General features: G+C 46.8%; 1 protein-coding gene across 1 annotated transcript; it reads right to left on the bottom strand.

Moving 5' to 3' along the window:
• Positions 1–72,428: 72,428 nt before the first annotated feature.
• LOC146178135 (A disintegrin and metalloproteinase with thrombospondin motifs like) lies at positions 72,429–237,199 on the bottom strand. Its single transcript, XM_084577961.1, has 9 exons — positions 236,519–237,199; positions 175,092–175,178; positions 111,219–111,506; positions 108,180–108,287; positions 104,859–105,756; positions 103,377–103,621; positions 101,472–101,576; positions 92,909–93,212; positions 72,429–76,060 (listed from the first exon to the last, which is right to left on the bottom strand). Exons 2-9 carry the CDS (start codon positions 175,161–175,163, stop codon positions 75,921–75,923), a joined length of 2,160 nt encoding a protein of 719 aa, XP_084434087.1. The 5' UTR covers positions 175,164–175,178; positions 236,519–237,199; the 3' UTR covers positions 72,429–75,920.
• Between the last annotated feature and the right edge of the window lie 51,159 nt (positions 237,200–288,358).

The raw sequence follows: 288,358 nt of genomic DNA on the forward strand, positions 1-288,358 counted from the left end.
CATGAGTTCATGACTGACAGATCGCACCTGACCCCGTGTCGACGCTAGTAAACGGTGCTTTATTGACTGCTTAGGTATTCTTTGGTTTCGAGGACGTCACGCCGGGTCCTGACTCTTTCCTTGTTCCTGATGGCTCGATTCGCTCAACGCACCTGCTTAGCCATACGGCAGATGTCTGTGCGTATGTTTGCAGACCTGTACGTTTCTGGTTTTCCTTGAAGCACGAGGTCTTTGCCAGCAGTTTCTTTACCCGGCCGCTGTGTTTGGTTAAACATGGGGCGCGTTCCAACTCGTCTTGGGCTGACTGACTCACGAACGTCCCTCTTTGCTTTTTCCGTTGCCGATGACTTCCCGGTTGAAGAAAGCGGCGACGCCGTGCAGGGGCATGCCCGTGCGGATTTAAAGCAATTGATGATTACCAATCAGTCACGTTCATCATGCGTACGTTTAAGGGGTACTGAGGACAAATCACAGTCGGCCTGCATCGATAGAGATTACCGCCTTATACGACAACAAAGTTGCTACATCGCTGAAAACTGCGCTTTTGTACACGCCGGGAAAGGTGACGCAAACAAATTAAACACAGGATTTCTCCCTGCACCGATCAATTTAGCACGTGAACCGCGCTACTTCCGCGCACTTCATGCAGGCAAGTCCTTCAGACTATAGGTCAATCTGACGTTGACCTGAAAAGGATGATCGCGGAGCCATTTTTTTGCGGGGAAGATTGATTGCGGAGTAGATTAAGAATTTCTGTTTCATACACACCGGGGCTTGTCCGCTTCAATCCAGTCTTCTAGCCGAGCGACATGACCCTCATCAGCAAGCAAAAAAAAAAAGAAAAAGAAGAAAGAATGTATGACTGCCAGCAACTCGCCATTCATATAGCTTCGAAGATTGCTCCCGACCTTGCGGCAGTATTCGCGCTTATAGTGGTTCCGTCGTTCTCGACTCTTCTCGACTCTTTAGGTGCTTAGCTAGGCAACCTGACGTGCTGCACTTGTTCACCTGCGGCTGGGCAGAGGACGCTTTTCATAAGTATCGGAAACTGCGCTGACTTATAATGGTGACTAGGCCTAGTTAGCCGATTACTCTCACGCTGAAAAAGCCGCTAAAACGAGGCAAGGAAGGCACGGCAGACACTTGCTAACTGGGGTTACTTTATGCGCGGCTGCTGCTTCTCGGAGTACACTCTCCGGCCTCTTCCGACGCCAGCTAAGAAGTAGCAGTGGTAACCGAACAAGAGGATGCTGTTTTGAAAGGAAATTCTTGGTAAGTTAGCCGTTCCTTTAAGGAGTGATAGGTTCGCATTGCAAGCCTCATGGTTCGGTGTGACCAGTCATACTCATACTCATCAGTTGCACCACCACCTTCACACACACACACACACACACACACACACACACACACACACACACACACACACACACACACACACACACACACACACACACACACACACACACACACACACACACACACACACACACACACACACACACACACACACACACACACACGCACACGCACACGCACGCGCACGCGCACACGCACACGCACACGCACACGCACACGCACACGCACACGCACACGCACACACACACACACACACACACACATCGTTTGGCTCCCTTATGCCATTATCTTGATGGCTCTCGGGCGATTTTATCCCAGCACTTTTTTCCGCTCTTTCTTTATTTGGTCATGAAACAAACACCACTATTTTTAATATTTAGCTACGGTCTGACCGAAATGCCGCTGAACCTGGCATTCAACTAATTATGTTTACCTGACTAAGAAAAATAAGTTGCTTACTGTGCTGCTGTGATTCTGTGTATGTAGTACTTTAGCCCTGTCCACGATATCACTGCGAATATTTGCATTGATATCGCGAAGTTTTTACGTAGTGTAAAAGGCACGTACGTGGCATTGCAAAATGTGCCCTATTCAAGTAATTCTATTTTTTAGTAAAGATTACGTGGACAAAACCACAGAGATGATAGGGCTAAAAGGCCCATGTGAGAAGTTTATCATTGGTACCAGCTCTTTGGTTTGAGTGGCCCTTCTCCAACTTAGGTTTGAAATTCAGTGTGCCTAATTGCCGACTAATATTTGTATCAATTAGCACGTAAAAAAAATTTGTCATCATTGAAGTGATTGGATGCGTTTGTGTCTCATTGTCTTAAGGTCTGCCAATTCTGCTATTTTATTGCGTAAGCAATACTGCGCCAGGTTTCGTGCCGTCGCGTATCCCCGGCGGACGCCGTGCTTGACCTTGAGCCGCAGCTGCGTCGACACTTGAACTGCGCCGTAAGGGAAGGGAGGAAAGGGAGAGCGCTCGCGCACGTTCACACACAGTTTTCAAGCGTCCGCTCTCCGTGCTGACGCACCGCTCACTCTAATCCTCACGCACTTCGCATATCTGGCCTTCCCCGGATCGCACTCTCTCACCGCATGCGATGCGAGCAAGGTCCGATGTTGCATGCGCGCGTTGAAATGGCTGGCATGTGCGCCAAAGCGGTGGTCGGGGCGCACCATTCAGGGTACAAGGGGCGGACGGCTGCCGGCCAGGGTAAAGAATTGCGCATTAATAACGCGAACAACGGCTAGCAAACCGGCGAGCGCAAGCCGCTGCTAGACGAGCGCGTCGTGCACCTCTAGACACTTGTACGTCTGGTGATGATCCTGCATGGAGTCTTCAGAATGCCTTGGACAGTGATGACTCGGCATCAACAACAGGACGAGTTTTTAATCGTGGAATGGGAGCAGTTAGGGATAAGGGTAGATGGAGAATACCTCAGTAATCTGCGATTTGCTCGTGACATTGCCTTGCTAAGCAACTCGGGGGATGAACTGCAAATAATGATTTATGACCTAGACAGGAAACGTAGAAAGGTAGGCTTGAAAATCAATATGCAGAAGACTAAGGTAATGTTCAACAGCCTCGGAAAGGAATAGCAGTTTACGTTGGGTAGCGAAGCACTGGAAGTAGTAGGCGAATATGTCTACTTAGGACAGGTAGTAACGGCAGATCCGGACCATGAAAAGGAAATAACAAGAAGAATAAGATTGGGATGGAGCGCATGTGGCAAGCACTCGCAGATTATGACTAGCAGCTTACCGGTATCGCTCAAGAGGAAAGTATGCAACAGTTGCATCTTACCTGTACTCACCTATGGGGCTGGAATGTGTAGGCTAACAAAGAGGGTTCTACTTAAGTTGAGGACAACTCAGAGGGCTATGGAACGAAAAATGATAGGGGTAAAATTAAGAGATAGGAAGCGGGCAGAGTGGGTCAGAGAAATAACTCAAGTTACTGACATTCTAGTGGAAATTAAGAGGAAGAAATGGACATGGGCAGGACATGTAGTGCGAAGAGAGGATAACCGATGGTCGCTTGGGGTAACAAACTGGATTCCAAGGGAAGGAAAGCGTAGCAGGGGGCGGCAGAAAGTTAGGTGGGCGGATGAGATTAAGAAGTTCGCAGGGGTCAAGTGGATGCAGCTAGCACAGAACCGGGTTAAGGGGAGAAATATGGGAGAGGCCTTCGCCCTGCAGTGGGTATAGTCAGGTTGATGATGATGATGATGATGATGATGATGATGATGATGATGATACACGTCAAGCTACACCCGCAGCTACACTACATGCCGAACCTTAAGCGCAACCACTGCAGTATTGCTTGCGCAACGTACCAGGTTTAACCAGAGCTAAACTACTGTTTTTGTATTTATTTATTCTGAATTTGGGACCTTACCTACCTAAGGATGTAGATAGGTGCATGTATGCATTGGGTTTTCAACACAAAAATGTGAAAAAAAGAACAGAAAATTTACCACAGCTGGAAATCTGATTTCATCAAGAAGTGTTACTTATTTTCCAGCAATCGTAATTCGGCAAACACAATCGTGCTTCCAGATAGGTGTTGCATGCAGACTGAGTGATCCAAAGTGTTTTTTTCTTTTGTTTTCATGAATCAAATGCTGCAGTAGACTGCTGAACAATATAATTCTAGTCATTCCTCCCTGTGTTTCATGTAACCTATGCAATGCTTACATCCTACGGTTGTAAGCGCTTCAGCAGTAAAGGAGGAGAAAATTTAGGAGAATGCATTCGCTGATCTTTGTGCGTACATAACTCATAACAACACAGTACACAGTTTTGAGTAGATGCATGGGGCGAGAAAATAGCGTCGTAGTAGACGGCACGGCGCCAGAAAATAGCATTATCTTTGAACACTGAGTTTTTGCTCAGAATATCTTCACCCAAGCAATGTTAGTCATACAAAATCTCACTTCGTGCAAGATGCTCTTGTAATCCAGTTCAATGCTGATTGAACACGCCCTGCCATCACTATCCACAACGCTGGAAACGCGCAATGTGAAAACGCTCGCTTGCCAGCAGAGTTGGGCTTCCTTGTCGTGCAGCAACGTAGAGAAGTGAAGCCATTATTAGGCCAGCCGCAGGAGGCGCTAGCCCGTCCTTACATATAAAACAGTGGAGAGCTACAGGCTGAAGCGCTTGCATCAAATTGCCTGATCAACGACAAAAAACACCAAGTAAAGCAAGAACAATCCATCATTGACATCCCCGTGGTGCGCCGAGTCACGTGACGTGCGTGTGTGCTCTGCTCACTGGGGCGATAAGGATATAATGCGCGAATAGTAATACGGTTGGTCGGGCCTACCTTATATTACATGTCATGCCTTGTCGCTACAATGCAACCCACATGCGTGACGTGTAGATGAGCGTGAAGAAGGGGCTATATGACGGGGCTGCGTCCGGCCGCGATGCTCTTCCCGGCATATATTTTAAATTCCACCTACTCTGCCTCATTCATTTTTTTTTTCGTTTTTTTTTTTTCTGTATGTAATTTTCGCTTGTGGACAAAACTCGCAACCGCTCATAAATAATCATAAGGGTTTAACATTGGTTACACCCAAGATCGAGCGTTAGCTGTAAAATGATACTTTTGTTTTTCTGATCCTACTCATCGTAACCTTTTCTACGATATATGGCTTAACGTTGTAGCTCGAGGTTCAATTTTATTCACTGTTAACTAATTGACGTTAATTAATAAGATATAAAGTCACGTAAGTGCAATTTTACTAGACATAAGCTATCCAACAATATATAACTTGACGATGTACCATGAGGTTCAGTTTTTATTCACAATCAACTAATTATCTAAATACATTACGACGTATAATTAGTAAAGTCATCTACTGATTGGACTGTAGACAGTCAGCAATTCATGTGGCCATGCACCAGTTCATCATAATACACTATATTAAGGGAGACTTGATGCTATAGGCAGACTTTGCCTAAGCTTGAAGGTCATCCGGAGATACCTAAGCGATTCGCAGCTAGGTTTCAAGTTTTCTACCTGGAGTAGCAGAGCCAGCATTTCAAAATGCACGTAACATCATTGCTCACGTACCAAACCAACACTGTGAGAGACGTCGCAGCCTAGAGCCCTGAATTACTTTAGGCACAAGTAAACCGGCAGGATGCAATACTTATTTCCTGTCAGTTGCATGTATTCCGGCGTCTTGCGCCAACTGTGTTATCCCAGCGATAACAAAGGCGTGCTGTCGCTTCGCTGCCTGACGCAGAACAAAACAGAAAGGAATATGAACGAAAACGATGTAGTATCGTGGACCCGGGGCCCTTTAAGCTGAACTCGCACCGTGTAGCGCACGGGGCTTGTTCCACTTTGCCTCCATCGAATGGCAGCGGAAGTGGTGGCGGGGACAGACATATCATTGTCATCTTTCCACACTTAAGATTTTGAAGAACAAAGCCGTCCGTATAATCACTAGGTCAAAAATGGATTTCTAAATTCCCCCATTATACTCTCAGCTCAACATCCTTCGTATTTCAGAGCTGATAGAATTTAACCTTGACATATTTGCTTATCCTGTGCTGACTAACCGTAACCTTCCTCAGCCCATACACATCTAAGAGCTGATCAATCGTAAAATAATCTTGAAATACCAAAGGTTCGAATTAGAAATGGGATTCAGATCGTCGGGTTTTGTTTTAATTATAAATACCGCATCATCTGTACCTCTTTTAAAAGCAAATTCGGCTCGTTCATTATCCTATTTAATGACCGATATTTATTACCTCAAGGCATCAGAGAGTTATGTAATGAGGGATGATGAAATGATCCACATTGCCCCGGCGGGGCAGATGAATGATGCACGACCAGTATAATATACCTTGAGCGTCCAGGGTTTTGTATAATTTGAACTCTTCACTACTCGCTCAAGGAGAAATTGGCTATTTAATGGACCTTTCCGCATTCTGTTGCCGTTCGTGAGGCAGAGAAAGACACATTTGTCGGCTACATAACTGGATTTCAGAAGCTTGCCGCCACTCAAATGAAATGGCGGTGAAGTGTAGCCTCCGAGATCCGCGCCCCGATATAGATATCGACCCGCCAATTTTGCTTTCTAATGTGGCCACTTTGTCGCCTTTTTTAACATGAGCATTGCTTCCTTTCCGAGTATCCTGTTTGAGGCTATAGGACATGGTGCGGTATCATCGCTTTTATTCGTGCTCACTGGTTTTTCTGACCTTTCTTTTTGTTGATTTTCCAACAATGCCCAAGTTAACAAGGTGCGAATACATATTTCCTGCCGTGCGCCGAGTGGCAGCCATGGATAGGAAAATGAATTTCAAAGCAGATAATTTGACTAACGACTCCCGGTGGGACATTTATAACTGTAGACATATCTTTTGGAAGAAATTTTCAATCTATAAAAGTTGGGAAATCGCGTGCGAAGCGTTTTTTTTTTTCTCCTTTTCGCATAAAGAAATTCTCTGCGAATTTAATCTACGCAATTCTTACAGAGTCCTTCGAAACCTTCGACACCAAAACGCCTGGAGAAACGCGGGCAGACAAAACTTTCAGTTTTTCCGTGCGTTTCAGCTGACAATATATCCTAACGGTGCCTCTAGACAGAAAAAAGTTGCGGTGAGCCGATTACGACTGTTTGATTCCCATTGCAATTGAGTTAATTAAGGTAAATTGGTTAATTGTTATTAACAATTCAACATTAGTCTACAGTGCAAGTCATATATTGTTGAAAAGATCTCGACAAGTGTAATACTATATAAAACGCCAATCTACGCAAAAACTATCTAAAACCGAACTTTAACCGAGCTAACACTCGACTGACTCAATTAAAAAGCTCTCAATCAAGCGAAACTGCGGCACTTAATGCCAACGGATTCATAACACGTGAGGAGAATTGAATACCTCAGCACTTTTTCCAACTATTGAAACATTGAAACACATATGTGCATTAACCGTCATCTTGAATGGGAAGTATCAATCAGGATGATTTACACAATTGATACAAGGAATTTCTTGTTGATTGCCAATAAGTACTATGACCAGCGCATAAGCACTGTGTGCGGGACCGCCACGACAAGGTCATTGGACATCAAATGACACACGAAATCAGAATCTCGATAAACTAATGTGGGAAGCAAAACAGCGTGGCGGTGAAAAACCATGCATTAGAAAACAACATGGTAAAAAAAAGAATAGAACAGCAAGCGAACACCAACCTTTTTTAGAGGCGGCTCTTATGCGCCCGTTCTGTAGTTCAGCCGTATCGCCAGAAGAAAAAAAAGAGCCGATCGTTCTTTGGCTCTTCTTTCTCTCCTTCTGACAAATTATCTTTGGCTAGTGAGAAAAATTCGTAACTACACTACATGCATCTCTGAAATTGTGTGCCTCAAGATATCGCAAAAACGTTGTAACAGCTACGCAAAAATTAATATTAGCAATCATCGTAATTGTCCTTAGAATTTTTGTGCGTGCTATTATGAGTCGTGCTTTTTGTGTTTTGTATTTTCGTGTGGCTCCGTATATGCACTGATGGGATTTGTTGGCCGCCGCATGCACACGTCGACGGTTGTAAAACACGAAGCGCCCCGAGGCAGATGCCCGCGCGACGGTCACGGTCGAAAGCCTGCGCCCCTACACCCTTGGCCAAGGAGGAGGCTGCTGCAGACGCGCTCCAGTGCGGCCGTGAGCGCCTGGCCGCGATGTTCTGGCTTTTAACGGAAACCGGGTACCCTACATATCGTGTACGCACTACGCGCCTATTTGCAAGAGATGCATACGAGGGAGTCACACCTCCTGCAAATTTTTTTTTTTTCCCCGGCGTATTTGGAGCAAGACACCCGATGATCGAGTCGCTGGAAGATACGCAGTGGATGTGCAACTGAGTTTGTCTAGGCCTATTCCAGAATGCTCATTTGCGCATCCCAGCCAGTGCAACGAACGACTACAGCCCTACCAGCGCCAGCGACATGATCGCATGAACACGGACGTTATCGCTCACAGCTATTTAAGGAAGCTACTTGATTGGCCCATGGAAATGGGTTGCTTGTGACTATACGTATATGCAGCCTATGGCTGCGAGCTATTGGCTTATGCCGCTTAAGAACGAAACGGCAACGAACCCTCAAACTTGGAAGCGAAATCGTGGTTAATTCGTTATTCCGCTAACGTTTCCTTTTCAACTGCAAACGCTATGGGGTACAACGCAAACAGCTGATAAGAGAATAATCGCTAAGTCATTAGAAACGGCCGAAGGGAGTGGTAGGAATACATCTTTTGAGGGCCATTGTTCGATTTAAAATTTGTTCTGTGGTGCGCCGTGTGGAAAAAGAACTGCGATTCTGAAGCCTTCGACTCGTACCCAACACACAAAGAAGAGCAGCGTCGTAATTACAGAGCCTCTGCCGTTTCCACCTACCGTTGTCGGTAAAATGAAGATCCACCTGTCATGTTTACCAGGCGGCAAAATGGTGAGAAGATATCTCTACTTTCCAACTTGTAAGAAAAAAAAAAAACAGATATAACTAGACTCGGATACAAAGGGAAAGTTTAATGAACCTGTTTGATTGCCCCTGAATTCAAGATGAAGGCAAATAACGACAGTCTCTTTATTTGCCTGTAAGCCGTAAACCTTCTTCTTGAATTTATATGACGATCAAATCGAATCATACAAGTTTTTCTTTGTGTCCCAGTCTCGTTTATCCAAGTGTTTCTTCTCTCTTCATCTCTCCTTTACAAGAATAAGGGGGATTTTCTCACTAATTAGTCACCCCTCAACGGTGCTAGGCGGCCCTTCCCCGTACCAAACATAACAGGTGCATGCCGTGGTTGGTACAAGGAAGAGGCGCCAGCCAGGTGGCAGACCGCGTCAAAACAACGGCAGGTGGCGCTTCTGATTTTTTCGTTGTGGTGAGCCTCTGATGCTAATGAATTAAAAACAACGACGTAAATACGTTGCTTGGTTATTTCTTTTCTTTCGTGCTATGAACGACATTTTTTTCCTCACTTGGGCGGAAAAGAAAGGAATTAAAGGATTGACAGAAAAGAATGTCGCAGGTGGCCGCGTATTTAAATATTTTTAAACTCACGTGTCCATCTCCGTATGGTCCGGCTGTCTTCCTGTAGACCAGCAACTGCACTCCGCTCGCCATGTGTAGAAAGTGGCACTCAAGTTGAGCGCACGCACTCAACTCAAAGACGATGTCATCGTTGTCACAGGGCTGTCTTCTCACAACACGTTCACGCTGTATGCACAGACGCACTGGCCATTACTGCCTGTGGCGCGAATTGCGTTGTGTTGAGAACTTAGTGCTGCGCTTCTGGTCAAGACATGTCACAGTAGTTCCTTTCATGAACCTTGAGGAGATGGATGATCGGCCTTACGTCGGGATTCTGCGAAGACTTTTATCCTTTTCACGTGAAGTCGTTCTTATTGGAATGCACTACACAGGGCAACAGTATTCTCCTTCGAAGCCTAATTGCTCCTGGGATAATACTCCACTGGAGCTTGTATATTTCTTTTCCGTTGGGGCACGTGTCATCTGTTTATTGCATTTCCCAATGAATGCCTACTGTACTAGCAGCATTCTTCAACCTCGAAGGTCAGCCGGTCACGCAATGTGGAATCCCGTAAACGATGCACCAAGGTGTACTGTCTTAGTCGTATTGTAAGCCAGACGTAATCCGACGCTGTACTGTTGGTACAGAGTGCCAGGCTTGCCTGCACACGTCATGAAACGGATCACGAGCCATCAATGGCCTTAAGTCAACATCTATCAGGTTTTGCGTGCAGACATAGACGACAAAGCGTAACTCTCCGAGGAACAATCACTAGGACGTAATAGCCTCGTTCATGCAGAGCAACCGTGACCAGAAATCAAAGCTAAAGCGGACGGCTTTTCCAGCTACACGGCACCTCTGTTTCCTTCTTAGTTTGCTTTTTTGATCCTGCTCAATCACTACCTGGCTCGGCTTGCAGTCGATGTGCATCACGTACTCTAATCCCTGTCATTTGTCAATGGCGTCCATCGGGTCTACCATACGTAGCCCGTGTCCAGCAATGTCCTTCACCATCGATTGTGCTCTGCTGGTTTCTGTCCTCTTGCTCTTCTGGAAGTAATGCACCGGGCTTCTTACCTTGCTTTAAACCAATGTCCAGTGCCATCCGGGATACGTGCAGCAATGCGCATTACAAATTGTAAACCTGCCAGCTGTCGCCTAAAGCCTGCATGTGCCCTAGCTACCGCCTCGTTGCAACAGTTGTCTGTATGTACGCTCCAGCTTGAAGATCACAGCCCGATCCCTTCACGTCGTCGACACCAGATATCAATCTTCAGGTGGCATCGTTCTCCATCCTGGACCTTGCAGTCTGTGTTCCTACAGTGCCGTCATGCGGTGAGGTAGACGAGCGAGTTTTGTCGCGGCTCTTAGAGTTTGCTGAAAAGAGCAGCGAGTGAACGTGATTTACAGTGGCGGGGCCAGTCACGAAGGCACATATCTCGAAATAGTTCCGTTCTTCACTCGCTTACGCTGCCACAGAACTGGCTGCAGGGGATAACTTTTCCATTCAAGGCCGAACTTCACTCACCGAAACTTCTTGCCTTCCACGAGGAACTGCACCGCTGCAGTCATTGTCTTCGACCGCGAACTTTGCTAGTCGTCCTTGCCCAAGTGGCGATGTACTCAACGTCCTTCGCCATGGTCCTCGCACGTTCTGTCAGTCTCTTGTGCAACGTACACAACGCCCTCGACCCTGGTCCTTGACAGCTCTGCTAGTCCAGACTGCGACGTACTCACATTCCTCGACCGTGAACCTTGAGGGTTGAATTGTCCCGATTGCCGCAAACTCTGTGGTCCTCAACAAGTGGACCTTGGAGACAGCCGAGGGCAGCTTCCGCCCTATGGGATGCCCAAGAGTGGAGCGTCACCACCGGTGCTCTGTTGGTGACGATGGCAGGGCTGTCTGCGCGTGTCGTGCGTGGCGGCGACCGCCGCTGCTGGCGATGCATGGCGGCGGGGGGCGAGTGAGGCGAGCGGTGACCCCATTCAGGGCGCGTCCTGCTTTGCCGCCTTCACGAGAGCGCGCGCGCCTTTTAGCGCGATGCCGGGGCTGGCTTGCGGCTTGCCGCTTAGCAGCAGGACAATATGCCTCGCCATTTGCTGTTTCTTTTTACTTTCTTTCAAAACGCTCTTCCTTGCATTTCTCATTCTTTTTTCTTCACCTTGCCCGGACGGATTGTTGAGTACCGCATTTCTCTCGCCAAGAGGTTCGTGGTTGTAGGTGATATTTGACAGGCATTGCACTACAAAGGAAGACGCGTGAGCTTTATAAACATCATGCATTCTGTCATAGGAATAGTTAAGAAACGTCTAAGGTCAAACAGCTTGTTAAATATCCTGCTGCCGGCATAAATTTGGATCCCGGAATCACCAATAAATGGCAGGATACATGACAACGATGAGGATTTGTGATGAAAGTTGTGTACCTTTTTCAGTATAACACACGAAGGTTTTCTAAAAGAGCTAAATTGAATGCTCTACAGGGGCGAAAAAAATCAGAACGGCGGCAGTAACTTAGCAGCAGAGGAGGCGAGAAAGAAACCAGGCGATTACTAACTGCTACTGTTAGTAAAATGTTTGTGTGTCACATGCGTAATCAGAATGCCTCAAAATGCCAGAGAAAACGAATCATTACATTCGACGGCGCGTAGATGGCGCCCTTATCTATTTATACTGATTCAATCAGGGTTGAACGGACCTTTTTTTTTTCGGCTACTTATAATTCGGCAATCGGAAACGCGCGTGACTTCGTATATTAAGAGCAACGGCCTCCTGCATAAACAGGCGGCGACGCCGTCCCCGTGCGCTGGTTTCCTTTGCGCTGTGCTAAAGGACAGAAAACGAAGCAACGGGGGTAAGCCGCGGTGGCGGCGAAGGCGAGTCTCAGAATCTAAGACTATTGCGCGCAGCGTCCGGGGTGTGAGCGAGAACACGAGCCGGACATGCGGAAGCAAGACGGTGTCTCGCGCTGTTTATCATCTGTTCGGCTACTTGTTGTCCCGAATGAACAAAGCGTTCGGAATTTTGTCCCGATAATTAAAAACATATATAGAGGGAGGTCTGTCGTACTTAGCAATACCAGTAACAAATGAAACAATAAAAGAATAATGTATACTGTCTAGGTTTCGCCGCGTAGCTCGATAAGCTCGTCGAACGCTGTCGTCGTGATGCTACCGCCTGTTTTCTAATGCATAGGACCTTCAGTAAAGTGTGGGACCTACAGAATGTGGTGACCTCGACTGCCACACTGATCGACACGAGTACGTCGTGACGTGCCATGCTGGTCAGGTGACAGCAGGGAACCTGTTACGTGGGTGTAATGGTGACGGCCTACGTTCTAAATTCTCCCGGCAGGGTCTCGTGCGACAGTCTTGGCTGCTATATGTTACCTGTTATAATTGTTACCTGTTTACATTGGCTGCTATAACGTGAACAAGCCTGTTATGATGCTATTTTAATATCAGCATTTGAATCCCTTCGCCTTAGTTGACGTGTCGCATTAGCAGGCCTTGAGTTAGAAGGAGATACAAGCGTGCGGTACAGTGACCCGAATGGTGGGAATGTTGGCGGGGGGCTCTGATTTGAACAAGAGTTGAGAAGTAGAAGGTGTGGATGGCGTTAAGTTTCATAAAAACCTAGCGTATGACTAAAGTAGCGGACAAAATGGTTGAAGGAATTATGTGCTTGGCAGTAGCTTCCTCCCTCCAACTTTCGTGAATTTTCGTAGCTTCTTGTAAACGCAAGGACGTCCCCACCGGGACGACTCTGCTTTAGCGTGTTTTTATTATCTCCTCCAAGAATCCAACTGCAAACAATACGTCGGCTACATGCTAGTTCGGTCCGCCCGCATAAGAAATAGAAATGGAAAAAAAAAGGGGGGGCACCTAAGCGGCCGGCTCCCGTTCACTGCCCCTTTATGTCTCCCCGTTTGCGCGGATACGGTCCTCGCTTAATCACTAATCTCTCAATTCGTGCCTCTATCTCACACAGATGCATTATCATGCAGTCCTAAGCTACCGCATTATATGAAGGACCATGCACCCTACATAGATACAAAGCTCCGCCAAACCTTACGAATTTTGCCTGCCTGGCCAGGGGTAGGGGTAGCATGTCTCAGCTTAGGGTTCTATTCCCCTCATGCTCCTATCTGAACTGAGAAGCGCCATTTTCCAGCTCCTAGCGGCCAAATCGGCCATGTCACGTGGTCGCGTGACGTCACAAAACATTACGACCAATCAGTGCTCGGTCATGTCAGCTGTCAGCTACCGTAAGCCATAGCCATGGCCGTTATTTTCCGTTGATAACACCGACGCCGGCAATGCTCACAATATCGATGACGGATTTTGTGGATAACTGGGCCTCGCTGCCGCGGTCCTTTAACGCTACCGCCTTCGAACGTATTTGATGCACAGAAGTGCTAGCCTGTAAAGGCATGCAGAGTGGAGACCATTCAAACAAAAAAGAAGTTCATACTTAACCAGCCAAAAGACGAGACACAGCAAAGAGGAGGACAGGACAAGGCCTTGTCCTGTCCTCCTCTTTGCTGTGTCTCGTCTTTTGGCTGGTTAAGTATGAACCCATACCAACGTGCCCAGTCATCAACCTTGTTGAAAAAAGAAGTTGGCGGTGGGTGAGATCGAGGGACAAGTCCAAAACACTGGGTGCGTCCTTGCAGCGTGGGACAGGGTAGTTCGTGATGCTGTGGCATGAATTCGGCTGACAGTTGTGATGAATGTGTCTGTATAGTATAACGAATCCATCAGGTTAGACGTGCAATGAGTTCATACCGCGCGCGACCGCTGCTGCCGCCAGGTGACGCTTCCGCGGGAATAGCAAGGTCACAAAAATGAAAATAGACGAAGAAGAGGAGTGTAGTCTGGGAAGTTATCATAAACGTATTAGTCTACGGATGGGGCCTTTGATGAAAAGAGAAATGGAACTTAGACAAAAAGTAAACGCAAAATTAAATGACGATCAAATACCGCAGATAGCAGCACACATAGAGGAAGCAATAGAGAAAAGCCCATGGAAGACTGGGACTATGAACGGCTAGAACTACTCATGAGGAGGAAAATTAAAGAGGTTAAAGTAGCAAACCGCTGGAATGGAAAGAGGAACCCACGGAAGGGGTGGAATAAGGAAATTAGGGAAGCCATTGAACAACGACAGGCTGCTTCAAGGGAACATCGAGCGGCAACGAAAGCACAGGTATCTTAGGAGGAAATCGACTAAATATGGGAATCGTATCGACAAAAGAAACTTGGTGTACAGGCCCTTTTCCAAAGTAAAATAAAGCAGTACACCGATTGCTGGATGGCTGGCATACACGATGCCTCTAGAAGCAGACCAAGAAAATTCTGGTACCAAAGGAAGCAGGACTGGATTCAAGATAACGAGGGAAATTATTTAAATAGAGACAACGCAGTGAACTACATTACATCAGTTATAGCCGAGCCATTTAAGAGCGACGATAGGGTAATCTCCGCAAATCACGAAGCAACACAAGATAGCAGAATACAAAGCAGCTTAGAACTGACCAATCTAAACTGGGAAAGGCAGAAAAACATATTCCTAAAAACTAAACTACAGGAATAGATGGTATTCCGATCAAGCTAATTAATGAGCTTGGTCCAAGAAGTAAGGAGACGTTGTTAAAAGCTTTGGAAACAGTCATAACGAATAAGCAAATTCCGGACAGCTGGCGGCAGAGTAAAATGAATTTGATTTATAAAGGGAAAGGAGAAAGGATGCACATAAAATCCTACAGGCCGATTACCATAACACCTGTTATGTACAGGTTGGCCATGCAGGCGGTGAAATTAAAGGTGCAAGCAAGGTTAAAAAGTAACAAGATACTCGGAGAACTTCAGAACGGCTTTAGAAATATTAGGCGCTTAGATGATAGCCTATTCGTGCTTACCCAATGCATCGAAATATCTAGAGGGGAAAATAGACCTTTGTATTTGGCCTTCCTGAACATAAAGGGGGCGTACGACAACGTAAACAGGGAACTCCTGTGGAACATATTAAAAGAAGAAGGTATCGGTTATGAGATAACAGAGTTCCTACAGGAAATATACCGGGATAACAAAGTAGAAATTACATGGGAAGGGATAAGAAGTACGGAAGCTGTCAAGGTATGCAAAGGATTAAGACAAGGTTGTCCTCTATCACCGCTGCTGTTCATGCTTTATATGATGAACCTGGAACGGAGGATACAAGAAAGTAACCTAGGTTTTAACCTGTCATATAGATTAGGTGGAAAGGCGGTAGAGCAGCGCCTCCCCGGTTTGATGTATGCAGACGATATTGTGCTGCTAGCTGATAGTCTGGAAGAATTGCAAACTCTAGTTAAGTATTGCGGAGATGAAGGGGACGCTTTAGGCCTCAGTTTTAGTGCAGTTAAGTCGGGTCTGATGATTTTCAACGGCTCAACTGATCAGGGTCTTAAAATACAAAGCCATGAAATACCCAGAGTAGCAGAATATAAATATCTGGGGGTATGGGTAAACGAAGGATTGGCATACATTGGAAAGCATGAGCGATCACTTAAGGCTAAAAGGCGAAGAAATGCCGGGATAAGGAGCATAGGGCATTGGGCGGATACAACAGGTATAAGGTTTTGAGGGGTATTTGGAAATGAATTATGATACCCGGGCTTACTTTCGAAAATGCGGTTTTGTGCCTAAAATCAGAGGTACAGTAGACAATAGAAATAATTCAGAGAGCCGTCGGACGATTAGCACTAGGTGCCCACGGCAAAACCACAAATGAGGCGGTACAGTGAGATATGGGCTGGGCATCTTTCAAAGTACGGGAAGCTCAGAGTAAAATATTATGTGAGGGACGCCTGAGGAAACTGGACAGTAACAGATGGGCAGCTAAAGTATTTAAATACCTATACCTAAAAAGCGTTGACTCACAATGGAGGAAAAGAACTAGGAAACTAACCAGTACTATGCTGGTCACAAGGACGAAGAAATAAAGAGCGTTAAGCAACAGGTGAAAAACACAGATTGTAAAAATTGGATAAATTCGATGGAAAAGAAACAGAGCGTGGAGTTATACCGAAAAGGCAGATCAGGAACGAAGCTTTCTTTGATAACTCAATAGGCAGTGCCCTACTTTTTGAAGCTAGATCAGGGTGCCTTAGAACACGCAGCTACAAAAAGAAATTTAACAATGACGCATGTGCTGTATGTGGCAACTCCAGTGAAACAATTGACCATATTATACTTGAATGTAGTGGTGTCCATCCGGAAGTCGATGCAGGCGCAGTACTGTTCCTGAAGCTCTGGGGTTTAGAGATACCAGTGGCCGGGTGAATAAACTGGCGGTGGAAGCTAGCAAAAGACGACTGGAATATTGGTGGCTTAAAAGCAGGAAAGTAACATAATGTTAGTAATGTAGAAACAAAAATTTAATAAATAGAACAATAGTATAATTAACCAATCTAAAACAATAATTAAGATATAGGAAGAAAAATGAGCATGATAGCTACTGCTACCACCCCGTTTCAAAGGGGTCGCTCGTATATTCCATCCATCCCATCCATCCATCAATCCATCCATGAAGCTGTGGGTCGCTATATAGGTCATTTCAGTCCTGCGAAGTTTCCTGTAGCGGTAAGACAGACTAGTGGAACCTGCACATAGTCAATAGTTACTCTTCTTTTCATTCTCTACATTCTATGAAACGAAGAGCCTGTTCCTGATGGCGTATATGTATGGAACGCTTACATTACGGCAAATATTTTGTCTGTGTCTCTCGAATGATTTTCAGAAATTGGAGCTCAATAGGGTATCTATAGGCACGGCATCGGGCGTTCGTCCGTCTCTGCTCCACTCCGCATTCTTTTGTGGGCTTAATCCGTGGTTCGAGATCCATATTTTCAGCAACGCTCTCCAGAAAACTATCGTTGACGGCCTCTGAACGTTGGGGACGTCGCCACGGTACATATAACCGAATGGATACGGTACGAGCGAAGCGCGATGGAAGCCAGGTCGTTGGCATCGGGCGTCTTAAGACCAGTGCTATTGTTGTCACTGCGTGCGAAGGTCTTCGCCTTGATAGGAGAAGCGGCTACGTATGCGCCGTTACCCGATGCTGCCGACGACGCCTCGCGGACAGGAGGGGGAAATAACGCAGAAGGGGGGGGGGGGGGGGTCAATTTTCTCACGTCTTTATACTACGAATAGTGGAGGAGATGAATGAAAACGGCACTTCTGCGCCCCTCAATCTGCAAGGCCTTGTGGACGGCTGCGTTCTCTGCTCGCTTCGGTGTGGGGAACGTAGAAAGGCTTATTATGAACTGGAAGAAGCAAATAGTGCATAGGTTCTTTTAGGTCTTTCTTTTCTCTCTTCTCCGCCTTCCTTCTCTAAGCAGTAGTACTGAATTGCCTGGCACATTCAGAAGCTCCTAATCAGATCCGCTGCTGTTCAGGGTAGCCAGTTCTGTAGTTAACTGGTGAGACTGACTGAGTTCGTGTTGAGAGGCGAGAACGGTCTCCCAAACTGTGTCACAGAGAGCTGAATATAAGTGAGGTGACTGAAGCTTATTGAGGTGCGCCAACTACAGCTTTTTTAATTGGTAGTTGCTCTATAGCTTTATAGAGAAACACCCAGACGTAAAAAATACGAACACCCGAACTTTGTACATCTTCAGACGTAAGACGAAAGACGGTCTTGTGGAACAGAAAAATTTCGAATATCTTCTCCTGAGTACCTATGGGGGTGTCCAGCAACTCAAATTAAGAAAACAGTATGGAGGCAGGATCTCAGGCTGTGATGCCACATAATGATCTCCCAGGATTCTACAAGAGGACAGAATCAAAAAGCTGACTGTCGATCTCGTCACCGTCGAGAGTATATCTAAGCCTTCTAATGGATTGGTAGCGCACTCAAGGACCTCACTTTTGCTTCGACACGTTTACTCTGTGACTACGCGTTCGAGGTGTCGGCTGAGAGGTCAGATAGTGGCGCCCCTTTTTAGGTTTGCCAGAAACCATCGCGGACCGAAGGGAGACACTTAATAGTTGTCGCATGCGATGCTCCGGCAGCAGAGCAGTACGTAGGCGCCAGGGGGTGACCCACGAAAGTTCGTTGGGTTCTCCTTCGATTTGTCCTCAGGTCCTGCGCCGTGTTCTTTCAGAGGCACCACGGGGGCACCCACGAAAGTTCGTCAAAGTTCGCCTTCGTATTCTCCTCAGGTTCAGCGCCGTGTCCTTCTGGAGGCACCAGGGGGTGACCCACCAAAGTTCGTTTAAGTTTGCCTTCGTATATTCCTCAGGTGCAGCGCCGTGTTCTCCTTGAGGCGCCAGGAAGTGACCCACGAAAGTCCTTTAGGTTCGCGTCTGTGTTCCTCTCCGGCTCTGCGCCGTGTTCTCCCGAATGTGCCAGGGAGTCACCAACGAAAGTTTGTTTCCTTTCGCTTTTCTCCGCGTTCTCCCCGTCGACGAACCGACAACGGGCACTAAAAGCATTTTAAGTGCAAAAACTCGCGCAAGGCTTCAGAGTCAGGGCAAAGCCCCGTTTATAACCAACCCAGCACAAAACTCGCGCTCGTTCGCAACCAGCGCCAACTGCAGCGTGCCGTCTCAGCGAACAGCCGATGGAAGCTTACAAATTTGCGAAGGCTGTGAAAGTGCCTTTGCCCTGCCTTGAAGTTTATTCACTCGTTTCTTTCTCTTTATGGAACGCCTTCTCTGCGCACTGCTTACGTCAGCCAGCAGCCCTTGTACCGCAACCATCTCCCACGTCCTGGCTTCGTAAAGCTCTCTCAGCAAGATATGAACAAGGTGTCCAATTGAAAGTTGCCGCCAAACTAATAGCGAAGCTTATTTCTTTAAAACGTTTTTTTTTTTCGGCTTCCATCTTGCAGAATAGGTTTGTGCGGTTTCCCCACGCAAAGGTTACCACATTTCATGATCATTCGAAACCGCACCTATTGCGACAACCTTAGTCCAGATCTTGAATAGAAAGAGAATAAAAACAAGGAACGAAAGAAGGAAAGAAGATAGAAGTAATGAGAAAAGAAGGAAAGCGTGGAGCAAAGAAAGCAAGCACGCTAGCAAGATCGTATCGGGGCTCTTTCAGCTGTTTTGTTCCGTCTTGTCGCTTAAAGAAATGAAGGATTTCCACCTGTGTGCTGGTTCTGCTTGTTTGTACGGCTTTGGTTAAAAGACCGACCAGGTATACGTTCCCTTAGATCCGAAGGTCTGGCATTTATACTGCCTCGTCTTTCATCCTGCGTAAATGGCCATTCGGAGTGGCGCCTTTCTTTCAACGATACATTGTTCGGTCAAACGTTACCGCCATTCCACGATGCGATAATTCTAATCAGATATGTGGACGATGCTTGTCTTTCCTTCAACATCCAGCTTTGTTTTATGTGCCGACAAACAATTTTCTTCTCATAGGCTCATCATATTTTCGCACTTATGATTCTGTGCATTTAGGTGATTCAGGCTATGCACTTCTTTTAGCCAGGACTCATTAACTGTATTTAAAACGAATCTGTAGATACCAAGCCTCCAGCTGACACGATTAAAATCGTGGCTACACACGCTCAAAATAAACAGCTTAATCTAGTGGCTTTTGTCTGGCAGCATAAGAAAAGTTATTGCCACTGGCGCTCTACTGTGTCCATTTTTGAGAAAGGAGAAAAGAAAAATTCTGGAGGAGTTTTCATGTCGATAGTGTTCTGAAAACTGATTGATTTATAGGAAGGGAAAGGCGCAGTAACTGTCCCACTTGTTTTCTGTGGACACCTCAGCCGCGCCGTAAGGAAAGGGAGGAAGGTGGGAGCGATAGTGGAATGAGAAAACGAGGAGCCGTAGTGGAGGGCTGCGGAGAAATTTCGACCACTGGGGATCTTTAACGTGCACTGACATCGCACAGCACATGGACGCCTCTTCGCTTCGCATCCATCGAAACGCAGCCGCCGAGGTCGGGTTCGAACTCGGGTACTCCGGCACAGTAGTCGGGCGTCTTATCACTGCACCACCCCGGCGGGGCAGAAAGTGGAATGAGGAGTGGAGTATAATAGAATAATTAGTTCACAGGAAAAGAAAGGCGCAATATCTGTCACACTTGTTCTATGGACACCTGAACCACGCCGTGAGGGAAGGGAGGAAGGTGGAAGTGAAAGAGGAAAGAGAGAAATGCGTGTCATTAGTGCAGGGCTATTGAGTAATTTCTATCACCTGTCATCGCACAGCACATGGACGCCTCTCCGACCCATCTCCCGCACTTCGTGTCTGGGAAAACTTTTCGAACGCGTCGTGCTGGCGAGACTCACTCAGCACATGACGGAAAATGACCTCTACCCCCACAGCATGGTCGGGTTCCTCCCCCGTTTGTCCGCGCAGGATGCCATGCTGCAGCTCACCACCGAAATTTTTGTCCCTGCTATCCCGGGCCATACAAAGGCCGTCCTGGCTTTGGATTTATCTAAAGCATTTGATCGAGTTGATCACACCGCGATCATGACAGCCCTCTCCTGTCTTGATGTGGGTGTGCGTACGCACACCTATATCGGAGCTTTCCTTAACAAGCGCATTGCTGAGGTCCACTTTGGCCCACACACATCACCTCCTTACTCCCTTAAAGGGGTCGGTACTCCCCAGGGCTCCGTCCTCTCCCCTTTCTTGTTCACCGCGACAATGATCTCACTCGCCCGCAAACTCACCACGATACCACACCTCTGGCACACCCTCTATGCCGACGACATAACGTTGTGGACCACCCACGTCAGTGATGGCGACATAGAAGGCACACTACAAAGCGCCGCCACATTAACACAAGAACACGCCCGAAGCATCGGACTCTTATGCTCCCAGCGAAGTCCCAGCTCCTCATCCTCCGCCTCACTACCCGTAACCCTCCCAGCGCCCCCATAACCGTTGCTTTGGATAATCGCCCCATTACAGGGGTGGACACTCTCCGGGCCCTGGGGCTTCATATCCAAAGCAACGGTAGAAACAGTCTCTCAATAAAGAAACTCAAGCGGGGGACAGGTGCGATCTCGCACCTCATCCGCATAGTTTCAGGCCACCATAGGGGCACGATCTATGTCGTCTCATTCATGCCTTTATCCTCAGCCGATTCTTATACATGCTCCCTTACATCAGACTTAGAGGTGACGAGATCTCCACCTTGGACGCGATGCTTCGTACCGCGTTCAAAGCCGCCCTCCACCTACCCCTCAACACTTCAACAGAGAAATTACTTCAGCTGGGTCTCCACAATACTGTTGGGGAGCTTGTGGAGGCCCACAGACAGACCCAGTATATCCGATTGACACAGACTGGCACCGGACGTCACATCCTCAGAACTCTCGATGTTCACATCCCAGCTAACGACCCCACACTCCTCTCCATCCCACGCCCTATCCACTCCAACCTTCTTGTCAAACCCCTTCCCCGAAACTCCCATCCACACCACGAGCCCCGCCGCCGAGCCCGGGCAAAGGCACTCACGGCTCCGGGACGGATGCCGTATGGGTGGACGCCGCATGCTCGGGCGATGAGGCGGCGGCAGCCGCGGTGAACAATACCCTTCAGTCCATTGAAATTCTCCCCCTCCCCTCTGTTACCTCCTCGGAAGTGGCCGAGGAGGCAGCGATCGCCCTTGCAATTGCCCACACGGAAGCTAGATATATACTAACAGACTCAAAAACTGCACTACTAAATTTCGCACGTGGGCGAGTTCATGTTTCTGCTTTTTGCATACTGACCTCGCCCACTGCCATCGCCCCGCCACGTGGAGCTTATCTGGGTGCCTGCGCACTCGGGGAACCCTGGCAACGAGGCCGCCAACAGCTTAGCCCGAAGTCTAATACGCCGGGCACAGGCGGTCCCCACGTCGGAGTTCTCCTGGGGAGCGCGTGCACACGTTTAAAGAGATGACTCGGGCCTACCGGGTCGAGAGACAGATCTACACCCCACCTCACTCCTCCCTCGGCAATCACCACCAAACACTATGGCGCCGCCTCCAGACGCGAACCCTCCCATCCCCTTACATTAGGTCCCGTTACCACCCCACTCTCACCGACCCCTCCTGCACCCTTTCCAACCACACCACTGCCATCCTCGTCCACATTCTGTTCCAATGCCCGGCGGATCCTCCCCCGCGGGGTCTGGAGCACTTCACCACCTGGGAGGAATGGGAGATCCTGCTACGCTCTGAGGACCCGGTCCGGCAAAAGAACGCCACAGACCGAGCTGCCGACGTCATGAACAGTAGGAACAAGAACGTTTGAGTGTAGTGGGGCCGTGCGGGGGCCCAGGGGCCTGCGCGCCCCGAACTCCTCTGTTAAAATAAATGTTTTTACTACTACTGCTTCGCTACGCCTCCATCGAAACGAAGCCGCCGGCTTAAGTTGGTTTTTGAGTCAGAGGTGGATATGTATTCGGTCCAAATCCCTATCGCAAACTAGCCTCCAGTGTGACTGTAAGATGGGTGCTCAATTCGAAAAGAAATGGCACGACACCATGACCTGAACGCTGCACAAAGCACAGCTGGGGCACAATTTTGATACGAAATAGCGTGCGTATTTTCTCCGACATCGTTTTTCTGGATTTGGGTTACGGCGACGGCTTGTTGGCCGAAGGAGGTGTTTACGTTGCGCATAAAAGCTTCGCTTCACTGCAGCCTTCTTCAGTGTACAATCAATCAAGGCAAGGGGTCGTTTAAAGTAGCCCATGTTTACTGACCACAGGTCGTAGTTTTACCTTCAGCCACACTGCGTGGAAGTGAACACAGAAACAGGCTTCATGCATGGATGTGGCTGTCCATCCGCTTCCGTGCGTTTTTGCCGAGCTCGCGGCGCTTTCTCCTTCCCCGTTTCCACAGAATGCACGGCGCTTTGTCGCCGCTAGTCCGCTAACTGCGTGCATGAAAAACCGATCTCTGAATGAGGGCCTGTATGCGAGCCAACATAGCAACGGAAGTGGCGACGCCGGCAGAGAGAGAGAAAAAGGCGAGAGAGAAGAGAAAAACACAATGAGTAAATCAATCAAGGATGAAAGTGAATGATGAAAAAGGCTGCCGCAGAGAGCGAAAAATAATGGGCGGTCGTATTTTCTGGAGCGCTCACGCAGTACTAGATGGACCATGCAGCGGCACGCGGAGACTGAAGGTCTGTGCATGCAAAAACAAAATATTAGGGGTGCGCTTAATTATCTCTATGCGATAGCAATGCGTTAGCCTTAAGCTTTCTCGCTGCTTTCAACGTCCTCATTCGTGTCTTCTATTTCATGCTATGTTTGTCTTCGCTCCGGTCCTTTGCGCAACTTTGCTGAGCAAACTACTGAGGAACTTTGCTGTTTGCTGAGTCATGTTTAGCTAAGAGTGTATGCTAACGAATACGTGCGAGATAATTAACAGAGGCAGACATTAAGTGATTAGTGATTATTCGAGCAGCAAACTACCCGAACTATAGGCAAGAGGAACCCATTAACGCTGTCCCGCCGTACCGTTCAACAATAAGGAGCTTTATTATTTTATTTTGTCATTTTAGCTGACTGTTTTTTATTTTATTAGTCATTTATCTTTTATTTCTATTTTTGCTTTGTCACTGACTCATCACCACCACCAGCCTGAATGTATACGCACTTCTCCCCTATCCCTCCTACTAACCAGGCCCTCTGTCAGCTCGATCTATTTGACCCCCGCATACTTCCTACTCTCATCCGCTCACCTTGCTTTCAGCAGTCCCTAGCTACGCTTGCGTTCCCTCAGAGTCCAAACTATCCTTACTGTCTGTCGATCGTCCTCCCTTCGCATAACATCTCCTACTAGAATATCATTATCTCGAATTCCTTTTCCGGCCCAATCGTCACACTTACTGTTGACGTTACTTCTACTATTTGCCATTCCATCCATTCCAACTGCTCTGATCGACACGAGAGCAAACGTCTCCGCCATAGCCTAAGGAAAGTGCTCACTCCTGTCTCCTCAGCTGTTGTCGCTGATGGTGGCACTTCTGCTGTCGTTGGATTATGTACAGCTCGTGTATGAATCGCCGGCCGTCATACTTCTCTTCACTTCGCTGTTCTTGAACACTGCCCTCATAACTTAATCTCGGCCTTGACTTTCTCTCTGAGTACGCACGTGACGCCATCATCCAAGGAACCATGGCCCGCGACCGTCTCACCGCCTCCCAGACCTACCAGAAGTCTGTTTACAACCGCCGGCATCGCCCAGTACACTATGGCCCAGGATCACTCGTTCTCATTTGGTCTCCTCCTCGGCGTGTCGGTCTTTCTGAGAAGCTCCTTTGCCAGTACAACGGCCCTTATCGTGTGCTCCGTCAGGTGACCGACATGACATATGAGGCTTCCCCTCTTGATTCTCCGGCATCATCCATCCACCCTTCCACCGACGTTGTTCACGTAGTTCGCCTCAAGCCATACGATGCACCTCATCCGTCTAGCACCAGGGCGGTGCTTTCGTCGCCGGGAGTTATGTAAAGGAACGACAACGACGACGAAGTGCTGTGCTCGCGTGTGAAAGGTAGAGAATGACGAAGTGTGTTCCAATTTTGGTATATGTACTTTCGAGGTACATATACTGACCAGTACTAATCAGGCTAAGCTGTCGTATTCCGCCCCTAAATTTCTATATGCACAGGTCTGGTTTGGCGCTTTCTCCCGTCTGCGCATTCTGCGGGGAACCGGAAACAATAGATCATTTCTTGCTATTTTGTCGCCGTTTTACCATGATGAAAAAACGGTACTTGGAGAAGCCGTTACAACAGCTGGGTCTTAATTTGACCAGATTTTATTATCTTTCGGTGCCACCATGCTTGGGTACAGCCGCAGGTCTGTTTTTAATGCCATTCAAAACTTCTTAATATAAACAAAACGTCTGCCTTGCTAATATGCTTTGATTTTTTAATCTGTACATATAAATCTTAGTATTCTCCTACTGCGTGCGTTAATAATTAACCTTTTTATTTTGGGTTTTTATATTTACATTTCCTTCTCTATTCCCTAGCAATTATTTCTATTTATTTTTTTTTTTGCGATGTAGTTATACATCTCAAAATCTAATATCTCTGCACCCCAATTCTTGGCCGATCCCCCTGTGTGGGTATGTGCCACCAAATTAGAGGAGAACAACAACAACGAAGTGTGTGTGATTCGTGCTGGGCGCCGCTGGCATGAAGTTGTTCGTCTGGTCAGCTACCCCTTCGTAAACATCTGTAAATACATTCGTGTATCTACGCTACAATATTTAATTAACGGAAGTATGTTTAGTATATCAAATTACTCCAGTGCCGTTGTACTCTACATAACCTGTCCAACGGCATATCGTTAGCGTAAAGTAAAATTTTTATTCACGATTATTTATCAAGGGTATTTAATTAGACCCTGCAATTAGTCTAGCGCAATTATACCCGATATAACCTATTCAAGATATGCTATTACCTATCGGATTACTCCTTTGGGATTATGTGGATAGATCTATGACGGAAAGCGTCGACCATTTTTTGCGGTCAACGCCGACGCCGTTTTCCGTCACTAATGGCGTATATAAGGTGTTTGCCTTTATTTCTTTGGCCAGGTGTAATACTACATTAGCGTTATGTCTAGAACATATCATATTTGAATCTTGACGGTTCGTATCAAGAGAGTATGAATAAGTGGAACAAAATTTTGCTCTGCCGGCAAAGAATGAACGAAACGGCGAAGAGCACACCAGCCGTACGACTAACTAGCCATTGCCGAGGCTGCTGAACAGCACGAAAACACGGGGATGAAAGAAGGCAACATACAAAACGCACAATAGAGTGCCTGCTACGCCGTGTGTCAGCTGCGGCTTTAGAGCCGCAGCTATAATCCGTCTGGTACAAACCCGGGGACCACTTGGTTCCGCCGGCGTGACTGAAACTGAGCCAATGATAAAGTGGGACGTCACCCAGTGCGGTATGCTATTGCAAGCTGGTGGATGACAACAGGACTAGCTAGCTGGCCACTTGATCATGACTAATGATGTTTGAAAAGTTATTGATTCTATATAACGTCACAGATTGCGTGACAGGCGAGCTATGACGTCAGCTGACCACGTGACATTAGCAAGCCCACGGAAAAATAGCTATCGCTCGTCAAAGTTTGTTTAGCCGTGTTTAAACACGGCCATTTTTTTAACGCTGCTGCCGCAACAACCAATTAACTGCAACATAACAGATACACGGTAGCTTACGCACAGGACACTTGTGTAATAATGAGTTTGGAGATAGTGAAATCAGCGTTGCCGAGAAATGGCACGCAAAATTTGCTCTTAGCGAAAGACTAAGGCGAAAGGAAAAGAAAACTAAAAACGGACACTGTTCGAGAGAAAGACTGCTAAATCTTGGGAATGCACTAACCTTAGGCGACGAACACCTGAATTAATTCTTGAAAAATTCGCAGCTTTCAAGTATTTGGTAGAATTCTACGACCGTGCATCCTACACGACGGCAAAGGAATGGCCAGCAGAAGCGAGGTAGGAGTTGCCATCACGGACCAAATCGCGGCAAAGAACTCGTGTAGTAGTCACTGCAGCTACATGTTATTAGTGCAAAAATACTCACAGGTTCACTACCACCGACCAAGATTATTCTATGACCTTCCTTGTTTGTTTGTTCAGTTACTTACTCACCAAACAGAAACAATCGGAGCGGATTAGAACCGGCCGCTTTCGAAACCGCGGGTACTCGGGGAGCGTCTTATAACCCTGGCCTACATGGCGGGTGTTTTCGCTCGATATAACCAAATCTAGACAGGGTTTAAAATGCAGCATTTGACGCGGGGGCTACCGATAGCACCACAAGTAGGAATGTTAATTTCCGTCTGTGTAATGTGCCCGAGACAATCGATCATTGCTTTATTCTGCGCCGTGATGCTATGTTCTTTTGAGACATGCTATAACGAACTTAAGAAGGACATTGAAATTACACCATATACTATTAGATTTTTGTCTGCTGACAAAAACCCTGTTGGGCCTTATGATCTATTTGTGTTGATGGGAATATTCAGTCTTTGGAAACGCCGTATGATGGACAGACATGCCGAGCCACCAAGATCGTCCAAATCCGGGTTTAGTGAGCAGTGAGCTTTGGTGAGGAGTGTATATGCTGTGAAGAACCTCCAAACAGGCTGCTTTACCTAGATGCATGTGTGTGCCTCCCAGAAATTTGATGTTTTAATGGTGGTGCAGTGTCGGGTTAGATATATGGCGGGCTCGTATTAAGCAGCCCGTAACTTTAGACATGAAAAAGTTTGAGTAAATTAAGTCTTTATTTTTATTTTTACGGAGGTTCTCTATACAATAACGACAAAACAATAGCGCAAGTAGGGTTAAACTATGGGGCCTTGATGCTGTAGGAGGAACGCAGTTCGAATCCCGGCCGGCCTGTGCTCGGCATTATTTCTTTTTTTCCCTTCATTTTTTAAATTTAGAACGTTTGTGTTTGTTTGTGCATTTACTTAGGCGCTAAACAGAAGAATCGGAGCGGTTTAGAACCGGCCGGTATCGAAACCGGGTGCTCGGGTTCAGTGCCGCTTCGGTGGATGCGTTTGCTCGATATAACCAGGTGTAAATAGGGTTTAAAATGTGGTATTTGACACGGGGGCTATCAGATAGCGCCGCAAGTAGATTGAAACTAGTGTGCCTTGATGTCAGCGAAGACTTCCTAGGTTAAACCCGTGGCCTCCGCAATCAAGCGTGCCTTTGCACCGGATCTGATCGTGGAGGCTGCGGTTAAACCTCGCAAGCAATGCTGTAGTGGCGGCTAGTTGGTTTTCCATCATCAGTCTTGTCTTGTGTTAGTGAACTGTCTCGAGTTAAAGTTCAGCGCGCCTACATGATGATGGTTAAACCTCCACTATTTGACTCGGCAGCTCCCAGATGGCGCCACATCTACAGCTGAAGCTGCAACGCACCAGGCCCATATGCACAGAAAGTTTGTATCACATAAGTATCGTGTAAAATGAAGCAACCACAGCGAGTTAAAGCAAGCAAGCAAGCAAGCAAGCAAAAAAAAAAAAAACACCCGTGTTTTCGCACTGTAATCGGTCCAACAGAGATAACCCTTGCCAATGTTTGGCGGAATAATGTAACTACCTCATGCTTTAAAATGAATTCTGGAGGAGGAGGGTGGCTCTTCCTGGCCTTACGTAGTTGGGACAGTATACGTGAACGCCACTTGCGGCGGGGGCTAGCCAGCCACTGAATTATCTGTTGTAGGCCGTCATTGCACCCGCCACCGCTTAGGTGATGGACGACGGTTGTTGTTGCGGCGTGCGTCTTCCTCTCCCTCTTCATTTTCTTTCTTCTCTATTTTCTCTTCTGTCCGCACGAAGCAGCGGAGGTGGTTCAGCTACAGAGCCAGTAGCAGGCCCGTGCATTTTCTTTTCTTTCTTCCTACAGCCACAACAACAACAACAATTCTGGAGGACATACGGAGCCGGCACTTCACGAACGAAGGGGCCAATGCTCTTGAAACATTGACCGCAAACTGAAAAGAGTTACAGCTCCGTTCCCGGAACGCCGCACAGGCGTGGATAGCCGGAGCCACAGACGAGCGATACAGCAATCACAGCAAGAACGTGTAAAGACACCCGGAGACGCCGAGAACAGGCAAGAATTTTGAATAGACCTGTCGCACACGCTACATCATCGCTCCTCCGACGTGGGTGCTAACTTATGAGTTACATTTAGTAACAAGTAATTCAGAGCTATATAAAAGACACGGACACAGGAAGAAATACATAGGGTGGGCGCTGTATCCTTCATATAGCGCCGAATTCCGTTTTTGATATAGCGCTGAATAACTTGTTACTAAACCATGCGTCACCAACTAGCCCAGCAATGTGGTATTTATCACTCGCAACATTGAGTACTTGAAACAGCACCGGACTGATGGTCTGCAAACGGGGGGAAAGAAACAGCGAGGGTCATCTTCCTTAAGACAGATGTGCTGTGCGCGCCTCAGACATCTTTTGGGATCTCCAACCGTCCGTCATTTCGATACTGTTAGGTCACTGGCCCGTCGTGCTCACATCCATCGTCGGAGATTTACAGGCGTATGACTACAGACAACTGGTGCGAACAAAGTGTAAATAGTTGGGCTTAGTTTATATGCGGTTTAACGCCTCGAAGATACTTAGGCTAGAAGGACAGCATAGTGGAGGGCTCCAGAAGTTTCGACCACCTTATAGGCACTTTAACCAGCACTGACATCGCACAGCACACGGGCTCTTTGGTTTTCGTCTCCATCGAAAAGCGGCCGCCGAGGCCCTGATGAACTCGGTATTCCGGCTCAGCAGTCCAGTGCCCTAACCATTGAGTCACCACTTCAGGTATCGGATAAGAACATGAGTAACTTGGGACCCCACCGGTGAGAGGGAGGGGAGAAGAGTAACTGTCGAAAAAACAAACTTTTCACCCTCCCCCCAATTGCAAAGGTTCGCCTGATGACCTAGCTTACTCAGCGGTCGCTTGCTCACGTATTGGCTAACTTGCAAATAGTGCAATAACAACTTCAGCTTTTGATTATGGCGAAATTTGTGCGCGCTGAAGCAATAGGATTCAAGCAAAGAAGCCACTGTGTGAAAGGAAAGTTTTAAAGCCGACGAATGCATATATTCTCACGCAGGGACTAAGACCAGACTCATTAAAGAAAAAGAAAATCCCTTTCGAAGCATTTGACATCATACTACGCGCTCCCTCCCCACTTCCCTCCTCCTCCCCCTCCGAAGGCAGACAGAGGGGCTACGTAGAAGAAAGGACTTGAGCTGATCGCGGTCCCCTGTTCGCGGCAAACATCTGCGCGGGGTAGGCGGTATAGGTACACGGAACTGGCGGATGAATGTGTTTTATAAGCACATCAAAATGAATTCTGGCGGATAGCCCGCCTTTGTGGCTGAGTGATTATTACGCTCGGCTGCTGAATCCGAGTACGTGGATTCCAACCCGACCTCGGTGGCCGCATTTCGATGGAGGAGAAACGCGTATTCGTCCGTGTGCTGTCCGTTGTGAGCTTACGTTAAAGATCCCCAGATGGCAGAAATTTTTCTGTAGCACCGGCATCTCTTCCTCTCGTCTTATACTTCCTTCCTTTACTGCTCGGTTGAGGTGTCCGCCGATAAGTGTGACCGGTACTGCCCTTTTTTTTCCAAAAGGCAATTTACAATCACAGCAAGAACGCATACAGATTTTGATACGCCGATGATGGGTGAGGGTTTTAGCACGCCGTAGATGCTACATCGCCGCTACTGCTCCGTGGCTACAAGCGACGTATACAGAGCATGCAAGTTTCTTTAGTGACAACCCTTCTCGTGTAGATCCTTGTATGCGTATGGACGCCATCAAAACATTGAACACCATGCATCCTGTATTCCTGCCGTAGGGCCCTATTCATGTGGGAAGTACAGTGCCTAGAACCACTTCATACACGTTGACGAATGTCGCTATCGGATGTAGAGATGGGCGCTTACCGACATGGTGCCGTGTCGAGCTCGCGATGTGCTGCGCGCTCCCGGTATACCTTAGCAGACGGACGGATGTTAGTTTGCTTTCCTCCTGCGAAGCGCTCGGCCTCGCCTCCGAGCCGGCTTATGTTGGTCGGCGGTAAACAGTGACGTCAGCGCGTGAGCAGGCTTCTATTCTAACTGCGTGCTCCGATGCCTCGCAGAGGTGTTTCGGTAAGTCAGCGGCAGTGCCTTAACAGAGTCGGTGGTAACGCATGTAAGTTGGCTCTATGCTCAGGATTTGATGGCGCCTCACTTCAGAGTGTAGAAAAAATCGACAAGGAGTGAATATGGGTATTAGGTATTCCACTAAGAAAGAAGAGAACTGTGTAGAATGAGTACATAAATAGATTGAAGGACACTATATAACGGTGATCAAGAAAGGACTCGAGCGCGCACAAGAGAGAGACAGGGAGGAGAAAAGGGAGGAAATTGACAATTGAAGTGGAAGCTCGTAAGCGTTTATTCCATTATACTTGGTGCACGTTCGTGCCCCAATTGTGTCCCATGTAGGAGCGCACAATCAGCAGAAAGAGCACATGCATGGCGATCGTCGATACCAATAGATTTAGTTGTCGAAAAAGGAAAATAACCGCGCGCACGTGTAACTAGTACACGACGCAAGAAGAAAAGGCAGAGCTCGCAGTAACCAGGGCGCGAAGAATTAAGTTGTTACCTGGGATGGCGGCATCAAATCTTGCCTTTGTTAGAGTATGAGCTACGGCCATCGCTTTGTCAGCATATGTTCTGGTAGCAGCGCTCGGCCTGTATTCTTTCTCCGTTGCGCCAGATGCATTTATTTTGTGATTCTGATAGCCTAGACCTTTCAACGACGTATTACTGAACGTTGTAGCGTAAAGCTTAATTTAATCCCAGTTATGTAAATGTAGTCATCTAAAAACGAATAATTATCTATCGTAATGTTAGATTTTAATTCACAAAAACTGATTAATTATATTTATTTAGGAAGTGCAGTTAGCCTAGTGCAATAATACTCGACTTAAGATTTTCAGCGATATATCACTTGATGCTGCATCGTAAAGTTCAATTTTTATTTGCTATTAACTAATTAGCTGTAAATATTTACGATATATTGTCACGTAGCCGTTTGAGCCCGTAACTAGAAGGTTTAATGGGGGTTAATCCAGAAGGCACCAGAGAGCAGGTTCAGAGCACCGAGAGAAAGTCAGCACCAAAACTTCAGCCTCTTCTAATCGAACGTCACGGGGCCACTTCGAGCCAGCGCACGAGACTCGCGATGAGCAGCCACCCAGCGGCTACTGTTGCACACGCGCTACAATATAATTAGTGAAGGTTAAACATTGAAGCTGAGGTGAAAGTCATACGGACGCTATCTGCCGCTACTGGACCTTTGCGTTGTCAAGTGATGGCGCGGTACGAAGAATGAGGTCGTGGGATTTGGCCTGGAGCCAGTGCGAGAGAAGCAAAAAAAAAAAAAAAAAAAGGAAAATAACGGTCCACTTAAAAACGAAAAGAAGAAAACAAATAGCCTGCACAGGTGTTTATTTCAGGTAATGTAGTTGTAGTACAAATCATTTATTTGGAAAAATGGGTTATGGGTTAAGGCCGGGGTTGGTAGGGTCCTCAGTCCGGGACTCCATCGGCTGTTGCTGCCGCCCGAGCTCTCGAAAGCAAGGTCCTTTGTGCCGCAAGGTCGGAGCTGGACAGGGCCACCTCCCAATCCCCCCACGTTGGGTTTTCTTAACGAGGTATGGCTTGGTGTTCTTGGCAGGACCATACCATATGGTAAAGGTCTGCTTTCTGGCTGCAAAATGTGCATTTAACTGAAAAAGTACCCGGAATAATTTTGTGTAGTCTAGCTGGCCTGTTATGTTTGTAAACGCCCGAGGTGACATTCCTCTTATTTATCGAGTCCTTTAGCAGGTGCTGGAAATGTTTGTCTCACTAAGCGGACGTGTTGCAGTTTCTGCACGATATGAAGTGAGGGGCTGGGGGTAGTCATGTGAGGGGAGTGATGAGGGATCCCGGGAGATGAGTGCTGGTGCTGCGGCGTGTGCACTCTCTTTTCCCTCAGCCCAGGTGTTTGAAGAAGCCCGAAGAAATTAGGTAAAGGAAAAAAATAGGCAGTGCTAGGAGAATTAAGTTATTGCGCTCACCCTCGACCCTATCCCCCATGCCCTCTGCCGAGCATGAAAGGAGAATGAAAAGAGTATATATAAGGACATCGGATCTGAAAAATGCAGAAATCGGCAAACTAACCTTCAAGTCGCAAGATGTGAAGTTGCTGCAGCATGCTACTTTCCATGGCAGGCAGTGACAAGCTGACAAGCAAGCTATAGCTGGGTTGCCATCGCAACAAAGCATCCTGTCAAAGCCTCCAGAATTCCCTGGTCTGTGGGAGAAAGTTGCTGCAGCATGCTACTTTCCATGGCAGGCAGTGACAAGCTGACAAGCAAGCTATAGCTGGGTTGCCATCGCAACAAAGCATCCTGTCAAAGCCTCCAGAAGGTTAAACATTGAAGCTGAGGTGAAAGTCATACGGACGCTATCTGCCGCTACTGGACCTTTGCGTTGTCAAGTGATGGCGCGGTACGAAGAATGAGGTCAATGAATGTGCAGTGGAGCTTCTCTCGCACTGGCTCCAGGCCAAATCCCACGACCTCATTCTTCGTACCGCGCCATCACTTGACAACGCAAAGGTCCAGTAGCGGCAGATAGCGTCCGTATGACTTTCACCTCAGCTTCAATGTTTAACCTTCTGGAGGCTTTGACAGGATGCTTTGTTGCGATGGCAACCCAGCTATAGCTTGCTTGTCAGCTTGTCACTGCCTGCCATGGAAAGTAGCATGCTGCAGCAACTTCACATCTTGCGACTTGAAGGTTAGTTTGCCGATTTCTGCATTTTTCAGATCCTATGTCCTTATATATACTCTGTACACTCATGGCTGAGTGTACAGAGTTCTCAGCCCATGGCTGAGAACTCTGTACACTCAGCCATGAGTGTACAGAGTTCTCAGTTTTGGATGCTAAGAGTGTATTTTGGCAGCTAGCACTTGACGAAAGCAACTGGTATGTAATTGTTATGTAATCAATAGCGCCCCCTAAGAAGCCCGCTGTGTTTACTCAATAAACGCAGCTCCCAACATGGAGTAGGGCAGAGTCATGTCATCCTCTCATCATGGCGTCCGCTCTCTGTCATATCATCTGATATAATCATAATTCGTAGTCATCTAGATATAACATGGTGTCAAAAGTAAAGTAATTAACGCAACCTAGCACCTCTTCGGCACCTGAGTGACATAGTATATGAAGCATGGCACTCCCCCTCATTCAATCACCGAAGCATTTCGATGCGGCCTGCAATGCCACGGAAGCGCGGTCGGAATGGAGGGCGGCCTACCAGCTTTACGAAGTAGCATGCGAATATACCACAAAGCCAGAAGCAACAAGGCGAGCACTGTTACTTCATGTAATGGGCCCAACAGCGCGGAAGTTCGACGAGAGGTACCATCCTTACAAAAACGTGACGCAAGCGTCCGCCGCCTTCAGCAGCATGAGTCAGAAACAAAACCAGCCGATCGACGAGTTTATTGCTGAACGTCAGCATCAAGCTACAAGGTGCCACTTCGGTGACAAGCATGACCGCCTCCTGGGCGACAGGACCATCGTCGGCATTGGTGACGCAGCATTACGAGAAAGGCCGTTCTGAGAGTTATGCCCTCCGGCTTCTTAGAAGTTTTAAGCTCTGCTTCAAGAATTTCTTGCTGTGTTCAAAGGTATTGGTAGGCTACCAGGAGAGTACAGCACACACTTCTAGTCAGACGCAACACCTACGGTTGCCGCCCCTCACCGTGTACCAAGTGCACTAGAAAAGACTGTCAAAGCTGAGCTCGAACGAATGGAACAGAATGACATAATTAAGCTGTGATAGAGCCAACAGACTAGGTGCATCCGATTGTCATAACCACAAAGAAAGATGAAAGTGTGCGAATCTGTCTTGACCCAAGAAACTTACATGCAGCAGTGAAGCGACATCACTATCATATTCTGGTTTCAGAAGAACTGTTTCCAAGACTAAGTGGGTGTACAGAGTTCTCAGTTTTGGATGCTAAGAGTGTATTTTGGCAGCTAGCACTTGACGAAAGCAACTGGTATTTATGAACGTTTTCCACACCTTGGGGATACTACAGGTTCCTCCGGGTGCCATTTGGCCTCAATACAGCCCCAGAATGTTTTCAGCAAGCAATTGATAGTATATATGAACGTCAAGGCCTTGTAACGCCCTACTTCGACGACATCTTAATTGCATCGAGGACACTTCATGGACAATTATCTCATTTATGTAAAGTGCTCCACATGGCACGAGCTAACAACTTCAAACTGAATTACTAAAACTCAAACTGGGCTTGCCCTCGGTTACATATCTCGGACATCAACTGACAGAGCAAAGCATAAACCCTGATCCCAGCAAGGTCAAGGCCATCGACGCTATACCATCTCCAACCAGCAAAGGTGAGCTTCTTCGCTTTCTGGGAAAGGAAACATACCTCATGAAGTTCGTCCCAAACCTCTCAACAAAGACAGTCTCCTCCAGAACTACTTAAGGCTGATATCTCGTGGCACTGGACTGCCAAGATAGCAGCTTTCAACGAGATCAAGAGCAAGCTTGCAAAAGCACCAGTGTTGCACTACTTCGACCCGGCACAGCCTATTCAGTCAGTCAGTCAGTCAGTTCAGTCGTTCAGTCGTGTCCGACTCTTCGTGACCCTATGGACCATATCATGCCACGCTTTCCGGTCTCTCACTATCTTCCTAACATCACATAACTTCATCTGCAGCGCCTCGAGGATGCTATCTAACCATCGCGTTCGCTGCCTACCCCTTCTCCAGCGACCCTCAACCTTTCACAACATCAAATCTTTCTCCAGCGACTCCTCTCCTCTCATCAGATGACCAAAGTAGCTGAGCTTTAACTTTAGAATTTGACCCTCCAATGAGCACTTAGGGTTTATGGTCGACAATATCGACTGATTTGATCTTCTGGCAGTCCAAGGAACTCTCAAGAGTCTCCGCTAGCACCACAATTCAAACGCGTCAATTCTTCGGCGGTCAGCCTTTTTCACAGTCCAACTCTCACATCCATACATCACAACTGGAAAGACCATAGCACGGGTTATACGGATCTTGGTTGGCAGACTACTGTCTCTGCTCTTTACTAGGCGGTCAAGGCTAACCATGGCTCTCTTTCCCAGAAGCAGGAGTCTTCTAATTTCATGGCTCTGCAGTCTCCTTCCGGGGTAATCTTGGAGCCCAAGAGGAGAAAATCTGTCACAGCTTCTACTTCTTGTCCCTTGATGCTCCAGGACTTGATAGGGCAAGACGCCATGATCTTTGTCTTTTTAATGTTCAGTTTAAGCCCAAACTTCTCACTCTCTTCTTGTATGCGCATCAGAGGTCTCTTGAGTTCCACTTCACTTTCTGCCATTAAAGTGGTATCATCCGCATATCTAAGGTTGTTGATACGTTTTCCAGCAATCTTCACTCCACCTGAAGACTCGTCCAGACCGGCCTTCCTCATGATGCACTCTGCATATAGGTTAAATAAGCAGGGCGACAGTATGCAGCCTTGTCTTACTCCTTTCTCAATCGGAAACCAATCAATAAGACCATGCCCAGTTCTAACTGTGGCCTCTTGCCCTTCATACAGGTTCCTGAGGAGACAGATGAGGTGAATTGGAACTCCCATCTCTTGGAGAGCTTGCCACAATCTGCTGTGATCTACACAGTCAAACGCTTTCGCATAATCAATAGAGCAGAAGTAGATGGGTTTCTGGAACTCTCTTGCTTTTTCCATGATCCAGCGAAGGTTGGCCATCTGGCCTCTAGTTCCTCTGCCCTTGCGAAACCCAGCTTGCACGTCCGGAAGCTCCCGATCCACATACTGCTGCAGCCTACCTTGGAGGATTTTCAACATCACCTTGCTAGCATGCGAAATAAGCGCGATCGTGCGGTAGTTGGAACCATATCAACAAATGCAGTTCCTATGGAATTAGCAGCGCCTTTCTTCAGAATGGACACCCAACTGCCTATGCACCTGCAGACCTTACACTAGCACAGCAGCGCTATGCGTAACTTGAGAAGGAACTGCTAGCTGTTGTGTTTGCCTGTGAAGAGTTTCACTATTATATCTATGGTCGCAGCACTGTAGTTGAAACTGATCATAAACTTCTCATCGGTCTTCAATGTAAGGACTTCCACAAAATCTCTCAGAATACAACGCCTACTACTTCGCCTCCAGCGCTGTGAAGTTGGTGTATGTGCCTGGTAAACACCTGACAGCTGCGGACACGCTGTCTCGAGCTCCTGATCCAGCAGTCACACTTAAAACCTCAGAACAAGAGTATCAGATTATGGCATGTACAGTAGCGGACAGAATAAAATGGACCACGCTTCTGGATTTAAACGCTTTTGTCCCGTCATCTAATAGAAATGAATAAGTTTGCTGCTCTCACGTGCAAGAATAGAAGTAAATATTACAAGCGTATGCAAAAATCATGTACTATGTTTTGCTAATTAAAGCGTGAGGAGCCCTTCACCGCCAAAGCGTGGTCCATATTCTTCTGTCCGCGACTGTACATTGGTGCGAGCTTCAACTGCCAAGCTAGCTGAGATAAGAAACTGCAAAACTACTGATAGCACACACCAGCGTGTCGCCAAATACATTCAGAAAGGGTAGCCTGACAAGATCTCAAAAGTTGCCCCAGTAGTGAAGCCTTACTACTCCATCAAGAGTGAACTATACAGAACTGATGGTTTTCTGTGTTATGGAGAAAAATTTGTCATGCCCCAGACATGCCAGAAGGAAGTGCTCTGTAAGCTCCACATGACGCATTGAGGCATCGTCTCATTGCAATAACACAGCTCGCCAGAGTGTCTACTGGATCGGAATAAACCAGGACATCGAGGAGATGATATCTAATTGCGAGGTCTGCCAACGCCATCAATGAGCTAACCTGCGAGAACCACTCCTTGACAGAGAACTACCAACACGTTCATGAGAGAAATTGGCAGTGGACTTCTTCCGCCACAGTGGTGCTACTTATTTGCTCTTAGTGGACAACTATTCAATGTTTGTGGAGGTGAAGAAAATGTCAATAACCTCAGCCTCATCAGTGAGCACAGTTCTATATATATATATATATATATATATATATATATATATATATATATATATATATATATATATATATATATATATATATATATATATATATGTGTGTGTGTGTGTGTGTGTGTGTGTGTGTGTGTGTGTGTGTGTGTGTGTGTGTGCGCGCGCGTGTGTGTGCGTGCGTGCGTGCGTGTGTGTGTGTGTGCGCGCGCGCGCGTGTGTGTGTGTGTGTGTGTGTGTGTGTGTGTGTGTGTGTGTGTGTGTGTGTGTGTGTGTGTGTGTGTGTGTGTGTGTGTGTGTGTGTGTGTGTGTGTGTGTGTGTGTGTGTGTGTGTGTGTGTGTGTGTGTGTGTGTGTGTGTGTGTGTGTGTGTGTGTGTGTGTGTGTGTGTGTGTGTGTGTGTGTGTGTGTGTGTGTGTGCACGCTTTGACATACCTTCAGAAGTTGTGAGTGATCAAGGCCCTCCATTCGACTCCACCGAGTTTTGAAACTTCAGCAAGGAATGGGACATTATCTTCTAACCCAAAATACCGCTTTTCCCTCGCTCAATGGACAAGTTCAGAGAACCATCCAGACCATGAAGGCAACAATGACTAAAGCGTTGTCCAAAGGCTAAGAGCTCGCAGTGGTACTGTTGAACCACAGAGCAGCTCCGATGAATGGCCTCCTGTCCCCAGCAGTGATGTTTATGGGAAGTAAGACGAGAACATTTATTTCAGCCCATCCCAGTACTTTGTTACCGCATAGACCGCACAAGGAGCTCCAGAAAAAAAAAAAACTTCGAACAAGGGAGCAGGCACAGCACAAGCATGCAGACTAGCATGCTCGAGATCGGCCGCCATTAAGCAATAACCAACCAGGGTGGGTTTGGCATGGGAAGAAGTGGGATAAAGCAGTCATAACGCAAGTACGCTCAGAGCCACGAAGGTATACAGTTACAGCAGCCAACGGTCAAGAGTACATGCGAAACCGACATCACCTACGAGTGCGGCGCTCTACAAAGGGATCCCCATGGCAACACCTGAAGAGGAGTGAAGACTACTATATTATAGTCGACAAAAGAAAATGAGCCACAGCATTCCTCACACAAAGGAGCCCTACCTGACTGTCCTTCAGACCCGAGAACTTTGCCATTCCCGAGGATGTCGTTCTAAGGAAGGCCATTGAGAATTTCTTCAAGATTCCTCGTGTGACCATTTAATTTCTTTCGTTTTGTCAATTCTTGTGCGGTAGCTTGTTACGTAATCAGTAGCGCCGCTTAAGAATCCCTTTGTTTTTACTCTATAAACGCCACTCTCAACATAGAGTAGGCCAGAGTCAGGTCATCCTCTCACCATGGTATCCGCTCTTTGTCGTATCATCTGATATAATCATAATCTGTAGTCATCCAGATATAACAATGACCAGGTATCCATATTACTTCTTTATCTTAGGCCTGGTGTCTGGCTTTGGATAAGATTTTACAGGTCATGGGAGAAACCTGGCCTCGCATGTAGTTTCTGTAGGCTGTTTTGGAGTTGGTGATAATGTATATGGAATCAGTATGTGTTGCGGCTATTGCGATCGCTGCCTCATCCATTTGTGCGGCGTCTGAATTTCTAGCCATCGGCCCCGCTACCGTATGGCCGAGACGAGTGACGGCTACAACAGTACCCGGTAGCCGTCACTCGTCGTCGTAGCCGTCACAACAGTAAGGCCTTCGCAGGGACCTTTAGCATCCAAAAAGACTCCTTTGTCCTTGGAGTAGTTCTTATCCATCGTCCTTGCTCGTGCTTAGCGTCGTGCCTTGTGGTATTCGGAATGCATATTGCCTGGTTGGGTGTGGAGTTTGCCCCTCCATTCATACGGTATGATCTGTCTCTGTTGCGTGATGCTGGAAAGGCTAATGCCGAGCTGTTCAAGTACTTGAGGTGCAGGGACGGTACCATAGAGGCGGAAAGTTCGCGTTTCAAGGTGAGCCTCTATGAGTTCGTCGATGGTATTGTGGACGCCAAGTTTAAGGAGGCGGTCGGGAGGTGCGTTGGGGGGTAGCCCTAGCGCCCACTTGTAGCTAGTCATGAGAAGTATGGTATCGAGTTGCTTGAGGTGCATTCTTTCGTAGCTTGAGGTACGGGGTTACGTAGGTTATGCGACTGACGATAAAGGCTGGATTTGTCACAGTGTGTCGTTCTCTCTCATACCATTCTTCTTGGTTATAATACGTGAGATCATTCTGCTGACTTGTTCATCCTGCTTCAGGATGTTCTCCGTTCACAGTACATGGCGCTTGCTGCTGCTCATCCTTGATGACCGTGTTCCTAGTGTCGCTGTGCAGTATACAGGTGCGTTCAAAAGCAAACGCAAAGCAATATTATCGAAAAAAAAAAGTATTTTAATCTCCTCGTACCTGCCTTCATGAACAGGTAATTCTACACTTGCTGCCATTGTGTGAATCAGGCAGTGGAGCATTAAATCACCATCGCGCCTTAGATTAAAAAAAATGAATATTTTTCGGTAGGGTAGCCGTCTTCCCAGGTGCATGATTCTGGGATAAACATCAATTATGAGCCATCAATATCTGTGCCATGTATTTCAGACAGACAGAATGATGTGCAATCTACAAGGTAGAAAACGAACAAAGCCTACGAAGCTGCTCTAACATTTAAAACAACTCTGGAGCTAACTAAATGAAGTAGTGGGATAAAAAGAGTTGGACATCAGAAATAAGCAATACCGATGTCCTGCTGGACGAACAGGCGCTGTTCTTCCTCGCCCTCAGCACCAAACCAGTTCAGAAAGGTCCCGATGGTATGCGAGAGGGTGGCACAGAAACCCGACACTAATGTAATCCGAAAAGAGATTAGGTAGGAGGAAAGGTTGTCATACGAGCCAGGGCAGCTGGGACCTGAAGTTGGCAGCGGAATTTGTAGATATATAGCCGTGCATGTGGGATGAGTGTATTCAGCTGCATCTTGAAGAACGGCCGCCGGGCGGCAGTTCGCAAGGTTTGCCGCGGGAAAATCGCTCCATGTGGGCCGGCCTAGCGAACCTTTCGAAGAGAACACTGGGAACCAAAAGACGAAGACAATTTGCGTCCTGTGCTTCCACACTACCTGCAAAAACCGCTCAACCCGACCGAGGCACGCAAAATATACCGTGCGTATACAACGTGAACTGGAGGGTATAGTTGGTCTGGCATCTTCAAGTGATGCAGCGCAACGGCACGAAGCCTAGACAAGAGAATGGGACAGGCACAGCGCTGTCTGTCCCATTCTCTTGTCTAGGCTTCGTGCCGTTGCACTGCCCCACTTGATACTATGCGTATTTTCTGTTTTGTTGTTGTGGTGGCGCGAAAGGTAATAATAATAATAATAATAATAATAATAATAATAATAATAATAATAATAATAATAATAATAATAATAATAATAATAATAATAATAATAATAATAATAATAATAATAATCAATCAATCAATCAATCAATCTTTATTTAATGTGCGCAGGAACAACCATGTGGTCTTTGTGCTGCAGCACAAAAAAAAAAAAATGAAAAAGCACAAACATGTTTACACACACAGAGAGAACACAAAAAAAAAGAAATAAATAATACATGAAATGAAACTGAGACGAAAAGTATCACGGAAATTAAGCAAACAATGAGTATCATCACTCATATACACAGTGAGAGAATTTTTTAGCACACCAGGAAATAAAGAAAAAAAAAAAGAACGGTAGGTAGAAGAGAAAAAAAAAAAACAGATGACTGACATTGATTATAGTAATATAGAAATATACATAAAATAAACAACCATTCCAGGCGCAACAAGTGCATGGTACTTAAAACACAGGCTAGAAATACAGAATAATACAATAAAGAAGTAAAATTGAACAAGGGACAGTAAGATTCGAATATAAAGTTTAAAGTTGAAATATAAGCAAGAAACGGATAAAAAGTAGTTCAAGATACAGACAGCATTGAACAGGAGAAGAAGCAAAAAGTGAAGTAAATACAATTTAAGGCTAGAAAGTGGGAGTTATATGTGATAAAGTACTATTTAGAATACAACGCTACGAACATCCAATGTAAATGAACAGAGCGAGTTTTGGAAGATGTCAAGGTGAGGACAAAAAGAGTTAAATAACCACTGCATCCTGTCCAGAGGGGAGTGGGAATGAAGAGGAGAAACCTGAAATGGTCTGAATTCCCTCATGCTCTTTCGCGGAACGCGCAGTAGGATGTACTCTAAGAGCTGAGGGCGCATAATGTGGCCATGAAGGAGTTTGTACAGAAATATGATATCAAGTCTGATACGACGGCAGTGAAGGGAAGGAAGATTCAGTTGGGCGCTCCTGGTGGAGCGAGAGGGGGAAGTTGCGAAAGGAAAGCGATAATGAAATATCCGTAAAAATTTTTTTTGTACTCTGTCAACCTTGTCCAAGTTCGATTTGCAAGTGCCATTCCAAACAACCGACGCATACTCCAAGACCGGGAGGCATATGGACAGGTACAGTTTTAGGAACGGAAGTGGAGTATGGAACTCTCTCGAAAGTCTGCAAACGAATCCGAGTGTGCGCATAGCCCGCTGAGCAATGCGTTTAGTGTGAAAGGAGAAGCTGAGGGTGCGGTCAAAAAGTACACCAAGGTCATTAATTTCATCAACCCTATCCAACAGCACAGAATTGACAGAATAATGGTAGAGAAAGCTATGTGTTTTACGAGTAAAGGACACAACCCTAGTTTTGGAAGAATTGAGGGTAAGTCGATTCATCGCACACCAATCAGAAAAAGCAGATATGTCCGATTGCAACAACACGCAATCTTGAAAAGAATGTATTACCTTGAATATTTTTATATCATCAGCATAAAGAAGAAACGAGGAGTTCTTTATCGCCGAGGAAACATCATTAATAAAAACGGAGAAGAGAAGCGGGCCTAGTACTGAACCTTGAGGAACTCCACTCGTTGCAGGGTAAACGAAAGAAGTCTGTCCATTGACACTGACAAAGCAGAAGCGATCAAGGAGATAGTTGCGTAGGAGGGCTACGAGAGAGACTTCAACGCCAGAGAGTAGAAGTTTTTCAAGAAGTAGTGAGTGAGTAACAACGTCGAAAGCTTTGCTCATATCACAGTACACAGTGTCAACCTGACCCCTCTGAAGGACTGCTGCAGAGGCATACGTCATAAACGTGACTAGGTTGGTGGAAGTAGAGCGACCCAACATGAAGCCATGTTGATTCGGTACTATGATATGTTTGAGATGGAAGGAAAGTACGCTGTGCAAAGCTAATTCGAAAAGCTTAGAGGTTGCACATAGAAGAGAAATCGGACGATAATTGGAAACATCAGTTTTGTTTCCAGACTTGAAGACAGGAAACACGCGTGCCATTTTCCACACGCGAGGAAAGGCAGCATTTTTTAAACAGTTATTAAATATGGCAGTCAGTACTGGTACGAAGATATAACTGAAGGCTTTTATTATGGCAGCTGGAATGCCATCAGGTCCAGGAGACAAAGATGGTCTCAGACGCTTAAGACTCTCAGTTATCAACTCCTCGTCAAAGAGAATGGAATTAGATAGTGCACCAGATGGGAGGCAAACGGAATCACAATGTGGATGTTTGTAAACGGAGGAAAAATGTTGTGCAAAACTGTCGGCAACATCCCGAATTTCCGAACCCTGAGAGTCAACTAAGCTGATACTTAAATCTGATTTAATGGAACGCTTGCGAACGTAACGCCAGAACTGACTAGGACGATTTGAGGCATACCTCTCTAAAGACTCAAGATAGGAGTCGTAGTCCCGCTTGTATAAGCGTTTGCAAAGAGAACGCACACGGCGAAACTCATCTGCCCAATTGTGAAACCCAGGGCGTTTCGCTTTACGATGGGCCCGTTCCTTGAGCTTTAACGCCGTTATTAGTTCCCTTGAAAACCAGGAAGGGAACTTCCTACGCGTAGGAGTATGCAAAGGTATGTACCGACGCATACCATCAAGAACTATTTCTGTAAAGCGACTGACTTGTCCATCTGAATCATTAATGTCATTTAAAAGGGACCAGTCGACGGAAGAGAAGAAATTGAAAAGACCGACATAATCACCACGTGCATACGCGAAACGGGGCGAATTCCCCACCCGATCTGAGTTAGTAGAAGGTGAGGCAGAGACAGCAGTAGTAACTAGAAGCGGAGGGTGAAATTTGTCACAGCGAGTAAGCGGTATGTCCGAACTCGAGACTCGAACACTTTCAAATAATAATAATAATAATAATAATAATAATAATAATAATAATAATAATAATAATAATAATAATAATAATAATAATAATAATAATAATAATAATAATAATAATAATAATAATAATAATAATAATAATAATAATAATAATAATAATCAATCTTTATTTAATGTGCGCAGGAACAACCATGTGGTATTTGTGCTGCAGCACAAATAAAAAAAAAAGAAACAAAAATGAAAAAGCACAAACATGTTTACACACACAGAGAGAACACAAAAAAAGAAATAAATAATACATGAAATGAAACTGATACGAAAAGTATCATGGAAAGTAAGCAAACAATGAGTAGCATCACTTATATACACAGTGAGAGAATTTTTGAGCACTCCAGGAAAGAAAAAAAAAAAGAATGGTAGATAGAAGAGAAAAAAACAACAACAAATAACTGACATTGATTATAGTAATATAGAAATATACATAAAATAAACAACCATTCCAGGCGCAACAAGTGCATGGTACTAAAAACACAGGCTAGAAATACAGAATAATACAAAAAAGAAGTAAAATTGAACAAGGGACAGTAAGATTCGAATATAAAGGTTAAAGTTGAAATATAAGTAAGAAACGGATAAAAAGTAGTTTAAGATACAGAGAGCATTGAATAGGAGGAAAAGCAAAAAGTGAAGTAAATACAATATTAAGGCTACAAAGTGGGAGTTATATGGGATAAAGTACTATTTAGAATACAACGCTACGAACATCCAATGTAAATGAACAGAGCGAGTTTTGGAAGATGTCAAGGTGAGGACAAAGAGAGTTAAATAACCGCTGCATTCGGTCCAGAGGGGAAGGGGAATGAAGAGACGGAGAAACTTGAAACGGTCTGAATTCCCTCATGCTCTTCCATGGAACGCGCAGTAGGATGTACTCTAAGAGCTGAGGACACACAATGTGGCCATGAAGGAGCTTGTATAGAAAACTTATATCTACTCTGACACGACGGCAGTTAAGGGAAGGAAGATTCAGTGGGGTACTCTTGGTTGGAGCGAGAGGAGGAAGTTGAGCAAGGAAAGCGATATCAAAATATCCGTCAAAGTTTTTGCTGTACTCTGTCAACCTTGTTCCAGTTCGATTTACAAGTGCCTCTCCAAACAACCGACGCGTACTTCAAAAGCGGCAAGCATGCGGTCAGGTACAGCTTTAGGAATGGAAGTGGAGTACGAAACTCTCTTGAAAGTCTGCAGACGAATCCGAGTGTCCGCATAGCCCGCTGAGCAATGCGTTTGGTATGAGAGGAGGAGCTGAGGGTGCGGTAAAAAAGTACACCAAGGTCATTAATTTCATCAACCCTGTCCAACAGCACAGAATTCACAGAATAATGGTGGAGAAAGCTGTGCGTTTTACGAGTAAATGAGACAACCTTAGTTTTGGCAGAATTGAGGTAAGTCGATTCTTCGCGCACCAATCAGAAAAAGCAGATATTGCAACAACAAGCAATTTTGAAAAGAATGTATGACCTTGAACTATTATTATTATTATTATTATTAATGGCGCCCAGTAAGGACGCATGTGCGCTGTGCTCCCGCCCGTTTTTTGGCAAGCAGCAGTTTTTACGATGTGCCGACTGTGCGAAACGTGTTCACACGAAGTGCGTCGCCTGGGCGGATGACGAGCTGCAACTTCTGAAGTCCGGCTCTCGGCTATTCTTGTGTAATTTGTGTGCGTCGTCGTCGTCTGACGGTGTTAGTCTTAGCGACGGTGGTGCTAGAGTCCCTGGTGCCCCGCTCCTGCCCAGCCACCCGACCGGTTTTCCCCCTTCAGCCGCGACCGGCGAACATGGCGGTGAGTTTGCCTCGCTACGGGCTCTCCTCCTCGACGCGCTTGAGGGAATCTCTTTTCTGAGCGATGAGGTTGCCCAGCTACGGGAAGAGAACGAGCGCCTTCGTGTAGAGAACTCGCGGGCTTTCGTACAACAAGCCGAGGTTATCGCCTCTTTACGTGCCGATGTTCGCGGCCTACGCCAGGAGCTTGTGCGGTGCGCTGCTTCGCAGTGTGAGCGTCCTCTCGTCGAGCGTCCTCTCGTTGTCTCCGTGGGCAATCCTACCCGTGAGGAGCAGCCATCTGTGGACTACTCCGCCGCTCTTCATCGAGGGATGACTCCTGGAGATATTCCCTGTTCATCTTCTGCCTCTGCTCCTCGCCGTGCGGTTGACTTACCCAGTGAGATGAAGAAGCACCGAAGTCGAGCCATTACTGGCGCATCGAGCTCATCTGTCCTGAACGTTGCCATTTACCAAAAGAAGCGTCCGAAGACTATTTTCGTCTCTAAACTCAGTCCCGATACTACATCGGTAGACCTTACCAACCATCTAAAATCAGTGAATATTACTCCCATTTCCTGCCGGCAGCTGAAAACAAGGTACGACTCCTACTCGTCCTTCCATATTGAAGTTGATGAAGAATCCTACAGTAAGCTTGTTGAGCCTTCGATGTGGCCGATGGGTTGCATATACAAGGACTTTCGTGGGAAGCTTTACGACGATATGCTTCATCCCTCTGAACTGATGCAAAATTGCAGTGGCCCCTAATTTGGATATCTATTATCAAAACGCCCGAGGTCTTCGGACTAAGGGATCAGAATTTTTTTCTAGCGTCTTGTCCTCTTGTTATACCGCTGTTGTGGTTACCGAAACCTGGCTGTCAAGTGATATTCCTTCCAATGATTTCTTTCCAAATAATTACTCTGTTTTTCGTAGCGACCGCCCTGAAACAGGTCCCAAATCAAGAGGAGGTGGAGTGCTCATTGCTATTGACAGTTTTGTGAAGTGTGTTCGACGTTCCGATCTGGAAACTGTTGAAGAATGTGTGTGGCTCGAGCTCACTTTAAATCGACATGAAAAACTTTTACTTGCAGCTTGCTACATTCCTCCGAATCTACCTCCTTCAGCCTATGATGATGTTCTGCTCTCAATCGAACATGTTATAACCCGTCATAGCAAACACAAACTTCTTATTTTAGGTGATTTTAATACTCCTGGTATCAACTGGAACTCACTTATTTCTTCTCACAACAATCATTACATATTAAGTAAGTGCAACGCTCTACTTGATTTCATAGCCTTTAACTCTTTGCAGCAACACAATTTCATTGAAAACTGTTGCGGTAATATTCTTGACATCTGTCTATCGAATTTTGAAAGTGTTCGAGTCTCGAGTTCGGACATACCGCTGACTCGCTGTGACAAATTTCACCCTCCGCTTCTAGTTACTACTGCTGTCTCTGCCTCACCTTCTACTAACTCAGATCGGGTGGGGAATTCGCCCCGTTTCGCGTATGCACGTGGTGATTATGTCGGTCTTTTCAATTTCTTCTCTTCCGTCGACTGGTCCCTTTTAAATGACATTAATGATTCAGATGGACAAGTCAGTCGCTTTACAGAAATAGTTCTTGATGGTATGCGTCGGTACATACCTTTGCATACTCCTACGCGTAGGAAGTTCCCTTCCTGGTTTTCAAGGGAACTAATAACGGCGTTAAAGCTCAAGGAACGGGCCCATCGTAAAGCGAAACGCCCTGGGTTTCACAATTGGGCAGATGAGTTTCGCCGTGTGCATTCTCTTTGCAAACGCTTATACAAGCGGGACTACGACTCCTATCTTGAGTCTTTAGAGAGGTATGCCTCAAATCGTCCTAGTCAGTTCTGGCGTTACGTTCGCAAGCGTTCCATTAAATCAGATTTAAGTATCAGCTTAGTTGACTCTCAGGGTTCCGAAATTCGGGATGTTGCCGACAGTTTTGCACAACATTTTTCCTCCGTTTACAAACATCCACATTGTGATTCCGTTTGCCTCCCATCTGGTGCACTATCTAATTCCATTCTCTTTGACGAGGAGTTGATAACTGAGAGTCTTAAGCGTCTGAGACCATCTTTGTCTCCTGGACCTGATGGCATTCCAGCTGCCATAATAAAAGCCTTCAGTTATATCTTCGTACCAGTACTGACTGCCATATTTAATAACTGTTTAAAAAATGCTGCCTTTCTCGCGTGTGGAAAATGGCACGCGTGTTTCCTGTCTTCAAGTCTGGAAACAAAACTGATGTTTCCAATTATCGTCCGATTTCTCTTCTATGTGCAACCTCTAAGCTTTTCGAATTAGCTTTGCACAGCGTACTTTCCTTCCATCTCAAACATATCATAGTACCGAATCAACATGGCTTCATGTCGGGTCGCTCTACTTCCACCAACCTAGTCACGTTTATGACGTATGCCTCTGCAGCAGTCCTTCAGAGGGGTCAGGTTGACACTGTGTACTGTGATATGAGCAAAGCTTTCGACGTTGTTACTCACTCACTACTTCTTGAAAAACTTCTACTCTCTGGCGTTGAAGTCTCTCTCGTAGCCCTCCTACGCAACTATCTCCTTGATCGCTTCTGCTTTGTCAGTGTCAATGGACAGACTTCTTTCGTTTACCCTGCAACGAGTGGAGTTCCTCAAGGTTCAGTACTAGGCCCGCTTCTCTTCTCCGTTTTTATTAATGATGTTTCCTCGGCAATAAAGAACTCCTCGTTTCTTCTTTATGCTGATGATATAAAAATATTCAAGGTAATACATTCTTTTCAAGATTGCGTGTTGTTGCAATCGGACATATCTGCTTTTTCTGATTGGTGTGCGATGAATCGACTTACCCTCAATTCTTCCAAAACTAGGGTTGTGTCCTTTACTCGTAAAACACATAGCTTTCTCTACCATTATTCTGTCAATTCTGTGCTGTTGGATAGGGTTGATGAAATTAATGACCTTGGTGTACTTTTTGACTGCACCCTCAGCTTCTCCTCTCACACTAAACGCATTGCTCAGCGGGCTATGCGCACACTCGGATTCGTTTGCAGACTTTCGAGAGAGTTCCATACTCCACTTCCGTTCCTAAAACTGTACCTGTCCATATGCCTCCCGGTCTTGGAGTATGCGTCGGTTGTTTGGAATGGCACTTGCAAATCGAACTTGGACAAGGTTGACAGAGTACAAAAAAATTTTTTACGGATATTTCATTATCGCTTTCCTTTCGCAACTTCCCCCTCTCGCTCCACCAGGAGCGCCCAACTGAATCTTCCTTCCCTTCACTGCCGTCGTATCAGACTTGATATCATATTTCTGTACAAACTCCTTCATGGCCACATTATGTGCCCTCAGCTCTTACAGTACATCCTACTGCGCGTTCCGCGAAAGAGCATGAGGGAATTCAGACCATTTCAGGTTTCTCCTCTTCATTCCCACTCCCCTCTGGACAGGATGCAGTGGTTATTTAACTCTTTTTGTCCTCACCTTGACATCTTCCAAAACTCGCTCTGTTCATTTACATTGGATGTTCGTAGCGTTGTATTCTAAATAGTACTTTATCACATATAACTCCCACTTTCTAGCCTTAAATTGTATTTACTTCACTTTTTGCTTTTTCTCCTGTTCAATGCTGTCTGTATCTTGAACTACTTTTTATCCGTTTCTTGCTTATATTTCAACTTTAAACTTTATATTCGAATCTTACTGTCCCTTGTTCAATTTTACTTCTTTATTGTATTATTCTGTATTTCTAGCCTGTGTTTTAAGTACCATGCACTTGTTGCGCCTGGAATGGTTGTTTATTTTATGTATATTTCTATATTACTATAATCAATGTCAGTCATCTGTTTTTTTTTTTTCTCTTCTACCTACCGTTCTTTTTTTTTCTTTATTTCCTGGTGTGCTAAAAAATTCTCTCACTGTGTATATAAGTGATGATACTCATTGTTTGCTTAATTTCCGTGATACTTTTCGTCTCAGTTTCATTTCATGTATTATTTATTTCTTTTTTTTTGTGTTCTCTCTGTGTGTGTAAATATGTTTGTGCTTTTTCATTTTTTTTTTGTGCTGCAGCACAAAGACCACATGGTTGTTCCTGCGCACATTAAATAAAGATTGATTGATTGATTATTATTATTATTATTATTATTATTATTATTATTATTATTTTTTTTTCAAGATGGCGCCCAGTAAGGACGCATGTGCGCTGTGCTCCCGCCCGTTTTTTGGCAAGCAGCAGTTTTTACGATGTGCCGACTGTGCGAAACGTGTTCACACGAAGTGCGTCACCTGGGCGGATGACGAGCTGCAACTTCTGAAGTCCGGCTCTCGGCCATTCTTGTGTAATTTGTGTGCGTCGTCGTCGTCTGACGGTGTTAGTCTTAGCGACGGTGGTGCTAGAGTCCCTGGTGCCCCGCTCCTGCCCAGCCACCCGACCGGTTTTCCCCCTTCAGCCGCGACCGGCGAACATGGCGGTGAGTTTGCCTCGCTACGGGCTCTCCTCCTCGACGCGCTTGAGGGAATCTCTTTTCTGAGCGATGAGGTTGCCCAGCTACGGGAAGAGAACGAGCGCCTTCGTGTAGAGAACTCGCGGGCTTTCGTACAACAAGCCGAGGTTATCGCCTCTTTACGTGCCGATGTTCGCGGCCTACGCCAGGAGCTTGTGCGGTGCGCTGCTTCGCAGTGTGAGCGTCCTCTCGTCGAGCGTCCTCTCGTTGTCTCCGTGGGCAATCCTACCCGTGAGGAGCAGCCATCTGTGGACTACTCCGCCGCTCTTCATCGAGGGATGACTCCTGGAGATATTCCCTGTTCATCTTCTGCCTCTGCTCCTCGCCGTGCGGTTGACTTACCCAGTGAGATGAAGAAGCACCGAAGTCGAGCCATTACTGGCGCATCGAGCTCATCAGTCCTGAACGTTGCCATTTACCAAAAGAAGCGTCCGAAGACTATTTTCGTCTCTAAACTCAGTCCCGATACTACATCGGTAGACCTTACCAACCATCTAAAATCAGTGAATATTACTCCCATTTCCTTCCGGCAGCTGAAAACAAGGTACGACTCCTACTCGTCCTTCCATATTGAAGTTGATGAAGAATCCTACAGTAAGCTTGTTGAGCCTTCGATGTGGCCGATGGGTTGCATATACAAGGACTTTCGTGGGAAGCTTTACGACGATATGCTTCATCCCTCTGAACTGACGCAAAATTGCAGTGGCCCCTAATTTGGATATCTATTATCAAAACGCCCGAGGTCTTCGGACTAAGGGATCAGAATTTTTTTCTAGCGTCTTGTCCTCTTGTTATACCGCTGTTGTGGTTACCGAAACCTGGCTGTCAAGTGATATTCCTTCCAATGATTTCTTTCCAAATAATTACTCTGTTTTTCGTAGCGACCGCCCTGAAACAGGTCCCAAATCAAGAGGAGGTGGAGTGCTCATTGCTATTGACAGTTTTGTGAAGTGTGTTCGACGTTCCGATCTGGAAACTGTTGAAGAATGTGTGTGGCTCGAGCTCACTTTAAATCGACATGAAAAACTTTTACTTGCAGCTTTCTACATTCCTCCGAATCTACCTCCTTCAGCCTATGATGATGTTCTGCTCTCAATCGAACATGTTATAACCCGTCATAGCAAACACAAACTTCTTATTTTAGGTGATTTTAATACTCCTGGTATCAACTGGAACTCACTTATTTCTTCTCACAACAATCATTACATATTAAGTAAGTGTAACGCTCTACTTGATTTCATAGCCTTTAACTCTTTGCAGCAACATAATTTCATTGAAAACTGTTGCGGTAATATTCTTGACATCTGTCTATCGAATTTTGAAAGTGTTCGAGTCTCGAGTTCGGACATACCGCTGACTCGCTGTGACAAATTTCACCCTCCGCTTCTAGTTACTACTGCTGTCTCTGCCTCACCTTCTACTAACTCAGATCGGGTGGGGAATTCACCCCGTTTCGCGTATGCACGTGGTGATTATGTCGGTCTTTTCAATTTCTTCTCTTCCGTCGACTGGTCCCTTTTAAATGACATTAATGATTCAGATGGACAAGTCAGTCGCTTTACAGAAATAGTTCTTGATGGTATGCGTCGGTACATACCTTTGCATACTCCTATGCGTAGGAAGTTCCCTTCCTGGTTTTCAAGGGAACTAATAACGGCGTTAAAGCTCAAGGAACGGGCCCATCGTAAAGCGAAACGCCCTGGGTTTCACAATTGGGCAGATGAGTTTCGCCGTGTGCGTTCTCTTTGCAAACGCTTATACAAGCGGGACTACGACTCCTATCTTGAGTCTTTAGAGAGGTATGCCTCAAATCGTCCTAGTCAGTTCTGGCGTTACGTTCGCAAGCGTTCCATTAAATCAGATTTAAGTATCAGCTTAGTTGACTCTCAGGGTTCGGAAATTCGGGATGTTGCCGACAGTTTTGCACAACATTTTTCCTCCGTTTACAAACATCCACATTGTGATTCCGTTTGCCTCCCTTCTGGTGCACTATCTAATTCCATTCTCTTTGACGAGGAGTTGATAACTGAGAGTCTTAAGCGTCTGAGACCATCTTTGTCTCCTGGACCTGATGGCATTCCAGCTGCCATAATAAAAGCCTTCAGTTATATCTTCGTACCAGTACTGACTGCCATATTTAATAACTGTTTAAAAAATGCTGCCTTTCCTCGCGTGTGGAAAATGGCACGCGTGTTTCCTGTCTTCAAGTCTGGAAACAAAACTGATGTTTCCAATTATCGTCCGATTTTTCTTCTATGTGCAACCTCTAAGCTTTTCGAATTAGCTTTGCACAGCGTACTTTCCTTCCATCTCAAACATATCATAGTACCGAATCAACATGGCTTCATGTCGGGTCGCTCTACTTCCACCAACCTAGTCACGTTTATGACGTATGCCTCTGCAGCAGTCCTTCAGAGGGGTCAGGTTGACACTGTGTACTGTGATATGAGCAAAGCTTTCGACGTTGTTACTCACTCACTACTTCTTGAAAAACTTCTACTCTCTGGCGTTGAAGTCTCACTCGTAGCCCTCCTACGCAACTATCTCCTTGATCGCTTCTGCTTTGTCAGTGTCAATGGACAGACTTCTTTCGTTTACCCTGCAACGAGTGGAGTTCCTCAAGGTTCAGTACTAGGCCCGCTTCTCTTCTCCGTTTTTATTAATGATGTTTCCTCGGCGATAAAGAACTCCTCGTTTCTTCTTTATGCTGATGATATAAAAATATTCAAGGTAATACATTCTTTTCAAGATTGCGTGTTGTTGCAATCGGACATATCTGCTTTTTCTGATTGGTGTGCGATGAATCGACTTACCCTCAATTCTTCCAAAACTAGGGTTGTGTCCTTTACTCGTAAAACACATAGCTTTCTCTACCATTATTCTGTCAATTCTTTGCTGTTGGATAGGGTTGATGAAATTAATGACCTTGGTGTACTTTTTGACCGCACCCTCAGCTTCTCCTCTCACACTAAACGCATTGCTCAGCGGGCTATGCGCACACTCGGATTCGTTTGCAGACTTTCGAGAGAGTTCCATACTCCACTTCCGTTCCTAAAACTGTACCTGTCCATATGCCTCCCGGTCTTGGAGTATGCGTCGGTTGTTTGGAATGGCACTTGCAAATCGAACTTGGACAAGGTTGACAGAGTACAAAAAAAATTTTTACGGATATTTCATTATCGCTTTCCTTTCGCAACTTCCCCCTCTCGCTCCACCAGGAGCGCCCAACTGAATCTTCCGTCCCTTCACTGCCGTCGTATCAGACTTGATATCATATTTCTGTACAAACTCCTTCATGGCCACATTATGTGCCCTCAGCTCTTAGAGTACATCCTACTGCGCGTTCCGCGAAAGAGCATGAGGGAATTCAGACCATTTCAGGTTTCTCCTCTTCATTCCCACTCCCCTCTGGACAGGATGCAGTGGTTATTTAACTCTTTTTGTCCTCACCTTGACATCTTCCAAAACTCGCTCTGTTCATTTACATTGGATGTTCGTAGCGTTGTATTCTAAATAGTACTTTATCACATATAACTCCCACTTTCTAGCCTTAAATTGTATTTACTTCACTTTTTGCTTTTTCTCCTGTTCAATGCTGTCTGTATCTTGAACTACTTTTTATCCGTTTCTTGCTTATATTTCAACTTTAAACTTTATATTCGAATCTTACTGTCCCTTGTTCAATTTTACTTCTTTATTGTATTATTCTCTATTTCTAGCCTGTGTTTTCAGTACCATGCACTTGTTGCGCCTGGAATGGTTGTTTATTTTATGTATATTTCTATATTACTATAATCAATGTCAGTTATCTGTTTTTTTTTTTCTCTTCTACCTACCGTTCTTTTTTTTTTCTTTATTTCCTGGTGTGCTAAAAAATTCTCTCACTGTGTATATAAGTGATGATACTCGTTGTTTGCTTAATTTCCGTGATACTTTTCGTCTCAGTTTCATTTCATGTATTATTTATTTCTTTTTTTTGTGTTCTCTCTGTGTGTGTAAACATGTTTGTGCTTTTTCATTTTTTTTTTTGTGCTGCAGCACAAAGACCACATGGTTGTTCCTGCGCACATTAAATAAAGATTGATTGATTGATTGATTGATTGATTATTATTATTATTATTATTATTATTATTATTATTATTATTATTATTATTATTATTATTATTATTATTATTATTATTATTATTATTATTATTATTATTATTATTATTATTATTAATAATATTATTAATTGAATTGAATATAACCACCAGCGACGCCCAGGAACGTCCGTTCCGTTCTCCTGCCCCGAACAATCTCACGCGCACTGGCACGCGGCCGCACTTCACTTTTTCTCGAGCCACCCGCGCACTCGCCACGATCACCATCATCCCAACCATTAAACCTATTGCGTCACACCTTTAAAGGTAAACAGCAACAGACTTCTCCCCTGTTTAAAAGGAGCGTTTTCTAGATGTATTTCATGAAATGCGGGCTTTGTAGTTGTGGCATTTTGGCACCCATGTAGTCATGCATCCACAACCATATATCTATTCAATGTTTCCGTCCTTTCGCGTCTTCACCTGGGAAAGATCGTAATGTATCGTCACTGCACTTGAACATGTTTTGAATTTGACCTCTTAGAACTTGGCCAGAATAACGTTACATGAGTTCACCCTATCCTCGAACTCAAACAGGGCCCTGAGCGCAATATGTGCAGTTACGTACAAGAGTTCACCTTTACCTACAGGAACAACCCAGGCACATCGGCGAAATTCACGAAGGATGTTCCACGTGCATTAAAAAATTTCGGTGACATTTAAGTTGGTGGTTATCATTATAGTCATCTTTAAGGATCTTAACTTGTCGACGTGCCACCCTCCTCCCATACATGCAACTTCTCCACAGAACGCATTACGTCGGCAGAAAAAACGACCTTTCAGGGAGTTTCGGGTGCTGTGGCGTCCTCTGGTGGCTTATTGCGCAAACTGGCGAAGCATCCCGCGAATGCTTCCAGAACGATGCCTTGAAGCGCTTTGATTTGAAATGCCCTAAAAGAGCCTCGAGTTGATTGGAATTTTCATGCGCGTTTTTGCTAACGCATGGCATTGAGATAATGCAAGTTTTAAATACTTCTTGTGCGAGTTTGCTTTTATTAAAGTTTGCCTCTTAATGTTATTTAACGTTATTCAAAAGTTAAATATTTTCCACTTGTTTCACAAAATATACTACAGCTTCGTTCAGGTCGGTTGGATGGGATGGAATATAGGAGCGTCCCCTTTGAAACGGGGTAGTAGCAGTAGCTATCATGCTCATTTTTCTCCCTATATCTTAATCATTGATTTAGAATGGTTAACTAAACCATCATTCTATTTATTAAATTTTTGTTCCTACATTACTACCATTATGTCACTTCTCTGCTTTTAAGCCACCAATCTTCCAGTCGTTTTTTGCTAGTTTCCCCCGCCGGTTTATTCACCCGGCCACTGTTATCTCAAAACCCCATAGCTTCAGGAACAGTGATTGCGCCGGCATCAACTTCCGCATGCATACCATTACATTCGAGTATAATATGGTCAATTATTTCACTGGAGTTACCACATACAGCACATGCGTCATCTCCATTATTAAATTTCTTTTTGTAGCTGCGCGTTCTAAGGCACCCTGATCTAGCTTCAAAAAGTAGGGCACTGCCTCTTGAGTTATCAAAGAAATCTTCCTTCGTGATATGCATTTTCCACTTTCCACATTTTCCACACTCTGTTTCTTTTCCATCGAATTTATCCAATTTTTACCTTCTGTGTTTTTCACATGTTGCTTAATGCTCTTTATTTCTCCGTCCTTGTGACTAGCATACTTACTAGTTAATTTCCTAGTCATTTTCCTCCATTGTGAGTCAGCGCGTTTTAATACAGGTATTTAAATACTTTAGCTGCCCATCTGTTACTGTCCAAGTTCCTCAGGCGTTCCTCATATAATATTTTACTCTGAGCTTCCCGTACTTCGAAAGATGCCCAACCCTTATCTCCCTGTACCGCCTCATATGTAGTTTTGCCGTGGGCACCTAGTGCTAATCGTCCAACGGATCTCTGATTTATTTCTAATGTCGACTGTACCTCTGATTTTAGGCACAAAACCGCATTTCCGAAAGTAAGTCCGGGCACCATAATTCCTTTCCAAATACCCCTGAAAACCTCATACCTATTATCCCCACAATGCCTTATGCTTCATTATCCCGGCATTCCTTCGCCCTTTGGCCTTAAGTGATTGCTCATGCTTTCCAATGTACGCCAATCCTTCGTTTACCCATACCCCCAGATATTTATATTCTGCTACTCTAAGTACATGGCCTTGTATTTTAAGACCCTGATCAGTTGAGCCGTTGAAAATCATCGGACCCGACTTAACTGCGCTGAAACTGAAGCCTAGAGCGTCCCCTTCGTCTCCGCAATACTTAACTAGAGTTTGCAATTCTTCCGGACTCTCAGCTAGCAGCACAATATCGTCTGCATACATCAAACCGGGGAGGCGCTGCTCTACCGCCTTTCCACCTAATCTATATGGCAGGTTAAAACCTAGGTTACTGTCTTGTATCCTGCGTTCCAGGTTTATCATATAAAGCATGAACAGCACCGGTGATAGAGGAGCCTTGTCTTAATCCTTTGCATACTTTGACATCCTCCGTACTTCTTATCCCTTCCCACGTAATTTCTACTTTGTTATCCCGGTATATTTCCTGTAGGAACTCTATTATCTCATAACCGATACCTTCTTCTTTTAATATGTTCCACAGGTCTCTAAGTCTAAACGGCCCCACCAGGCGATGAATTGGTGAACTATTCTAGATTCCCATACGGCCGAGTAGAGCGGGGGTTCTGTGTATAATGTGCTTATGTGCTTTATTCTTGTATTTTTGTTTTCTTTTCACAGAGTCCTATGTTCCGTATATTAATGTTTCGTGTACTCGTGTCACTTGTGTTAAACGTTTCAAATTGTCTTTTTGTGAGCATACGGTACACTTTCTGAACATCTATAAACGCCTTCGAACGCCTTCGTTAATCCAGCAAGTTCTATTCTCCGCTTCAACCTGGGGAGTTAGGTTCGATGATGCGTGGATAGATGTGCCGAAATATTTTTTTTTTTTTTTTCGGATTTCAACCAGAATGTTTATTTCGGGGTCTTAAGTCGTGAGCTGCCTTATCACTATAGCTTATCGTATGGCAGCGAGAGGATGCAGTGCGAAACGGGAAGGACATATCGGTTCTGTTGAACGATGGGGTGGGAGAGAAAAACAACCGAGTGCCCTTACGTTTCCCCACTTACTGCGAAGTGCAAGCATGAAGTGGTTCTGCTTCGCTTCTGTTGCGTGCTTTGTTGACACCGTGTTTGACGAGCGTTAGCTCGTTTTTTACGTCCCTTTGGCGTGGCCTAGCGCCTGATTTTCAATTGTAGTCGTTGAGAACTTTTCAACAATATTACTTGACGTTTATAGCCGAACGTTCGAATGTTAATTACAACTAACTGACCATTTGACCCTATTCGTGCTATGAATGAGGTAATAGAGAAGCGCACATAATATAATCAACCATATATTTAGCCTCCATAGATTAAAATAAAGCAGTTGATTAAGCCGACACCTCAGCTGTCACGTAGGCAATAAAGAACCAAGGGACAAAAAAAAAAATCAAAACACACACATAAAAGGACAGGAAGGTGCTTATAGCGGACGCGAAGAACCATAGTCGCCCATAAAGAGAGTAATGAAATCCACATGAAGAAGTCAAAGGAAGGGAGGCACGATCTTAGCAATGTTATCAATTGCGTGTTCATAAGGTGTTTAGAAACCCGGTTTGGGAAGGGTTAGGGAGAAGAGTTAAAGAAGCATATCTCAGTTATCCGCGATCCGCTGATGACTTTGCCTTGTTAGGTATCTCAGGGCATGAATTGAAAAGTTAGAACAATGACCTGGACAGGCAAAGCAGAAAGTTAGACCTAAGATTAATATTCAGAAGATTATGAAATAATGTTCAACAGACTCGGCAAGAGGGCCGCAATATTTACAACAGGCAGCGAGGCGCTGTGTGTGGTAAGCAAATATGTCTACTTAGGGGATGCTAATAAAACGGGTTCCACTTATATGAAGACTGCACAGCAAGCCATGGGAAGAAAAATCAGATGTGTAACGTTACGGGGCAGGAAGAGAGTAGTATAGTCAAGGGGAAAAACACACATTCTAGCCTGAAATCGAAAAGAAATGGGCATACACAGGCCATGTAATCCGAAGGTCGGTAGTCGCAACAGACTGGGCTCTGAGTGCGTAGCAGGTGGTCGGATGAGGTTAAGGAATTTGCGGGGATAAGGTAGCCGCAGTAGGATAATTGGTGGGATATGCGAAATTCCTATGTCTTGCAGGGGGCCTAGTTGGGTTGTTGATGGCGGCGATGATGATCATTACCGCACTGGCTGTATTTCAATCTGAGTAGCCACCGTTTTCAAAATCTTGTGTCGCTTGCGATTGAGCGAGAGCACAAAGGTGGGACTGAAAAGAATAGAAATTTCGCAGGACAGTTACGAGTTCACAGCGTAAAGATCCATCTCTAGCTGGCTTGTGATGGCGAAAAAAGGCGTTTATTTCGGCAGGAGAAATGTCTTCGCCCCAGGTGGGCAGCCTGCACTGTCCAGAAAGCCGTGGACCCGAACCACAACCCGAGTTTGGTCTACCAGAGTGCACTGCTCATTCAGGCTGAGGCTTGGCAGCTAAGCCTCTCACTAAACTTATATACCATCTTGACATATTAAAGCGGATGCGCCCATGTGTAAAGCACTGGCTTGGTTGCTAGCGCACATGCATAACGTGCTGGATGGATTTTCATGGCTTGGTGTCCACAGGGGCATTTATTAGTGCGAAAACACTCATACGATCACTACTACTAATAATAATAATAATTGGTTCACAGGAAGGGGAAGGAGCTGTATCAGTCACACTTGTTATGTGGACACCTGAACCGCGCCGTAAGGGAAGGGATGAAGGGGGTTATGAAAGTGGAAATGGAGAAAGGGGAGCCGTAGTGGAGGGCTACGGAGTAATTTCGACCACCTGGGGATCTTTAACGTGCGTTGACAACGCTCAGCACACGGACGCCTCTTCGTTTCGCCTCCATCGAAACGCAGCCGCCGAGGTCGGGTTCGAACTCGGGTACTCCGGCACAGTAGTCGGGCGTCTTACCACTGGCGTCTTACCAAAATACACCAGACATAATTCACATGATGTGAACATGCTCAAACAAAGAAAACGCAACACGAAGAAAGAACAAATGCCTCCTGGGAGACTCTCAGCTCGCACTCGACTACGCAGCTTGCTCTCACCCAACTGGCCGCTCAAACCCAAGAGCTCTGAGCCGCCGTTTAAGCCGATGGGTGACTCCATGATACTCTGAGGGAAAATAAAGTTGCTTCATTCAATCAATCACGATTCGGGGCGCGCAATACGTGCCTCACGTAATGCAACCATTCCGGCGCCGTGAAGCGCCATCGCTGCCAGTTCTGTCCTACCTTCGCGCTGTTTCGCCGCGTTGGGGTGGGCAGGGCAATGGCCCCTCGGTTACGTCCTATCTTACACGAAAGAAGCGCACTTCACGGAAGCCTGGTGGTGAGCACGTGCGCACACCTGTTTTCCACTGCTTAGAGCAGCGAGGATCGGTCGGTGCCTCCAAAGGGATACAGGCTTCAGACTGACAACGGTAGTCGATAAGACCTCGCGGGGGCAGCGCAAGTGAGAAAGGGGGAGCCAGCTAAGAAGGCCTGTTCTCCTCCGGAGGAACGGAATCGCAGCTTGGCGGGAGAATAGTCTGAGACGACAGCGAAGCACCGGGGTGACCAGGGTAGGTCGTCGGAGGCCAGCGCGGCGCCGCGGACGAGGCGATGGAAGCTGCCTGTGGTCGTTCAGGAAAAGTGAGATTCGAAGCGCTCGTCCGCTTTCGAGGCGGCCATCGCACGCACCATATCTTGCGTGCTCTCTGGAGGCGAGTGAAACAAAAATAAGCTTTCGTGCTCCGTTTTGTTTCTCGAGGGCCGCAGCTTTCGCTGGGGCCGACACGTAGGCGTTGTTGTCCCGAGGACGCAGCTTTTACCCAGTCACCTTCTACTGTGGGGAGTAGCTGCCTTTGCTGCCAGCGGCGAAGTCTCCAAGTGGAATACATTCGCTTTACACGCTCTCGAATTTGCTGCTGCTTGCTGAGCGTCTGAGTTGCATGAGTTTCGGAATGTAGTGGCACGTGTAACTATCTGCGCGGTGGTACAAGGCAAGGGATGTTTCGGCAGCTGAGCGCGAGTTTGTTTTGATTCCAGGCCGCCGTGACGAGATTTTATGGACAAGCGTAGCAAGAACAGCAATATAACACCATGGGCTGCACTTTGAAAAAAAAAAACCTCAACAGATACCACGACAGCTGCTTTTCGATGGAGACGAGAAGCAAGGTGCCCTGCACGTTAGAGAATCCTAGGGAGTCGAAATTTCTGGAACTCTCCCCTACGACGTCCCTCATAGCATAAACCACTTTAGGACGTCAAACCCAGTAAACAAAGCAGCCAATAATGAAATCTTCGTGATCACCGTTCGGAACTGTAAGGTGGTGCAGCTCAGGAAGCCGAGCGCAATTAGAAAGAGAGGTTTGTTCAAATATAAAACCACTTAAAAATAAAGCTAAAACCAAATAACAAAAGGGAGCTGAAGAAGCAAGGCAAGCAGTAAGTAAAGGACGTGGGAAAAAAAGGAAATATTAAAGAAAAGGTAAGGTGTTGACTGTGGTATTGCCCTGAAATGTCTAGAGACTATGTTTGACATCTTGCTCGGTAGCCAGGACTATGGAACAATCTGAACACATTGACTCCAACACCATCTTGGCACTTATAGCCACCGCAAACATACACATGTATTTATGACCCGCTTAAACCTATAGGTATCCGTACGTAAGCCCATTTAAGCATGATTACACATTAGCATAATGCCTGTGCCAAAGCTTTGATGCCCTCAGACTGGTACGCATGTACATGGCGATATTGAGCAACCAAGCGCCGGTAAAGCAGTTGTTAAACTCCCCGCCTAGTCACGTAGTCAGTGACGTTGAAGAACCCCAGGTGGTCAAAATTTCGGAGTCATTCACTCGGCTTAAAGTCTAACATGCAAGTGCCTGCTAAGTGCAAATGACCTTGGGAGTGTCATTGCGAAGAGTGGAGCTCCCCTCTAAAAGTTCCTATCGTTTTCAAAATTATGTAGACAGTATGAAACGCTTGCATACACAGCCGTCGCCGAGGCTGTTTCGAATCCATTGTTTTGATTTTAAATTTACTTTGTAAACATTTTAAAAGAATGCAAGTGTGCTTTATCGGCTCTAGGTTTTAGTTTTGCTGCAGTTGTAAAATTTCCATCACGTTCGCAGTTTTTATTCTGAGCGATCGCTAATCCAGCCTGCAATGATGCATGCCGCTATGACCGGTTATTCTACACATGGGTCATTTAAAGTGCCTCTCTTTGAAAACTCCTGGAATTGAATTTATGAACTGCCACCAATAAAGTTAAGACCATAATCTCCATACTGAAAGCAAACTTGTATATTTAAACGTTGAGCTTATTACAATAGCACAAACATAGAAATTGTGAGTATACGATAGCACTAAAACACCTGGCGTTATTTGTTCGGTAAATAAGGAGTATTCATATGAACTTTCCTATACGCTATAGAGTTTTGTTGGTGTCCTATACCTAGGTTTGAAACGGTACTATCTTTCAGCGTAATATTAGTTGTAAATGTTATTGCTTCGTAGCATGTGTTGTTACCACAGTAACAAATTTACAGACGGTGTTCACCCTGCAAAGAGAGGTAGTTAATTAGGCTCCGTGGTATTTTGATTTCTTTTCCTCGTGATGCCTCCGAAGGACTTTTGTGATGTGTAGCTGTTCGATGTTGGAAGCTTCGCGTGTTGCAGGAGGTGGCCCGCTTGCTCTCGTGCAGTATGTTTTGGCCTTACTGTTTAGTGTCACACAGCGAATCAGGCTATGAGAGACGCCATAAGAGAGGCCTCCGCTTAATTTCGACCATCCAGGGCTCTTAAAATACGCCGACAGCACAAAACCGCCTTGCATTTCACCTTCATCGAAGCGCGGTCGCTACGCGGCCACGCGGTAGATGATGGGAAACCAGCCGAGAGTGTGGGTAGTTTCCGGGCAGGGGTCCACAAGACAGCGGGAGACCTCGGCCCCTGTTCCTCGATCCTCTGAATGCAGTTGTAAGCGGACGGCGACGATGTCACCACTGTGACGTTCGATGGAATTTCAGAGTAACGGAGGGGCTGTCTCATGAAAGGAAGCGTTTCAGAAATAGTGCGCGATTTCTAATGGTGCAAAGTTTTTGTTGCAGCTGCTTGGTACATATAGGTCCCCAATGATGAGCCGATTAGTGTTGTCCTAGTTTGAGACTGCAACGTACGCAGATGTCGCAGGCGCGTGAGCCGCGGTTCGTTCATAATCAGTTTAAGGCTGTAGTCTATTCTCTACACCGTTGCGTGAGATCCGCGGTTAGTTCAATAGTCATTCTGAGCCTCTGCACCTTCGCGTGTGCGCGGTCTTTCCTTCGAGTGGGGGCCGGCCTCTAAAATACGAGCCGATCACCCAACCGAGACAAGCGGCGCACCACATATATCGAGGTCGGTTTTCTTTTCGCCTGCGTCGTCGCTTTGCGGTGCCCTGACCTCCGAAGTCGTCGCTCGAGCGAATTCGCGTCACTCCCGCGGTGCACGTGACTCGACTGCGACCCACGAATTGGGGGCCACTTTTTCAAACAAGGGCGCCGACCGACTTCCGCCTGCAAAGAAGGAAATAAACAGCCTCGAGAACTGCGTGCGTTTTGTTCAGCAGCACCTGGCCGCGAGGAGCTTATGTCATGAGGTAAAAGGAAGCCTAATAAGTGCATTCCTCCTCACTTTTCTCTGCACCTTGTACGTGGACCCGCCTGACGACCAAGTGAAATAAAGAAGAAAACTTTCCCTGAACGAGACGGGGCTTGCTTGCCATAATATCGAAGCATTGTGGGCTAGAAGCTCTTTCTGGCAAAAGAAAAATTGTGCGCTGTAACACTGGCCAACGCCATAAAGCAAACATATATATATATATGGAACTCTGCCACTTTTATGGACCATCGCTTACCTTGCTGTCGCATTACATGATCTGCCTTATTTTTATTTCTACTAGAACGCTATTCACTCGCGTTTGTTCCCTGATCCACAAGGGTTAGTAGCAGCTAAAACGACAGAAAAGGAGCCGTATACTGTGTGTGTACCTGAACATTGCAACACGCATTTTGCCAACTATATACACGGCTTCGGCATTGCTGCCTCGTTGGAAGACGAAGAATACGAAGTGTGCATGTAGGCGCAGAATTTCTTGCTGTAAATCTAATTGACTGCGCCTTGCTAAATTTTCTATTACTTCACTGCAGAACCCACAGTGTCGCTTTCCCACGTGCATTACGACTTTTTACGCGTGTTTTCTAATTAATTGTTTTAACTTTTCTTTTTGTTCTTCACTTCCTCTCCGATCAGTATTGTTTGTTTGTTTTTTGCATTGAAAAAGCTTTCTGTCCCCCGAATTCTTCGCCGATCTCACTGTGTGGGCATGTCACCCTCAACATCTGGCTTGGTTTAATTCGGTTTATGGGATCTAACATCCCAGTGACTCGGGCATATAAGGAGTGCCGTAGCGAAATTCTCCTGATAACAATTTTGATCACCTGTCGTTATTTAACGTGCACTGACGTCTCACAGTACCCGGGCTCCATGCATTTTGCCTCCATCGAAAGGCAGTTGCCAACCCGAGCCTTCCAGCTCACTATTCGAGCGCATAGCTGGGGAGCCACCGCGGCGGGGCGAACAAACACTGCCGAACCGGCTGGTCAGGCTCCTATATTTCAAATACGAAAAATTGGTGCAGGTGCTGGGTAGATTCATTCCCTTTGCCCCGAACGGAATGGAAGGGCACATCGAAGACGCATCCAAGCCCACAGTCCCAGAGACACCCGCCGAAGTTGGGGGTACAGATGGACGCATTATATGAATTCTATTACCGCTTTCCTCTCTCCTGCGCTCTTTTGAGCATCCCATTGAGTTGAATTCCAAGCCATCCCCAAGTTCTCACGTACATCAAAGCGAATACGTCCTGCAGCGGCGTCTGGCATCCAATCTTTCTGTCTGCCTGCAATGACAGTTCTCTTGAGAATTGGCCATGAGGCTCGAGACTGGTGTTAATGTAAACAAGAGCACTGTCCTTGTTTTTCAAATAAAAGATCCCGTGCGTATCCTTCTAATATAAACCGCGGAACTAAATAAAATTTAATTCAATATCAGCTAATATTGATTCCTCAAGTTAAGTCGCTACAATATTTGGGCATCATTTATGGTGACATTTTCTCATGCTGATTTGACACTAATATCATTACGAAAGGGGTTTGCGCCGTGGACATGCTGTATGGAAGTAATCACCTGTGTGGAAGGTGTAGAGATCCGATTTTAATGGTGGATGTTATGTCCGTCCTACAAATTTTAGAATTCGGATTTTTGTTGCTTTCTGGTGCGCCTACTAACAATGATTCGCTCGCTCGTTCTTTTGGAGCGGGAGGCTCTTACGGTGGCTTTGTATGGGCTCCTCAAATGCGTGATCTGATCAATTTTGAAGCCCGGAATATACCGTTGCTATCAAACTTAAATTTTTAACTGTTAAGACGTACATAAGATTATATAAATCCGGTTTGTACCTTTCTTAGTCATTTAGTCATTTCCGGGCCGACCTCCATTATTGGAGCCCGATGGCTTATGTTTATACTTCGCAGGTAATATTGGTGGAGAATTTGCTAGTACCCCTAAATGTGCTCCTTTATAATGTATTTTCGATGCAAAGAAGTGGGTCTACCGTTTAAATTGTGTTTGACGACATTCTTTCCCAGTAATGATGACAATTTATCCCCACGTGCACTATACAGACGATCATTTAGGAAAACTCCGTATTAGCGTAATAATAGCAACTAACATTTCGAAATGAGACGAAAAGGCAAGTGTGGGACTATAGCGTCCGTTTCTAGATTGGTCCTTTTCTGTACAGCTTCCGTATTTCACGCCAGGGTTTCAAAAAGAGTTTCTGGTGATGGTGCTTGCTCTACTGAAACTAAATCACTCCATTGTACAGTGACAGTATTTACTGACTCTTTATCTTTATATTTGTCCCTTGCTTCGCCTGGAGATTTTCCCATCATGAATATCTTTCCACTGTCCCTCAACATTTGAGCTTTGTACATATTATATGTCTGCTAGGTCACAGCAGTATGAGATTAAATGCCGTTGCTCCTAGCGGACAAAGGCATCCCGCTGTGGCCCATGTTACCTATTCCTCCGGCTGCAGCGTGCATCACAGCAGGAAGCTTTCGGAGACTTGCCTTATTATTAATTAAGTATGCAAACTTGATCACTTTTAAGATTTAAAGATATCAAAGGAAGCTTCTGTGCTAAGCTGGGCGTGATAAAGGACAGACAAGGCAAGGACCTCACTGAAGCCTCAGAGATAAAGAAGAGGTGGCAGGAATACACAGAAGAACTGTACAAGAAGGGCCCGGATGTGCAAACCCAACATAGGACGGTTGTGATTACTGATCTCGAGCCGGGCATCCTGAAGAATGAAGATGAATGGGCCTTAGCCAGCCTTGCTAAGAACAAAGCTAGCAGAATTGATGGTATTCCAGCTGAGTTGCTTCAAAACCTCAACCACGACGCTGTTAACACACTGCATACATTATGTCAAAAGATTTGGACAACCCTGCAGTGGCCACAGGATTGGAGGAGGTCAGTTTACATCCCCATTCCAAAGAAAGGCAGTGCCAAAGATTGTTCCAACTACCGCACGATCGCGCTTATTTCGCATGCTAGCAAGGTGATGTTGAAAATCCTGCAAGGTAGGCTGCAGCAGTATGTGGATCGGGAGCTTCCAGACGTGCAAGCTGGGTTTCGCAAGGGCAGAGGAACTAGAGACCAAATCGCCAACCTTCGCTGGATCATGGAAAAAGCAAGAGAGTTCCAGAAACCCATTTACTTCTGCTTTATTGATTATGCGAAAGCGTTTGACTGCGTAGATCACAGCAGATTGTGGCAAGCTCTCCAAGAGATGGGAGTTCCAATTCACCTCATCTGTCTCCTCAGGAACCTTTATGAAGGGCAAGAGGCCACAGTCAGAACTGGGCATGGCCTTACTGATTGGTTTCCGATTGAGAAAGGGGTGAGGCAAGGCTGCATACTGTCGCCCTGCCTATTTAACCTATATGCAGAGTGCATCATGAGGAAGGCCGGTCTGGACGAGTCTTCAGCTGGAGTGAAGATTGCTGGAAAACGTATCAACAACCTTAGATATGCGGATGATACCACTTTAATGGCAGAAAGTGAAGTGGAACTCAAGAGACTTCTGATGCGCGTACAAGAAGAGAGTGAGAAGTTTGGGCTTAAACTGAACATTAAAAAGACGAAGATCATGGCGTCTTGCCCTATCAAGTCCTGGAGCATCAATGGACAAGAAGTGGAAGCTGTGACAGATTTTCTGTTCTTGGGCGCCAAGATTACCTCGGAAGGAGACTGCAGCCATGAAATTAGGAGACGCCTGCTTCTGGGAAAGAGAGCAATGGTTAGCCTTGACCGCCTAGTAAAGAGCAGAGACATTAGTCTACCAACCAAGATCCGTATAACCCGTGCTATGGTCTTTCCAGTTGTGATGTATGGATGCGAGAGTTGGACTCTGAAAAAGGCTGACCGCCGAAGAATTGACGCGTTTGAATTGTGGTGCTGGCGAAGACTCTTAAGAGTTCCATGGACTGCCAGAAGATCAAATCAGTCGATATTGTCGACCATAAACCCTGACTGCTCATTGGAGGGTCAAATTCTAAAGTTAAAGCTCAGCTACTTTGGTCATCTGATGAGAAGAGAGGAGTCGCTGGAGAAAGATTTGATGTTGGGAAAGGTTGAGGGTCGCCGGAGAAGGGGTAGGCAGCGAACGCGATGGTTAGATGGCATCCTCGAGGCACTGGAGATGAAGTTATGTGATGTTAAGAAGATAGTGAGAGACCGGAAAGCGTGGCGTGACATGGTCCATAGGGTCACGAAGAGTCGGACACGACTGAACGCCTGAACTGAACTGAACTGAATGCCAGTCATGGCAGATTCGGGTCTCTCTAACGTGGCTGCGCTGCCGGATCCCGCCTCTAACTTTCTATTGTAATAGGTCTAGTTTGACGCTTTCTCTCGTCTGCGCATTCTGCTGTGAATATGAATCAATAAAAACATTTCTTGCTGTTTCGCCATCGCTTCATCATGCTGGGAGGATGGCTGTTGGCGAATCAGTTGCAACAGTTTGGTCTTATATAGGTTGAGCATCCCGATCTGATAATCATTCGCCTTCACCATATTTAGGTACTGCCACAGGTCTCTTTTGTTCCGCTACTCAAAATTTCCTACTGATGTCTAATCGGTTGCCTAGCTAGATTTTCCTATATTACTTGGCTACAAACACTACAGTGCCGTCTTCTTGCGTGCGCGGTCAATTTTGTTTTGTATTTCAGTGCTTAATTTACCTTTTAGTTTTGTTTTCACTTGCCCTCAAATCATTTTCTTCATGACCGTGTAAATGCACATGCCACCCATTTTTGGCCGATTCCCCTGTGTTTGCATCTGCAATTAATTGCAAGGCCAACGACAACTACCGCGGAGGCGGCTGGTTGTGCAATCATATTTTCACCACTTAAAATATAGGGTCATAAATGAAGGACTGAAAGGGATGAACCGTGATTCAAAACTCCGCTTTTCATCAGGAATGTTTTCTTCGTCGCGTCCTGTGCTTTGTCTTCGTCTTAACGAAAGGGTTGTTCTCCCTTTCTCTAATTACCGAAGCACTGCGTCGCTGGAAGACTTCCAGGCAAGACAGGGGACTCTTTCCGTACATAAGGTGCATATAGGTTTTATATATACAAACGACTGTTTACAACGGTAAGTGCACGACAGGGATTTTGGTTTCGACTGGAGCCAGGCGCACGGTTCGGGCTCTTCAGTAGCCGCGGAGTGGCTTCACGGGACGGCCGGCAATATAACAGTTCCGGCCACGGCTGCCGAGTTTTCATGGAGATGAAACGCACACGCTAATAATCTCACCGCTCTGTAGACAAGCGCTCTAGAGGCGCACCGTGAGGGAAGGGAGGAAGTGGCAGTGAAATAAGAGAGAAAGATGTGCCATAGTCATGGGGCTCTGGAATAATTTAGACCACCTGGAGATCGTTACTAACCGGAACTGACGTCGTACACCATACGGGAATTCTTTTCGCCCTTCGCCCGCATCGAAACGGGGTTAGAGCCCAGATACTCCGGCCCCGCGGCCGAGCGCTCTGAGCACTGCGGATCGCGGCTTGCACACTTCGGTGAGGATAGAGATGAAAGATGGAATAAAGGACAAAAGAGAGGCTCCTGAATAATTATCGACCGACCTTTAAGGCGAAACTCTTATATGCGCCATGAGCAAAGGAAGCGAGCGTTGTTGAGTGGAAAGGATGGTACCGAAACTTCAGATTGATCAAGCACGAGTATGATGTCATCGCCGCGGAGACCAATCAGAAACCGGCACTAAATGGCTTCAAGCAGTATTTCTTTAGATTAAGCTTTATTGGGTTGGATGACGATATATTAAGGTGTACGACGTTAAACCCATAACCAAGCTAAGGCGGATTAAGAGTGAATTACGTAGGGATAAGTGGATTAGGGTATACTGTGGTGGATTTCAGGTCATTCTGGTGGATCGCGATAGATTAAGAGTCGATTACACGTGATTGAACTGTATAACGGACTGCTATGAAATTAGGGTTGATTAAGATGAATTCTAGTGAATTGCAGTTTGCTGTGTATTACCAGCAGATTACATTATATTTAGCTGGATAATGGTAGAATGTATTCAGAGCTGATTACCTTTAATTAAGTTTTATTATAGTCAGATATGAATGAGAACGGTGGATTACGATGACCTCAAGGTTAGGTCATCGCGGCGAAGATTCGAGTGGATCTGTTCGCTCTGTCTCTTTAACGCACGCGCACACACACACACACACACACACACACACACACACACACACACACACACACACACACACACACACACACACACACACACACACACACACACACACACACACACACACACACACACACACACACACACACACACACACACACACACACACACACACACACACACACACACACACACACACACACACACACACACACACACACACACACACACACACACACACACACACACACACACACACACACACACACACACACACACACACACACACACACACACACACACACACACACACACACACACACACACACACACACACACACACACACACACACACACACACACACACACACACACACACACACACACACACACACACACACACACACACACACACACACACACACACACACACACACACACACACACACACACACACACACACACACACACACACACACACACACACACACACACACACACACACACACACACACACACACACACACACACACACACACACACACACACACACACACACACACACACACACACACACACACACACACACACACACACACACACACACACACACACACACACACACACACACACACACACACACACACACACACACACACACACACACACACACACACACACACACACACACACACACACACACACACACACACACACACACACACACACACACACACACACACACACACACACACACACACACACACACACACACACACACACACACACCAAATGCCGTACATAATACTCGTCGACTACAAGTCCCACATTTAAAAGCCAACTGCAACGAAATTTTGGTTTGGCTTGGATGCCTGTTAATGTGCTCGATACAACTAATTCCTACGAAATTTTTTTTGCTTCTCAGGAAATTGTGCTCACTGTTTTGTGGCTCTGCAATGAAGGCTAGGCAGGAAAAAGAAAGAGGCGGGCTTGGGGAATGGAATTTATTTCCGAAAAAAAAAAAAAAGAGAGAGGTCCCCGCTGACCCGTCGTGGCTCGCTGGCCTACGAGGCAGGGTAGGGGGCGCTTCAGATGCTGACCGGGAGGCTTTGTGTCCAGGCGGCTTCTTCCGCCAGTCGGATCATTAGGTGCTGGAGCTCAGAGTCGGAGCTACACTGCAAGGTCTCCCAGGTTTCTCTGCTATCTATTTTGTACGCTGCACCGGGGGAGTGCGGACATTCCCAAATTATGTGATCGAGGGTCCTTCTCTCATCACAGGGTATATTTTTGACACTAGAGCACACAGTCGTCTCCGGAACATGCCATGTGGAGCACGGTTTTTTATTATTCGTGCTGGGAGTGTGGGAGGGGATGAAGAGAGAGAACTTTCTGTGACTCTGTAGTTAAGGATAAACTGGACATAGAAGGCGACCGGCCTCTGTTCACGTCTTTGTTTGTGTGTGTGTATTGCACGGAATTAGAAATACCAACGCTTCTATGAATTAAATCCGCGGGGAGTTGGGGGGCGGGGGAGGGGAGCGGGAGAATTATATTTGTAGAACAGTCTTATTTACAGTCAGTCTCGTTTACTCTTGCGACTTATCGGAACTACTTCAAACGCCGTCTGGCAGTTTTCAGAAGGCAGATTTTTTGCCTAAATGTATATTCATAAATGTTCTCGCGCTTATGGGGAAATTCAGCTCAGCTTCTCTGCAGCACTGCCTGTACATGCATGCTGTACAATACAGAACACATGGTAGCAATTTGCTTCGCCTATGATACATTCGCCGCAAGTGTGACGTAATGGGAGTTGTCACCGTAGTTGTCACTGTGCAAACGAAGGGGTGGAGAAATGATGGTAGCATGCACTGCCCGACGAAGGACTTCAGTAATATCGCCGTTTCGTCACTGCGTTGCATATTTTGAGCTTAATCTCATGTCTACCTATGATACCTGTGCTATGTGTAATGCTTCTTCAGTGCGCCCAGTGGCCCCAGCGCGTTTGCGGTTAATGCTGTGATCGGGCCGTAAGCGTAACTTTCGTCACCTCACAATATGAGCTGCAGACCTGTACAGACTTTAATCCGGGATATATCGTAGTCCAGAAAAGAACAAGTCGGGACTCAGCACTTCATGTCGAAATGAGGGCCAGTCCCGCAATATCGGGGATGGTTGGCAACTTTGTTCGGAGTAGGCCTGTGCGATTGGATGGAGAGAAACTGAGGGATCACTGAAGTGGCCTATTCTCCACTGGGCGTGCCACCACTCTCCGAGATTTGTGTACGCCGCAGCATGCCGCCAAAATGCCACAAATTCAGGGTTCATGATTCCGACCGCACCCGTTTCTATGTCATTTTCGACTCTCCAAAATGGCCGCATTTTTTCCTGTTTGAGTTTGAAAGCATTTTTCTTTTTAGCTATTAATGACGCACTTCGTTTTATTGCAATGCAACATTTTGTTTTAGAACGACAGCTATATTCCTCCAAGTACAAAACCGGGGAAAGAATTCGTTCCGTCTGGGTGACCTTGAAGCTGAGCCAAGGTCAATGTGGGACTTAGCCTTGTCATCGACTGTCTCTGCCAGTGTGTTATGCTATATATGGTAAGCTGGTGCGTGACTAACCCCCCCCCCCCCCCCCCTTGACATTTGACCTTGGAAAGTGATTGGTTCTCAGTAACGTCCGAGATTACATGATAGGCGCGCGATGAGGTAAGCTGAACGCGTAGCATTAACAGAACAAAAAAAAAAAAGATATCGCTCGTAAATCTCGGTTTAGCCGCGCTTAACCACTGCTAATTATGTGCTCCTAGAAAATACTCTCTTCACGGAGCGAAAGTTTCTCCAACGGGGCAGGTGACGAAGCTTTCGTTGGACTTGCAGAGGGACGAGAGTAGACAGGCTGGTAAAACAGAAAAAAACAAGGCCGTTTTTATTCGTCTGTTTCATTTTTTTTCTCTTGCCGCTCATTTGGTAAGGGTTCATAAATACTCTTCCGTGGGACACTGAATCTCGGGTGCCACCACGCAGCAGTGGCCGCATGGTAGTCGTCCGGTGGACTCCGCCAGGCGCCCACGTGTCTGCCTTAAAACACAGCGTGCTGGTCGCGGGGTTCGTCCCCGCCTCGGGACGCACTCCGTCACCTTACACGTGCTGCTGCGCCACGATGGCGCTCTTGGACAAACACTACACAGCGTTAGGACAAGAAACCTCGGCAGACGTCATTTCGAGTGCACGCTCTAGGGTGGCGCCTTCCACTTGCAAAGCGTCAGTGGCGGTAAGTCAGGCAATGACCAGAAACGCAGGCTTACTGAATACGAGTACTTCCTCATACGGTGTGCGGAGAAAAAACAACATTTCTTTATAATCGGACATAACAGCACTGAGAATACGATTGTACGGCGCAAGACTTAAGCAAGCACTACGGACGATAGTCGTATTGCAGCGCTTATTTGGTTAACTATTGTGAACTTCTATATCGCAGTTTTCTGTTTGTTTAGAATCTAGAAAAGAATTACTAGAAAAAATCGAGTTCCAATCGGTTTATTTAGGCATTACAGTGGTGCTTGTTGAAAAATTTTCTTTTTTTGAGAACAGTTATAACAGGAAAATAAATAACAGCGTTGGATTCTGGATACTGAGACCCTCGTAGAAATGGTCTGCACGCAGAACGTAACGGGTACTTTGTCTTCCGAAGTAGATATTACGCGTATAACGGGAAGGCAACCCCCAGAAAGTTTAATGCGATCATTTGCTGAAAATATTGTAAAAAGCAACAGCACAAGCACTTGGAGTGATGAGGTGTTGTAACAAGTGCGTTTCAAGTTAGTTATCCACTGCGTAAGAGGTCCAAACTTAGCTCTGCGTGTAACTGAAACTGCGGCTTAACTGGCCAGACGAGAAATGGCTTCGCTGCTGAAGCATCAACAGATTAGAGTGGCGCCACCCTTAGGCGTCTCTCGGAAGCCTACTGAGGATTCTTACACAGGCAACACCACTTGGATAACAGAAAAGAGGAGAAGCCTGAGCGCTTCCCCGGATCACATTGTTCCCAGCTGTTGGTCCCTATCCTTGCGGAAAACAAGAAAGATGGTGAATTTGGGCCACTCAAGAGTAGAGCGAATTGTAAGGAAACGGCTACGACGTCACAAAAAAGGACACTTAAGGACTCCGCTATCAGTGCGGCGGTGTACAAAAGGCGCGTATCACTGTATCAGGCATGTCTCGCTGAGCGCAACACTAATTGTCCTTTTGTTCTGACGCATTTCGCAAACCTCCACAGTGGGTCAATAGTAACGCATCCACTCGTGCTTTTTGAAGACGCCGTCTCGTCGCTTTGGCTGACAGAAATGACCCGGAAATTATGTCGCTTTTTCGGTCGAGCCTTGTTTCCGGAAGTCCCAGGCTGTAGTACTCCTGCCGCCTACACAGGACTGCTTCATTCTTAACGTCTAAGGGAACACGTGACCGTCGACTGAGGAAGCGACATAAATTTTGCTGCTTCGAAAACCGTTGCTGAAGGGAGTCGCTACGAATTTGGTCAGATTATGACTTAGCGGCTTCAAGAAAGTCGTTTCCTGCTGCTCACGTAATTTCTTTTTGTACAAGGTTGTCGTAAAGCCACCTTCAACTACGAGGCTACGTAAACGACCGAGGACAGCTGCACAACTCGATATGGTCCATCGCGCACTTAACACTTCAACCGTGAAGCGCTTTGAAGTGTGAAGCCTGCAGAAATAGTTCAATCAACACCTTTTTTTTTTTCTCTTTTTCTCAGCACACGCGTATTTCTCTGTCGACGTATGAGTTTGAATACAAGTGTTGAGACACGCGCATCAAGAACTGCGTTTTTCTTTTCCTAAATACTGAAAGTATTCATCCGTCTTTATTTCACGCCGGCTTTAAGTAATGTTCATTAAAGCAACTTCCGCGAACAGTTCCAATACGCAGCGTGAAATAACTGTTAAATATTATCTTCCTCTGTTCAGCTTTGCATGCTAGCAGGGGAAAAAAGAGGTGTAAATTCTGAGTGGATGGAGTGCACCTATGAATATGATTATTTTGACGTTTCCTCAACAGTGCGTCTTAAGTACAATAAAAATAGAGGTGAGATGAACTGATGCTTTTAACAATGGAGCTTGTTTTGTGCGCAAAATAGCAGGAACAACAGGACAGCGATGGGTAATGAAACGATGAAAATATTGGCTTATTTTTGTCGTTTGTTTTCCTTAGTCTAGCGTCTTGTCTCGGCAGCTGTCTCTCCTCGGCAGTGCCGAGGCTCAATAAACGTGGCATCCTATGCAAAGCCGAGCTGTCGTAGATTCAAAAGCGCGAGCGCTCCTGAAGCGATCGCTGCATTTCGAAGAAAGTAGATAAGGTAACAAAATAACAATATTATACGTGTGCCCTGCTCCTTAAGGAAATCCGTAGGATAACCGTAAGGCGTGACTTCCCTGGCTAGTTGGAAAAAATGAGCCTCACTCGATTTCCCGCACTCCCCCTCGCGGAGGCAATTGTGAACAAACCTCGTAGTGTTTGTCGCGTGCGGGAGCAACTTACAAACGAACTGCTCCAACGGCTTAAGATAATCGCTGAGAGTGACGCACCCACCTTCTTTCACAATTGGGTCACTCCCGCTAAAACACTTGCCAAGCTGCGCGCCTAAGTCGGCCCAGGCGTCAGACATGTTCACAGCAGCAAAGCCAGGACGGCTGACACATTCAATAGTTGGCACACGAATTCGTGGCTTCTTTCTATACACGTTCTATCGTCGGCTGTGAACATGTCTAAGAACCAGCCAACATCGGTTAAAACACAGTCCACCAGCGGCGTTTCTTTACGGCACGCCACAAAGCATGGCCGAATGGCCTGCCACTTCTCATCGGACGTCCACCGTCAGTCTTTCGATCCTCCGAGCTCCCTCGGACAGTTCAACAACGTTCTTAAAACAGGTAAAAATGAAAAACAACAAGCAGGAGGACTCCATCGGAGCCTCCAAAACACCACCAGCTTCGGTGACTGTGATGGGCTTTCCACCAGAACACACTGGCGCACAAACACGGGTTCGCAATGGAATCTCCTTGGCCCCTTAGCCTGAGATGGCCCGGGGCGCTTCTTCGTCTGAGGTACGTTCGCCTTTGCTTCGCATCACAGATTTAGGAGCAGTACAGGCTCTGCGAGTAGCAGCAGTGCCTCTGGATGTAGCCGTGGTTGCAGTAGCGGTTGCCAAACTGCTGCAGGAACTCGGCGCATGTCATTCGACCGGCGATCAGCTCCGTGCTGTCTCCGCTGCAACCTGCGACAGTGCGGCAAAAACAGGCACTGTGAAGACGAACACTTATGCCTTTGGCGACATACGCAAGCGCCGTGCTCGGAGAGTAGGACGTAGAATACATGCGATAACCAAGTAGGGAAGCGCAGTGCTTGCTAGGAGAGCAAATGAACGCAGTTAGTAGCAGTAGCAGGCTTGTTGCGTTTGGTACATGTACGCTATACGTTCTTATGCTCTGCCACACATTGCTATCAGTACTGACAGAGCCACAGTTGTATAAAGGGCGGGTGGTCCTTTGAGGGGCTTGCAAACTGAAATCGGACAACAGCATCTATTCAAATATATTCGAAAAAAAAAACAAGAAACGAAATCGTAGAGGCTCTGATTTGGATAAACGACGTCGTCATCGTAGTATGTCGAAGCCGAAAACTATAGGTCATATTATATGGCAACTCGGTTGGCTGCACAGCACTATTTCACTGCCCTTCATATCTGATAAGATTTTGCTGAGTGCCGTTATAACAATTTCTGCTGCATACCCGCATGGTTGCGTAGATGAAGGTGCCTCTTCTTTCACTCTTTTTTCTATTTCATGGCGGGCTGATGTCCACTCTTCCGTTTAGAGCTGACATTCCCCTCTCGTATTACTGAACTAACCGAAGTGCGAAGTTCTAGATTGTATTTTGCTCTGTAGTCGTAAGTTATGCTGTTTGTATTTAAAAATATCCCTTTCATCATAGGTTACAAAGATACAAACTTACTTTTAAAATGATTTTTGTAAATTTTCACGGCCCTAAACGTTCTACATTAAGCTTCAGGACATGGTATTCCGTTTAGAGTATATGTGGCTGAGATTTTGAACGTGCTTTGCAGGGTAAGAAAAAAAAAGAAATCTCAGTGGCGATAGACTGCTTAACCGAAGGAAGCGGGATCAAATCCTGGCCGCGGTGGTCGCTGTTCCACGGAGGCGAAAAGCAAGGTGCCCATGTGCTGTGCGATGTTAGTGCACGTTAAACAACCACAGGTGGTTGGATTTGCCTGAGTTTCTTTGGGACTTTGTAGCCTGTAAACTAAACAAAATCACAAAAGCAAGATACAGGTCACATTCATGAACAATTCTGCGAATCAGTCGTCGCGCTATCGATTTTGAAGTGAAGTGTATTCATTCTCGATCATGCTAAGATCTTCGTTTGGTTTTCCGATTTTCATTGCCTCGTTCGCGTGTATTTTGACGCCTAGGTGGTGGCAGCTGACAACTTTGACACCTCCTTTGATGTGGGAGGGTAGGATGGGAATGGAACGCGAGACCCTGAAATCCCTAGAAGAACTTAAGTGCGCGCAGTTGGTTACACTTAAGCTTGACAGCTGCTGGCGGTGCTACAGACTGTTTATTTCTGCTATGAAGAATTTTTGTTGCCCTCTTCGTTTTCTTTAGCCGTGGAACGTTTCAGTGTTTATCTTGATAGTTGAAACAAACCGCCAGTCGGCAGTGTGCGCATCACAGGTGTCGGTGTCTTTCTTGTGTATGTGATGAAATATGCAGCGCCAGCAGTCGGCAGCATTGGATTCCAAGACAGACATTATGTCGCTAGGCCAACGCATGCAGACTAGTTCGTTCAGCTAGCTTACTGAAAGCGGCGCGATTGAACGGTACACGCCAGTGGTCACACGCCCGGGTCCATCGCCGACCTATACACAGCAATTTTGCCATTCCCCTTGGAGCTCCTCGCTGCCCATCACCGACTAGAGCTGATCCCTGATACGATTGACATATACATTGACGCTTCAATTACTAACGAATTTGCCTCTATGACTTGGGTATGCGATGACAACCCTCCCCTCTCAGGCGATTATGCCTGCCACCTACCTCAAGGCACCCCTCTTCAGGCTGAACTCGCGATTTGAGGAGCCTTGTCACGTGTGCCTTGCGTGTAATTGATTCAATACGTATTCTTACTGATTCATATGAAGCCTACAAGGTGATCGCTACTCCTGGTTCGCAAGATGCAACTGCTACGGTCATACAGCGCCTCCTTAAACGCCGCCAACTCGCGACCAGAACTGTCATCATTCAGTGGACCCCAGGTCACACTGACGGATCAGGGGGAAATGCGGCGGCACACTCCGCGGCTGCCTTGGGAAGCGGGACGTCCGCATTTACTTCCCCACCCTCTTGCTTTATCCTTACTCGACCTTGGCCGGTCAACAAACCCCTTCTCTTGCCCTTATGCACTATATGCGCACCAGTCTTCGTAGCCTCAGTCAGCATCGCATACAGGCATGCAGGTGGCCACACCAGACCCACCTTTTACGCGTAAGACCCAATGTCAAGAAGTCTTGAATAAGCTCATCGCCCATGCGCCTTACACGCCACGTATTATGGCCTACTGGCGTCAGTACACAGATGAAATGGTTACGTGTCCCCACTGCACGACTCTTACCCACGGCGGCATATCTTATCTTCTCTGGGATTGCCCTGCTTTTTCTACTGGACGCTCCGAGATCGATCCCAACCGCCTGAAATACAGTTCCCTTCTAGCAACATACAAATGACATTTATCAAGTATGGCTCCCTTAGTGGCCTGGTCACAGCAATGTGATTTGAGTGACGACCTTTGCAAACACTGAAGATTCTACTTACTCTTCGTTACCCTCACCCATGGCGATGAGCCTTTCTATTCAATAAAGGACTTTCAACTCAACTCGGCAGCCGCTCCTGTCGCGTGGCGTTCTACACGCGTTTGTTGTAGTGCCCATTCAAGTGTGGGGTTGGTGGTACGGCGCTGCTCCTATCGCGAGGCGTTCCCTTTTGTTTCCATCGCCCCACCGCTCTCTCCACACGACATCATCACGTCGCCGCCCTCTCTCATGACGTCATGTTGTTGCTAGGATGTGCCATGACGTCAGCGGTGGCGGTCTCCATGGCAACCACGTTGGCATAACGCTACACAAGGAGAACTAAGATCAGCTTCTCACGTGCCCCGGCGTGGTTTAGTCGGTTAACGCACTCGCGGCTGGTGGTCGGAGGGGCAGGAATTCGATTCCCGGTGGAGGATTATTTTTCCTCTTAAAGGCTAAACAGAACTCCGCCGTCATTTGATTGACAGGTTGAGCGTGACGCTTCCTGCGGACACGGACGCACACTCATCAGCCTATAAAGGCTTCTCCTTAATAACGCTGTGGCGTCATACCATTGAAGGCGAAGCTTTAGTGTCCGCCCAGATCGTTGCTCTCATGTGTACACAATTCTGTTGCTGCGACTGAAGAGCCTTTCAACTGGCTCCGGCTGAGCCATCACCGGTGCCTCGTGCGGACAGAGGAGCGTAGAAAATGATGCGAGATGAAAGGAGAGAGGGATAAGCGTTGCAGCTGCGGTGTTCTGCTGAAGTGGTGAGGACGACAGTGACGACAGGACGACAGTGTGTCCCGTCCTTTGCGCTGTTCCTTAAAAAGCTGAGACACCCTGAATATACATATATTGTTACGGTACGCCGTCTCGGAGCCGACGACGAAGTGCAGGAGTATATGAACAACGACGACGAAGTGCAGGAGTATATGAACAACGACGACGATGAAGCTAGGCTCTGTTGGCGTTCATGACGGCGAACTGTTGCGACTACGTCGGAGTGTGCCCCGTAACATTTTGGTGGAGGTGCCGGGTTCGATACCAATGCCACAATCTGGATCTCCGCAGTGGCGCCAGCGTGGTGCTAGCACTATGCTGTCCGACGAAGCCCCTTCTACAGCGGCACAACCAGCGCCCACTGTCGTCGTGGCGCAGCCTCGTGATCCGGGCACCTTTTGCGGCACCGATCGTCGACATCGAAGACTGGCTCGCTGTGTACGAGCACGTCAGTAAGCATAACGAATGGGATGCAGTATTCATGCTTGAGAACGTCATTTTCTACCTGGTGGGCATGGCGCCCGTCTGGTTTGAGACTCTTTGGCAAGCCAATCGAACGTAAGCTCAGCGCTAAAAAGGATAGCATCGCGAGCACAGTGTCGACGGAATCATATCTGTCGTACATACAAGACGTCCTAGCTCTATGCCGTAAAGTGGACAGCGCCATGCCCGAGTCCGATAAGGTGGGCCACATCTTAAAAGGAATTGCTGACGACGCTTTTAACCTCCTCCTTTGCAAAGACGGTACGACGGTCGACTCCATCTTCGAGGTATGTCTGCGGTATGGGCAAGTTAAACACCGTCGTATTGCCCCCCCCCCCCCCTCCCCCCCCCGCTTCGACCGCTTGCCAAACACAGCTACTACGTCTTCGCGCGATCTGCCAACAATGCAGCAGCCGTCCCATCAGGCAAACTTGACCAGGATCATTCGCAGAGAGTTGGAGGCTATAGCCTCCGTTGCCTTCAGCCCTCAGCCGGCTGTCGTTCGCCAAGAATTCGCGAATGTGGACCTTAATGCGAACGTAAGCCTCAGCTTTGGTCAGCCGTCCGCACAGCCATATATATGCGCATACGAACGTGACGAGACAACTATAGGCGCTCGAAATCTGACACATAAACATATAAAGAAAGAACTGCAATCGCTATTTGCCTACTCGGCTACTGAACCGCAGTACCCAGGTTCGAACCCAGCTGCCGCGGACCTGACGCGGACCATGATTTCGATTTTAACCCGGCTTACACATTTAGGTAAATACGCGAGTATCACAAATCCACATGCCAAACTCTCCCCATCCAGTACAAAGGGCTGGGGAACACTAACGAGCGGTTGTTCCTGCGCCTGCTCACAAATACGATGTTGTGCCTGGCAGCTCTAAAACATTTGGTCCCACATTTTATGGGCGGTGCTCGCACTGTGGGGAGGTATCTGACACCTACCACAAGTGTGGGCCTGCTAGCAGAACCAATCCCTATCCCCAACAACACCTGAGAGGACTGAGAGGCGACACTGTCCGGCTGCTGCACCCTCGAAGCCCAAAATGCCTTGACGCAGCGCGTTCGGACTGCGGCAAACGCCGAGTGCCTGTCTAGGCATCCCACCTAGTAACTATAAGGGTGTTACTGGCAGTACCCATAAGGTACTGTAGTGACCTTTCATGTCACTACACTACACTACCTCTCTGTATATATGCAATATTAAATGTTTTCACCACCACTACCACCACCGGCCGCATTTCGATAGAGGCGAAAAGTAACATACACAGGGATGTGCACTTTCTTATGTGTGGAACCCCGAAAACATTGCGAGTTCCATGCCTAGTATTGTAGTGGGCTCGTGCGTATTGCTGCTTTTTCTTTTTTTCTTTCTTTACTCAATACTGCGAACCTTGTACAGGTCCAAGCAGGGTGGTAACATGTAAAAAAAAAAATCGATAATAACAAAGGTAATAAACATCAAAGTGTGGAGAAAGGCGATAATGAATCATTCCAGTCTGTTACTGTGCGAGGAAAAAATGAAAACTTGAATAAATCAGTTCGTGCGAAATACGGCGTCAGCGAGTTAGGATGATGGTGGCGCGTATGCCTCGATAATAAAAGCGACGGATATGATGAAGGGGTAATAGCTAGGTCTCGATTCCAAAGCGCGGAAAGAAATTGCAAGCGTAAATTTTGTCTTCGTTGTTCAAGACATTCAATACCATTAACCTGCATTAATTCAGAGGGTGAGTCATACGGAGAAAATTTAGAGTAAATAAACCTCACAGCTTTTCTTTGTACCTTTTCTAAACGGGTGATATTGTGTTTAGTAAACGGGTCCCAAACATTGCATGCATATTCAAGTTTCGGTCTAATTAGTAAATTGTAAGCAAGTAGTTTTACGCTCGAGGGAGAATTTTTAAGCTTATGTCTTAAAAAGTATAGTTTACGTAATGCGGCAGAGCAGATGTTATCTATATGTAAATTCCATGACAAAGTATTAGTAAGCGTGACACCCAAATATTTGTACTTGGCCTCTTCCAACGAAGGTGAAGAACCTAGCCTGTCGATAAAAGAGAGCGGAGCTTTTCTGCGAGCGAAGCGAAGAACGACGGTCTTATCCGTGTTAACTTTCATGCCCCCCGTTTTACATCATTCATAAACCTTAGCCAGAGAGGAGTTAAGATGGATTTGGTCGTTAAACGAGATTATTTCTTGAAAAAGCACACAATCATCTGCACACAGCCTGATATGCACGTTGTGATCAAGGTCAGTTGAAATATCATTAATATATAATAAAAATAAAAACAATAATGGCCCCAGCACGCTTCTTTGGGGCACCCCAGAGCCAACCGGAAGGCAACCTGATTGTTCTTCCTTAACTTCTACAAATTGGTACCGATTGCTTAGTAGTTTGTTATCCATATGATCAAAATTTCAGGTAGGCCAATGCTTCAGAATTTTAATTATTAGTTTGTCAAGTGGGACTATGTCGAAAGCTTTGCTGAAATCTAGAAATATTGCATCAATCTGACCGTTCTTATCAAGACATGAAGCAAGTGAATGTATTACTGTCACTAGTTGCGTGTACCCTTTTCTAAACCCGTGTTGGAATTTAGAGAGGACATTATGCGCATCTAAAAATTCATTAATCTGGTTGGCAATAATATGTTCGATTAGTTTAGAATATGACGATGTAAATGATATCGGACAGTAATTTTGCAATAACGCGCGGTCACCTTTCTTGTATACTGGCACAACCCTGGCTACCTTCCAGTCATTCGGTAAATGTCGATGAAGTAATGAAATACGGAGGAGAATAACTAAGAACTTTGCAACAGATTCAGCATATCGCTTCAGAAACACGTTAGGAAGGTTGTCAGGACCACATGAGGATTTACTCTTTAAATTTAGTAGCATGGAAACTACGCCAGGATATGAAATAAAACTAACATCACGGGGGCCCGAAACACTGTATCATTGGATGGACAAGCACCAGAATTCGAAAACACACTGTGAAAGTAGTCGTTGAAGTGGTGCGCGATATCCCTGTGATCAGTAACTACTGATCCATCGACCAAAATTTGAGACACTGGTTTCGTTTTTTCGCTTATATAATTCCAAAACGTTTTTGGCTCCTCCACAAAGAAATTTGGCAGCACAGTATTGAAATGTCTACAACTATATTTTCACTTTTAATATTTTCGCATTAGAATGTGGACATCCGATGTGGACAAAAAAAAAAAAAAAAACCTAATTCAAGGATTGAGGCTCATTTGTGGTTCCCTGGCGAAGCCGCACGAGACTGCTGTTGTGTGGTGTTTTGTGTCAACCTCGCTAGACGGCGCTTCACGCCTGTTTCAAATGTACCGCGAAGGTGCCCGCGGGCGCCATCTTTCTTCCAGACCGCCGGACCCAGCCGCCGTCTGAAAGGCGAGTGACCGCATTCGTAGACTTCTAACATGTTTTGAAGCTAGCAAAACTGAAATATCTTGGTATCTTTGTACGGAACAGTACCACTAGTAATTATGTGGTCACTAAATTTATCACTTTAGTCAAGAATCGATAGGAAAAGATGAAGTGTGTGGGTGGACCGGCGAACACTTTAGGGCGCCTGCTTTTGTAAATCGCCGGCCATTTGGATCAACTCCTGTTCTACGCGCAGTGCAGTGGTTTTAAAACAAGTGACCAAGTGTGTGTCTGTCCAGCTGGGTGTTCGGTCTTACTTGGGAAGACCGAACACCCACCTGGACAGACCGATCACCAGGGAAGAAGTGTTCGCTGCCATAAAGGTATGCACGCGCAACACGGCGGCGGGTGCAGACAAGATCCATAATGCACTCATACGCAACCTCAGCGACGGGGCAGTCGACCAATTGACAACCTTCCTCAACGGGCACTGGGCCGCAGGAACGGTTCCTGAAGAGTGGAAGCATGCAGAGGTCGTAATGATCCCAAAACCGGGTAAGAAACTCCAGATCGAAAACCTCCGACCTATCTCACTCACCTCCTGCCTAGGCAAGCTCTACGAGCGTGTCGTTACTCGGAGGCTCCAAAATTACATGGAGGATGAAGACCTGTACCCCCACAGCATGTTCGGCTTCCGAGCTCACCTCTCCACGCAGGACGTCCTCATACAACTCAAAGAGGAAGTCCTCACCAATGTCCCGAGCGCTGGCGAGAACGCGGTCATGGCCCTTGATATTAAAGGGGCCTTTGACAACGTTAGCCACGCGGCTGTAATGGAAGGACTCGACAACCTCCACTGTGGCGAGAAGATTCACAGCTACGTGAAGGCCTTTCTCTCCAACCGAACTGCAACGGTTGGGCTCGGAGACCTTCGCAGCGATAAATTCTCGACCCCCAACAAAGGCACACCTCAAGGGTCCGTCATCTCGCCACTACTTTTTAATGTGGCTATGATCGGACTCGCTAGACAACTTGAGAAGATCGAAGGCATACAGCACGACATGTACGCTGACGATTTCACGGTTTGGGTTACCTCCGGATCGCTCGGCCAGAAAGAAGAACGGCTGCAAGCAGCGGCTACCTGCGTAGAAGAATATGTCCATGCACGAGGTCTCGCCTGCTCCACAAAAAAATCCGAACTCTTGCGAGTTCACAAAGGGAAACGCAAAGAAGGGACCCTCAATGTCTCCCTCGAAGGAAAGCTACTTCCCGAACGAGACAAGATACGAGTCTTAGGAATGTGGCTTCAGAACAATCAGCGATGCAGCCATACGCTCGGCCTTCTCAAGCAATCGACCACTCAGGTCGCCAGGATGATCACGCGTGTGTCGCAGAAGCGGAGCGGTATGCGAGAGGGGGATACCCTGCGCCTGGTTCAGAGCCCGGTACTCAGTCGCGTAGGCTACGCCTTCCCGTATTTCAACCTCAACAAAGGAGAAGTGGAAAGTGCAGATATCATCATCCGCAAAGCTTACAAGACAGCCCTGCACCTACCAATGAACACCTCTAACGCAAAACTGCTAGCTCTTGGCGTTCACAACACCTTCGAAGAGATCAAAGAAGCCCAACTGGTCACGCAGATAGCCAGGCTCCAGCAGACTCCTACGGGGCGCTCGCTTCTTAGGCGACTGGGGCTAGGTGCAACTGCGGAAATCAAGAACCGTGCTGCGAGCATACCGGACGCAATTCGCCAGACGCTAAATGTTAGCTCCCTTCCCCGGAACATGGACCCCAACTTGCATGTGGCCCGTAGAGCAGCCCGGGCGAAGTATGTACAACTAAATTTAGCTACAAGATCCACCACGGTATACACGGACGCGGCTCCGTATACAGGAAGCTCACATAATAGCGCCGTGGCGGTAGCTATTGATTCCAACCTAAAGGAACTAGCTAGCGCCTCAGTCAGGGAATGCACGATAACCGAAGGGGAGGAGCTGGCCGTTGCTCTTGCGGTGGTAGCCGGGTATCGATGCAACACGTCCCTTACCATTCTTACAGATTCTAGAGAAACGTGCCGTAACTACATGAACGGCCGCATAGGTCGCGCCGCCCTCAGGCTCCTCCATAGCACGACCCCATCAAAAGTCAAGCACGACATCTACTGGGTGCCAGGACACACCGACATAGCGGGGAACGAACGCGCCGATCAGGTAGCTCGAGGGTACACGAGCCGAGCTTCCTCCCAATCGGACGATCTACCCGAGCGAGTCGGCCCTACGTACTCCGATATTCTTAACTACTATAAGGGGGTACGGATCCGCTATCCGCCGCCTCATCGGGATCTAAAACAACAAGAGGCCGTGTACTGGCGAAGACTGCAGACAGGAACATTCCCTAACCTGCATACCCTGAGCAAAATTTACCCGTCACAATACCGAGACACCTGCCCATGGTGTGGTAGCAAACCTTCGCTATACCACATCACGTGGCAATGTAAAAATAACGACAGCTTTCGTAAAGACCCGAGTGCAGAACAGTGGGAGAGCCGGCTCTCCAGCGGCGATTTGGATTGCCAACTAGGTTTAATCCAGCACGCCTAGCGAGCAGCGAAGCTCAGCGGAGCCCTGGAATAGGGGCACCGACCCTGTGAGAAGACGGAAGATGGAACTGTTCCGCTACTAGCACAAGGCCCTCCTAGAGAAACTAACGTATTTCCTATCCTATCCTATCCTAAGTGTGAAATACCATGTCTGCGAAGGTCGCAGGAACGTGTGCGTATATAGATAAGTCGTTGAGAATGCCGTCCGCTGGCGCCGCTCTGCCAGACGAGGTGAAGACACGGAGGGCGAGGTGCAGAGTCTATTACGCTCTGACACGGTGAATCGGTATAAGCAGCACAAAGTGAAGCAGCAGGTTCGCCGAGACTGAGTAAACAAACATACAATTTAGTATCGCCGCCTGCGCCAAGAACGTCAAGCAGGCTTTGTTGAAGTGTATTGCTTTGCGTGAACGTAATTGCTTTGCGGCGCCGTCATTAAGTGAAGGAAAATTAATACGCTGGTCGCGCCAATTTTCACCCTGAAAAAAAAAAAAAGCAACATGGCCTACTATATCATCGCTATCACCGCGCGGTTGTGAATATTGTACTTTTCATTGTGTAATGATATCCCTTTGATTTTTTCATCGCCATACGCCTCCTGCCACCAATTTGTTAGAACGTCAGTCATTAACTGCTGTCAAAAATTAAAATGAAATCGCACATCGATGGCATCTCTGATTGATACACATTTGCCAAACGTTTCCAGCTGCAAACACACAACTATGGTTGGTTGGTTTAGTTTATGGGGTTTAACATCCCGAAGCGGCTCATACATTGAGACACCGTGGTGGAGATGTCCGGAAATTTCCACCACCTGGGTTTCTTTCATGCACAACAAGAAATAAATAACTAATAACTTTGTGCATAAAGTTTTATGTACATAGCAAAAAAAAAAAAAAGGAAGAGCTGCGGGCGGTCATCGATGCGCACATGATCACGCGCCCGTACGCATGCATGCATGCACGAGCATAGTGTGTGTGATTTCGCAGAACTGAATATAGATGTCTCGATATAGATGTGCGATGTCTCTGATGCCGGCTGGCTGGATATTTAACTTAATGTGGCGGTAGCTTTTCCAAAATTCTGCATGTAAAATGGACGTTGCATATTGCTACGCACGTGCGGCACACGGCGTTGGAAGGTAAACACATGTTGCCATTAGGCGAACCATGTTCACGTTGAACATTTCGTGCGCTTCTTTCGCGGCTAAACGAGCAAAATTTCAAACCAATGAACCAGCGTATTTCGCCCAAGAATTTTTCCTGGTCGGTTCTGTGAAGCCACACATACCACTGATGCAGATCACTTTTTTCATTCATGCACAAAGAAATTGCATTTCTAGACTCAGGCCTGGTACCGCGCCAGAGGCACAGCAGAATTTATCACGTGTACACTGCGAGAAACAATCCGAAAAAGAGGAACTCACGCGCAAGAGACGTATTCCGCGCGCGCGCTTGGAAGGGATATGGCGACGCGAAGTCACGTGACGCGCATTAGCCAGCAGGCGAGCCGGCGGCGCGGGGAAACGGATGCGGCACTCTGAAAACTTTCCAGAGACTCTGGTCTCACATAGAGTTACTACATAGTAACTCTAATCTCACGCGGGAAGCCTCCAACAAAAAAACGGTGTTTGTATAGCGGCTCCCTTGTCTCACGGGAGATTCACTGTCTTTGTTCTGTTTTAAATTTTGCATGCGCAGATTTTGAGCAGCTTTCGTTGCCTACCTATACCATAAGCTATAATTTACATAAATGACTTGCCTTCCTGAGTTTGTTCGAAAATTTGCCTATTTGCTGATGACTGTCTTCACTTGCTGATAATTCCGATGTCCTAATAATTCAGAATGACCTCAATAATATTAGCGAAAACTGCAGTAAATGGTACATGTAATTAAACGCTAACAAATCCACATCAATGAGCGTATCTCGCACTAATGTAACAAGTCCAATGCATATGCTGAATAACGTCCCATTAGAATCTGTATTATCATACCGTTACCTTGGTGTAATCGTTAACAATCACCTATCTTGGAAATCGCATGTCAACTCCATCATCGCTAAAGCCAGTAGTCCTCTTGGATATATTCGTCGTAATTTCTCCCTTGCACCATCATAATTAAAATTAATAATGTACACAACATATACATTCGTCCACAACTCGAATATGCCTCATCTGTTTGGGATCCCGGTCATGCAACCCTCATACACTCCGTTGAGGCAGTACAAATTCGCTCAAACCCGGTTCATCTTAAACAACGATCAAATGACAGCCAGGTTTACTAATATGAAAGCATACTTACGTCTCCCGCTGTTATCAACTCGAAGAAAACTACCCCGCCTGTCACTTTTTCATAAAATATACTACCAAACCTCAGCATTGCGCTCCTTATGGGTTCAACCACCATCCTACATTTCATTTCGCCGTACCCACAGTAAAAACATAATCCAAGATTGATGCTCGTTGGGCTAGTTGGTTAATCATGACTTCAATAACAGCGCAGGTAGAAAGAAGGGACGAGAAGGCACAAGGGAACAGATCCTTACGCTATATATGCATGGCACGCTTGGTGAAATAAACAGATGGATGTCAGCGCTCTGTTCTCTTGTGCCTTCTAGTCCCTTCTTTCTACCGGCGCTGTTATTCAAGACACAGTAAAAAAGTAAACATTCCGCACTCACAGTTGCCCATTCTAACTCATTTCTTCCCCAGACCTGTAATGATTCGAATAACCTGTCGCCATCCCTAACAAGTATAACTGAAGAAGAAAACTTTAAATCCGGGTTGCAAACCTTCTTTTTTGCCTATTGGGAACACTTCTTGTATGGTTATTTGCGTATCTTCATTGTATACTGTGTTGCTTATTATATTTTATTTTGTTATTTTTACACCTATATATGCTGTCTTGAAAAATTAGACACGTGTCTCACTGTTCTTTTTTTTTGTCCTAACTTCTATAACAAACTTGTTTTTCAGATATTTGTACATTTATTGTGTTCACCTTCTGTCTTTATATATATACTGTATCCGCATCTCCCTCCTGTAGTACATTTCTACCCTGAGGGTATTATAAATAAATAAATACATACATACTTGGGTACAGCTTTTCTAATTATTTGTACTTCTTTATCTTCTTTTTACTGCCGCTGCTGTTCTTTCCTTCGGCTCCCCCTGCGTCCTTACACTATGGATTAGGAAACTTAGGGACTTATTCTCGTGATGTCAGCGCAGACCAGGGGTAATTGTGTGCTTGACTGAGGAACGTAACAATGGTGGTTCGATTCCTGGCGTGGACACGATTCATTTGTTGTTTTAGTAGATGACTGACAGTTTGTCAAGATTGGCAGTGGCGGCGCGCTCTACGGACACGCTTTGTCCACGGCACTCATGAGGCTAGCAATACTTCCGCATTTAAATAATTTCGGAGGTTTATCCAGGTTAAATAAAGTTAGTTGTCAGAGCTTAAGCACTGTTAAGAGTCTGTACACATAAGCCTTCGCCGAAGCGTTGAGGCACTCGGCCGGCACATGCCTCAATTCATTGCGAGACAGAGCAACCAAGCGCCGGCGAAGCAGCTGGGACCCCCGTCCTAGTTACATGGTCAGTGCGCGTCAAACACTAGGTGGTCGAAATTTCCGAAGCCATCCACTTTGGATTCTCTCAACCCAAACTGAAAAGCGCAAGGGAAGGACCTTGGGATTTGCAGTCCGAAGAGGTCGAAATTTCCAAAGCCCTCCACTATGGCGTCTCTCGGCTCAATGTGAAATTTGCGGCGCCGTATGACCTTGGGAATTTCGGTACGTCCGCCGACCGCGATGACTCGGTAAGAAGCTCGGATACTGAACCGGCGCACCTGGGTTCAAACCCGAACGCGGCGGCCGCATTTCGATAGAGGGGAAACTAATGGCGTGCGTGTGATCTGCTGTCTATGTAGGAACGTTAAACATTTCCCGGTTGTCGAAATACTTTCGCTGCTTCCACTACAGCGCCTCTTTATCTCATTTCACTCCCATCTTGTTAGGCGCAATTCAGGCGTCCCCTGATAAGTGTGACAGATACTCCGCCTTTCTTACAAATGAATTTGCAATTTTACAATACCCGGTTTGCCGGCGGCTGCCTTTGATGGATGAGAAACGACAGAGGCATCCGTGTGCTGTGCGATAGCGCACGTTAAAGATCCCCTGGTTGTCTAAAATACCCCGAATCCCTGAATTACGGGCACCTTTTCTCTTTCCGCTTTCGCTCCCACGCTCCTCCCTATCCTTAGGGTGCGGGTCAGGTGTCCACAGAAAAAGTGTCACAGATACTGTGCCTTTTCTTGCCTGTAAACAAAATTATTTATTAAATACACGTGGGAGGGAGGCGACGAAATGTATTTCAAAGCATAAGAGAATAGATCAGAAAACTGGGCACGTTCAAGAACGACAAAGTGCTGCAGCATTTAAAGGGACCCCCTCTCTTTGATCATCTTTTGAGGATATTGTGCTTTCATAAGAGGCTAAAATCTTTCTCTCGCGTATATTCTGTATATAAATCCATGCTTTCCTTATCTTGCGTCACTGAGCGCGAAACAGGCAGCTTTTAGCGAAGCTGTTGTTACTGTCGCATGATGGCAAGTTAATTTTACATAACGATGTTCCCATTTCATAAGCTTCTAAGACCAGCATACCAGCTGAAAAGGAAGTGGTACTGGAGTGATCTGTCGTCGAGGTAGCCGCTTCGGCGGCCGCGGTTGCTGCGACACGCCTGTTCTTTTAGTTCCCTTCTCTCTGCACACGCCAATCTTAATCTTCAAGTAAAGGGCAGTCATTTTCAAGCATTTCGTCTTGGTGTAGAGAGGTGGTCACACTTCTGCGGATAAAGATCAAATGTAACTGTTAAGCGCAATCCTTCCTTAATAATGACGAAATAATTTTCGTGCTCTACACTTTTTAAAGAGATCGATCCTATTTGGCGAATCGCGCATACATGCGACCAGCGCAGCCCAGAAACTCGAACGAAAAGTCAGTGGAAGCCCCTCCTGAAGCAACTGCATTTCGTATTCCGTTCACTCTGGCTTCTCTGCATGAAGAGAAGTAAAGCAGTGAAGCGAGCGCACTGAAGAATAAGCAGAACCCAACTCGAAACACAGCCGACTAGACAAATGTGGACGACAAGGGCGGAGCTACAATTAAGCAATTTTCATGAAAAGTACAGGTCAATTTTAAGAAGCGCGCTCACAGAAGCTTGTAAGAAGAAAATCCGCTCAAAAGGAAAGTATTGCACACGTGCCAGTTATGCCATGCATGTACCATGCAACATGAAAAAAGAATACATCAGTGCTTCCGTTCATGTCAACCTTCTTCGTTTAGTCCGCTATGTTTCTTTGCATTGATTCATTATGGTATGGGTAAGATCAATTAGCCTTGCAGTAAATGTTGTTCAAAGTTTTGCTTATCCTCAAGTTAAGCGAGGCAATGAAAAAGCTACCGATGCAAGGCCCATATGGCCAGGTGCGCCGCATGCCGTCGCGAGGTACTTTCTAGAGTGCTGTGTTGCAGGTTCGTTCTACCCAGGGAGCAGCAACTTGCGTAATTATCGTTACGAAAAAACGAGAATAACATTATTAGGTGCAAATGCAAGTGCCGTTCTACCCTGGAGGCTTACATCACAAAGTCCTTCTTGCATGGCCTTCCCATGTTCCTTGTGTAATGACGAGACTTTGAGCCTGCTACTCAAACTCCACCTAGCACGACGTTTGCAGCGCTTCATATGACCTATAGAGGGCTCACAATATTTGCAGTATTAAGCGAGTCCTCCAGTGCGAGTTCTTATATCAGTTGTGAAATGTCAAGAAAACCTAAAGCGTGTCCCTGGTTTGAGGTCCCTAGCAGGCGGTTACGGCACCTGCACGAGTTGCCCACTCCGTTCCTGGCGACACCTGGAAACTTTTTGTACTACTGCAACCATGAATTCAACAAGCTAAGCAGTTCGTCGAAATATTTCAAGCGGCGCTAACGGCATATTTCTGACGAATCTAAGAGCCATATTCTCATTCGTGAGTCATGTAGACGTTTCTTCAAGTTAGACAGAAAGTAGCGAAAGGAGCGACAGCAAAGGAATATTGTAAATGTAGCTTTGAGGAACAGAAAGAGAGTGGTGGAAGTATGCATTACAAAGGGAAGTTACATATTCGCAGGATGGTTACGAGTGTTTAAAGCGTAAGTTGGAGCGTTAGCTGTGGTATGACAGGTAAGAAATTTCCCAACATGCCCTATTCTTTTTGTGTGTGTGTGTGTGGTTCCGAATTCGGGAATCCGGCGGTGATTGCGCATCTGCCCAGGGCTGCAGTGACACTCCGAAGAAAATTCGTTTCGAAAGGTCGCTTGCAGCAGTCCCAATTGACCTTTCCGTCTGTTTAGACACAGCGGTTAGAGCGTCCTACGAAGGATAGGGTAACACGAACCACCTCCGCAGGCTGAAGGGTTCCAAACTGGGTTTGCCACAGAAAGCGCGCAGGCACGGTTTGCGGACTCTCTTCCAAGCGGACACCTAAATGAAAACCGAGCTCTGGGCCAGAGCACGCTTATGTACAAGCATCCTTGTCCGATGATGGGTTTCTAACACCTACCGCAGCTGGTACAGAAGTCCAAGCTACTAGGCCACCTTCCGCTTCTCGCCCTCCTTCCTTTCGGTCTTCTCCTCTAAAGGTGGAGATGGGAATTGCTATTTCTCCATTTTGCGACTTGCCAGCTCAGACAGACACGTTGCGGATACCGACGACGGCGTAAAGCGGAGGAATGACCTGATGATGACCTTAGCACCTCAGGTTGCCATAGCATAATTTAAGGAGGATGAAGCGTAGGAGGGGACGGCATACATAACCAGATAGAGAGGCGGTATATTGTCCTCGCCCTAGCATAGACGTAGTTGCGCGGGAAGTTTCGTTACTATTTTGGGTCAATAACTCTGCTCATCGGTGGGTCCACGTCGTGCCCCTTCACTCACCCTTGTCGTTGGCTAGAAGGGCGCGCGGCTTTCTCGTAGTCCGCTGGTGGTGCGGCGGCCGCAGGTGCTGTGGGTGCCGCGCGCGGCTCACGGCGGGCGAGTGCTGTGGCAGTGGTGGCGGCGGCGGGGCCGGCATCAGGTGCGGCCGCGGCCCGTCGAGCACCTCGGCCGAGAAGTCGGCCCGGCGCCGGGCCACGTCGGCGCCTCGCCCCACCGAGCGGCCGCTGGCGAACGACGGTGTCACGTGCGTGTAGTCGGGGATGATGTTCTCGATTTCTGCAATGCAGCGGCCGTTCTTGCACGTCTGCGAGAGAGAGGCACGAGGAGACTCGTCGTGTCAGTGCGCTACGATACGTTTGTCGCCGGTGACTGAAATGACACTCAGCGAATCTACTCAATTATTATTATTAATCTACTCATTTTAAGGTGCCCCAACTACAGCTGTTTCGAGTAACAGAAAATAATAAACAGCTTCCGATTATCCATATTTTGTTCCCCTGCATTTTGTATTCGTGGTTTTAAAATTCATTTACCTGTTCATATTTGTATTGCCTCAAATTGCATATGTAGATTATGTACTTTACCATAATATTTACGTACTTATGTTTCTTTCCTCAATACGCTGAATCCTTAAAACGGGATTCCGGTAATAATAAATACCAACCACTCCTGACTGATAATTCATTACTCAACCCTGAAATGTAAGCCCTGGGGTGACTTTGTTTTCGCCTCCATAAAAGTGCCGTGGTCGAAATAATAAAGCAAGTTTTTATGAATAAAATCAATGAGTTAGCACTAACCGAACCTAAGAATAATAATGAACAAATAGGCAGCGGTCGAAACATGAGATGTAATCATCAGAAAAGGACTACCATAGTCGCTGACCTACCGCGACGGTTGGCAGTTAAAACATTCTGAGAGCCCTGTGGAATCAACGCTACAGAAATGCGAAAGCGTAAACTTTGTTGGTGCATTTCGTTTGCTCTCATTATCAACTAAATGCACAGTCATTCCCATTGCTAATGTAATATATGTATTGCGGTGTCATATATGTATGTGATGCAAATAAAGGTATCATTAATTATTATTATTATTATCAGTCATCATTGTCATTATCACTAATTGCAGTGTCATTGTCATCGCTACTATCATCCTCACGTAGACAAGGAGAATTGAAGTGCTCGGCTGAGGATCGAAGGGAAGGAGGTTCGATTCCGGGTGGAGACAGAATCTATTTATCTATTGTTATCTACTGTGCTCGAGGATTACAGGTTGTTATTACAAGTGACGTCGTCACTGCGCCACACCCGGTCATGGCTCATAACGTCACAATCTCGCGGCATCCCGCGGAATATCGCGAAGAAGCGTGATACTTCTCGTGGTAGGACGGACAGGGTCATGGCAGCGGGTATGAACAACTAAAGGCTCTCGCCTTAAAATCTCTAGTTATTTCAGCAGCTCGGAGCTGAAAAAAAGGCGATTAGCAGGCGTTGAGCGCTACTGCTCCAGCGTTTGTTCTTTTTTTCTCAGCATAGGCAAAGAAAACACAGCAACAAAAGGTGGAAAGTGAGAACGTTGCCTTTTTGAAGGCTGCGTCCAGTTCCGAAGCGCGTACTAAAACCGTGAAGCTCCTAAATCCGTGGGGTAATGCTTCGTAAGCTTTTTGCTTTGAGTTGTCAAGACGTTGCCCCTTTTTATCGCTTACAGCAAATGCGAAATGCAGAGAGAGACAAAAAGGAAGACATCCGAGAAAAAGTTCACACTTAAAATCACCTCAGATAAGAGAGAACGCGAGGTAAATTTGGCGTACACTTTCTCCTTATCCGTCTGTTTAATTTACTTGCGCTTTTATTTCACTCGATCCTTGACACGTGCCCAGTTGCGCTAATGGGCAAGGTTAGACGCGCCGACTCTATTTCCGGATGACGTACACGCAGCATCTCTGCGCACGCCCCGTGCTTTCTCTTCCTTTTCCACGCCGACGACTCCGATAAAGCATTCAAGGTTGCCTTCTCGCATAACTCGTTATTAAAGCGTCGATAGGCTCCGGGAAGCGGAAGAAAGGACTTCCTGCTCCCAATGATTTCCACTGTCTCAACTCCCTAAGCAACATGGCAGCCTTTTCATATTGGAAGAGTGTGCGTTTTCGGTTTTTGCTAGTAACTTGTCAAGCACAGCAAGTAGTTGGTTAATCAGCTCCCTTGGCAGGCGACAAACAGAAACGCCGCTTGCAACTGCCCTAAACCTATATAGCTGTGGCTGTTCCGCGATAGGCAAAGATGAATTGCTGGATACTACGCGGGATATCGAGGCTAGATTCTGTGTGTCAAGCGATGCCAGTGCCACTTTGATCTTTCAAGCCACGTTAAAAAAAATGTTGATATCGCTTAAGTATTGTATTTATTTGCATACTGATGTTCACATTCAAGGACACTGTTACAACGTCCATTACACGATAGGGGGATTACAGGAGCGCCGGCCACATAATGCATATTCATGGATGTCCGTAGGCGTTATCAAATGTCGATTTGAAAGCGGAGCCTGTTTTAACGCCTATGCTAAATCATTTCATCCCATGACCACTTTTAGAAGCAAGGAAGTATTTAATTATGGATGACGTGTTTTGTAAGCCCCGCCGCGGTGGTGCAGTGGTTAGGGCACTCGACTGCCGTGTCCAAGGAAGCGGGATCGAATTCTGGCCACGGCACCCTTTTATGATGGAGGCGAAAGCTATAAGCGCCCGCATGCTGTGCATTGTCAGTGCACGGTAAAACCCCAGGTGGTCGATATTTTCGTAACTCTCCACTACGGCGTCTCTCATAGCCTGAGTCACTTTGGGAGGTTCAACCCTATAAACAAAACTAAAGCCTTTTTTGCGTACTCATATTAGACCCCCTCGAGCGCTGACAGTGTTGGCTATTTTATCTGGTGCTTTGCGGCAGGTCAGACGCTCAGGCCCTTTGACGAATGCTGCAACTATAGATTCGTGTGTCATCGTACAGTCCTTGTTTGCGCATTTGAGCGGCATAGTTAGGTTCTTGTTGCGGTTGCACGAACTGGTAAGTTTTTCCCGAAAACAGACGAAGACAATAACTGTCAAAAAGACAAAGCTCGTCTTCGTTTCTGACCTCCCGCGCTGAGTGCTGGCATGTCAAGGCGTATACCGATTGGATAAACATTATAACTATGCCATTATTCTGTACGCAGTTTACCAGCGGCTTTGCCTTTAACACAGGCTCGTTAATCTCGGAAGCTGCACTTACGCACCTTTGTATGACACGATGCGGCTGGTTGTAAGAGCTTTTCGAAAAATGATAGTTCGACAAAAGTGCACAGCACCATCTACAAGACAGCAGCGAAAACTGATACGCACAAAAATGCGTTTAATTACTCAGAAGTTTACCGATCAAGACGGCAAATATCTTGGATGGATAAATACGAATAGTCACCCAAATGATCAGAAACAATAAATAAATACAGGTGACAGTCTGTAGTACAACAAATCCTGAAATCAATGCACAAATCCAGTCAATATAGGCGAGAGAAATCATTACGGAGTTTCCGAAATACAGGGAACCAATCTGCGGTACTTGGTGTTTACATAGTTTAAGCAGGTCAGTACCGTTTCTGTGACAGTCGCTTTAAAAAATTGGGAACAGTTTTCTTCTCGGCCTTGCTACATTCCACTTCTCTTTGTGGCGGATAGCGTCAGATAGAGTGCTCTTTTCCTGGAACAATGATTCATGTGTTTCTTAGCATAAATTATGCAGGATGAGTACTAGTATTGTTTTTGCTGTGGGAAAAAAAAAACATTGTGCGCGGCTGTGCTGTCATGAAATAACGAGTATTCAATTAAGTTTTCTGAAGTATCAAAATATTTAGCAATTGGGGCATGTAGTCATGCACTAGAAAAAGAAAATAATCATTAACATTCGAGTCGAATGGGAAATTGTGAAGAACCACAATTTTCTCTTTAGTTAAGCAGTATAATCTTTAACGGGATATAATACCAATTACCCGGGACAACTTATAGTTAAAACAGAATCGATGCGAGTCTCCCAATGAATGTTTGCGGAAACAAAACTCTCGAAAATTTATTATTCTTTGTAATTTTTATTCGTGCTTATTATATATTGAGCTTGCGTAAAATTTGTTGCCTCGATTTGGATGAGAAAATCTTTCATCTTTCTGCGAGTGTAAACATTTTGCTCGTGAAGGCTGACGCAATAACATGCAGCCAGAAAATTTTAAGACGGAGACTGAATATAGCCGAATCAAATTAGCTAGCTTTTAACGTTAAATCCCGAGTAATGTTCTGAGCCAACATAGTTCCGTTTGGTATTAACATGCTCAACTCAGCTACCCGGAGGTCTGACCAGCAGTCGTGAAAAGAGTGCACGAAGGAAGAAGCTTCAGTATTACTTCCAAAGATGCAGCTCGATTAAAAAAAAAGGAAAAAAGAAAACGAAGTGTGCTTGAGGTATTGAAGTGGTTTCAAATTATGTGAGTGCTCCAAAGAGAGAACTTGTTTTTTTGCTCGCCCAGTGATTGACAGGTATTGCTGGACATTAGCTCATCAGGAAACCTATGGATGGCATGCTTGCAACACTGCAGACCTCACTGGTATCTTTTGCAATTGTTTCCTCTTGTGTCTTCCTTTTTCCTGAGGCGGCACTACTGGAGGGAAGAAACAAACAATCGCTAAAACAATTGATTCCTTTACTTGTTTAATTCCGGCATCTAATAAGATTGCGTTGGTAGTCCGGGCACTTAAAAACGTTTTTCTTTACGTCTGCAGATGTTATTATGTTTCATTATTATGTATATATGCCCATCTTGCATGGGTCGCATCAGGGCCTGCGCTGTGTTGCACAAAATAAATAGATGCCATAGCTGACGTTTAAACGACTAAAAGAACACAGCACCGTTGTTCTGTAGTCGACTGTTGCCACTCCCATCAAGTTTGAGTTGAAATTACTACTTCCTAAATTTGGCTACCGTATCGTCCCCTTGAGCAGTCCCTGCAGTCTCAAGGTTGAATATTCTTAACGTTCTTATATAGTCGTGGCTGTTTGAATAATTCACACAGACACAGAAGTAGATGACTACATATCACGTCCACAACCATGAGACAGTGTTGCCAAGACAGTGGTTTTCCTGCTAAATGTAGCGGGCTTTTTACACTGTTTAGCGGGCAAAAATGTTATATAAGCGAGATTTTTGGCGGTTTTCGGATCCTGTTTGTTTTTTCTCTGGCGGTTTTTGGCGGTTCTATACTTTTGTTGAAAATAGTGTATATTCCTTGACATATGCACATTTCTGTGAGAAAACCTTGCTGTGAGCGTATGTCGTCACTGAGGTGTCAAAATGGCGGATATCGGAGCGCGTACAATACGCCTTGGCTTGATCTATGCGGCATGGCTTTGATGCAGTCGTCGAATATGCGGTTGCCGGGCATGCAATATTGTGGACTGGGGCCTGTTAAGTATTGGTGCAGAGGTTTATTAAAGAGTGGCTGGTGACCTTTTTCGGTACTGGGAACTGGAAGTTCCAAATGCAAATGAACGCTCTCTGTGTACTGTAGGAATCGTCGGTGCCTTTCAACTAATTCATAAGTCTGCCACGAGAAAAGGTCGCTGTTGTATGCATAGCAATCACAACAATGGACGACCCACACTCGCCAGCTGGAATAACCGTCCTGAAAAGAAGCGAACAAGTGCAGACGTCCTAGGCTGGTTGTGGAAGGCGGCGAGACCGTCTATTGAATGCGGCCCCGGGTCTTGAACCAGCTGAGCCTGACATCGAGCTGCTGCAGTGTCCGAGCTGTTCTCAAAACTTCGAGCTACGAGCTCGGGTAGCAAGCTTCGTTTACCTCTTCGTTGGCGCAGGTGACGATGGCAGCTCACATGGATGCTTCCGACAAAAATCCCTTCTTCGAACTGACCAAGTTTGCTTTCACTCTCTTTTGTTACTCTTGTAGAAAGGAGGGGGACGCACATTTATTGAAACGAACGTTATCAAATATGAACAGGGAATCTAATGTGAAGAGAAATGGCGGATCCCGTCATAAGTATTCCAGCTGGTCTCCTAAAACAGAGTAAATGCAGCTCAGGGTATGAACTCCTCGTAAATGCAATCGAAAAAGATCGGACCGATATTAAGCTGTACATTGCCAGCAGCGCTGGATTCCTACTTAGAGCCGAAGAGAGTCGTTCAGAGTGCTCGGCAAACCAAGGTGATGAAGACGTCGTTTTTACACGAGTGAAAGAAGCGCCTGCAGTCAGAAGTTTATAGTCAGAGAAAAAAAAAAAAACACGTTTTTGAACTTCAGTTTAAATCTACAAAACGTATACGGGATATCCCTTGTAACCAAAGTATTCATAGTCTGAATTTTTACGTCAGAAAGGAAATGGGCGCTTTTTATATAGTCATATTTACGTTGCTCACGGACTGAATACAATAATAAACTGCTTAAAAGCTAACGTTTTGATGCAAAGTTTTGAATTTAGCGATTTGTGCTGAGTTTGGAGGGCTACGTGTTGCGGGTTTTCTGTCACTGACCGTCACAGGTTGGCAAACATAGTTGACAACATGCCATCGTCGCAAGAAAAGGAAGTATGCGGATGATATACATATTGCTGTTGAAAGCCGATCGAGCTTTGGAAAATTAAGGAGACGCTTATGCCTCTCCTTCAGAGTAAAGGCGATAGCACGACCTAAATGTCCACCCTATATTAAATTCGATGGAGGCGAAAAGCAAGGCGCCCGTGTGCTGTGCGATGTCAGTGCACGTTAAAGAACTCCAGGTGGTCGAAATTTTCGGAGTCCTCCACTACGACGTCTCTCATAGCCTGAGTTGCTTTGGGACGTTAAACCCCACGAACCAAACCAAACCAAACAGAAAGTGCATGTACGCGGGAGGGGAACCGCAAGGGGAACGGCGACCGGGAGCCATTACAAAGCTGTCCCATCATGCAGCCTAAGTGTCCACTCTATTCGGTTCGTAAATTAGTTTAAAGGAAAGGAAAAGCGCGGTCACGCAGCTCCGTGCCTATTTTACCCGACCGCCATTCTATGGAGGCGGCGGCTTTTCGATGGAACGAGTTGTATACGCTATATCGTTATAGGATGCGGTACGCACCAACCGCTTTAAGCCCGACATGCACGGGCCGTCTAACCGAAGCTCCAGCGCATACATGGCAAAATTACTTTTGAAAAGAAATTCTATTGCATTGCCAATTACTTTGCTGAAAATCAGAAAAATGTAATTAAATTAAAATACTAATTACTGCTCTGAAATAATGAAGCTATATTACATGTACTTATGCTAAGTGATGCAATAACTTTTCAATTACTTTATAGTTTTCATTGATGCAAAACTAACCAAAGCTAGCTAACAAAACAACCAACCATCTTTCTTCAGACTCGACGGCCACATTATTTTTCCGTCTTCCCGCCGAATTACGTCCCATACAACAATTATCCCTCTCCTTCCTACGGCACGCGCGATTGCAAGGATAAGAAAACGACAATAAAACAACAAAAACAGAAGTAAGGTCAAACGCACGTCACTTTCATTGTGCTCAAGGCAGAAACGAACGGCGAAGTCAGTGCCTTGTTGGTTCGGAGCTGTCTCCACCGTTCGAAGCCCCCGAAGCAGCTAGATTGTCTATTGCTTCTGTGATCTTAGGAATTGACTTTGAGAGCTTCTACGCCATGAAGTCTTCCGTCTGTCCGTCCCCAATCCCTCCGCCCCGTGTCGACGAGTGTAACCAAGACCCACTGCGCGCTCCCATCTAGTTTTGAACTCCCGCCGTCTTGCACCATCTGAGTCTCTGGTGGTCTTGCTACTTGCGGAGTCGGTGTGACTACCCATAGGATAGCCGCAGTAAACGCCCGGTTTACACAGGACACCACAGACGCTGAGATTCGTTACGCTGACTTGCCGCGCGTCGTTTATGCTTTGACGGCACTCTTTACCGTGTTATCAACCAAAACAGCCGTGGCGCAGTTAAAACTATTTCGAAAGAAATTAATTACCTTGCTGCGAAATTGCTACCACGAAGTAATTGATTAAATTACCAAATTACCAGATCAACGACATTATCACCCACTCACAGTCAGTATATTTACTTACCTACAAATAGTACCGGCAATGCGCAGTCTGACTGGGAATCTCGCTGTACGATCAATTACACGAAATATTAAATATATAAAAAACCGAAACCGAAACCTAAGGATCCCCCAGTGACTCACAATGTTTATGATCAACGCTTAATTTTCTTCTACGGCGCAAAAAATATGGAATCTTATGTCATTTTTAGCGACGAAAAATCTATGAGTCTTGCTGTTATTTGAAAATCTTTTTTTTTTTTTTTTTTTTTTTCATTTTGCTCACCTTCGTTTTCGTGCTTTAGCAGTATATTTTGTATGTAATGCTCTTGTTAGCAGAACATATTGTGCCGTCAAGTGTGCACGACTATAAGCGTCCAACTGGCATCGATTTCAAACTGGTCACTCTGTAACCTATATGTCAGTGGTAGCGGATCCGAGGTGCACTTACCTGGCCGTCTCCGCAGGGGGAGCCTTCGGCGGCTGGCCGGTAGGAGACGCAGTAGCCCGACGAGCTGTCGTAGCAGAACAGCTGGGCACACACTCGGGAGTCCTTCTGCATGCACCAGTGGCAGCGTAACAAAGGTTATGACTGAGAAGCAACGTGGTTTGCACGCCTACGCACATGAAACAGCTGCTGTGCATCGAACACATTGAAATAGTAACACCCGAAAGCGATGAAGTTTGCTCCCCTGATTTCTAGATCCCGGGGGAAGGGAATGTTACTTACGAAGATGAACCGCGCGAAGTTACACTCAGCGCATGAGTATGTGTGTGCAAAAATAAAAAATAAATAAACGGATGCAGTGACACTGACAACACCCCCGTTTGTGGAAAAAACAAACAAAAAAACTAGAACAGACACAGAAACATGCGGCGTCAACGTTGCTTCTGATGTTGTTGGATTCTATTGTTGTTGTTTTTAACGATATTTTTTGAATCAGGGCATCAGTAGGGTATGAGATGAAAAATGAATAAATGATTAAATGAATGAAAAAAGGTTGGCTGATTTTATCAAGTCCAGGAGTGCGCGATGATGAGGTCCCTGCGTCCAAGCGATATATGAGGCAGGATTGGTTGCTGAAAGGCCAGCTATCGTCAGGTGCCCGATTCGCGTCGGTTTCAGTGCTGGGCAGTCCCACAACAAGTGGTGAATGTCGGCTTTGCGATGTGGATTTAATAGTTCGTTTGAACGTCTAGCGCTGCCAGTAATTCGGGCAGAGCAGGGTCGAATTGCCAGCCGCAGGGCACAGCTTCAGCACGAGAGATGGGCGCCGGAGCCAAGCGATGGTGATGGCGATGCCGCAGCATTTTCCGTTCTTTGTCTTCTTTACAGCTTCAACATTTTCGTTTTCAATGATCGGGCACCCTGGGCGGGGATATATAAGTGTCGGAAGTGAGACCACGTCCTAGTGACGAAGATGAACTTGGGCGTTCCCGTATTAATTTTTCCCATCAGTCTGTAAGGAAAATACTGGAATGTTACAGTCGATGAATGGGGTCATGAGAAAACCACATTTATAACTCCCGACGGCCCCTATAAAGTCATAGTTATGGTTCGGAAACGCTCCCGCGGCCTTCGAATGCATGGTGGGCTGGCTCCGGCGTGGCTTTTCGTGTATGAATTGTTTGTGACTTGTATAGCAGCGCGAATAGTGTACGGAAAGAATGACTGCAAACACAGGGAAAAGAGCGCCGGCTGCCAGAAATGCGAAAATAGAGGAATAGAGAGAAAATAAAGTCCGATATACTGGAAATGTAGTTATACAAATTAACCCCATACAACCTTTGTTGCTCCACAAATTTTAATTTTAATACAACGCTAGTGCTCGATATGATTGATTGCCATGCCATAAAAGCATGCTTCATTTCTTTGAAAGTGGATCCAATTCTACGTTTTTCGAAGCAACATTGGTTCAGGGGGTGCGAAGCTACAGCAGGCACGCATTTTCTGATGACCTCCTACAGAAAGAAGCATTATTTCACTCGACTGAATACGCCTCTACCCCGAGTATGGAAGAAACTGCAAGAACACGGCTCCACGTTCAAACCTACCTGATCCCTATGCACCACTGTAGCCGTACCCAATGCGTCACAGAAGTTCCAGGATCACTAGGGCAACAAAACTGCGAAGGTTTATCATAAACCCCGCGCATGTCTCCAGCTATGACCCCACATCCCAATTGGAACTTCTTATGGCCTCCTCAGTGTGGGAGACCTGTCACTCGTGCCGAAGAATGCCCACGAATCCCTAGATCAACATGTGAAAGCGCCGCCCTAAACAATGTCAACAGGTTATGTACTTGGCGGTAATCATTCACTGATAATCAAGGGCCAAACAAAGGGGATGACGTACGAAGCAGGCCGTGGTTCCCCGGTCCCTGCGGCACTGGTCGTCTAGGCTGAGCATCGATCCGGGCAGCATTCTCGCCAGCAGCTGATTCTCGTGCGGATAGTTGTATAGGCAGCTGGCCGTCTCCCCCAACAAGAAGTGGCGGAACTGCTGCACGCTGCACGAGGACCAACGGAAGCCTCGTTCTGTGTGCCTCAGGTCGCTCATGATGAAGCCGTCCTCCCAAGGGCACCTCTGGGCCCCCGGACCTGCGAGCGCCGTTCGGTGTCGTCACATTCAGTCGCACAGCAATGGACAGAACACTGTATCTATGTGGCATCAGCTATCAAGTAGGCATCTGACTCTGTTCATCGACATGGCAGGGAAGCAGGATAGCATGATGATGCTGAGGATGGTTTGTTTTGGTTTAACGTTTCAAAACGACTCAGACTATGAGAGACGTCGTAGTGGAAGACTAAAAAAATTTCGACCACATGTGGTTCTTTAACGTACACTGATATCACACAGCACACGGGCGCCTTGATTTTAGCCTCCATTGAAAAGCAGCCGCCGAGGCCGGGATTAGATCCCGCATCCTTGTTCTGCGCTAATCCGGCGGGGTAATGATGCTTAGGAAATGCATTCGCCGCACGCTTGCGAAGCGAGCACGTCACTACATTTTCAGGTTGCTTCCAATAATACAGGCAGTAAAACTCCCATGACCACTAATGTGGGCCCGACACGTCTTCGTGACGAAATGTTGGGCTTGTACAGTCTTTGCCACAAGTTTAGAGCCCAAAGGGATTGCTTTTAAGCCGTATATTACAATTTTGAACAATCATGGAAGTCCTATCCAATGAAGCGGGTAGGATGAAAAATATTGCCTTCAGCAAGTTTGGAAACCTGGGAATGCATTACGAGCCACATAGTACGTCTCAGAAGTAAACTCCCTGGGCTCTAAACTTTTGACAAAGGCTCTATCTACGCATTTACTAATCTGTATTTCTCCGTCATCTCATTTTCCCGCCATGTTCTGGGCTGTATACCGGCTCGCTGTAATAGACCTGATATCCTGCCGTTCTGTTCCACTCTATCCTCCGGATGAACAAGCCACCAACGCAACCATGGAAGGCGACGCGCAATTTCGCCCGAGTTATTGGGCAAATGAATTAGATGACATGAAATTGAATTACGGTAGTTTCGTTAATGGAGCTCATGATACTTGTTCGAAACTGTTTATGTCCCCTCATAGATTTTAGTTGCTTAATCAATCGTCAAAGGGGAAGGGTGAAATAGCACACTATTCCGCAATCATTAAAATCCTAGATTCTGTCCCTACGTTTAAACGCCGCGTCCTGATACCAATGCCATCATACCGCCAGACGTGCTTTGGAATATACGTCTTAGATACGCGCGTCTTTGCAGAATTCCTATAATGTCCTTCTTTGGTTATTTCTCTAAATGAAGTTTCATAAACATCCCACGACGTGATTAAATGCGGTATACCTCCCAAATAGCCAGGCGCTGGTGATCCATCGTGGACGCATCCGAGCAAATGGCCCACCTCGTGCGCCGCCACGATGATGCCAGAGAAGCCGCCGCTGTCCTCAATGATGGCCACGCTGTTGACCTTCTCGAGCCGCTTGTTGACCACGCAGGCGCCGCCAACGTAGGCGAACCCGGCCGTACCGCGGTTGCAGCGCCCGCCCTCCAGGTGACGTCGACACATGTCCAGCTTAGTGACGACCACGGCCAGGTCGTAGGTGGGCAGCCTGTCTTCGCGGTACAGGTACTTGCCCATGTCTGTCAGCGCTCCGGCGACGTCGATGGCGTCCTCGTTGGGTGCCCTCAGCCTGTTTCGCTCCAGGTAAGGCGTTGCGTCTCGGTCCTTGGCGACGATCATCCCGGCCAGGCTTATCTTTACCCGTGGGCTAGACAGCAGCCGGTACCGCAGGTCGACGCCGTTCCAGAAGCTGACCAGGTAGCGCTTGATGTCCGTGTGGCTGCGGCCGTGCAGGAGGTACGTGTCGTAGTCGACGATGAGTAGGATCTCGGGCCACACCGTGTCTGGGTCAGAACCTGGCGCGCGCCGCCGTCGTGACTTGCGACCGTTCGCACCCCGAGGCGAAGTGGTCATCGTCGTTGTCCTGTTCCTGGTGATCCTGTACCGGAAGAAGCCATCGTCTAGATGGGCGAAGTCGCTGAGCGTGTCCTGGCTGGCGTCGCCTCTTCCCGAAGACGCGCTGTCGAGTCGCTTGAAGACCACGTGTCTGGGTGAGGCGTCTTCGTCCAGAAAGCCCTCGTCGTCGGCGCTGCCGCTCGGGTCGTAGTAGGTCTCGTCCGCGCTGACGTTCAGCCGCGTAGGAAGGGGCGCAACGGCCAGGTCTTCTCCGAGTGTCCCCTCCTGGAAGCGGGCATGTTTAGACGTCGCGGAAACGAAACACTGCCTCCCCAAACGAGCGACCTTTTTTTTTTTTCCTGCACTTGTTAACCATGTGATAAGCTCCTTACGGAATTATTTCCGATTAAAGCATAGGCAACTGCTGTGAAGCTGGTTTCGCCTATAAACAGAGAGTTTAGCACATGGCGCTTTAGACAGGCGTAACCTGTCCTATCTTTCGTAACGCACTCATGGCATGGGCTCGGAGTAATCGGGTAGGGAAGAATGATATCGGCGAGCTGGTGGTTAAGAAAGCCGTTTATTTAGACAGGCTGAAATATTGGTCGCACAGCAAGGCACAATAAAGTAAAACGCAACAAACAATATACGCTGGTTAGCTAAATGAACCTAAAGCTGCAACAAGCGTGGTGCCTACGGGAGCAACAAAACTGGCTGAGTACACATTATTGCAAGACATCAGATATGAAAACTGAAGTTACACGGCTTCGATTTCTCTCAATCGTGTGGTGGCTATCGACAGACAGCATAATTGTTTCGGCAAATATTCCTGCTTGCCCCTTGTCTTATTGTTTTATTTCTTATTTTTGCAATGCAATGGCCAAAAATTACACGAGTTTTTTCTTCTTTAATTGATTCAGCGTGTATTAAGTCAAGGGAGCCAATCGTCATGACTGACTTGAAACACGCGGTGAGTTTTTCGTCGCACAGTTCCCAACTGAAGGCTGACTCATTTTATTTTCTTAACTACCACAATGTCTAAAGACAGGATAAATTCACGCATGTGTGCTCTTGTATGATAGCAAATCGCCACAGTTGCCCCGTTGTTGCTACGAAAAGCAATAGCCGAAACACAGCGAGTTTTAGTAAGAGATATGAGCAGACGACGTAATCGCAAACCAGACGAGTATAGCTTCCTTCACTCTGAATGCCACACAAGGAAAGCATGCATGTACTCACCGCCACGTCGGGCAGGCTGGATATGGCGATGCCTCGTGACATCCTTCTTTCTACCTCACTGTCATTTATCAAAATATACTAACGTTCCTCACGAAACGCTGGGCGCCTAATTAGCATTGCTCACGCAGTGACCAAAAGAAGCGAGCGAGCTCCTCACTAATCACGGAAGGAACTAGTGTGTGCGTTCACTTGTTGGCAATTTTGGTTATGGTTATAGTTTATGGTATGTATTTGTACAGAACCGTCGCGAGTTGCACTAGGTAGGTTTTTGTGTGATCCCATTGGGGAAAGAAGGGTAAAAGGAAGGCGTGCAGAGGCGAAATAAATGCACTGGAGAGACGAAGACCACCCGCACAAAAGGCGACGAATAGATGTGCTGCATGCGAAGACCTGAAAGTGGTGAGAAGAAAAAAGTTGACAGGAACTCAGGTTTTCGGGGGTTGTTAAGAGGCCAGCGTTCACCGAGGGAAGCGGATCATGCGGTGTTCGCGGCCAAGTGAAACTGTAGTCTAACGGAAATGTAAGTTGAAAGCAAATGCAAGGCTAACTATTCCCACGCCAAATGCGGTGCTTTGTAATGTGATGTGCAGTCAGAATTCTCCCTTCTAATAGACTTAATATATTCCTACCAAGCTGCCAGATTCTGAAATATACTTATTCGAAGTAGTTCGGATAGTTGTTGGCAGTTAGAATTATGTCCATAGATATGCCATTAGGGGCATATCATCAATAGCAAGTTACATGCCCTTGTCAGCAGCTGTGTACTTCCGATGTGGTACACCTTGCGGCGTGTGTTGAGTTTCGCCACTGATGAGGAGTAGTACTTATTAAGACGCTGAATACCTGTCTACATTCAGCAAAAGAGACATAGGGGCTTGAAACTGTAAGGTGGCTAGCTCATATACCTTGCCAGTCAGCTGAGCCCATCACAAGTCGTGTGGTGTTCGCACGTGAGTCCGGTTCAAGCCTTCGCTACGCTTGCTGAGCGCTATGATGGGTAACGTCACTTCATATACGAAGACGTGACGCTTACCTGGGCTGAGTTCATGTCTTATTCATGCCCGAACTAATCTGCACTGCAATGCTAATGCACGAACTAATCTGCAGCCTCCGATAGGAGGCTTCACATACGACCTTTTCACAGAATGGCTCTATTTGTACCTTCGCTTTATTTCTTTTTTCTCCTTTCCTTACATTACCCCTTTTGAAAGATGACATTGCATTTCGTCAATGGTAATCGCAATGTTGCATTCAACAGCGCTTCCCTCGATGTCCAAAACAGTGTTTTGCATCGCTCAAACGAAGTGGAAGAAATCTGAAACACGTTTCCATTTCCGCATGAGACCGTTTTCGGAAGCTTAGCCCCCGTGTGTGTCGCACAATGCGTGCGGAATAAAGTGTCAGGGGGCAAAGGGGTGCGGCTTTCGTCCGAGCCGGTGTCGAAGGTGGCGCTCAGCTTCGTGCCTCACCATCTGAAGGCGTCCCAGCTTGTCCTCGCTCAGTACAAGGGCAGCCATGTTGGTGTGGTCCTGGTAGGCACCCCCTCCGGACCAGAGGTCGTCCGACGCTTCTTCATCCTGCAGGTCGCAAGGAAATGAGGAGAGGCGCTGTCGTAGACCGCCTACTGAGCAAAACTTGACTTTTTAATGGAGTTGTAAGCGACTATAGCAATTTTAAATGACACGCTGAGGAAGAAGATGTGGCAGATATTCATATCTACACCACGTTTCACTGACGGTTGAAGTAGTATAGTAGTGGACTTCATTAATACACTACACTAAGGTGCCTAGTACATCGCTGTCTGTTGGATGCGCAGGCTCTGTTCTTTCAGTCCAACCAGGTACCGATATTACGGGAGGGGGTGACACTGGCAGAGAAGCCCGATTTTCAATGAACACAGTTTTCTAGAAGCTAGGAAATGTAGAAAAAATAATAATAATAAGTTAAGGTCTTGGTACCGCTGGTGGAAGCCGCGAACGGACTGCCATGCCTGAGGCGGATTTTTTTTCCCTGAGGGTAGGCTACACCACAGTTCATGGTCCTAAGGTGATCACTGAGTCTTTTCTGACCTCAACGCCACAAGTTTAAAGGTAAGTCCTAAAGGGTTTGTCGCAAGTGGTTTTGCGGCAAGCCCTTAATTAGGACTTATCTTTCATCAGCATGCCGTTAAAAACCCGGTTTGCACACCATCCCACTCTGCTCCAAGCCAGCAAGACGCGGGTTGAGATCGTGGAAAGGTCGTCTACGCGCCCTACATGGTGATGTAAGTGTGCAAGATGTCATCATGCATGGTGCTCGTCCTAGAACCTCCATCCACTATTTTCATTCACCCACCCAGCGTGCTCGCAAATCGTCGTCCCTGTCGTCAATGGCGATGTCGTTGTCGGATGTTCTTTTTCGGCAATGCAGTAGCGTTCATTGTATCGTCGATGCTCCATTAATTGTAGGCAAAGGACGATTAGGCAACATAGGTCATCAACACCCGCGACTGCTGCCGGTGCCATCCGCACTATTTAGCTAATTTGACCATTACTGTACCTCCTCTGCCACAGAAATCGCAGTTCATGTTAGTTCGTTCTGCGCCTCCATCAATACGACAGTTAATATTGCTTGAAAGGATAACATTCGTGCACGGGGCCATGCATATAAGACGCGAGTAACCATCCCTGTCTTCGTCGCATCATCAGCCAGTATAGGGGCGATTGGGAACACAGGCCACTCGACTGGCCCGCCGCCAATCGTGGACGCCGCGAGCTCATTTGTGCGAAAAAGGTTCTCGCGATAGCGCTGCGGTCAATACACCCGCAATCGCTTTAAGTCGTTTGTGCAGAAAGACAAGCGCTACGAACAGCATCATCGTCATCGCCGGCTGACTGAGGTCACAATGCGTGATAGTCACGTTGGATTAAGCTTGATTGAGTTAGGTTTAGTATGAGTTACGTTTAGTTATGTCATGGTAAACAAGAACTCATGACCGGTCTGAAGAGATCTCTGTAGAGAATTCCAAACATCTCACCGAGAAGCGCGTTTGTAAAAGCGCAGTATTGCCTGAGGATGTTTCGGGATACCGAATCCACGGCATGTGCCGTTTTTCCGTCACTAGAAAGCGTGGCACCATGTTGAGGGTTGCGAAGCGCACTCATAAAAAAAAAAAAGCAAAATATACACTTCTTAGTTCGTGGCTATGTGGTTTATTTCTAAAGGAATAAGAAATTTTCGTTGCTTCCACGTTCAATTGTTTTTTTTTTTTTTGCTTGTACTTATCCTTTAGGCACAGGGTACGTTATTCATTTCTACCGCATTGGTACGTGTCATGCGTAATAATTTGAAAGCTGTTGCGATTTGAACGTGACAGTATTCGTACATTTTCGCTTCTTTGTGTGAATGACACGACGTGCACAGGCATAGCAAGGCGGCACGTGGCACCCGCGTAAGTGGTGCGGTTTTGAAGACCACCCTTTTCTCTACTTTATATGCTAATAATAATGCATTCACCAATTAATTAACCAATCATCATAGTGCATCTTGTTCAGAGCATCGCCGCTAGATACGCAAGTGTTATCCATAAACAGTGAATTTCGAAGAGGAAGTCAAGAGCGCCACCAAGACCTTCGAAATACGCACAGAAAGCGAGGATTTAAGTTAAGCCTCTTACTTGGGTGCCTTATCAAACGGGCTAAGGCAAAGCTTCTCGCATTGCATGTATGAGCTTTCGAGCTAACCAGCTTCATCAGCTCCGACGCATGCCTTGGCCACAGGTGCCAAGAACGTGAAGACTGAGGCCTAAAGTTGAAAGCGCTCGTCCTTAGAGCGACAGCGAAAAAAAAAAAAAAAAAAGTTCCCGTTTAAAATGAGTTAGCGCTGGACCCAGAGAAAGCAAGAAAAAATATATATATTACAGCGGCCATATGGTTGCGACGCTTGCTTTAAAGTTCGATGGCATCAGTTTACCGTTACATTTTCAACCAGATAATTTAGAGGCCTGCAAAATTTTGAAATCGCTGACTAACGAACGTATATTACAAGCTTGTTGAATATATATTTTATTTTTTAGACGAGAAAGGCGTAGAGAGATGGAAGGAAGAGAATATAACCATATACAAGTAGCGTTCAGCGGATATTGAGCGCACCTCCTTCTATAGACTTGGAAATTAGCTGGAATTTCGCCACTAATGAGTGCTTTGCTGGAGGCCCCGCAAACGAGGCACCTCTGTACTCATCTCGTCCCGCATAACCGACTCGGTGAAAGAGTTGCGCATTGCTTGCCTGCTCTACACGTGGGCACTGGAATATTGTCAGCCTTTTCGTTTCCCTCAGTCTCTTCTCTTCTGTCCGCATTTTAAAGCAAAAGCCTTTATTGCCTCACGAGTGGCGCGCGCACTGCGTGAACAGGAAGTGGCTCACCCGAAGACAAGTCCCCTCGTCCAAACGTTGGCTTGCATTGCAAACTTAGGTATCCCCTCAACCCTTGTTCAGTTCTCTTTCATATCACGGAGAGGGTGTTTCACCTTGGCCCTGAGCGGCGTGTAGGCGAGTCCGTTGGGCGTGCTCTCGGCGGCCAGCATCTGCAGCCTGGCGGCGCGCTGTTCGAAGTCCCGATTCCTCTTGAGCCGCAGGTCGAAGCGGCGCCCGAAGGCCTTCAGCGAGACGGAGCGCCGGTCGCCGCCGCTTGCCTCGCGCTCCGCCCGGTGGTGTCTCGGAGCGCGAAGTTGGACCAGCTCGTACGGTGGCACCTCGCCCCGGGATGACACCCGGAATACGCGCCGGATCTCGGAGTCTGACAACCGCTCGTGCACCTGTGAACAAAAAGGGGCATAGCACCACGTCACCACTGGTTCCCACAGTTTCGAGTAATTATAAAGGACGCGCTTTCGTACACATTCGCGAGTCACCCCCTTTGTGGGACTGATTGCCATCTGATCTCACCGCGCAATGTACGATTCGGCTAATCAGTTCCACCACAAAGAGACAGACGCAGAGAAATAGCCGTTATTGCACCTTAGTGAGCTGTCGCCTTCTTGGATAAAGATGCGTGATCTCTCGAAAAAGAAGTGCGAACAGTATCAGCCTAACACCCACCGGGGTGGCGTAGTTGTTACGGAGATCGACTACTGTTCCCAAGGATGCGGGATCGAATCCCGGCATCGACGGCCGCTTTTTGATGAAACCATTAAAAAACTCAGAGGTCACTGCATAAACTGCATTGACAGACTGCGAAATCACTAGCGCAGCCGGCGACGTTGTTGACTTCTAATCAAAGCCTTTGTGCATCTGCTTAATTACCCACTCCGTTAGTATCCGACCGCCACTTTTCGATCTCCTATTACACACGACGAAGTGTAATGTTTTGGAATCAGATGTGAATGTCTTGCGGCATTCAAGGTACAGTTTGGCGCAGCTTTCGGATTAGCTGGCTGTGTGGCGTCGTCAAACCATTGACGTCAGTGGTCACTGATAGTGACGTCAATGTATGCGTCAGTGACGTCACTTACATTACGATTCCATCGACTTACGATGTCACATGACTCATGACTTAAGACAATGCCTCAGTGACGTCATCAGTGAATCAATGATGTTACCGGTAGAGACGTCATATATTCATGGCGTCACATACCTTATGTCGTCATCGACTTAAGATATCAATTGACTTACGACTAGCGAATCGATGATACAATTCTTTATACCATGAATTACAACTGCCATCCATTCATGGACAGAAGATGTCACTTGGCAATGACGTCAAGAGGGAACCAACTTCAGGCGACACATTTTACGGACACTTGCAGCGCCAAAATAGCCTAGTAAGGATTCCGTCTTAAGAATTCATGGTTGCTGTTACTCCTTTTCCTGATTTTCGTAATGGTCTCTCTGCAAAGCAGCAGCTCTCTGGCTCACTTAGTGTATTTCTTTGCTCTGTGCCACAGTACGGTTATAAAAACGAAGCATAAGAACCGGAAATTTAATAAATATTAAGAGAAAACACTGTGAAGGTGCCCGTTTCTTTCACTACGTAAGCGACAGTGAAAACAAAAGGTCAGCCACGGGATTTCCGTATACTGGTGCGGAGTAAAAGTGATTGCCATGCTCTCTTGCAACAACCGACAGCTGCAATGTTAACAAAAATAAAACTGGAGAGTGCGACAGGACACAGAAGTGCCAGAAGTACAAACGAGCAGCGCAGCTTGCGCACACATAGCCTGCAGGAAACATTCGAAGCGATTAGGGTCTCGTTAAGCGATCGCTGAATTTGGAACACTCGGTCACGGCAGGTCGCCTGCTAAAACGGCGAAAGCAGACAACTCACTCCGGACACAGCGGAAATAAAACAGAAAACGGCGTTCCGGCGTGACGAAATCAACTGAGAAAGAGGTTAGAGAGAGAAATAGAGCCTGGGGAAGGGGGCGGGGAGGGGGGGGGGGGGGGGGGATCCCTTCCGTTCAGTAGCGCCAAGTTCTCACCTTGAAAAAAAAAAAATCGTCTCGGTTTGTTACTGTTCGCAGAGGGTGTATGGGTGTCCGGTGCTTGCGCAGAGCACGCACAAAGGATTTCCGATTGCCCCGCTCAATGTCTGACGCGAAACGAAGCAGGAAACTCGAGTGCTTTTCGAACGCAGCTCAAGCACAGAGTTTCGTGCGCTGGCAGTGGGCATTATAGCGAAGCATATCGTCCACGCACAGCGCCGTTACAACGGGTCGTTTGTGATCCTTAATGGGTCCCTCCCCGTGGAGGCCCGCATGGCGTCCTCCGGTGTTATATATATTTTTTTCTTCTTTTTCCTTGCGGGGAGCGTGTCGCACGTACCGATGAAATAGTGTGCAATGCCTGCTCAGGCTGCGACGCTGGAAGGAAAAGTAGCTACGTTTCGCGAGGTTAATAGCGCCCGAGAAGTGCGCATTTTCTATAAAAAATCTATAACTCTATCGCCATTCTTTTATATCTATTGTTTTTGTATGTAAATTATGTATAGGCTAAAGTGCGCCCTCTTCACGTCCTTCCGTTTAGAGAATCTATAGATTATTCATGCACTGAAATTTCTAACAGTTCTTCATTTGATAATGTATATAGAGCATATATAGGCAGATTCCAGTTGGTCTATATGTACTCTATAATCAAAAGTATAAGAAGAGTGCACAGCCTTATATCTATAGGTAGTCTATAGTAGTTATTAACAAAAATCTATAGACAGTCGATGGAGTGCCTAAACCTTGTAAGGGGAGGGATGCCGTGGTGGAGGGGTACTAACTAATTTCGACCAGCGGAGGTTGCTTAACGTGCACTGACAATGCACAGCACACGGACATCCTTCGCACTTAACCGCCCGCGAAATGCATCCAGCCCGGCAGGGATTCCGCCGTCGGATCAGCAGGCGAATTCCGTATGCAATGCTAAGCAATAGAAGCAGGCTTGGTGACTGCCCTTCTACATGTGGGTGAGTCCAGCATTTGACTTCGCGCAACGAACAGCCAGGGTTGACACGCTGATTAGCTCGACTTCAGTGTGGAAAGCAACAGTCTTTGGAATAGGTTCGACGTTCAGCTCCCAAATAAGGGCACCTTTCTCGCAGCCGGAAAACAGGTGGAAAACAATTTCAACAAGGAATAAGTTTCAAAGCTTTTCATTTTAATAAACGCCGTGTTTTCTGCACTGATTTAGGCAATATCCGCACACACCTGACACGCCTATTTTAATAAACTGCTAGATCTTGGAAATAATAAAGCGTACAATAATAATTTTTCAAGCCTCCTGTGCTCATATGGTCAGGGTAAGTGGGAAGCACGCGCTAAGAAACATTTGTGCCTTTTGAAGGCGCCACAGCATGCTTAAACATTGCTTTGGAGGCGTGGATTATTACAAGTATATCATACACATCGAGCGTTTTGAAGCGTGTTCGGTTAAATGAAGACAGAAATGCTAATTAAGGACATATATTTATTTCAGAATCTCGGAGTTGTTTGATTGGACACATTACACTTAGGACGCGCTGTCGTGCCAATATTGTTTATTGCGACGCGGCGACGGCTTGACTATACGTACCGGCAGGAATTAATCTAACCGAGGTCGATGGTGCAACAAGCTGGCCTGTAAATGTCTGACTCACTATGCCACGAATCTCCTACTTGTGCTCTTTGAAGCGAACGATTGCTGTCGGTCACACTCAGGGAGCGAGGATTTAAGCCTCGGTGAGGGCTCACGCTAAGCACTGTTTTGTCTGCGTCCTTTTTAGAACGCGTGCGTCCGGCCTGTGAGCTGTATTTCCAATACTAACACTATCGCGGATAGAGTCGCTACGAACATCGATTAGGCGGTAGGAAACGCGATGAGCGCGCCGCACATTGTACCCCTACATTTCATAAGCGAATAATGTACCTGTACAGAGCGAAGGAAGTAATAATTTGCCAGGCCAAGAATGGCATCGAGATACGTACGCCTGACCAGAGTACAAATTCGCCTTACGCATATCAGCGTATTTCATCCTAACTTTTCTTTTTAAAGGGAAACAACTGCCGTTCGAGTATAACTAAGTTCATAATAACGGACGCCGAGGCTGGAAATGATGGCGCATTTGTTCTGCTCAGTTGGAAACATTTATTATCAACCGGGCTCTAAAATATATAGCTCGCTTCAAACAGCCCTGTAGAGTCGCCTTTAATCCTTCGCCACTGACAAAACCTGACAGGTCGAAGATAGGCGCCGAAACTCGTCAGTTGAATGACTCCACACACTGTAACAACCATACCGGCTTCCGCTGACAACTAACCCTACGAGGAACCGACGGATCCCGAGGGGTCACGGGATCGCCACTTCCGGCACGACCGCACGCACTTCCCCGGTGCTGGGATCCGGAAGACGAGTAACCTAGTGAGCACAGCTCACGTCTCGAAAGAAAAAAGAAAAAGAAATGTTCTAAAAGAAAGGAAGAAAAATCGGGACGTGTCAAATGCGATTCATGTGTTACTACTCGAGGTTATGTAGTTTAAATAGCCTGGATCTATACAAAGCAAGATGAGGTCGGTTCTTTGATCTGCTCTCTCTCTCTCTCTCTCTCTCTCTCTCTCTATATATATATATATATATATATATATATAGCATAAGTAAATAGACGTACTTGGTTGGCAGAGGTTACATAAAAGTGAAAAATTGCTTCATACTGTTTCCAAGGTTTCGGCAGGAGCCCTGCCTTTCTCAAGACTGATGGTACATGATTCTTGTTTGTCTTCTTATAGGGTTGGCAAGAGGTGATACAAACAATATGGGCACACACAGGTGAGTCAGCTGGACACGAGCTGACTCACCTGTGTGTGCCCATATTGTTTGTATCACCTCTTGCCAACCCTATAAGAAGACAAACAAGAATCATGTACCATCAGTCTTGAGAAAGGCAGGGCTCCTGCCGAAACGTCGACTACAAATAAACTTGGAAACAGTATGAAGCAATTTTTCACTTTTATATATATATATATATATATATATATATATATATATATATATATATATATATATCATCATCAGCCTGATTATACCCACTGCAGGGCGAAGGCCTCTCCCATATTTCTCCAATTAACCCGGTTCTGTGCTAGCTGCATCCACTTGACCCCTGCGAACTTCTTAATCTCATCCGCCCACCTAACTTTCTGCCGCCCCCTGCTACGCTTTCCTTCCCTTGGAATCCAGTTTGTTACCCTCAGCGACCATCGGTTATCCTCTCTTCGAACTACATCTCCTGCCCATGTCCATTTCTTCTTCTTAATTTCCACTAGAATGTCGGTAATTTGAGTTATTTCTCTGACCCACTCTGCACGCTTTCTATCTCTTAATGTTGCCCCTAACGTTTTTCGTTCCATAGCCCTCTGGGTTGTCCTCAACTTAAGTAGAACTCTCTTGGTTAGCCTCCACGTTTCAGCCCCATAGGTGAGTACAGGCAAGATGCAACTGTTGTATACTTTCCTCTTGAGCGATACCGGTAAGCTGCTAGTCATAATCTGCGAGTGCTTGCCAAATGCGCTCCATCCCAATCTTATTCTTCTTGTTATTTCCTTTTCATGGTCCGGATCTGCGGTTACTACCTGTCCTAAGTAGACATATTCGCCTACTACTTCCAGTATTTCGCTACCTAATGTAAACTGCTGTTCCTTCCCGAGGCTGTTGAACATTACCTTAGTCTTCTGCATATTGAATATATATATATATATATATATATATATATATATATATATATATATATATCTTTCTCTCTCTTACCCCCCCCCCCCCCCCCCCCCCCCCCCCACCCGCCTCTTCTGGGCGTCCCCGTCAATCATCAAGAATTCGCGGCATTTTGAAACTTATAGGTATCACAGTTCGTAATCTCTCGAAAATAAACCCTTTTTAGCGCATATATGGTCGTCTCCTGGTATGTGATTTATCTTTTGTCGCGACATGTAGGCTTGACAGGCACCTGCTTCAGTGTATTATAAAGTGCGCAGTTACTGAAAATTCATGCCTTCTTGTTAACAGCTGCCTCACATCACACCTCCTACCCATTCTGACCATGTGATCACGGGTGGCTCGAAGGACACTCGCTTTAATTGCGATGTCCAGCAGCAACACGCCCGAAGGATCATGACCTCTTTCGGGCAGACTCGAATGGTTAAAATCATCAACAGTTGAAAAATCGAGCTCATCGAGGAGGAAGTGACGTTGTTGTCCCACGGCGAGTCGGCATCGATCCAGTATGCGCCCCACACTGCACACAACAGCACGGCAGTGTGTTCAAGGCGAAGTTTGGGCGGTGCCGGACAGTTTAACGGCGCGAGGTCGTCGTCGATAGCGTCCGGTCGGCATCTCCCCTTTACCTCCTTCCTGGCGGAGATTACACGCTGCAGTCTCGAAGGGGCCACCGGCAGAGTCGTCGATTAAGGGTTCCTTTTTTTCCCACACTGTTGCTCTCGGATACGGCGATGTCGACATGCGCTTTCGTTATGTCTCAATTATTGGACCTCCAACCGACACGTGACTCTGGCATTGGGGGCCCAGGGAGCGTCGCCAAGAATAGGTAAGAGCTCGATGAATGGTACAGCGAGTACGAGGTCTTAGGTCGTGCCTCTTTTTGTCCTTCCATGTCACCTGTATTCCCTGGTTTTATTTCACTAAAAAGTGAACATTTCGGTGACTGGTTACTGCTGGGTGCTTCATTTGATCAAATTCAATGTAAAGAGAACGGATTCATAGGCGCGTCATTGATTGTCTGTTGCGTAACAACTCAGTATTCAAAAATACGCCCGAATTTGTCCTCCTGGCAAGGTAACTCAATACCAAAAGCTAAGCTCTGTGGATGTCGAAGTATTTGCACAAAGATAGCTAAAGATTCAGAAAATCCATTTCTTCGTGCTCTTGGATACACCTGAAGAATGTAAGGCCATTTTTACTCATATATGGTAAAACGAGGCGCTCAGTACATTCTTACAATTCTGAACATTGCGTTTTCACAGCTGCTGTCTTTGTATTTTAATAAAACGGTCTGTATGCCTCGCTTGATTTCATATTTCAAACTACCACCTACTTGGCATCGTTACTGCGGCATCAATTCAAAAGGACCTTTTCCAGATGTAGACACGTATCTCCTCCTTCTAACTTTCTCGTTCTGGGGTTTCACAGTGGCATTCAGCTCAATACTCTCGCGAAAATTCTGCGTACAAAGCATTATCGTATGTTTTGATATGCATCGTACCGCATTATCACACATCCTAAAAAGAACCTGTGCTAGCGTACCCAGGCTACGAAGAAGGCCACAAAAGAACCACCGAGATTGGTTTCGATTATCGAGGTTATTTTTCATGCATCGGGATTTCGGCGCTTCCATCTTGTGGATCGACCTGCTTTCTCGTCGTGTTCATAGATGAAAGTAGCAAGACAACAGAAGCCCACAGATATTTGCACGTAGCTGCACCAATTATCTATAGACTGGCGAAGCAGAAAAATAGTCTTTAAGATTAATACGCAGAAGACTAAGGTAATGTTGAACAGCTTGGGTAAGGAATGGCAGTTGAAAATAGGTAGCGAAGCGCTGGAAGCGGTAGGCGAGTATGGATCATCGATGCTGGAAAATGGTAACAAATCCGATTCCAAGGGAAGGGAAGAGTTGCAAAGTGCGGCAGAAAATTAGGTGGATGGATGAGGTTAAAACGTTCAGGGGATCAAGTGGATGCAGCCAGCACAGTACCGGGTTAATTGGAGGAAAATGGGAGAGACCTTCGCGCTGCAGTGGGTATAGCTCAGCTCATGATCACATACAGCGGCAGTGCGAATTGTTGATATCAAACTTGTGCGGATTTTTATGCAACCTAACAGGCTTACCTGACCTACGAGGCAACACTTTAAAGGGTGCATACCTGATCTGCACAATGACGTTGTTAATTCTTCGAACAGCGAATATTTCACGCAGAGTGGCCTTCGTTTAATTACGTCTGTCTCCTTGAGCTGAGGCATCGGTAGTGCCAGTTCCTCGTAGTGGTAGTATTTCAATAGTCACGGCTGATCGAGTTCACACGATGCAGCACCACATTCAGAAAGCGTTACGGCAAGTTCTAAAAACAGCGGAAGTGATATTGAGCGAATGAAACGATGTATTTCTGCCGATGACATATTGAAAAACTTGTATAATATACAATGTTTTGACGTTCTAGTCGCAATCAAAAAAAGAAATTGGCGTGGGCAGGACATATAAGGAAAAGGCATGATAACCGATATTCTTTAAGAGTAGCGAACGGATTCCCAGTGAAGGTAAGCATGCGAGGTGGTGGCGGAAAGTCAGGTGGACGGATTAGATCAGGAATCTTTGGAGATACAAATCCGGTTTTCTTGGGCATCAGTTTTAATTGTAAGGCAACTGTGAATTATAAAATACAGTTGTTACGATATGAATCATCCCATTTTCCGATGCCGCGGAAAATCTTTCCTTCAAAGTTAGTTATATGCTCGCAATGAGCAAACGCTGGCTTAGAAGATCGATGCGATGCTTTTTTGACAATAATTCGCACAAACCTCCAAGCGTACCAGTTGAGGATTTGCGAGTTTATGGAGTGCAATCGCACGATATGCGATAAAAAGTGTGCTAATATACTTTCAGTTTGAAAAATGCGCTTGTCTACAGTTTTCTGGCATGAGGTACAGCCGAAGATAGTGAAAAACCAGTTTAACTGGAAAGAGATATCGGGGATCCCTTGGTCCTGCAGTGTATATTCATTCTGCTGCTGATGATAATCGTGATGATGATTATAACACGATGACGTAAAGCTGGAAGAGGTGAAGAAAAAAAAGAGAAGAAACATTTCCGGTAACGATTCCTTGGTCACGTATGTATTCCGTCTGGGGTTCTAGAAGTTAATTTGTTGTTGTTGTTGTTTTTTTATAAGAAATTTAAATGAACAAGCGAGGCTAGTTCCTGTTCTTCCAGTTGCAACGTGTGATATGTTTCTTTTCCGTCGTTATGTACTCCTCCCACATAAAGCACTCCAGTTCACCTAACAATTAAAACGCTCATTACTTGATACTTTATGCCGTCTGTCCATCACTGTGGTGTTTGGTCAGGTGACACATGTCCACGGTGGTGTTTATGATGTTTGACTAGTTGTGGTGATGGGGATCAGCTAGTGCTTTGGTGCCAAGCGACGCGGAATGAAGAAGTTTCAAAGGCAGCTGTCGAGAGCGCGCGTTTTCCATGCAGTTTGCAGCATCGGCCTCGTAACATCGTGCCCCGCTTATTGATCAGCATGCAGTGCAGGCATGGCATCACTTGGTAAGCATCGCCGCAAAGCGCCAAGCTATGTGGTCCGAATACAATGAAGTCACACGCAGCAGTATGACGATGTCAGATGCATTGTACTGGAGAAGAGGACCAATTATAATGAGCATAAAAAGCTGGATTGACATCCACAAACAACTGTAACTAAATCCCGCGTTTCACAGCGGTCACTGCCATGTGTTATTTTTTATACTAACTTTCACATTGTTATCGTCATCGCTATCATCACACCTCTTGCCAGTACTCTGCAATTACAAATTATCTGCGGCAAGTAGCTACCATCACCCCCATATGGTTTCTTATATCGTTTACTCTTATCACCATCATCATCGCCACCATCGCACCTCTTGCCAGTGCTCTAAATTACTAATTCTCTGCGGTAGGTCGCTGCTGCAATACTCCAACAAAATTCTCGCTCACTCCGCCTTGATATTGACGATCCTCCATTACGCCTTTCTTTCTCTCCGTATGCGCGCTTTTTGTCTTTTGGCCGGATTGAGAACCTCGAGTACGCCCGCCACCGTGGGAAACAGCGAAGCGAACACGGCTGCCTCCACGTGCGTGCTCTCCGACATGCAAATCAGATTAGTAAATGAGAACGCGGGCAAGAATAACAATAAGGAAAGAACGAGAACCCAATCAGGTGCCGTGACCGCGTATATGATATACGCGTGATCGTCAAGCTACTCGCGGAAGTGCACTTTATATACTCTCTGAATAAACGCGCTCATAAGCTGGACACAGGGCACTTGCGCACAAGTGGTTTGCATGCGCGGCGGATCTACGGGCACAAAAATGTTCGATGGGAAATCGACGAATCGTGATTCGTGGCCATTCAACGCGCTTTCGAACGGCAGCGCTTCGCTCACGACGCGTCCTCGCTTCATCACCGCTTTTCTTTCCTCTGAGTCGATTACGTTCAGCGGAGCGCGGAAGAAGACCTAGTCGCGGGCAGGACCAAGGAAGGAAGGAAGGAAAAAGGCAGCAAGTAAATACAGAGCAGTTGCGAGAGCGCGCGCTACTCGATGCCACGCCCTCTGTTTCGCGCGGAGTGCATTGATGCGCGCAAACAGTTGTTTTGTTTTTGTTTTTTCTTTTTCGTGCAAACCAAAGGTGTATGAATACGGCACGTACCGCGCAGGCACTTGGATGTATGTGTGGCCGTAGCATGTACAGTCTTTGTAAAATGTTTAGAGTTCAGGCGGTTCACTTCTGAGCCGCACCTCAAGTTGTGGCTTGTACTGCATTCACAGTGTTCTAAACCTGCTTGGGATAAGCAGATTTTTAATCCGGCCCGCTTTCAGCGGGTAGGACATACAGGAATGCTAAAAGAGGCTGACTACACGGCTTAGAAGCAAGCCCCCTGGACTCTAAACTTCAAAGAAAGGCTGCAGAACCTGCCTTTTACCGGTCTAATTTAGTTGTCCTCTTGAGTTGCATTTCCATGAAAGCCGCAGAACTCGAGACGATCAACCTATGAGTTGCCCTCTGTTCCCGAATACTTCGTTCAGAATAGGCTTTTTGATCTCGATCTTCCTGCCAATCACGACGAGCATGTCCGCTCCGACCGTGTCGCGAAAGGCGTTCAGTTCGCTTCCGTTCCTTGGCTTTGCACTGCAAAAAGGCACGAGCGGAAGTGCAACGTTTTTTGAGTCAAGCAGTTGCTAGCTGGGTTGGTCATCGCGTCGTACGCCCTCTTCCCCTCCAAGGTAGGCAGCAGCGCTGCTGGTGGTAGTACGTGCCCTGCGTTCCTGAAAGCTCGCTCGCCTTTCCGGCGGCCTGATCTCGGGCGCGGCTCGGGTGCCGCGGCAAAGCGTACTTTCCCTTCCGTGACTCGGCGGGGCTTGGCTGCACAGCTCCCTGGCAGAGGTGGCGGGTTAATAGCACCGGGGCCGTCGTCCATTGTGCTGGCGCCGAACAATGGCCATTCAAGATCTGGCAGGCCCGGGGCGCCACTCGCGAAAGAAAATTCTCGTAGAGCGCGAAAGGCGTTCGGCTGCTGAGTCGTGGCATACTATGGCGCCGAAATACGAAGCCACTCTCTCGGCCCTTACGTTGTTCCTCGCGCTCGGTCTCACTCAAATGAGTGCAGCGCAGTCGAAGCCCCAATAAGCTCTGAAGCCCTTACGCGCCCGAAAGCAGCGCTGAGTTTCGACAACGACCGTACAATGCGCGTATTAATAAACATCACTCGGGTGTTTACACTATCGCATTGCGTTTCTACGTTGAAAATTACATAAATCACGACAGGTACTGGCGCAAGTACATGATCTACTACCTGCGCTGTGTATAAGAGCTCTGCCCCTTAGTCGGGATTGTGCACGGTACAGTGTTTCTTGTTCGTGACGTAGTAGCTATAGGCGCTCTCTCGATGTTGGTTTTGCGTCGTCCTAGCGAACGTTGTTGTTCCCAGGGGCTGTACCCAACCGGACCGGGAGAACCCGTCGCAAATGGCAGTTCAGGGATCACAGAGTTCCGCACTGGGCGTAAATTGGATTACGAAGAAGATGCTTCTCGAGCGCGCATTGTAGCCCGACGACGACCCGTTGCTCACCGACGCCGGCCTCTGTATTCTCTCCAGGGATTAAACGCGCAGGAGGAAGCGGCTGACCCGATCACCCCCGAGCTTCATTGTGTTCGCACTGCGCTCTCTTCAGTCACTGTGTGTGAATACGATTACGTCAGAGCGTGCGGGCCGCTAACGCAATGTTTGTCGAGAGAGGACTGTGTGCGGCGTTGCAAATGATCAGGTGTTGTGCCCAGCACAATGGTTTTGCGTATTTGGCTTGAAGTGAAAGGGGCATTGTGTTTCAGACTAACTCCTATGTGAATCAAATGGAGCTGGTGAGAACCTGAAAAAAAAAAAAAAAAAAACGGCGATGAAAAATTTTTATCTGAACGAATACACACCTATATTTTGCCGAATTTGGCGCAGACCAGCCCTGTGTTTACAAGCATAGGGGGGCTCTAACCGGAGGCCATATATTTTTACTTTCTTTGGGGGTTCTGGGCGTCATGACGCCCAGAACCCCCCAAAGCACTGAGCAAAAGTTAAAGGCCTTCAAAAAGCAAGCTGAAAGCTTAACGTTACTTCATCTGACAATAGACACGACTTCACCTTTCCAAGAGACTGCTCCGTTGTCTCTTCACCGTGCTGGGCAACGCTGAACAACCCTGCAAATTATTGGGCACCTTACAACTAGGCCCAAAGTGCAGCTTTCAGCCAGTAACTTCCACACCACAACTAACTACGAGAGAGAGAGAGAGCTATAGGCGATGGAGTGGCCGCCATTATTCGCTATGTGAGTGAAATTCCCTCTATGAATCCGCCATTGAAACGTGTAAAAAATTTTAAGCGATGCTATTATTTCTGTAATTCAAACAGATAAAGAAGGAGGCTTTGTTGTCATTCCCAATAACCTAGTGCACGTTAAATCTAAAAAGGCTATTGGTAATAATTTCAACCACGTCAGATTTCGTCCTAACAAGCAGAAGAAGGTTGCTTTGAAATTGAAGCTCTTCAAAAAGAAGAAAAAACAAAGGTGTTTTAGAAGCTTTCTTCACTGTTACGGCCCATAAACCTGAGTGTCCCTTGCGAGTCATTGTGCCAGAAAAGGGATCTTGGCAATCCCAAGTGTCTCACTGTCTATAACGATCTCTGAAATATCTTAATGAACCAGAATGGAAGCTTGGGCGAGTGTCTGTTTAGCGCTATGTGGAAAGTGAGGATTTTAATGTGGATGACCTTTTTCTTATTAAAAACTCGAACTCTATTATCTCTGAAATGGAAGCTGGATCGGACAATGCCTCGTGTACGTTATCCATAAACGTAGAAAACCTCTATTTCTCTGTTCCTCATGATGTCCTCTCTACAGCCATTCGTGAAAGCATAAATTAATTTAACGAAGGTAATTTTCACAACGTCATCGCGATAGCCAGCGGTCATTTCATGCCCCTGCTTGAATTTTATCTTCACTCCACTCTCATTGATTTTAACCAGAGGTATCTGCAAAGAGCTGGAACCTGCAATGGTTCATCTATATCGCCTCTGACCGACATCTTTTTATCTCGCATCGACAAGCACATCTGTGCGCAGTTAAACGGAACACCTGTCAGACGAGGTTCTCGCTTTGATGATTATGTTGATTATTATTGTTTTTCATGGGACTACGTCTTTTAGCTTTGACGAAGCGGTTGCTAATGTTCTGAGTGTTTTTAGAGACAGTCATCAAGGCCCTACTTTCACTTGGAAACTGCCTGAAGGGAGCAAAATGCTGTGTCTGAGCGTTCAGTTTGACTTCTTTGATAAAGATAACGTGTTCTGGATGTACAAACCGAGGTCTAAAAAAAGCCTCATGCCGTTCAGCAGTGCCAATTCCAAAGTGGCGAAAGGAAGCATCGCCATGGCGAGCCTACACGCCACTCTTTAAAAAACCTGCAAACACTGCATGCAGGCTGGCTTCGACAACCAGCTTTAGAGACTGAGCAGTGCTGCCTACTCGTGCCTCTTGATAACAGCTGTGTGCTTATTTTTGCTGCAAAAAATCAAGCTCACTTCCAGTGGTGAGCAACCACGTAAGCTGAATGACAAAAGGCCTGGGGGCTGTAATTCCGCACGTGCACAAATTAGCGCATAACACCAAGAAGACAGGCGGACGATATTGAGTGAACGAGGTCTTTTCAACGCCATGTCAGCTGGCAAAAATGTGCTCCGTCATGACGAGACGACCCCTAAACTGCGTTTCAATCAGGAGCTTCGGTCTACTGGGTGCCAGTCTGAAGCCATCTACCAAATACCGCCCAAGTGCGGGTTTGTCTACATCGGTCAGACTGCATGGCCGTTGCTTCAACGAAGGAGCGAGCCAGCACAAACGGTCATTAAAAACAATGAAAGGAGTAACCTCCCAGATCACTGCAGCGAATGCAAAGGCTGCAAAGCTAGGCTGGAAGGGGCAAAACTTATCGCCAAAGGCAGAGAGTGAGTTGAAAGGGAAATAATTGAGGCTTATCATATACAGAAGGCTGGGCCCACGTTCATTAGCATGTCGTCGGTAAAGCTTAGCGACCAGGAACTGGGTTTTTAGACGGTCATGTGTAGATACTGATGTTATTTTGTCGTGTTTATCGTGTTTTATTTTTTCTTGATGCCTTGTTCTGGCTGTGACGGTCATGTGCAGTTCCTCACAATCAGCCATTTTATCGTGATTCTGTTTTCTTGGTGCATTGTTTTGACTGCGATATGCGCTTCCTTTGAAACGTCATGTTTCTGCTTGTTTGTTTTGCAACTTTCTATCTATGATGTACACCGACGTATAAAACGTGACGTCTTCCGCAATAAACTCCGTTGATAGGAGGCGCGCTTTCTATCGCTCTTTTTTCCCGTGATCGCGTCCTTACGCAGTTCCAGTTAACAAGAATGAAAAGTGCATAATTCAATAATTTAACCAGCATTGATAAGAGAGCATCGCGGCACAGCTACCGATTCCGAAGACGATATAAACCTGGATTATTCTTTAGAATCGGAATAGGTGGCTTGGGTATAAAATATTATAGCCAAGCCAAATACGAAACCTCGTCTTTCCGACATTCCGTGGCGGATGAAGTGTTCTTTACGAAAATCGCATGCACAGTGGCACCAACTTTCGCTCTCTACGCCTATGTCTCTGTGCCGGTGGGCCTATCTTCTGCACTGTCGTCTGCTACCGGGTGTGCGGTTCGCTTATCATTGATTTTAGTAACAGCTTTCTGTTTTGTCCTATTTCATATCGCCCTATTTTGTCCTGCTATTTCTCCCCTCATCTACTCATCTTTTCTTTTCTTCGTTACGTAAAGCTTTTCAGCACTCGGTCGTATCAAATAATCGTAAATGCAGTAATTTCCACTCAGGATAAAATATTGGTATGGGCGAGGTATACTCTTCACTCATCTGTTTGCAGTTAGTTACAAGTCAAGAACGCAGTGGTGAAATTTCTCAAAGGAAGCCCTCTCAACAGTGACGTCGACCTTCCGATAAATGATGCACAAAATAATTTTGTCTCTCTGATGCCACGGCTCTTCGGTTAATGGCAGAGCAGTGGGAGACTCAACTGTCAAGCTGCAGCCTGGATATCAGCGTAGTCTGGTCGACCGGACTCGGGAGACGGCTCGGGTCCACGGCTTCCTGGACTGAGGAGGCTGCCCAGCTAGGGCTGAATATTTCACGCTGCTCTGTATAAATGTTTCTCTCTCATGCCAATTGGTTACGAAAGGAGTTGTGTAGACTACAGTGTTCAGTGACCCGAAGAAAGGAAAGAAACTGCTCAGCATGGAAAAGGCTAGTGCCACTCCATTTAGAGGGGGACTATGGACGGGAAATGACATCATTGGCTGAAGGATGCCCTTTGAGAGGTATCTGTCGCCTCATTCTTGGCTGTTTGAACGACTGTATTGGAAACAAATGTAGCCCACATGGGAGCCTTTCTTATATCCCTGTTCTCCAAGGTCCTTAGTGCAAAGGAAGTTTATTTCTCTAAAGGGCAAAACTGAAAAGGAGCAGCGGCGCATGTACACGGCAACTGCAAAAGATGGATGATGATGACGATGATGGTGATGACGATCCATGAATTGGTTGGATGGAAGTTAGAGCGTCTCTTTTGAAACGGGGTGCATTTCGCTTCCTGTGAATCAATTATTATTATTATTATTATTATTATTATTATTATTATTATTATTATTATTATTATTATTATTATTATTATTATTATTATTATTATTATTATTATTATTATTATTATTATTATTATTATTATTGATTAGTGGCAAGAATACATGCGAGAGGTACTGAGATCGATACCCCGCACTTCCACCAAGGTGATACGTGGCAAGGAACACAACAGCTGAAGACGCGTAAATGTTCCGTCGAGCACCAACCTTCTCGTAGCACCAACCGTTGCTGTCACTTCGTCTTCTTCTATGTCACTGTTTCCGATCGTTGTCTTCTTCAACGTCCAGCGACGCAAGGTATATATGTCACAACATTATTATTATATTTTAACAACCTTTTTGTAGCTAAAGCTACACTAGGCTAGTAGAGGCGAGTTTCGTCGTGCATGTCATAAGTCACAACTGCGCATGCGCCGTGCCACGGCAGCCAGCTGCACCATTCGACAGGTTTTCCGCCGCTGCGCCGACTCGTGACGTCAGGTGCCTTCGTTATTCAGCCTCAGTGTGCATGCGCAAACCGTTCGCCAGTTGGTCCCCTCTGCTGCACCGAGACTCCTTCATTGCGTCTGGCTCCATAACTGCGCAGCTGAACGCATAAGCTTGAGCGTGTGCGCTTGCTACTCAGATGCGCATGGATGAAGAAGCGGACAGTGAGCGTGCGCGGCATCTTCGGAGATTGCAAGAAGCAGCGTCGGATGACCCGTAAATCATTGCCTGGCATGAGGACGCCCGACACCGTATATTAAACACAAAAGGCTAAGCATGCGTACGAGACGCCGGAAGAGCGCTAGAACGTCTCGCCCAGCGGCGGCGCCAAGACGCGGAGCGACAAAGACGCCGAGCCGTGGTTTCGATAAGTGCATCCTAGCTAGTTGAGCCAAGCCACTTCTGAATTTTTCAAATTGTGATTTAGCAGCTTTGCGTCCCCGCCCTACTATTTAGCCGCCAGACTTCCAGACGCATCTTGCTAACATCTACTGCAGATGCATTCACGTACCCTCAGTTATCTCTAAACTCCAGGGCCTCGGCGTGAATTACTGTGTCCGCATTGATATCTCAATGGATACTGTCAAACTCTAGTATAAGATGTTCAATTGTTTCTGCGCATCTACCACAAACAGCATAATCACGGCCGCTCAATGGAGGAGCTCCAAGCTCGTATTTACTGAGCGACCGTAACACAAGTACCTTTTGTAGTTTCGCGTTCTAAGGCATCCTGATCAGTTTCAAGAAGGCTGCTGCTTCTTAAGTTGTCATAGAGGGTTTACTTCGTGACCTGTTCATTTTCTGTAAGGTCGGCTTCTTTTCCATTGAATTCTTTAACTTTTTAACATCTGTGTTTTTTGTCGTTTAATGTTCTATATTCTACACCCTGTCTTCCTGCATACTTACTGGTTAGTTTTCTGGTTCTTTCCCACCACTGTGCTTCAGTTCACTTTCGGTATAAGAATTTAAATACTCTAGATTCCCACTGTCACGTTCCCACCCAATTTAAGGGAAAAGGGGTCGTTTTTTACATTTAGACGATATAAAACGATTCGCATGTATAAATGTTTTAGGTAAAGCATGTGGATAGATTTCGAGCTAGCACTTAAAATGATGACGTAATCAACGAGTTACCACCTATTCTAGTCTTTTTTGTTTTTCTGAGGCCATTCTTCGAACAATATTTTACTCTGAGCTTCTCTTGCATCTAGATACGTCCAGCCAGTTTCTCCCCGTACTGCTTCATTCGTAGTTATATCGTGGACGCCAAGTACTAATTTTCCCACCGATTTCTGATTTAGTATTTGTAACCCCGACTGGACTCCTGCCCTTCAGCACAAAACTGGGTTCCGAACTGTTAAGACCTGGTACCGTTATTCCTTTTAACAGCTTATTATTCCTTTCCTGAAGCACCTTCCTTTAGCACCTTATTATTCATTTCAGTTATTCCTGAAGCACCTTTTAGTGCTTCATATCAGTTGTACCCCCGTAATGCTATGCGCTTCATTATGGCGGCATCCCTTTGTCCTTGCACCCTAGTGGTCTGTCTGGAGGCAACCTTCATAAACACCATCTGTCTACCGGCAAAATCACGATAAATATGTAAAACAGTTCAGCAATAGTGAGGCAGTATGGAATAAATAGTAAACGAGCGAGTAAGGACTGCCAAACGGAAAAGGTTCGCGCAGCACGAGTAAGGAGCAAACACGAAGCAAATGATGTGTATGTTGGCTGCTGAAAACATTCGAAGACTCTCAACATTCCAGATTTTTGAAGTTCATTATAATGAAAACTAATCCCAAAATGGATCACTGCCTTGTCGTGGCGGAGGGGCTTGCGAAACTCGATGAAGTCGTGAGCTCTGCTGTGTAGGGCCACCCAAGATAGACAGGTCACGGCAGAGAGTTCTGACAAAATGTGATTCACTGGAGAAGGTAATGGCAACCCACTCCAGTATTTCCTGCCAAGAAAACCCTATGGCCAGTCACAATACCATTATCGATATGGCGCCGGAAGATGAGCCCCCCAGGTTGGAAGGCGTCCCACATGTTACTGGGGATGAACAAAGGGCGATTCCTAGTAGCTCCAGGACGAATGAAGCGGCTGGGCTAAAGCCAAAAGGACGCTCAGTTGTGGATGTGTCGGGAAGCGACCGGAAAGTCCGATGTTGCAAGGAGATATATCACATAGCAACATGGAATGTAAGATCTATGACGCAAGGTAAACTGGATATCGTCAAGCGAGAAATGGACAGATTGAACATTGATATCTTGGGTATCAGCGAGCTCAAGTGGACCGGAATGGGAGAATTTAACTCGGCGACCATTATGTCTTTTATTGTGGGCACGAATCCAAGAGAAGGAATGGGGTCGCTCTCATAGTAAACAGAAGAATGGGCAAAGCACTGCTAGGGTACAACCCCCAAAACGACCGAATGATTTCACTTCGGATCCAAGGTCACCCTTTCAACATAACAGTTATCCAAGTTTGTGCACCGACCACTGCTGCTGAAGAAGCTGACGTTGAGAGATTTTATGCGGACCTACAATGCCTTTTAGACCGCACCCCATCATCAGACGTCGTTTTTCTCATAGGAGACTGGAATGCTAAGGTCGGGAGTGAAGAAATATCCGGAATTACAGGCAAGTTCGGTCTTGGTGAGCCAAATGAAGCTGGGCGGAGGCTAGTAGAGTTCTGTCAAGAAAATAACCTGACCATAGCGAATACTCATTTTCAACAGCACAAGAGGCGCCTGTACACATGGATTTCACCGGACGGTCTGTACAGGAATCAGATCGATTATATTATTTGCCGGCAGAGATGGAGAAGCACTATACAAGCAGTAAAAACAAGGCCTGGGGCCGATTGTGGCACCGATCATCAGCTTCTTGTTGCCAAAATTAAGCTTCGATTGAGGAAAACGCAGAAAACTAGAAGGCCTTTCAGGTATGATCTGGATCAGATTCCATTAGAATATGCTGTGGAAGTGAGGAATCGATTTCAAGAATTAGATCTAGAAGACAAAGAGCCCGAAGAGATGTGGACTGATGTTCGTGATATAATACAAGAAGTTGCTACTAAGGTAGTTCCAAAGCAAAAGAAATGCAAAAAAGCAAACTGGTTATCTGAAGAGGCTTTGCAAATAGCTGAGGAAAGGAGGATGGCAAAAGGTATGGGGGAAAGAGAAAGATACAAGGTTCTCAATGCGGATTTTCAGAAAATAGCAAGGAGAGATAAGAATGCCTTCCTGAACATACAGTGTCAAGCAGTTGAGGACAACAGCCAATTAAGGAACACAAGAGCTCTGTATAAGACAATCAAAGATATCAAAGGAAGCTTCTGTGCTAAGCTGGGCGTGATAAAGGACAAACGAGGCAAGGACCTCACTGAAGCCTCAGAGATAAAGAAGAGGTGGCAGGAATACACAGAAGAACTGTACAAGAAGGACCCGGATGTGCAAACCCAACATAGGACGGTAGTGATTACTGATCTCGAGCCGGGCATCCTGAAGAGTGAAGTTGAATGGGCCTTAGCCAGCCTTGCTAAGAACAAAGCTAGCGGAATTGATGGTATTCCAGCTGAGTTGCTTCAAAACCTCAACCACGACGCTGTTAACACACTGCATACATTATGTCAAAAGATTTGGACAACCCTGCAGTGGCCACAGGATTGGAGGAGGTCAGTTTACATCCCCATTCCAAAGAAAGGCAGTGCCAAAGATTGTTCCAACTACCGCACGATCGCGCTTATTTCGCATGCAAGCAAGGTGATGTTAAAAATCCTGCAAGGTAGGCTGCAGCAGTATCTGGATCGGGAGCTTCCGGACGTTCAAGCTGGGTTTCGCAAGGGCAGAGGAACTAGAGACCAAATAGCCAACCTTCGCTGGATCATGGAAAAAGCAAGAGAGTTCCAGAAACCCATTTACTTCTGCTTTATTGATTATGCGAAAGCGTTTGACTGCGTAGATCACAGCAGATTGTGGCAAGCTCTCCAAGAGATGGGAGTTCCAATTCACCTCATCTGTCTCCTCAGGAACCTTTATGAAGGGCAAGAGGCCATTGTCAGAACTGGGCATGGTCTTACTGATTGGTTTCCGATTGAGAAAGGGGTGAGACAAGGCTGCATACTGTCGCCCTGCCTATTTAACCTATATGCAGAGTGCATCATGAGGAAGGCCGGTCTGGACGAGTCTTCAGCTGGAGTGAAGATTGCTGGAAAACGTATCAACAATCTTAGATATGCGGATGATACCACTTTAATGGCAGAAAGTGAAGTGGAACTCAAGAGACTTCTGATGCGCGTACAAGAAGAGAGTGAGAAGTTTGGGCTTAAACTGAACATTAAAAAGACGAAGATCATGGCGTCTTGCCCTATCAAGTCCTGGAGCATGAATGGACAAGAAGTGGAAGCTGTGACAGATTTTCTGTTCTTGGGCGCCAAGATTACCTCGGAAGGAGACTGCAGCCATGAAATTAGGAGACGCCTGCTTCTGGGAAAGAGAGCAATGGTTAGCCTTGACCGCCTAGTAAAGAGCAGAGACATTAGTCTGCCAACCAAGATCCGTATAACCTGTGCTATGGTTTTTCCAGTTGTGATGTATGGATGCGAGAGTTGGACTGTGAAAAAGGCTGACCGCCGAAGAATTGACGCGTTTGAATTGTGGTGCTGGCGAAGACTCTTAAGAGTTCCTTGGACTGCCAGAAGATCAAATCAGTCGATATTGTCGACCATAAACCCTGACTGCTCATTGGAGGGTCAAATTCTAAAGTTAAAGCTCAGCTACTTTGGTCATCTGATGAGAAGAGAGGAGTCTCTGGAGAAAGATTTGATGTTGGGAAAGGTGGAGGGTCGCCGGAGAAGGGGTAGGCAGCGAACGCGATGGTTAGATGGCATTCTCGAGGCATTGCAGACGAAGCTATGTGATGTTAAGAAGATAGTGAGAGACCGGAAAGCGTGGCGTGACATGGTCCATAGGGTCACGAAGAGTCGGACAAGACTGAACGCCTGAACTGAACTGAATCCCAAAATACAATTACTCAGGCTTAAATATAACATTCAAAATTATCTTTGTGTCAAATATTTTTTTTTATAGCTTTCTCGTTGTCGTTTCTGTTTGGCCGCTCCTTTACGCAACTCGCAGGCCGGTGACGACCCCCTTTCCCGTTACGGGCCTTTTCTCCAAAGGTATCGAGACTTTGCCATATAGCTGCATGTCAACCGCCTTCAGAGCAAAGCACCTCACTTACCAGGGCCTTGCAATTGTGCCCGCGTGACAGGGATATTACTTCACGGGAAGTTTGCGTGATTCGGACAAATACCTATTTCAGGTAGTATTGCTCAGACAAAGCCATTGTTATTGAATTTTAATAATGGCACGTGTCAGTGCACGTTAAAGAACCCCAGGTGGTCGAATTTCCGGAGTCCTCCACTACGGCGTCTCTCATAGCCTGAGTCGCTTTGGGATGTTAAACCCCACAAACCAAACCAAACGTCTTCATCGTCCGGTAACACGCCCGGCCGTCTTGAAAGTAATAGGAAGCACTCAAAAAGCAATGCTGCGATGACAAATGTAGATCGGTTGACATTTTCTAGCGCCGTGAAAGCAAATTTTCACACTTCATTTCCGCCCTTCGTTGCATGCGAAATGGGGCCATCGTACTAAGGGCCCAGCCTTCATCGATGCTCTCAGGACAAGCAAATGTTGCCGGAACACATCTACGTCGGAGCCACGCCCATGAGAGAAAGAGTCATCTTACGGAAGAAAAAGGAGAGATGGGACGCTGGACGCCCCCGAACACGGCTTTTGAGTTCTTCGAGCCATGTATACGTTATAGCCGACGCATGCCCAAGCGCAGCCGACAATCAGAACACAGATGTCCTATCGAGCCTCGCTAACGTCCTATTTAGCTGACAACACGCGGAAACGAGTGCCGACGACAAGAATCCGCATCACTTCGGTCCCTGGCCCTGACAACCGAAACAATCGCCCGCATTTTTCGACCCCAAAGCACCATTGTGACAAGACGTGTCGTCCACCATTTCATCCACCCGCGAAGTGAGAGCGGAATTGTGTAGCGACCGGCGTCATCACACCCCGTGTGTCTACACAGGGGGCTGTTGAGAGACCTACTTCGCCGGTTCGAACGCTTCCGTCCGAGGCGGGGCAATAATTCTAGCTTTTGGCGTTTCCGAACCGGCTTCTGCGTGCAGGCGGTTGACCTTCCCCTCGTGTCAGCTCCAAGCGGTGTCAGAGAACGTTGTTCGACAGTCAGCCCAAGGCAGCTGTGGTCAGAGGACGCCATCTTTCAAGGAAAGCCAGTGCTGCTGGCGGTGGTTCGTTCAACTATAGAATAGACGCGGGTGGCGTTTCGGGAAAAGCGGTCTTATAGCGCGGTTTCATTTCTTTTTTCCCTCCGTGATCTGCTTCCGCGGACGCACCGGCCTTCCGTATTCGTTCTTTTTAACCTTCGCTTTATTATTTCCTAGACTGAATTGACTGGAAAGTGCGGCTTTTCTTCGTGGCGGCGACAGGAAAGCGAGTCCTCGAGGACAAAGTTATTCGCTCTCAGGCCCACCTCGACATTATCGCTGCAGTTGGTGGCGTGTTCTCCAGAGCCTATCCCGAGCCCAACGTTATAAGTTGGCAGGGGAAAATAGGTTCGCTTAAGAATGATCACTTGATCCACAAAATATTTGAATATATGAAATTATCACCGCAGGGCGTGATCTTTACGCCAAGGCACAAACACTCGATAAACAAAAGAAAAAAAAAAGAACCTCTCACTTATCTTATTTTGGTCCCTTGTGGCAAGTGTTTGTTTTGCCTTTGCTTTTGTGCCTTTCCCTCGCCATATGAGGTTTCGCCGAACATAGGACTACATGTATTCTTGTCGCAGCACTGAACCTTCCGCTAACTAGCTGCTATGATGCATGCATTTATTTTTTATTATTGATGACCTCATTGTTTACCGGAGTGTATGCATTCCTGATTGCGCCTGCATCATATTCAAGCTCATATTATTGGTGTGCGTGCACAATCTCTGTGAACTATGCCACAGGCGTCTCGTATGTGGAGGATTCTGGAAGCAGTTCCATACAATAAAGGAAGTTTAGGGCGACGAGGGACTCTAGCAAAAGTTAAAGTGGTGCTTCACGGTATGCAATGGAAGGCCACATCTTCCATTCTATACATAGAACAAAAGGAGGAAAATGAAGATGGGATTCTACAGACAGAACAATATGAAGAAGGGCCAAGAAGGAACGCTCAGCCAGCGGTTCAGTGTTTCGGCAAGTAATCGGATCCAAGAAGCGATCCGACAAGGTCAAGTTCTCTAGTCGCAGCGCTGACTGATGTACGCATTGTTTTTATTTTTGGCTTTTTATCTGTAAGTTTTTTGTGTCTAACATGCATAGAAAATAACATACACCAAATGGTCGCCTAGCCGACAATGTGATGCACTTCTAAAGTGCGGTGTCGTGGAGATAGGAAGATTTGTGCACGGCTGTATAAATTTAGCCGTGTAATTTCTGGCTCCTTAACGTCTGATAAGTTCCTCGCTATGAAGTCTCTCTCTCTCTCTTTTTTTTACAGGTCCCTTTGAATGAAATGCTTATAAACAGCAGCAATTAGAATAGTGAAACCTCACTGCGAGGCGAATAGCGAAAGAAATGACCTCACCAAACTGTCACCAAACAGTGGCCTCAATCAAGAAAAACCACCACTCTCAACGACGTTTACACGAGGCTTCGAGGTTATTGGCACATGACAGTTTACGCGGCCTCATTTGAGTCACTCGTTATTTGTGTGCTCTTAATATTTTCTGCCCACGTGTGGACGTAGGGTTCAAGAAGCGTTGTACGATCGCTTTGAGTCGCTTATGGGTGAACCCCTTGGGGTGAAACTAGAGATTCCAAGGTTCCAATTCTAATTAAATGCGACATCACAGACATGTGTCACACCGAAACAACGTAGGTGCTCCGCGCGATAAAACTACATTTGACGCATCATATGTTTCTTTAACTGTGAAAGTTTTCGTGGAATGCAAAAGCGTAACTGGCTGAGATCGCTGTTCACGATGTTCACGAACAATGTCATGACAAATATTGCAACATTGAAGTCGAGCTTAAACATCTCAAACCGTGTCGCGAGAAAAAATATCGATTTGTATGTTACCGAAAATGAAAACTTTTCATTTTCGGTAACATACAAATCAATATTTTTTTCTCGCGACACGGTTTGAGATGTTTAAGCTCGACTTCAATGTTGCAATATTCGCAATTTTGCAATTTTGAGAACGGTTGCATAAGGATGGTTCTGGGATGATACGTGACAGAGAAAGTTCACGATCCCGGTGCGACGCACTTTTCTTTTTTGAAAAAAGAAAAGTGCGTCGCACCGGGATCGTGAACTTTCTCTGTCACGTATCATCCCAGAACCATCCTTATGCAACCGTTCTCAAAATTATATATTTCTATTTTGTTTTGTCTCAAATTATAACTAAAATCTCTGGACCGCAAGCTACGCCGACCCGAACCGAGCAGTTTCAAAACGACGGCAGAGATTAATTTGTTTCGCGAATTCTCAGGGAAAAGGATATGAAAGAGGCTAGAACAAACTAGTTTAACAGTACAAACAGCTGGCGATCGTCAGTAAGCATAACTGGGAAATTCACACTGATTCTCAAATACCTGGTATCAGGTACTTCAGTTGAATCAGTAGAAGTTCAGTCAGTTCTTATTCTAATTAGAAGATTGTAGTGTTTCTTACGTGTATAGAATTGCCTTTGCAGAATTTTTATTATTCCACGCACAACAGTTGTTATTGAAATGTAAGCAGGCCTCCATGCAGTGACAATGCTGTCTCCCCGCTCAAGTATAGCGATTACTGCAAGGGCATACTTATCCATTCAATATTTTAATGCGTGTGCATGTGTGTGTTTTAATTAACATGCACTAACAGCTAACCGTATTTTACCTAATTGCTGTTAAATATGAATGCAAATGCACCTCAGCAATTTCGTTCCCGATGATTTTAATATGTAAGAGTTTTGTAACACTAATCGTAACAGCGAAGCAGCACTGATTCCTTATTTGTCTCCTCTTTCGGTAGGTTAAAACCCAGGCGGCCCAAATCGTTGGCACAATATTAGTCCTGTGTTGGCATTGCGAAACCAGGGCCAATATTAGGCCGACTGTTCGTGCTGCCTGGGAAGAGCCAAGAGTGCACAGCACAGTGGAGCTACAATGGAGCAAGGAGGTGCACCATTGGACTTAAGCTCTCTGCTTTTCTCTGCTCGCTCAGAGCAATGAGAATTACCGTGAGCAGTTTTGATGAGGCTCGGTCAGTGTCTATTGACACGTGCAGAAACAAGCTGCTGTGTATTTGAAAGTGTTCCAAAAGTGCCCTTGTAAAAGTGAAGCAAAGCGGTCGCTTAGTGTTATTTTTAAGTCCATAGATGCCATTCCTAATAATATTGGCATAATGTTGGAGTAAATAATGTTGGAGTCAGTAAACCGGCCTACAGGTGGGTGAATTGGAAGAACGGGTGGGTGAATTGGGGGGTGAATTGGAAGCAACAATGTGGAACGCTGCGCGTGACCTTGCGAACACTGGTGAATGATGACGATGCTGCGTATGTACAGGTGAAACTTCTGGCACCACGCTCACACAAATCCCCCCGGCAGGGAAGTGGCCACACTGGCCGCTGTTTAGATGAAAGCAGGTCGGCGGGTACACGGCTTCATGCGCGAAACATGAACAACTTCTGAGCGCCGACGCCTATCGGCGAAGGTATGCGATAGGACAACGCGGTAGTTCACGGGAGATGTTTGCTGGAGCACGGTGTAAGGACCGATATAGCGATGGAGGAACTTCTCGCACAATCCAGGCGTAAGAATCGGCGTCCAGAGTAGCACTTCATCACCGGTTGTGAAGGAGGCAGTGCGGTCGTGCTGGTCATAGCGGTGCTTCCGTTCTTGCTGGACGGCTTCAGTGTTGCGGCGAGCAATTTGCCGGTAATGGGCCATACAAGTAGAAAACTGGTCGCCCAACGATGCAGATGGGGAGGCATGCAGGAGCAGAGAAAAAGGTGGTATCGAACAGAGTTGTTGGTTGACGGCCATAAACTAAGAAGAATGGACTGTAGCCAGTGGTGCGTTGAACGGCGGAATTATAGGCATAGGTAACGAAAGGCAAAATGGTGTCCCAGTTCTTATGGTCCGGACTGACGTACATGGATATCATGTCGGACAAGGTGCGGTGAAAGCGTTCGATGAGGCCACTGGTCTGCGGATGCTAACTGGAAGATGTCTTGTGGACGGTGTTGGCAGCGTGGAGTACTTCCGCCAGGACTTGGGAAAGAAATGTCTTCCCACGGTTGCTAATAAAGATACGGGGAACACCAATGCGCTAGACGATCGCTCGCAGGAAAAACTCGGCTACTTCAGAGGCGGCACCGGAGCAAAGAGGGGCTGTTTTAGCGTACCGCGCCAGGTGGTCAATGGCGGTTACAACCAATCGATGACCAGCGGCCGTGTGAGTTAGGGGGCCGAATAAGTCAATGGCGACAGAATCGAAAGGCACAGATGGGCAAGTAAGAGGTTGCAGGGAGCCGGCAGGAAGAGATGTCGACCGCTTACGATGTTTGCAAGGCGCACATTATGTATTTGGCGACGCTAGTAGAAAGCCCGGGCCAACAGTAGCGGCGTTTTATACGGTCGTACGTCTTGTGGTGTCCTAAATGACCGGCAGTGGCATCGTCATGGTAAGCCTCCAACACTCGATGATGGAGAGAGCGAGGATCAACGGGAACCCACCGGTGACCAGTCGTGTGGTATACAGAGCGGTAAAGCGTTCGGTATTGAATCCGGAAAAAGCGAAGCTGACGACGCAGGCGACTGTTGGGTGCCGGTGATTGACCGCGGAGGCGAGCGATGATTGTGCTGTAGTTAGGATCAGCCTGCTGCAAAACCAGGAAGTTACTGCTTAGGTCCAGCGGAGATGCCTCTATGGGTGCAACATCTAGACGATCACCGGAAGGCTGACGTGAGGGGCAGAGTGTAGTGGCCGCATGGGAGTTGGTTGGAGTAGAAGACAGCGGGCAACGAGAGAGGGCGTCAGCGTCGAGGTGTTTTCTGCCGGATTTGTACGTGATGGTGAAGGTGTACTCGTGTAAACGTAGCACCCGGTCGCCGAGCCGACCTGATAAGTTCTTTAACGACGATAGCCAATAGAGCGCATGATGGTCGGTGACGATTGTCAATAGAAGCAAAGTTGCGGATAAAACATCGAAAGTACGACGCCAACCCGAGGAAGCTGCGCAGTTCTTTCTGGAGTTCGGGCTGAGGAAAATTATTTACAGCTGCAATTTCGTCAGGATCGGGCTGTATGCCCGCCATGCTAACGACATGGCCGAGGACTTTGATGGTTTTCCTGGCGAAGTGGCATTTTGTAGTGTTGAGCTGGAGACCGGCTCGTGGCAGACATGTGAGAACTTCTGTAAGACGGTGCAAGTGCTGGGCGAAGTCCGACGAAAAGATGATAATATCTTCTAGATAACACAAGCACGTCCTCCATTTCATTTCTCGTAGCACTGTGTCGATCATGCGCTCGAAGGTGGCTGGAGCATTACATAAACCGAAAGACATCACATTAAATTCGTAAAGACCATCGGGAGTAGCAAATGCAGTCTTGTCCTTGTCGGATTCATGCATGGGAATTTGCCAATATACCGAGCGCAAGTCGAGACTTGAGAAATACTCTGCTCCCTGAAGGCACTCCAGTGCGTCATCGATGCGTGGTAGCGGGTAAACATCTTTGCGGGTTATCTTATTAAGGGCCCGGTAATCCACACAAAACCGCACAGACCCATCTTTTTTCCTAGCGAGAAAAACAGGAGAGGACCAGGGGCTGCTCGATGGCCGGGTGATGTTTCGCGCGAGCATGTCGGCAACTTGGTCCTCAATGATTTTGCGTTCTGATGAGGAAACGTGATATGGGTGGCGACGAACAATGGTTGATCCCTCAGTTTCTATGCGGTGGGAGGTGACACATGTTTGGCCTAATTTTGACGTACACACATCAAAAGAGTCTTTGTGATTCAAAAAGGACTGCGAGAAATGCCGCCGACTCTTCAGAAGTTAGGTCAGTGCTGATGATTGCCGCGAGTGCCGAGGAAGGTCACTGAGGTAGAGCATCAGATGGTGGAGAAGCGCAGGAAAGCGTGGCGAGGGGAACAGGATCTCCTTCAAAACGAAAACCCACAGTTCCTCCTTTTAGTAAAAATAAAGACTGGGTACGAGTATTCATCGTCGCGACAACCGCGCAACCGCGGTTGAAACAGGTGAGGCAAGAGGCAAGCGCTATGCCGTCGGAGGTCCACCGTAGTGCAAGCATCACTAAAGCATCGCCGTCAAGTGCATAATCCAGGTTAACAATGATGAGGTGCTCATGGCCAGGGCTCAAAACGTAGTCAAGAGCAGCGAGCACACATAGTGTGGAGGAGGCAGATTCTGGTTCGAACTCAGTGTCCGCAATGTGAATGAGGCGGTCACGGCAAGAGATAAGTGGAGACGCCGACGATAAAAAATCCGAGCCTAATATTAGTTCATGAACGCATGAAGAAATCACCACAAACTCAATATGATGCCGCTTGTCATCGATGAGAACGCGCGCTGTGCATTGCCCTATGGGTGTGATGGTAGTAACGTCGGCTCCACGGAGAGGGGGACCGATGTACGGAGTAATTACTTTGCGAAGACGATAACACAAGTTGCTATTAATGACGGAATAAGCGGCACCCGTATCGATGAGGGCTTCAACGTATACTCCTTCGATCAGTACTTTCAGTATGTTAGACGGATGTCCGAAAGGAATTCCAGAGTTCGTGTGTGAAGGAGCTTTTCCTCCAAAAACTGCTTCTGTTAGTTTTCCGCGCTAGGAAGGAACGAGTGGGAGAGCGGTCGAAGTGGAGACGGGCGGCGTAAAGGCGATGGGGAGCGGCATCGGGTAGAACGAGAGGGTCGGGAATTATCCTGGGAATCCTGCGGCGAAGGAGAACGACGGAAGCAATCGGAGTATGGGATCATCGAAGCTTCAGGCTGGCGCGGGCGGGCATTCTCGAATGGAGCATAACCACGCTGTTCGTGTTGCTGGCGCCGGCCACAGACGCGGGAGATGTGACCCCGGATTCCGCAGTAATAGCTGACTGGACGGGAAGGACGCCAGGATTGTCGATAACGGGGCGGTTGAGAGCATGGGGCTACTGGAGCTACATGACCACACACAGGAGCAGGACAAGGAGAATGGACTGGGGCAGGTGGCTTCGAAGCCATTTCAGCGTACATGGTAAGCGGCCGGTGGTAGTCGATGTGGCTGGTGCCACGGTGCAGATGAAGGCGGCCAGTTCGTCCTTGACGACGCTGGGCAAATCTGAAATGGCTGGCGAGAGGTTCGAGCTTCCAGGAGCTAAGCTTGCTTGATTGGCGAGCTCCTCTCGTATAATGGCACGGATAATGGTGCGCAGGTTGCCGTCAACAAGAACGCCGTCATTGATGTTGTCTTGCTGCAGGTGGCACGACTGAAGTTCGTCCAGGCGTTGGCAGGTGGTGGTTATGTCCGAAACAGTGGAGGGGTTCTGAACCAACAAAGCGTTGAATGCGACGATTCCGATGCCCTTAACAATATGTCGAACGCGTTCAGCTTCCGTCATAGCAGCACCGACTCGGCGACAAAGGGCTATAACGTCCTCAATATATGATGTGTGGGACTCACCAGGCTGCTGAAGACGGGCTTCGAGCTTCCTCTTAGCCAGCTCAGAACGACCAGATGGCGTGCTGAAAATGTTCCGCAGCTGCTAGGTGAATGTTGACCAATAAAGGATGTGGTCCTCGTGATTGAGAAACCACGTTTTTGCGACGTCAGTCAAGTAGAAGACAACGTTTAGTAGCTTGTGGGAGTCATCCCTGTGTTTGAAGGAACTCACTCTGGTGTAATTATCAAGCCAGTCTTCGACATCGTCGTCGTGAAGGCCGGCAAAGAGCTGGGAATTGCGATGGCGGCTGGTGATGGTCCAGGTAGGGGTAGCCACAATAGCAGGGGCAGATGCCGGGAGCGGGCGGATTCCGTTGCCCTCTTTCATACCGTAGGGGTGTGAGGGCAAGCGAAGGCCGGAACGGAGCACCAGGGGGAACAGTAAACAGGTCGAAAACTAGAGGCTTGGGATACTAAGGGCACCTCCGCCACTTGTGAGCCACCGCTTGAACAAACGTCTTTATTCCAGCCACAATCTGGAATGCTGGGCGTGATCTTGCGAACACCGGTGAATGATGACTATGCTGCGTATGTACAGGTAAAAGAGGTGAAAGTTCTGGCACCGCGCTCGCAATATATATATATATATATATATATATATATATATATATATATATATATATATATATATATATATATATATATATATATATATATATATTACTTCAAGCAAATGTATAGACTGAAGTAGAATAAAAAGTGGATTTCCAGGATAGAAGTTACGATGTTGAAGAATAGAATTAAATAAAAATTAAGTCATCTAATATGAGGAGATTGGTTGGGGGGGGGGGGGGGGGGTATATATGCATGTATATTGCTTATAGCCTTATAGCTAGGTCTCTGACGTTTCTCTGGTCAGTAAAAGCAGTAAGTGAATGCGACGGTAGTTTCGGTTCCGAAAGCAACTGGTAATAGTGAAGAATTCAGTTAAAATTAAAAAGAAAAAGAAAAGCTTAGCTCCACCCTGGCTCAACAAATAATCCACGGGTGCACAGCAACTACAGACGAACGATTCGAAATAATCTGCTGTGTTTAACATTGACAATTAAAATTTCACTCTATTACCGTAAGTTTTAAATCAGCAAACAAACTGAACCGGTTGTGGGCGGCCCCCAGAAAAATATTACCGCCTTCAGTGGACAAAGTTGGGGAGTGTTTAGCACTAGCTCGTTGGCGCTCTCACTGTATTGCTGAGGTTCAGCCAAGAATTGTTCTCTCTAAAGAAAAAAAAGAAAGGTTTCTTGAATTCGCGGACATCCGCAGTCACCGGGAGTCCAGGCAGGCAGGAAAACGCTATGACTCAAATGAAATACCCATGGTGTGACGCACTTGACCACCCTGATTTCACTGGGCGACGCGTTGGCAAGGGTTTTATATATCCGCTGCCGTCGGATGTAATCGCGCTATATCTGACACCGGTGATATCGGTATCTACCTAGTAGCCTAGTAGCAAAAAAAAAAAAAAAACAAAGAAAAATGAGAGGAAATTGCGTCTTTATGCTCTCCCATTACGGAAGCCGGCACTTCCAGAAAAGTTCAGAGATATTCTTAGCTGCCCCGCATGACTGCTAGTCCCAAGCAGCCCCTCAGGGCGTGGTTATGTCAGTAGTAGAATGAGCCTTCTCCGCTGAACACTCAGGCACATTTGGAAACGGAGTCCACGTCGGAATAAATGCTTCCGGAGCACTATAACCGTCTAAGTGCGGTTCTACAGGCAGGTGGTGAAGGTAAAAACTGATGAGTGCGAAAAGTGTTCAAACATAGGAACATGAGAAGTGGCGTTGCTTTATACTTATTTCGTAAATTAATTGCGCTGAAATATGTTTACATGTGTTACGTAAGCAAACATCTGCATGGATGATCGCTATCCATAGAGCGCCGTATTCCAACAAAGAACAAATTATCCTACCAGTTACTACAGTTGAAAGCAAAGCTTCGTACCTTATACGGCCTTTGAATTCCTTTGAATTCCTCATCCAAAATGACGTGTACACACATTGTTCACTGCCAATGAGCATAGCACTCATTGAACGCGTCAAACCTGTTTCGCTTATGTGTTTAGCTCTGGTGCGTCTTACGTTATCGCAATTTGCCCTAAACTTATTTTTGAGCGCAGAAAGACAAATAGTATTCACCCGAAGCTGTGCTTCCTCCTAGGAGACTTCGCGTTCGAAACATCAATCAGGTACGCTGCCTGGGATCGCTTCCTTTGATTTCCGGTACACTCGAAGGGAAAGTGTGAATAGCTGGGCCCTTTCGTGAGTAACGGTGTCGACTCTGAATGACTTATTGGTAGAAAGAATGGTCGAGCCTGGTGTTAATGCAGAAAGAAAGTACGTTCGGCTAAAAAAGAAGGAACTGGAAAGATCGGGAGGAGATGCAGTAGGTACTCGAGCCTAAAAAAAAAGAAAAAATAAAAACCTATACGCCGCTAGTTCAACAGCGAACGATGAAAACCGACGCTGCAGAATGGAAGACACGCGCATGAAGTTCCAGCGCGGAACAGATAGATGGAGCGTCGAGATTGCGCCCATAACGTCTCGAAATTTCCATTGCGGAATCCGCGCGAGTTAAGGATCGGCAGCGCGCGACCGCGGGGTACACATACGCGTGGCGCATCGCGTGGCGTTTTATGCTGACCGCGTCCACTGGAAACGCTGAGCCCCCGAGAGTTTTCCCAGGTCATCGTATTCGTGCCCCGCAAACCGAGTAATCGCCCAAGAGGGATGAAGCCAATCCTTTGCGCAACTGTGCGGTATTCTCCACTCTTTTTTCTCATCTCTCGTCTTAATCCGCGGCAAATCTGTGTGTTAGATCTGAGAGCCTGGAACTCCTGCTGACTCCGTCTGCTGCTGCGTTGCATCTATGACGCCACTTCTACCGGTGCTTTCATTTGCCCACGGAGCAGGATGGGATAGTTAGGAAGTAAAGTAAGAACAGAGAGAAAGCAAAGTCGAGAAAGAGGAGGAAAGCGAAAAGGAAAAAGCGACGCGGGGACCGTAAGTAGAGACCTATCGAGATAATCAAGATACAAAAAAAGAGCGCTCAAAGACTGGATGCGCGCGACGAAAGTTGCGCCGCAGCATTCTCTGGACTGAGGTCACCACTATACGAGCAGCGGGGTGGGATATAATCAAAAAGAGGGGAAGGGCGACCAAACAAGAAAAAAGAAAGGGGGATCGGGTGAGAGGCTGGGAAATAGGACTAGAGAAGAAAACGAGAGAAGGTTGGACAGGAAGGATGCCGGCCTGAGTTTCTGGCAGGAGAAGCAGCTGACCCAGGCGCAGTCGAGGCCAGGGTCGGTCCGGCCGTCGGTGGACGCGCGACAGGTTGGCGCGCTGCAGTGCAGCTGCCAGCCGCCGGCGCAGTGCCCGGCGGATGCTCCAAGTGTGTCACCTCTCGGCAGAACTGGTTCCGCTTTCGCTCCTTCCTACTGTCAGTGGTGTTTCTCCTTCGTTTGGGAGGAAACCACAGGAGGCGCTTGCGTGCGCTTGTGGGTAGTGTCACCGGACATTTGTTTTTATCCGCTCTTTGTTTGTTTGCATATTTATTTCTGATACTGCGGTTATGCCTGGCGGCTTTACTGACAAGGGGCTACGTACAGGGGAACCCAAAAGTTATCAGGCCACAGGGTCTGCTTCTGAGCAGCATAGTCAGGCAGCTACGATGGTACCAAATCTCAAAATACATGTGGAGGGTAGAATAAGCATTATTCTAACCTCTGAGATCATTTATGGCTTTAGTGGGATCTCACGTGTCGGAATATACTGACCAGAAGCAAAATCTGCGCCCCCCCCCCCCCCCCCCCCCCCCCCCCCCCCCCCCCTGTACATGATAGTACAAGTAGAAAAAAAAAATGAAATGTTGCTGGTTCCCGCCACACTGGCTTAATGGTTAAGACGTTCGGCTGTTGACCAGAATACCCGGGTTCGAACCCGACCGCGGCAGTCGCGTTTCGATGGAGGCGAAAGGCAAGGCGCCCGTGTGCTGTGCGATGTCAGTGCACGTTAAAGACCCCCAGGTGGTCGAAATTTCCGTAGTCCTCCACTATAGCCTCTCATAGCCTGAGTCGCTTTGGGACGTTAAACTCCATAAAACAAACCGAACCTATTGGTGGCCAGAGACCCAAAAATGAGAGAAAACACAGTCGACTCGGAACTGATCATCTCTATTTTCTCCTCGCTGCTTCTGTTCACAGCAGCACTTCTAAAGAAGCAAAGTGAACAACCGCTGCGTTTGGGGAAATCCTGTCGGTGGAAATTCAATTGCCAAATCTGCACAGAAGAAAGCTAACAGAGTCAGCATGCAATAAATGTGCCACGTATGCCAATAAGCAGCAATTTCAATCTCGAACTATATAACGAACTACATAATACAGTCCATCATTGCTTTGAACCGCTGATTTTGATTTGGGTCCTACGAAGATCATACGAAAGAAAAGCAATAACCGCAAACGATGACCGCGAGAATTTGCGTGCGAGCCCTTGTCATTTGTGCAGGCGCTTCCTTGGAGCTCATTTAAGAATGCGTTAAGTTATCCTCCTTCGTTATTGCAACCTGGAAGTGGCGGCCGGAAACCGAGGTTTCGCACAATCAGTTCCACGCTAAATTGCTGGTGACACTGCAACTAGAGTGAAATAGGTCAAGTGGTTTGCGTGTTCCTTCGAGAAAATTGCTCTTGCTACCAGGAAGACTGAGGAATTGCAATTCATTGGACAGACGGCGTGTTATTCCACCTTAGCTAACACGACTAGCATAAATAAGTGAACAGCAAGAGTGACCCGTTCCCATTTGCTGCACTTAAGGGCATTCTGTTAAAAGCTCTTCAACGAGCTTTGTTTCATGGAACGAGTGAGCGCGCAGAGCTTAGCGCGAACCGTGGTTCATTGCTGTGTGTGGGCACTAAATATTCATGGCTGTCACTCCGGCCCCCGCTTATTTGTTTGCGGCATATTTTAACCCAGACAATATTTTCTGGCCTCATCTTGGTAATTGTTCCAAATAATGATGACGGCGTTCACTCGCGCCTTTCATTAGCGCTGTGTAATTCTTGGTTTGCTGAATTTCAGTGAGTGAAATGTGTCACAACGTTCCAAACTATTATTGCGAGGCGTTGTAGGCACGTCGAGGTCATTTACGTCTAAGCCTACATGTTCCCTGCGTTTATTGAGGGCGGTTTTCAAAAGATTAAGGTGAAAAGGCGGCAGTCTTCTTTCCTGGAACATCCTATTGCGAAGCTAGGTTCAGCGGAATAACTTCATTCAAGCGTAAAAAAATAATACATGAATGTCCCTCCCTTTTATTCCAGGTACCGCGCATACCGGGTATTCTAGACACCGGCATACCGGATGCAAGGTTTACGGGGAAGGGCAATGGTTGCCCCGATGGCTGGATTTCTTCGCACCCTCTTTTCTTTTCATTGTTTTTTGTCTCGCATTAGTTCAGAGAGCGGAAATAACAAAGATTGCCACGGAAGGCATCTTCTAGAAAACAGTGGCGCTTATAGGATGGTGTTATCGCGCATCAGCAGTTTTCTTCTTGTCGGCTCTCCGTTTCGAAGAAACATCTCTTATTCCGGTCCTGCCTTATCGATTAGAGAGCTAAGCAAGGCGCCGTCCATAGAAGCAAAGTGGAAACGGCTCGCCAGGAGAGTCACAGAAGAAAAACATTCTATAAAAAAACTTGTGCGCCAAGCCAAAAGTCCACAGAAAAGGGGAAAGTCGACATGGTGTCGTGCTCTCCGCGTCCAAATTCCCCACAGTCTTCTCAGTCTTTTTTCACGGCTATTACGACGTTGTTTGAAGCTGACGTTCTGAATTGGAGGTCATATGGTGCATGTATGAACTTTTCAATCTCCATTTAATGCAAAATCATTTGGAGTCCCATGCTGGAGTAAAGTATGAGTCCGTTTAGCCTCTGTATACCTCGCACATGCATGCTACAGGCTGAGATTATGGCGTCTTCGCGAGAATATGCAGAATTAGCATTAGCTGCTTGGGCAGACAGTATTCTGCGTGGCCATGATTTGTGTAGACAGGTGGATGCCGGCGGCGAAGGCTGCCAACGAAAATGAGAGAATACGAAGAATTAACGGCAGAGCCTAAATGGCTCAACGATCAGTAGTAAAGGGATATGTGATAAAAGTGACCGGTTAAAAATGATAAGTGACAAAGTGATTAAGAGAGTAATAAAGAGTAGAGAAAAGTAATAAACAGTAAGAGTAAAGTAATAAAGAGTAGGGAAAAATAAAGAGTAGAGAAGAGCTACATATCTTAAGGTGAAATGAAGTTACGAGAAGTCTTCGTCGAAGTTATCACTGATATAAAGGCGGAGTTAAAAGGCGATTTTTTATTTCCTCCGCGTCAATGCAATTGGTCACCTGGAAGTTTTCCTTTCTTTTCTTTTTTTCCGCTTCCCAACCTCCATTGAACTACCGCCACTCTTGAAGGTACGATTTAGAGCTTCGTTATGTAACTGCATGTTTCAACTGTTGCATACTGTGCTTTCGCAGTGATTACTAATATTTCAAGTGCAAGCTAAAGAGAAGATATAATTAGCTAATATTTCTTATCTATAATACAGTTCGTCCGTTGGGGTGGCTGCAAAAAAGATGTAATCATTGCGTCTAATCGATGCTACACACAAAATGTGTGCAGCTGAAAACTATTTCTATCATTTTATTTCGGCGCACCTGGAGTTTCCAAGTGGGGCTCCCAGAAAAGAAGCCAATTCCCCGAAGACAAAAAGTACTGTATTTCTTGTTATAACCTGCTGTGTATAGTGAATTACATCGCATGAACGTAATCTCCACTTTTGCAGTATGCACCGAAACAGTTTAATTTTGTTATCATAATTGTTGCGTTACCATTGTACCAGCAGTATTATGCTTGTGATTCGGAATCTGTCACCACCTCTAATGTTTGTCGGAGAGATACTCAGTTGAATGAGATGTAATCGGCTTAGTGGCACCCTCACCAGCGTCTGTGCTGAGGGTTGCCATTCATTTCGAGTATCAGAGTGGGCCATCCGTAAAACTGGTGACGCACCGAGACTTGGCGAAGTAAGGCAGGTACATTGTTTGTATTTTTTTTTTTTTTTTACTGTATGCTGTCATTTTCGTGCTTTGAATTAACTCCCATTGACTTCATCGGAGACTCACTTCAACCGACTAGTATCAAGAAAGCTGTAAAGTCTGACTTAGGTGAAAGCCAACGAATAGGGAACGCACTTTGCGCCTGCTTTCTGATTAGCTAATTATTATATCATTCATCATCATCATCATAATAATCATCATCATCAGCCTGACCTACCCACTGTAGGGCGAAGGCCTCTCCCATGTTCCTCCAATTTACCCGGTCCTGTGCCAGCTGCATCCGTTTCTTAACCTCATCCGCCCACCTAACTTTCTGCCACCCCCTGCTGTTAATTACTTAATCATTATTAAATATAATCATGAGAAAATAAATTAGTATGTGCAGGGAATTCGGTGCGAAAGCAAGATGACCGATGGCCGCTAAAGGTAATTGCCTCGGACACTTCCACGCATGCGCAGTGCCACTACGCTTAGACGCTGCTGATTACCGCAAACAGATGTGCAGTGTGCTGCTCTTGTTCACGCAGCGGTGCGAGACAAGGAAAGAGAGCACAAGCAATGCGGCGCTTGTGCCGTTGAGTCCGCTCGTTTCTCGTTTTGTACGTGGTTGTCGCGTTGTGTGAGTGTGAACCAACTTATCCGCTCTTTTCAAGTTAGTTCTATAGTTTACGATCTCCTTATGGTAACCAAAGAAGCTTAACTGCTCTGGTTGCATGGCGGCAAAAATGGGCTGGCCTCAGACCAGGGAAGTCTGACGAACCGCCATTGATATCGCCTCACGCAGGCGCTCTCGAACGTCCCGGCAGAGGAAGAGAAGTAGCCTCGCGGTGAAAGTCACAGGGGGAGCGCAAGGTGAGACAGATGAGGAGGAGATGGAACGTGGTCACGAAGAGGGCCTCGCTAATTGGCGGCTGAAGGAGAGCCTAGTCGCACGCAACGCGTCTGATGCGCGCCGTGAGAGTGCCGGCGGCGAGCTGCCATCAGCCCTGTGCTCGTAGTACGGTGCAGCATTGAATAAGTATACGTATACCACTGGGCTGAATCTGCAACAACGTGCCCCGTTAGTAGTCGACGGGTGCGAGTTTCGCGAAGCTTATTTGGGGCGGCTTGTGATTGTGATTTGAACCGACATTGCAGTGTTGTCCATGATGGGGGTGGTGAAGGCGGCCATGATGGGGTAACAGGGAAACAGATGCGTGGCGAAAATCTGAAATCCGCGGAACTTCGGTCTTCCTGGCACTACATAACAACAGCAGAATCAATGACAACGATGCTAGCTTGGGAACAGATATAGCATTGAGACAAAGTGCTGCAAACTGGTTAATTCGCTTGCGGCAAAATGCACTATGGAAACTCAGTCACATAGCGACCGGTAGATTAGCCAGCACAAGAGAAATTAGTTTTGTTCGAAAACGTATTCAATCAACAAGTCCGGAGTCGGAATGGCCGGCGGAGTTGCATTACTCTCTCTACAACAGCGAAGAATGCAAGAGCAAGGAAGGAGTAAGCTAGTGAGGTTAACTTAGGGCTACAACATTTTTACTTCTAATGTTCGCGAATATTTGTGAGGTATATGATACTGCACTTTGTGGGGCGCCTGCAGGCGATCCAGTTACAGCTGCCATTCATATTTATCAATAGATACGTGCTGCAGTGAACTTCTTGAAAAAAGAAAAAAGAAAGGCAGCGCAAAGGACAAAACACGTATTTTACCTCAGGAATTTGAGCGAACGCTGTGGAAGAGACTCGGCATGATGAGGGAGCGAGGGAACATGCTTTTTCAGCTAACAGTTTTTGTAACGTGGTATCATTAAAGGGAAAGTTACGCTGAAATTCCGCCATCGGTGTGGGCAAATTGTGATTGAAAAGCATTCTGCCGGCAGGTGGTAGCGGTCAACTGACTTGGCCAGCACTGATTCTCCGATGGTTTGTGCGACTTAACGAGACTATATGATATTGAAAGTTGAGAGGAGCTGCCAACTCTGGTTGCTCGTTTGCGATGGGAAGTTGGAAATAGAATGAACATTTCCGTGCTCTTGAGTTCCCCAGTCAGGCACGCTGCTCCTAGACCACGCGTGCATGTTCGTACGGCTTAGTTAAAGCGGGGCTTTATATATGTATGTTGGTCGCCTAGCTTCACGTCAAACCTTTAAAGGCGGAGCGGGGCGTAAGTGTCCCCCATATTTGTTTTATTTTTTTTTTTCACTCGACTTACCTATTCCACCTGCGTGGCGTCGCTTACGCGAGTGGCCAAGAATGAAAAGAATTAAATTTAATACGTGGGTAATATCTCCTTACATCATTTCTCCCAGTTAGTCGACTGTTCAAGTGAAGTTTCCCGTTCTGAGGCCACCTTCTTGTATACTTTAAGCTATAGAAAGGACTGCAAGTTTCCGCATGCTTTATTTTTCCTGGAATTGAAACCAACAGTGGTAGCATAGCAGTTAGTTGCTATTATTTATAAAGACAATCACTCCTTTAGAAATTAATCAGAAAGGGAACGGACATCATCCATTACTTGATCTCTCCATGGGCTATAAATTTTCCTCCAGAATAATCAGTGGTGCAGTTATTCTCATTTGTTTCGTTTGATTTACAGTAATGTTTATTAACCGCACCATGCTGGTTAGCCAAGTTGCAATGACGTCACGAAATAGGTCACTGCTGCCCAGCAAGCTAAGTGGTCCGGACGCAGTGACGCCAAGACCAGTTGTGATCACAGGATATAATGGCTGCTGACTATGAACGCGAAAAATTATTACATGGACAACTCCAAGTAGCTGCCTTCTGGAGACCCAACGCTGCACCGCTTTAGCCGAGCCAGGTGGAAGCAGCCCGCGTCGTCGTCGAGCCAGCAGAAAGAGGCTTCGTCCGCGCCGAAGGACTGCGCGTGCAGGGGGCGGGATGGAACAATGGCGGACGCCCAGGAACGAGGACGCCGTGTCGACCATGCGCATCCAGAGCGTTGGAAGAAGGGTTGTCCTTGGCTGAGCCCCCTACCACGAGGTGCTGGGATGCAAATCAGGCGTCCGAGACAGTCCAGCCACAGCACGGGACACAGGCGCTACGCTGGCTTCGGCAGTTCGAAGCAGCAAGACGTTCGGCTGGGGGCCATCGAGGTTTCTTCGCGGAACAGCCGAAAGGTACACTCTAATGGGAACGCGAGCGCAAGTCACTTTCTTATTTTCTCAAAAGTCGAATTGAATGAATACAAACTTTTATTTTCCACCGAAAAGGGGCCCTCCGTTTCCCGCCCCTGGCACAATACTCGAACACGGGTGCTGAGAGGAAGACGTCACTTGTACCAGGCCTGCTGCTAGCATCCGGCATTGCCCCATAATTTCGGTAGGCAGACGCGTCCACTCTGTGTACGCACACGCCGTCGCACTGGCTATTGTCTCTACACAACAACATCGACTCCAGACCTGAGACTATGCGGTGACATTCTTGCTATGTACTGTGGCTTGAACAAATACCTTCTTCAGGTTTGTTTTTACAAAATTAGTTTAAGTGTAAGGGATTTCAGAAAGGCCGTGATTTCCCACCCATCGGTGAGTTACAGTGCACGGAGTCGTGTCGAGTCACTGGCGTCCCTGAAACCTTGATAGAGAAAGAACCTTTATTTGTCCAACAGAGTGGCTGTCTCGCTCTTTGTAACGTTTTCTTTGCGCGTAATATTCACCTAACCAGCAGGCGTAACTTGCTGCTTTGAAGAATGCTTTCCACTTTCACGACTGATTTTGCGCGTTTAATGAGGCTGATTCACAGCTTCCTTTACTTCATAGACACATCTCGTATCAGACCAGTTTATTTTTCACAGCAGGGTCGTAAAAGCAGATGTTTACGGCGGGTGGAAAACGACTTGTTTTTAGAGCTTCGTGTACGGTGACAAAGATAATCATTATAAGAAACGAGTAGACGCCCGTATAATTGCTCCTAAGAATCAAAGGGCGATCGTAGAGGCAAGGTTCCCTCGAAAAAACTGAGGCTTCTGGGAAAGAAACAGTCGGGACACTTCCTCCCTAATGACTCTCACGAGACCTGTTCATCACCATCGGGCGTCAATCCACCACTATGATACGGCAAGCCATATGTCTTCTGTCTTTTTTTCTTTAGAATATGAGTCTGCTGTTACGTTTCGCGGTTTGACTAAGAGATTCGAAACCTCTCGATACCTTTATCGGTGCTTGATGTTTATGAGCGGTCTGCCGAGAAGCACATGAAGCGTCAGAGTTTGAGGAACAACGGCATAAAACCTTGGATCCGATCACGCCAAAGTCCGCTTCGAAGGCGGTTAACCTGAGCTCTATGAACACTTCCGCTCCGCAAAAATACCCCGCGAAGCGATTACAAAGCCGTCTCTTCCGCTAATCTACTTACGCTACAGCTACACGTGCCTACAGAGAGAGTACGCGGGGAACTCTCAGAAGTAGAGACCGCTGAAGTCAAAGTAGAACCTGCTTCACCAGAGCCTCGTCGTTGCGAGTGCTCGCAGCTACGAATAAACGCAAGTAAGATGAAGCACATCGAGCGATGGGAGGCTGCGGTGTCCAGCTCTGACCCGGCCGATCAAAAGCGGCTGACGGACTGAGCTTTGGGTGTCGTTGGGAAGCACCAGCTTCCGGCCATAACACGCAGCCAAGAGCCGACCCGTCATTAGTTGTAATCACTTAAGGCTCCCAAATATAAAATTTTTCACCACCACCACCACAACGCATAGCTGTAACGCAGCGCAAGAAAAGTAAAACTTATGAACAGTGCTCCCTCTCCTCTGTTCGTCTCTTTATACGGCAGGCATCAGTTATCCACTACACACGTAACCCAGACGACATACCACAGGTGGTGGGGGTGGTGCAGGCCCCTTTTTCATATCATGAGTGCCCTCCTCCCCCTTCCCATCTCCCTCTTCCGAGCATTACAGTGTCTAACCATACTATACGAGGACTAAAGGGGGACACAAGCGTGTCGCAACGGAAATATCAATGGGAAATAGACAAAAAAAAAATGGCACGAGAAAACTCGACCACCGCAGCGACGTGGTCACCGTGCACGATTGCGGCGACGGGAGAACGGCAAACAGTGACCACCGGGACAGCCTGTTCGTGTGTGCGCGTTAGCACTGCAGCCCTGTGCTCGCGCATTTACCACTGGTCCGCTTCTGCTGAGCCGAAGAGAAAAGAATGGCCTTTCGTAACGTCCCTCGCGCAGTCGTTCGCATGCCAGCGCAAGTCGACCCCCGGAGGTCGCCGTTTTCCCACACACAGCGGAGCAGACGAAGAAGCGCGCAGGTCGCCGCCGCATCTCCGCCGCACACGCGTGCTCATGCTCGCCCCCATCATTGGCGGTCGCGCCGCTGGACGACCACGCACGCTTCTTCTTCCGGCCATCGTGGGATAAGAAAGAAAATGCGCGTTGGCGAATGCGTCGCTCGCAGCCAAAGAGGAATACATTGTTGGTACGCGGCCAATGTACCGTATCGACGCGAATAAAATGAGACCCCTTAACGCAGGCGTCGGGTCGGCCGAAATGGGATCAACCACACCACTTATTAGTAGTGGTATCGTCAGCGGTAGTAGTCGTAGCGGATAGTTTGGTAAGGTACTATTTCAAATTCAAATTAATTTATTGCTTCCTTGTCAAGTTATAGACAGAGGAGGCGCGGCAAAAGCTGTAAGATACATCTTGACAAAGCCGCAGCCCCATTTCGCTTGACAGCGGCTTGCAGGAAGCATACAAAACAAAGCCAATCGCACAGCGTAATAAACAAATATAAAAGTGTGAACAGGTACAGAAGAATACGAAACACATTACGCAAAACTAAGACAATATCCCAATGGACAAATGCAAATGGAGCAAAAAGAAATAGGAGATAGGAAAAAAAAGACATAGCATGCAAATATTTGTTTGACGAATTAAAAAGATCAAAATTATTGTAGTAGTATTCGTACTCATTCACTATTATATTATGAATGAGTATATTCATACTCATTCGATACCAATTCAATAATTCATACCCATTCATTGTGGGGCCGAATCCATTATTCTCATGAGACGAACGTGTGCAACTTTTGAACTTTCGTTGGACCTTTTATGTTTTCTCTTCTTAGATGATAAGTGAAAACTAAACCAATTTCAGTAAATTCCATCACAGTCCCTACCAGCGCCACCACCAGTGGAGTTAAGCGGACAATCAAGATAATGGCCTGTTCATGTGTTCTGCCGCTGTTCCAGTTTCAAGTCGCGGCCACCTCTGCCCCACAATGAACTTCCTAATCCTGCCAGTCAACTCGATTTTGTTACATTCGTAGTTATTTTACTTGAAGCAAATTTGGAAGCTGTACCTCCTGCGACGGCCAGCACATGCATTATGTCTTTGTTCACTTCTCGGCAGTGATGCTGTTCTGTGTGTGCACGGGATCCCGGCAAACTCTGCCGACCTTATGACAATGACAGCGTCATAATATATAGAGATAAAGGGGCAACCCCGGCTCAGTAGATGGCTTGACAAAGTACCTCGAGATCACACCACGCAAGAAGATAAAGTATTACGATGCTTTGTTTAGAATTTTGAAATTGCTTTGAAGTATGTAGAATTTCTGAGCCTGAATTTCTGAGCAGAACTTCTGAGCATGCAGAATTTCTGAGCCTCTTTATGCAGTCTGGTGAGTTTGCTTTACCATAGTAAAGGTAACAAAATATATCTAACATTAGCACGCGATGTAAATGAATAAGAATGGGCAGTGCGGTGCTGGCTCATTGGAAGATTTTTTCGGTACACTTAAAGATGGGCTGGGCAACTTGGTACTGGCTGATTGTGAAATGTACAGCGCAAAACAGATGAAAGTCTAAAAAAGAAAGTGGAAGAAACAGATGAGCAGTGATTCTAAACCAAAAATTTATTTAGACAAAACACACAGATGCATAAAAATGTGTGTTCTTTCGAAATAAAAATTAGTTTAGAGTCACCGCTCGTCTGTTTACCATTTTGTACCGTCGTCAGTTTTGAGTTGTATCTTCCACGATAAACGCAATACAGTTTCTCGTCTCTGCATGTAATAGGCAAGCTCCAAAAGTCAGAACTCATAAATTCTACAGTAACTGGCCTTCCTCGTGCAAATATGGACTCCTTGGGTATCTGTTTTTCTTGGTATCTCGATTATTCCAGGAAACTGATATTGTCAGCCAAATGATTTACTCAATCCCTAATGGTGGGAGCGGCATACGCAGATCACGCCTTCGTGATCTTGCTAGCTTCCCGCAACGGTGCGCGCGAAGAGATATAAGTATTTTAAGCTGCGCATAATCAGTGCCAGTTAACAATGACAATTCCACTTTTTTTTTAAATATAGCAAATACACTCTAAATAAAGTAAGAAACGAAATATTTTTCTTCCTATAACGTGATTACGCGGCGCCGCAGCGAAAATGAAGATGAGTGTTCGGTGACCTCATATATAGCCCTGTATATTGACTAGTACGAGATACATGTCGTGTAGTGCACAATACTCTTCAGGTAGTAAAACTAAAGCTATGAAAGAAAACAAGATCAATAATGCTATGCCGTTACATATAGGAATACACTATATTGTCCAATGCAGGACTTTTACAAGAGGCGCTTTGTGGATTCCACGATGCCTTCCAGGTATAAAACTGGTGCAGTGAAAGAAATGACACTAATACTAGCACTAATTCGATACTTGCCGTTCTGCATACAGGAGTATATATATATATATATATATATATATATATATATATATATATATATATATATATATATATATATATATGACTAAAAGGGATATATAGAGAGTACTGTATAGGATTTGTACAAGAACCACGTTGTGGATTCCACAATGCATTTAGAGTAGAAAACCTAGCACTATAAAAGATAGGCCGGTAATGCTAGCACTAATGCGATACATGCCCCCACGTTCCACGTCTCTGGGACAAGGATATAGATACACCGCATAAGGCAAGAGAGGCGAAAACGCGCAGAAAAATGCCACCGACGTCTAGGCCGCGCGCGGGTGTGTAATAATATATCCTTTCTTTTCCTTGGCTCTGGGACAAGTTGTTGCTGTTTTGTTTCATTCAAGAGAGTGCTCCAGAGGAGACGTTCCTCGAATGCTCACCGCGCCGACGAGTTTTACATAACGGAATAGCTGGCTGTTTCGCTGTCTCGTCACGTAGTCACGCCCAGTCGTTCGTGCGTTTAGGTACGCTCAGTCGCCGCTTCATTACCGGGCGACTCAAGTGGTATTTATTTGCCGCATCCCTGCACTGCAGGACACGGACGGAATGGCGGTGTTTCGACACCGGACAGATCGTTTCTGCCGACTTTCAAGCAGAATCCCTGTGTCTTTCGCTTTCTCGCTCGATGCCAACAAGGTAATAAACTGCCTGAAGAGGAAATGACCGTGGCAAATTCGAACATTTCGCTTGTTGGCGATCCTGACTGAACGCACGGCCCGTCCCTGAGAAATATATTTCGAACCTCTCTCTATACAGTAATCACCTGTTTTTAATTCGATGGTAGAAAAATAAAGAATTCAAGGGGGAGGAGATACTTAAACTCCGCCATCAAGGAAATGACGTCACAGCGGTAATGGTTTCCGTCTGCGCGCTCAACTTGCGGATCATCGAAAAGCGTGCAGGCGTTTTGCAGCTTGCTAAATCCTAATCATCATCATCAGCCGGATTACACCCACTCCAGTGCGAAAGCCTTTCCAATATTACTCCAATTAACCCTATCCTGTGCCAGCTACGTTCATTGGATGCGAGCAAACGTCTTAGCCTTATCAGTCCGCCTGATTTTACTGCCGCCTCCTGCTAAGCTTCCATTGGTGCCCAATTTGGTAACCTTTTCGACCATCGGTTATCCTCTCTTCGCACTACATGCCCTGCCTACGCCTATTTCTTCTTGATTTTCACTAGGATGTCAGTAACTCGCTTTTGTTCCTGACCAATTTGGTACGACTCCTGTCTACAATTTGTATTTGCATAACTTTATGCATGGTCCTCAATTTAAGTTGATAACTAATTTCGTTAGTATGCACAATTCTGCCCCATAGGTAGAATACCACTAATGCACAGCTGTTATATACCCTTTTCTAGAGGGATATATACTAGTGCCCTGCCATTCGTGGTCCGATAGTACTCGCCGAGTGCGCTCCCGCCCAATCTATTTCTTCTAATTATTTCCCTTTCGTGATCCGGATGTACAGGTAGTACCAGCCTAATCACTAATCCCTTAATTCGTGCCTCTATTATCTCGCACAAACCCATTAGCATAGAGCAGTAAGCTACTACAGTACGTGAAAGACCCCACAGCACAGATAATAACACTAACAGGTAGTAACAGATATAAAGAACATGCCAGCGCGGCGTAAGGGTAGCATGTCTAACCGGGATCCAAGGTTTCCGGAGCATTTGGCTGCCATCTCGACTTCCTTCTCAAAGGAGCTACCCTAGCTTGACAGCTCCTGCCCACTCGGCCCTGGCATGCAGCCGTGTGACGTCACACACTCCGAGGACCAATGAGTATTCAACCATGTCACCTGCCGACTGCCCATGCCCGGGATCTTTTTTCTTTTTTTGCTCCCAACGCCGACGCCAATTTTTTTTCGAATACGGGGCCTTTAACGCTGTCACGTCAAACTGCCCGTCGTCTCCGCGCAATTAAGAAAAATAAACACAGGTAAACCTGCACAAAACGAGATTCGAGCTCACAACCTTTGGGCAGGGAAAGAAGGGCGTATCCCACTATGCCGCCACAGAACAGAAAAGAGACCTGGAGACGGCGCCGGTTGCCATGAGAACAGGCGCGAAGCCGAGATATACAGTACAGTCGTCACAAAGACAGACAGGAAAACGTTCTGTGAAATAATATTCGGTGTTACCTTTGCCACTTGTCACATATTCCTTTGCCCTTTTTTGTTGAATTGACTCAGTGCTAAATGACCATATTATATACTTCTTGTTCGTGATTTTCCTTGCACAATATTATGCCGAGGGTGCCTGCAAGGGTTCACTCAAAATGATGATTATCGCAAGCAGGTGTGCGTGTTTTAAGTTTTCATTTTTTTTTTTTTTTTGTGCTTGCCTTTTTTTTTTCTTCGTCCCTAGAAGGAGGTTAAACTATCATGGTCCCTTCTCTGCACAAGCGAATAGACGCAGGATTTGTTTATATCTCAAATGACTTTATTCGGCAAAAGCAGAAATTATATACATTTCAATGAGATGGGTAAACGCCAGCAACCGTTGGCTGAAATCATCATGCACCCGTGGGGTAGTAACAAGTTATCAAAAATTAAGTCATTTATAAACATTGCTTTCTGCTTTCAACATATAACGATGACTGATATGCCTTGTTCTGTATAAAGCGTCCACTGAAAGTAAGAGACATGAGGAAGCCGCGAAGGTTACCGCAGCTTAGCTGGTATAACGTGAAGAGACAGGAATTTTTCTATTCGTATGTTTCGATTCGCTTAGCGGCGGTCGAATCTATATAGAGAGGCACGTGTATATATATGGCCACTCTGCTGTGTTGGTTTTCTGCTATGATGCGCAATGTACCTTTTATGTAAGCTTCGGGCCCTTTCATATTTTTTTTCTTTTACAATCAATTTAGGCAAAAGGAGGACACGTATAGTTCCGTTGCAGCGACACGCAACTGCGTATCCCGTCGTTGTGGTCACGCCCACTCGAACAAAACTGCGTGGTGTGTATAACGTGCACACTTTCTCCCTAAAGATAGCTCCTTTCGTGAGCCATCGCCCCGCTGGACCCCGCCTGTACGTGAACTCGTTAATTCTATTTTTTCACTCGCATCTGCTTTTTTTAGGCTCCGGACACCAAGTGACGCTGCGAGCTCTGTAACGTATCGGCGCGTTGAGGAGCCGCCTCTTCCTCTGCGAGCGCTTTTCTCGGTGAACTATATTGTGCAAACTGGCGGCACTTCCAAGCGTTCTTATTAAGCAAGTAGGTCAGCGAGTGGCACGGAAGTGGCTTTTGGCTGCACTGACGTCACCTGATTATTTCCTGGATCATGGCGGCTAACTCTGTTTTGGCCCACGCCTCCGCTCCCACGCAGACAAAGCGCACGCGATCTATGGGCGCAGCGTTGCGGGTATACGGCATGGGAAGTGCAAGAGTTATGTCTTCTTGGGAGGTGGCCGTTGCCTGAGCCGTAGCTGCCCTAAACCAAAGGAATACATGAATCATAGAAGCCGGGACGTCCTCTTTGTGACGGAAGTTGTTCCCCTTTGGATGCATCCGTGCCTCGGACTTGCCAGTTCTCTGCGCTCGTGTCGATGTGAGGGTCGTGGGAATGTAAAGAATAGCCCCGACTGCACCCCCGCGTTATAACTGACACCATCCTTATGAGAGCGCTTTGTGCACCACTGCGCCTGTCCCAGAGGGCAGAAATATTTCATGCATTCAGAGAGTGCGAGGCGGTATTCAGACGAACCCCACGTGCATGCAGCCATTTCTGCACAGTGGCTCACTCCGGACGTTAGATACATCGTTGGCGCAACATACTGCCTCAGGAAAAGCCGATCACATGGCTCATAAAGTGCTATTGGTCAGCGTTCAGAACCATGATGTGACCATCTCAGTTTTTACTGCGATTGACTGTGGCCAACATGGCGCCAATAGTGATGTTTCCTCTCGACGCCTCTGGTTGATTCGTAGTCCACAAAACGACACATCATGCTGCTCGTACGACTTCGACGTCTGAGAGAGTAAACACTTCGGCACTGACGCCTTAATTAACGCAATAACTTGATGCCGTCATAATTCTTTAATAGGATCGCTTTAATAACATATGAAATGAAGATGTTTAATGGCACATTAGCGATACTCCTTATCGCACGCTAAGTTTTTGTTGTTCTTTATAACTGTGTTGTTGTATAACAGGAGGAATAAGAAAAATCCTTAATTAGAACAGCATGTTTGTCTTCGTAGGGAGCTCAGTCGGATTTAAAAGGTTGAAAAAACGCTAGACACACCCTGCCGAAAAGACCGGCTGCGTACTCAGCCTTATTCCTACGCTCATTTGATAATAAAGCGAGGCTGGAGCTTAATTTGTCGCGAATGGTGGTTGTTTGATCTGGGATATGTATTTGCACGAATACGTGAAATAAAAAAAAGGAAAGAAAAAGTGTTTGTCTTACACGCTGACAAAGGTTTGAAACCTGGCCGGAAAGGTACGCTACAGTCATCAGTGCAATAAAGCCACACATTTTCAAAGGACGTCAAATGTCCCACTAGAAAATGCAAGAGGACATGGTTCTGTCATATGTATGTATGTATGTATGTATGTATGTATGTATGTATGTATGTATGTATGTATGTATGTATGTATGTATGTATGTATGTATGTATGTATGTATGTATGTATGTATGTATGTATGTATGTATGTATGTATGTATGTATGTATGTATGTATGTATGTATGTATGTATGTATGTATGTATGTATGTATGTATGTATGTATGTATGTATGTATGTATGTATGTATGTATGAACGTACGTAATTTGTATTGTGTTAATGACCTAAATTAGTACTATATATATAATTTTTGCAGCTGCTTCCAGAAGTCTAAGCCACGTGGAGAGATGGCGTTTTTCCTCAACCACTGAAAGAAAAGAAACAGTTCAAAAGAAGGCATAATATAGTACAATTTTAAATTACTTCTATTCCACTCGCTGGAAGCGCCTAGACCTGCACGAGTATATCAGTCAAGGGCCCCTGGACATGGCGCCGAACCTGGTGCGCTGGTGGCCGCAATCTTGCGTATTATCGGTCATGACTGTCTCTTCCGGCGCCGCGCACGGAACTAACAAGAGAGCCCCCGTGTATACAACACAGACCCACCCTGCGGGTATCGCGCTCACGCTACCTGTATGCTACGCGTTAATAGAAACAGCCTCTGCTCACACCGTAGTGGTTTCCCGACTACGTAAAGCCTAGTCTGGGACGCCACTCTGAGGACGGGGGCGTCTCCTTCAACGGGGCGTGTGTTGTCGAGTCAGCGCGGAAGTGGCCTTTGCCGCACCGGTGGCGATAATTGCCGGTGGCGTGCCGCCGCCGCCCTTGTGTGGACGCGCGCGCGCGCACTCTGGAACCGTCTATGTAGGCCACTGATCGGCTATAAATACGGACCACGAGGCGGACGCTATTTTTAAAGCCGGTCGGCACGCGCTGTGTCCATTGTTCGTCCTGAGCGTCTCTCTCATCCCTTCCCCTTCCCTCTTTCCACCCTTTGGTCCCTGCCACGCGGAAGCTCCGATGAAGCGGAACATGTCACTGTGTCTGCAACAGCTTAGCAACGACGACTACTCTCTCTCCCCCTCTCATCCTAGCTTGTCTTTCGTCCTTCTCTCGCCTGAGCGCGTGTAAGTTTGCATATTCCATTTCCGCTAGCATACATTGTTTCTTATTTTCGATTGATTTCATTCGATCGCTCTTTTTCCTGCTCTCCTACTTTTTTTCTCTTTTTCTTTTTTTTTTCCTTTTTTTTTTTTTGTTTGCTTCTTCATTCATAGTTTTGGTCCCTTTCCTCTTCATTTTCGAGTGTGTTTACACTGGCTCAGTCTCCCCGCGCTGTCTGGCCCCTTCACTCTCTGTTTGCTGTTCATCTCATCTTCCCATTAATCTTTCTTCGCCGTTTCTTAGTTATGAGTCTTCCTCGCCGCTTCTTAGTCCGTCAGTTATGTTCGGTTTTCTCCATCTGCTCCTATCGGATGCGCACAGATTCGTCTCTCCCATTTCCTCCTACCCGTCTTATCTTAGCCATACTATCTTGTTTCTTTACAACGTTATTTATTGCCTCAGGGCGTAAAGTATTATGCAAAAGGGAAGAAAAAAAAAAAGGCAGGGGGTAATAAATTAAAGGAAAAATGTTGGCCAGTCTAAATCACTCATTTCGGGAAAAGTTAGTCGTACGGTACTATACCCCCTCCCCACAGTTCTCGGACACTGCGAAAGATGATTTTCTGTACTCCCATTATCTTTTATAATTTTTCGCACCATCCTGTCACGATATCCGTTTTCGGAACTGTGGCAACCTGACGTATAGACGGTAGATTTGGGATCAAGTTCCTTGATGCGTCTTTCTTCAGTGCTCAGTCCTCAACATTGCACTTCATTCCTGAATTTCCCGCTATCTTTCTTGCGTGTTTCTATTCAGTTCGCTTTCTTTTTTTCGTCTTTTTTTTTCTTTTTCTTTTTTTGGCACCAGAGCCGACTTCGCAACGCCCTCTCATCCCGGCCACGTCGTTTTCGGACTCGCGACATGAGGAGCTAACCTCCCTGTAAAGGCAGCGTTTCCTCCTGGCGTTACAAGCGGCGGCTAATCGGATTCTCACGCCTGGATGCACCGCGCGCCTTCAAAGGATTCGGCCGCCACTTTAGGTGAGCGGATAATCTTTCCGCCACGCATCGCTATGCTCGATTCCCTTGTCTTTTTCTCTCCTTTTTATAGATCAGAGGAAGAGACCGGCTGCGAATCCTATACTGGTCACAGCAAGCGTACAAGGCTAGATTTTGGTGGAACGGTGTGCCACTGCGGGCGTGCTTGTAAAGGTGGAACGATTTCTTAGCGATAAAGACGTCCTTATCTGCTCGCCGTTTATGCGCTGGAAAAACGAGAACTTTCTCCTCTGCTCTGGCCTTAAGTTATGCGCTCTGTTTTGTTGGTATTACCTTGCCGTTTCCTTAAGTTTTAAAGCCTCTAAAACTCAAGTGTAGACGGAAGGAGGAAGAAGCAGCTACACAGGCGCGGCATTCACGCCGCCGTTCTGCCTTTTTCCCATGACCAGCCTGACATCACACTTTTTTTTTGTGTCGCTTTCTATCATTGCCGACGCAGCACAAAAAGGCAAGGCTGTTCGGGTTTTTAATTCGCAAAGTAGGAGGACGCTTAAGCTTTGCTTTAAAAGTATGCGCGAAAGCACCTTGACTAACCCCTGTTAATCCTGCGTGTTCTTTTAAACTTGCTTGTTTAGATTATTACTGTAACGTCAGTATACATCCCGAAAGCACGCGTTAGTACGTCGCGCGCACCACATCCCGTTCCCTAGGTGTCCCTGTAGCACACACCAACGACCACTCGTGGCCTATATCACAATAGCTCAGCTCGACTATTATGCCCAAGGATACGGGATCGAATCCCAGCGTCGGCGACCGCTTTTCGATGGAGGCAAAAAGTTAGGTGCTCGTGTGCTGTGCGATGAGAACCCCAGGTGGTCGATATTTCCGGAGCCATCCGCAACGACGTCTCTCATAGCCTGAGTCGTTTTGGGACGTTAAACCCTAAAACCAAACCAAACAGTAGATCACCCCGAGCCGCCCGAATGGCTGAGCTTGTTTGATAAATTAACTGCATTAAAGAACGCGTAGCGTGATATAAAAACGCATCTTTGGCACGTCGCTGCGTTCTTTATTGCTTGTACTGAATTTATGTAAGAACAAGCAGTAAGTAAACAAAATCCTTCATGGCTTATTTGTTGCCTGCCCGCCTGTTATTCAGAGGGCCTGGGTTCAAACCCCGATGGTGACGGTCTTTTATTGAACTGCGTAATTTCTCTGACACGTTAAGAGAGCTTGGTACTGCAACGTGCCAGGCTGATACAACGCTTCATTTATAGCTTTCATCTCCGCTATCCACTTTCAACACGCTCTTTTCAGATTATCCCGGCAATGCTCACGCCATAAAGTGATGTTCATTCCAGACAGTGGTCACCACTAATTCATCGGCCTGAGACGTCTATACAACCGTTACATGGCGTGGTGGTATTGAATATGACGCTTCCTTTTGTTATAGGAGCACACAACAGTCAAAGCGACCATGTTTATTATACGACCAGTACATATAGAAAACTAAATGATTTGACTGCTGCTAAAAAAGTTTAAGATGCTATCTGGCGAGAAGCATACAAGTAGTTTCCTGAACACTTTAATTAGGCCCATTCCGAAGTGCATAAAAAAAAAAAAAAAACTGCAGTTCCGAACTGCATTAAAAATATATATATATGACCAAGGTCAGCTAAGGAGCGTGTTTCCTAAGAATGCAGACGATATGAAGCCCTTCTGCGGGTATGTGAATCTCTCAGCGTTACAACTTGTCTATTTGATTTATTTTAACTTCGCCAATAGGAATTCCGCAGTGGCATCATGTAACCAACATCCCCCCTCTCCCTGAAGGCGCTCTCAATGCTGACCACTGCTAATTATTTAGCGCCGTCTCTGATGACTATGTATAGCTTTCAGATGGTGCCTGCAAGCTGTAAGGAGTGTAATTATAGTTTTCTCCAAGCGAATTCTCCGGACCAACCTCTTTGGCAAGAGTGTCACCGCTCTCTTGCCGAACTCCCCGAGTCCCTTCCTCTCTCTTTTCCCTTTGTCACAGTGCGGGTGCACGTGACGCAGGATCACTCGGAGCAGATTACTGCATACCCTCAGTGAACCAAGACGCATCAATCCCACGGCTCCTTGAAGTGGACGACGATACCCTTCTTTTTTTTTTTTTTAAATAAAGACACCTCCGGCGCCGCATGTGTGCACTTATCCCTCCGTGTGCGGTATCCCTTCCCCGCGGTCTCACCCGTACAGAGGAGGTTGCGCTTAGGAGGATCCGGGTCGGTGTTGCCTTCACACCAGCTGTCACTAGGACGTGGTCATATTTCCGGCACTTCTATCCCCGCCCAGGATGCCCGATTAGTAAAAACGAAGATGTTGAGGCCGACATTCAACACTTGCTGTGGGACTGCCCAGCACTGAAACCAACACGAATCCGGCACCTGAGAATAGCTGGCCTTTCAGCAACCAATCCTGCCTCATTAGTCGCTTGGACGCAGGGACCTCATCATCACTCACTCCTGGACTTCATAAAGTCAGCCAACCTTTTTCCATTCATTTAATCATTTGTTCATCCTTCATCTCATACCCTACTGATGCCCTGAGGTAATAAATATCGACTAAAAATAAAAAGTGAACGCAGGCTTGGAGGCTGGCGACGCATGTAAAGAAGAAAGAACAGCAGCCGCCAAAGAATGTGGAAGTGCGGACTCGTGCACGCGCCTCCTCCTCCTCCTCCTCTTCTCGCTGTCTTGCGGCAGAGCGCGATACGCGGTCGGGTCCTCAGGCTGTTTTGTTTCTGCTGCTGCTGCCAAGAGATGAAGAACGGCTCCTGTTGTGAGCGGTGTGCGGAGGAAGTGTTCCGCTTGTGCAACTCGCCTCTTCCGCGGAAACAAGCCCGGCGCCGCGCGCCACTTCCCCGTGTGATGAAGCCGCTTCCTCGCCGTCTCCCTCCTTCCCGTCCAGCCTGAGGCGCCTGCCTCGCTCTCCTTCTCTTTTCCTCAGTGAGACTCGTGCGCACGTTGCTGGGATCGGGCCGGGTCAGTACTGTTCACAGCCCGATGCGTGCTCGGTTCTCCTCGGCCCGCGGTCAGGCTCTGATTGGCACGAAGCACGGCTCGCTTGCCGCCTGCACGGCGCTTCGAAAAGCGTCGCCGTTCGTCCATACACACCAGCTGCTTCGGCAGCACTGCGGGAGCCGTGGCTGCTGAACGAGGCGATCGCAAAGTGGCACAGCTGTGCGCTTGCTACACTTGTAACGGATGCTCGCTTGCGGCAGACGCCCAAGAGGACGATCCCCGTGTTTCAAGCGCGAGGAGTAGATAGCGGGAAAGCATGTTTGCTTCGAGGCCTGGTGTGGCCAAAGCGCTCTGTTGCTCTTAATGAGATACTTGCCGCACGGGTGGATGATTTACAATTTTAAGGGCGGGCCTATAAGGCGGAGGGAAAGGCGGATGACCCTCCTCCTCCCCGAACGACAAATTTTGCACGAGAAAATCGGAACCTTGTACTATTTGTTTTCAAGGAAAAAAAAATCGGAAAAATGCATGGTTCAAACCGGAACGCCCCGTAACCGGTGCTTGTAAATGTGATCCATGATACCGACACTTAATTAATAATACGTCGGGGCGTCAGTTTGTGGTCTGGATGAAATCTTGCTCTACTTGCTACATTGAAGAGAGCAGTTAATTGGGAGCAGGTTAGCATACATTTTAATTAACGCGAAGCACAAAGAGCGTGGTCCTATATATGCCCCTTTTTGAGCACAGGCCTTTGTTATTTTATTCGTTATAGAGCCCATTTATCTTTATTTCGATTCACATAATTTACAATAGTCGTATTGTGATGTTTAAAGCGGAAAGTTGGGCTAATTGGTGATCTTTAGATTCAATGCACATGGTAACTAGCGCTAAAGACAGGAACAGAGGAGACACCACGAACGCTAGACATCAACTTGGTTTTATTCCAGCTAACACATTCTATATATAAGCAAACAAAGTAAAAACATCAACCTCTAAAGCGCATGTGCAGCGGTACCTTCTGGTTGAGGAATTGGATTTCATTGTTTGATAAAGATAACGATGGCTTGCTTACGCACGACTTTCGTTCAATATCAATGAGAAATTCTTCGAGTATTTCACGCTCCTTCTGGTCTGAACTTGAAAAAATGATCCGTGCCTGATTGTATATCGAGCACAATTATACTCACAGCGTTTGCAATGTGCTGCCAAGTGTCCCGAGCCTGATATTGCCTCGACTGCCTGCCTGTGCTCCATTAGCCGAACATTGATACAACGGCCAGTTTGGCCGATGTAGCAATTCGCAAGAAAAAAAAAAACACTGATCAAGTCGCGTTCTCTTCTCGATGCAAATGTGTGTTTTTCTGCGGGTCAGCCGTTAGAACTGCTTTTCCACAACACTGTACTGCTTTCGTCAGATTATTACTAACTCTACGGAAGTTAAGGGCGATCTGAGCCACTCATGGTGGCGCGCACACATAATTGCGCTCGTACTCTAGTGTGTCGCCATCAGCGATACGAACTGAGCGCAATAAAGCAGTGCAGGCCACCCTGATCAATAGTAGAGATCGACTTTACCTTTCATAGTGCTTGTGAATCGGACTACAGTTGGTGCAGAACCTTGTTCTGGCCATTGAATTACGTGCTACAAAGCAGCTAATCCCTGCCGCAGGTTTTCTTTCCGGTCGGCTCGAATGGTGTCAGGTACGTACAAGAAAGCGGGAAGTGAAATTCGGCAAGCAGTGGGCTTTGCGACCCATTCGGGGAGGAACATCCAGCGGGTTGCCTTTTACTGCGTCATTTTGGGACTAACAGTAGCACGTGCCCGTATACCCTCAGATCGGTCAATGGATCGCGTACCGCACTTAGCAGAGGAGCAGAATGTGAAAATCATATTCACGAAAGCGCCAAGTGTTTCGGTTATCTCTTTTTCGTAGATAAAAGTGCGATTTTTCGATAGCGATTCAATATTTCGTATCTTCTTTTATATTTAAGGATAAAAATTTAAAAGGGAAGCACTGGGAAAAGCTTCACAAAAAGCGTGTTTCAGCCTGTCCTCATTGACATACCGCGGAATCCCTCCGGTATTATCGACAACAGCGAAGTTTAAATAAATCTCGACAAAAATCCTGCTGACTCCACTTTTAGAAGAAAAAACTGAAAACTTAGAGGAAGAGATCAAAGGTTCAGTGACGCGTTTCCTTCTCTCTCTATCTTGAATAATCAACTTTACCGCATTTTGTCGAGTCCATGTGCTCAAGGCGCACACACGTGTCAAGACTCATCAGGCATCATATGCGCATTTATCACCTGGCAGCTGTGCAGCCAGTAGCCGTTAAAAACACTCTAAGGGGACCTTTTAGTGTCCTTTTCCTTTACGAAGTATCAGAGTTGTGACAACTGCGTATACGCTCGTTGAGCCGCTTATAACCGTGCGTACTTATCACCTGCAAGCTGCAGCTCGTGAAAGGAGCTCCTGCAAGCAGTTGTACAGTTCCTGCACGCAGCTGCCTTGGCGCTCCTGCGCCAAGTCGATAACGAGTATGTTAAAAACCTTCATTGTCGTCGTTGCGACTCTATCTTAACCCAGCTCCGTCAGTGCAAAAGACAGTGGCTGAAGTGTCGCGCAGCGGCGCGGGTTGGCAGCCACCTTAGCGGATGACTGACTGCTGCTTTGTCGCAACCTTTGTATGTGCGTGCCGCGGTGAAAAACGCGCTGCCAAGCGATGGGAGGTTGCGCGACACCGCATCAACGCGGAGGTGACAAGGGCGCGAGGAGAAAAGGCTATCGTTTGACCGTGGCGTCTCGCGCAGGCGGCGAGACACCGGAGGCATTGTGAACGCACTGTGACGGTAAGCTATGCTCCCCTTGCATAACGGTGCCAAAGGAGAGCACCACCAGATGGTTTTAGCGTCGCCTCGTTCCTCCTGTGCTTTCGTGGACAAACGTCTTCGGGATGCATGGTTCGCTTGCAGCTGTCTTCTAAAAAACTGTTGCGAAGCACACCTAAAGTTTCGCAGTCTGAGCGACTCAGCGATGCACCGGCCGGGGACGCTATCCATGACTCAGCTGTCCAAACTGCTGGGTTTATCCGGCTACCCTCTCTTCGTATTTGCAGGCAGCTATATACTTTCTACACTAACCAGCTACTGCAAAGAAAGAAACGTTTTCAGTTGGGGTCAGGGGGCAAGGTATACGCATTCTGCGAGCGGCTCGCCCTTGGGACGCGTTGAGAAAGAGCGCGTCCAAACCACAGCACACTAACAAAACTACGCAAGGAAAACCTTGTTACTTTGATGAAATTTAGTCTTTTTTACTGCTGCGACCCGTGCTGCTTCATGATGCGCCGTTTGTTCGCGTCCCTTTGTTTTGGAAGCTGCACTGATCTGTTCAGTGGAAAGTGAAACTCATCGTGCAAACTCATGTGAAGTTTTTCAGGAGTTCTTCAGAAATGGAGGCTTGAAATTTTGCTTGAAAAATTGCAAAATCGAGAAAGGTTTGCTGCGGATTGTTCTTACTCTTGTGCAGGGTGCAACGGGAATCAAAGGACATAGTTCTCCCGACTGCCGATACTCTTATAATGTGCGCACAGGCTAGCTGCGTCACTGCTTGAAGGTTATGTTAAGAGAGACGAAGAGCTAAGAGTCGACGCCTTTTTATCAAGGGCCATGGTCCCATAAATTTTAACCGAGCCAACTTATCGCCAATTTAAAGTCCAGCCGCCCAGTTTGGCAACGAAAGGACATTGTGTAGAAGCAAATGAGCCACGGCTTTGGCTGACCCACGACGAGTTCAGCGGGTATACGTTTGGCTCATCGATTTTAGTGGTACTCTTGATGACAGCATAATGTGCTTCATTGTAAAAAATATTTGAAGGATTTATTGTTGCTTCTCTCAATTCAAGCAGGTACTAAATTTCATTTAATCGCTTAGTGAGGGGTCATTCACGCACCAAATCACCTAGTAGACAGTCTTGCCATGCTGAGTTCTTGAAAAGACCTACGCGAAGAAAACTGTTTGCATAGGCATACAGAAATAAGAATAAACTGACGTGAATTTGTATTGCTCTCTTTGTCGCTAAGCATCCTTATTCACCAAAACAACTGAAACAAAGGCTTATGTTCGCTGTATAAGCCGAGCGTTGCAGCTGGAGTTGGCATACAAAATTCAAATTTCTTATAAATTGAGGTGCATATATGTTCTGTATCTCTTGCCATTTTATTAAACACAACTGTCTTGTTCTGTCTTAACAATCCTTACTAATATGATACTTTTATAAGTACGTGCTCACTTAACAATTGTTTCCCCAGCTTGCTTCGTGTTCCGCCGCACATCGGCCCTTCGATACATGCATTTAACTCCGCGATTAGCCCGTTCCCATGACCACACTGCATACTTCTTTGTCAATTCTTTCGTCGTTCAGCCATAGCCCAGAATGACCTCCTAAGTGATGCCGCTGAAACCGCCTGCCCCTTTATTGTAAACTCTCAAAATGACAAAAAAAAACAAAACTAAATAAATGTGAGAGAAAACCCGCACCGAACCAGAGGTTATCGCAGGGAAAAACCAATTGAAGATAAAAGAAAATAAGTAACTCCCAAGAGAAAATTTAGAGAAAGCCAATCAGAAGAAAAAGAAAACTATGGCACAAATATCGGTCGGCAAAAGCGGTTTTTCGTGAAAAATGGCTCATTATAGAGACGAAAAAAAAACACACACATAGCCGGATCTAGCGCGCCAAGAACCTTGCGATGTACTCGCAAGTAGCCACGGTGAAGGAAGGGGCTGGAAAAGAAGTTGAGAAAAGAATACGAGAGGAATGAACAAAAATAAGGGGGGGGGGGGGGGGGGGAGAGAGAAGGGAGAAAGGGGCAGCTCAGTGGGGGGGAGGGGGGGGTAAAGAATGCAGGTGCCCCATCCACATATTCGAAGTGTATAAGGTCTATATTTAGCCGATAATATTATTGCGATAGCAATACTGCGCCAGGTTTCGAACCATCGCGTGTCCCCGGCGGAGGCCGCGGTTGACCTTGAACAGCCGAGGAGGAAGAGCAGAAGAAGAAGACTGGTAACCTACGCTCCCCAATAACGTAGCACCTTGCACTTATAGGGCACGATAGGGAACAATATAGCAGGCAAAAGAAGCTTCCACCGTTGCTATCGCAATACAACTAGGGTTAACCAGAGTTAAACCACAACTATTGTTTTGCACATAAGTTTGGTTCTTGTAGCTAACAAATTCCCCAAAATTACAGGTCTCAAGGGTAATAAAGTGATGTGATTTTATGTCATATCTAGCAGCTCCAGTAGGTCTTTGCCGTCTCTTTGCCAATCGGTCAGTCCTGTCCATAAATATCGCTACAATGCCATGCCTGAGTAAGGCATCACTTATTCGCACGCGTAACTTTGCATTATCGACCACGAACGCTTAAATTCGCAGTAAAGGAGGGGAGAAAACGTTATTCGATCTAGCCCCCGGTGATCAGCCTCAAAGGCGATGCGCGCCTATACGATCCACTTCAGCCGCCCTCACGAAGCTGAGCGGATATTTATCGCTTCGTTATTTCCGCCCCATTAGAAACCCATCCACCAACGCATCTGCTGCGCTTATAACGAATGGCACGACAGAACGGACTCCGAGACTCCCCTTCTTTATACAGCCACAAATGGACGTCGACAGTCTTTCCATGGCGGGAGACCTTGCCGTGTAATGAATGCGCCTTATTCATCATCTCGCAGTGAGTGCCCATTTGGTGCGCGGACTGAAGAAAGCCACGGCGGGGAGGGGGGGGGGGGGGGGGGGGGTCATCTTCACATATCCTCCTCACTGGCACGCTTTCCTTCCTTGTCTGTGTGTGCGTGCGACGGGACAGAGTCCCGCGTAATCGGTTACACGTCGTCCTTCGGCGAGGGTCCAGGCGGCTGCCTCATCTCCGGCCTTTCGTCGATGCCCACGGGTCCCCGGAGGCAAGTGACAGAGACTGCGTGCGTTCGCAGCTGCCCGCCTCGAGGCGGGAGTTCACAGCGCGGCGACTTCGACACAGCCGCGAACGAGGTCAAAGACGTCCGGCGCTTTGTGCCTCGGGCAGTGCTTTCGCCGACGCTGTCCAAACTTACGGGCACGGTGCTTGCGCGCGTGTGTGTGCGTGCGGTGTGCAGCGCTTTTCCGAGTCTCCGTCGTATAGTACCGTGTGTATAGCGTTGCCCCGAGGCGGTGGTTCCCGCGCTGCGCCCATAGACGCGCGTGGTGACGCACGCTTCGCGCTCAGTGTATGTGGTAGCGGCGCTTTTCGAACGCGTCGCGTAATCAAAGGGTTCCCGCGGCGGCAAGGCGCCGCACCCACCGCTAAGTGGTCAAGAGCGTGGGCGTGGCGATGTGTGAATATGAAAGACCTGAGGCTGGGAGGCAAGCGACCTTCTTCCTCCGGCGAGGAGTGTATACGAGGGCCGTTTAGAAATTTGCAAAAGGATGACGAAGTATTCTTTTTTAGCAAAGCTGTGAGAACATGGTTGCCGCTTTCGTCCGCTGGTATATAAAGTCGGTAAATGTTACTCGATTTGTAACCCTTCATAACCGTGTGACGTCGTCGCTCACGCTGGTCGAGCCGTGTGTGAACTGTGCAGCCCGTCATGATGACACGTCTTTTCACTGTAGTTGGATATATACAAATCAATTGGCGAATGTTTCTCCTCTAAGGAGGCTGTCTAGTGAATAGTATGTGCCAAACATCATGGCGTCGAACTCATGGCCACAAGTCTTGACAGCAGTTTCAGAGAATTGTAACAGCATGTCACCAAAACACACGAACGCAATAGCATGGGAAAGTGCGAAGTGCGGAGCTGATATTACCGAAAAAAAAAACGCGGAACGAATCGCCAGACGACTGAGCAACATTCCAAAGTGGAGTCGTAGAAACAAGAACAGCGAATGGTGTATTATTTTATTTGGCGTTCTATCACCAACCCCTGTATAAGTATTAAACCCAAAAGACTCCCACAGGCTCCTTGCAACGAGGTGCACAGTTCAGTTCTATATGAAAAGGTGCATCCCACGTCTCAAGCCAATGAGGCTTGCTGTAATGTGCATGTGCGTATGTATGTATGTATGTATGTATGTATGTATGTATGTATGTATGTATGTATGTATGTATGTATGTATGTATGTATGTATGTATGTATGTATGTATGTATGTATGTATGTATGTATGTATGTATGTATGTATGTATGTATGTATGTATGTATGTATGTATGTATGTATGTATGTATGTATGTATGTATGTATGTATGTATGTATGTATGTATGTATGTATGTATGTATGTATGTATGTATACCGGGTGTTCAGATAAATGCGACCAATGTTTTAAAATAGGTTAGCTCTAGCCCAGTGAAACGAATTCAGAACTGTTGAGTCACGCACCCCAATCTTCAGTATTTCTTTAATTAGGGTTATAATTAATACAGACTAATTAGGTATTTTTAATTTTGGCCTGAGAGAAAAATGTCAGTATGCAAGCTATAGATCACCTCGAATAATAATTATATATATATATATATATATATATATATATATATATATATATATATATATATATATATATATATATATATATATATTATAATTTAATTTTATATATTATATATTTAATTATCTTTCCCCTAAACAGATTACATTAATAATTTCTGTGATTATCCAAGTAAACATTAAAAAAAAAAGACAAAGTACCATCCCCAACGCTTTCCTTGGCCTCGCCGACTGTTGGCTTCTTTCCTTCATGTATTATAACGAGCACCCTCATTTCCCCTTAATTGATCTGCTTGTAGCTTACGGGGGTCTCGGTTCTGGCCGTCTTGAAGCCATAGGTAGCGTAAGAGGGTTCTAGCACAGCTTTCGCCCTCGCTCTTGATCACGTTCTACGTGACGCTGGCGGTAACAAAGGACGTTCCACGTCCGCCGCCTTGGCTGAGGGTGGCGCTGGTGAACACTCTCAAGGTTCGTATACAGACAACATAAATACCAAAGCAAGTAGCAGGGGGAACAGCGGCCGATGTAACTCAGTTGGAAGAGCACCGGACGCGATATTCGGAGGTCGTGGGTTCGGTTCCCACCATCGGCACGTTGTTTTTTCTTCTACTTTGTGTTTAATTATCTTTCCCCTAAACAGATTACATTAATAATTTCTGTGATTATCCAAGTAAACATTAAAAAAAAAAGAAAAAAGACAAAGTACCATCCCCAACGCTTTCCTTGGCCTCGCCGACTGTTGGCTTCTTTCCTTCATATATATATATATATATATATATATATATATATATATATATATATATATATATATATATATATATATATATATATATATATATATATATATATGTGTGTGTGTGTGTGTGTGTGTGTGTGTGTGTGTGTGTGTGTGTGTGTGTGTGTGTGTGTGTGTGTGTGTGTGTGTGTGTGTGTGTGTGTGTGTGTGTGTGTGTGTGTGTGTGTGTGTGTGTGTGTGTGTGTGTGTGTGTGTGTGTGTGTGTGTATGGCTGCACGATAGCATGTCAGTCTACAGTTTGCTATTCCCTTTTATATCATGTGCGTGTAAAGAAGCCGTCCCTTAGCGCACACCGTTTTCGGCGGTAGTTTCCGTGAGGCGTTCACTTTAGCGATAACCACAATTTATGTCCGATACTGCCAGTCTTAATCGCAGATCATACAGCCATACATACGTATACCTTGTAGTGGTGGACGGGCTGTGTGTACTGCCAGTCTTAATCGCAGATCATACAGCCATACATACGTATACCTTGTAGTGGTGGACGGGCTGTGTGTTCAAGGTAAGCATCCTTTTCAGCAGGTTACGCTAATCAAGTGCCCCCCCCCCCCCTTTTTTATTATTATTTTTTTTTTACTCAGCGGATCGTACGTTCAAGAATGCTGTTCCTCAGTGTGGGCTGTCTCCCGTCGCAAATAGTTTGCTAACCGCGTTCTGGCTAAGGTGCGCTGGGAGTAAAGGTTGGTCGGTTACTGAGCGCACGTTAATTCTCCTCGACCGGGGCAGGAGGCCGTGCAGAGTTTACGGACAGTCGCTTTCGATGGGGGAGGGGGAGAAGAGAAATAAGGTGAAGTCAGCTGGTCCTTACCCCTTGGGCGCCGTCGCATCGCCAGGTAGCAGCCAGCAGCAGCAGCATCGCCGCCAGGGTCGCGAGGGTCATCGTGGACCGGACTCCCTGCAAAAGCAAGAGCGGGAATACATGAAGTGCGATGGCTTTCCCACTGAGAGTGCACGATTCTCTGAGGGCTTTCCTGTTCGATGCTTCGATAAGGTGTCATCGCGAAATATTGCTTATGCCCATGGGTAGCGCCAGAATATGCAAATTGAACCCCCCTCCGCCTCATCTATTGGACCGTTTCCATCGTTTTGTTCTGCCTAATCTTCGATGCCGGTTTGGCCCGGCAGTACGCACAGGTTTGCCTTGACTCTTTTCCTTTTGTAATGGCTATAATTTACCGTTTACAGCAAAGAGTGAGGCCCTAGTCACCAGTGTTCCGCTGCTGCGATAGACGTCACTTTCGCCAGCGTCGCGTGAATCACGGTACCGTTCTCTCTGGCAGTGATAGTCTTCTCGAGGTTAGCCGAATTCGCTTATTTAATGCAGTACCGGCATTTCCACGTCATTATTCTCTTAGCTTATATAGTGTCAGCCTCAGATCGACAGTTTTCATTGATCTGTTTAATAAAAAAAATTACGGTCTTTTTATTTCTCTGCTACTTTGCAGTGAGCTTTATTTTATCAAGCTTTACTCTCTGGATGACTGTTTTCATAAACAGTTCGTTATATGTGGAAACGAACGTGTACAAGGCACACGAAGGTTGAGGAGGCGAGAACCAGCAAGAAATAAAAGAGTAAAATGGCGCACCACGGGGAGCCTTACATGACCACGCCTACATTACTTTGCGGCGTGCACGTGTTTAGTGATTAGAACTCAAGGAACACCAAGGTTACGATGAAACAGTGTTTTCCACAGAAGGGTTACTCGGGGAATGTGACCGACGTCTTCGGGGCCCAGGCAACTGAGATGCACTACCGTGCACGCTTTGGCATCTGTTCTCGCTACCTGACTCAAGATGTCTACACACCTGTGGGGCCGGCATTGAGCAGCCTGAGTCTCTAGCCCCTGGGTCATAATAACTTCTGCAGTGTTAGATTTGTTACGCCGCTGGCGTGACGAGCGTAGTGGAGTGCGCATGATCTGTGTAGTCTACATTCCCGCTGGCCGAAGAATTTCTGATCGTTTCGTGATCATACCAGCCGCATTTTCCAAATATTTCTCGCTGCTGTGCTAGTCCAAGTATTGGCGCCCAGAGTTGCGGATGTAATGCTGCAAAATTACCCATTTTAAATGTTGGCATCGCAAAGTTTCAACTGGAGTACTTCTAGATCAGAAATTAATGGAGTTATTTGCGGTCATATTATTTATTTTAATGGATATGTCTCGGCAGGCATGCACATGTTTAGTTATTTTGATGTGCTTTTTTCATGTTAAACTAACTTTCAAACTAATCATTGTTATATCAATAAATTTAATAGTCTTATACGTTACTATAATGTTGGGAACAAGTAGAGTGATCAAATGCTGGAAGTTCCGAAATTTTACCGCACGATAGAGGCAAAAAAGCAAGGCACCCGTGTACTGTGGGATGTGCACGTTAATTAGAACTCCAGGTTGTGAACTTATCCAGCGTTTTTTACAACGACGTACCTCGTAGCCCTAGTTTCTTTGGGACGCAAACTAAACTAAACCACTTCATTCATTAGCGAAATTAATTAGCGCAATTGGCATTGAAATGTGGTACATAATCCAGTAGGATAGCTACTGATGAGCACTTCAGAGCATCGCCATTGCCTAACCACTGGGAAACTATGCTAAACAAAGCTTACGCTCGACAAACTATAATTGACCGTGTTGATTCCCACCATTTTTCGGCCGATTAAGGGAGAATTTTCAGAAACACGAAGCGAAACTTATCGCACGAGTCCGAGAAATAAACAGCAAAGGACCGGTTCGGAGAGACTTGCGCGCGCACAGAACGTGTTCATTTTGGTGTCATCACAGGCATACAACAACGCGCAACACAGACACCGCACACCTAGACACAAACACGCCGCGTAGCAAGTTGCCCTTTACTCAGCCCACGCGATCGCATTCAGAGCCGACGAATATCTGCGTAAATATGTGCGCGCACACACTCTTGTCAGGTCCATGAGAGAAAAGTGAAGAATAGTGATGGAGTTTCGCGACCATCAAGGCAGTACTGGTCACAGCTATGGTCACTTCAACGCTGACTGACGCGCTCCGCGCAGCTGCCACTTTCTCTGGTCTCGAAGTTGCACAATGGCTTGCTTGCCTTATCCGCTGCTTCGCTCCCGCGCGGCTCTGATTGTGCTAGTGCGCGCGGACTGCGTGGCTGGCTGGCTGTTGGTCATGGGGAAGCTTGCCCAACTTCCTCACAGCGCACTGTTCTTTTCGGCAGGCACATAGACGAACAGACAAAGAAACAAACTCGCCGCCGAAGGACTCCAAGCAGCTGACCACTCTTGTGATATCTCGGTCGCTGCGGTCGCGTCGCTGGCGATGCGCGACGCCAAAGGACTCAGTCTCGAAGAGGAGGCGGTGCTGCACTGCGCTGAGTGGCGCCCGGTGAAACACAATCGCGTGAAAGGAAGCGATCGTTTCTTTTTTCATTTTTTTCCCCGCCTGTCTCTTCTCACTATGCTTTCCTCATTTTCTATTGCTTTTTTGTGTTTATTTCCCCGTCAGTCGCGGAAGCTTACTTGCGGAGAAGACGACGGCACCGTCATGACACAGGTAGAATTGTAAACAGTATATTTTTCGTCTTAAAGCGGCTCAACGTGAAATACAAAGTAGCGGCATTTTATTTCCCTCGCTTTCTTCTGTATTTGATTCTCGCTCTTTCCTGGGCGCCCTGTGGAGAGTGAAAGCGTGACGCGCTCTGACGATTGTGCGGTGTGTATAGAGTGAATGCGTGCAGCGGTAGCACAGTTTGCTCGAACGTTGCCCATTTTCGCAGGAAATGACACCGAGATAAAGAGAGAGCAGGTTTCTTTTTTTTTTCCCTTGCGGGGATAATGGACATTCCCCGCAACACGGATGTACAGCGTGGGAAGTGCAATCTGTGTATATTCATCGTGCATTTGTCTCTTTTTTTTTTCGCGTTCTTCTGTTCATTTTCTTCATGACCGTCAACATTTTATAGCTTTTTTTTTTTTCACAGTGTTCATGAAGCTCTGGATTCACACTGCCGTATAAAGTTCGCTGCAGGGACAATGTGACAGGGTGAAGTGCGCGACCGTGCGTATGCCATATGGTTACCGTATGCAGCGGACTAAGGGCAGCACTCGTGTAAGGGCAGTAACTTGCTGCCAAATGAAGACAGCCATCATCATCTTCAAGCATGTCACACGGCATGTAGCTGAGTGGCATTTAAGGCAAATCTCGCAGATGCCTGCACTCGGAGTGGATGACACCGGCGAGCTATGCGTTTCACATGGCACGGTTATGTCAGAATCAGCCAGCTAGGACCCTGGCATTCACGTTACCCCTTTACACGGCCGGCTTAACCACGGTTACGCTTAAACGCGGTTACCGAACTTAACCACAGTTAACCGCCAATCGCGGTTAGCTGTGCTTACACAGTTCGCCACTGTTCTCGGTTACGGCCGCCATTGCCCATTAAGTACAACAAAAGCGACGCGGTGATCTGCGGAACGAAGCAGCATTTAAAAATATCTTATTTATAACGTAGTTTCCGGAGTGCCGTCCGAAAGGCGTCAACAGCGCGGTCAATTCCCGCGCGATGGCAGCCCCTCATCGACCACAGTAAACACCGCCGCGTTGGCCCCTCCTCTCGCAGACCGTACGCGTACGACACGGCGGCTCGCTAGCGCCGACGCCAGGAATAAAGCGTGCTAGATTTATTGGAATCTCGAATACTGAGCCGAATATCAGGATTGAATCACTCTTGAGGATCACTGACCAGCGGCAAATTGCTGGCAAGACCGATAACCGCGATACTATAAAGTTTCTGCTCAAGCCAGCTGGCGCCGGTGCAATGCGGTTCACCGCTCTGCTTATACTAGCTCTGCGATTATTGCGTCGCCAAAGTTCATCATATCGTTATTTTACAGCGGCAGAATAGGATTCACAATAACGAAGTTTCATGAGTACACCATTTCGACAGCGTTGATCAGTTCGAAAGCGCCGACCGCCGCGGCTTCGAAGAGGAATAATTTAGGCCTATCGACAAGGGGTTACGCACCCCGCCGTTGTTCGCCGTGCTCGCACGCTTCACCGCCGCGGTAAGTGTAACGTACCTCAGCCTGCTCGCAGCATCCCGCGCTGCAAGCGTTGCGAACTTGTGCACTTTCATGGCAAAGCTAAGACCGCGCATTTTTTGACGTTCCGCGCTCAGCACCAAGCCGCGCAAACGATACTGCAGACACAGGACGGGGCTGCAGTACGCAGACGCTTGGCTGTAAGCCGTAACCGAAGACGCCGGGCGGCAGAGTAGACACCGCCTATTCAATACGGGAAAACGAGTACACTGTTGAAGCAGACACGCTCGTATTCTTCGCGCACTCGGGTGCCGACGAGCAGCCTCCGTCAACAGACGTCGCCATAACATCGGTTAACGTCGCCAAACTCGGTTTGCGATAACCGTGGTTAGGGGTGTAACCATGGTTTGGTCTGCCGTGTAAATGGGCTAACCACGGTTTCGCATAACCGCTGTTACGCTAACCATGGTTAACTCTGCCCGTGTAAAGAGGATATTCACTAAGGCACGTTCATACGGCTTGGTTAAAGCGGGGCTTTATATGTGGGCTGAGGAAGACGAAAAAAAGAAGAAGAACGATCGGTCACCCGCAGCTAATGCTTTCGCTCAATATTTGGTTCAGCATGCGTTGAACCCTCGTAATTTTTTAATCCAGTATCAGTGGAGACTGCACTGAAACAGGATTTTTTTTTTCTTATACTATATGGGCGTGTTACCTCCTCCCCGCCAGAACAGACTCACGAGGCTGAACAAAACTTAAAAAAAGAAATGCACGGTCGCTACTCCTTGAAAAAGAAAGTACGCAGTAAATATTCACGGGTGTTTAAGTCAAGGGTATAAGGCAAGCTGCAGCTGAGTGCTTGGAAGTAATATCGACCAATGGGCAGCCTCTAACTTGTCCCAAAATCCCATGGCATCACATTTGTTTATCGTTGTTTCGTTTTTACCATTGCGCGACCACATGTGCTCTGTTTCACAAGCTCTTCGCAGCACTACAAAAGGTAAAGGAGGCCTGGCCCAATCGGATGCCGCGCAGAACATGGTATCACTCTTACCACATCCTTAAACCGTGGTCAGCGGGTTCATAAGAACGCAATCATGTAATGCGCGCCGTCAAGATTGGTTCAAATCACCTTTGCCTTTGTACTGAAAAAGGATATTGAAACGGAGTGTAGGCCACGGGTGAACATTGCATCGTGCGCGAATAGCAATGGTACACGGCGATAGGCTGAAATGAAGGCGCGGCACGCCCATGGGGGTTCCTTTGCTTTCCTTTAATTCCTTCCTTCCTTCCTTCCTTCCTTCCTTCCTTCCTTCCTTCCTTCCTTCCTTCCTTCCTTCCTTCCTTCCTTCCTTCCTTCCTTCCTTCGCTTCTTTCTGTCTTCCTTTCTTTTTCCTTCCCTTCTTTCTTCCTTCCTTCATTCATTCCCTCCCTCCCTCCCTCCCTCCCTCCCTCCCTCCTTCCTTCCTTCCTTCCTTCCTTCCTTCCTTCCTTCCTTCCTTCCTTCCTTCCTTCCTTCCTTCCTTCCTTCCTTCCTTCCTTCCTTCCTTCCTTCCTTCCTTCCTTCCTTCATTCCTTTCTTTCTGCTTCATTCCTCCTTTCCTTCTTTCATACCTCCCTTCCTTCCTGTCTTTCTTCCTTGCTTTCTTTCTTTTATCTCCTTTCTTTCTCTCTTCCTCCCTTTGTTTCGTTTTCTCAAAATTTTTCCTGATTCCTGCATTCTTTTCTCTTTCTTTTTCTTTTCGTTCTTTAAGGAGTAGATGTTGCTCCCTACTAGCCTATACCTTGAGGAAGAGCCCATTCTGCCTTCTGCGAAAACACGGGCCCCGAAGAACTCACCCATAACGTTCCGCAGGGATCAGCTGAGGGCTCACGCACATTTTCCACGGGCGCGCTTTAAAGGCTTCGAGGATCGCTAATGCCCGCGCATTCGAGAATGAATTGAAGACTGCGACGGTACAATTTGTGCCCGGTGAATGTGTGAGCAATAAAAAAGAAGCGACAGCGTAGGGCCATTACAACGCGTCGCCGTTCGCTGATCGGTTTAAGATCGCGAAGAGGTGTATCCATTCCCTTTCTTGCTTTTCCTCACCCTACTCTCTCCCTATTTCTGTTCTCCTTGGCGGCTTACGCGACCCGAATGCGGAAGAAGCAGCAGCTCGGCTCAGGTGTCTTCTCAGCCGGCCAGGACGACCAGCTCACCGCTTTCGTTTCACGCGCCCGCACACATTGGGCGGCGCTTCCTCGCTGGCCAAAACTGGACCCACGCCGGAGATTTCCCGATGAGCAGTATATGGCGGTGCGCGAGCGCTGCAGCGGCGAAGGTTGGTCGATCGGTGGCCAGGGTGGTGAGGATCACTCGTTTCTTTTCTACTAATGTATTTTTGTATTCTTCAAGATAAGTTAACGGTGAAAAAAAAAAAAAAGAAAAAAAAAAGGAGGGATGCTCTAGCTTGGCTTGAAAGAAGGGAGCGAAGAAGAGCCTCCAAGTTGGCTCGGCGACTTTCAAGGCCGCCACCTTCGAGTCTTGTCGCGCAATGGTCCAGTTTTTCAGGCTCGCGCGGTCACGCTGAATTCGTCCGTCCGCAGCGGCATTACCTTGCGCTGGCGAGGTCGTCGCGTGTTTCGATCGCGCGCGCAGACTCGCAATTGGACCTTCAATGCGAGGAAGGTGGCTGTGGGAACGGGAGCATGAACCTCTGGAATCGAGCGAACTCTCTCCTTCTTAGCGAAGAGAAAAAAAAGAGAGATGCCGAGGTATCACCAAGAAAGCGTAGGCTAAGCATTTAAAACAGGACGTTTTCAAGTCGCATGGGATTTTATGCACGCAGTAGCTTGCTTCTTCGTGGTAAAAAAATAAATAAATAAACCAAAGCAGGCACAAGTTGGAGGCTCATCAAGAACCACGACATGTACTCAGTGAGCAGAGCCCTTTGGCACGGGCAGATATATGCGCTACTCATTTTGAGATTAAAAGCATGAGACATAAAATGAAAAGAGAAAGAAGGTAGAAATAAAATTTACTGGCAGAATTACCGCTCTTCCAAGGCAGCGCAGGAACGCAAGCGGAAACTTTACGAAAATAGATGAAATGCTTGCGCGTCACGAACATCCTTGGCAGCTCTAGCGACTGGAATTATGAGGCATTTAGTCGGTGCTTCTTATTTATGAGAGAAATTAGAGCATCACTGGAAAAAAAAAAAAAAAAATCTCTGCCAACTACGTTCGACATCAGTTTGTGATTCCATCATCGGATACGTATCGCCCGCATATTGCTTTCTTGTTGCAAGGGATGCAGAGTAATGGATTGATATAAAGCTCGCCAAACGTTGCCGCTAATAATTTGTCGTGTGATACGGCGACATGCTATTAGCTGGCTTTAGTAGTTCAAGTGTGGCGGTTTGATTGGTCGCTCACTTAGCGTTCTGGATGTCCACTCACGATGCACGGCAAAGAAGGAATACATTATTTTCAAGGACCAAAATGACGACACTGTTCTTCAGGATCGTTCAGGTGGTGTCTGTTCAGCGTTAGAGTAAATTAGTGGAATCCGACATTTTTCCTTCACGAACCAATCTATTTCAGTTCCGATTACATGCAGAATCCGGTTCTGCACCAAGTCTGATTCTATTCTTATTCCACTTGCATACGTAATCGCTTCTGTGAATCATCTTTATTTCACCCGTTTATGCGTACATCTGCAGGCAGGACGACAACAGCATAGCAGCAGAGGGACATTTCTGAGAACGCTGCCGAATCATGAACAAATTCCAGAAACAAATTGCAGAAAAATATCAATGTTTCATGAGTCATTCTTAGTTAGCCTTTTACTTATCTCCACTATGAGTGGAAAAGGCACCTCCATCACTTCACTTAGCACTTGCCACCTGTCATTGTTGACAAGTGGGGACTTCACACAGACGCTGGGCAAATCTTGCTTCCTCCGTTAAAAGAAATATTTTCAGCTGATCTAGGACAGTTGTGAATCTGGCATCCAGAATCGTCCTGCCCTCAAGAATATTCACAATTCTGTGTAGGGCAGGGCGTAGATGACACTTACTGTTTCCTATTGCGTATGCACTGCTTGACAGTGTTGTTCTTGTCGCGAATAATAATTACTCAGCCTTGGTGGGCTCATAGCCTCACAAGCGCACTCTGGCATGTAGCGCACAGTATTTTTTCCAATGTCCTTTCGAGAAAGTATGCTGCTCTTTCTTCTCTCCCTTTTGATGGTTCAAAGTCATTGCCTAAGAGTGCGAACCGTGCTTCATGCATACGCAGAGGTGAACTCAACAACAGTGTCTGACTCGCAGAGGAGGAACGGCTATTAAGGAGCCACCAGTCGAGTATTCTGGCTAGGGCCGAGTCCAAGGGCTGAAATATTCGTACTATAATACGGATAGTGCGGCCTCCTGCCTGGATGAAAAAAGCTCCACTCCACCTCGTTTCAAAGATTTCGCGAGCGCTTCGCCTCCAGCCGACTCATCACATCGATCGAATGGCGAGCTCGTCTCACCATAATCAGTGCTCACAGCGCTCACGGGTCTAGTGCTGAAATAGCGGTCGCAGTTGTGGCACACGGGCGATTCGGTGGCCGGCGAGGAACAGCTTTCGGAAAAGAACTTGACCAGGATTTTTAAATAGCAGTGTATAGTCACGGTAGTTTGGGGTAACGACCAGGCAGCCAGTCTCAATATTACAGTTCGTAAAGGAAGGTACTTTGTATCGCTTGTGCTTGTACTAGCAGTGACCTTCTCGTGTTATGTGCTGTAGAGCAGAAGTGAATGTGGAAGTGTGGACGTGTGGGCGAGTTGGTGAGAGATATCATTTTTACCAAGAGCGATAACAAGACACGGACACTACGGTGGATATGACGCGATGTACAGGTGATTGTGCTGTCCATTTTCTGATGACTTCCTGAGCCCTGACTCCTATAGCGTAAATGAGTTAAGTCCCACCATATCTCTCAGAACATCACATTCGGTGCGCCACAACTCGCGTGATGTACGGAATGAAACAAGTCGCGACTATACGGCTTTCGTAAGTGCGGCATTTCGCGACTCGCCGAGGCGAATCTAGTCTCCTAACGTGCCCTCGATATGCTGGAACGAGATAACGATGCTGGGCTTGGCTGGTTCACGACGAGGTCGCACGGAACCATGAGTAATGCAGAGGCAGATCTGAGTAACAACCACTTCGCGGGGAGCTTCGGCATAAAGTACTGCGTTGTGTAACCTCTTCCGGAAACTACCAAGCCCGTTTTTTTTTATTTATTTATTTCATACTGCAGATCATTGTACAGATCCAAGCAGAACAAATACACAAGTAGATATTACAAATACAAAAGCACAAATAAAATTTTTCACGTACGCACGGGAGTTCCATTATTCTCGAGACTTTCACCGTTGCTTCGAGGCCATTTAACCAGGGGCTGACGTCACCTTGCCGGTGGAGAGCTCCTTTTGTTTCGGTGAAAACCGCACCTTTCGCTAAAGCACGGGCTGATTGCAAAGCTGAGCAATCACTAGATCGAAAAAGGCTGCTGTACGCAGTGAGGGATAAATAAAAATGAATAGGCAGAGAATTAAAGAGAGACACTAGGAAGAAAAGATAGCATCGTTCTAACCTCTCGTATAGAACGTCCGAAGCCCGCGCTACGCTCAGCGCACTTAACCCAAGCAGTTGCGCATGTCTGTCTCGCGTGACTCGTAGGCATTGCGGCACAGACGCAGCGGCGGGCTTGCTTGCCTGGCAGTTGCCGTATTTCTGGGCTTTCTTTCGTCGTTCCGTTGCGGGTGCTTCCTTTGGAAGGCCGCAAATTTACATAATGACGCCGCCCTCCAGCTGTTTATTTCACCGCCAGTTTCTATTTTTCTTTTTTCGAAGCATCGTCGGGAAACGAAACGACCTCCAAGTGAACTTTTTTATTTGTGTCCTTTCGTTATTATTACAGCCCGAGAGGGCTCTGCAAAAAGAGCCAGACTTAAAAATTAGGCCGATGGTTAAGCTTCCGTGCGTGAATAGCAAGTGCAGCCTGGAACTATAATACGATCTAGCCATTGCGACATTAAATACAACTCAAAGGCATACTGGGTCCCCCCGTCTAGTGTGAACCGATTTTCTTGACGTGGCGGTTAATTTATGGTTTATCCCCGATGACACTAATGTGGCAAGGAATTAACCTGTTGACCTGGAAGTTACCAACAGATAACCGCGTTGTCGTGACAGCCAGCCAGCTCCATTGGATGGAGAGCCTCGTATGAGAGACGTTCACCCCTCCATTCACGAGTTGTTCGGACTGTATAGCGGCAAGGAATGATCTGGTCTTTGCGGCTTTATAGAATGAAGCTTTTCGAAAGTCCTTGTTTGTGGACCTCCGGTGCTTCGCCGCTCACCTAACGTTGATGTCCGAATTCGATGTCTGGAAGAAGGCGGCCTGACAGTTCCTTCCTCTATTCTTTTTGAACGTTGTCGAGTAGTCCGATCACTGATGTATGCCTGTTTATAATCCTTCCCAGGCTGCATTCGGTGCATTTTTGGCCAGCGGGAAAAAGGTCCCTCGAACTTCCTCGTAGTGGCATTGCTGTGCAACTGCCGTGGCAAGTTTATGGAAAGCGACTTTGTCAATTGAATTTCTGTTGCTCCTAGTCATGTTTCTGAATATTTAAATGTGCAATATGAAATTCGCACGCACGCACGCACGCGTCCTCCCCCCCCCCCCCCCCCCCAACACACACACAAATTGCGCTGCATTTTTGTTTTCCAGGGAGCAAAGGCTGATAAAATTAACTTGACTCAGATAATATTGTCTTCCATCAAGTTTTCGCGGCGAGTGTGTGCACCATTGGTTAACAATTTTCGGTCTTCAGAAGTGAGAAGTAAACAGCACTTAATTATTGTGGCTGAAAAATAATTGGTCACAAATTAGAAGAAACAACCACTTGCTGCCAGTGAAATTCGAACCCATAACTTGCAGTTTCTTGCAAGGCGCTCTACCAATTGCTAGCATTGTGTGCGATGCTAGAACCACCTTTCGCTCACAACCTGGTCGTCACTCTCGCAAACGTTCTCCTTATTATGCTCATAACTGTTCTTGTTCATTCCCTTCGTTTTTAAGGGATCAGGTTGTCATGGTGTAAGTTCGAATTTGTATGTCTCCTGTGTCTTACAGACAAGTTCACGCAAAATTCTGGACGTACACAAGACTCAGACAAGTGTGCCAGTGTTACGTCCTGCATACGGCCACACCCACCTTTTCTCTCTCTCTATCTCTCGGTAAGTGCTGTGAGACAGGAATTAGGAGGCTCGCCTATAGAACTACTGGCCGATGTTCCAGAGAGCAACACAAGCCAGCAGCGCGTACTGGCCACGCGGTGTGTGACGCTTTTGGCGAAAGCCGACTCGTGCGGCTCGTCCCGCTTTCTGGCGTTGCGGCAACGCGCGCGGGGCGGCGCTCAAGGCTACCAACGACAAGTGAAGAGCACCGTTGCCTCGCCAAGGTCTCTGGCTCGGCGGACGCGTGCCTCGGTAATGCGTGTCGGCTTCTGTCCAAAAGAGGATTACCGAGGGACATCCGCCGGAGGCGCACCGCTTGTCCCTGCTGTTGCAGGACATCGCCGCAGCGTCGAGACTGCACGGTGCGCTGCCAAGACACGTTCGCGCTTGCATCGTGCACGCTGACACACGGTAGTTGCAAGAGCATTTGGAATTTCTTGTTCTCAGCGCCACAGCTGTTACTGGTACTTCCTCGGGCGGCTTCGGTCGCTTCGCGACCACGTCACCATTTTATGCCCGTAAAAAAAAAAAAAAAAAAAAAAAAAAAAAAAAAAAAAAAAAAAGTAAGAGCCTGCCAGGATCATGGTATCTATCCCGCGCAGGCCAGCCTTTGAGGCGAAAGGCTTTGTAGGCTCATGGAACAAAATCCCGATATTTCGCGAGATTACACGAGATTAGTTTTTGTCTAGCGTCCCTGTCATCTGCAATCCTGAACGCGTGCCAAGGAAAGCCACGCGACAAGGGGCGATGGTGTACCGTCCAAACACGCTTGCCATAGAGTGTGTGACAGATACTGCGCCTTTCCTTTCTTGTAAACCAATTATAATTAAATGTAGCACTGCCCTGAACGCCGATGAGATGCAAACGATGAAAGGCAATTGATAGGAGAGGTAGGCTTTAGCCATTTTCTTTTTAAGAGGCATCTAAGAAACCCTCTAATTTTTTTTTTTATTCAGAGAACTGATACCGCAAGGAAGCAAACAGTTGATAGCAAAGTGGCATGTGCATTTGGTGACGCTCCATAACTTATCCAATGACTCTGTACACAGAGTCACTGGAACAAATCTTCCAGTGTGGCTTAGTTTACATCTGATTCATAGCAGAGGCAGGCGCATCAAAATGAAAACCAATTTTGCAAAAAAGAAAGGGTTCTGAAACTTTCTCACATCTAAATGGACGCCTCATACACGCTGTGTGGAAAATAAATAAAGGAGGAAAAAAATTAAAGATGGCTTAGCTCAGCTATGCCTGGATATACGTAACGAAAAGCAGTGACTACCTCGGGATCAGAAGTTAATTTCTCCAGTCATCTGCGCCGTACGCCAGTAGCTAAACTCTCCTTGGATTCCATATCGAGAGCGTCTAAGTTCACCGGCGTTCTATAAATTGTTTACAGGAATAGAAAGGCGCAGCATCTGTCATGCGGAAGGCAAGAAGCGCCGCCCAGCGGCATTGGAGCACACTCGTTCCCGCTTGGCCCTCATCGCTGACGGCAGATGGGTGACGTCACATCCTTGACGTCACCCTAATTGAGTGACTCAACTATTTTAGCCTTTGGAACATTCTAATTGCGCGCCAATCGCAGTATCTGTCACTCGCGGAATACCGCTATCAACCTCACGGTAGACAAGCGGAATTATAAAGAGAAGCCATAGTGGATGGCTACGGAGTACTTTCGACCATCGGGGGATCTTTAACATGCACTAACATCGCACAGCACACGGACGCCTCTCCGTTTCGCCTCTATCGAAACACAGCCGGCGGCGGTCGGGTTCGAACCTCGGTACTCCGGAACAGTAGTCAGGTATTTATTCACTGCACCTCCATGGCGGGGCATCTCACTTTTCGGCTGACCACTAATTTGTCAACTGGTTTTGGCACTAAACAAACAAAGCAAGTGAAGATGGGCACGAGAGGCACTCTGTTCAATATTGCACTCCAAAATCTTCCACCTCTTCTAAATCAGATACAGGGCATACGACACGCCCTGTACGCAGACGATATAACCATCTGGACAACCACGGGTAGTATGGGAATGATGGAAGAAAAACTACAAACAGCGGCAACAACAGTTCAGAATTATGAACGAGCGTGTGGACTAACCTGCTCCCCCGAAAAATGTGAACTCCTAGTCTTCCGCCAGCACAAAAATCAGGCCACGATCGACATAAACGTTGACAACTCACCCATCAAGGAAGTTCAGACCGTCAAGATACTGAGTGTGTACATCAATAACAAGGGCGATTACCACCTCGCCATCCAGAAACTTCGCCTTGTGAGCGAGCAAGTCGCCAGGATGATCGCCAGAATTACGACACGGAAATCAGGGATGCGCGAAGAAGATACTCTCCGATTGGTGCAGGCTTTCGTCGTGAGCCGCATCGTCTATGGAGTGCCCTACCTCCGCCTCAAAAATGACACCAAGAACATCGACGTCATAATCAGTACAGCCTACAAGAAGGCCCTGGGCCTCCCTCTTACGACATCGACGGACCGGCTTTTACGATTGGGCGTCCACAACATGGTAGACGAGCTGATAGAGGCACACCTCACGGTGCAGGTGGTACGACTCTTCACGACTCTGACTGGCCGACAAGTCTTGAACGACTTGAACATCAATTGCCCCCGACAACTAGACCTTAAAAGCGACATCCCAGCCTCGTGGAGAGGACAATTCAATGGAACTCCATTGCCCAGGAATATGCACCCGATTTTCACCAGCCAAGACGAAAAGCACGAGCGGAAGCTATGAAAAGGCACTACGGCGGGCGCGAGGGCATGTTCTATGTAGATGCTGCGGGCGTAGCTGCTGCCACCCGAGGTCTCGCTTTGGCAGTTGGAAAAGAGAGAGAAAGACGCTTCGCAATAGGCATCGTCCGCCACTGACGGCCTACAGGTACAACCGCCGGTGGCAGGCTAGCCATATGGGCTAGGCCCCGCCACAAATGGCGAGGACCTACCAGTCGAGCCAGGAGCAGCCACGGACCGCCGCTACCTTAAGGAGTTGAGCTGTGAGTCTGGTGCCATTTGCCCTGTAGAGTCTGAAAAGGTGCTCTGGTTCACTGCGTAGCTGAGGCCAAAATATTTCCTCCTTTCTGCTGAAACGTTTGCCGCACACGGATGATCGACGCTGTTCTCCGTCGAAAGCCCACGATTATTTTAAGGAGGTGTCACCATCCCACAATATTAATCATAAAACCAGCCGCGATGCTATTCGTGCACCAAAGAAACCAGCAGGTGATGATTTCTTCTCTGTTTTTTTTTCTTCTTTTTTTTTAGAGCCGAACTTCATTTATTTGGCTGTGTATTTCAGTGATACTTTCTTCTTTCTTGTTGATATCTTCCTTCTTTTCTGTTTCTTTTCCGCACAGCTAAGAATACGGTGTTTTGTGGTGGAATGGTTTGATTTGGTCGGCAGGTTTATTGTCCCAACGCGACTCAGGCTTTGCGGGACGCCGTTGTGGAAGGCAGCGGGAATTTCGACCACCTGGGGTTATTTAAAGTGCACTGACATCACAAAGCACACGGACGCCTTACTTGCCGCCTCAACATTCGAGCGCCTTAGGCATTGAAGTACCACAGCGGGTCTGGATGAGTATTAAATTTATTCACTGATAAATTAAAAACTTGATTTATTCCTGCATGTAGTAGCGAAGCTGACGATAGTAAATCAGAAAACAGATATATATCGCTCGGGAAAGAAAAATAATTTTTCATTGGCGAAAAATCAGACACATCGCACAAAAATTTACGAACGCATTAATATGACAGCTAAAACAGTACTAAAATTATTTTCAAGGACGTATAAAGGGGATAAATTCTTCAAAACCCAGTCAAAAATCATACGAACGAGTACTGCTGCGGCATCAAGACGCGAATTATGGAGTGAAGCTTCGAGCAAGGACCCATAAAACAAAAGTGTAGATAGTTTGCTGCCATCTTGCATGCTGTGTTGGCGGCATCAATAATTAGTGCCGAATTAAACAATTCGTAGAGTGAGCCAGCTTGTTATAAGGGTGATGCATATCCGCGCTGGCCAGGGAAATAGTCATTGTTGCGCTTTGGAAAACCAAGTAAACTAGCCCGAGCCTTTTAATTTTGTGCCGATGCAAGTAGGATTAACTTGACACAGTTCGCGTAATATATCTGCTGAGCCAAGGGTAACCTGTAAATCTATGGCGTCTAGCTGACATCTTACGAGTGACGTCATTATGCTCAGACCAATTATTTATTGGCATTCTGGCGAGTCACCATTATGATGTTATGCGTGACGTCATTCCACATTTAGCAGTCGACGCGACGCACTGCCCCTTCAATTTATGCCAATTACGTTGACAGCTGCGCCTGCAGGATGTTAACTGCTGTTAGATGCTTTCGATGGAGGAGTTATGTCGATTTTCAAACAATGAAATGGATTTTACCATTCCCCTTGGAACGGCTTCTAACTAGATGAAGCTGTTGACACATCCCAAAGACCCCCTAACGAGCTTCCTCGCCTGAAATCAGATTACTTTGGGGGTGCTGTAATATTCTAAACGAAACCTGCACGCGTCCTCTCTCGATGCGCGAAAGGGCGGTGCGAAGACAGCCTTTTTTATTGCACCACTGTCATGGAAAGAAATCCTTTGTTTTACCAGTTAGCCTCTAATGGCGTCGCGTCGATGGAGCTGATTACCGGCACCACGCAAGCTTCCTACCCACCGCTTCAGTCTCGTCCCACGGAACAATGGGGACGACTTCCTTGGCAAGAACGAAAACGGCAACTATCCTACCAGGAGGCAGATGGGCCGTCCTTTCGACATCCCTAGAACCTGTTTTATCTCAACTAGTGTCAAAAGTGGCAGTCATTGCAGTGTATCCAAAGAAAACTTTATAACAACAAAACTTTCAAATGACGAGGCTCTTTTTGCCCAATGTGATATTACGCATTTGTGTTTAAAAAAAGATTGCGGATGGATGTTTAAACGTCTTTTTTCGTGATCTTACAAAACGAGCCAGCAGCCATTTACAATATGGAAAGTGCAAGGAGATTTCTTTGCGATCTTTATCAACGTGAAGTAATATGATTGGTCAACACCACAAACAATTCCCTTACGCTTTCGTTGGCGTCTAGGGCTGTTGGCTCCCTTTGTACGTATCTCAAACAAGCCCATAATTTTCTTTTTTGTTTTGATATTATTGTACTCTTTTGTTTAATTCATGCTGATAAAGAATTGAGTCCTTGAAGGCAGCACGGCACGATCTTCATTTTGTTCTTTTTTTTTTTTTTTTTTTTTTGGCCTAGAGGGACCTTCTTTGGGTCAGTAGCGGTAAGCGCTGGTCGGTGATCAAAGCGTGTTTTATTGACAGCGAGGTAGCTCTTACAAATGCAGGGTTTGTTGATTAACGAAGTTAATCTGAAAGAAGCTAGAATGCCACACTTTATTGTTGCGGTGATTAACCTGAGCGGTGCATAACGAGTTACGAGTACCTACAATTACTTACATCTTGCGCCAACTTTGTCATTCATCGATTAGTTTCTCGAACGATAAGGATTCCGGTATTCAATTGCTTTTTTTTTTTTTTTTTTTTTTTTTTTTTTGTGGTCGATTACTGGTAATCGGCGACTTCGTTTTCAAAGCTAAATAGAGGCCAACGGTACAGCTTTGAGAACATCAACTTGGGGGCAAAGACGGTGCAAGCGCAATTATAGCGTTCCTTTCGTAAGAGAGTGACACGCACCGGCTACGTGGAGGCACCGCGCGTGATCATGTTTAGGCCGCGACCGAGTTACCGCCCGCAACTGCAGCAGTTCCCGTCTGAAGAATATTACGCGTATGCTCTGTTAGGAACCCCCGGCACTGCCTGATGGCATCGGATCTATATCCCGGCCACTGCACAGACCTCTGCAGCTTCGACACACAGTACGATAGCGCGTATGTAGACCAAGAAGGTGCACAAAGTCCGTTGAAACAATGGCACTAAATATTGCTTGTGTTTTACACGAAGCGTATATAGATATCGTTTAATAAAAAAGTCGCCGCACCCCAGTTGCGGCTCGGGTGTTGTCGGGACTTGTCGGAAGTGTTCGAAACGTGACAGGGAAAATAGACGCGTCTAGTTGATCGATAAATGCTGGGTAATGGATAGGAAGAGTGATGCGTGATTGTTAGTTAATACTAGAGTCATTACTGATTGATTATCAACGATTAAAAATAATTGAAGAGTTTAAAATGAATATAGCAAAAACTAAAAAAGCAGCGTTGATTTATTGCGTCGTATTCCCTTGTAGCCAAAAAAATTGAAAATTGTGAGTGGTTGTTTTCTTGTATAAAGAAAAATGCAAGCTGATTAGTCATTGTGCTTTAGTTATTCGTTCAAAAGTGCCGTCATTGCATTTCATAGAGCCTCGCAGCCAAAAAAGTAGATGAAGCAAACGAACACATGCTATCGCTTTTACAGTGAAGGCGAAGCTTAAGCACCCTCCAAATTTCTGCATTGTCAAATAAGAATAAGTGTGCGGGCGCGTGGGTTTTTTTTTTGTGTACAAAAAAATAATAGCCCAGCGAATGTTAGGACGAACAGACACATGCAAATCAGACACCGTGCACTGTGTGTGTCTTTTCATCCATGCATTCCGCAGGCTTTTATTTTTACTTTTGCAGTGGGCGAAAACATTAACGTAGTTCGACACTCGGTGTCTTTTAGGTTATAGTGTAGGAACCTTCAACATTGCATAAAAAAATAAAAAATATCACGAGCACGGAAAAGATGACAGTCCACCGAACAAGCATAGGTGTACTGACATAAAGAACTCACCCTAAGATATCGTGTTGTTAGGAACAAACATTTTAATCTAGCTGCTCGCGCGGTACGTATGCCTTTCTTGTAGAACCCATCTGTATGTGGAAACAATGGTAATGACATCAAGCAGAGAATAACTTTTGTAACTAATGTCGGTGTACGTTGCGCGTGCCTTCCTTGGATTCAGGCAACATTTTTGGATTTTGCACCGAGATAGGTTTTCCGAAAACGCTTTTACCTAGTATTCCGTCCCATAACTCCCGTGCACCGCACCAGGGAAAAGCTTATACGCATTGAAAAGTCGGTGAGTACCAGAAAATAAAAGCGCAGAAATAACAGGGTAGAAAAACACACCCTTCGTCCCCGTTGTTCGCGCTGTTATTTTTTGGAAAATGTATCACCAACTCGCCCGCCTAGCTATCGTGATGAGTACCAGGCAGCACAGGTGGTTGAAGCCAGTACCTCGCGAATACGGCGCCTGTGTCTTGGTAGAAGTCCAGCCCTCCAGTGTCCCGTGTATGCATCGGTTTCTTCTCCAAACGGATACGCAAGGCACTGTGTTCGGGTTTTGTGAGCGCACAACTTGGGATTGCAGCCTAGCTTGATCCCGCAGTCCAGCGACCCTGGTGCGAGCGCCGTACCTTCGGGAAGTTTCAGTTTTAGGCTCGCTGTCTGCTTCCCAAAACAGTATTCTAAGACATTCAGCAGCGGCAATAAATCAGTGAGGCGAACTTTACATTGCTACCTGCACAAAAACAGCCCGCACAAGACAACGCGTAAGAAATACTAGGCACGGCAGGCGTACCTTACTTTTTCTTGTCCGTTGTCACATGCGCGCTTTTATTCCCAAGATGCTGTACCAACTATCTCAAATGTCGGTTTTTTATGTCTTAGCTTCCTGAAATGAGCGAAAAAAAATAAAAAAAAAACCGCAACGGCCGCTATAATACAATCTTCCTCTACCCGCGCCGGCAAAAACGGAAGCCCTTCGTGCCAGCACTATTGACAAGACAGAGTACGGCCAGACAGCTCCGTTCAGGTGATTATGACAACAATCAATTTGACCATCGCGCCCACCGCGTAGAAACAGCCGCTGCCTCGCTAAGCGCAACCCGTTAGGCCGACGTCGAGGACGCCGTCTTTTCTCCTTGGTTGCTTAGGCTTCTTTTGTTTTATTTATTTATTTTTTGGTCGTTAGGAAAGCCAATTTTGTGGAGCCCTTCCCTCGTTTATTGGACGCCGCTGCGGTGTTGCCGGAAGAGGAAACTCGGACTCGCAAGGCCTCCGCCTTTAGTTTTGTTCAGTGCGGTGTGACCCGTTCCGTTCGAAGCCCGATTCGCTTTCGGGCGTCTCCTCGTCGGCGTCCTGCACTCGCGGAAGACTCCCGCGAACACTGGCGAGGGCACGGAAGCTGGTCGTCCGCTTCTTCGCCTCGCAGCAGCGCCGGGATGGGAAATTCCGGCCTACTCTCAAGCATCTTTTCCGCTCTCACGAGAACAAATTACGGGTGCTTGAGGCCAGATTCGGAAACCAAGCGAGTGTTTCCAGGAGCCATTTCCTTTCTGATTTGTTTTTGGTTTGGCGTGTCGTGCGAGGGCGAACGTGACCAACGTCACAGGACCCGGCAGGACAAACTTGAAACAAGAGGTCGTGCAGCCTTGCTGTTCATCGAATTACAACGTCACTTGTATACGCCGGTACTTGTCGCGGATAGAAGCGCGGTTGAGAAGGTTGGCGGGCTAGTTTGTTATGCATCATGAAACGAAAAGCGCGATCTTGGACGGCTGCATAAGAACAAAGGCAGAAGGAATTTCCTCTCCTTCTTCTTGTCTGTTCGCTTTGTGTTCTTATGGGTTTGTGTCCCTTATTCTCGCTGCCGGCTTCGCGATAGAGTTACGGGACATCACATGTCTAGAATGGTTTGATGTAACATCATGTGATATATAGTTAATATGCTTCAAGAGCAACATGGACGTTGTACTAGAGAGTGGTAAAAAAATCCCTGACTATACAATTGGGCTAGTGCTTTCAGAAATTTGACATAATATACCAATGTTATAATCGGTGTGAGATGACGGATATTTTTTTAGGATGCTTTTGTGACCTGATGACTCCAAGAATATTTAAAATATGCGCGGTGGAATAGCAGCTGCACTGATATGATCAAAGGGACTTGTGGATCCGTGACAACCATTTATTCATGAAGCGTGAAATGTGATTAACGGCTATGATCAATAGTCGTGACAATAAAGAACGTAGATGCAGTGTTTACCGTAAAATTTTAAAGAAAATTTTAAAGTGGTTAATTTCCTGAACGTAGAGTAAGAAGCGGGCACCTATAACTCCAACTCATTTCCGCTTTTACGGCGGCTCAGCAGTCCTCCGTGTATTGCAGATTTATGTTGAGCTTTTAACACGATAGTGCTGAAGACTCCGTTTACCGGAAAATCCTTCGACAGCATCGTCGTCGTGTGAGCCAAAAATCCCGAACATGCCTTCGACTGGTGGTAGTTCGTAGATGACATGGGCGGACACTGATTGGTCATAGGGTTGTATGACGTCACGACACCACATGACATGGCCGAAATGACTGGCAGTAGCTGACCACTCAGGCAGGTCCTTTGAGAGTAAGACGCGCTACTCTTAGTCCTCGCATGCACGTTCGACTGGCTTGACTAAGTCGGGGATTTATACCCATGTTTGATGGCCTTTCACATAACATATTTTGAGGTTGTGAACTAACGAGTATATGAGAGATAACAGAAGCACAGATTAAGGTACGCATATGTGAACTACGATCCGCGAGGAGAGACAGCAGACGGGAGCCATTACCGCCGTCGTGTCATACTCTTAAAGGGCAACTCCGGTGGTTTTTTCATCATTTTGTGTTTTTAATTGAATTACATTCCTCAGCACGTCCTGACTCCAACACAAAAAACCGTTTTCCAAAATTCCAATTAGAAGTATTTTTTAAAAAGAAAAACAGCAAATCGAAACCGAAACTGATTTCACGGCCAGAAACGACGTCACATTTGACGAAATGGTGACGTCACACTCAGTATTAGAAAAACACTCGTACGTGCGTTGGATGGTAAAAATAAAGTATGGAAATCATGACGCACTGCATAAAATGTCTGAGGTAGTTCAATATAAACCTCACAATTTCATAATCACGCGGGAAGTAGACATTAACGCCTGTATACTGTTTGTGACGTCAGAAACTAAGTGTTGCCCGCAGAAATACTCTCAACTTAAGCCATGAAAACGCCATATTTTAAAGCCGTATTGCGCGTGAACGGATTATCGTACGGCACCTAAATTTTTTAGAATGCGTCAGTACGGAGAGAAGAACCTGTGGTAAAAGTTTCACTACAATATTCGAATGTGAAAAAAAACCCCGGAGTTGCCCTTTAAATGTGGAGCGTATGTTTAACCTCATTTTATGCAAGTACAATACTACCGTTGCCCCAGTCATGGTTCAACGTGCACCCCTTGTTGGCAGTTAATCCGAACCTCCGCTGCCCGTTATTGTCAGAGGTTCCCTTGGTATTAAGCAAAGCATAAGGAGCCATTATTTATCAGAGTGCCGAAAACAAACGTTGCCGTCCTGTCTTTCTGGGATAAATCCTCCGAATAAATTCCTTTCCCATCTCCGCAGCCTTCGCTATAAATATTCCTTCCTGACTTTCTTGCCCCACTCACTCACTTAACCACTCACCCACGTGGCACTCACTCACTCACTCACTCACTCACTCACTCACTCACTCACTCACTCACTCACTCACTCACTCACTCACTCACTCACTCACTCACTCACTCAATCAATCAATCAATCAATCAATCAATCAATCAATCAATCAATCATCGCCCAGAATCTCCGCCCGCATCACTGCGCTCCGCGATCTCCCTCGCACAACAGTTGAGGAAACTTCCGTCCGCGCATCCGACTACGCACAGCTCTCTTCTCGGAACACGCTGACCTCGCGGATAACGACAGGGACAAGATTCGCGTCGCACGCTGCTAGACACGCGTAGCCACGCGCGGCTCGCCACTGCCTGTGCCAAGCCCTCGGGCTCATTCGAGAATCGGCGATGCTTGGAGGCAACGGTCGGCGTTCGTTCTTGGCGCCAGCTGCCAGCTTGTCCTACCAGAACGGTGCAGTGCTGCGCAAGATACATCACGTTGTGACTATAACGCCCTACAGAAACAATCGCCGGTTTTAGCTTTGATGCGTTGCATTCGTTGCTCCACTAGCTTGGCGCAGATAACGGATACCGCTCTGCTCGTTAGCGTACCATTTCGTCTGCTTCTGTTCCGAACAAGCAGACGATGTTTTATCGCCCAGGAACACGTTGGTTGAAGACTACGCCGTAACACTTACTCCAGCTTCCTCAACGTTGCACGCTTCTTCGTAAGCAAAGATTAGTTGTATAATTCTCGGTTGGAAATTATCGGCGGAAATCTTCGCATCTTCCGCCGGCCGCTGACGCGTCTTGGTGTTTGGCCGACAAGCGACGATGGCTTCGCTTCTGCGCGCGTTCCCCACACGGAAGAGTGCTCGCTTCCCGGTAGTTCGATCGTGGTGCTATGTTTGCGCAGCCGCTCGAGTGTTTCTCAGCCAATTAGAGGATAAGGGCTTTCGCCTATGCGCAAACGGGATGTGAAGCTATGAGCAGGCCCATTAGTAGACCGGTTGCTCCGGTGGGGCTCAGATGCTGCCTGCGCGCCCGCAGTGGTCGCGGCCACCTGCTGCTTATGGACGAGAAAGTGCTTGTTCGACACCCGTCCGCGACGACTGTCACTTTCCGACGTGGAGCCAAGTGCAAGAAAAATCAGTTAGGTCTGCATATCAATCTCGTAACACAACTAAAAAATGATTATTAAAATGCTGCTTCTGAAATGACACCGACTGTTTGACGTTACTTCCCCAATGACGACCCCGATAGCCCACTGTATAGACACGTACATTTAGCACAAACACGTGTTCATTCTTACTTCCCTAATTTATACAGTAAGTCGGTCGCTGATATTGTCGGCTAGCGTGTGCCCTTGCTTCAGCGTCAGGCTGTCTAGGAAAGAGGAGATATGTTTATACCTATCCTTAAAGTTGATATAGTCCTCGTGTGGTCGCTAAATACCTGGCACTTTTTTACCTTCCACTACTGCGTCTCTCACAGTTCCCCACGTGCAACTTCGCGACGTTAAACCTCGCATATCAGCCACGTCAATAACCATAAAACAAGATTAAGTCAGCCTACCTGGCACACTGCCCTGGAAGGTACCGCGTGCTAAACACAAAATTGCTGGGAAATAGCTGTGTGCATGTAAAGATAAACTTATTTATGCAATGGTCATGCAGATGGTAATCAATGCAGTCGTTTCGCAGTAGCCCTAATTCGACGTACGGGGAAGGGCAAAAGTTTGCTGGATAACAATTCGCGACAACAAAATAAATTATTTGTGAGCCGTTTGCCTAACTAGTCAGCTGTTGTTTATTCCAGTGGATTAGTCATACGTCTCCCCCTGCATGTGTGTTTTCAGTTGAACCTCTTTTCATTACTTCCAAGAAATGAATTTATTTAAGTGGATCCACAGCCTGCATACTTTTGTCCATGGCTGTGTAAATAAAACACCCAACCAAGTGCGGCCACATTGGAGCGGTCATCTGTAGTCGGGTTATCGCGTTCTGCACAAAATTGCGCTGCTTTCACCAGACATCTAGCAGTTTAACTGGAAGACGCAAATAAAAAATAAAATAAAGACCTATACCATAGACGATTTCGCCCCTAAATGGCGCTGCGTTAAGGAAGGTGCCTTTATTTCTGATGTGAACTCCAGAGGGTAGGTTTTTCCGCCAATATGGTGATCACGGAGTCAGTTCCGATATATATATATATATATATATATATATATATATATATATATATATATATATATATATCGGAAGTTTCAATACGGTGGTGGAGAAAACATTTCCCCTTTTGAAATGTACTTTTCTCAACGCTATCTAAATACTAGTTCTTGTACCAAATAAACTTCAACATAGCTGCAAAGAGCCAAGCGCTTGGTTTCTACTAATAAAAAAATGAATCCCCTTGTGTCCACATTGCCTGGTTAACGTGCGAAGCACGGTAATGCAAATTTCCGGACATATCGAGTGCCCTAGAAAGCACGGTACAAATAAAAGCCCCTACCAACTTCGCATGGTACGCCTTGCCAATTTTCGAACATATGTGCAAGCCGGCCAAGGTTTCTGAACCGCTGGCGAAGAGCAGCGCTCTGACTGCGACGACTGCAAGACTTACCACCCCCTCCCGCCGTCGCTGCAGTGACCCATTTCAATTTCTCTTGGCTTCCCTGCCGTTTTGCACACCGGCTATCATGGGCCATTATCGCTCTTGGACCCATTAGGCAAAGGCTCCCCCTTGATTTTCCCGGCGGGCCAGACGGCGGGCTCAGTACGGCGAGGCTGCAGCGTCCCACCATACATCGGTTTCCTTTCGGAGAATCGAGCGTCTCTCGCGTGCACAAGTGCCTTGCTGTCCGTCCTCTTGGCGCACAGAAACCCCCTTATCTCTGAACGTATACATGTCCTCTCCGAGGTATAAGGTCTGTCTGACCACAGTCAGCTCAGCTTAACCTGTTAGCAGTTCCCTCTTTCGATCGATACCTCGTCTTTCCCTGTTGCGCTGAAGAAGGCGCAGACTCAAAGCTCGTCGGATCTCCTGGCTCTCAACGAATTCGGCGTGGTATTTCTATTTCGGTAGCATTTGTTTCAGATCTCTCATCTCGTAGACAGTGCAAAGTTTCATTCTTTGTCTTTGTTTTTAAGAAGATGACGATACGGGCCCACCATATTTGCATAGCCCACTATGTTTTCGACACGCTCGATGAAGCAGAGATACGTTTTAATTGAGACCCGGCAAGGAAGAAGGGGTAAGTCGAATGGGCACACATATGTCTGCTAGATTCATCGACTACATCGCAGTTTCTGTATACCCACAATTTACGCAACAGCGCAGAAAGTTCTGGTAGAAACAGGGAAGCTAGCATGTATCCTATAGCAGCTTCAACATCTTTCACAAAGCGGAACAAAGCTCACTACTTTTCTTCAGGATCGCACATGCCCGGAAAGAACGAAAAATGCACAGTGTCTATGAGCAACATTTAGTGCTTTAGCGACGCGCACCCCCTTGCCTGGAAGTTCGCTGTGGTCTCTGAATTCGGAGGCCTGTTGTGTGGGCGGAGCGAATGAGCACGAGAAAACTATGCTAGAGGGAGAAAAAAAAAGGAAGTGAGTAGAGGAGGCGGACAATAATTGCGTGGGCGAAATGGACTCGACTCGCGTTGGTGTCGGTGCCGTCGGTACAATTAAGATATCAATTAAAAGTCAATGTAAAGAACACTGCATGCTGATGAATAAATGCCACATAACATTATGCGATCGCTTGCCAATTGTGTCTCTCTTCTCACGCATTAACTTTGGAACTAATATTATCGCAAAAGCGTTCCGCGTTGAAGTGTCAAGCCTGAATGCTCCGGGCCCGGCACGTTCATTTTCCGCCATAAGCGACCACCCGCCACCCACGTATATCAGCCTCCATTCTCCAAAGGCCCATCTCCATTCACCTTTCATAAGACACCACTCAATCTCTAGAAACGTCCCTATACTACAAGCCCATTGTGGAAGTAAATTCAAGGACGCAAGCGGGTTTTCCAACACTTGAAGCTGCGTACGGAAGGCCCGAACGGTCGGCGGACTCTGATGGTAACGCATACACCACCACACAAATGGCTTTGATCGTCTCTTCCAGCTTGTTTTTCTTTTTTCTTTCTTTTTTTCTCGCATTCAGGTCACCTACACCAGAAAGCGGCCTCTAGGTCTGGGAACCGAACGCATCATATACATATACAGCTGTGTCAAAAAACAGTGATAAATGAATGGTTTACTTTAAGCATATAACTGCGGAGGTTAGCTCATGAGGAGACTGGCACTACCCACAGCCTAAGGACGCTTCAAAAATGGCGCTTCAAAACCAGCCCATTCCTAGTCTGCTCACAAGGTTCGAATGTACTTCTGCGTTTTAAAGGCGATAGCGCTGAAGACCCATTCTGCAGAAAATCCGGGTTGTTGGCGTAGTGCACGAAAAATCACAAGCTTTCCTCCGGCACGTGACATGGCTGGGCACTGACTGGATCGGTCGGCAGCTTTCGAGACGTCACGAGAGCGCGTGAAATAGCTGAATGGGCAGCTCGTTTTAAATAGGGATCGATCCTGTCAGTTGCCTTCGATCCTAAGTAAGACACACTAAGAGGCCACGCACGCACGTTCGTACGGCTTGTTTGAAGCGTATATCAACGTCGGGTGGTCTTTATCGTGATGTGGTAGCGTACGACTGCATGCTAACAAGTACGCGTGAGAAAATAGAGGCATAAGTTATCTGATTAGCGATTAAGCAACTTCTAAAGCGGATGCACGCGAACGAAGGCCTTCCCCCCTCATGTAATACCCCTTAAATCAATGCCCGTGTATCCGACTGATAACCCGCGCCCTTGTGTCGCAGAACTTGTATAACTGAAGTAGAAATTCAGTTGAGGGAGCTGCTTCTTTTCTGGCGTTATTTCTCTCTGTGCGTCTCGTTTCGCGATATCAACTTCACATGCTCCTGAACAAACCAGTGCGACAGTGATGCAATAATGGGTGATCATGTCGCTGACCTTTCCTGCCTACTTTATTTCGATTGTCTTTGCTTTACTGGCGCCAATTTGAAGAAAAAGGAGAGACACAAAGAGCAGAAACCACGTGGAAGCAGCAGGGTCGATACGTTGCGAGCAGCGGAGGTCGTCTTTTTGCTCTTCGAGCTCGTTTGGTGGAAGCAAAAATTGTAGGGGCCTTGGGAACACGCTAGGGCCGCGCGGGTGACCCGTACAGTAGTGATTTTTCGCCGCCGCTAGGAAGGCCCGGCACACGCCTTGTGCAAACTACGCGAAGCTCACGCGGAGGCAGTAACGAGCGCCGTAAGCTGTCATGTCTCGTCCTCACAAGCGAGGCAGCGTCTGAATACGCAGAGAATTGCTGCTAGAAATGCGCAGCTGCATAAAGAACACATAAGAAACGTTCTTCCTGTTCGCACAATGATGTTTGTCGTATTTAGTTTATCTCATTCATTCACATGTACCTTTTTTATTGACCAAGACCCGTTACCGATACTCGGTAGACATATTTATTCAAATATATTTCGCAGTTGGAAGCAGAGTATGAACAAAACGTTGCTTTTATCCTGTTTGCGCGTATCTGCGTGTCGGTGAGTACCAGTTCAGTGTGATCAGGGGAACCCCCTCCAAGGGGAAGTGTCAGTTAGTAAAGCAAGTAATTACTCCTTAGGACACGCCAACCTGCCGTTTTCTAGCTGTGTTTATTAGCTGAGTGAGCAGAATAATAGTCCCGATTAAGCGGCTATTCCGCGTTCGAGCCACAGGACAAGCCTTGCTTCAAGTCTGACAAAGCGATGTCGCTTATTTTCGTACCTGTGCGGCAGCATTCAAGTAGTGGCTAATTAGTAATCACTCGTTTCACTGTCTGCGGGCATGTTCGGTCGTACTATCTTTTTATTGAATAAAACTGTGAATTCAACTGCTTCCATTCCGATTCCTTGACTTCTCGATGCGGCTGGCAAGTAACCCCAAAATAAAAGCAATAAATACTCCAGATACTTCCTGAAACGGAAAAACGACAGAAGGTGGAGTGCGAGTTTCTTCGCAAAGCATTTTCTGAAGAACCGCTTCTTATGTGTCAGGCAAGGCTATCTAAATTGGCTCGGGCTACCAATTACTATGTCCTGGCCATTGTTGCAAGTAGCCGGTTAATCAGGCATACAATTTCAACATTGCAAACAAATGTGCCTCCGGCGAAGCAATTATTACCGGCGTATTAGTGCCAGAGACTCCCAACGCGTTTTCAGTTGGCAGATTCGACTCGATCCATGAAAGCGCCCTCAGATAATGAGGAGCGTTGCGGAAGTCTTTCTACACCCCCTCTTCTTTAGTGGCACTCGAGGATAGATCTGTAATCTGAAGTCACTTGATTTTCAGTTTTCGATGACGGTCAGTACGCCTTGCCGATTTCGAAACTGTGCACCGCACAAGTAGTGGGTTTTTACAAGGCTGCCCAATTCCCAACCGCTCGTTGCAGAAATTCTCATGCTTAACAATTACCTCGCAATCTAAAGTATTGAATCAACTGGAAAAGTGTACTGACAGCAATTTCATTTCGATTTTTTAAAATAATTTGATTAATATGCGCTCAAGTCGCAGTGGTCCAAGTTACGTAATTTGCTACAGTGTGGCGGGTCGATAACTACGTTGTACTTGTTCAGATAAGGTCGTGTTCCGGTAGAGAAGGGAACGAAATCTCAATTGGTGCACTCAGAAAAAGCAGTTGTTGTTCACAAGGGCTCACTATACAGTCTGACAAAATGCGGACAGGCTAGTGCTCTAGAGAGTTCCGCGAAGGGCTGTAAAATGTTTCACGTCATCATTCCTTGTGGAGCTACAAAGGACCTACAGACATTTCTGTCGCCTGGGAGTTTATTTGTCGCGCAGCGGTGCAATCTAGGTCGGTTTTCCGCACTGCATGGTGTTGAAATCTGATTACCGTACATTATAAACATTTGAAAGCATAACCTTCTGGAAGGTATCTTTGCAAAATATAATTCGCGAAGCTCTGGTATCCTTACATCTAAATACGCTTTATGCGCTACACAGATCGGGGCAAAAAGCGAGCCATTACTGCGATATGAGCTTAGATACGAGAGAATTTTATGCTCATCGTAAAACCCGGCACAGGAGGCCATGGGCGGACCATAAAATGAATTTTAACCGCCTTTCCAAACCTTAGGCCCGGTTGGGCACGACGCGCAGGAAAAACTAAAGCAAAGTTACAGCAAGCCACACAGGAACGATTGCGGCAAGGTGCAGTAAGTTACGAGGAAAGTGACGGAAATGTACGGCTCAGCGCTGCTGCAGGTAGTCCGGAAAGCGAACAGATACTGACGAGATGCCATCGCAAAACGATACTCGAAAACCGGTCATGGAGAGATCCGCAAACACTCTGCGCCTGCGCGAATGTCGGACATCACCTGAAGCCCCGCAACGGCGGTCGGTTTCAGCACCGCTTTGTCAGCGCCAGCGAAATAAGATCGTTCCGGAACTGTTGACTCCGCGCCGCACAGAAGAAGCCCTCGCGTGTGTATCCTCGAGTATTTGGACAAGCGGCACGACAGTGTAAAGGCATCAAGGTTTGAAGTGACCATATGAATCGCGGATATGCTCACGTGCAAATACGTGTGGGCGATAGTTTAAACGCACACCTCTCTCTCCGAATGCCGGAAGCGGGTTACGCCCAACCTGTCTGCCCGGCGCCTCCAGAGTTAAAGGCCTACTTTATGTCTAGTCCGGCTACAGTTGCGAGCGCGTCGGTTCTGCCTGTGCTTATTCTGCGAAGCTACACCGTAAGCACTGTTCCTTTTCTCGTTTGGACCTTTTTTTTTTTTTCTTTACGTCATTCCTACCTTTCTGCCGCTTCTGAATATTGCTCCGCTGCTAGCACTCTAAACGTGGAATAGCAGCACAGATGTAGGCGGCGGGGCCACGAACGAAGGTCTGTATCAAAGCTAGAGTCGCGACAAGACGAATACAGTTTTGATGCGTTGAAATTACAGAAGTATTATCGAGAAAGGAACTTGGTGCTGGCGTACGTCATGGTGTGACAGCCAGATGCCACCTACAATGGTTGCCATGCTGCAAAGTGGAGAGCGAGGGAGAGCAGGGGAGAGGAAGGAGGTCGCTTATAAATGACTCAACAGAGATCATAACAAGATCGCTCAGCGCTTTGTGTTTGCTTATCGATGTAGATTAAAAGGAATTTGATGAGCATAGAAAGGAAATAAGAAGTGATGGAAGATAAACCAATGAAAACCAAGAAGAAATCATAATGCTGAAGAACTGCTGTCGCATAATGCCAATTAAGTGACCCCGTAGATCGGCTGGTTGGGATATACTCTGCAAAAGGAAAGGAGATAATAATAATAATAATAATAATAATAATAATAATAATAATAATAATAATAATAATAATAATAATAATAATAATAATAATAATAATAATAATAATAATAATAATAATAATAATAAGATATCTTATTTTTCCTTTACTACAAGGAAAGGAAAGGAGCAGCCGCTAAAAAGCTGCTTCGAAGAGCAGCTTGACGGGGCGGCTCGCGGATGCACGCGGAGTGTCCCAAGCAGGAAGGCCTCTTGAATGGTCTGACCAGTAGCACCACCATTTTCTGCACTGTTGCGCTCCTGTATTGTTTCGGAGCTTCAGAAGGCGACTGTCTCTCTTCAGACACTTTCAAAGCTAGGAGCAAAACATGCGCTGGACTACAAGTTTCTGCGAATTTCATCATTCCCCAGAAAACTGGCTTTTGAAAGCGACAGCACTTTTCGGGAGAAATGAAAAAATCTTCGTGGCTTTTTTGTGCAGTTCAAGGGGTCGTAAACTACTTTACTGTGACTCAATCTATCCAGATGCATTCCTGTCGTCGAAAAGGACAACGCCTCGGTGCCCTGGAAAGCAACGCAACATACGTGCAGGAAACATAGATTATGACCTGAGTATGAGACTGCGAGCATAATATGCTATTTTGTTCTTATTAAAAAGCAATAAAGTGTTGCTGTTTTAGAAAGCTGCAAAAATGATATATTATAGGACGGGTTCTGTGCAGGTGTCGAAAAACGTTGCACTGTATTACTTTTTAAGAAACCAAATGCCTTACCAACTAATCCCGTAAAGTATAGTGCTACGATAATATGCCTATGAAAGCGCCTCAACGCGTGTTGTTTGGGCTGCATGAGGAACATCGCCTCGCTCCATCAGAATGGTGAACTGTCCGATTGCGGTAAACTGTTCATATATGGTGGTACCTTGCACCGCGCAATAATAAAAGTTTAAATAATTTTGCTCAGAGTTGTTGCAATGATACTGCTGCTTGCCTGGTCTTAACGTAATTTGACTTGCGCAAATAGCCCGATGACACGTGAGAGTAACCGATTTTTCACTCGAGCTCATTCCTTCCGGGTAAGCCAGCTTTCTCAGTACGGAAGTCCACTGTACACGGAAATATTTAAAGAGGTTAGGAATGAAGCAATGAAGGATGCAACTCTTCTCAGCCACTGATTTTTTCCCCTTAAACACACGGAATGGCATGAAGCACAGGACCAGCAGCTACAAACAAAAGTCGCAGCGTGCCCATATAGACCCGAGTACTTTTCTCGGGACATCAGTGCTCTCGATAACTATCTCTCGGGGAGACTGGAAAGAGGAGCACCGTCCGAACCATGCGTGTTACCAGTGCCGAGCCAATAAATATCTTGTCAAGCAAACAAGGACACGGAGAGTGCCGCGCAGACATCTGCGTGGCGGCGTGTTTTTCTCGTGCCCCCGCGAACGCGGCAAGGAGAAACGAGGAACTGTCCGAGCGCCGCTTTTGTTTGACGTTCGGGAAGCGCCAAGACGGCTGCCGCGTGCTTTCTTTCAGCACACCGACGCGCACGCGAGCCGTCCGTAATCGGAAAATCTGCCCAGGCTGCGTGATGGACGCGGATTCGACCCAGGAAAAAGACGGCAAGTGCACGGTGCGGTAGCAAACATTGTCTCCAGCGTGATCCTGTTCTGCCGATGCCTTCCCTTTCGGTTGAGGCGTCTTCGTTGGCGAAGCTCGCAAGACAAAATGATCGCAACGGGTCTAGCGTCGCCATGGTGCCCTTGTGACGACTCGCGAACAAAGGAGAACCGAAGTTGGAGAGGAGCACGCGGTACAAGAATATGAATACGACAGTGCCGATTCTTAAAGCTTGGAGCGCTTGCGTATGCCGTATATTCACTTTCCTGCGATGATCGCGTTAAAATTTTGTGTCGTCTGCCCTTTATCCTGTGTTATCATTTAGAAGTACTTGCTTGGTCAAAATGACAGCAGGCCAGTAAGTGTCCATCTTCAACAATTTCCTGGCATTGCCCTGTCTTGAAGCTAAAAGTGTTTTGTTTATACACCATCATCATCGTCATAATCGCTACTATCACCGTTATCAACTAAATGCACCGTCCTTGTCATCTCTACTACTATCAGTATCAGTATCACTAACTGCAGCGTCCTTATCAACGCTACTTTCATCATCATCACTAGCTGCATCGTCACTATTATCTTTAATCTAGACAAATAGAATTACGGTCTCTTTGTCACGGGCCCAGCGTGGAGTTGTGGCTTGCGCTCTCGGCTGGGGTCGGTTTGATTCCTGGTGGAGACGGTTTTTCGTTAAGTGTTAATAAGGTATTTGTTTATAGACACACTTTCTCTGGCTCATTCAAGGTCAAACATGAGCCGTCGCTGACCTTTGTCAAAACAAACTAGGAATTCATCTGTGTTTGCACATGTGTCGGTATACTGATGCACACATTCAAGGCGAAAGTCTTTCTAGGCTCATGCAACAAAATCCCGTGCGCGAGAGTTGCGCGCGAGATCTGCGCGTAGGATGTGTGCGCGGGATCTGTGCGCCGATGTGTCACTTGCTAATAACGGATGTATGAGGAAGGAAATTAGCTGTCAAGCATCTTGATGACGTCATGAGAAAAACAATAAATCCTGTCTATACCGTGAATCGAACCACCATCCCTTGCATCCCCAGCCGAGCGCTTTAACCAACTACGCCACGCCCGGGATCGTGAAACGCACATCATAAATCTCCTTGTTCACCTTGAGGATGACAGTAGAGATGACAATGACGCTGCAATTAGTAATAATGACAATGATGAGAGTAGCAATCATAATGACGGTGCATTTAGTTGATAATGGTAATGAGAGCAAACATGATGCACCGTTTGCCCCAGCAAAGCTTAGGCTTTCGCATTTCTGCAGTGCAGATTCCAAAGCGTTCCCGGAACTTTTGTGTGTGGGCTTGGCCACTTTTTCAAACCACTCTAGTTAAAACGTCATCTTCGCTCCGTCTCTGCGCAATGGGCTGCACGGTTTGACAATATGTTTTGTCCCGCCTGTAAGGACGCCATGCGCACTCTACACTGTCCGCCTTCGTTTCTGTGTAAACGAAGAGGCCATCTGGACTAGAGGCCAATTCTTGGAAACTCGGATGGTAGACAACTTTTAGCTAAATTTTACTTTTACTAGCAAAACAGAAAAGAAAGAACATTGCGGGAAACACGAACCGAGCCGAACTAAGAAGCAGTTTTTCAAACTCCGCGGCACAGTTTTGGGCGTGCCCAACAAAAGCTAAATTCGTACTAGCATCATTGCCACATGTTCTTCTCAATTTATTTGAACGGTTTCATTCTCGGCGACTTTCTTCCAGGGCATCTTATCAAATTCAGCGCAAGCGCCCACCCTTTCGGATGCAGAACCAACAATGTTCCAGCAGATTATTGCCATTGAAAGGCAGTTGCGTTCGTTCGCCGTATTTTTCAATTTCCCATTTCCAACCTCGGTTACTTGACGGGTGGACGGAGATTTACAACGATTGAGTGCGACACAATGCGAGAGTTATCGGTTTCCTCCGCCAATCGTTCTCGCGTGTTTCCGAGCCTGTTCCAAGTGCGGCCTTGCTGTCGCGGAAGCACGTGACCGACTCGAGCGCGCGTGGGAAGAGCGATCGCTCACGAGGCAACTTCAACGCGCGCGCGCTCACCGGAATCGCGCAACGACATCGCTGCACGCTCCGGCGCTCACGAACAGGCGTTGCCTTCTCTTCAGCTCGCCCGCGTGCTTTTATTTTTGATCGCTTAAAAAGCCGAGACTTTTGCGCCGATAGTGCGAGGCCGTTTTCTCGCCCCCTTTTGTCTCTCGTCGTGACTGGAAGCCAGAGCGGAAGGCGCTATGAAACGCGGGCTCTCGGCAGCCTTCGCGGTTCCCATAAAGCCGAACCAAGGGCAGCCTACTTCGTTGTGCTCCGCTTTTTTGCATTCGTCATTATAGTGTAGTTACGTGCAGTGCACCCTCTGGTGGCAGTGTAAATTGAGCACCACAGAAACGCAGGCGAAACAAGCCTGCCATTTGAAGGTGAGGCTTAACCCGCTTCGATTCAAAGGGTCTGAAGTGGTTTATGCCTGTAAGAGATTAAGAAGTTCGTGAGATAAGCTGCAGCCGTCCAGTTCCTCCATCTCGTGCCATCATTTATATCCGAGAGGAAGCGATAGGAATACAAAGCGCATAGTATCCCCCCTTTGTGATGCACAGTCTGCGTCATTCTTGTGCAGGCATTTTCATCTAGCTATGCACACTTAGTGAGAAAAAAACAAGACAAAAAAAAAACAAGAAACGTATTTGTTCTCATCAAAGAATTTCTGCGCGGTTTTCACTGTGAACCTGTAATGACAACATACATATTTGTAAGAAAGACCACTGAACAGGGCTAGAGGGAGAGCCGCAGTAGTCGAGCCAACGCTTCGACAACAGTCGTCGTCTTCTTGTCGAAATGTTGGCTAGACTTGCGAAATGAGCCCCCCCCCCCCCCTCCCCCCTTCGGTCCAGTGCCTCTTTCATACCATGTAGCCATCTTCTTTCTCTCGTTCTACCGTAAATACATATTTGTAGTAACACCACAGAAGCTACAAAACTACAATAAAGTGCAACAGAAATTCAGTAAAATCTGACATTACAACAGAAATAGGGAATATTTTGTTGTTATTGGGGAGTGTAGTCCTAATAGCAGCACATATATTTAAAAGAGATAGGACAAAGGGATTTCAGCAGAACTATGCCGCTTGTTTCATTACAGACATCAGTCAAGGTTTATGTGCGATGGCCGAAAATATTCTGTGTCGCATGTCTGTTTGTCAGAAACAGTCTTCAAGTTGATTAGAGTGGATCAGATAATGCAAGTAGAAGATAATTACAACGCATCAACCATATTACATCCTCTCTACTGTACCCCATGGAATAACAGGCTTTAGACTGAGTGCGAAAGACTCGCCTACACAGGTTTTACCTGCACCAAGCAAATCATCACACAAATCAATGAGTAGTCAAATAAACTATTATTTCAGAAACAGGTGGCACCTTTCTGATTCTCACGATCGCGTAGCAATATTATACCGCTGTGATAAACATGATTCTTGTAGGATCCGGCAACATAATGTAAAAAAATAAATTGAATAATTCAACGCGCATGCTCTTGGAGTTGCTGTAAGCTGCAATAACAAGCCAATTGGATACCCAGCTAACCCATACTCATAAGCCGTTGCAACGTGCGTTGCGTTGTAGACATTTTTCACACCCAACTTCCTCGCCATACCCCCGTAGCGAGGCTGATGCACAACCCCACCCTGACTGGTCAATTTGCAGAGACGTCATGCAAGATGTCACTGCAACGCGCCGTGTGGAGTGACCCTAACACAATGGCGTCGTGGATAAAAACTAGTCAAGGGTAGCGCGGCGAGCTCGTTGAGAAAAAAAAAATCTACGAACAATATTAAGTAGAACACCGCGAACAGCCGTTTCTGAATCTCGTTTTTAACAACGGTAACTGCGATTGGAGGTACCTTTTTTTTTTTTTTTTTTTTTTGCAAAAGCCCTCTGTGTTCTATGTGCCCATCTCCCTTTCGCCCATCTAATTCATTCAGCACTCAGAGGCCGCGCTCTCCGTGAATGCTGCCCCACATCGGTGGCCGCCGCTTGAGAAACACTTCCGATGCGACGAGGAGAAAAAGGAGGAGACCAGAAAACCGTGTCGTCGCAGCGAGGCACGAAGCTAGACGGAATCCTGGCCCTCGGGGCGGCGGCATTCGGGGTCCCGAGATGAAGATTCAACGAATTCAGACTCTCGAGCGTTGCGCAAAGGAGGGCGCCGCCGCCGCCTTTTCCGCTCGTCGGAGACTACCCCTCACACATCCTGCAGCTCAGTTTAGGCCTAATGACTGCAGCATGAATAAACTCCCTTCAGCTCCCTTCAATTTAATTTACCTCTTTTTCGGAAGCAGAGGGGTTAAACGAAGGTGAATACATACTTGCACATTGTCCTTAAAGGTTTATTTTCTCATTCCTTTGCATAAATCATAAGCACTAGCAGATGCTAAACAGGCAGCCCTTTTTATAATGGCGACATGCCTTATTTTCCGCCGGTACCGTATCTGTTTTCCTAGATGTGCATTTTAACTTCATCTCCAAAACCCTGCAAATCGTTCATGGTTATTAGACTGCTTAGTTTTGTTTACAGCTTTCTATGTTCTTGTATTGTAAATTTCTTGTTTCTTTCATGTATCTTCCCCTATGTAAAACCTGTTAGGGCTCTTAAGCAATTTGATATAAATAAAGAAGTGGACAAAATATGCAGGTCGCAACACAACGCGAGCGAGCTTAGTTTTATCCCGCAGTGCTTGTTTTTTTTTTTGTTTTTGTTTTTTTTATCCTCGTCGCAGTCTTCCTGTGAATGCGTGATTCATTTAATGTCTATTCCGCAGTAATGCACTTGGAAAAAGAGAGTGCAGTGGCTGAGGGACTACAAGAGGTTGCCTTTACAACTGACCGCGCCTGTACATTATAACTCGGAGCCTAACCTTAATAGGCTCGCTCTTCGCTGGCCGTTCTTTCACTGAAGCGACTCAGTTTAGAACGACGCTGCACGCAACTAGCCCGCTGCGGAAGGAAGGGACTCCACCCGCGTCACTTATCGGGATCGAATGGCGTAACCAAGTCGCGTGTGCGCACCGGAATATCGTTATATTCAGCCCTCCTCTCCTTCTTCACTCTTCTATTCGAGCCTTACCAGTGCCGAACCAGATTGCGGGCTGAACGCGGAAAACTCTGTTGGGTGTGAACCATTAAATAAATAAATTTAAAAAAAAAAACAGAGAGCCAGCAGGGCGAAATAATGATCACTGTGACCGAGGACATTTGTTGTTAAATGCATCGAGGTTCTGGAACCGCTAGTTTCGCTCTCCTGGGAGCATTTTAGATACAACCAAAGAAAAAAAAAAAGTAAACCAGGGCCGACAAAGCACAGTTTCCCGCTCCGCGGAGTGGAGTTTTTGTTCTATGTTGTCAACACGCCAAGACAGGCAAACGTGAAGAGATAATCATCAAAAAATATATATAGGTGTTTTGCTTTGTCCTTCAAGCGTACTCAATTGGTTTTCAGGACTGGCCAGTTTCCAGACTTACTTGCTTCTTTTTTTTTTTTTTTAGGTGTTGTGTGGTCGTACTTACTGTCATCATTTTATTTGAAACTGACGCAGTGGTTAAAGCGGGGACGACGTTGGGTTGTTATGCATGAACAGCTCGATGAGGTTACCGATTACCGACCGTCGTGCCTTGATACAGGCGAATCGCAAAAGCAATGCTGATATGTCTTTATTTACCACTTCGCAGCAGGATGAAACACAGACGAAAAGCTACAAGATGTAGCTTGAGAGGTGTCCGTCACTCCACTTGGGTTCAACAATATGAACTAATGATGACAGCCAAAATGAATTTGGCTGTCATCAACAAGAAAGTTACCCATCCGCAAGGGAGAATTTCCTGCGTCGGGAGCCTACGCAAAAGTCAAAGACGTTCAGAACGCTAAACAGCCAACCACTTTTTTGAAACTGAACAAGATAGAAAAAAAGAAGGTACATGATTGCAACTAGCTTCGCTTAAGAGCTTAAAAATGGCAAAAGCCTTTCCACCTTCTTCTCATCTTCCTCTTCTGTCTACCTGTTCTCTTGTTCCTCTATCTTGTGTGTTTGTGTACTTGTTATAATTTAATTACTTTCTTTTGTTCCGCTTCGTCATCAGAACCTATTGCGACGTCTTGCTGACACATCTCGCGGAATCTCGCGAACACATCTTGTAGACGCGAGATATCCACCATGATCCTAGAAATACCTTCTTAAAACAGGAGGACGCTTCGGCTTCGCCCTAAGAGTAGACACGATAGCGCCCTCAACACCGCCTTTTCATTCCGCGAACTTTCGGCATTTAAAGTCAGGCACATAGTTTGGCATGGTGTTGAATGTTAGCAGTTGGTTTGCTTTGGAGGGAAAGGAAGGTACTGTATCGGTCTAATTTCTCGATGGACACCTACGCTTGCAATGAACGGGTTACCAATGGAGGGACGTTTTTGGTCGTTTCGCATCACTGTTGCAAACTAACCTAATACGACTTGACTAGCAGGTGGATGCTATGCAGGAAACGAAATGGTATGACACATCACCCTGAACTCTGCGAAAAGAGCGGTTGCGGAGCAATTTTGATACTGAATCTAGCGTTTTTTCTGCTACATAGTCTTTCTCAATTCTAGGATACGGTGACGCCTCTTCGACCTAACGAGCTGTGTACGCTTCGCGTAAAACACCGTGTGGAGAGGGATAGCCCCACCTCCTGTTTGCGTACACGTTGTCACCTCCCAGCGAACACAACGCACGGTTTCTCTTAAGTATACGCTTCTCGTAGACTGCCCGTCGCTTCCTAATTGTCGGGTCCAAAATAGCCGTGCGAAGGGCCACGCCTGCGTGTGGCTCCTGGTGCTGTGATTTCCCTTTCCTCCTCGCCAACTTCCTGCCATTGTCCTCGTGAGGGTCACCACCGCTAGTACGTTTATGGCTCCCCTCTGTTTCACTGGCCGCTTATTTTTAAACTGGCTGCGTGGTTTCACTGCATAATTGTTCGCGATTTTCGGCCTCGGCACTTTTCGTTATAAGAAGCCTTCACCCTCTCGCTGCTTTACGAGCTGCCCCTGTGCCAAGCTTTCTCCGTCCCTTTTCTAGGTGCACTTTCGAAGTCATTGGGCTCTTAGTGTCCACCTTTTGCAAACAATGCATACCAATCAGACAATGTTGTGCTGAATGTTGAGTGGAAGACCAAGCTGACACGGATGAAGTACTCGATTCTGCTTCTCTCTCTCTCTCTCTCTCTCTCTTGCCATTTTGTAAGGGCTAACATGAAAGTGACGCCATCAGAAACTAAAATTTAAGCATACTTTCGTTATGTCTTACCATCACGAAAGATCTGAGGCGGAAGTCGACGCACTCAAAAACAATAAACCACGACGCGGGCATCTCGTCAGCCCGTGTCCCTCTATACTATACAGTTCCCGAGCACTCTTCATCGCCTACTCGCATCTGCCGTAGAAATGATTAAGTTTATGGGGTTTAACGTCCCAAAGCGACTCAGGCTATGTAACACGCCGTAGAGGAGGGCTTCGGAAATTTCGACCACCTGGGGTTATTTAACGTACACTGACATCGCACAACACACGGGCTCCCTGCTTTTCGCCTCCATAGAAAAGCGGTCACCGAGGCCGGGATTCGATCCCGCATCCTTGGGCACAGCAGTCGAGCGCCCTAACCACTGCACACACCACAGTGGGGTCCTGCCGTGGAAATGAGCGCGCGGGTCGGTGGCGCTATCGTGATAAGAGGCGTTTAAACTGTGGCAGAACTTTTTATCTCACCGGCGGAATGGCGTGTCAGATTGAACACAGCAAAACGTCAGATCCGGTTGAACTGAATCGCCGTAATCGAGGATAACTGAATCGCCTTCAGCAGTCAGAAAATTCAGTATCCGGAAAATTCCTCCACAAAGACACAACGTTTTTGCGTAAATTAAGTTACGTAGACAGGGCGCCATGGTGTTTTCCTGCAAGAACGAAAATTTTTCACCCTACTGTTGCATTCTCTGTGAGAAAGAATAATATTAAATAGTACACGTAGTAATATCAGACAAATACAAAAAGTATTAAATAAACTATAATAAATAATTAGGAATATTATTTGTTAAGTATACATGATAATAATAAGCACACTTAGCCATCGACACTTGTGGTTGTAGCTAAGCTGTACAGCATTGTTACATCACTGAAGATACATACACAAAATAAACATTGCATGTGACGCACTCAGCATTCGGAAAAGAAAAGCGGTGCGAAAATGACTAACCCGAACACTTGCATGCAGTAAGGAAGCTAGAGTACTAGTCAGGTACTACACAAGGACGTATAGCAATCGCAATACTTAGTAAAAACGCACACTGCACGGAAGAATAGGTATTTATACATTGAGCAGCGCAGATAAACCACGTGGTTTCATTCAACTGATTGCACGGATCGCCGTATGACTTGCTTTTTTTTTTTTTTTTTTTTGCAGGCAGCGGCAGATGTAGTATCGATTTCAAACTCATTAAAGCTATAAAAGGTATGTAGATAAATGGTGCTGGTTCTCTTTCAGTAATGAATGTATACGCGAGGAATATTATTTCCCGCGTGGTGTTCAGGGCGTCTTTTTTCTCTTTTTTATTTCACTCACATTTGAAAGTTTCGTTAAATTTGGTCTACAGCGTTCAACGTCCCAAGGAGACTCAGACTATAAGAGGCGTCTTGGCGGTTGGCGGCTTAGCGGCTATTAAAGCGATATCGTTATAGTTATACTACATATTTCAGGGCAGCTAGCCGCTAATGTTTACAAATCAGCTTAGTGAAGTTTCAAGACGGCTTCTACAGCACCTTATACAGGTACCATTAATGGTGCCGATCAGAAAAAAAGGTAAACGGTGTTAACCGGTAAGCCGGTTAAGCAATTTGTAACCGTTAACTTTTTAACCGTTACGGTTAGGCGCATGACTGCAATTAGAGACTTGTAGCCAGCCATTAGCAATGACCATACCAGTGTTTAGAATTCTGAAATCGCGATTTCCCTCGGGTTGTGGCTTGACGAATTTTGGCTCTCTCGCCACAAAAAACGTGCGCTTTCGTAAGCACCGCCCTAGCGACTTCAGTGAATGGCGCTAGTGCCCGACGATCTCCGTTGCCCACAGCGGTGCTCGCCGCTGCTCGTCGCTGCTCGCTGCTGCAGCCCACGTTGTAGCAAGCTCGCCTCATCGTAAAAATGCTCCCCCCAGATCCTGCCACCGAGAACAAAGACGCAGGTCCAGTGAAATACAACATTTTTAAGTTCGAAGAGTTGTATTGCCAGTATGGGAACATCGTACAGGCAGCGGCACTGTTCATCTGTGTGGTCCAAAAGCCGACTCAGTCAGCCGACAACTCCGTTACTGGCCTTCGACGACACGCACAGAAGTGTGACTTCGGTGAAAGTACGACAGACTCATCGGCGACCGCGTGGTGGTTAGCATCCGCGATGGCGACCACCACGAACGTCAGTGCGACCTTTGTCTAGAAAAAATTGTCTCTGTCGGTGTAAGTCAGCGGGAGTGTACGATTCTGGGGAAACTTAAGCTCCGTCTTTTAGGTTATGACCCAACAACGGTAATGGCTTCCGCTGCGGATCTCGTTGCTTACTCACGCATACTCTATAGCATAGGGCAGTAAGCTATACGCACCGCATATTAATAGCTAAGCCATAGTTCTGAGTTTCTGACGTAAGCATAATTGCAGAGACAGTTGGCGTTAAACCGACAAGTAAGTCGACGACCGCAATAGCGATTACGTACAATGGACAATTAACCACTTCCAGTAGAAAGGGAATGTGAACTTTCGTGTGCTGTGATCCACACAATGTCCCAATGATGAAGGATACACTAACTCCCATTTTATAGGAGGTACGACATTCACAGTCCTGTAATCGATTTCTCTTTTGAAGGTCCTCTAAGAAACTGCAAGCGCAAAAATCGCGCAATCTCCAAGAACAGCTTTATGAAGATGTGAACGAATTCTAAAAAATTTCGAAGAAATCGGCCAGCTTCCAGCCCAATACAAAATGCGCTCGGGGACGCAATGAAAGCAGAGCTCAAGCGTACGGAGGATAACGGCGTGAGCACACCATTGTTCCAACATAATGAATTAATTGCTAATAACCAATAACGACAAATTGAAATGGGGACTTTCAACCATTACTGACCAAGGACAGCAGCTCTCTTCCCTTACAAAAAAGCTTAATGAGTTTCTGATTAAATGCTAATTACATTTCTCATCATGCACATTAACATTTCTATACATTTTCTTGGTGCATTTTTGATGAGTTTCACAAGAAAGTTGGCCACCGTGTTTCTGGTTGGTACCTAATGTGTGCATTTCTTGTGTGTTGTTCATGAGTGTTTACCAATGAGCGCCTGATGGCTTTCACTTTTGGATAAAAAGTAAAATCTAAAACGTAGCGAAGCACCTTAACTACATTAAAAAAAGCTGAAAAATAAAAAAAAATTAAAACTAAGCGAAAAAAACTGCACCCGTGGCGCGATTCGAACTCGGTACCTCTTACTCCGTAGCTTTCTACACTAACCACTCGGCCACTCGTGGAAAAAATGTAGGTAACGTATTTGCTTGTTATGTCTGGACTGCATTCATAAGATTGGGACTTAATATTTCGAAGCATGTTTCGAAATGTACAGGCCATTGCGGCTGCTCTAACAATTACAACTTCTTGACCATTAGAACTTGCATCTAATGTTCTGGATACCAATGCGCACTATTTTGTCCACTGGAGTCATTTTAACATGTCGAGTTTGGCATCGCTGGCAAATTTATCAGCGCTGGCTCTTCGGTGGTTGCTACCTTGGGCGTAATTTTCGCTGAACACGGAGCTGTAGCACGAACCTTTAGGGAAAAAAAGTGCGACCAAGCTTCAATACCGGCAAGCGCAGCAGCGCCAACACTATTTTACTGGTAACAAAATCTTATTTCGATGACTGAGGGCTCGGCTAATCTATACGCAGAGCAAGAAGGAGCTCGAAAGCTTAAGAAACACGCAAAATATCATGTATTATAAAGAAGGCATTGCTTCTCGTGCCCTGGTCACGCACATGCTCCCAGGACGGTCCAGTTCCGAGGCAACGCACGGCTTGGGTTACGTCCGCGCGTCGTCGTCGGCGCAGGCAGGGTACTCCTGCTGGTCTTTCTGAAGCGGCCTGCTCGCAGGTGCAAGGAGGCATTGGAAATGGAGCGGCCGTGCGTCCGTTTGCTTGGAGGCGGTGTGGCAGTGCGTCGGTTCGCGTACACAACAATATCCTTGCCCGTAATCCCTAAAGCATATTGTCCAAACATAGCACCCCTTCGCTTCGCAAGAAGTGATTTGCAATGGCACAAACACCCAAGACTCAGGGTGTAAGCGTGTTTTGAATGAAACAAATGTCCAAAAAGTTGTTTTTGTTTTTACAGTGCATGCTAAACAGAAATGAAAACATAGTAAAGTATATACATTCGCTTAGTGATGTATACTTTATCTCATTTGAGAAAGTCAATGTATTTCCACATTAGCTCCTATACAAAAATACTGTGTTTTCCAAGCACAAAACTTCTTGCGTAATCTCAAATGAAAGTCTGTTGCGGATCTCATGTTAAAACACATAAAAGTTGTTTCTTAGGCAACATCCTACATATGCTAAACAGAAATGCAAACATAGGGCTCTGAAAGTGTGCAGTTAACTAGGAAAGAATATATATTCACTTAGGGATGTATACTTTTCCTCATTTGAGAAAGTCAATGTATTTCCACATTAGCTCCTACCCAAAAATACTGTTGCGGTTTCCAAGCACAAAACTTCTTGTGTGATCTCAAAGGAAAGTCTGTTGCGGATCTGACGTTAAAACACATCTAATCTTGAATCCCCTTTGAGTGGTTGATGACTCATCAAAAACACATTACGTGCGTAACAGAAATTCAATATCTATTTTTGTAAGGGTTCAGACGTATTAGCTCCAGCCCTTGACGAGGAAAGAGTGATCAATGTCACGTCTTCCACCAAACAAGTCAGAACTGCAAATATTATTCTGAGTGGTGACCTACGAGGAGAGATCAAAAGATCAAAAACGTTTGCATCTCGAGTGATGATCGAACGTCTGACAGTTATCTCTTTGTACCTCTTGTTTAGGTCGTGCTAAGCATTCTTAATATCAAGACTTCTGGTCTCTCGTCAGACAGTTAAAGATGGAGTTTTACCATGACTCCGAACTTGATTATCGGAGTTTGATGAAGATTTGTCGAAAGAAGGAAGTTCTTCAAAAAACAAAAATAGTCTGAATAGAATGGTGGAATTGTATGACAGTTTTTTCCCGTCATAGGCTGCAGTAACTTCTGGGTTCAAAGACTTTAAACGCGGATTTGTAGACGTGCAAGACGATCTATGGCCAGAACGGTTCAGTACTTGAACCGATTTGAATTTTGGATATCAAATAAGGGCTATTTCTTGAAAAATTTACAAACTAGTGTCCAAAGGGTGGCACCGAACTTGACGTACCTTGTGGAAGTAGTTTCATCAACAGCCATTGCATTCCTGAAATTTCCAATGAATCGGCTCTGTAGGCGCCACCAGACCTCTCTGTGCAAGATCGACAACTATCACACGCATTCATCAAGAGAGTCTTTGCAATTGAAGCAATGGAATTTTTTTTCCGTCTTGTGACTGGGAATGAGACTTTATTTTACCGTACGGGACCGAGAAACAAAACAGCTGCCAATAGTTAGGTGGTATCATCTCAAAAGTATCGAACCCATGAGCACAGGGAAGTAAATGATGCTGATAGTTATTTTATTTTTTATGGGGGGAGGGGAGGGGAGGGGGGACGCGGATCCTGCCTATGAGAATAAGGAGGGTCATGAAAGGGGAAATAATATTCCAACTTTCTCCTAAGGCTGCATGATGCGGAGAAACGACGGGAATCAGTGGTGAAAGGCTTTTTACTCATGCACGACAATTACTCCGTTTCCAAGTCTCGCGCGTTGCATATGCCGGCATTCGATAACGGGGTTTCGAAGAGCTAAGACATCCACCCTTCATTACCGGTCAGGGCCCTCGTGATTTCAAAACCTGAAGAAACGCATCAAAAGTACAATATTACACGACATGAACTCACTTCAATCTGCCACAGTGTAGTGGTTTGATAACCAGGAAGAAAGTTTTTTCGGGGTATCACAAGCCTTCCAGGAAAATAGTAAAAGTGCATCAGTGTTAAAGTTATGTTGAAACTTAATTTCTTTTCAAGGACCGGGTAGTTTTCTTAAAACGCGAGTTACAAAACGTTTTGATCAGCCTTCGTATCTGACGAAGTTTACCCCTAACTGTTCGACAACTACGAGCCCTCTGCGTGAGCTTATCAAGACAGACGTAACATTGCACCAGAAAGGCTAAAAATAGAAACGTTCAGCCTCATCAAACGGATGCTCCAAATAGCGCCTATATTGCGTTACGTTGACCAGTCCAAGCCAATCACAGTCTCAACAAACATCCGCTCGTATAGTTTGGGATTGATCCTGTTACAGGACGGCAGGCCAATCACGTATGATTCTGAAGCTCTTACGCCTCTCCTGCAGGATTATGCGCATAAGAAAAAGAGCTACTAGCTGTGGAGTTTCCACTCGAGCGGTTCCATTATTTCACATTCGGCCACTCTCTAACAGCGAAACGGACCTCAAAACATTTGTTCCTCTACAAATAAAAGACGCAAGAAAAATGTCCCCAAGACTGCAAAAGCATTCGCTTGCGGATTCAGTGCTAGAGCACTACACTAGCGTATGTACCAGGGATGATGCTGAGTGTGGTTGATGCGCTCTCGCGATCCTTAAACAATTAATTTACGTTTGAAGCTGTAGACAACGACCAACAAATATTCGTGCCAAGCATTGTTTAACCATCACGTACCCAGTAGATTTAAAAAGCAGTAAATCGGGACCCAGCCTTGCGGCAACTAACCAAATACATTGAACACGGACGACCACGTTGCCTTTGTGATCACTCTGTGGCAATGCCATATTTTTACAGAAGGATTGGAATGGATGTCACAGCTCTGTTTGCTATGGTCAAAGCTTTGTCATCCGGCCGCTCACCAAGCTGATGACCTTGAGAAAGCGCACTTGGCATATCGTGCAAATATGGCTTGTAAATTCCCAATGTCTCGTTTATGATGCAGTACCACTATTTAACTCGAAACGGTTCAGAACATTCCCTCAAGAATGGGACATCATTCCTTACCAGGCATCACCACTCTATTTGAGGTCCACGAGATAAGTGGAGCGAACTATACAGACCATTTAGTCCATGCTGATCAACTCATACAACCATGGCGCCGATCTGTCTTTGGTCTTCCTCAACTACCGCCCCAGCTCAACTATAGGAGCATGTTCCCCCTGCAGAGTTGTTGATATATGGGAAATTAGAACTTTCCTGCCGACCTTGTCACAAAGCCTGAGACAATGGCACCCCACTGACGCATCAGAAACTTCATCGACCCCGCCGAGGTGGTGCAGTGGTTACGGCGCTCGGCTACTGTTCCCAAAGAAGTGCGGGATCGAATCCCGGTCTCGGCAGCCGCTTTTCGATGGAGGCGAAAAGCAAGGCACCCGTGTGCTGTGCGATATCAGTGCAGGTTAAAGAACCCCAGGTGGTCAAAATTTGCGGAGACCTCTACAACGGCGTCTCTCACAGCCTGAGTCGCTTTGGGACGTTAAACCCCACAAACCAACCAACCAACTTCTTCATCGCAAACAGAGCGTACATCACAACAATTGAGATAACCGAGCTCGTTTACTTCAGACCCTGTCTGAAATCAGGGTCTGGCTGGAAGCATCAGTCTGCCTGAAAAAAGCGCGGCAATACCTGGCAAAAGGCATTCGTCATTCAAATTTGTCCCCAACCGTGGCGCTACAAAGTGCAAGCTGCAAGGAAATTATCTACGGGCATAACTGTATATCCACCTCCGGCCACGTGTTCAGCTGAGCTTTAGACGTCTCAGCCAGTCAGCAAACTACAATGTGGATAAACTTGACCCACCCTCTTGTGCTGACAATGCTACAGCCCATGCACTGTCACTCTCAAAACATGCTTAATCATACGAGAACGTAGTTGAAGAAGCATCCGTTTACAGGCCAGGTACCAGGACTGAACCTGGCCCTACGTTTTGTGTCTAGCATGGCTATATTGATTACTCAAAAATGTGCTTGTTTTGCGTCGGAAAAAGCGCCCTTTACGTATGCTATACTCAAAATAAAGGCTAGGCCAGTCGTGGCCGGAACATTCGTTCCTCTCAACGCGTGCGTTACTCGCAGTTTCAAACCACATTATTGTAGATGTCGTAAACGTCGCATTACGACCGCAAACACATTATATGGACACTTAAATGGATGTCAGAGGCTAATTAAATTATTTATATTCATCCTCGAGAGCAGAGAAAGCACGAGGGCTTTGACAGAAAAAAAAAAACAGCTATGCTTTTATTTGGCGGTACGCACACAGACAATTATTCTTCATTGTTTTATTGCACCAGAGCATTTACTTCTGCTTCAGTGAAATATTCATTCACCTCCCCGAATTACCGAACGTTATCTATAAACACGAACACGTCATCACCATTCCGGCTCTTCCGACATAGTGGAAATGACTAAAAGCTCCTTAGCGAGAACCGCAAGTATTCGGACTCGGTGATGTTAACCCCTGCAGATATGGCGACGTGCAAGCGAGCTACCTCTGCTCTTTTAAATTAGATATTTCCTCCTCGCACACGCAAAACTGAACGGAAGTAAATTGATCCAACGATCCGTGGCTTCGAATGCATACGCGCCTTTCGTATTCGCATCGAATGAGACACGCGATTAAAAAATTTCCCCCTCTGCTTGCCTTCATCACGTTCGCTCCTCGGTTTCGCTCGGTTGACTCGCGAAGTAGTTTTTGGCGACCTCGCCGCATTTTGAAAGCGTGTTTATGGCGTCATATTTGGTGAGACTCACTCTCGAGGAAATGGGTTAAGCCTGCGGAGCGCGGCAGAAGGCCAACGATGTTTTCTCTTTCTTTTTTTTTTTTTTTTTTGCCCCCACTCGCAGTATTCGCACTGGCGCGCGAAGAAGCGTCGAAGTGTGGCAATCTCTCCCCAGAGTCGATTCTTGGTTCGCCGACTCCGCACCAGCAGCGGCCGCAGCCATACACTATCCTGCATTAGTTCTGCGTGCTGCTGCAGGCGCTAGATGTGCCCCGAAGGCAGCATGACTGCTTTGCGTGTGACAGAGAGTGGCAGAAGTGCGAGCGCGGGATAATAACGTTACGTCAGAACGGCAGCCTTGTACTGACTGCTGAAGCACAGCGCCGGGGGTTGGGGGAAACGTTGCATCACAGTAGCGTAGCGCTTGGGATTACAGTAAAGGAAAGATGAAGAAAGTCCGCCGTTTCTGAACGGCAGCAACACCAGTCGAAGCATAAATGTTTATGTTTTGTGAGCGCCGTGTAGAACGCAGCGGCTGGTTACGAAAGGAAGGACAACAACGGAAGACCTTGGAATAGAACGCCAGCACACACCACTTACTTGCAGCTACACAGAGAAAACAAATTCTGCGTGCACCAAGGACCAGTTGGAAGTTATCTTTATTAACATTTCAATTCAATGACAACAGTAAAAGCTTTGGAAGAAGCCTGTGCTTGAGGACGGTGGTGTTGACGACGGTAAAATTAACATCATGCCAGCCAGTAATATGAACCTTATAGTTAACCTGTTACGTGGCGTATGTATGTATGTATATATATATATATATATATATATATATATATATATATATATATATATATATATATATATATATATATATATATATAGTTACGGGAATGTATTTAATGTAACTGGCGCTGCGATGGGCGGAACGCGGCGCAAAGACTTCAGGAGCTGTGCAGCATCCACTCTCAGCGTCGTGTATATATATATATATATATATATATATATATATATATATATATATATATATATATATATATATACGTTGTTACACGACGCATTGCGACTTGCACGAATCATAGCACGAAGGCTCAGCGACCACCAACAACCACGGATGGCCGCCGATGCCCATGTGACTCACCCACACGGGCATCTAGGTGAACCAAAGAGGGGGTCGGACTGTTACAAAAAAAAAAAAAAAAAAAAAAAACAGAAACAAAATCGAAGTAATCGAAAGAGGGCATCAGAACGTCTCCACCGTTATACGAACGCCAGACGAAGCCCATTTCGTTTGTTGCGCACATGACATATTCACTTGTACCTACCCACGGCGGGGGCTCAGTGACTCCGGTGTTCGGCTGATGATCCCAAGGTCATGGGTTCGACGCGGCTACTCGGCGGCAGCATTTCGACGGAGACGAAGTGCAAGAGCCGTCCTTGGGATGTGCAATCCCAGCGCATGGTACAAATCCGAAATTAGTTTGGAGTCCTGCACAACGGTCTCTAATAGCCCGTGTGCTACATCTGAACATCAAAGCCCACAATATAGATTTTACACTTCAGCTATCACGACACTGACACTATGCCCAGTGCAAGGCATGGGCCTCCCCCATATTTCCCCGATTAATGCGGTTCTGCGCTTAACGATGCTAAGACAGCGTAGAGGCAGAGCAACCGCTCCGCGCGCAAGGGAACTGTGGTTGGAATCCTATAGAGCGGCGCAGTTTTGCAGCGGATAAAAAATCAAACCGCGTGTCAATGGCATTGGCCATGCAGAGTGGGCAGCTCACTTCCTCGCCACAGCTGGATTTGGCCAGAATGGTGCACTATGTGGCCACCACTCTCACCTATACTTCGCTTTTGCAACAAAAAAAGAAAGCATTGCCATCACCATCAAGAGTCAGTTTGCGGGACAGCAACATGCTCAAGGTAACCATGGTCTGCTTAAATATAGGCATACCTGCATAAGCCGCCGCCAGTCTACGTTTCACCCATGAAGTCGGGCCAATGAAGACATGCAATGGTAGAACAGGTTAGTTGGTAGTTCATCTTGGGAAAAAAACAGCGCTCTCGTGAGACAGGGAAAACGAAAGAAAGGACGACACAGCGCTATGTCGTTGCGTCGTCCTTTCTTTCGTTATCCCTATCTCAAGAGTGCGCAATTTTTTTTCCCCCCATTGAAGACATACATATATACCAACCATCCGGTTGGCCATTCAGGATATAGGACACGCCATGTAAGCGGACCCGAGTAACGCGACCAGTCAATCAAGATCACTTCTGGGAGCATATCGGAAATATAGTGCTGCACCCGATGAACTTTGACCCTAGTATACAACAAGACCGACTCGTTTTCTTTTTGAGCACCTCGCTAAAAACCACACTCGAAATATCCCGCCCTTCCTCTAATTTGTACTATGGCCATCCTTAAGACAAAGACATGGCACTCATCTGCAATGCAGGCAGTGCGGTTCCACGCACCACGGGCTCTGTGCCCTGACTGAAGCGCCGATTCAAACCTGGTATGCATACTACGTGCACGGCGTCGCTTCAGTCAACGAGTCATTGTCATTCATTGGCGACTCGGAGCGAGATATCTGTCCAGAAGAGAGCGCGGCTAGCGGCGGGCGGGCGTCCCCCTGCCAGCACAGCCCACATGGTCGGTGAGGCGTATAATACTGCCTCCGCCACCGCTGTTGTAGCTCGTCCACGCACGAGTGACCCCCCCCCCCCCCCCCCCCCACCCCCTTCCACCCGTTGCCTGAGCGATGTCCCCGTCTGCGGCGACGCCATATCGGCCGTCTTCATAGCCGCGGACCGCTCCTTTCAGCAGGTGCGTTTGCACCGCAGGCTTCCTTGTATGCAAACCTCTCGGCTCATTACTGAATAGCAAAATGTAGCAAACAGAGTCTGGTGACACTGTAGCGCACGCAAAGCTCATTGCGGTGAGGCTGTTTAAGGAACTTTTTTCAATAGTACATCTCACGTCTGCAGTGTTCTCGCTGTGCAGACGACAGCCCTTCGAACAAACAGGAATGTATACTAGAATGCATTATCAATTTTGTGGGCTCGCTGTGTCAGTGGCTAGTGTGTTAGAAGCCCACATGCAAAATAGTCTGCAACCCCACCCCCTCACCCCCCGAAGTATATGAGATGCAGCTAGTGAACCTTTGCCGCACTCACTACGTGTCCCATGCATGGTTTGTGTGGCGAAGCGGCGCGGGCCAATTTTAGTGTATTAGAGCGGCAAGCTGCGCAGTTTAGCGCATCTGCATCTTTGAAATAGAGATCACTACGCTAGCAGACGAACAGAACAAAAGTCTACAGGCGGCGCGCGTCTTGTTCATTTCCTTTCTACTATCAGTGTCTGTTAGCGCAGTATAACCTGGATGCCACAGATCCAATGTTATATGGAATATCATTATTTTATTATCCTTTCGCCTTTCGCCTCGTCACTTTCAACACCTAGCCGTCCAAGCCGTCCCCAACATAACGCACTTGCACCAAATTCTCTCCAGCGTGCCAGAACAGGCTAGCGACTAACCAAATTTTAAATGAGATGACAAACTTGGCACATCGAACAGCTTTCCCCTAGCCTATAGTTACCGATGCTTTCCGTGTTCCTTGTTGCACAAACAGCATCTTACGATGCATGATGTGCCTGACCAATAACTCAGAGGAGACAAAGCAGTTGCTTCTTAAACTTGAACTCATCTGTTTCCATCACAATTAAAAATCGCGCTAAGAATCTCATAACGTTATAAGGCCTGTGGTTGATGGAGAAGTGCACTCTGGTGAGAGGACTGTACTGAGGCAGGCCCAATTATTCAGTTTTATTTTTGTGTGTGTGGGCACTAACCTTGGCCTGCCCGTAAAAAAAGTAAACCTGTTTTAGCCGGCTCGATAGAACTGCATCGAGAGGTGTCATATTTCCATCGCAGCAGTAGAGCTTAATACTGCCGCGCCGAAAATGTGCCGCTCAGTGGCTGAAATCTCGCCTGCCCTTATTTCGTTGTTTATTTATTTTTTCTGTTTACTTTATTTCGTCACTTTTCTTTCCTCGTGCCAGCGCGAAGCGTACCGCATGCTTCCTTGTTCACTTTATTCACACGTCCGTTTTTAGGTATTGTTCTTTGCTTACTTCACTTCACGTTAGGCTGTTGCGTCTTTGAAAACGCTTGGGCAGGATGGTGGAAGCTAGAAGTAGCATTACTGAGCAAGGGACCAAAGTCATCAAGATGTTAAGCCAGTGGCAGAAGCCGGTCAGACAACAAGAATGGTACTTACAGTTTTTTCATCCTGTCAATAAGGCTTATAGATTACCTGTAAATTTATAGACTGTCTATAAATAAATTTAAGACTACTTACAGGTAGTCCACAGAATGTCTATAGACGAAAGGTAATGGAAGTTGTTAGACCTTAGTGAATGGATAGTCTATAAATCGTCTAAAGAAAACGGCTATATGCTATAACCTATAGATAATCTATAGACGAAAGCAGTGGATCGATAGACTGGCAGGAGTTGATAAGAAGTCTATAGACCATTATAATATTAAAAGGGGCCCACCGGTGACTGCTAGTTGTCCCCACGAGCACGGTCCGTTTAAGCACAGCGTCATGGCGTGTCATTGGGCTAGTTGGCACTCTGGCGGCATTCATTAGGCTAAGTATAGTGAATAAGAACAAGACGACGGAAGAAGTCAGGAATAAGGGCGAGCAAGGGGCGAATGACGAACGAAAAGCAGGGGCATGCGGCGGGGGAAGCACGAGACCAACAAGCAACACTACGCGGCGGTTCTCGGGGACGTAGGGTGATACCAAGGCAGTGGCCATGTTACCGCTGCTTCTCCGTCTCTGGAATCGCCGCTATAAATGCGCAGCCCCCGTTCTGCTTACAGCTGGTTTGCATGCATCTGCAGCTATGCACGGCTTTACATAGAGACGGAAGCCTACGCGTAGAACCAGTTTTAACAGCGAACACATTCTTCTGGCGACGTCAAGAGCGCGGGCTACCTGGCGGTGCTTCAGGAACGCGGCAGGCGCCGTCACTTTCGAACAGGTTTCCGCACCGGGGCGAGCATTTCCCTGGGCAGAGGGAGTGCGCTCTCCCGGGGAACTGGACGCGTTCGCAAATAAACAAGGCGGTTCTCGCACTGAAGGCGGAGAAGACGCGACTGGACGTCGCTCTTTTCCTGACCGCTTCTTCTCCGTTACATTACTCCCCGAGCCAACAAGGCCGCTCGATATAGGAACGCGTATAAACGACTGAGGAAAAAGGAATGAGCCATTCTTATTTAAATATGGGAAGTGACCTCGAAAGCCCCTTTCCGACGTCCGCGTTCGCTCTGTGGCTCATCCTTAAGGCGTTCCGCGATGCCTGAACGTGAGGTCGGGTGTCTCCAAAAAGATATCGGCTGCAGTCTGAGCCTATATAATAGGTGGTGAAGCTCGGAGTTTCATATCGCTCAGCTGGCGTTTCTCGTTGAAGGTAAAGCCGCGAATGGCAGACCAGTTATAGTAAGCTGGGGTGATAACTGATGAAAAGACCCGTGTCAAAACCCGCGAAACAGGATCTGAATGCCTCAGTGTATGCCTCAGTGAACGATGCCGTTTAAGTGGACCTTCGACCAAGCCACCCTGCGTATCAGAGCAACGCATATACATACAGAGTATGTGAGTGAGAGAGAGAGAGAGCAGTTCTACATATCTTCACACCCCGCTTCTAAATGCGTTTATAATCAATCGATTCTAACTGATCACTATTGGATGAAATGAAGCTCCTTCTAAATGGAGAAGGATAGTGGGCTGTTTCGTAAACGGTAAATCAACCGTGGTCGAGTGCTCTTTCTAGTGGCCACATAAGTTTAAACGTCCTTTTCCAGCTCCGTAAATCTGAGTTTGTCTTATTTGCAGCTTTCGAGTTAACCACTCCACGTACAAGAAGGCACCTTGACGACCATCTGTCAAAAGCCACGCCCACTGAAAAAATGCCGCTCTTTCAGAAGGCGGCATCAGCAGCGTCTCAAAGTTTCTCTTCCCCGCCGCCAATAAAGAGTGTCATTGCCCGGGTCTCGAGTTCTAAGTGTCCCGAAAGCGGTCCGCTTCCTGAAATGAGTTCGCGATGAAGCTCTCGAGAAAGGAAGGGCGCCTCCACTACGGAAGCGTATGCCCGGAGGAGGAAAGAGACCAAACACACACGCTCTCATTGAGTCGGGCATGCGCGCATTCACAAACGAAAACAAATCTCGCGCTACAAAGAGGAGAGGGAGAGGGTATTAGAGGGCACGACAACAGCGCCGCCGCCACTCGAAGCGGCGAAAGGTAATAGGTCACGAAAGGAGAAGAAAGATGCCTTTATTTTTTTTTGCGTTCAGACTGAATGACGGGTTCGCATGCGTCGGCTGTGCGTATACTGACATTTCGCGCTTATCAGCAGCGTATACACAGCAATCCTGCCTTGTCTGGGCACTAATGTTACGGCTTCAGCTTGGTGAATGAGCTGCTGCTGGAGGAAAAGAGATGACCAGAGCACATTGTAGTCTGCCTTCCCTTTTGCAACGAATCAGGGTGTGAGCGGGCAGCATTAACGGCCATGGCACTGTCTTATCTCTGATAAATGACTTCCGCGTCTTGAAACATGGACTTTAAAGGCATCGACTAGACGGTTTTTGATTATCGCGGCACGGGCGGCATCCGTCGGGCTGCGTTTTGACCCTTATATCGATGCTGTTGTTTCTTGCGATAGGGCAAATTGTTTGATCTGTGTTGCACTTAGCCCGCTTAATCGTGGTAGCGAAATCAAAGCAAATTCGCTGGCGTTCCCATTTTTGGACACTGATGGTACTCCCCTGATGGGGCTGGGACAGGTGGGCCACCGCCGCTTGCGGCGGGGGCTAGCCTGCCACCAAATTTTTTACCTGTTGTAGGCCGTCATTGCACCCGCCACCGCTTCGGTGGTTGACGACGGCTGTTGTTGCGGTGCGCGTCTTTCTCTCCCTCTTTCTTTTATTTCTTCTCTGTTCTCTCTTCTGTCTGCACGAGGCAGCGGAGGTGGCTCAGCTACAGAGCCAGTAGCAGGCCCGTGCATTTTCTTTTCCTTCTTCCTACAGCCACAACAACAAAAACTTCTGGACATCTGCTGTTTTTGTTATTAAGACTGCTTTATTTTACGAGTCTACCACGTACGCTTAGAGAGACCAGTCTCTTGAATGATTAAGTATAATTATTGCTACATCTTAGGTGCGGCCGCCTTTAGATGCGATATATACCGGTACCCATGTAAGGTGCATAGGGATATCGCGACAGGCTAGTACTGACCATTGCCAGAATTAAAGAATGAATGCTCGACCAGCTATTTCCACGTAAAGAAAGGTCTTTAAAAATAATAAAGTATGTGCGCACTTACGGGATCCAGACAAGACGAAACGAACAAAAACATGCGACATGCGCAGAACGCTCTATACATGTTTGTTCGTTGTGTCCAGTCTTCTTCGCGTAAGTCCGTACCTTATTAGTAATTAACCGACTCTGCGAAGTATTAATTATTTGAGTCTTTTTAACTGCCTGCTCCCGTGCTTTCAGAACAAAGTCGCCCAGAGGTTAAAGTTCCATAAGCGACGACGCGCATCAGTAAAAGTGATGCGCTCATGCAATGCTTCTGCGCTACAACTTCGAAGGTAAATGATAACAACAAAGAAATGGAAACAAGTGTAAAATGGACCCGTTAATCCGAAGTCAAATGTATGTCGCGAAAACAGGAAAGTGGGTATCACATATATTTGATTCTTACCGACAGGTCAAACGCTCTGTAACCAAACTCGCTATTCAGATGATACTGCGCCAATTAGTGTTATATGCAACGGTTAACTAGCAGCGCTTAATTACTTGACTGACGATTATGATTTTCAGAGCTCTCACCACGTACCTCCTCTTTCCTGCTATAGTAGTCAACAGGGCATATCATTCTGAACAGAACGCAACAACCAAATCGGCCCCTGAGCCCCATTTTTCGAGTCCGGTCCAATCCGACCATTTCCCAACCCTTCTGTGCTCTTCTCTGTGCGGGATGCTGCATCTACATAACGCGAATAAGACATTATAGGGTATATCAGGCAGTTCATATTGCTCTCCATGCAACTCCAGTTCACGGATTATCCTAGCGTTGCCGCTTGTCCATTCGGATATTTTGTTTTGCTTCTCTATCTCTAAGATGGCGAGTTTGATGAAGGGCGGCCATGGCGGGTGGTGCACATCATGGCTGCCATCAACCCAACTATGCGCCCATTGCAAGGCTTCTCCCGCGGGCCTCCTGTGAGCCAGTTTTATCCCCGCAAATTTTTCTACCTAATCTGCCCACCACTGAGTCTCCGCAGCCCTCACTCTCGCCTTTTCTAGAATTCCACACAGTCACCCAGAAGGGGTTATCGTCGCTACGCTGCATTGCGATTGAGATTGCAATTGAGAATTCTGAGGGTTCAGTGCATGTTATGAACTCTAGTCCGTACAGAAATTTCTTCAGGCAGTCTAAGGGCTGTGTGTATATACCTCTGTCAGTATACGGTCGATAGGCTGTCTGTAGATTTATGGCCGAACACTCTTCCTACAACTTTCTTCTGTACGCTGCATATATACAAATTTAAGAATGTCCAAGGATAGTTCATAGATCACTTATTCTGGAACGGAAATGAAGGCTGGTATAAACTAGTTTATAGAAGGCGCATTAGTGAAGAGAACTATAGAGAAGATATTCAATGGTCTTATAACTTCAAATCGCTGATTTGTATGCGGAGGTAAGCTTTGGTTTGTGTGGTTTAACGTCCCAAAGTGACTCAGGCTATGAAGGACGCCGCAGTGGAGGGCTCCGGAAACCTCGACCACCTGCGGTTCTTTAACTTGCACTGATATCGCACAGCACACGGGCGCCTTGCTTTTCGCCTCCACCGAAAAACGGCCGTCGAGGCTGGGATTCGATCCCGCATCCTTGGGCACGGCACAGTAGCTGAGCGCCGTAACAACTGTGCCACCCCGGCGGGGCCGCAGGTAACCTCAACAACATAGATAGCTTGTCGATTACCACTGTATCTGTACTGTCAGCCCGCTAGCCCAAAGCAGCTCCTATCGCTGCGTCGACTGCACTGTGCATGGTTATATTTTGTAAACCGAAATTCGATTTGTCTATGGTACGAAAAAGTTTGGTCGTGTGTAATCATCCCTATGTGATGGCGATGAGTCTACGTTAGGCTTCCTCCTTGGTTTTTGATTGCCTTCCTAATAGTTCTCACCTTCTTTACCTATTTTCTTGTATACTTTACAATGTATTCCTTTCCTCGTTAAATGTTCCTTGCTCATCTTAGCTTAGCTGAAGCTTAAAAAAGTCATTTACATTTTTGTTCGCGTCATTCGTAGTGGTTAGTAACTATTATCGATTGTACACAGTCATCTATTTAATCGCGTTTTTTGTGGGTGATCTTTACCATGGGTGCCGTCGTCCGATCTCTCCCTCCTCTCCCACACAGGTGGAGACGAGGATTTTAGTATATCTACCTTGCCCCCTGCCAAGCGCATTAGGGGGTAGGTGACAAGCAGACAGCATTACGCCAGACAGAAGTTTTTATTTCGAGAAGGCATTTTTAGTGCTAATGCATTGTGATATTGGATAACAAACTACTCTTCCTTTCGAGCAACTATCGGGCATGAGAAGTGAAATCTACAGCCTTACGCTATGATTATGGTTTCGCTTTCGCCATCTGTGGTCCTCCAGAAATAACCATCTTCCTGCCGGGAACAACGCACGCAATTGCGACGACTAATGCGACTGTCTCTTTTACCTGTTCATCGGGAAATGGTTCGTGTCTGAAAAAAAAAAAGAAAAAGGGGGGAGGGGGGACTGAACTCACACTCATCGGTACGTTCGTGCAGCTATACAAATCGCAGGTCCCGATTTCCTGTTCTCTCCTCCATCGAAATATCGCTAGCAACGCTACAAAACCGCGCTCGCGCGATTCTATGCTAGCTTCCGTCGAAGCGCACCGTTTTCCGCTGACCTGTTGATATTTCCGCAGTCTTCTGTTTCGTAAAACAACTCGCAGCCACTGAGACGGACTTGGGAGCCAACGTTATGCGAGCAGAAACAACTTCGCCAATCGCAGCAGCCGGAAGGACAAAAATAAAAAGAAAAGCGAAACTTATTCGGCCTTTTTCTTTCCGTCCAGGAACTTAAAGTTAGGAAAGGTCCTGTTTCCCTTCTCTTTTTTCTTTTTCGCTCTTTTTCTTTCGTTGCACTCTTTCTTTAAAACCGTGTGAGCACGAGAGAGATAAAAAAAGCACTTAAAAAAAATTGCGGAGAGCGTGAGAGCGTGTCGGAAAGCGGTGTGCTCGCAGTCGGCGCGCTTCCGACACAGGAGCTATTTTCGCCGAGAAAGACGAGAAGACGGCGACGAGGGGCGTGAGGGCTGACAAGACGCGTGAACATTTACGTGACAACGCGCGCGCAGGGGACGCTTCTGTCGTCTTCGCTACCAGTGGCGTTCTTCGCAGTCTTCTCTGCTGCTCCTCTCCTTTTCTTTCTGAAAATGCCGTGTCGCTGGAGAGGAGCGGGCTTACATCGTCGCTGGCACTCGGAGAAGAATTCCCTTTCGCGCGCTCCGTGTCTCGTCAGATTTGCGGATGGCGCGCTCGAAGAGCTCTCCGCTAAAACATATACGTATGTACGCTCTCCCTAATCTCCCCGTCGCCTCGAGCAAGCGATGTGTGGCGAACGCGACGTCTACGCAAGCAGCCAAGTGCGGAAGCTGGACGAGCGACCGACCGTCCTTCCACTCATTCCGCAGCGGCCAGGCGCGGGATCGCCGGAACGGCGGCTTTTGCGAGCCCGACAAGCGGCTATTCAGATGTTTGCTTTTTGGGGAAGCAAGTTACGCGCCACTTTACATTGGCAAGCGAAGGGCCGAGCCTATCTTACGTCGTCGATTCCGCCTGTACTGGTAGAGAGGGTAGGTGGGTACGTGTGTTTGCTCGAGCAAGGAGAGACGCACCTGTCCAGTGGACTAAGAAGCACTGTCTAGCAAACACTCGTGAGGCTAGCGGTACGCAGTACGTTACGGGAGTGTTTCCGCGTGTTTTATTAGCTTACCTAGCTTAGCGGTGAAATAAAGGTTGATGTGTGTCGCAGTTTCGGTCGATATACACTTCACTCAATTATCGAAGGGAGAGTGACTGCGCAGGCTTCGGCTCTTTGGCGGTTGGATCAATCGATGATTATAGGAGGCTAAGATTGACGCCTTTGCTGGGTGAACTACATGCTTCGAGTCAAAGTGAACAAATTAAAAGTGGTCAATCTTTGAAGGAACACGAACATGAAAAGAAAATTTCCAAATCTGCCTTGAAGTATGAGAAAAGTTCAAATTACGTCGCGTCAAATTATTCGCGTGAATACAATTTTGCAGCCAATGAAATGTCAAAAATAAGAGAGCCTTGGGCTTTGAAGGGGCAGCTACGTAATTTGTGCAAGACAAACCACTGGCACACGTGGTAAGGTTAAACGTCGGACTTGGTCGAACATAGTTCCGGTTTCAAGAGCAGTGGACTTCATTGCATCAGCTTAGCTGAAAACATTAAACCTATAATTCCATACGTGTAACACGCTACTGGCTTAATTGTTGTGCTAACTTTCCGGCCTACATGTGGTTCAAGCACTCAGCATTTCTAAAATAGTAGCCCCTGTTTAAGTGTGAAATCCCCCTCTATAGCAGATGCAGTACGGCGACTTTACTGTGGCAGACAGTGTACATCAAGCCTGTGACAGACGACCTCCTCAATTGTATGCTGCACGCACGGCTAACTATTCCTTATGGCAAGATTACAGATTTTTGTTTCTACATTCCTTCCAACGAAATGTGAAATCAAACTAGCTCCGCTACCTAAATGAGCAGAAGCTTGGCTCACCAGCACGCCAAAACGGAAGTGACATATGTAGAGGAAAACCGAAGTGCAAAGAAGAACAGTTTCCTTTTGTAAAGTCCTATTAGCTCCATACCTTCAAAGCACTAGAGCACACTCGTCCGTGCGCGCCATCCGATACACCACTAACAAAATAAAGAAAAAGCAAACACCCTGCGCTCTTCTAAACCTCTTCTGATGTAATCGAAGCTTCTGCTTTAGTCTGTCTACTCAAAGTTAAATTTACGAAGGAGTATGGAGATCGAAAATAAGCACGAAATTAACTCATTAGGTACTCCGCTCACTTGGACGCATATTGAACTTACAGTTCATAATAGTCACGAGGGTTCTGCATAGCGAAAATAATCGCTTTTCAAGAAGTACTGTTCCTGGGAATGACACTGCAGTGTCCAGTATTGCCATGTTTGAGGCCAAATGCTCGTGATTCAGTGGTTACACGGTAAAAATGTTCGCTGACGAGAAGCTCATAAGTGTTTTATCTTTGTTCATTCGAAGTATCTATCTAAATGTGATTTCAGTCATGGAAACTTGAGATCGCCTATTATGTCGATAGAGCGCAAAACTGGAAACTACGTAAAATACCGGCGTCCTGGCAATCGTACAGTGGCATGCCAGGCTTGTTTCAATGGCGAAAATGCCTTAGGTAACAAATAATATTGAAAGGAAAGCCCAGGAACGCAAAGCGATGTTTTATCACCAGTCGCTGTTTTAACATTCCACTGTTGTCCTGTTGTCAGTCATGGAAACTTGAGATCGCCTATTATGTCGATAGAGCGCAAAACTGGAAACTACGTAAAATACCGGCGTCCTGGCAATCGTACAGTGGCATGCCAGGCTTGTTTCAATGGCGAAAATGCCTTAGGTAACAAATAATATTGAAAGGAAAGCCCAGGAACGCAAAGCGATGTTTTATCACCAGTCGCTGTTTTAACATTCCACTGTTGTCCTGTTGCGATCATGGCGAAGCGAAAAGAAAAAAAAAAAAAAGAGAAATGTTCATCCTCAGGTTTTCATTGTCTGTCCATTTTAAAGACCCTTTAAATACCCTTAAGACCCTTTAAAGACACAGGTTAGGTTGTGAACGATATCAATAAAAGACAAAATGAAGCACTCGATAGGATCCGTCGTCTCGACTCTCCACTCCCTTCACCCCGCCTAATGAAGTGCGCTCTTTACTAAAGGATGGCTCTGCATGAGAGGAGCTACCAGTGGTGTTTATTGGAAACTGTTCAGTGCAATCAACCGATATTACTGCCCTTCTCCTTTCCATTTTGAACTTCTTCCTGGAAAGGGAGAAGGCCGCCGGAAGTATTTTGTGCAACAGCCGTGCTGAGCCCAGGGCAGCTGACGTATTCTCCGAGGTTCGAGTAGCCGTGTACGCGCAGACATCTCATGCCTGTGACCGCAGTGGGGCTTCGATACGGCGGAGACATGTCACCCAACAGTCGGCGTTTGAGACCGCTGAGAGCGTTTCTTTACTCGTAGTACAAACCACGTTGCTGCAACTCACCCCGGATGGCACCGCGTAAGCGGCGGCGGCTGCGGTCCCAGTGGTCGCTGGTGGTGCTCCGTGCCGACGGCTCCGTGCGCGTGCAATCCGCTCCGGGCAATCATATTATCCAGCGGGCACTGCTGCGGTGCTCAGCACCCATCGCGGCGGCTGCGACGAAGACCGAAACCACTACGAGGTCGTGGCGGCGGTGGCAGCACACTAGGCAGTTGGACCGCGCACTATCGTCCCTCCCGCCGCGACTCGCTGCTGCTCCCGCCGGCGCGCGCTACGGTACTCCGAGGTCGTGCTTTCTCCTATAGCGCGCACGCGCGCTCTCTCTTGGCTCTACCGAACACACAGACAGCAGCGACGGCGGCGTCGGCAGCGAGCGCGCGGCCGATCTGGTCTGGTCGTCGGCGTCTTCCAGCGGCTGCGGCGCGGCGGCAACAGCCTGACGTCTCGCTGACCCAGTTCGGTGCTTTGGCGGCGGTGGTACTTTCACTGGCGCCGCCTTTCCTCCCTTCGAGCGGGCGAGCGGTAACCCGTCCAGCAGCAACCGCGACGGTATCTCCCCTTGCCACCCTCCGAAGAAAGTGCAGCGGACCTCACCTTTCTCTCCCTCCCCACCCCTTGTGCATCTTTTTGTATTTCTCCCCTCCGTCCAGCGAACGCAACGGCGCACGACGACGCGTGCGGAGGACTTTCGCTGGCCCTCGGACGTTTCGACATAGAGCGGTGCACCGCCTAGGAAGACCGCTGCACATGGGCGCCCCCGCGGCGATCGGCTCCGGGCTGCGCTTTCTTTCTAGACACGAGCGATACGCGTGCGGTGAGACAAGTACCCGCCCTCCCCGCCTTTTCCTGCGCACGTGCTCAGTAGGGGGCTCGCTCTTTTAATCCGGGAAGTTGATCGGTCCGCGGGCCGTAGATTGATGGACGAAGTGATGAAATCGAATAGAGTGATCTGCACTTGCTGAATGTTTCGGTCACATTCTCCGACGTGCTCTTTATTTGTTTCTTTGTCGGCTATCATCTTTGCATGTCCGACAGTCCGTCACCTTCCGCCGCTCGCTCTCAGAGTGGGGAAGGGAGTGCGCTGAAGACACTGAAAGTGTTCTGGGAAGTACTCTCCCTTTCACAGAAAAGATGGAGGTCCGCGTGACGTCGTGACATCCGTATGATGCGATTCTGGTCGCACACGTCAGCGAGAATGCCCACTAGAGGACGAGGCTGATTTTGCGGTAATGTTATTTTTCGGAGCCCACTTAGGTAGCGTGAGTCGTCTTGGACAATTTAGGTAAATGCTGCATCTCTCCAGAATTATGTGAAACGCCACATCACGAACACACTTGGTTCCTTCCGGATACACCGGAAGTGGAAGTGACGTTAAAATAATTTAACCGCCGCGACTGACCTGAAAATTATGGGAACAATGCTCCCAGCTATAGGGGATGAACTATTTATGCAACCTTCCTTTCTAGAGGTAAGGATAAATGCGACTCCCGAATTAACCTAGCTCAAGTCCGTGCGGCGTAAGACATTCGGGAGAAACTGAGTGGTCACCAAGAAATGGGGTTTTGCGTTTGCAGGGACCTGTTATCCTGTTGACTACAAGGAGTACAAGCGCTTTGATATTTGACGTACGTGCTTACGCTAAGAAATTTGACCCAAGTCGGTTTTTCCATCCCACTAATATATAAACTGGCTAAAGGCCAATCACGCACCTCGCCTTCTCTGTTTAGATCTGGCGTCAATAACTGCGAGAAATCAAGGAAAGTTATCGGACGCTGCTTGAAGAGAATTCCCAGCTCAATGTGCCGGCTTTACTTATGTCTTCGCGAAAGATTTGATCTGCGTGCCTGGACACTGTAGGAATCAAAGTTGCGCCGACTTAAACGCGATGCACAGGTCCAGGTTAATTGGAGGAATATGGGAGAGGCCCTGCAGTGAGTATAGTCCGGCTGATGAGGTTGATGAAATGCGATGCCTTTCGTGGCGGTATGACATGGTGTTCTGACCAGCTGTCTCTCGAGCTACGGATTCCATCCCTTGTCTCCACATTCAGAATCCCCTAGTTCTACACTTTGAATGCCAACTTCAGCGACCGATTGTTTTGCTGTAAGAGAAGTGGCTAATGACATCGGCTAGTCAAGGCTCGAAAACAGTTATGGGGCCCTGTTTGATGAAGAGACATCTGTGAAGGCGGCTGCCAGCCCAGAGGACTTGGCAATACTTTGAGCCTGGCTGCCATCTATACGAGGCTTCGTTGAATGTGCGGCAGCTTTCCTGCAGCGCATTTCACGTTTATACCTAATTGGACCCGCAAAGACACGACAGAACTTTTGGTGCGTGTTTGTGCTGTTCATAACCAGACGTAATCGTCTCAGATCTAATGTAACAAAAAAAAAAAGGTTATCGCTACACCGTGTCTTCGTGGGGCTGTGCCAGCGCACGTGAGTCTAGAAGTTCTCATTTATTAGCCTCTGTGGGAGATCTCCAAGCGAGAGAAACGGTTTGTATTTTGCAAAATTCTGAAAAAAGAAAAAAGCGCGAGCCTTTGTAGCTATAATATGGACTCGAACCTTTGACATACGGGTTCATATGGGCTAAACAAGCGATCAAAGGCCGACGGACGCGGCCGAGCGGAGCGCATTCGGTGCATCCGCTGTTTGCAAAGATAAAAGACCTCTCGGGTAACAAAGGGGAAATCGTCGACGCCGTTTCTACTCAGTCTTCCCCGTCCGGGGAGGAAGAACTCTCTCTGAGAACTTGGCACAGGCGCACAAACACAGAAGACGTCGAGCAATCAGTGGAGCGTGCGTGCAAGTGTTTCTTTGAAACTATTCTGCAGCCCCATCGCCGCTCATGCGACCCTTGCTTCCCCCAACCGCTGAACCGCCCAAACATGCGGATGTCTATACCGTTTTTTTTTTTCTTTTATTTTGCTTGTTTGCAAAGGCACGAATGTCTTCCGTGGTGGACGCCATGGCTTCTGCATGCCAACTCGCGACTGTGCATGTTCGGTCTGTATTGGCTTGCGCAGTGCCTGCAATAAAGACAGGGGTGGGTTTATCGGCCGGACTGGGACTCTTCTTTTTGGAAAAAAAGAAAGAAAAAGTTTCAGCATATTTTTGCTTCCTGTGACTACTTTTCGCTCTTCCCCGTTCTTCATCCGCCTCTGTTTATAGGAGACGAGACTAGGGAGAAAAAAGATCAAAATGGAAAAATCTGGACCAGCACTTCTAGTTTGTGCGGCCATATGCTGCATGCTGCTAAACAAAACTTTACTGACGGAATTTTAAATTTTTTGTTATGTCTTTTGGTTTCCCATGGCCGCCTGAACCAGGTGTGCGATCCGCGAACGCAAGGAACATTTTATAAGTGAGATTTCTCAGCGCACGCCTCCGCTTTCTCTTACACGCAAAATAAAATTGCCGCAGTTTAAGCGTTTTCAGTTTGTTTAGCTTTCGGGGAAGGAAAGGCTCTGTCTCGGCCACACTTTTCAGTGGGTACCTACACTTACAATGAACGGCATACAATTGGAGGAACATATGTAGTGGGTTCGATTCCCCACGAAGAACTATAGCCTCCAACTTGAATAGCAGGTGGATGCTAAATGGAAACCGAAATGACATGACCAAACGCTGCGCAAGGAACAGCATATGTCACAATTTTGATATAAGGTGACGTGATATATTTTGCCAAACATCAAGCGTGAGACAATAATTCTGTACTCTCTGAAACTCGGAATTGGTGTTTCGCACCAGAAATATTTCCGTTGAGTTACAGAGAGTGCGCTACTGGTGAATCACTGATGACGCTAGTAGCTAATACGTTTTTCTGCACACTACTTACTACGGAGCGGAAAAGGGGGGGTGAGCTCTCAAGTGCTCATTTTCCCATCGGAAACTTAGTGTTGTGATGGCGACCGGGAGTCAGCGAGCAAATTTTACTGACAAGTATAGTGGTCTAGTCAGTGCTGCACCTATAGATTCCCCCACAGCAGGAATACATGCGTACGTAAAATCACGATAACAAGAAAATTATTTATTTATTTATTACAACCTCAAAGGCCCCATTGAAAGGGTATTACATGGGGGATGAGAAATGAGAACAGCTTGGCGCCTATGCGCGCCGTTGTTTGGACTTATTGTCACCACTCTTGTACCTGGGTGCAAACAAACTTCGCTGCAGGCGCCCAAACGCTCTAGCTAACAATCGCCCAGACAGAGTGCAACCGGTTCACGTTTGTTTGTACGTCAAACGCGTCGCTTATTCGAGTCTTTATGTGGGGATTCGTTAATGCGCGCAGAGTGCTTGCGTGTGTTGGTGCCAGGACTGTGGAAAGCCAACAGTCGTCGGTGTGCGCAGTTTCTGTCATCACTTCTTTCATTTTTCGCACTTTCCCTGCCCCGCCACTGTGTTTGATTCTTTCGTACGGTTCGCCGGTTCCGCCTTATGTCCTCGCGCCCGTGTGGTGGCAGCATGGCGAGCTGCTCACCCGGTTTCGGTGCGGCGATCACTGCTGTTGCGATGTACCGTATCATTACGTCTATAGTGCGCAATATAGTGCACATATATATTATTTGGGCTATCACTATGTTTTATCTTTTTGTGTTTTCATTGGTTGATATTGTGTGGCCTCCTATAGTATTCTAATTTCTATTGCATTCTATTAATTCGTATACCCCACCCCCCTCGTTATCGTTGAAATGCTCCAGGAAACGAATGTGAATTTGTGATAAAATAAAGGCGTCACACCAGGCTTTCATTACTGGAAACATTTTATACGAACATTATGTCGCCCAACTTCAAATCTTGCTCCGCGTTTCGCCCCCTTACCAAGAAAAAAAGCTCAGCCAGAAAATAAAGTTGGCAATGCCTTAAGGAGGTTGAGGTTGTTGAAACGACTTGCGCTCTTGTAGCGACACCGACTGTTTGGATTTCGAAAAGTATGAGCGTCTTGTTATGTCCTGTCGCTTTTCAATCGAGTTTGGAGCAGTCGACGAACTGTTCTGAAGCTGCGACGTAGGCGGCAACATGGGATCCGCACACATGTTGCGTCGTATAAGCTATCGATTGTATAGATATCGGCTGATGGCGCATGTCCGAAGACCTTTATCGGCTCGCGGGCCGTTTTCGCAGAAAGGAGGAAGTTCCGTACATGGGAGGAAAAAGTCACATGAAATACGGCTGTTTGTCATCGTGTTTTGGCAGCTTAAGCCGCCAAGAGGACAAATGACGTTAAAGCCTACCACGCAAGGACTATTTGGGCCAGAGAACTCGGTACGTGCAAAAGCGATGGGGAATCAACATCGTCGGATGCCATTAAAACTAAACTCCAACCGTGTTGTTATGAAAGCACGTCACCACCGTTTCGTAGTATTGGATCGTTGCTGGATCGTGTTGTAAGTTGCATGCAACCCTTGACCACATCCCGCAGCGTTTACTGCTTTGACGTGCAATGATAGCCACTTATGATTTTACTAGAAGATTAGCACAAGCCACCATGCAAAGTGTACCCCGCCGGGGTGACGCAGTGGTTACGGCGCTCGACTACTGTGCCCAAGGACGCGGGATCGAATCCCGGCCTCGGCGGTAGCTTTTCGATGGAGGCAAAAAGCAAGGCGCCCGTGTTCTGTGCGATGTCAGTGCACGTTAAAGAACCCGAGGTGGTCGAAATTTCCGGAGTCCTCCACTACGGCGTCTCTCATAGCTTGAGTTGCTTTGGGAAGTTAAACCCCACAAACCAAACCAAACTATGCAAAGAGTGCCTTCTTCATCTTCCAGGCATCCATAAAGCTAGTGGCGTGTCTCTAGTACCTAGGTAATCTTCATAGACCACATTGCTGCAGCCAGTGAACTTCCAAGCTTGAATGTCCGTGAAGAATTACATAGGGAATACCTGCGCAGACGGCCAATTCACGCACTTATGTGCGATTAGTGAGCTTCCCCATCTCACTTTGACTCGGGAATGTCTCAGGTTACGCCCATTACATGGTGCGAGAGGTAGACTATAAGTGGGCGACAGAACGACACCGTTCCTCTAAGTTCACTGATAGGTTTGCGTCTGTTCTCTTCCTTTGTACGAGGCAATCTATTCTTAAGGCGAACACGCGATGAGGTCGCCGTTGTCTTCAAAGCCCATTTACGCCCGACACGGTCATACATAGAGGTAATGTGGAACAAGCAGAGATGGGCTTAGGCGTGGTGCTTCGCATTGTTCGTCGTTATGCTCCTTGGCCAGGCAGATGGGGCGCAGTGGGGGTCCCAAGACGGTTGCCATTCGCTCGTGTGTTCCCCCTAAGAGCAAACGAACGACCCTGTACGTCCTGCCTTTGTGTCTCTCACGCAGTTAATTCATACTGGATAATCGTGAACACTCTGCGCTGACGGGAGTGACATTTGCCTTTTCTTTTACAACATCGTATCGGCCGCGCGTAATTCCGCTTCCTCAACGGTAGGGTCTCGCAACTTCTTTCTCCTCACCGGTTTGCCTCTCAGCGGGGTAAACGGCGATTATAACCGAGAGGTGTGTATGAACGCAACCTAAAGGTTACATACACTCACTGAAGACCGGAAATGATTACGGTGGAGGTAATTTAATAGTGTTACCGTTGTCATACCGCCACCTTGTGGCTCGGCTAGTTTTGCTTCGGTTAAGAATTAAAAACATCACATCACATAATGGTTCGTAACCAGATTGTGTAACAGCAAGATACCGCACACTGTACGAATTTAGAACAAAGTCTCTCTTTAGAGTTCTTTGCAGCACGTCCCAAAAGAGGATTGCGTCTTTGCAATTAATGAAACAGTGCTCAATTGTTTCAGGCACATCACACATACGGCAGTTTACAGAATATACAAAAACATTTTTCCTATAGAGTCATGGGTTAACAGGTAGAGCTTCGGTGTGTATTTAAAAAAAAAAAATTGTTTTCGTGCAAGGAGGAATTTTGCGCACCCTCTTTAGCCCATCATGACCTTTAAGACCAAGGTATAAAGAACGATACAATAGTGGCGGAAAAAGCATTGCTATCAATTCCTTGTATAGACTCTTGCGCGAAACAGAAAATAAGCACTCATTCGAGAACTATTCTGTCAAAAACCGCACCGAAGCGTAAACTTCCTGCATAAATCGTAGTAACTGTGGACGTTCAGTAAAATCTCAGGAAACCAGTAAGTTAGGAAGCAAGTTCATGAATTTAAGTTGCAGGAATGCTGTAATAATCAGATGTGTACAATCACGAAAAAAGAGGAAACGGGCAACTAACTGCCTCATATACAGATGCACTAAGCCGAGCCCCCTTGCACAAACAAGTCTGAATAGGTCGAATCGGTTCACAATTTGATCACCAAATAAACGTCGCAAATATTCGATGAAAACGCTGGGTGTAATGTCTAGCACATTGGAGGACTTGCGTCTTGCTGCACTGACAAACCAAGCATAGAAAAAGTTATATCCAGCATAGAACAATTTGGCATTGTTTCGGGTGCTCAGATGAATCACTCCAAGAGTTGTGGCCTTTGGTCAATTGGTTGGTGGGGCACAACACCGCCCTTATATGCAGGAGTGGAATGATCATGTGTGCACCCTAAATATCTGGGCGTTTCACTGCATGCGCTTAGGTCATATGCAAATTAGTGAAAAGAGCGAGTTCCAGTCGTCCAGCATTATGCTCATACATTTGTGTCCTATCGGCTTTCAATCTTCGGTCGGACTCAGGCCTGCAACAAGTTTCTGGCGACAAAAAAAAAAAAAAAAAAAAAAAAAAAACCTTTTGCGACACTGAGTCAATGAGTAGGCAGGCTTTAAATGCGCTCTCATTCATTTTTACAATATTTCCGCTATCTGTAGCCAAGTGACGCTGTTCAGAGGTCCCCCAAGCGTCCCCCGATAAAAAGGGAATGGTCAATAATCATCATCATCATTGCCATCACCGTTGAGAGAACGGAATCACGCATCTGCCGCACATGTAGTTCCTTTTTATGTGCATGTACAGTGCGACACGTGAAGGTTATTTTGCGAAATTCTTGCGCTTAATCCAAGCGAGCAGTAAGGGAAAGTGCTAAGCTTTTTCTCCTGCTCGTACGCAGTGTCTGTTGACCATGCTTATACGTTGTAACAAACTGGATTCCAAGGGAAGGAAAGCGTAGCAGGGGGCGGCAGAAAGTTAGGTGGGCGGATGAGATTAAGAAGTTCGCAGGGGTCAAGTGGATGCAGCTAGCACAGAACCGGGTTAAGTGGAGAAATATGGGAGAGGCCTTCGCCCTGCAGTGGGTATAATCAGGCTGATGATGATGATGATGATGATGATGATGATGATACGTTGTTATTCGGAGGCCCCTCAGCTACGGCCTCCTCATAAGAATTTGACTTCCCCGGGAATCGAACCGCCATTCCTCGGATCCCCAGCCGAGCGCTTCAATCAACTAAGCCACGCCCGGGATCGTGAATAGCGCATCTTTATTCTCCTTCTCTAGCGTGAAGATGACAGTAGTGATGACGATAAGCTAGTCAGCGGCGCATTTCGGGCGAGCGTGTACTCAACATTCGACACGATTGGATTGAACTACATTATATTGGATTGAACTGGATTGAATTGGACAGGATTAGACTGAACAAGATTGGATTGGATTGTATTTTACTGGTCTGGATAGGACTACACTGGATTGGTTTGGATTGGATTATATTAGACTGGATTGGATTGAATGATACTGGATTGGATGGGATTAGATTGGATTGTAGAGGATGGATGGATGGAATATAGGAGCTTCCCCTTTGAAACGGGGTGGTAGCAGTAGCTATCATGCTCATTTTTCTCCCTATATCTTAATTATTGTTTTAGATTGGTTAACTATACCATCGTTCCATTTATTAAATTTTTGTTTCTACATTACTAACATTACGTCACTTTTCTTTTTTTAAGCCACAAATCTTCCAATCATTTTTTGCTAGCTTCCACCGCCGGTTTATTCACCCGGGCACTGGTATCTCTAAACCCCAGAGCTTCAGGAACAGTGACTGAGCCTGCATCGACTTCCGGATGGATACCATTGCGTAAATTTGAGTATAATATGGTCAATTGTTTCACTGGAGTTACCACATACAGCACATGCGTCATCTCCATTGTTAAATTTCTTTTTTTAGCTGCGTTTTCTAAGGCACCCTGATCTAGCTTCAAAAAGTAGGGCACTGCCTCTTGAGTTATCAAAGAAAGCTTCCTTCCTGATCTGCCTTTTCCACTTTCGGTATAATTCCACACTCTGTTTCTTTTCCATCGAATTTATCCAATTTTTACTTTACAATTTTTACATTTTTTTAGAGGAGTGGGCAGCCCAGCGCCAGGCACACATGCTTCCGCTACGTATATCCTGGCCTAGCTGAGCTAAGCCATCGCCAATTTCCAAACGTAACCATAGCTTTCACTAGCTTTCGCTAGCCCTCCGTTCAACCAGAGCTAAACCACAGCTAATTTTTTTTTTTCGAGCTTCAAGGAGGAGAAAAGGAGGGCGGAAGGCCAGAAAGAATGAATTCCGGTTGGCTACCCTGCACTGAGGGAAGGGAATGGGGGATTAAAGGGGTAAGGTAGAAGAGGAGAGGAGGTGTGAAAGTCACAGGCTGTCAATCAGGCTAGTCTCTCTTAAAAAGCGAAGAAGTGCCTTGTAGGCTTTGAGCGCAGATGACGTTTGTGGCCATGCTCCCAAGGTCTTCCCTTCCGTTAAGGGGTGAGCGTCCAGACGATCCAATGCAGTACGCAGCGTATGTCGTTCAGTTGCAAAACAGGGCAATCACAAAGGAGGTGCTCAATCGTTCCATCAACGCACCGTTCACAAGCAAGGCTGTCAGCCATCCTGATCAGGAAGGCGTATTTGTTTGCGAAAGCAACGCCAACCCGCGGGACAGTAACGTTGTTTCACGACATGTTGTGTGGTGAGGAATACGCAGGCGCAGTCCGGGGTTCAGTGCCTTGAGGCGACGGTTGGAGAACTTTCCGGTGTTCCACGCTGAATGTGTCAGCTCCACAGCCAAACAGAGAAGGCCGCTCGCTGCGTCGGCTCTCGTTAACGAAATTTGGACTAGAAGTCCGTCGTTGTGAGCAGAACGGGCGCCGTCGTCCGCCTGGTTATTTCCTGCAATGCCACAGTGTTCTTGCAACCACTGGTAGATGATCTCGTGGCCTTTGGATATTGCGGCGTGGTCGAGCTCCAAAAATGTCAGTAACCACCATGGCTCTCCTTTGCTTGCAGCCATGCGCAAGTGTACTCAGGCAGGTATTCAGTGTAATTGTTTTCTTGCATGGTCTGTGTGGTTGTGACTGTTTTCTTTATAGCGTTCGGCTTACTCTGCTGGGAACTGCTGCTGCAGCGCTCAGAACTAAGGATTAACACTGCCAACCCCCGTCCGTGCTCGCTGCGCTCTCGACATGTAACGAATTTCTATTCACGACAGACATCAGGTGAATACACTCAGGACCTTTTTGCCGCAGAAGAGCGCTCTTTTACTAATTTAGCTTACCACCTTCGAAGTTTTTGCGCAAGCTGAGTAGCTTTCTTTTGTAGTCGTAAGTCTGAGCTGTGGTGGATGATGCGTAACTACTCCCTCATTACTAGTTCTACTACTACTACTACTACTACCAATAATAATAATAATAATAATAATAATAATAATAATAATAATAATAATAATAATAATAATAATAATAATAATAATAATAATAATAATAATAATAATAATAATAATAATAATAATGGTTTGTCCGCTTTTATTCATGGTTATAACTTCTTTTTATCACTGCCGTGCGCATTTTCGTATGTACACAGCCTTCGGCTCTGATGTTACGTACAGCCGTCGAAAGAAACACGCCCAGGAGGAGGCAGGAGAGAGGAGCACCCAGCGGAAGCTGACAGCAGTATGTGGAGCAGACAACGTCCGCGCCCTACCTTGGTTCCATTTACGCGAGCCTTCTCCGCGCGAGAACCTGAAAAATCAAATTCTCCCCACGCCCTCCGCGCCCGCATACACCCAAGCGAGATGTGCCGCGTCGCTCTTGGCCGGCAGTCTTCTTCACCGAAAGGCAGTGGTTTGCTTCGAGCGCCGCTCTCCAAACGGTGAAGCGTGAGGAGTTGGGACAGGTAGCGAGTGCCTTTCAAGTCTCCCGTCCTTTCCTGGAACTCCTCCGGGAGCGCCCAGAAATTTCCTACTGATAAAAACGCGACCGCTTCGAGCAATGGGAAGCAGTGTTGTCAACCCTAACAATTGAGATGCAGCTTCAATTGTGGATTCGAGCGCGACTGTAACAATAGCCTGTGATGCCCTGGACTGAAAACTCCACGCTCAGCTCCGGCAAAATTAAGGCGAAATCCTTATATGGCTAACGAGGCGCGGGACCAAAGGTCGGAAGTTTTCCACAGAGCTTGTCCGCAAAATGTGTCCGCGAAGTGGTCCCAGTCACGTTATTACGAGAAACGGATGTGTGGAGAGTGTGGGTAATTCTGGAAAAGTACAAAGTTTCTGAAATTTTCTTTATGTCGTTACTAGCTAATGGTGAAGCCTGTAACTCATTATGACAGTCTTATGACAACTATGACTTGCAAAAATGACGTCATTATTGCCATGACAGTCATATGACAGGGATAAATTCTAAATGTAGTGTATGTCCTAAGTAGTATGGTGAAGTCACTAATTCTTATGACATGGTCTCATGACAAACGTTGACTTGCAAAAGTGACGACGTTCTTGGTTTCATGACAAAGTCATATGAAATATGGGTGAGTTCTGAAAACAGTGCAGTGGTATGCGTAAAAAGGCGATGACGTCATCAAGCCACCTGACAGACAGGTGACCAGGATGACTTACAAAAAGTTATGACGTCATGAAGTCATGAGACAAAGTCACATGACCAGAATGCCATGCAAAAAATCGCATCACGCGTGTGTCGTAAAGCAGCGCAGCAACGTCTTCCAATAAACGCCCCTTTCTCTCTCCTATTTGCGTGTGAAGAGAAAAGTTAAAGATCCCCAGGTGGTCGAAATTACTCCGTAGCCCTCCACTACGGCTCCTCTTTCTCTCTTTCCACTTTCACTCCCACCTTCCTCCCCTCCCTTACAGCGAAGTTGCGGTGTCCACAGAAAACAAGTGAGACAGTTACTGCGCTTTTCCCTTCCTATAAATAAATCAGTTTTTTTAAATCAGGAAGAGAAAAGGCAGCCCTCCTGATGGAGGCGAAACGAAGAGGCGTCGTGTGCTGTGCGATGTCAGCGCACGTTAAAGAAAGATCCCCAGGTGGTCGAAATTACTCCTACGGCTCCTCTTTCTCTCTTTCCACTTTCACTCCCATCTCCCTCCCTTCCCTTATGGCGCGGTTGCGGTGTCCACAAGAAAAACAAGTGAGACAGTTACCGCGCCTTTCCCTTCCTATAAATAAATAAATCAGGCAGCCCTCCTGGGCTTGAGGGGAGAGGAATTTTAATGCATCGATGAGGCGGGCTCCGTGTTTTTAGAGACGTCGATACAGTGTGCAGACTATGAAGCACGTGTACACAACTGATATGATAGCATATATAGCAGAGCGCGACAACTCTAATCACGGGCATAATTACTGAGTTCGCTGAAAAAAAGAAAGAAAAAAAAAAGTCATAGCGTCGAAAATGCAATAGGTCTACTAGAGCATTGGGCGTAGGTTGAGTTCATAGAGCTTTGAGTCTAGAGAGAGCTTGCAAAGGTTGAAGTGTTGCCGGTTTTAGCTCATGAGTTTGGACAGGATTTCTGCACCCGCGGAGGGCGTCAAAAATGTTTCTGTGTGCAAAATTTCGTTGCTGTGGAATAATTCCTTAGAGCCAGAGAAGTCAAATAGATGTCAAAATAGCCAAGGACGTCAATATACAATGCAGACTTCAAAACAGCCACGGACATCGATACTGTGCAAAATACGTCAGAATTGTACGAAAAAGCGTGAGAAAAAGGGAAAAAGGACAAAAAAGAGGGAAAGAAAAGAACGCAGTGAAGGAAAATGTGACAAATGATTGCAAGGAGTCGCAGGAAGGGCTTTCGCTTACAGCACTTCAGAGAGATCCGAATTCTTGCAGATTCCGGTCAGCGATCGAAGTATCGAGCCATGAACCTTTCTCCCGGGTGTTAATTTAGGAGGTCCAAATAAATAAAAAAAGTAACTGACTTTGTAAGAATGCTTGAATTAGTTACCTAATTCAAATTCATTAATTTCTGTCTGGCATAAGCATACAGACTGAGGAGCTGCAAAAATAAAAAGCAAAACTGTACCGTATATCTAAAAAACAATTGCAGAGGCTCAACTCTCATTGAACCAAGTTTCATGAGCGTTAGCCATATGCCGCAGCCGAAGTGGCTCGCTTCCACGCTTAGTAAGCTTCTGGGCTAGCCCTGCTTATGGTGTTGCATGGTCTTGCGTCTCGTTGTTCTATGGTCGGCAGCCTGGCTGCCGGAGTAGTTGAACGGGTGCTGATTGGCTGATGAGTTATGTAAGACTCTCGGGCACTTTCGGGTGTCAAGTCCCCCTTGCCATCTGACAACGGTAGCTGAGAAGCATACAGATAGGGTGCTGAAAGCACGCACCATTTCCCGTGCCCGCTCTGCCTGTATAGCATCGCACAAACTCGCCAGAGCGTCCTTAGCAGAACTCTCTTAGCAGAAACATTGTGGGTTGAAAAAAGCCCTCGACGTAAACATGAGAAAGGAGAGGTGCGTTTACGAGAAAGCTGCGAGAGCTACATGTTATTCGGCAACGTTAGAAAGCTGCTTAATCCAACCTGATATCTTTCCGGTGGGATGTCTTTATACTGGGACCAATTTCGCGTTTAGTGCCTTATAGGCGAGCTCCACGCACGGAATTTTAGGTTAATTATACGAAGTAAACAAGCGAATAGCGCACTCAACCATTCCATTGTTTTATGCTCACACGAACGGCTGCTGCTGAGCGCGGCCAGTATTCGCTTTTGGGTTGGTGCCTGCGGCGCAAATGAGTAGAACAAATCAAGAGAGCTCCTGAAGCTCGTCTTGATGCCAAGAATGCCGGAATTATTGCTGGCGTAGAGTGCAGGCAATAAGTAATGCGGCGCATTAGGCAAGGTGGCAAGACAAACACTACAGGAAGAGAAGTTTTGGGGAACTTCCGTCTCTGTTCATGTGCTACTTATCAGGTGTTCTTTAAGTGCAAGGTGGCCGAACGTCCAATACTGGTAACATAGAGTCATTGTTATAATTTTTATGTTAACTGCTTTCGATGATCCGTATTATTTACGTTTTGAATTATTTTGGTTCTCATTTTAGCAAGTCTTTTTTAAATGCGTTATGACTCTGATGCCAGCAGTGATTGTCTAAAAGGAGGCAGCTGTATGCGTTGGTGGACGCAGAAACTATAGTCGGAGAGTTAATTTATTGCATAAATTTTCTTCACATGAATTTGAACGAAATATTGACGGTACATTTTCTGCAGGTTCGTGCCCCTTGGTGCTGAATTTCGCAGTGGGGCGGTATTTCGTTCCTGAGCAAATGTGTTTCAAACTTTAATATTTCGCGGTTTTAATCGGGGCGATTTCTACAGGAAACTTTGCTTGTATGACGTCAGTGTATTCACGGCTGTCGATATACTTCTCGATTACTCGAGGGACAATATTTTGGGCTTCTTTTAGTCAGAAAAAGCAAACAATGATCCGAGCTGTGATTTACAGTCGCCAGTATATGGCTAATCACACAATAGGTTTTGTGGCAGTAACCGTGACTTCACTTGTTTGTCTGTAGTGACTTCATCGTTTGGTCGAAATCGAACTTATATTTCGTTTTCTGCTCTTTTAATATATATATATATATATATATATATATATATATATATATATATATATATATATATATATATATATATATATATATATATATATATATATATTTTATTTATTTATTTATTTATTTATTTATTTATTTATTCTGGTATTTAAAATTACTTTTTGTATGTGAAGCGATCATCGACTCATATATTTTATGTTAACACTGCTCCAAAATTTCAGATTACTTATTTTATGATGGTGATATGTTGCTGCAAGCACTTGCAAAAGAAACTTAGCTGTCATCATCAGCAGCAGCAGCAGCCGGATTATACCCATTGCAGGGCGAAGGGCTCTCCCATATTACTCCAGCTAACCCGGTCCTGTGCTAGCTGCATCCAATTGTGAGCCCTGTCAATTTCTAACCTCATCTGCCAACCTAACTTTCTGCCGCCCCATTTCACGCTTTCCTTCACTTGGAATCCAACTTGCTGGCCTAAGCGACCATCGGTTGTCCTCACTACGCACTACATGCCCAGCCCATGCCCATTTCTTCTTCTTGATTTCCATTAGAATCTCAGTAACCCGAGTTATTTCTCTGACCCACTCTGCACGCTTCCTATCTCTTGACGTTATACCTACCATGTTCTGTTCGATAGCCCTCTGCGTTTTTTTCAACTTAAGTAGAACACTTTTCGTTAGCCTCCGCGTTTCAGCCCTATACGGGCAAAATGCAACTGTTGTATACTTTCCACTTCAGCGATACCGGTAAGCTGTTAATCATAATCTGCGAATACCTGCCAAATGCGGTCTATTCAAACCTTATTTCCCAGTTAATTCCTTTTAATGGTCTGGATCTTCTGTTACTACCTGTCCTAAATATATATATTCGCCCACCACTTCAGTGTTTCACTACCTATTGTAATGTGCTGTCCCTTCCCAAGGTTGTTAAGCATTACCTTTGCCTTCTACATATTAATTTTTAGGCCTACCTTTCTGCTTTTCCTGTCTAGGCCATCAATCATTCTTTGCAGTTCATCCCATGAGTTACTCGGCAAGGCAATGTCATCAGCGAATCGCAGATTACTGAGGTATTCTCCATCAACCGTTATCCATAACTGCTTCCATTTCAAATCCCTGAATATTTTCTCTAAGTGAGCTGTGAATAGTACTGGGGAGATCGTGTCTCCTTGCTTAGCACCTTTCCTTATGGGAATTTTATTACTTTCTTTATGCATAGCTATGGTTGCTGAGCAGCCACAATATCTTCCGGTACTTTCACATACGGCTCATCTACATCCTGATTTCGCAATGTCTGCATGAATGCGGAGGTTTCGACTGAGTCAAATTCTCATAGCTTAGCTATAGTCGCGCCCTAAAGCCGTACGAAATATATACCGAACAACTATGAAAGTGGCCGTAGTTATTACATGTTGAATTAAACGTTGCATATTGATCACACTTTTATTAGGCACTGCATTGGGAATATTTTCAGCTCAGACTGAGTTTTGTTCGATCAAATTTAGCTATCTCTTCCTTCGGAAGAAAGGCGAAGAAAAGAAGACATCAGCCTCGATTCACTGCGCTGCATGGCAATCCGGAAACGGTTACAAGTAGAACACGTTACCTACGGCACGCTTCTCGATAAGGTGACAACCTTATGGCGACAGCGTTTTTATCGGGAGGTTTTACAGCTGTCGGTCGCTTATCAGCACCCTTCTGTAAGGACACTCAAGAAACAATAACTTCGACCTCTCCGGCCATGCACGCGCGTATTACAGAGAAGCAGTAGGTGACGGCCTGTGAGGAGCAAGAGAAGATTCCCCGCTCTTACGAGGAGCCAAATTCTGGCCGCGTTCGATTTGTCTTCGAGAAAGAACTCGAGCGAGCGAGAGTGGCGCCCACTCCGGCTTCCTCTCTGATTTGCGGGCGGTTTTTCCACGCAGGGGAAGGTTGGATTCTCGGCGGCAACGAAAAGTGGAGCGTGCTGTGGAAGGCAACCACCGCCATCACGGGAGGATGCAGAAAGAAAACGGGTTCTGTTTTGATCTTGTCCGTTTTGTTTCAGGTGTCTCCCTCCCTCACTGTCGCTGCTGTCCCTCCATTCTTTCCGCAGCTTGGTCCTCCCAGTTGAAGGCATGTTTCCCTCCTCCTGCTCTCCTTTCCACCGGTCGCGTCCCTTTTGGTAAGACACAAAATCCTGTGGGACGTGCCTAGGCTCTCTGATGGTGACAGCGGTTGCGTCCCCCGGTGTCTGCCAGAGAGGACCGCTCCCGATCACTGTGTCAGCGCGCCTTCGTTCGCACTGTGTATGTATGTACACGACCGTCGGGTGGCCTCGAATGGCTGTGCTACCTCCTCCCCTCTGTCGCTCTCCTTCTCCGCTGCCTTTCTGCTGTGTGGCTGGCTCCTTGGAGCCGCTGGAAATGCCTCTATCGATTCCTTTTAGTGTTGTTGGTCACACCTTTTTGCAGGAGTATACTTTTCTCGGTTCATCGCCACCTGTTGAGCTAGCAGTTGCGAAAGTACGAACGTGTCGCTTGTTCTTTTTCCTGGGTAATCAATTACGGCCACGTGCCTGCCGAAAGAAGTACGTCTGCAGCAGGGTACAAAGTAAAAACAAAAAATGCAGTTGATAACCGTGGGTCAAGACCCTCTGTGTCTTGTATTACTGCTTCAAACACGCCAGAAGCATCAACATTGCTTAGCTTATAATTTTGTATGGTGATTATCTCTTGGCTCACGTAATAAAGTTTCAACAGCGAACTAGTTTTCGACAAGAAGGAACTTCGCGTGGCGGTCACTGTAGAGTTGAATTGTATCCGTCTGTAGATGTCATAGACTAAATGAGTCGGAGCAGTATGTGAGCAGTTCCACTCGTCCGTCTACAAGAGCATTAACTGTGTCATCGACACACACACACACACACACACACACACACACACACACACACACACACACACACACACACACACACACACACACACACACACACACACACACACACACACACACACACACACACACACACACACACACACACACACACACACACACACACACACACACACACACACACACACACACACACACACACACACACACACACACACACACACACGCACGCACGCACGCACGCACACACACACACACACACACACACACACGCGCACACACACACACACACACACACACACCAAATGGCCGGACGATTGCTTTTGCAGGTAGCATGGGCGTCGCGAAACGTCGATGACAGACGGAGTATGTATTTACTAGGGTTGGTGACTCACGGTCGCTTATCCACCTGCCCATATCCATCAATTTGGAATACTGTGTATCCCCTAGTTCGACTCAATCACTGTTTGGCACCCTGACCAGTCAGCAGGTGGGGTCCATGACCCCATGACAGCTTCATGTATAACCTCATTCTCACCAGTAAGCTTGCAGCGTGTCATTTCTTCATAAGTGGCATCATGCCCCTGGCCATTCAGCGCGATTCATTGCTCGTAGTTTGTTGCGCCAGCGACGCCAACATCAGTACAGCAGAAATAGTAAAGCAATACCAAGATTTCGAGTTGTTGACAATGAACGACAATATGCAAACCTCTCAGGTCTTCGGCCTCTTCTTTAGCGTATGACAGAAAATATTCGTTGTAATATCAAGGGGCAGGAACTGTCGTTTATATATAGAATTTATAGTTGCATTCTCTTCTCACGTGCTAAGCAATCAACCGAACGGAAGCTCTGCAAATGTTTGCCCATGCTCGGCACCATATCAAAAACCTACGAGCCCATTTTGTTCGGAGTGTACTAGCTGCGCCTGTCAAACAACAATGCTCGAATTGAGACGCGTAAGCAGTCAGCCTGGGCCACTACCGAAGAAGTAGTACAGTTCACCTCAGTCACCGTTACGCAGAGAGTTGTCGTGCCGGGCGCTAATAGCTCGCTCTAGAGAGAGAGAGCGACGCCTTTTTTTCCCGCTAAGCGTCGCCTCGTCTCACGCAATCCAGGCTGTCAGCTTGCCACAGTCGGCAAGAGCAATAGCAGCAGCACAAGAAGCGGCAGCACAGCACAGTGCTCACGATTTGGTGCACTCTCTCCTACCACGACCAACAGCAGCACAACCCTCGGTGTGCAGAGTGTTGCTCTGCTCGCTTCCTCTTGCTGCATACAACGGGCAACCGCGCGAGACGCAGCTCGCCACTCCCCCACCTCTGGACGACCCCGTCCCGGAGACAAGCGGCCACAGGAACCACAGGACACAATGCGCGTGCGCCCGCCACCGCCTTCACTACTGGAGGAAATGGCGGCGCCACCACCACTCAATTGAGGAGCGATTTTCTTTTAAGGGCGCTTCCCGAAGCGTGAAAGGTGTGTGCGCGCGCGCCGGCGTTCGGCGTCGTTTCAGTCGTTCAGCGGAGAAAGGCTTTCTGTCAATGCCGCAAAGGAGGAGGAGAGAAAGGCCAGGACGTTTCTCTTTTCGCTTTTACATCGGTGGCGTGATGTGAAGAAGGAGGCAGTGGTCCGTACTGTCACGCGGACGAGGCCCACGCGCGAATATTAGTGCCGGATGGAAGACTCGGGTAAAAGTCACCAGGCGGCAAAGAAGGCCACTACTCGCAGCTCCTTGGTTCAGACATTTATCACCTGTTAACGCGATAGCGTTAAAGGCCATGTTCGCCGGAAAATCCGGTGTCGGCGTTGGCGATTTAAGCGAAAATAACGAATATGGAGCTGGCAGATAACAGGCAACTGACATGACCGCGCACTGACTGGGCGTATAGGTTTGCCTTACGTAACGTTTAGCAGGAGCTCCCAACTCCTTTCATGTGGAAGGGTGACATCAAAATCAGCCTGCCAGAACCCTCACAATCTAAGTGTGACACGTTACCCCCAGGCCATGCAGGCACGTTTAAAAGGCTTGGTTAAAGCAGGGCTTTATATGTCGGGTGGTGGTAGCCTACATAATCGCGTCATACCTTTTGAAGGCGGAGTTTAAGTGTCCCCGGTCATTTTTTTTTTCTTCCAGCGAGCCAGTGTTATACGAATAAAGCGCATTACCGATTCTGTGGCACAATATAGAGTATTATAGTGCTTTTGTTGTGCTTACACTAACTCTCTACTTACCCTCATCACGCGCTCAAAGATGTAGGTATATGCGGGTATATGTGCATTACAGTTACTAAGATTTTGATGTTTAATAGCGGAGGTTAAAGTACATCTTCAATAACTCACTCCTCTTATTCGCTCGCTCACTCACTGGCTTCGTGATAAGGCAATATAGTTACTCATCGACACCCACACAAGAGCTGCGATGCGGATTCAAAGGAAAACTACACTTTTCCTGGGTATAAGATTAGAACCCAAAGCCACCGTATTACCAGGATGGCCAGCAGACCAGATGGTAGGGCGAGAGCATATTGACCAATAACTCGAAACGGGAATACGACCAGTCCAAATATATGGGATGAAGTAGATTTGTTATAGCAGTAATTACGTATTGTCATCCAATCAAGCACGGCGATACGTCTATAAAGAAAATGTATGCAGCTTTCGCAGAGTTGTAATTGAATAAAAATTCCCACTGGTCCGGGGTCCGGGCACGAGTTTTTGAACTACGAAGTTTGTTAGAAAGCTATGCAGCTTTCCTTCTGAGCCACCTAGTTACACCCCGGTGTAACCACGGGTAAATGTCAATTAGTAATTGTTCTCTTATAAATACATACTCCCCACGGGGGATTCTTTAAACATTGAACAAACTGACTAAATTTAATGACTACACTCACTTAACTCATCCTCTCTCACTCCCAATTAACTCACAATTCACTCATTCATTCACTCACTCACTCACTCACTCACTCACTCACTCACTCACTCACTCACTCACTCACTCACTCACTCACTCACTCACTCGCTCACTCACTCACACTCGCTTACTCACTCGTTCACCTGCATTCCACACATGTACACACGCAAAGCTTGAATGCACTACATTATTCAAAATAATATACTAAACAAAAGCAAATGGCGTGAAATCGGCCCAGATAAGCTTACATTTGCGGACGTATATATATGTGCCGGCTTGAGAGGTTAAGCGTGGAAATGAGTAGGACAGACATAAATATTTTTATCCACGAGTTCCTTCTTTGACGGCTGTTAATTTACTTTCAACTATTCGTAGCTTGTGAGTCGTGACTGAAAGGTATAATTGCCTACATAGCTCCAGTGTCAAAACGATGACTTGATGAGTCACTAACCTCCTATGCGACAGTAGATCGATTCACTGTCTGTCCTACTTGCTGGTTGGTTTGCCGAGTCGCTCGCTGAGTCGAAGCTCTAACACCATTCTTGGCCGCGCACAAAATTCATTCGTGGCGATAAAATTAGTTAATTGTTTCAGCTTCTCTTGTTATCCAGACGATAAGCATTTTTCAAAACGCAATTAGGCGTTGAGGAATTTTAATGCATCAGACTAGTTCGATATAGTCAAAGTTTAAAACGTTGATTATCGTTACTTAGCAGGGTGATACTGGATGCCACGAAGCATGGCTCATTGTTGTCCAACTGCTGTTTCCTTAAATTGCGTGCCATTGTACTGACCCGCTGTCCTTGGGTAGTTTGGCTATTTTATATATACGAGCCACTGCAACTTTTTGTTTCTAAAAACCGTGTTCGAAATCCGTGTAACAGCAAAAAAAAAAAAAAACGCGTGACGCTTCATCAGGGACAATTATTTAACGCAGTTCAATGCCTATTGCAATTATTTATGGGTAAGGAAAGTTTAAAGTCAAAATTCCGCAGTGCGTCGCTCCTCAGATTCGCAACTCAAAGAGTATACTGACTGGGAAACCGGAACACTTATTATTTTTCGCAATATATAACTCATCTCGGCCTACACGTACGTATCCCATCACCGATCGCAGCACCCAGGTGGAGGCATCGCAACCCTTTCCTGGAGGTTTGCTGTCTATGGTAGGAAGTACTAAACTGAGTGTGTTTGTGAAGTGAATGTTTTTGTGAAGTGAGAGCATCGGGAAGCCGAACACGCTCGGGGAGGGGAGACCGGTATCTGTGAGGCCTCGGCGCTCTCCATCCTTCTGACGGTGGCGTGACACAGTGCGTACGTCGAGCGAGAAGCAAAAACAGTATGAACCACTAGTTCACGCACGTCCTGTTTTAAAACATACACTCACGCCAGCTTCGACCCGGTAAGAGCCACTCCTCGCTGCATAGTTATTAGTCTATTGTTCTACATCAAGGTTAGCCTTCCCTAGCTCGGAACATCGTTTCGGTAGCGGAACTATCACTTCCTTATCGAGCCCCCCCCCCCTTTCCCCCGAGATCGAGAGAGGACGCCTCCGCAGGAACGGGAAAGGAAATAAAGAAATGCGACAAAGATCAGGAAGTGCAAACACCTCCTGCGAACAAGGAGCGCAGCGTGTGCCGGGGTATAACGAAAGCAGCAGCTTCTGGCACTGTAAACAAAAACACGGAAGAAGAACAAAACGCTGGTGGCTCGCCTGTCCCTGCCCTTTATCCCGTCGGTTTCACGCTCTATCGTGTCCAGGAACTGGCACGGTGGCCTTCCGAAGAAGACCGAGTCACGGCATGGACTGAAGGTCTTCTCCTTCCTGGCGCTTCCATCAAAGCCGGCTCTTCTTTCGTGCGGTGGCGCTTTCGAGGCCGAGGGTGTCCGGCACACACCCCACTGGCGGGGCAGGTGCCGCCCTGTCACGAGCGCCGAGGCGGAGGCCGCCGCCGGAGTGCTTCCTACATGAGCCCAGCACTGGCGAGCTATCAGTGAGGCTGCCTTCAACCTCGGTGTAGTTAAACGCAGCGCCAGCAACTCTGAACCGCTACGACCACATGCTCGTGTCTACGTATATACAAAAAAAAAAAAAAAGTGAAGAAAGCAAAAAGCAGTCAAGTTACAATTTCTTTCGAAACTTGACAGAATCTCTGCTCCTTCATTCTGCACCTTTGGTAGAAATAGGTTGTTAGGATTTCAATATACATGCTGTGTGCTTGCGGGGCGAAAACGAGCATAGCTGAATGGTTGCAATTCTAGGACATTAACTAGAAAAATCAGAATTCACGGTACATGGACAGCGGTTTTTTTCGTGATCTTTTTCGCACAGAGACCGTGCAGTGCGACCGTGCACTGCGACCGTGCAATTCGGGGATGACCAGCCACAACTGATGGGCCGCGCGTGGCAGCGGATTTCCAGGATAAAGAAAATTCACTGTTTCAAAAAAAGCTAAAGTAAAACAGCAAACTTAAAGAGTGGCCGGCACTCTTCTCATTCGTACGGGTTAACTCCTTGAGGCAACTTGCATATAAACGAGGTAAGCTATCGCCTGCTTAACTATGCATATTAAGCTGAAAGTGCATTTCAGTGAAGGCTGCGAAAGCGTCATTCGCAAGCCGATGTCCTCACCTCGTGGCGATCGAACAAAAATTCCTGCGTGTACCGCAGCTTACTCAGTTTTCGCGCCGTCCGGGATCGCTGAGAGCACTGCGCTATAATGCGACTGTTTCCTCCATTTATTTTATTCCCTGCACATTGCAGGTGCCCGTACGTGTGTGAGGAAAAAAAAATCTGTTCGTTGTTTGACACTCCCGAGGAGCGGTGAAATAAAACTGAACGAAACAAAAAAATTCTAAAGCACTGCAGAATCTGTACTGCAGGAATGCGTAAGCCTGAGCGTGACTGTGTGGTCTGCGAGATGTGTCAACGAGATTCCACGAGTTTCAGTATAGCGCCTCTCCTTTCCAGTAAACTAATTATAGCACGCCGGTGAACTTTGACGCGTTCAATTGTGTTCGGCAACGTTATTAGATGAAGTAATCTAGTAACGTGTTCGGCAAGGGCGCGTGATGTACCGTGTGCGGCAACAACGCTCACGCTGCCGCATTTCTCTCCTGCAGATCCTGCAGTGCTCTCAGAATTTTCGTACCGGCGCGCCTCCTCTCCCAACTCACCCAGACATGCTGCGCCCTTGGCTCACCATGACGTCATGGCGGCGCGCGGTTGCGGCGGGCGCCTCGTCGACGCCGGCAGCGGTCACCATGGCAACGTCGCCGAGGTGATATCACTTAATACCCAGATCCATTTATGTTTTTGCTGGCTCTTCCTCGCCCGCTGTTGCCCTAATTATATAGATATTGTTTAATTAATCGATACACATTAACCACGTTTTCATCGATCTCAACCATTTATTAGCACTTTTTCACTCTGGTGTCGGAACACACGTCTTCCAGTTGCGTGACGTCTGGAAGTCGACATTAGCTCGCTCGGCTATTTAGACGTCTGAATTGCTTTTTGACCATAACTCTAGTACACTCTACCATAACTAATTAACTAATGAATCCACTTCGACCACGTGATTTTCCTAGCGATATCCTTTGGTCATCTCTCGCATAGAGTTGTTCTTTTACTTCTAACTCTTTTCAGTTCATCGCAATCGCGATGACAAACGCCAGGGACAAGGTCCTTCGAACATAGCCACTTAATGCTTACGCATTAATAAACATGCAGCAAACAAGATTCGAGCTCTGAACCATTGGACAGAGAACTGAGCGCATATCCAGCCACAACAGCAGTAGGTGAAGAAGTAGAAAGGCACACCCTCACATTAGCATGGCTCGGCTGCCCAATGGCAGCTGGTGGACTGGGCTTTGGTAGTTTCCGGGAAGCGTATTACCAAACCATTGCCCGTAGGAGCACTCGAGGAGACAACGCTCTGGCGCGTGATTCCTCTGAGCAGCGTCACCTGGCGACAAATAGTGGATACATTGTTTAAACGAATAAGAACTCATTTAAAGACCACTGTTCTCGTCAACCTTGTAAATATTTTTACTGTATATTTTGTAAGTATGTACATTTCGCAATAAAGAGCAGAAACTTTTTTGTGGCGCAGTGGTTTAACACCACTCATCTCTGCACTGATTCCACTGAAACATCTCTTCGACTCCTGTGTTGTAAATTTCTTTTTTCTGAATATGTTTTTTTTTTTTTTGCGGTTGCCTTCACCTTAATTATTCCCTGCCTTTAGTGAGTGTATGTTACCTTTAGGTCGCGTTCACAGATATCGTTTAGTAACAATCGGTATGACAACGGTTACATTAAACAATTACGTTAACAGTAATCATTTCCTGCCTTCAGTGAGAGTATGTTACCTTTAAGTTGCGTTCAGAGAGACCTTTCAGCAACAATCGCCGTTTAACTCGTTGAGAGCATCGTCTGCTCCAGTGCGCCTACGGGATATGGTTTGGCAATACGCTTCCGGGAAGCATCACCTTCTGGCCACGACACGTTAAAAAGCAATCGCATCACTAGGATGTAACAGTTAAACCTCACTTTCTATACCCATCGCAGTGGCTCAGGGGCTGCGCGGCGCTCGACTGCTGACCCGCTCCTTTTCACTATGCCTGATGGCAAAGTTCTCGAAAAAAAAAAAAAAAAAAAAACGAAAAAAAAAAAAGCAAAGTATGCGGGATCGAATCCCGGCCGCGGCGGCCGCTTTTCGATGGAGACGAAAAGCAAGGCGCCCGTGTGCTGAGCAATGTCAACGCACGTGAAAGAACCCAGGTAGCCGAAATTACCAGAGCCTTCAATACGTCGTCTCTCACAGCCTCGGTCGCATCCGGACGTTAAACCCCACAAACGAAACCAAACCAAGCCTCACTTGTGTAATAAAGTTTGTGACCTCCACCGTCTTCCCGTGTAGACGTGTCATTTGCCGTTGACAAGGAAGCGCGCAGCGAAAAGAACAGTGCTGAGCGGAGCTGTGTCATCGTAACGGCGCACGCGCTTGAAGAAAATCTTTTTGCTAGCAAAGAGTAAACAATTAAAGAAAGAAAAGGTTGTGTGGATGTCTTATGCAGTTACAACAAGCATGCCCATACTTTGGAGTCGCATCGAACCATAGGTTGCCTCCGCATTTTTTTTTTTCCCGTAAAACAGCCGTAAAACAGCGATAGAGCGAGAACGACGACGATGTCATATAAACGCACACATATCGTTGCTCAGTGTCAAGCGAAGCAGGATGGCGACATGATAGCCGAAACAAGACGACATGATGACATGGTGGTGAGATATGCTCGAATGGCCCCTGCCTCTACACCACTTCCCGCTTCATGGTCTTCGTATTCGTAACAATATGATGGTTGCGTTCACACGTGCGTCACAGACTACTAAAATTTTGGAACCTTGGACTACGGCGCCTCTCATGGCCCTTTCTTTTCTTAGTAGCGGTAGGATTCAGTATACCCCGAAATATTTACTCAACTAAGTTATTTGACCGATTGTTTGCTCTACCGATTGATTGAATGAGATAGTGGCTGCCTGACTATTTGATTGATTATTTGGCTGACTGTGTGAGGGAGTGGCTTTCTGACTAATTCATTGATTTGAACAATTCGATTTACGCAAATTGATTTCGACAAGATTAGGACGTATATTACGTAACGGCTCTTAATGACCATCCAAAAGCTGAACCAGCTTTCTACAGATCCAAACCACCATTAAGGGCAGAACGCTTAGCTTAGGAACATTGTCGCAATGGCAACACAGCATTCTTCTATATATAGGGCATGTATCGCAACGGCGCACTTTGCGCTACGATGCCGAACCAGTCCGCACTTGCACTGCCATGACACCACCTGCTTCACTTCCTCATCGCTGCTGCCAATAGTCTTGTCCTAAAGCTCTTTCGATGGAGGTATATTTACTCAAAATCTTCCCCTTTAAACTTGTACACGAAATAAGTTGCGCGTACTTGCCGTGGCTGGTGACCAGTACAAGACAATACTATTACATTCGCTTAGCTGATAGACAGAAGGCATAACACATTTATTACCACTGTTGCATACCAACAGCTGCCTCGTTATGTCAAGTATGCACCATCGTGGTGCAAATCTGTGTGAATGTCAATTAACCTAATCACGCAAAACACTGCACTTCTTTATGACGTCACCAGCATTTATGAAACAATTGTCAGGAATGGCAACAGGAAGGAACGACTGCGCCAGTATTCCATCCACCAAGGTTCGTGACTGGAAGTGTGGGGTCTGTACAAACTGTTTTCCCAGCTCTAGGAAGCTACCGTTACCGTTAAGATTATAGCCAGTTTACTCCACTCAAGTTTTGTGCTAATTTCATCTACCTATGCACGGCCATTCGCACGAAATATTACCGCAATTCGCGTTTATTTTGCGAGAGTTACGGCTTTGTCTGCTGTTTTGTTTATCACGTGACCAGCATCTTTTCGAAACAGTCAGTGACATCAGGCATTTCTATGATCAAGTGCACTTACGCTGACGACTAAGTGATCAGAATTGTTCTTGTCAGCCCCTTGCTCGATATCAGTGTTTAGGTTTGTCGGGCATCAAGAGACCCAATTATAGGCAAGAAAAAAAAAAAAAAAACTTCCCGCAAGTAGCGTAAAACTCCGGACACGTCGTCACCGTGGCCGCCTTTCCTTTCTGAATGACGGGGTAGCGTATACCCTCCTGTATCAGGACCCCAAAACTTGTGTCGAGGAACAGCGGGTGAATTGCGAAATCGGCCGGCAGTAGCGACAACTCTATTTTCCTTTAGGCTTTTTCCACTGCATAGCAGCTCTGTGTTCAGTGTCTTCGAGATTGCACGGGGTTCTACCCTGACACAGCTACATTTCCTGTGCCTTGTTGACAAGTAGTGTGGACTGTTACTTCTGCTGCAGCCGAATAAACAAATTCTACTTCGACCTAACGACCCCCTAGTTATTTTCAAAAGGTGCGAAGGCGTGGGAAATAGATGGGCTTCCCTATACAGCAGGTATTTCTTGCTGTTTCTTCTTCTGCCTTCGCTCGTACAGAGTAGTGGTGTTGGTGACCACCGCTGTTGCGTCCGTGGCTCAGCGACACATTGCGGTGCGGAGATGAGAACTTCCCTTCTCAGACAGTACACATTTATTTACACTTGTTTGCAGCTTATATACAATACGTCGTCAGATGCGACATCAAACATGGAGGGCTAACTGCAAATAGGTGAAAGATCAGAGGTCAGAGGCTAACAGAATCAGGCCTTGGCCTTTTGCTACATTTTAGGCGGGAGTCCCTTGAGACCTCCGTCAGCCTAGCCTCCCTCCTCGAACAACCCGTCTGCCCTCGACTCTCGTCTGAACCCAACTCTCATCTGAGCCCTACTGTCTCACCCCTCGCTTCCTTAGCGTTACCAAGATTCGAGTTTAGACCGTTGACTAATCAACGACTAGTCACACTGTGGCCAATAACATGCAGTGTTTCAAAATGGGCTGGCCAATCATTGTGCCACATATGCCCCTCACCTACGCATGTGAAGTAACACACACACAACGCACGCACTTAGCAGCGAGTGGTTGCGCACGCACACACACACACATCTGCAATTTACACTCTCTCCCGAGGTCTTCCCTCAGTTCACGCAAGACAGTCGCAAAGACAAATGGCGCCGACGATTACACTTCCGAAAACACATATAAACACACACGCAAACCTCGGGCCCAAACATTCCGATCGCTGCCCTTGGTCGGTTGCGTGCGGGCGGCGGATTCAAAGGGTCGTCCAGGCGTCTTCCCGAGACGACATATCAACAGCGGCTCCCTCTGCAACGCATTCTCCCAGGCCCGTGTTCTGCCGCGTTTAGGGATTGTGGGATTCGGGCTTGCTGCGGCTGCCCTTTGCGCGGCCGCCGCCCGCTTCCCAGTTGTTCTCCCCGTTCCCCTTCTCCCGCCTGAGGCGGCGGAGAGGGGCTCGAGCGACTTGTCACTGTCGTTCGGGCCCCACGTTGGGCGCCAGTTGTGGTTTCTACGTGGTCATAGGCCACCAACCACCGCGGGTTCGAGCGCCGCGCGAGCCGAAGCCCCGATCAGCCGTCACCACACGCACACTGAAACACTGCAGCGCGCACTCAACCTCCAAAGGAAGGAGAGCACTGCGCTGCAAGGACACAAACCTCCAAGTTCACAAAGGAGACGTTTATTGAAACGCCATCCTCCAGCGGCACACACACACACACACACACACGCACACACATACACATATTTACAAACGCACATACGCACACACATATTTACAAACGCACATGCACGCACGTACGCACACACATACACATATATACAAAACGCACATACACACACATACGCAGTCACCGTGTCAAGGGAGCGCGCGAGGAGCTAGGCTCCCCTGCGCGCACGAAGTGACACGGAGTGCGCGCCGCAAGCACGCAAGGGCGTGCTGTGATCGAAAGGAAGTTGGGGCCGTTTGGGGACGGGGAGCATGGACGATGCCCTTTTCACCCAAGGCCGCCATGGTTGCGAAGGTGCTCGGGACAGGTTCGCCGCTGAAGATCGGCATCCCCCTTTGTTTGGTGTGTGAGTGGCTGTGCATGTGCGTGCCTGGCGTGGAGGCGACGACGTCGCGCCATGTGCGTTGGCCGGCGTGTGCGAAGCGCGGTAGAAAGGAAGCCCCGCGCGGTCTTCCCATGTGCGCCTTGGATCGCCACGGAGTCACGGACTTTTCACACCCGGGGCCTCTTCGGCGTGTTCGCTGTCCCTGCACCTAACCTGTACCACCACCGACCGAGATCATTTGCAGCCAGGGATGAACGCTGGCCACCCAGAAGTCAACGAGCGGTGAGTCACCGCAGGCTCCCTGAACTGCACCGACGAACTTTGGAACTTATGTACATAGTTGTGTTTGTACATAGTTGTTCTGTACATAGTTGTATTCTGTAAATAGTCGTTGTAACATAGCCTCCGGAACTTTGTACATTATTCTTCATGTCATCTTGTTCGTTTTTTTTTTTGTGCGCCTTGCTAATGTTTGTCTTTCTTGAGTGTCTGTCTTTTCGAGATCTTTCTTGCTGGAACTGAAGTGTAGTTGACTTGTTGCGTGAGGATAGCATTCTTTTCCTCATGCTGGGGACCTGCCGCGTGCTTTCACTGATGGGTAGGAGGGCAATTAAGGAGAGGAGGATGTGGGATTCGGGCTTGCTGCGGCTGCCCTTTGCGCGGCCGCCGCCCGCTTCCCAGTTGTTCTCCCCGTTCCCTTTCTCCCGCCTGAGGCGGCGGAGAGGGGCTCGAGCGACTTGTCACTGTCGTTCGGGCCACAGCTCCGCCCTGGCGTCCCAGTGGCTGTTCTCATTGGCGCCTTTTGGCGGGAACACGGCACCGCTTCGAGAGCCGCGCTCGCGCTACTGTCCGAGCGGAGCTCAGAGAGAGACTCCTCCGAGACATCGCAAGGTGCGTACGCAACTGTTCTTGTCTGCCGGCCTTTGTCCGCGCAGACCAGTGTGTACTCGAGTTCGTCTGCTCCGGGTCTTACCTGAGAGCGAAGCTCGAGCCTGTCGATCGTGATCCAACGATCCGCGACAGGCGTACCTTGCGGTGGTTGCCCAATCTCTCTCAAAGGAACCCTTTGGTTACTGCGAGAGAGAGATCACAGCACGCCCTTGCGTGCTTGCGGCGCGCACTCCGTGTCACTTCGTGCGCGCAGGGGAGCCTAGCTCCTCGCGCGCTCCCTTGACACGGTGACTGCGTATGTGTGTGTATATGCGTTTTGTATATATGTGTATGTGTGTGCGTACGTGCGTGCATGTGCGTTTGTAAATATGTGTGTGCGTATGTGCGTTTGTAAATATGTGTATGTGTGTGCGTGTGTGTGTGTGTGCCGCTGGAGGATGGCGTTTCAATAAACGTCTCCTTTGTGAACTTGGAGGTTTGTGTCCTTGCAGCGCAGTGCTCTCCTTCCTTTGGAGGTTGAGTGCGCGCTGCAGTGTTTCAGTGTGCGCGTGGTGACGGCTGATCGGGGCTTCGGCTCGCGCGACGCTCGAACCCGCGGTGGTTGGTGGCCTATGACCACGTAGAAACCACAGGATTTATGGCCTCCGTGTCCTACCCACAACCACTGCCGAACCCACAACCACTGCGCTTACGCTGTGCTTTCTAACTGCTCTGTTTTGCCCCTCTCACGGCACGGCCGAAGCGCGACTTTTCCGAGAATCGGGACGGACAGAACCGACAGCGTCTCCCGCTACCATAGCCCTGTATACAGGGACTCGACAGAGTCGGGTCGAGTAAGCCTGTCGAGTAAAAAACCAGCTGTCGGGTTCATGTATACCCAGTCGGGTCGAGTAAAATAGCCGCGGAGCGACCCTTGCAGGGGTTAGGATGACTCGCTTGACCCGCTTGTCTAAAAGCATGTAGACGATGTCGAGTCAGGGAGTCGAGTTATGGCGAACTCTGGGATTAAAAAGCAATCGGAGCGGCGAGGGGCGTCAGCGAAGTTGAATGCTTTTTAGCCCTCATCAACGATAAAAAAATAATTATCGAAGCTCTCAATAGTAAAAGGCAACAGAATCAAATACGAGTAAGAAACTTTCACAATAACTACAAATCTCGACGCTACGCGCCGCTGCGATACTTACTCACTAAAAAGCGAGTTCATGTAGACACCAATCGGGTCGAGTAATGGTGGCCTCGCTTACTCAACGCTTACTCGACCCGGTGCTGTCGAGTCCATGTATACAAGGCTTATGTGTTCTGGCCTCCCTTCCGAAAAGCGGGCGCCCTCAGCGACCGTCATAAATCAGCCAGCGTCTAGCTGCCCCTTGACCTTCGTAGCCCCTTCAGAATCTCCCCTGCGACAGTGTACCCGCGATGAACACTTCGATTCTGGGCGAAGCCCGCAAACCTAACTCCCGGTATAAGTTGGCACACCACCGACTTTCGATCCAATCAAAGTATTATGGAAGGCGACGTCTGTTATTCTAAAATGTATTCAAGTGTCTGTGCCACGGTTAGACTAGTGCTTCTTTCGAAAGCGTAAACACGAACGCCGAGAAAGGAAACGGGAAAGGAGTTAGAGCCACCGGTACTCTACTGAACACGTGCAGTATGGTAGGAATGGAGAAAAAAAAAGCGTAGTGCAAGGGTTCGCAGACTGCGGTCATAATTCCTCCTTCGTTCTGCTATCACGAGCAGTGCAACCATGGGCACAAGTGCACCAGTGTGCACTTTTGGCCACGCCACTGTTCAATTTCACCGACTACACCAAAACAAGCGTTATCGCTAGTGGTGCAGTGTTCGCTACACGCGCCCAACGCGTTCACCTTCCGAACCGTGTTACTGGGACAGCACTGTAAACAGCGCACGGTTGGGACAAGGAAGAGGACCAGCAAGGCTATGTGCCCTTCCTGGACCGAGCCGTCCGGTGGGCTTTCCTGCCAAGGCTTTCTACCCTGTGCCTTTATAATTGGCGCCACCTTTCAGTAGTGTTACAGACCGGTCTTCATCGGCTTACCTCACGAGTGCACAGCTTATGAGCTGGAATTGGCGTCTGTAGTAACTATAGTCACTGTAGTCGATTTCTAGGCAACAGGTACACAAGTGCCCATTTTACATCAACGTCATCACTATACCGTGAGTTTGGAATATACCTCCAGGTGCATCTACTGCGAGGTCCCAACGGTTTATTCTCAAGAATGATAAATGTATTTACAAAGTGTCCACTCTTGGGGTAGACACGCGTATGCGCGTTCATGTTCTTCTCAGCGCCTTTGCGTGTGACATTGCCGCGCATCTCAGAAAAGTGGCACATGTGCAGAACTGATGCTTCGTGTTGTCTGCCACTTAGCATGGATACGCGGCCAGGAAGGACGCACTGGTGCTCCACACAACGCTGCCACACATTCGCGTATCCACAACAAGAGTGATTCGCCCTGTAAATTTCGTTGCGATAGTGAAACAAGAGACAGCTTGTCATTGAATGTGGGCTTGAAGCTCAGACCTTTGCCAGGTGGCAATGAAAACGTTTATAGCAAGTTACAAGTCAAGAATGCAGGGCGAAATTCCTCAAAGAAAGGGCTCCAACCGATGGTATCGACAGAGAGGAACAAACACTCCAGCAACGAGACAGAAAAGATTTCTCCCCTCTCATATGCAAGTACAAGAGAGGAAGGGCGTTATGTTTGCAACCGGTGCTCAGTGCCCAGAAGAAACAAAAGGAAGTAACTGCACAGCTAGGGAGGCATGGAGAGATGCTTCCGTCTTCCTCTTTAGAGGAGGTACATGTGGGAAAACTGCAGCTATTTGGCTGGAAAGCCTCCCTTGACGGGTATTTGGCGCTATCTTCTTGACTTGTAACTGACTGTAGCTGGACCGAGGAGAGATAAATAGCTCCAAATGACCATGGACCGTGTATGAAGGAGCACTGAACAAAGGTTGAGGGCGACCCACAATTCTCGAGCCGAGCCAACGTTTCGACAAGGCGACTTGTCTTCGTCTGGGCCCAGACGAAGAGAATTCCCCTTGTCGAAACGTTGGCTCGGCTCGAGAATTGTGGGTCGTCCTCTACCTTAGGTCAGTGCTCCTTCATACTGTGCAGCCATCTTCTTTCTTTTGTTCTACCCTGGTTCGTGTGGACACATAAGGAACATTGAGGAGGAAGGATTATGAGAGAAGCTGAAGTTGTGTATTCACTATATTTACCATTAGAAGTGATCATGATATGTCTGGGAGCTTCATCATCTTCTCTGGCTCTTAACCACTGCGCCTAGTATAATAGGAAGGCGCCTCCCAGCCTTCTCTGCTTTTTGCCACCTCACTCGGCGCCACTCCTAGTGCACCCAGCCGGAGACGCGGTGCAGAGGCTTGTCGTGAGCTGAGAGCGCGATGCTCTGTAAACGCTGTTCCGTGCAGCCCGCCCGGAAGGACAGCGGATTTGGGCGTGGCACAGCCACACTTCCCCTCCCGGCGGCCGCGAGAGAGAGAGAGTACCCGCGAGGCGAACGCCTAGCTGTCGAGAGACCGGGGGAGACACGCGGCGTGAGTCGCCAAAGGTGCTGCTCGGCTTGATGCCGCGTCTCGTGCATGCGATTGATGCGCTTCGGTCGCGCGCGCGGCCTTTTCGAAGCATTCAAGCCGACCAGCGGAAGCGCGTGGTAATTGAATGTGTGTGGTGCGCCCATCCGAGCAAGGTGGAACAGAGCGATCAGAGCTGCTGCAGATGACTTGATGCGTGTCCCACCCGTTAAATGGATTTCATGTTTAAGATCGTTTCGCTGCAGCCTTCGAGTATGCTTGACCTAATGACGATTTCCACTTTCTTGGTCCGAAATGCGGAGATCAAATTCAACTGGTCGACCAAGATAGGTTGAGCGTATTCCGCTGGTCGTATGCAGCAACTCGGAGCGCTCTAGCTGGATCTGCCGACCAGAGTCTGATCTCGGCGGATTTTCTAATCGGCGCGATGTCATCGCTTCCGTGTGTTGCGGAATTTCTTTCAGAAATGTCGGCAGAGCACGCTGGACGTCGCCTATTTATCAAACAAAACACATTTGGCGCTAGCATGCGACTTCAACTTCCGGAACCGGTTCAGCATTCCGTCGTGCGCTCTGTATCCGTTTTCTGCATGTTCCGCTGCGGTCGACCAAAGCTGACTCTCTCTGTATAGGTTTGGGTCACTCTGTTCCGATTCAGGCACCCGGTTCCTATCAGCCGTGTAGACATCAGCAATGGTAGTGTTGTGCAAATAGCGGTGCGGAACCCCGTCTGCATTTTTACACTTGGGACTCGCGACTGCCATGTTTTTTTTTTTTTTTAATATTACACCATCTCCCGGAATTTTAGGGTGCGCAAAAACAATGGTTGGATAACTAAAACTTCGCTACTAAGGGTATGGCGCGATAGCTGTAATGGCTCCCGTCTGCCGGCTCTTCCTGCAGATCCTCTTTCACGTACTTGCGCACACTGCAATTAGTATGCCAGTAATATTTTAATTTGTGCCTTAATTATTTCTCGCTTACTCATATACTCGTAATATACCGCATTATATGATTGACCACCCGACACAAGGGACCTGGAAGGATGCATTCCGATGTCAAGCTCTCATATTAAAGGCAGGGCCCGAGCGCCTGCAAAGTCTGTCATGTCACGTGGTCTCGTGACGTCGCGCAGTAAGACGACCAATAGGTGGACAGCTGTAACCAAACTGCTACTACCTGCCAGAGCCATGGCCGTGATGTTTTGCTCACAAATCCTAGACAACGCCGACGCCGGCATTTCTGAGGTACGGGACCTTTAACATATCGCGTTATAAAACACTATTTCCAGATTAATTGTTACTTACTTACTCTAGGGCTGCCAATACATTCTAGCAGAAGCTCCGGTGATCGCATTTATTTATTAATTACATAACTAGCACATCGAATACGTTTTGAAAATAGTATGGATAGAAGTTATCGACAACTTAGTCAAATTGGTAATAAGCGGCAGATGTCGGTTCGCCATCCATAGAGTCGACTTGCACAAATGAGCTTACCATTAAATAGAAAGCTGCAAAGTACCTGGCTGAGAAAAAATCTCTAATGATGCATTACAGCGTTGCAGAAGCGCTTCTTGAGCGCACGAGTTACGGTCGTTGTGAATGTGCGCACCGAAATTCGAGCAGACATCGTTTCCGAATTTAGGACTCAAAGCTGGCCGAGTAAAGACACTTAAAGGCTGCGTCAAAAGTCACTGTAAGCGCAACCATATATACACAGAGAAAGGCGGATAAGAGAAGTGGGAGACGAAGCCGCAAAGAGGCACCCGGGATAGGCGCCTGTGCACAGGAAGCATGCAGTACAGGTGAGTTTCAGGAAATGCGCATTTCTTTTCGTATTCTTCGCACTGCTGCTGGAAACAGTCTCCGGCTATCGGCCCATCTTCGGCGCGCACGGACCATCGCTGCTTGTAAGAAAGCGTGAGATGTCGTGCGCCCGTCTATAGTGTAGAAGCAGTGGATACTACAGCACCGGGTTTCCTCGAAAGAACTGAGCGGTGCCACTCGCAGTCGGTCGTTGGTTCCCTGGCATCGAAGCGACTTCCGCTTGGGCTACTTAACCGACGCCAAAAACACCGGAAGCTCCTTCCTGTTGCCAGACTCTCGAGCCGCCAAGCAGCGGAACTAACAATGCTGCCACACAGAACGGGAATTAGCGGGGGGAGGTGGAGCAGGGACTGTTTCTATTTCGGCGTCCGACCAGCCGAGTAAGCCGCTTCGTTAATGCAGCTCAGCGCTATATTCCTCTAGCCTGATACTTGCGTGCGTTGTCCTTAACTACATCGCTGGTTGCGCGGCGCCTCGGAGACGTAAGGGATTCATGGGAACCGTTAACAAACAGACCGAAGCGGAAGATCAGCCGTGAGAAGGGAAAGCAAACAAACCCGAAAACAGTGTAGACTTGTCGGTATATGCTGGACCTTGGAAAAGCGAAATAATCTTTTAAATGTTTGATGAAATCCGAGAAAGTATGACGACCGCCGATTTTGTACTTTGTTGGCGCAAAAAAAAAAAAACAATATTTCGAAGCCTTAATTCACAACATTGCATATCTTATGTAGGTGACCAAATGGTATGTATATTCTTATGCAATGCTCTTCCGTAATGTATATGTTGATTGGTTGGTTTGTGGGGTTTAACGTCCCAAAGCAACTCAGGCTATGAGAGACGCCGTAGTGGAGGACTCCGGAAATTTCGACCACCTGGGGTTCTTTAACGTGCATATGTATTAAGGGGCCCGGAACGTCGTAAGCCTTTTTTTTTACCCCTAGACTAAACCTACCTGCTCAGATAGAATGGAATAAATCGAATAAAGTAAGCGAAGAAAATTAAAAATGCTAATGAAATAAGCAAACAACCTGAAGCCCATGATTTCTTCATAGGTCTGTCTTGTTTGGCATCCTTTAGTGTGAGTGCAATTGTGTGTGTGTGTGAAGGGGGGGGGGTGCGGCATTGAAAGGTCACGAATAATAATGGATGCCAATGCCATATGCTCTGACTGCACACTGATTGCAAGGAAGGAAGCAAGCGAGGACAAAGATCAATGAACAAGCGGCCAGTGCCAGTTCAGTGCTCCCAGCTCCAAACATCCGGAGCGCGAGGCTAATCGGGCATCACTGCGGATGAAGGTCGCATTTTTCCTTTCTTCTTGAGCTGCTTGTGTCTTCGACCTGTTAGCTCTGGTTCGCCAGGTTCTTCAAAGCGCACCCAGAAAGACAGAAAAAAGAAAGGGCAACGAAAAGCATTCGTATATTAAAAATGCAAGTGGAATTTAATTTATGCATAATCCCCTACAGCGGCCATTAGGCATTACAGTAGGGGGTAATAAACCAAGCAAAATACAATCGCACATGACGGAAATTTCACAATTCCTCTTGACAATACATAGTAATAGTGCACACTTTTCCCCTCAATATCGCGGTACACAGGACAGTTATGCTTCAAAACACTACTTTCAAGTAATCCATAAGAAAGGGGACTACAAAGGAAATAAAACCCTAAGCGTTCAGCTCTAAAAAGAAATCGTCATTACATAAAATAGAAGCCACAGAAGCTGGCAAATTATTCCACTCCTCCATCATTCTGGGAAATAAAAAATGCTTAAAATAATTCGTTTTGTATTGAAACGGTCTGATTTTTTTCGGGTGGTCTCCTTTTTGGAGAGAAAGAAGGAGAGAAACAAGTGATGTGTCACGAATAACCCAGAAAATAAATGTAGGGGTGTAAAGGACGCGCCTTTCTTTCGCTGAGTAGCGCTCTCCGAATGAAAAGCAACTGGGAGGTCCGCAAATCACTGTCACTTTTTGTTCCCATTCGCCCTTCAACGCCACATCAGACGCCAACATTTTACTATGCGGAACAGTAAAGGCATCATTCGGCGAAAACGCCTAGGTCTGTATGTGGGAAGCCTTCGCCCACTCATCCGCCTCACGCACTAGAACCCACTCAACAGCAGACCAAAAAACTGTCAGCGAAAATTAACTGAAGGACTTAACTGGATGGCGCTCATCGTGAAAGTGCAGATGTGGAAGCGAACCATGCAATGCTGATAATGTCGATCGTCGCATCACATTCTGCGACAGTCCGTTACCTTTTAATACTAAAGCGGCCCATTAGCACAGACGCCTGTGGTGATGGCGTCCATGGCGCGAATACATTCGGACTTACTTATATCGTCGGTTCGAATCTCTATCGCCAACTACTCTGCAACGTGAATACCAGATATATGCTAAATGGGAAGCAAAATGGTATAATACCACGCTGAACGCTGCACAAAGAACAGCTGCGCCACATCTTTGGTACGAAATCACGTGCGCATTTCTTACGACACGTTTTTTTTTACGCATTCCTCAATTCTGGGGTACGTAATCGCTTTTTGGATGAACGAACCCAGTACGTCACCGCGTAAACTCGTTAGCATGCCTACAGCAGGTGGTTGGCTAGAGACATGGATTGAAGGCACGGATTGAAGGCCCTTACAAAAATGTGTATTAACGCATTATTAATAGTCTATAGAAAATATGATCGTAGAAGCTATTAACCGTCAGTTGAATGTATTTAGAACACCTGTGATCTCCCTATGATCAGCATTCCGACAATTGGCCACCGTGATTCAAAAGGCTTTATGATCATATCAAGTCTTTATACCTGATATGATTGTCGTATTGATCCTGTCAAACAAATTCAGCATGTCATCTGTCAACTATCCCCTGCCACAGGTATGCTCGGGAGGAAGACCGGACAGGCACACAGATAGACAAGGGCGTCTCGGCGGGATGGAAGCCCTAGTGCTAGCGCCACAAAACCATATGCCAACAGTCATCTGCCACAATGAACTAAATCGATTTATTGCAGAAGCATTGGAACGGAAGGGCACTGCGAGGGAATATGGCCGCACGATGGAAACGCGCTACGGTCTCTTCCATCGAGAGGCTGTGGTGGCACTCGACTACTGTTCCCAGGGTGCGGGATCGAATTTCGGCCGCTTTTGGAGAGAGGCGAAACGCAAGATAGTGTGCGTTGTCGGTGTACGTTGAAGAACCCAAGGTGGTCGAAATTTCTGGAGACCTCTACTACGGCGTCTTTCATAGCCCGAGTCGCGTTGGGACGGCCAACACCGGAAACCAAACCACAAAATCAACCCAAATAAAATGAAGAGATAGTCGTGGCAGGGCTGACGTTGAATAGCATGATCGCGGCAGCCATGGACTACGCTCCCCGAACAGTAAAAGTGTTTTTCACAATGAATTCAGGCTCCTTGCAATCTCTATGCTTTAGAGCAGACACGTTATTGTGCAAGACACTTCAGGCGCGGAAGACAATAGAATGCAGCACCGTATTTGCGCTGTGTGCTCAATGCGCCTTTTTCTATAACACTGATGGGCTACTTTGGTGTCTTTGAAAAGAGATGCTCTGTACCAGCATTAAATAGACACTGAGGGAATGTCGAATTTGGCCTCTGCCGACTAATGACGAAAAAGCTGCAAAGTCGCTGTCACCAGCTTTTCTCGCGAGCAAACCAATGTCGGTGCGGATCTCAAAAACTAGGCACACTTCGTTCCATTCCAAGCAATGAACTTTGTAAGCAGTCTTCAAATATGTGGCGCAACAAACACAAACACAAGAGAAGATACACAACACACAAAACACATCTTCTCTTGTGTTTGTGTCTGTTGCGCCACATATTTGAATACGATGCAGCACCAACTAGTCCCTCAAGCCGTTATTTTGTAAGCAGTAAATGCGTATTTTGCACGATGAATATAGCCGGAGAGAGCGAGAGTGAAAAACATTCGACTTTTACATTTTATGAAAGTTCTATTTTTCTAATTGTACAATTAGCTCTTGCGATCTTTAACGCTTAATCGAAGGCTTGTGGACGCCGCCTGTGTCATCTCGCTGCTTTCTCAACCCCGATCCAAATAAGCTACGCCCTCCTACCCAGGAGTACGGCTATGTACCAGCGCCGAGCTACATCGCGCGAGCACCATCGCAGCCTTGCGACACACGCACGCATGGACGCGCAGAAGAAACGCGAGCTCAGAATTAATTCAGAGCGTCTCGCCGATCTTGACACGTGTCTTCCGACGGTCGGTAACTTGTCATCCCCCGAGTCAACGCCTGCACACGTTTGCGCAGACGCCCGCTCCTCTACGTTGTCCTGTCGCTGTGCCGTTTTAATGCGCCACGCGGAACGCAGCGCCGCAGACGAGTGTAGCCGCTGCAGGCGGGCAGAATGGCGAACACATCAGCTTTCATGCAGGCGCGTACATTACCCGTGTACACTAACGTGTATCTGTTCGGCGTAGTGTACAAGCGTACATATATGTCTGCGTAATAAGACCGTTAGGTATGCAAGCCAGCGACTTTAGCCGGTGGCGCTGTTTTATTTCACTCGTTTATGCGTTACTGGGCGAGAGCCTTACATGTCTCATGCAACGCAGAACGTGTCATCGGAAGTAGAGGTACAGAAAATCACGTGGATGGGACATGACGTCGTAAGTGAAAATAATTGTAATAATTAGATACAAATTGGATAAGAGTGCAGCATGTCGTAACGAGAGCCAGTAAAGACTGGATATCCCCTCATGCCTCTTTTGTCTTGTGTCGCTCATAGCAACTATGACGCCAGCCTGTTGTAGAGCTACCATAGCGGCGAGGGGGATAACACCAAGCATGATAGACACTCCTGTAACAGGGCGCTCAGCACGTTAGTACCTTGTTCATAGTTAAGCATGGGTAATGATATATTTTGCCTTCCACTCAGTTCATAAGAAACGGCGCTGTATTCGCCGGAGGCGCCTTCGGTCGTCTAGCTTTCTCATGTGCCACGTGTGTCGCAGTTACATTTCGGTACTAATACGAATTAGGACAGTTTTTCGGGTCGCAAGCTTATGTTATAATCCTCAGAACAGAATATGAAGCGATCTGTAGCTATGTCGAGGAGAGGTAGCAAAATAAGTCAAACTGTGAGCGCGTGCTTCACAACCAAGCAAAAATAAGCTTGATTTCGAGGAAATTCAGGCTTGTGCATAGATAGAGTGCTTTAATTTTGGAGTGCATTTTGGCCAAACTTGTCCGACAATGTTTCTTTTTTTTTTTTTCTCTCCAGATCATGCCATTTTATGAAATCGGCGCGAAATTCATGCGATGATCAAATAAGACACGATATTACTAGTTTAAAAGATTCTCATTCTTTGGGTTAAAGTATTACCATTGGCTTTGATAAACGACCGCTTCAACCTTTCTGCCAGCTAAACCAAATGCACCCTGTTTGATTAACACGCTGATTCCGGATACTACGTGTATACGTGTAAGTACATTTTCACTGCTACGATGGTATGAGCCGCACGTAAGCATTTGACCAGATCAGCGCCGGGTTTTGTCACCAGCGATTTCAGAGTTTTCGTAAGAACAGTAGGGAAAATAAAGGCAGCAGGGAGTGACTGGCGGCGGATCAGCTCGTCGTTTCTGGTTATTGGAAGGTCGCGGACAAAACTAGCTATCCACATGAGGTGTTAATGCAGCGAAAATAAAGTGCAAGAAGTTGCAGTGCAGCAAATAAGTGAGAGCGGCCGCATCGTCGAGCGATCGCGCTACGAACCCCTCTACTGATGGTCCAAAATTTGAGACCAGTTCGGCTGAAAAAATTGGTCGAAACAAACCGATAGTCTCAGATTTCTCCCCTCATGCATTTGATGATGACTTGATCTCAGTAGCAGGACCTTTGATGCGCTATGATCACAGATACAGAAGTAGTTGTTCATGCGTGCCGACGTTACTATGGCAACGGTGATTATACGAGCTCAACAGCAGCGCAGGCGTTCCATGCCTTAGGAAGCTTAATTAAGAGGAGATATCAGAAGCGAGGATAGACAGTATTGTCCATGTCACTTCTATCATCGATCAGTTGAGATTCGCAATGCCAATTCTTCAGCGTTGATCGTTTGAACACGGATGAAATTATGAGCCGCTATTCTACTGATCTGACACGCACTTCGGAACACCGCATAACTGTAATGATGGAGTAATTACTCATTGACATCCACCCAAGGGCAGCTAAACGGCTACAAAGGAAAGGTATACAGCTTTCTCGGAAACTTCGTATAGTTAAAGAAAAATTCTTCCGGGTCCGGAGATCGACCCCGGGAACACCGCCTTTCCTAGTCGCTCTACCAACTGCATGAGGCAACCAGGACGGTCAGCAGATCACATGGTAAGGCGAAAACGAATTGATCAATAATTTTTGAAGTATTGGTCAAAGCTTTCCTTTGTAGCCGTTTAGCTACGCCTGGGTGGATGTGAAAGAATATTTACTTCCTTACTAATCAACTCCACCCTGGAGGATTCTCCTAAATATTTGTCCAACTGCATAATATAGGTATCGAGGTTTTTCGAGGTTCTATGAGTGCTGCGCTCACGTATTTTCATTAGGCTGGCGAGGGGCACCAGGTACTTGGGCCTTCAAAAGCAGCTTCTTGCTTTCACCGCCATGATGCAGCTTGCAATGGCTAATTCGCCGATATTGCGGGGAGTGCGCGCTGCAATTCGGCAAAGCTGTAGTGTGCAACTCAGGAGTTTGTCTTTTACTCGCTTATTTGGTGTGTATATGAATCGTGCAAAGAACAGCTCCAGTGCTAGGTAATCATCGCTATTTTTTTGTTTATTCAAGTGAAACCTCACCCTTTGTATGCAAGAGGCAAAATGGAGCCTTAGAAAATAGAACTGGGTTGAATTCAGGACTGCATGGGCTCATTGTCACTTCCTTTTCATGATTCCTTCTGTGGGCAACTCTGAGTGAATTGATTAGTTACGCGATCAACGAATCAACAGTGGTTGTCTATTTATTTATGGAATCGGTGAGCCAATCTCAAGAGTGCAAAATTTGATGTCGCGGACGGCAAAGGAGTCATGTGTTTACACGGTACTTCGCAACAGTAGCACGTACAGTGATCGCTATAGGCACCATTGAGGGATTATGAACGCATGTGTGCTGAGACTACAGAGCACGGACACCTAGCTCTTCAATGTTTTAGCATTATCACGGAAATGTCGGTCAGGTGGGTCGTTCAGTGCCCAGGGAAACTTTTGAATGTCGGTGACCTCATGATTGAATGCGTTTCGAAAGGAATAAAAAATATCAAATTCGGCAAAGGCACTTAAGACTGCTTACGTGTGAAAGTGCGAAAACATAACAACTATGAATCCTGACTATGTACAGTGTCTGTACATGCATACTCTGCACGTCGGAGTACGTTGTGAATGTGTTAGTCACAGACTGCGTTGCACAATGTGCATGATTCATGGCTATACTATATAACGGTACGTTTCATCATTCATGACTATACATGTCCTCTTACGTATACACCCTTACGAAAAAGTGGAGAGGCCACGCGTTTTCGCAAAACTGCACGCCAGCTTTTTCTGACGGTGAAGCGGTTATTTCTAATCTATGCATACGATATTCTCCATAACATGCTTGCCATCTTCTCCGAGCAAATTATTCAGGTTCATCGTTTTATACGTAAAAGCAATTGCAGCGGTTCGCATGGTCTCCTCACTTTTGTGCAGGGGTGCACCTTGTGGTACCACACACCAGCTTCAGGAGGCCATCCGAATCTTGTGCAGTGGACGCCACCGCCACCATCATTCGTGCTAGTGGGGCATATAGAGCCCGCATTATAGGAACGGCGCTTGCACACATCTTAGTAGTTTAGGCTTGCGTAAACGAATTGTGACCGGTGCCTGTTGGCAGGTGGTTGAGGACGCAATAATGTAAAAATAAATCATTTGGTTACTAGTCAGCGCATGTGTTTGTCCCTCTCTTTCTCCGTCTTCCGTATTGGTGTTTTGTTCCCTTCTTCCCCATGTACCAACCAGCCCTTATATGCTCGTTTCTGGTTTATAGGACGTTGCTTTCAGAGGGACGCATGATTTCGATCCCTCCTAGTGAGCCTTTAATGACTTCGCATTGATAGATTCAGCTGATTTTGGCACGTGGCTACTGGCAGGTAGTTTTATGACGGCACTCTGGGCAACGCCGGTCTTCCCATGCAAAATATATTTCGACCGTCCTTAAACTGTCTATACACTTGTGAAAATAAGTTCTATAGTTTATCTATACAACTATGCCCGTTCGCCATTCTAAAGCTTATCTAGACTATTTATTGGCCAACTTAAGACTGCATAGATTGTCTACACTAAACGAAAGCAAATGGAAGCTGTTTTAGACTTTAGGCTATACATAGTCTATAGATCACCTTCAGACAAACGCAATACGTGTGAAGGATGATAACAGAGTCGATAAAAAGTTTATAGACAGTCTGTAGACCTTTTATAAGGACATGCGGCCATCTTTTCTATTGCACTTACACAGCCGCTTCTGCTTAGCCGCGCTTGGATATGGAGACGTTGCTAAGCCTCTGACACGGTGGCGCGCTTACAAGCTCGGCAAAACCCGGCGTCCAATGTCGTCGCCGTCGTTCTGCGGCATTATAAAAAGTTCCAGAAGTTCAAACAGGAAATGAATTGCGGGAGGGTCTAAATGAAGTCGATACTGACAAGTAGGGAGGTTCCTCTAATAGGTGTATTTCAGAAAATAGAACTGTTTTCATCAAAATGAAGATGTCGCCATTGGGCGGAACCCAGGCCACTTGGGTGCCAAGCGCGCACACAAAACATGGACACAATAGGCTAGAGGTACCAAAATTGTTAACGGGTCACCTGTATATAGTGAGCGTGTTGTGATGCGTATTACTTACGTGTGTTTTGGATGTGTATTGATATTGTGGTAATAATAATTTAAAAGTTGAGATGATCTATAAGCGTGCCTAAATTGGCAGAATAAAAAAAATGAAGCTCAAGCGTCCTCCGAATGTTCGCCTCGCGCCCTCTCTGGTCATCCTACGCCACGGGAACTAGCCTCCGGTCCCAGAATCCCTACGACGCTGCCACGAAATTCTACGGTAACTTCTTAGAGTTACGCCCTAATAACAGCAAACGATCAACCAGCATGTGCCCGAACAGAACTAGAAAAGCTTGCAGGCGGCTTAAGCTTCACCTACTAAGCTTCACACACACACACACACACACACACACACACACACACACACACACACACACACACACACACACACACACACACACACACACACACACACACACACACACACACACACACACACACACACACACACACACACACACACACACACACACACACACACACACACACACACACACACACACACACACACACACACACACACACACACACACACACACACACACACACACACACACACACACACGAATTCTCTTCTTGGCCCTCCTCTAACAAGCTCCGACCAATTATGTCATTGTGTTACTTATATATACTGAAGAGCCACCTTGCAGGGACGTGATCACCAAGTATGACTTTACTTAGAGCCTCCCCTGATTCCCAGACTTCATTTTCAGAATCCCGAATCGTTATTTCCGACGGCCGCGGTCGGAACTTCTGCGTCACGGGCTCCTCAGTACGGTTATATGTCACGAAAACCGCCGAGCTATTTCTCGCTCTGCCTTTTTTTTTTTTTTTTTTTGTGCGCCTCACAACGGGGGGCGTGCTCTTTTGCAGCGTGCTGTTCCTGTATGGCACCATATGTGGCACGGAATAAGGACTTTGGTCGGGGGGCTAGTTGGTTGGTTGGTAACCACGGATATCCTCGGCTCGATGGAATGAAGGCACGGAAGAAAAGACACAACACAGGACTGGCGCTGACTACAGTAGTAAGCGCCCGTCCTGTGTTGTCTTTTCTTCGTTCTTTCACACTGGTTTAGTCTGTGGCTACGATATGGGTTGTTGCTACCTTCCTTGGCCACAAATTGCTTGCTATAGTCAAGCTTGCACAGATAATGAGCAAACCGAAACATCTTCAGGACTGAAAGCGTAGCCCTGCTCTCGCGTCAACGACTTCAAAGCTCCGAATCCTCACCTTAGCACTGTCGTCGAGCCACCGATAAGGCGAGTGGGACGACGGCATGCAAAACAGACATCCTTGTGGCAGGGCTGCTTCCCTTTATCCCTCTGACGAGCAATTTACTCGTATGACATAACTGATAGACTTCCTTGTGACGACAGATTTCCTTTCTTTCGTGTCAAAATTTTACCGAAACCGCTGTTCACGTAGTTTTGAGGATGGTTGGTGTGATATCATTTAGCTTCCCATTTAGCACGCAACTGCTAGTCAGATAGGGATTCGAAGCGACGACATATTTACTTTCAATCCGTATGCTGTGCAGTGTAAACTTTTAACGCTTTTCAAAACTCTCTGCAGTTTCTCAGTGCTAATCCGCCAAGCATAACCATGCCAAACAGTGCTATCACGCGTCTTAATCGGCTTCATAGGCTCCGGCGAATTTTTGATGACTACCGCCAATCGTTTGTATGCACCCTGGCCTGCCGGACCGTGCATGTAATGCGTTTGTAAAGTCTCATGCTTTTAGTTGTCAAAGTACGTAGGTGTACCATGTAAATAACATACAAAGGGTTCGGGGTGTAAAATCAGGTAAACATTACATATAATGTCTTTCCTTCCTGGACACTTTTAACGTGTCTTTATTTCGATCATTTCCTTTTCTTTGGGAATGAGTATTTTGCCATGCTCAGGAGACCTTAGTTCCTTTTTTTGTTTTTGTTTTCTGGCAGAAAATATTTCGCTCTTCGACAATGTTGAGCAATAACAATTATGCACGAGCAAATGTTCGCAATGGACGCCAAAAGCGCAGTTTTAAAGGAAATGGATCGTTCAGTTTTACCACGCGTAGAGGTAATAATGGCGTCCGGGAAAAGAAGTGGCGTGCAGTATTCCCCCGCCCTGTAATCTGAAGCATTTGAAGACTTTTGACTCTGGCGACTTTGTGGTTTATCTGATGCTGCACTTGCTCCTCGCGTCACTGCACTCGGCCCTAAAAGCGATTGCATAAGACCTAATCTGAGTGCCATCGCGAAAATGCAGCTTGCTGATTTGATTTCTCGCCGAGCGCTTGAAAAACCAGGAAGCGGATCGAGCACTACTGTAAGGTGCAGTGGGTTGGGGAAGGTTGAAGACATGGGGGAGGGTGGTCGCAGGGGCCTTTACGGGCCCTTCGCTGGTACGTTACAGGAGGCCACTGATCTCGGAAGCCTTTACTATGTTTCTTTTTTACCTTATTACATCACCCTGAGAAGAAGGGACACACGTAGTCTGCTTCTCCCTGTGTGCGGTCGGCCGCGCACTGGTTTCGGGTTTCGCTCAGCCGCCTCTTATCAAATGGAACACGCAAATGGAAGATTCACTTCCGCCTCCATTGTGTGCCAGCTACCCGGCTGAAAGTGCCGCTGGCTCCGCCTGGCGAAACAAATTGTTATGCAGATGTTCTCCGCCACTTTCACCAAGTTTTCTCGGGCTGGTATCGCGCGTCGCTGCGAGCAATCTGCTAACTCTCGAGGAGGAAAAGACGGTGGTTTTCCACCGTCATTAACGAAGGCCCGCCCGCGTTGAAGACATTCGGGTTGTTCCGTTCTATTGTAGCGCGTTCGATAAAGTTACGAACGCTTCTAAGTTGTGTCCTTAGTGTAAGAGCAAACATCTGTGTCGGCCTCGATCCCTGCAGTTAGTTCCGCAAGCGTCGCTACGAAAAGTGTCCAGTTTGAAAACGTTCCCTGCGCCGGCTATGAATGTCCATACGCTCTGGCGGAACCTGCGGCTGACGCTTGAGAGCAGTTGAAAAGTTTCTTTGTCTTCTGGTTTCGAACTTATCAGTGTCCTTTGCGATAAGAAAAAAGAAAAATCTGGAGAACCTTATGGTTTGAGATGCTTACACTTGAACTTAACGGTGTCCAGTTTATTGAAACCTACTGCGTACATGTTAGCGGAACTTCACACGGGCGGAGATGATAGCAAGCGCAGTATCCTGAGCACCGTATACGGACTAAAGTAGACCACAGCATGATTAGAGTTTTATCTGTCTTTTCCTCTCTCCTGGTTTCTGCAAGAAACGCTAAGAATTTTCACAAAGAACCGACTACGTCACCAGCTGCCCCTATGTTTTCATTATGAACAAAAAACTGTGAGGGATATTTACACATCGATCACACGGTGGCCGAATATTCTTCGCAACCTAGGGTTGGAGTGCAAGTCCACCTCCCTTGTCGAAGCCGTGCCAGTACACGTACCAAATGATCTGATCATGGTGGCGAACTGCAGTGGCAGTACCATTCCCATAACAGACAACAACACAGCTCTTCTCTTTTCATGGAATTAACACGCGCTGCCCAGGATGAGTGAGTGAGTGAGTGAGAGAGTGAGTGAGTGAGTGAGTGAGTGAGTGAGTGAGTGAGTGAGTGAGTGAGTGAGTGAGTGAGTGAGTGAGTGAGTGAGTGAGTGAGTGAGTGAGTGAGTGAGTGAGTGAGTGAGTGAGTGAGTGAGTGAGTGATAACTTTATTGAGTGTCCACCAGTGTTCGGCGTGACCGGACCCGGTCGCGCTAGGTCTCCCACGTTGGGACGTCGAAATCTGACAGACGGCTAAGAGTTGCTTGTTGAGGCTTGAGCTGCGCAGAGCGGTGGATCACCCCGACGAGAAGGTGTCGGGATTAATACCAGTTAGTTGTGTCTTACACATCCAAATTATGTGTATAAGTTTCGGTACGTCTGTCTCGCATTGCACGTGTTTGTGTTTTATATTTCGAGGTAGATCCTGTTACATTGCAGCGGATTCTGGTTCATGTTTGTAATTGCCTTCAGGCTACTGCCTGAGCTCTGCATAGTTCGTCGCTAGTCGGAGGTAAGGTCCGGCGGACCAGGTGGCTTTGGTTAATGCCACTGTCACAGTAGCACTTTGGATCGCGATCGGTAAGGATTGCGATTGAAGTTTCCAGCGCAGTCGAGATAGACCGTGCTACACGTACCCACTCGACTCTAATCGACAAGTTAGATCGATACACGAGAGATCAGACTGTGCGCACGATGAATATCGTGATTTGTAATATATATATATGTGTGTGTGTGTGTGCGTGTGTGTGTGTGTGTGTGTGTGTGTGTGTGTGTGTGTGTGTGTGTGTGTGTGTGTGTGTGTGTGTGTGTGTGTGTGTGTGTGTGTGTGTGTGTGTGTGTGTGTGTGTGTGTGTGTGTGTGTGTGTGTGTGTGTGTGTGTGTGTGTGTGTGTGTGTGTGTGTGTGTGTGTGTGTGTGTGTGTGTGTGTGTGTGTGTGTGTGTGTGTGTGTGTGTGTGTGTGTGTGTGTGTGTGTGTGTGTGTGTGTGTGTGTGTGTGTGTGTGTGTGTGTGTGTGTGTGTGTGTGTGTGTGTGTGTGTGTGTGTGTGTGTGTGTGTGTGTGTGTGTGTGTGTGTGTGTGTGTGTGTGTGTGTGTGTGTGTGTGTGTGTGTGTGTGTGTGTGTGTGTGTGTGTGTGTGTGTGTGTGTGTGTGTGTGTGTGTGTGTGTGTGTGTGTGTGTGTGTGTGTGTGTGTGTGTGTGTGTGTGTGTGTGTGTGTGTGTGTGTGTGTGTGTGTGTGTGTGTGTGTGTGTGTGTGTGTGTGTGTGTGTGTGTGTGTGTGTGTGTGTGTGTGTGTGTGTGTGTGTGTGTGTGTGTGTGTGTGTGTGTGTGTGTGTGTGTGTGTGTGTGTGTGTGTGTGTGTGTGTGTGTGTGTGTGTGTGTGTGTGTGTGTGTGTGTGTGTGTGTGTGTGTGTGTGTGTGTGTGTGTGTGTGTGTGTGTGTGTGTGTGTGTGTGTGTGTGTGTGTGTGTGTGTGTGTGTGTGTGTGTGTGTGTGTGTGTGTGTGTGTGTGTGTGTGTGTGTGTGTGTGTGTGTGTGTGTGTGTGTGTGTGTGTGTGTGTGTGTGTGTGTGTGTGTGTGTGTGTGTGTGTGTGTGTGTGTGTGTGTGTGTGTGTGTGTGTGTGTGTGTGTGTGTAACACAAGCCTATTAAAAATTTGTTTTCTTTTGCTGGCCGCTGTTTCCGCGGGCGAGCAGCAGTTGCCATCCATTTTGCACGCAGGTAGGACATCAGGCGACTAGCGCATGCGGGAACCGGCAAGCGTGGTCGAAGCCGCCCGTTTGTTTACCACTGCAAACCGCACACGTGGTGTCGAGTGTTTGAGCACAGCTTTGCAGTTCAAATCAAATGAATTTAAAGACAAAGTTATCTGTTTTTTTTTTAATTTTATGTTTTATAATAAATAGTTGGAGTGATCTTTACTTTTATTTGGTATATATCTGGTTCATGTCTGCGAACGAGGGTAGCAACGACAGCTCGACCGTGGTCGAGGAGGTAGAGAAGGATCGCAGTTGAATTCGCCCTGTAGAAACTCCGATTCGCATTGAGCTCGATTTCGATCGGCTTGATCGAGATGCGATGTGCCCTTGTGACAGCGGTATAAAATCCCGTCCGCCTGTCTCTCCCGCTCTCTTCCCCCCATTTCTCTCTAGCGCGGTTTGCGAGACCTCATGAGACGGAATAAGACTTGGTTGAGGTTGGGCAGGTGCGGAGAGACGTCCTCCATGTACGCGTGGAACCAAACTAGCTCGACCTTGTTGTCTCGTGAAGCGTTTCCGGTTCTTAATTATTCGGCATGCTACCACGAATATTCTCGCCTTGGCGTAGTTCTTTGCGGCCGTGCGCGAGTCGCTGACAACGACCCCGCAGTCGTCCTCTGTGACCTGGAGATATCAGAGCCCGCGTACCGCTGCGCGATATGCATTTCTGCGACGCTTGCGCGCTCTCGCTAATGGACTATCATTCAGAATGCGGCTCGCTTAAAGCTCGCCATTTCGCCCGACCCAGATATAGAATGCGATGCTCTGTGGCCGAACGCTTTGCCGGACCCCTGGTTGCATACCTATTTCTTTCCATACCGGAAGCTATCATTTGTACCTTAACAGACACGGTACCGGAAGCCGACATGGCTTTTTCTTCAGCTCTGCAATGACGGTACCTGAAGTGAAGGGCATATGTGTATTTCAACATATTTCTAAAAGGCTAGCAATTCCCTTGGATGGTTTATTTATTTACTCCCCTCTACTATCCTCCCTCATGACGTGTTGGCAAAAGTTACCACTTAGACGCGAAACGGGTCTTCCTCATCTCCGCTGTTCACGCCGCAGGTATCGAACAGCCGCTTTCCAATCGCAACAAGTTCCCGCTACAATGGCCGACCAAAAATGACCGCTATTGCATAAACTCCGCTTGTGTGTGTGTGTCAGCAGTTTATACCACGGGCTTCCAGAGGCGCAGTAAGAGAAAATGAGTCAGCCGTGGTATGATCCTACGAGATGCGATAACGCTATGAGGCCATCAGGTATTTAGCTCTGGATTATTCTGAAAATAGCAAATATAACCACCACACAAGATCCTCGGAGCAAAATGCTGCAATTTCTAAAAGCGTGAAGCTCAGTGCGAACTTGCCTTCTGTGATTTCAATTTCGATGGAGGGGAATTTTCTTCCCCGATTTTGATTTCGATGTAGGACCCCACCCACATTAATATCTCTTCTAAACTGTCAATTAAACATTTTCGCCATCACCTTCACACTGTGCTGAACAGTCACGGCCTATTCTGGTCCAAATAAATTCTCTCCTCCTCAACTTTCTATGTCACGGTGGTGGATGTAGCGAATTTTTCCTCAACAACAAAGCAACCAGAAGCGGTCCCTCGCTAACGGTTTCTGTTGTCTCGAGTAAATATTCGCAAATAGCAGCCTAAATATCAGTTTCAACGAGCAGCTGCCAGTGGGTCTCAAACCACGCCCAGGGCAGATGATGCCCTCCCGTGACTTGGCCACTCAAATACGAGAACTCCGCACAGACAGACAGCCGCTCTATAAAAATCTTCCTGCAATGACATGGGAGGTCGCCGCAGCACTGAGAACTATTTGAGATATGCGACGCCAACGAGTGTATACAACGCCCGACAAACGGCGACGGCATAGGTGGCGCGACCTTCCGCTTCCCGGTGGGACTGTCCTTCTCTCCTATAGTCTGAAAAGCATAGACTTTCACCCCCGCATTCACGGAGATTGCCTCGGCTGAAGGGAAGGTCATCATTGCTGGACTACTTTACAGCCCCCCGCCCGGAGGCAGAAGAAGATGAAGAAGAAACGAATTCTGACAAGGCCAGCCAGACCTTGCCTCGTCTGGCGAGAATATAACGACAAAAGCAATCACGGGCAGCGGCATCAGCTGTGCGGCACCCCAGCAGG

The sequence above is a fragment of the Amblyomma maculatum genome, chromosome 9 (assembly GCF_055883805.1).
Source record: "Amblyomma maculatum isolate TAMU_Amacu chromosome 9, ASM5588380v1, whole genome shotgun sequence".
Taxonomy (NCBI): domain Eukaryota; kingdom Metazoa; phylum Arthropoda; class Arachnida; order Ixodida; family Ixodidae; genus Amblyomma; species Amblyomma maculatum.

What these genes read in the sequence shown, in the direction of transcription:
- LOC146178135 (XM_084577961.1), bottom strand. Translation starts at nt 175,163, where the DNA reads ATGACCCTCGCGACCCTGGCGGCGATGCTGCTGCTGCTGGCTGCTACC. An exon ending in GATGCGACGGCGCCCAAGGG is followed by an intron (nt 111,507 to 175,091) that starts GTAAGGACCAGC and finishes TTTTGTTCACAG; the next exon opens with GTGCACGAGCGGTTGTCAGA. An exon ending in AGCTGGGACGCCTTCAGATG is followed by an intron (nt 105,757 to 108,179) that starts GTGAGGCACGAA and finishes GCCCGCTTCCAG; the next exon opens with GAGGGGACACTCGGAGAAGA.